The 288,358-nt window shown below is 42.6% G+C and overlaps 1 long non-coding RNA gene across 2 annotated transcripts; it reads left to right on the top strand.

The window, feature by feature from the left end:
* Positions 1-16,795: 16,795 nt before the first annotated feature.
* On the top strand, positions 16,796-188,922 carry LOC123370107. 2 transcript variants are annotated; one of them, XR_006579277.1, is made up of 7 exons: positions 49,807-49,943; positions 58,194-58,280; positions 60,218-60,279; positions 61,300-61,399; positions 75,810-75,876; positions 161,601-161,663; positions 188,790-188,922. It is a non-coding gene; the product is annotated as an uncharacterized LOC123370107 (long non-coding RNA). The 2 variants fall into 2 exon arrangements; XR_006579276.1 differs by lacking the exons at positions 49,807-49,943; positions 161,601-161,663; positions 188,790-188,922 and adding exons at positions 16,796-16,923; positions 78,541-78,611.
* The last annotated feature ends 99,436 nt before the right edge of the window (positions 188,923-288,358 follow it).

A 288,358-nucleotide genomic window follows, 5' to 3' on the forward strand; every position in this document is an offset into this window, starting at 1 on the left:
GTGCAAGGAAACTAACCTTTGCTTCAGCATGGATTTACAGACAATCTAAACACAGGATTTTTCCATGAGGATTTAACCCTCATGTTGGAAAAAAATAAAAACTCTGTATATGGTGCTTTATATACAATACTTGTAAAGAACTGACATTTAAACACTTCCTCCTTCCCCCTGCCTGAATTATGTGGCTTAAAAGATAAATTGATGTACTTTTACCTTTGATGTTTTAAAGCTGTTCAAGGTTGTAAATGAAAGGGTTTGTGAGTCCTAGTTCAGTCCCCAGATTGTAGAGCCCATATCACTAGACAATTTCACATACAGCTCCTTCTTCAGAATAAGGCTTTAACTAGTGTTTCATTTTTGTCAAAAGATGCCAAAATTAAAATACCACCAACAGAATGATTGATTTGGACACCTGGTTTGGGATCAAACCTTTTGCAGACAAAATTTATTAGGGACAACTGTGTGGTAACTTTTCATTTGATCAAAGAGATCAACATTTCAGCCTTCAATAAGAAAAATAATTTGCTCAAATTCCTGAAAGGAGTTTGTTTCTCTAGTGTTGTTTGTTCATTGCTCTCATGGGAACCAAATTCACATATTTCTTTTTAAGGTGATTCTTACAGTGCTTATTTGCACCATGCTTTTGTATTCTTTCAAGTTTCAAAAAAGCTTGTCACTAAACTTAGTAGAAGTATAGTTTAAATCTTGAAAAACTTACAATTATTTGTTTGCTTTAAGTAACTGGCTTTAATGGTACTTTAATGGAAACAAATACATTTTACAGGCTTAGCTTCTTTGAACTGGGCTGATAATATGTGGAGGATATCTTTTGAAAGGGAACTCATAGATAAGAAGTAAAGACCAGAATACTAAATGTATATGTCTATGGATGTGCAGTACTAAGCTGTTGAGAAAATCAGAACATTGGTTATTGTTTGTGGAACTTTAAATCCCCTTTATGATGAAAGGCAACAAGGAGACCAAACTTTTAGAGAGATTTTCCTTACTCTGTTATAAAAATGGACCCATTAGGTTTCACATTATGGCTTCATTGACACTTAACTTATGAGCTGCATATTGAAAAGTGGAATGAGGAAATAGCTGCTGTGATAGTTCGGGGTGACCCGTACCTGTGATCTCTTCCCCCAGTTTCTCCGTGGGCACTCTTTCCAATGACAAGCCTGAACCGTACTCTGTCTAGCATCAAACCCTGTGGTTCACTGGATCACCAGGCTACAATGCCTCCTATCCCCATCATCTTTCCATGGTTACAAGGCAAGCAGTGCCTTGGACCCACTGTGCAGTCCCTTTTGAGTTCACCCCCCTAAGGTGCCAAGTTTTACTACTTCCCCTCTCTCTGGGTGGAAGTCTGCAGTTCTGCCATGGTTAGAGTTGATTCTAGGGTAGCAGCTCCCCTGTTTCCACCTGTGTTAACATAACAAGTTTAGTACAATTGTTACCTCAGACACTCTGCTCTGCATTCTGTAACCAGTGGCTCAAAATAGCTTCTTCCTAAGATTTGTCTGTTTGCCAAAGGCTCCCAGCAAGCAGGGTTAATCACCTCTCTCAAGAGGAGCCCAGCTCTGTTGGGCACATCCTGCAGAGCTTCTGCCTTTGTTCCACTGCTTTGCTGAATCCTCTGCTGATAACAGTGTCTCTCCGGAGAAGCTGCTCCCGGCTTTCCCACTCCTTTTCCTCTAGCTTGGAGGTTTTAACAGCTTAAGTCATCATAAACCATATACTACTCACATATAAAGTAAAACTGTTCTACTAGAATTCTTTGAGCATGTCAACAAGTCAACAACAGAGGATTGGTTGATATATATTTGGAATTCCAAAAAGTCTTTGATGCAGTCCCTCACAAAAGATTATATAGTCAACTAAAATAATTGGGTTAGAGGTTCTGTCATGGATCAGAAATGGCTTATGAGAGAGAAAGAAAAAAGTAGGTATTAGTGGTATTTTTTTCAAGTGGCAAAAAGGGGTGGGGCTTGTCATTGTTCCAGGGCTGGTTACATCTCTCTTACCTTTCTCTTTTGGTTAGGTCAGGGGTAGGCAACCTATGGCACGGGCGCCGAAGGTGACATGCGAGCTGATTTTCAGCGGCACTCACACTGCCTGGGTCCTGGCCACCAGTCCGGGGGTTCTGCATTTTAATTAAATTTTATATGAAGCTTCTTAAACATTTAAAAAACTTTATTTACTTTACATACAACAATAGTTTAGTTATATATTATAGACTTATAGAAAGAGACCTTCTAAAAACGTTAAAAATGTATTACTGGCAGGCGAAATCTTAAATTAGAGCGAATAAATGAAGACTCGGCACACCACTGCTGAAAGGTTGCTGACCCCTGGATTAGGTGATTCCATAATTGTCCACTACTTAATTTCTTGCATCTTCCTCTAAAGCCTCTACTATTGTCAGAGGCACAATACTGGATTGCCTGCTCTGCTTGCCTTATCAGATAGGGCAGCTTTCATACTACCTCTCTATATGTATAATTAAAAAGCATTACTTTGCTTTCTATTTTGTTTTATCCTATGTCAACCACTTTTCATTATACTATAATTGTCTGCATCTTGTAACCTGGGATGTTTATTGTATTAGCACTTAACCACTGTGTTTTTTCTCCCTGCCTTTGTGAACAGAGTCAATACTTTTGATTATAGTACAGAAAAGATGTACTCAGCCACCTAACTTGATGTGCTGAATGCAATGAAGTTTTTTTTTTTTTTTTTTACAATCCAAGGGCATTAAAAATATATCCACTTTGGCAATGGATCAGTAAACTCACAGTTGCACCTGCATTTCATTTTGATACAAGTGGCTTTTATTATTTAGGTACCACACAGCATTAGATTTCAATTTTCAAAGCACAAGCAACTAGTCTATTCATTTTCATTAAACAATTTACAGATGATCACAAATTAAAAAATAACTGTCAATAAATTGAGATACCCTAAATGTCAATAGCATAAAAAGTTAAGAACAGTAACACTCTAGGTGGTAGCTCTGAATTACAATAAAAATCAATACTAAAACGCATTTTTGAAATGAGCTTTTATTATGAAACAAACATGTACACCAATAATATATGAAATAATAGGAATAATATACAAGTACAGGGAATCATTTTTACAGGGTTTTGTGAAGGTTTTACCAAAAGACAGGTAGTGATTTTTACTTCTCTTGACTGTCAGAGTGTTTCTAGTTTTCTTTCCTTTTTCTTTCTCCTCAGTCTTCCTTCTTTATTACTTCTCTCAGTTATGTCCCCCCTTCTCTTTTCATGTTCCTCTTTTAAAATGAGGGCTAGCCAAGGCTGTGCTATGGAGCTCCATAGCTGCACTGACCAAGAGGCCACACTTTGTCTACTCCTTCTATAACTTGGTGTACTGCTTGTGCAAAACAACAAGCAAACATATGATAGAATCAGATGAACACTGCACGAACATAACATGGGATATCTGAAGAGCTAATTCTTGATGGAACAGCATATCTATAATGCTGTTCCTTTTGTCATTTTTTGACATTTGCAAAAATCCCTAAGGAAGTTAAATTTGTGCAAGACAGAAATCAAAACAGTGCTAAATATGACTACAACCAGTTTTGAAAAGAAGTCATGAAAGCTGTTAAACTTGGCCAGTTTGTAACATTTTGATTCACTTAGGATTTCATTTGGATTTCGTGTGTCTAAATAGTTTGTATTAATAATAATACAAGTCAATGGAAGGCTTGTTTTGCCTATTTAAATGTTGGCTAATCCAAAGGATGTTTTGTATTATAAATAAACATCCAATAATTCATCTCAGAAATGTTAAATACAGGCTTTAAGGCTAAAATTATAGCTAAGAATCTGAAATGCACCATGATGTAAATTATTTTCTAAACAAGAAGTGACTGGTCAAAATGACCAAAGAGGACAATTCAACTTCAGTTAGACTCTTACGGAAATTCTAGGAAACATAACTGTCCAACTACTGCCTTTTGTTGTAAACACAATAATACTATAATCAGCTGTAGTCCTATAAATCCTTTTCATATTGAGGTGTATTGTGAAGTAGCAAACACTGCTGTTAATGACTTAACAAGCATCTCTGCCAAACCCATAGAGGAAAAGAGAATAAACTCTGGGAAAGAATCAACATTCTGTTCCCATTCAATTTGTCTAACATTGATACTTCACATAATTTTATGTGGCTATTAGTATTTCCATTCATTTAAAAATCTTAGGCCTTGTCTACAGTACAAGACTATTTCGAATCTACTTAAGTCGAATTTGTGGATTCGACCTTATGAAGTCGAATTTGTGTATCCACAGTAAATACACTAATTCGAATTTCTGAGTCCACAGTAACGGGGCTGGCGTCGACTTTGGAAGCGGTGCACTGTGGGAAGCTATCCCACAGTTCCCGCAGTCCCCGCTGCCCATTGGAATGCTGGGTAGAGCTCCCAATGCCTCCTGGGGGAAAAATGTGTCGAGGGTGCTTTTGGGTAACTGTTGTCATTGAACCGTCAATCACGCCCTCCCTCCCTGAAAGCTCCGGCGGGAAATCTGTTCGCGCCCTTCTCTGGTCGGTTACAGCACGGACGCCACAGCACTGCGAGCATGGAGCCCGCTGCGATCATCGCTGCACTTATGGCCGTTGTCAACTCCTCGCACCTTATCGTCCACCTCTTCCACAGTCAGCTGCTGAGAAATCGGGTGAGGAGGCTCCGGCAGCGCGGTGAGGAGAGGAATTCACAGAGTGGCGCAGACCTCTCACAAAGCAGGGTACGCCGCACCGTGGAGATCATGGTGGCAATGGGTCAAGTTCATGGTGTGGAACGGCGATTCTGGGCCCGGGAAACAAGCACGGACTGGTGGGACCGCATAGTGCTGCAGGTCTGGGATGAATCACAGTGGCTGCGAAACTTCAGGATGCGTAAGGGCACTTTCCTTGAACTCTGTGACTTGCTGTCCCCTGCCCTGAAGCGCCAGGACACCCGGATGCGAGCAGCCCTGACTGTGCAGAAGCGAGTGGCCATAGCCCTCTGGAAACTTGCAACGCCAGACAGCTACCAGTCAGTAGCGAACCACTTTGGCGTGGGCAAATCTACCGTGGGGGTTGCTGTGATTGAAGTAGCCCACGCAATCGTTGAGCAACTTCTCTCAAAGGTAGTGACTCTCGGAAACGTCCAGGACATCATAGATGGCTTCGCCGTGATGGGATTCCCAAACTGCGGTGGGGCTATAGATGGGACTCACATCCCTATCCTGGCACCAGCCCACCAGGCCAGCGAGTACATTAACCGAAAGGGCTACTTTTCAATGGTGCTGCAAGCACTGGTAGACCATAGGGGACGTTTTACCAACATCTTCGTTGGGTGGGCGGGCAAGGTTCATGACGCGCGTGTGTTCAGGAACTCTGGTCTGTTTAGACGCCTCCAGGCAGGTACTTTCTTCCCGGACCACAAACTAACGGTTGGGGATGTGCAGATGCCGACAGTGATCCTCGGGGACCCAGCCTACCCGCTAATGCCCTGGCTCATGAAGCCCTATACAGGCGCCTTGGACAGAGAGAAGGAACTCTTCAACTACCGGCTGAGCAAGTGCAGAATGGTGGTGGAGTGTGCTTTCAGACGTCTCAAGGGGAGATGGCGGAGCTTACTGACTCGCTCGGACATCAGCGAAAAGAATATCCCCGTAGTTATTGCTGCTTGCTGTGTGCTACACAATCTCTGTGAGAGCAAGGGCGAGACCTTTTTGTCCGGATGGGAGGTTGAGGCAAATCGCCTGGCTGCAGTTTACGCTCAGCCAGACACCCGTGCCGAGAGAATATCCCAGCGGGAAGCGCTGTGTATCCGGGAGGCTTTGAAAGCAAGTTTCCTCGGAGAGCAGGGTAACCTATGACTCTCCATTTGCTTTCAAGAGAAACTGACCCTGGGCCTGTGTCTGTATGTGTCGATTTCGATCTGCGGTTACATACCCCGTTCTCCAAGTTTCCCCCACTTCCAAAGCACGTTTTAAAGCAAATTAATTGTTACACTCATTATTAATAAATCTTTGTTTTACTTTGCATTTCTGTTCAGGTGTTGAAACATGGACGCATACTGTGCTGGGCACGGTGTGCACTGATGTACAGACCGCTTGTTCCATAGAGGAATGACATCCTCCTGCTCCTACATAGGTCTCTGGGGTGGGGGACGGTTGCAAGTGGTTGTGCATGAAGGGGAGGGATTGCAGGAAGGGGTGGGTTTGCAGGAAGGGGCGAGTGGTGCCTTCTTTGGATAGGGGTTTGGATGACGGCAGTGGGCTGCGGGTTTGGGCGTAGGAAGGGGTGAGGGGTGTGGGGGAAGGGTGAGTATCTGTCCGTGGATGAGGGCTCTTGTTGGGGCTCAGGGCAGCGGAGAGGCTCGGTGCTACGGTGGAAGTGCATGGTAAGGGCAGCGTGCCTTAACATTAAGGGGGTGGCAGGCGCTAGGACCCTGGACAAGCATACACATCACAGAATGACCCGGGGCAGCATACACCACACAGAGTGACCCTGGTGCCTACTGACTGCAGTGTGTGTGTGCCCTGCAGTTGATCATGCCCCCAAGTCTGTACCCTGGTAATGTAGGCTATACCGTGCAATTATAAATCCCCTCCCCCCCATACACAAAAAAATCCTCTGACACGAAAGACGTGACCGAAACAGTGAATAACAGCAAACAGCTTTTAATAATCTAATACACAGTGGGGGGATGAAACTTGGATTTGGGACTGGGTGAGCCTGTAAGGGAAGCACTTCTACAAATTTATAGCGTGAGAGGTGTGTGGTACATTAGCGCTATGCAGTGGTGCAGTGACAGTTCTCACGGCCCCTACCGCCCCTCCGTCTTGTACTTTTGGGTGAGGGAGGGGCAGGACTTCTTGGCGGGGGAGGGCGGTTGCAGATACACTGCAGGGGGGCTCTGTCCTCCTGCCTGCGGTCCTGCAGAACATCAACAAGGCGCCGGAGCGTGTCCGTTTGCTCCCTCATTAGCCCAAGCAGCGTTTGAGTCGCCTGCTGGTCTTCCTGCCGCCAGCTATCCTCCCGTTCGATGTGTGTGCGATGCTGTTGACATAGGGTCTCCCTCCACTGTCTCTGCTCTGCCGCCTCGGCTCTGGAGCAGGCCATCAGTTCCGCGAACATCTCGTCCCTAGTCTTTTTCTTTCGCCGCCTAATCTGCACCAGCCTCTGCGAGGGGGATGCCGGGGCAGTCCGGGAAAGAGCCGAAGCTGTGTGATGGGAAAAGTAACTGATTTCCTTGAACAGATACATGTTTGCGAACAGTGAACACAGTCTAGTCAGTTTCTCTGAACAAGACCATACAGGGCAACAAGTCTCACGAGATCTCAGGACAAGTTCGAGATTTCGGAATACGCTCTCATTGGCTGCGGCATTGCACAGGAGAGCGGACAAGTGGGGAGAGACAGCTGAATCCGTCTAGCAGACAGTCCTGGTAAGCCTTACAGTACATTCTGCTTATCAGTTAATGGATAGCTGTGCCCTCCCGCTAAAGGCAATCTGGAAATCATATACTCTGACCCTTTTCCAGCCACTCCCGCCAGTGCACGGGAAAGATCAATGTATGCTTTTCCTATGTGGCCTACAACACGTGGCTGTTAAGCGAGGGTCATTGTTATGCAAAGTAAAAGTCAACCATTCACAACAGTAACAATACACTAATTGCCCTAATTAGATGCAGCATTTCATGAACGAGATCACCCTGATGCGGGTCCCTCGGAGTCACAAAGAGTGGATGCTAAGGGAAGCCCTGCAGAGACCAGGACCATATGCGGCCATGCTTGTGGAGGCGATGATTCCCATCTACATAAGGATGTCCTGGCACGGAAGAGTGTGCTTCCACGGAGCACCCAACAAGGCACCTCTCCCCAGGAACCTCCTGCGGAGGCTTTTCGAGGACCTAAATGAGACCTTTCTTGAATTGTCCCTGGAGGATTATTGTTCAATCCCTATATGTGTGGACCTACTTTTCATATAGTTTTTCATTGAAAATTTTATATATAGCATTTCTATTTTTTTATACCTGTTTTATAAAAAATAAATGTTTACATGTTTATAGCACTTACCGCCTGATCCTTCCCCTGATTCAGAGTCCGGGTTAACGGCCGGGGAGGGTTGGTAGGGGATCTCTGTGAGGGTGATGAAGAGATCCTGGCTGTCAGAGAAAGCGGTTTTGTGTTCGCTGTCACCTGCGCCGTCCTCCACAGACCCTTCCTCATCTTCCCCATCGGCGAACATTGAGGAGGAACTGTCCAGGTTCACTATGCCATCCACTGAGTCCACGGTCACTGGTGGGGCAGTGGTGGCAGACCCACCTAGAATGGCATGCAGTGCCTCGTAGAAGCGGCATGTCTGGGGCCGGGCTCCGGAGCGTCCGTTTGCCGCTCTGACTTTTTGGTAGCCTTGTCTCAGGTCCTTGATTTTCACGCGGCACTGCATTGCATCCCGGCTGTATCCTTTCTCTATCATTGCTTTGGAGACCTTCTCGAAGGTCTTTGCATTCCGCTTGCTGGAGCGCAGCTCCGACAGCACAGACTCCTCGCTCCACACACCGATCAGATCCAGGACTTCCCAGTCTGTCCATGCTGGGGACCTCTTTCTATTCTTGGATTGGCCGGACTCCTCTGCTGGAGAGCTCTGCATCGTTGCAGGTGCTGCGGAGCTCGCCCCGATGTCCAGCCAGTACGTCAGATTCAAAGTGCCCAGACAGGAAAATGAATTCAAATTTTCCCGGGTCATTTCCTGTGTGGCTGGTCAGAGAATCCAAGCTCCGACTGCTGTCCAGAGCGTCAACAGAGTGGTGCACTGTGGGATAGCTCCCGGAGCTACTAAGTTCGATTTGCATCCACACCTAGCCTAATTCGAGCTAGCCATGTCGAATTTAGCGTTACTCCACCTGTCGGGGTGGAGTACCGAATTCGAACTAAAGAGCCCTCTAGTTCGAATTAAATGGCTTCCTGGTGTGGACGGTTGAGCGGTTAGTTCGAATTAACGCTGCTAAATTCGAATTAAAGTCCTAGTGTAGACCAGGCCTTAGTGGGAATACTGTGTTGTGACAAACTCCCCACCTGCTGCTGGCTACTCCTCCTGCAGTTGCCACGTCCTTAACTTGTGGCTACATGTAGTCACACCTTCCCAGTGGCCAGTCCAACTAATGGTAGCCCAAGGATTTCCTTGACTCATGGCTGCAGACATCCCCAGTCCATTCTGATGGCCATTCCTCCTGTCCAGTAATCACCACAAATTGTGATAGGTACTTGCTCTGCCACTTCCTTATGACCTTCATGAAAGGTCAGAGGGCTTTTTCTTCTTTTGTGAAGCTATTTTCCTCTCTCACAGGGACAAATTCATTCTCTCAAGGAACAATTTTTATAGTGGGGGTGCTGACTGCCATTGAACCCTGTATATGATGGAAATACTTTAAGGCAAGGGGTGTGGCAGCACCCCTAGTTCCAGCACCTGTGTTCTCTCCTGGCAGCTTTCCCCTTAGGTGGGTGGGGGAAAGGTGTTTTTTCCCCCCTCCTGATAGTTTATTTTATGAAGGTTTCACAGGAAGGAGGATTTCTACTTCCCCTTTGATTCTCACAGGAAAGGAGAGTTTTCTTCTACTGCTGCTTCTAATTCAGCCTCGGGGGTTATTTGTTCCTTGTGTAAGGGTGTTACCTGGATTTTGGAAACCAGTATTTAGCCCTACATAAAAGCTAAAGGATGGAATAGAATCCTGTATGGTGTGCATAAATCTCTTTTGATGAAATACAATCATTTAATATACTTGTAGATAATAGGCATCCTATTGTGTAAATAGAGAAATATGTACTGGGATCTGTATTCATTACAATACGCACTGTTCATCAGTTGACTGATAATTTATTGAAACAAATACATGCCGAGCAAAACAGAACATTTGTTTAAAACTGAGTAAATGTCTACTGTTTATCCCCCAGAGGAGGGATCGCTCAGTGATTTGAGCATTGGCCTCTTATACCCAGGCCTGTGAGTTCAATCCTTGAGGGGGCTACTCAGAGATCTGGGGCAAAATCATTCCTTGGTCCTGCTAGTAAAGGTAGGGGGCTGGACTCAATGACCTCTCAGGGTCCCTTCCAGTTCTATGAGATAGGTATATCTCCATATATTAAAAATATTATATTACACATTAGAATATACCTTACCTACATAAAGACATTTGGATGTAATTAAATTTTAATATTTAATTTTAGAAAGATTTCCAAATCACTCAGCATTGTCTTAACTCTGCTCCACTTAAGATAATCATAAAACTCCCATGGACTTCAGTGAGAGCAGAAATAGGTCAACACTGAGTACTTTGGAAAATGTTAGGAACTCTGAGCATGAGTTTGTTTTTATATATACATATATATATTAAAGTAGTTTGAGAGGTTTTTATAATAAAACTTAAATCGTAAGGGCAGGATTTTCAAAAGGGCTACATATCATTTTTACATCTTTGGAAAATGATCTAGTTTGGAAATTTCTGAGAGAGAAATATTATTATGTTCTCTGTTTAGGTTTACAATACCTGCCTCTTGAAATGTTCTGAAGTAAAACAGACCTCATCTCCTAGTTTATCAGCATGAAACAGAGAATCCTAAGAAATTATATATTTAGTGACATTTTTATAGGTGATAATATTTTTAATTTAAATTAATAGCAGAGGTATCATTTTGTTATTCACTAAAAACTCCTCAGATGGTATCAAAACATCCTTTTGTGAGCACAGGGTTCTCACTTTCCACAGAGACATGAGTCACTCTAGCCTACTTCAATAGTAAACAAGAAGAAATTGTTCTAAAAGCATATAAGCCTTCCTGCTACTGTTCATTTTAACATTTATGTAGGACAGGGTGGAGCAACCACAGAATGTTAACTATCAAGTCTTCTCAATTGCTAGACTCTCATTTTATTTTTTGTATTGTTTTCCCATCCATGAATTTACACGTCCATAAAATAAATTAATATTTTACAAGAAATTGTATTTCAAATGTTGGGATTTGTTTTTTTCTAAACTAATTTGTTCCGGTCATGTCTGCCTGTCTGTCTTCAGAGAAATCAAGAATAACCATAAGAGGCACAGGGTACCTCAGTCTGTAATTGCTGATTTAAGACAAGATTATCAAAGATTTCTTTTAGAACATGTAAATTAAGCTGTGGCTAGACTTTATAGTCTGACTTTGGAAAATTATTTGTTTAGATTAGACTAAGTAAATAATAGAGTTAAATAACTAGCAAGTTTGCAGTTTCTAGCATCTGCATAGAAATGCAAGGCTCCTCTGCTGAGCAACTCTAAGCAGATGTATGCTAAAACCCCGTCTAACAATGCCGAGTTACTACTGTTGAGTTGCAGTAGCAGGAGCATCTTGTTAACATCAACCAAGATATGATGGGTTGGAGTATATCTCTCTGAAGGAGTCTGGAATAGAGGACACCTGCAGGGAATATTCTAGGGAAAGTTTGGGGAGAAAGCTTAGGCTGAGATTTGTTGGATTATCTGAGTTATCAATACATCAAACTCAAGGAAAGGTATTCATTTGGACTAAATACAGTGTGTGTATATGTAGTGTTCAGAGCTGGATAGGAGCTACAACTGCTTGTAATGACTTTACTTTGATAGGAATTGCCATACTAGAACAGTTAATCCATCTTGTCAAGTGGTCTGCATCTGACAGTAGTCTACCATGGGGCTTCATAGAAAAACTAGACAAGTATAAAGGTGATACAACTACACCTATTTCTGTCCATTTTTAGCTAGGTAGTGAAGAATTCGATTTGAGATTTAGAGTCTGATTCTGCAATTCCTATAAGTAAAGGTTTGTGGATTGGCTCACAAATTGCAAGGATTTCTGTGGTCACTAATAAAGAGTTTCAAAAAGATTTCAGGACAGTAATGTCAATAGGGTCCAATAGATTTAACTGATGGCAAAATTTGGCCCAGATGCTCAAACATACATTTTTTTTCACCTGAGAATCCAAATCAGTCCTAAGTTAATTGTACTTTTAATTAGTATTTTTCTTCTGAAAATTCTAGGCATGTCCTCCACACCTTATCTTTTAAAAAATTAAAGCCGGGCTATATATAACCTATAAACTATGTTGAATAAACATAAATTTTAGTGCCAAATGCTTAATCGAAATTCTGCATACAATATCAAGAGCCTAAAGATTTTATCCATCCTATTACCTATCTGAACATTCTGTGTGCCAAATTCTTCTCTCAGTATCTCCAGTATAAATCCTAAGTAACTCCACTTTTGCCCCCACATGCAAAGGACCATCTATATGTGGATTTTCCCTCCTACCTTGTGAAAGAGAGGCTTGGCAGTCCATGGCACTTTCCCTTTGGATCCCACCAAAGCCTCTATAGTCCAATATCCATAGTGGGTGGGCCAAGGATAGCTTGAGGGTGGATGTACATTATTCTCATTTTCCTGTGGAGAATCCCCAATAGTACAATATAACCCCATCTTGTATAATCTTTTCTGGATAACCTCACCCTAGGGATCCCCAGAGCAGTTGTGGTTGGGAGGTGGCCCTTTTAGGAAGCCAGTGGTTGCTGCCAGGCTCTGAGCCAGAGGTGATGTGGAGGCACAGATCCTCTACTCAGATCCTGGGATGCCCTGGATCAGCCAGGTTTGGGAGTAGGTCCTGCAGTGTTTTCAGCAGGAGTGGCAGTGGGATTAATGGAGGATCTCCTTGAGAGGATGCTTGTGAAGATTTCTCCCCCAAAGCCTCCTTCCACCATGCAACTCATGGGAGGAAGTGTTCTGGGCCACAGACTTCACGGAGTTACTCTGGATTTTCATTGGTGTTGCTGAAAGCAGAATTTGGCCCTGTCACTGTTGTCCTAGCCACTTACTGACGAAGAAGAGTTATAGTAAGAATGATAACAGAATTAGACCTGTGAAAATAACTGATCTTTTGGTTTGCTGGCAATTCAGAAAAATCGATAAAAGTTCATATAGGCTCAACCTGAAACTAATTTTTTTCTAAATTTTTGGTGACTCAAAAGTTGGAGAAACTTGTTTTGGGTTGAACAAATTGTTTTGTTTTGATTTGGGGTAATTTTAACTATTTTACTAATAAAAGCATGGGAAATTTGGAAACAAAGGGCTAAATTAACAAAGGGATTTAGGCAACATTCACAAAACCAAAGAGGAGGTGGGTGCCCCACCTTAGACCTAAAAGTCCAGTGGCTAAATAACATTAGGCAAGGACTGCAGTCCAGGTGTCTTCCACCCCCAGGTGAATTCCGTAACCACCAGGCTACAATGTCATATGTGCTCTCCCCCCCCTCCCCGCCTTTCTCTCTCTCTCTGGCTCATTATTGATTTATACAAAGTGTAACAGCTTCCACAAGGGAGATTAAAATCCACTCCTAAATAGTCAGTAGCTAGCGAGAAGTAGACCTTGGTTCAAGTCTCTGCTTTAGAGTGACCTGTATCTCCCCCATTCCAGGTGAGTGCCTTAACCACTGGACTATTTAGTTTAAGAGGGGAAACCACCCCATCTAGTGAATGGTGCCTAAATCTTCTAGTTAATGTAGCCCCCAAAATTGAAACATTTTATTTTGGAAATGTCAAAATGAACATAAGAACATAAGAACGGCCATACTGGGTCAGACCAAAGGTCCATCCAGCCCAAAATCCTGTCTACCGACAGTGGCCAATGCCAGGTGCCCCAGAGGGAGTGAACCTAACAGGTAATGATCAAGTGATCTCTCTCCTGCTGTCCATCACCACCCTCTGACAAACAGAGGCTAGGGACACCATTCCTTACCCATCCTGGCTAGCAGCCATTAATGGACTTAACCTCCATGAATTTATCCAGTTCTCTTTTAAACTCTGTTATAGTTCTAGCCTTCACAACCTCCTCAGGCAAGGAGTTCCACAAGTTGACTGTGCGCTGTATGAAAAAGAACTTCCTTTTATTTGTTTTACACCTGCTGCCCATTAATTTCATTTGGTGGTCCCTAGTTCTTATATTATGATATATTATGAACCATTTTGATACTGCTGATTTTTTTTTACTTTTTTCAACCATGAAAAGAGTTTTGTCTGAAAAAATTCTCACAGCTGTAAAAAAGAAATAAAGTTAAATCATCATTTGTTTTGAGCCACAATGTTAGATTTTTTTTAATGATAAACATGCTGTTGTGTTTATAGGTTAGGTAATAAAGACCTCCCTCAAATTCAGGGCTCAATCCTTCTCTCATTGAAGTCTATAGCAAAATTTCCATTGCCTTCAGTGGTGCAGGATCAGGCCATCAGATAGGGAATTAGTAATTTAGGGACTGTTAGATGTGGATAATTTGTAGGATGCTATGGGTAGTGGTGAATATGTTAGTTTCTGTATTTTTTATTTTAAGCTTAGTTTTCACAACAGACTATATAGCAATAAATCTAAACTTCAACTTGAATACCTGCTCATCAAAATAATCCAAACAATTGACTAATTACTTCAGGAAGCAGCTGACTGGTACTTAATTCTCAGGTTTTTCATGGCATGTTCTTGACCTAGTCATTGGTGATATCTGTCCCCTTATCCTATGCTTCCCAAGGAGCTGTAGGGATATATAGTAACTGGTCCATTTCCCACCCCTTTCCACAAACTCCTCCCTCTATGCTTGTTAAATAAATATTGAATCATTCAATTTACAGTGAAAAGTATCTAACTTCTTTTTAAAGTGACACACTGTGAGGAAAATATTGTAGCTTTTCTTTCAGTGGGTGCAACTACTTTTGCCTGGAAATGTTTAATTTCATAGCCTCTAATTATGATACAGATATTAATTTATGTAATTGTACAGGTAGAACTCGTTCTATAACAATGTAATTTACTAATATAGCACCTTTTATCCAAAGATCTCAGTGAGATCTTTCCAAATATTAGGCCTCATAACACCCTGAAAATCAGATAAGTGTTATTATAATACCCATTTTCCCCCAAGGAAAGTAGAGGACGCCTCATGACTTGAAATAGGACTAGAAAGGACAAAGCACTAACAAATATTATTTAGGGAACAATCCTGCATTTGCAGACATAGAATGAGATAACCAAGAGCCAAATCCTGCTCATCTTGAACACCTGAGTAGTCGTAATGAATTTATTGTGATTACTCATGGGAATAAGGAGATCAGATTTGGCCATTAATTACTCTTTTCCATCTCTATTTTATTTGCTCTTTATATGGCTAAACTGAGGCACAGAGTGGTGGTAAATGCCTTGGCTGACTCCCAGTCCACTGCTCTAACAACATTTCCTCTACATTTCTTTGGAATTCTTCTCTTCATAGAAGAGCTTTACAAAAATCTGTGTCTGACACTTATGCATAAGCCATCAAACAGGGAAAATATTTTGTATCTTAGAAATAACTGCTACATGGGAATGCTGTGCCTTATGAAGCAGTAAATGCAACTCTTTACCTCTGCTTTAGAATTTATGACCATGAATATCTGAAGCTGAGGTATTTTTATAGTGTGCCTTTCATTGTTATTGCTACTAAACTAAAAAAGGCATTTTTAAAAAAAAGAGCTGTCACAATTAGCTGCACATTTTTTGGAGTTTGGTCCCAAGAAAGACCACAGTATTGATTAATGTTAAATTAAGAGAAAAGTTATGCATTGGCAGACAATCAAAGTGAAGGATTAACACACTGCTCTTTCAACAGCTTTTAGTTAGAACTAGTTTTATAATGTGTTTATTGGATAAAAGCTCAGTTTTTTGATAGGCTGATGAAAGTTCACTTTTTTAGCACAATAGTTATATCCAAGGCATTTCTTAAGTATTGCACTTAATGGTTGGTTTACTAGTTGGTGGCCTGAGGTGAAGAAGAGATGTTATTGCTTGTTATGATGGTTGGTCATAAACCATCTACTGAGGGAAGGATATTGAGATTTTTTTCTCCATTAACTCTCCTGAATATGAAAAATGTATATTTCATATAGTATGAGTTAGGGAACTTGCAATCCTTTATAAAGACTTCTAATGGGATTTGGACTCTCTAGCATATAGGATTATGTTCAGCCAGCACCCTGTCCCAGAACCTCTCTCTAGGCTTCTCCCAGGGCCATGCTGTGCTTCCAAACTGCTGCTTGGCTTTCTTTCTATGCCTCTGAATCTGCCCCCCAGCTAGTCTTTTCTATACACACAAACACACCTGCTCCAATGAGTACCCAGTGGAACCTCCATCCACAGGGTGCTAGTGTCTGGGCAGACTCCATTATGCTTTATTTGTTGGGGTGTGGGGGACCTTTAACGGTGTCTTACGTGAAGAGCACACCCACACCCTAACGTTTCGATGAGGTTTTAACCAACCCATAAGCCATTTAGGGTGGGGAATGGGTCTTTAAGACATGTGTACATTGTAATTAAAAACCCCTAGCTGCCCCATGCCAACTGACCGGGCTCAGGCTAATGGGCTGTTTAATTGTGATGTAGATGGCTGGGCTTGGGCTGGAGCCTGGGCTTTATGACCCTGCAAGGTGGGAGGGTCCCAGAGCTCGGCTGCCGCCTGAGCCTGAGCAGCTACACCACAATTAAACAGCCCCTGAGCCTGAGTTAGCTGACACAGGCCAGCCACAGGTTTTTAATTGCACTGTAGACATACCCCCTGTGTGTCTAAAGTGGGGAGTCAGGCTAGTCTGTTTTTGGAGGGAGGGTCGAGCTAGTCTTTGTTGGGGGAGGGAAGAGAAGCTGATGTCTGTGTGTAAATTCATGCCCACAGAGTTGAGTGAAACAGTTGGTGTCTCAAACCAGAGACTCAAGAAGTCAACTTCTAGCAGGGATCTTTCACTGTGTGATTTAGTGTTGGTATGTGAAACACAGAAGAAATCCCTTTCCTTTGTGACTTTCTCGTGCCTACTAATCCTTCCCATGGTAAGGCTGTCTTTTTATTAGAATTTTTTCCCAGCATGCCTTTCTAGTGGACTCACCTTTTAAGATAACACAGTTTCATAATCCTTTCCTTCTAATACCTTACTGTGTCCGGGAAGGTAGACAGAACCATCTACTATCAATTTCTCCACAAAATATGCTCGATACCTGTATTTTGTCTGAAGTGGTGTTTCTCATATGAGAATCTAAATCAGGGGGTGGCAACCTTTCAGAAGTGGTGTGCTGAGTCTTCATTTATTCACTCTAATTTAAGGTTTCGTGTGCCAGTAATACATTTTAATGTTTTTAGATGGTCTCTTTCTATAAATCTATAATATATAACTAAACTATTGTTGTATGTAAAGTAAATAAGGTTTTAAAAATGTTTAAGAAGCTTCATTTAAAATTAAATTAAAATACAGAGCCCCCCAGACTGGTGGCCAGGACCCGGGCAGTGTGAATGCCACTGAAAATCAGCTCATGTGCCACCTTTGGCATGTGTGCCAGAGATTGCCTACACCTGATCTAAATCATGTGAGGCACTATGCTAAAGTAAGTGGTGAAGACTAGTACATGCAAAAGGTAAGGTTAGCTTTTAATTTTGTACATTGCATATTTACGTAGGTCCTCTTATTTCTTTCCAAAATCTGAAAGTGCTATTTATCTCTTTTTTAAAAATCCTGGCGTTGAGGGGTGGGCATTATTCCAGCAGCACCCATAACCATCTCTAAACACAATCTGCAGTAACATCAGAGGATTTGGATGAAGATGACAGAAAAAAGAGTCAGTAAAAGTTCAGGGTCTCCATACACTATTTTTGCCTTTGGATTTGGGGCGGGGGCTGTCACTCTTCCTATAACAGAAATCTTGAATGTATACTTGCTTGGACAGAGAACTTCTTCCATAGCTACTTGCATCCATTAATAGACAAGAATGTGAGGGGAAATGGTTCATGTGGGTGTTTAACTCAGATTTTCTTATCCCGTAAAAATCTCAGACCTGAATTTCATTTCTAGAAGTAATGCCTGGCTTGCTGTGGGGCTCTGTGCTGGACATGTTAGATTTGCTGTTGATGAATTACTGGAATTGCAGCCCTAGTTATATAACTTCCCTGTTTACAGCTGGAGCCAAGTACAGATTGTATGTATCATAGCTGATCTGCAGCACCACTAGGGGCTGAAACAGCTGACGCTGATCATCATTAGCACCAGAACCTTGAAAGACGAACACAGTTGATTTATTACCCGAGTAGGGTAAGGAAGGTGCATTATTCCTTGTATAAAAGCAACATATATTAAAAAAAGGGAGCTCCTTTCTAGGAACACTGCAATCCTTCAAAATGTGCATTATCCCTATAATCCACGTAATTCACTTTGCCTAATCAAGTATCAGAGGGGTAGCCGTGTTAGTCTGGATCTGTAAAAGCAACAAAGAATCCTGTGGCACCTTATAGACTAACAGACGTTTTGCAGCATGAGCTTTCGTGGGTGAATACCCACTTCTTCAGATGCAAGGGAATCTGAAGAAGTGGGTATTCACCCACGAAAGCTCATGCTGCAAAACGTCTGTTAGTCTATAAGGTGCCACAGGATTCTTTGTTGCTTTTGCCTAATCAGGACACATTAATTAAACAGAGTTTCAGCTTATTTTATAGTATATTTAAAATATTTCAATTGCAGTTTTACCACATCTTGCTTCTCACCCCTTAAACATATTTTCTACTCATTGTTTCATGGGCTTTTGTTGCCCTCTTGGAAGGAGGATATGAGAACCTGTTCAACAATGCCTCATCAATGCTTCAGTATAGATTTTAGCCCAATGGAGCTTTGTGGCTTGGACTTCTCTCTCTCATCAACTACCTCTTGTCCACCCAAGTCAAACTATCTTACTAAAGAGCTTTCCAAATAGGTACACTTACTAATATCACAGTGTGTGTACCAATTTCTGTATAGTACATTTGGATGCATTAATCACAGAAAAAATGATTTGGTTCATAAAATTGATGAGGTGTCTTAATAGTTCTGTTCTCTTAGCCACTGTGATATTTTCCAAATTCCCAATTTCCCTGATGACAGAGTTGAACTTGCTAGGACTTATTGCCCTTTTCCGTGTATGAGTCTGAGAGAATGGAAGATATCAGAGTACGATTCCAATGAGAACTAGAGTCCAGTCAGACCTAGACTAAGACTTTTCCTTCTCTGTTAAGTGTAAGTGAAGATTAATGGCAATTTACAGTTTTTCATTGAAGTTGCTTGATACGTGTAGAATTTATAGTAACTCTGGACTGATTTAACTGGCTTAACAACTGACAATACATGGTCAAAAGTTCATAAAAGAACATGTGCAGAAATCACAGCTATGCAAGAGTGACCCACCTCTTAATCAGAGACACAAGTGGATGAGCACTGAACAACAATACTCTGTAGTACTGATTTCTATTTGTTTCCTAGGGCAATTGTTTCTTGCTTCTAATTGATGAGTTTATAATTTGGTTCCCTAAAATAGCTGGTAATCTGTTGCAGTAATTAGTTTTAACCAGTGGTGGATTAAGATTACACAGTTTTTGGATACAATCCAAACAACAAATCAAAGGGTTGACCCACTTCCCAAGGTGCTTATAGCTGGATAATGGTACCTCTTGGCCTTTTCATCCACAGTGGCCTCCCCTTCACTGATAATTGATTCACTTCCCATGGGCTGTGGTTAAAATAGTCTCATAGACTCATAGACTTAAGGTCAGAAGGGACCATTATGATCATCTAGTCTGACCTCCTGCACAATGCAGGCCACAGAATCTCACCCACCCACTCCTGTAACAAACCCCTAACCTATGTCTGAGTTATTGAAGACCTCAAATCGTGGTTTAAAGACCTCAAAGTGCAGAGAATCCTTCAGTAAGTGACCCATGCCCCACGCTGCAGAGGAAGGCGAAAAACCTCCAGGGCCTCTGCCAATCTGCTCTGGAGGAAAATTCATTCCTGACCCCAAATATGGCAATCAGTTAAACCCTGAGCATGTGGGCAAGACTCACCAGCCAGCACCCAGGAAAGAATTCTCTGTAGTAACTCAGATCCCATCCCATCACAGACCATTGGTCATATTTATCTGCTAATAATCTGTGTTATTAGGTGGAGCATTTACATTTTTTAATCCCATAACTGAGAATACATCCTTAGTCAGACACATTTAGATTATGCTGCATTTGTTTTATGGAGGCCCTGCTCTGTGTAAAAGACTATGTTAGGAAGAAAGTAGGTTTGTGGCAGCTTTTGAGGTTTAAAAAAATCTTTTTAGTTCTGTATTGAAACAAACACAAAAATGTTAGAATGTTTTTGTGAAAATGGAATTGTGTTGAAATGTCAGTTTTTCGGATTGAAACCTGAACTTTTCAATTCAGGGAGAGGTAGGAGGGCATGTGTGTCAAAATATCAATTTTTGGATCAAAACCTGAGCTTTTGGGTTTGAGAAGTGTGTTTAGGGGGCTGGGAATAGAGTACTGATTTGGGTATTGGGGGAGCCAGGTTCAAATCCTTGCTGGACCTGATTCAGATCAGAGATTTTCATCTCAGATTACTCTGCGTCAGACCGTGTAGGTAGGACTTAAACCTGGCTATCCTACATCCTGAGCTACTGCCCTAACCACCAGGCTATGAGAGTCTTGCAGCAAAACTGATACATCTCTATGAAATGTTTTGCTTTGATGAAGTTATATTTACTTGAAAATGTTCCGACCAGTTCTAGTTAATTCTTTGATTAGATCTGTTTTTGGCTGATAATGGTTTCAGCATTGCTGTAGAGAGTAATCAGTTGCTTATCATGGAAGTCTCTAAGCAGAGTTTACTGTGAAACTCAAAGAGAAGATGCACTTAAGGACCACCTGGAAGCTAGTTCAGAACAATAGTATTATCCAGAAGGAACATAATGCACCAGTTCATTAATTTACCTAGCTTCTTGCTTACTTTCAAGTGCAGGTCAAGGTGCTGATTTCAATCTATAAAGCTCTATGGTAAAGAGTTTGGAACTATATCCTACCATGGAGCCAACATGGTGGTAGGGGTTCAGAGCAGTGCTTGAGTTAATGGTACCTAGATTCAGTTGTCTGGGACTGGTAGAGGGGGTTCTTACTGGATGATGCTTGACTTGGGAATTCACTTCCACAACTTGTCTGTTATAACAAGGGTTTGTTGATCTGTAGGTCACATTGCAAAGCCCATCTCTCTTCACAAGCTTTCACCTGAGGTTGGTGTGAGTAGGTTGTCAGTTTGTCATAGGCTTTTCTTTTTTTTCTTTTCATACAAGCATATTATGTTTTAAATTTATGTACTTGTGTTGATGTGTCAGTGGGCACAAATCAATATTAAAATCTGGAAAAATGTTTTCAAAGCTATTTTAAATTCATATAACTCCTGTTTATGATATTTGCAATTATATCATACCTTTTATTTGAGGATTTTATAACCCTTTACAATTTAAGTTCTCACAATACCTCTATCATGCAGATAAGTATTTATTCATTATTTTATAGATGAGTGAACTGAGACACAGTAAGATTAAACTATTTTACCAGTGTCACACAGGAAGTCAATAAAAGAGATAGGAATTAAATCAAGGAGTCCTGAGTATGTACTAACACCTGCTGTAAACAGTAGACCACAATCTCTCTTTGTGTAAAACTTGATATATATGATCATAATCTGCTATTTCAACCATCAACCCCCCCAAATCAAAAATATCTTTAAATCCAGATTATGCTTGAAAAGTACAGTGTTCAGGTAATCTGTAAATTTGTCACAGGAAAATATTTTCCTAAATTATCTTCCCATTTTTGCTGACATAATGCACTTACCGATATTTTTTTTGTTTTTAACAATTAGTACATTTTCTAACAGTTGGTAACCCAAATTCCAACTCTCCCTCAAAAATAATGATCTTTCTCCTGAGTAAATTTTCCTTAATGATATTCAGGCTAATACACTTCCCAGATATTTTCTAACAGACGTTTTGGAGCAAGAGCTTTCGTGGGTGAATACCCACTTCATCGGATGCATGTCATGCTCCAATATATCTGTTAGTCTATAAGGTGCCACAGGACTCTTTGCTGCTTTTACAGATCCAGACTAACATGGCTACCCCTCTGATACCAGATATTTTCTGTTTAAGCAAAAATTGATCTTTCAAAAGAATCCCAAACACTCTAATATCTTGGTTTGCCAAGCAAATGCTAAGACAGTTTCTGCTACCATTAAGAGTTTACTACAGTCAGTTGCACTCAATAAATAACACTTTTATCTATAATCAGCCTGAGCAGAATACTAGAGGATGCCATAAAATAATTTAATAAGTGTATTAAGCATTTCAGTCTTATTTTCCTCAATTCAACTGCTTTCAGAAATGGAATTCTAAAGATGCAGCAAACATTTTAAAGAGTAAATCTATTTTTTAAAGATTGTTGTTGAATTAACATCGGAGGGGATTGTGAAGTGCCTGCAAATAGCACTTACAGAGATCACTTGCAATTACTAGAAATTTGGCATATTACATTTGCCAGTTGTGGATTTTTCTGAAACCTGTTTGCTCTGCTCTATACAAATGAATAGCTAGGAGAAATTTACCTATTAAGGCCAGTATTGCCATCCCCAAATATTCAAAAAAATCATGAGTCAGACTCACCAAAAATCATGAGATTGGCTTTAAAATCATGAGACTGTATAAAAATAATAGATTTGGTGTTCTTTTTATTTGCCTTCTGATTTTTGAGCCTTTAGCGTGCACTGGCTTCACATTTGGAAGCTTCCCTGCAGCCATGAGGGCTAGAAATTTACTTTTTCTTTAAGAACGAAGGCTGAAATAATCACATATCCATTTGACTCCAGGAGCTGGGGCTTTAAGGAAAACAATAAATCTCATAAAACTCATGACCAAATCAGGAGAGTTGGCAACACTGATAAGGCCTTGTTGTTGGCCCCTGAATGGACCTCCCAGTGATGTCAATGAGAGTTCTACAAGCTGGCTAATGGCATGAAATGGGCATACGTTTTCAGAGGAGAAGTTTTACTTCATGCCATGAAAGAGTCAAAAGACATGCATGCTTCGTGGCATGAAAAGACTTCTGTATGAAGACAGATTAAAAAGGTTAGGGATGTTAAAGAGGAGATATGAAATGAAAGGTATAGAACAGGTAAACTGGGCTCTTCCTAATCACTCATTATTATAATGAAAGAACAAAGGGGATGAAACTAATGAAAGAATGAAAACTAGTAGGCAGCTAATTTAAAATTCATTACAGTAATTGCCTTTTTACACAATGTACAATTAACCTTATTGCCCCAGAATATCCTGGAGGTCAAGGGATTATTAGAATTCAATAAAATGTTCAACATTTTAAAAGATAACAAGATTATCCACTCTTACAGAAGATAGGGAAAATTATAATGAATATAAATCTTCATGGTTCAGATAATAAAGGAACTTCATTCTATTGCTACAGTCCCATATACCTACATTTTAGTTATGTTGTTCTGAGCATGAAACTTGTAAGGGAACTCATAACTTGGGTCAAATTTGCCCAAATGTTTGTTGCAGTATGCAAACATTTCAGCAAGCTTTGACTGAGTTTTGGGTGAGCCTGTACTGAGTTTAGAGCAAGCTTGTACTGATTGGTAGCTTTGAGTGGATACCTTGTGTGTGAAATAGAATTTTTGAATGGTTACAAGTTGAAATCAGTCAAAAATCTTCAAGTTTGGACAGAACTTTGCTTTGACTTTTTGTGTTTATTTAAACTTCAACATCAAAATGAAATGCAAGGATGTGAATCCATGTGAGACTAAGCCAGAAAGTAAAATTAATAAAAACTGGCCCGATTTGACTCTTGTTTTTATAAAAGAATGGATGGTTCTAGGTTTCTGCACTTCTCTAACAAATATTTTAATAGGAGGCATGAATTATATATTCTGCTTTATTTTAGTTAAGTATGAGTCCCATGGTCACAACAGTAATGTGCACGGGAAACGTATAGCTCTTGTTGCTGGTGTAAGTACTCTGGGAGTCATTGCTCCATAAACATAATATAAGAAAAATCTTTAATAAATTGTTGATGGCTGATGCAGTATAGCCACTTCTTGAATAAGGGAGCTTAGTTATTTCCTTTTGTAAACAATTATTACATGTAATTGATCACATAGAAAATTAATGGCTTACAGCACTAAACAAACAAACAAACAAACAAAAAAGGCAAGCAAGCTCCATTACATTACAGGAGCATATTATACACACCTGAAACTGGAATACTTTGTGTCCACCTCTACCATTGGTTTAAAGTCACTGAACTAATTAGAAAGCAAAATTAACAGACTGACTCTGGAAGCCTTTAGAGTCCAATTTCATCTCAGAGAGAACCTTATGCATCTAGTTCACAAAGTTTATAATGTGTTGAAAGTGTACATGCAGAAGTGTTTGCACTTGGGCAGATACGGTAGGCCTGTTAGCAAACTCAGATGTGGCCAGTTTTACCATATTTTGTGTATTCTGGCTACAGTTAAGCTAAAATCTCTAGGCGGTGTCAGTAAACATTAGCAAGTAGTAGAGTCATTGGCATTCACAATGGCATGCACCAGGAAGGATTAGGAACTGCCAGTTTTATTTCAGACTTGACAAATAACTTCCTAAATTCAAAGTTTAACAGTAATAGGTGACATTTGGCAAAAATATGTAGTCTGGGGTTAGGAATTTGTAAGCTTCCAGAGTTAACTATTGTAGCATTTCCAGGAGTTACTAACAACCTAAACATATGTTGTATGCATTATTCTTGTAGCTGTTTTGGTCCCAGGATATTAGAGAGACAAAGTGGGTGAGGTAATATTTTGCATTGGGCCAACAAAAGATATTACATTACACACGTTATCTCTCTAAACCCACCTAGTATCTGTAAACATATGTTGGTACATAAGTCTGTGTTTCTGGTTTGGTCTCATCTCTGCTCTTGACTGGTCCTGAAGATTTTTCACTGGATTTTTCATTATATATTTTCTATTACCCTCCTTTATAAAACTTCATTATAAAAAATGAAGAGGCCTGTAGTGTTGACACTTTTTTTAAAAAAAAGTATTTGCACTCTTTCAAATAGCATTAGTTTATCTGTTTCCTTTGATCAGTAGTTGGTTATTCTTGAGATTAATCTTGTAATATAAGTGAGACAAACCACTTTAAGTATCTCTAACGTAGAATGCCAGTGACTGAAGTAGTGCTGTATATACTGTATATATATACTATAACTGTATATTTGTAACTTATATTTTCAAGTGTGTGGACAATATAAAGCTAAAAGAGTAGACTATTAATAAATCTTGCCTTGCTATCTGTGATGATTTGGGGAATCTGTCTGTAGAGTTTATGAATTTTGTGTGAGATTATGAAAATTCGGTATGTATTTACCAAGCTGCAAACTCTATTTTGAAGGTGCAGAGTTTTTTCTTCTCTTGACCTTTCACCTCTAAATTGGACTGAAATTCCTAGGGAGTCAGTAGCAAAGGTCTAAAATAGATGGTTGTTAAATCTTGATGATCCTCTATTCAAAAAGGGAGCACTCTCAACAAAAGGTTGGTTTCTATGCTGGAGAACTGGGGGTGACAGGGGAGAGGTCATCTGGCAACTTTTGAAGTCACCTAGTAGGACTCTGTGGTCATCTGTTGAAGCTGATGAGGAAATCACCTGACTGAAGGACTGAAAGGTTATAAAAGGGTGGAAGCTGCTCTATTTGGTCTCTCTTTGGTGATTTTTTTTACCAGTTTAAGATGAGGGGAGCTACTGCAGTCGCCCAATGAGGTGGGGGACCCTGTCTACCTCTCAAAACACAGAAGGTCCCCAAGGACTGCCAAGGGTAAGTTGGAAGGGGGAATGCATGTAGTGCACAGCTTGAGGGTGCCAAAATTGCTATCCAATGGCATCCCAGTGCTTCTTTCATGTGGGAAGTGGTGAGATTTGCTGAGCTGAAGGAAGCATTGGGACTTGCTGAGACTGGGGGGTGGGATGGGGTGGGAGGACTCGGCTGAGAACTGGCCCAGGGGTGGGGTGGGGGTCCTGCCCTCCCTTCGTTGCACCACTGTCCCTGCCTCGCCTATGGTCAGAGGTGCAGGCATCCACTTCTTCCTTTCAAGATAGGGCGGAGGAAAGGTGCTTTATCAGTGCAATGATTGAAGGTGCTGACAAGAACACAGTGACCTCTTCCCCCTTTTGCTGCCCATGAGCAAGTCAACCTGGCCTGGTGTCAGCAGAGCTTCAACAGAGAAGGGAGTTCTGGCACATCTTTTTTTTAGGACTCAAGAACTGATACAGGATTTGTCATTTTCTTTTCCAATTCCATTGGACATTCCCATAAGGGTTGTAATGAAAAATTCACAGCTGGGGCAAATGCACATTTTGCTTAAGGAAGAAATTTCATTATTTTTTTTGCCACAAATAAGGCTGTTTGGTGCAGAAAGGGCATTTTACCTGCAATAAAGTGGACTCTGCTTATAAAGCCAAATCCCGCAGTGTGCTGAGCACCTGCAATTCCAGTTGAACTCAGCTGAATGCCAATAAAAATGAAACTCTAGTTATAGAGTAAACTAAAGACCCAGTCCTCCACCTGCCCAATGTGTCTTTTCTTTCCCAAGAAGACTGTGAAAAATTGAATGGGAAGTTACAGATCAGATACATTCCTTTTACTATAACACAAGGACTATGCCATTCAAAGATACTGGATTTCTGCAGTTCACTTTGCAGGTTCCTTTATTTATTTTATTGTTACCTTGAATAAAATATAAAGGTAATAGAACCACCACAAACTATCTGAGGTAAACCTACAAAGTGGGGATTACTGCAGAAATGCTGATTTAAAGTTACTCAGCACAAAAACTACACATACGTAGAGTTGGGACACCCCTCTTGGGTTCTGATTTATTTAGGAAACTAGATAGACAAGGGGGTGACATAGTATCTTTTATTGGACCAACTTCTGTTGGTGAAAGGGTCACGCTTTTGAGCCGCACAGAGTTCTTTTCTTCAGGTCTTAAATTTAGAAAATGTCATTCCAAAATAAAACCACATAGATACTTTCTCTCTCCCTCCCCCGCTTGTTTCTGGAGTTCCTTCCATCAGGAGCTGTTGCAGACCCTGTTGCAGACCTTCTATGCGAGAAGGGATTCCTATGCCTTCCTTTTATTCAGGATGGAGTCTTATGAGCCACAACATCCCACTGGGATCAGCAGTAATTAACCTGTAGGGTTCTAACACCTACAGGATGGGTCATTAAAAGACTCCTTTTATGGGAACAAAGAGATGGATTCTTATGAGATTAACAGGGTGTTTTAGGTTGCAAGTTGCTTTGAGGGGTGATGTAATACTTGTATTCTCCAGTGCAGCCACTTAATAGCCTTTCCAGTAAATCCAGACTTGACTCTATTTGCTCCTGTGACTATGGATACTGACTACAACCACCTTGTATACTAAGCAGAAATACTTATTTAAGGGAAGGACAAAATCAATCCATTTTGTTCATGCAAAGCTTGAATGGTAAACTTTTAACAATGGAAATTCATCTTCCATTTTGTGACTTATGTATTAAAAATATGAGTTTATTTTAACAATGTAAATGGTGTTACCTTAGGACTACCTATTTTGAGCTTTGCTACAAGTTATTAGCTAGTAAGAATGTTATTTTACCTTCTAAGGGATCTATTTTAAGTTATAAATGAAACCCAGCAATTAAAACCCAGAAATGACCTTAAATTCATAATACAGTATAATAGCTTTTCATAGACAATGTTCAGTTAGGGAAAAATAAAATTATACTAGAACTTGGGAATATAACTTTAGAGGAAAGAGTCAAGGAACTAAGTGTGTTTAGACCCTGAATGCCCTTAAAACTATACACAGTTTGAATGTGAATCCATTTGCATGCACAAAATCTGCATTTTGCTCATGAATATTGGTAGGTAATCTTGTAGTTAGATATGATGCTTGTGCAAATATTTGCACATGCAAATTTTACTTGTTTAATTTCAGAGGTTGTTTTGAAAATTTGGCCCATAAGGACTAACAATGTGGACAAGTTTATAGAATGTATAGTCATTCCAATTCAATAAAGGAGGTTGAACAACCTGATGAGGATGATGCGTATAGCAATATCATTTGTGATTCTATGATAGAGTTCTTTGATTTCAGATTAAAAATAATAAAATTTGCAAAGTTAATTTACAGATATAAGATTTTAAAGTGAGCAAAAGTTTGTAGAATGGAAACAAACGTGTGCTACTGTAGTACTCAGCATTGTGGAAATATGATATAGCTTCCTACGGCATGGGGTTCTTTGCTTTAATTATTGTATGCTAAAAAGAAAGTCTGAAGTTCTTGAAATTCAGTTAAGCTAGGTTTCAAAATTAATTTAGGCTCTCTCTTGTTATGAAGCCTTTAATTGGACTTTTTCCAAGCAAAACATCAATTTTACCAAATTGTACCAGCAGTTGTTTTCAACTTTCAGGTCAGTGTTTTTCAGCAGAGAAACATTAAGTCCAAAAATCCTGTCCTAAAAAAAAAGATAGCGTGAAGACTTGGAAATCCCTTAATGGGTTTCACAGCAGTGATTTTTAAATAAAAAGGGAAAACTCCTGGGATGCTAAAATTCAATGCGTATTTCTTTGAATTCTAAGTAAAATATTAGACATGCATATAGAAACTTCCATCCGAGGATCCCAAACTCCATTCACTTATGAAATAACAAATGAAAAACCTCAGGATTTGGCCCAATGCAGCCCCCATTGGAGTAGAAGAAAGCTGTATGCATTTAAGAAGTCACATCAGTGCAATATATAATCCAGATGCCTTTATATCTCACCGAACAGAATCTGTAGATTACTAGTTCTTGTTTTCCTTTCCCCTTAATATACAACTGGATGATTTTACAGTTCATTCTTATCAAACTGTTGATCTTCTGCTTCTTTGGATGTGGCACAATGTCTGCTTATGCCTATTACTGGGTAAACATGTAAAGCCTGATCATGTAGTATGAAAAATACAGATGTGAGGGAATAATTTTTTTCATATTAGATAACTGCAGCAAAACAAACTCTGAGCCAGCCTGGATAGTTTTCAGGCCCAACAACCATAGCAGCATGTTACCTTCAAAACCAGTACTAAGTGAAGTGCCTCTGTGGCTTGGACAGCAGCCTATTATGATGCTTTGTGAGAGTTCTTAGTGTGAAAGTGAGGCTGTGAGTCTCACTCTATATGTATTTGTTTCCCTAGAGAGATTGCAGTTTGCATTGCTACTAGGCACCTATCCAGTTAGTTAATTTACAAAAGTCTTACCACCTCTTTTTTCAGTAAAAAGCACAGGCTGTTGGCAGCACAAATTAGTAACAAACAAAACAAAACAAAAAATCAGCTGCCTGACACTTGAGCAAAGAGAATGTTGGGAATCATTTAGAAGGGGATAGATAATAAGACAGAAAATATCATATTGTGTCTATATAAATCCATGGCACGCCCACATCTTGAATACTAAGTGCAGAAGTGGTCGCCCCATCTCAAAAAAGATATATTGGAATTGGAGAAGGTTCAGAAAAGGGCAACAAAAATGATTAGGGGTATGGAACGGCTTCCATATGAGGAAAGACAAATAAGACTGGGACTTTTCAGCTTGGAAAAGAGATGACAAAGTGGGGATACGATAGAGGTCTATAAAATCATGACTGGTGTGGAGAAAGTAAATAAGAAAGCATTATTTACTCCCTCTCATAACACCAAATGAAATTAATAGGCAGCAGGTTTAAAACAAAAGGAAGTATTTTTTCACACAATGCACAGTCAACCTGTGGAACTTTTTGCCAGAGGATGTTGTGAAGGCCAAGACTATAACAGGGTTCCAAAAAGAACTAGATAAATTCATGGAGGATAGACCCATCAATGGCTATTAGCCAGGGTGGGCAGGGATGGTTTCCCTAGCCTCTGTTTGCCAGAAACTGGGAATGAGTGACAGGGAATGGATCACTTGATGATTACCTGTTCTGTTCATTCCCTCTGGGGCACTTGGCATTGGTCACTGTCAGAAGACAGGATACTGGGCTAGATGGACCTTTGATCTGACCCAGTATGGCTGTTCTTATGTCCTTATGAGTACTTGCCTTTGAATACCAATTTGAAACACACCTCCTGTAATACAATCTCTGGCCATTTCTCTTACCACGGCAATGTATTGTTGAATAAACTGAAACACTGATATAGTCTGATGAGTTGAAGATACTCAGAACCTCCTGGGAGGTGCTCAGAGCATTGCTTGATCAGGCCCTTAATTACAAACTAATGTGTTGGATTCTGGTTCTCTTCTGGTACTTTTTCTTCTCCCATGTCAGTAGCATGCTTTCTTATCCCCTGGGGGCCTCGCGTGGCTCCAGATAGCCCACAGTGATAGGGAAAGCTCTTCTAGTACTTGGGCCAAAGTTCCACTGTGAGTTACAAGGCACACAATTCAGTGAGAGGCAGAGGGTGCTGGCTGATACACCGTGTCTATTCTGTCTAGCTCATGAAGAAATAGACTTGACAATCTGAAGACCAACTAACTACCTTGTGAGAATAATTACACTGTGTGACATTATCCAGGGTACAATATGGATGGATGGACAACTGTGTCCCCTCCATTCCTCAACCGGGGGTGTCTTTTACACTGCTTCACTGTGAGAGCAACCACTCCTGGTCTGCTCACACACAGCCTCACACAGGTAAATCACTCCCAGCTATAGAGTATGAGTGCTATAGCCAGGAATACGTGAATTACACCGCAGGGCAATACCAGCAAACTCCCAATCCCAGACTTTCCCCCCCCAAATGTGCGTCTTGTACTGCCAACAGCACTCTCCTGGACAATACAAGCTCATATAAAATTTGTCATTTACTAATAGAAAATGATTGCAGAAGTCTTGTTATCCCAAATAGAGTTTCCCAAACACTTGAATCCAAACACATTGGCTTAGGTAAAAGAACAAAACTAACTTATTAACTACAGAAGATAGATGTTAAATGGTGTGATAGACCCAGGCCAGTTGGGTACAGCAGAATAGCAGAAGGCAGATATACTGGCCACTGGATTAACAGTTTTCTGTTTCCTGACTGACCAGAGCAGGGGCTGCCCCAGGCTAATGAGAACACCTGACTCTAATTAACCTGCAAAGAGTCAGGTGAGGCCATTAAGCTAATGTGACCATCTGACTCTAATTAAGGCCCCGCTGATACTATAAAAAGGGCTCACTCCAGTCAGGCAGAGGAGAGTCAGGGAGCCAGGGAAGAGGAAGTGTGGCTGAAGGGCTGGTTAATGAAGACACCCCCAAACCATCGGTAAGGGAGCCCTAAGGTAAAGGTGAAGAAGGGAGAAGCAGGAGAGCTGTGGGGAAGTGGCCCAGGGAAATGTAGCAACTCTGGCAGTGAAAGATTGGCTGGCTGCCAACAGCTGCTACCATTAGGGTCCCTGAACCGGAACCCAGAGTAGAGGGTGGGCCTGGGTTCCCCCCAACCCACCACTACAGGAACATCTCCTGGGAGGGGAAGTCAGGCCCCTGTCAGGACAGGAGGCTAAACTGTTCTGAAATAAGCCCCCAGGGACAACAGAGACTGTGGGAGTTCTCTCACCAGCCTCCTTGCTGGCCTAAGATGAAAAGGGCTCAGTAGACTGTAACCCTGGCCCTAGAGAGTGAAGGGCTAAGTGGAGGGTTACAGTGAGCCACTGAGGCTAGCATAAACCGCCTAGAAGTGCAGGACCCATGGGGGGGCGGGGCAGGGAAGGTCAGAGCTCTGCTACAATGGCTACAGGTAATGAGGCACACAAGTCAGAATTGGTTACAAGGAAATGAAAGATCATTGAAGCTGATGCTCCTGCTTTTGAAGTCTTTATATAGTAGATGCAAGTTGCATAGTCATAGATTTTAAGACCAGAAGGGACCATCAACTTATGTAGTGTACCCTTCTATATAACACAGGCCATAGAATTTCAACCAGCTACCCCATGTATTGAGCCCAATAACTTGTTTAAGGATAAACCAGGTCTTCCAGAAAGTCAGCCAGTCTTGACCTGAAGACATCAAGAGATGCAGAAAACAGCATTTCATTTGGTAGTTTGTTCCAATGGTAAATCACCCTCACTGTTAAACATTTGGGCTGTATTTTTAATTTGAATTTGTCTAGTTTTACTTTCTACCTGTAGATTTTTGTTATGCCCAGTGCTATGCACCTGACAGCTTTAAATACTATGGGGAATTAGGATGGAGGTAAACAGCTGCAGCTGTTGGTTCCAACACTTAGGAATAAAAGGCAGGAGGTGCCGTATAGAAGGAGTGAATGGTCATCTTTCTAGGCAGGTCCTAGGTCCAGTGTGTGGGACTGGTAGTGGTCCCCTGTTCAGTGGGAACTATGGAGCTGAGAGAGTGCTGGGGCCTGAAGTGCTGAGGAAGGGATCAATTGGATTTAAGAAGACCTGATTCAAGGGTAACTGGGGACCCATGAGGAGGGGATTAATGGCTGTGGGGAAAATAGAAAAGACTTTGTTTTGTTAGACTTTTTATTTACCTCTGGAAAGGTGAGGGGGCAGATTCTATCCTTTGGCCAGAGGGCTTAACTGCTTAGAAGCACTTGAAATGGCCCAACCAAAAGCAGGATAGTGATGTTTCTGGAGCCAAACGAGGGGAGGCTGAGGGTATGGCGCACCAGGTACTAAAGTGATTGTGTCGCAGTTTCCAATGGTAGAACCAACACTGTCCTGGCATACTACACCTCAGTTATTTTCCTCATATCTCTGGAAAATAGGACTGAGACAGTCCCTAAGGAATAGCCTAATGGTTAAAACCATCTGGGTTTTATTGAAGCAAGTTCTTGTAACCATGAGTTCTGTTATAGTTTCCTCATTTTCCCTCCACAATTCCCTCAGTTTGTCTGTTACACTCATTTCTTGCATCTTGTCTTAATTTAGTCTGGAAACTCTTCAGGAACTCTCTTATGTGTTTGCAAAGTACCCACTCCAATGCTCTCCCTGATTGGGACCTTTGGATGCTATTGTAATATCAATAATAATAGACTGTTGGAGTCTGGAAGATAAATGTCAACATCCACGTACATCTAAATTAAATCTAGAATTTTATATGTATCAAACTTAAGGGGAAACTGAAAAACAATAATATGGAACAAAAAATAGACTTCCTATTTATGGGAACATTACCACATAAAGGATAGAGAGAATTTCCTGAAACAAAAGAGAAACCTCAGGGCATTTTAATAATAATCAAAACACTCAGACATAGTGCAATAACCACAGAAAAGTACTTAGGAATATTTATATAAGAAATACACATAGATATACAGAATGATGAAACCAGTACCAGAAAACAAGACGATTAGGCCACTAATGGCAAAATGCGCCCATTTTTGAGTGAAAGTGGCTTTACATGCGACATGTGAAAATAGCAATTTCATCAAAATTCATGGAAATGCAAAACACAAGAGGCGAAAAAGTATCCAAAATGAAATAGAAAAAAGTAAAATGTTCACCATTTTCTCACAGCTCTATCCAGCAATACCTCACACATCATCTGTTACTGTAGTATATTTATATATCCATATACATACAAGGTAATTTAGATTGTAAGGACTTCAGGGCAGGGATTGTCTTTTACTATGTGTTTGTTCAAGGCCTAGTACAGATGGCTCATGATCTCAGCGGAGGTCCTCTCAGTGTTACTGTAATATAAATAATAAAGGTTGAGATATCCCACAATCTAATATAAATATTGTTTAAAAATTACTTAAAACTTTCTGTATTTCTCATCCTTTGCCCTTAAATAAATACATTTTCAGGCAAACCAGATATGATACCTCCGGTCCTGATCTTCAATTGCCACTTATAGTCATAGGTCTTGAATCATTCCTAAGCTAGTGCAGGGACTGAATGGGACGAGGGGGCTTATGACCCCACCACTGATCTGAGAGCTGCTGGTGCCATTGCAGCTCACAAAACAGATAAGGGCAGCCTTGAGGACCCCAACCTGCACCTGACTACTGGTATGGGTTTTGCAGCTACTGGGAGCCTGGGTGTAAGAGTGCTTCAGCCACACCCCTCGGGAATGCGCTCTATGTTAAGGCTCTTGTAGGAGTGCCACACAATGAGTTCTTCAGCAGGGGTATTTCCCAAGGTGAGGAGGAAGGGTGTGTGGTACAAATGGTGCTGCATGGCAACTGTGAATTGGGCCCCAAATCCCCTCATTGAGTTGGATTCTTAGAGTTCCCACTGAGAGCTGCTGAAGCTCAGGACCTCTTGAGATCAGTCCTTTGGGACTTCATATTTAATTGATAGGGAAATTATCATGGATTACAACTAAAGAACAGAACACATCTCTGCCTCCTATTGTTACTCTTTAGCATGCTGCCTGCATTGATTTTTGGTGAATGGAGCATTTGAACATTACACCTAAAATGTATGTGTGCATTCCATCTCCTTTTCATAACTACTCTAATGTCTATTCATGATGGTACATCTAAAGAATTATAGTTTCAAATGGGAAATAAGCAACAGAAGCAAAATCAATGATCTTATGAAACAACAATCCTGCTTTGATTCCAAGGTACAGAGAACTGAAGATCCGAAAGGAAGAGAAATACAGAAAATACGATGTTTTGAGTAGAATGTTTTCAAAGTTTTCAACAAGTGCTCATCTTTTTTATAGTGATTCAACAAGGGACAGCTGGAGGCACTTAAGGGATACATATAAAATGTCTCTTAAAATATAATTAAAAACATCATGTTTTGACAACCTTTTATTTGGACAAATAGAAGAAGAATTTTTTGAAAGTTCTAATTCATGAAACAGATCCAGCTCTCCTTTTCTTTGTAAGTGTGAGTCCTGTCAGTTCTTCCGCTACGCCAGAAATTAAACACATCTGCTTCCTTATACTCTAAATTGTTTATCAATCAGAGTGAAATCTTTAAACTCTCTTCTGTGACATTGGGTAGGTGACATTTCAAGTAAAACAGCGTGTCTGATCCCCTGGAGAGTATTATACTGATCCTTTTCCTGTGTGATGAGATAACTATTAAACCAGAGCTCTTGCCACTCACTGTCATTAAAAATCATTTTCACTTTTCACAAGTTGCTTAACAAAATTATAACGTTTGCAATTATATTCTGCTGGTCAATAATTCTCTCTATAGTTTCAATTGCATCTCATTCTAAAAAATAACATCTTATGTACGGTTGATCTTATAAAGTGTTTGCTGTTTCACTCTTTAAAATGGCTGCATTTCATTGGTGAGTGATTTGTATCAGAACAGACAACTTAACAACACTCAAATAAAATGATTTGGGATCCTTCAAGATGAAAGATATTTTATAAATCATGTTAGAGTTATAAGACTAATTACAAGTCCCTGAAGATATGATTTCAAGGATGTCTTTTTGCCATAAACAAATATTTGGGTGAAATAAAGATTTTAACTTTATATGGTGCCTTTGATGATACCAAAGAATTTACAAGCTATAATATAGCAGTTCATATGCAGGCAAAATATCCTTTGACTTTAAGAATATTTTACATGTGGGTACTTCAGGATTGATTGAATAGGATCAAATTAATTTCAGATATAATTCTATTGGTTTCTTTAATTAGAAATGTTTAAATACATATGTTGGTCTTAGAGAGCATTATTAGATCCAGACAAGGCTACCTTGCTGTGCAATATTGTCTTGGATGAAACTTACATTATGATTGCAAGTTTACTATACTGGGTGGATCTTGTTACAATTGCACTTGGTGCATATATCTATTTTAATCTTACAATCCTATGAAAAGCATTATTTTTACTGGATATGGAACTTGCAATTTGCTAGAGTTTTCTTTATGGGGAATTGGAAAAACAGTAGAACTGAGAGTTTCAGTTAACCTATTTACTTATTTTTCCACATTGGCTGGCAAGTTTAAATATGATCTTGAAGATTCCAAGTCATATGCTGATTTAAAACAAATCAGGAGCAACAGCAACAACAATGAAACAAACAAAATAAAAAGCCAACATCATTGGCAGCATCCGAATGTGCAAGAATCTTTCTGGAGTTTCTGGGCTTGGTGTTAAATATTAGTAATGTCCTGCATTTGTATAGTGCCTTTCACCCCAGAGAGCTTCATAAAATTACGAGCATGAGAGCTATTGTCAACACATGGCAGGAATGCTATAAAAGGACTAGAAGCAGCACTCCACCAAATATGGCAGCCCTTCACAAACAATACACAAAGAGCCTGCAGACCATAAAATATAATTAGAAAACAGATTAGTGTCATTCACTGAAGGATAGCCTGAATACACTGGATCTTCTCTTACAAAAGCAGGCAGATTTTATATATTTGATCCTTTGTTGCACCAGATTCCAAGGGAGCTCAGACAGAACAATAAAGTACACAATGATCTCTTCTAAATCTATTTTTTCTTGATGTGTTTAATCTTTGCTTACCACTGAATACAGTTAGACTATTGTCTGTAATATAGACAAGCAATGTACAGTTTTGAAAAGAGCAGAGCCAAGCAGGAAAGAGGTATTTCAAGTTGGAATGCAGTAATAAACATATTCAATAGAACAAAAATGAGCTTCCAAGGAATTCCCAAGCCACTAACTGAACTCGGTGTGCATATGTGCATGGGACAGGGACAAGTCCACCTAAATACTGTTGTGGGCTTATATAAGACTGGAATTTTTCCATTATGAATCTTGTCTGGTATCTCCACCTTGAGTCACATGTGAAAATGGGCAGATCTTAACTGTATACACCTCTTTCTAGGAGGTCCTAGAACATTCTAGTTAAAAATGATTCACGTTTAGACAGCTGTGTGAGGATGTTTTCTGGCTCTTCTTTAGAAAGCAATAAAATAAGAGGAGTTCCCTATAAATGATTAGTCTATACAGTTAAATATCAGGGATATAGCAATAAAAAGAAGAGGTAAGGGAGTAGAATGTTTTTTAGAATTGTGAGCAGCAATACATAAATAATTAAATCTCCAGGGTAAACATGGAAACAACTTTATTCCAGATCCAAATCTCACTCAACAATAGCTCACACACAGCCTTGGACATTAGAAGCTGTTTTTCAGAGAGGGGCTGTTGGACTGGAATTCTAAGTTAAGAATTATCCTGTACTGTTTCCAAGAAATGTCATTGGCTCATCAGCTTCCACATTAAGAGCCACTAAAGACGATCAGAAGGGATCTTGCTTTAATCAATGCCTTAATTGTAAGCATGCTACCTCAAAGGTTCACTGCACACTGGCAAAATTCAGAGCCATAGTTTTCCATCAGTGCAGCTCTACTGGCAGCAGCAATAGTGGAAGCTATAGAGAAAGCCTGGCACAAAGTTAGATGGCACCGTGTGCCCTAGCTACATAGCAGTGTCCACTGCTGGTGCCACCACTGTAGAATTACATATTTAATGTTTCCTAGTGAAGACAAAGCCTAATGGAGCAGCACCTCTCTGCTATTGCACTGTAGTGTCAGACCTACATTGGCGTTGAAGTCCTAGTGTAGGAAGTGACGGGGGGAAGTTGCACCAACTGAGCCACTACAAATACATGTTTAAGGAAGCCATTTTGGCACATTATCCTGCTAGGCACATCACATACTATGGCAGTGCAGCAATAATTTCCCACAGGGCACTGCCAGCATATTTGTACTCTGACCTGGAGGGAGCACCTCTGAGTTCATTCAGTCCTTGGCCTACCTGCTGTGGCTGCCAACCAGTTTGCTGATAGTACCAATTGTGGTGGTTGTTTTTGTGACATTTTGCACATTGTGCAATAGTTTGTTTGCATTATTATTTGAATATGTGATCACATACATTTCTAATGTTCTTATCACTGTAGAATCTGGGAGCTCTCAGACAAATTTATCTACTGTCAGGATTACCTCCTAATGGAAACATGGCTTTCCACCCATGCTATCGTCTCCTAGATAGTCTTTGATTAGAAAGTTCTTATGCCAAGTGAAGTTGAATGGGTGAGACCCTGAAGGTCTCTTTTTCAGAAGATTATCTTTTAAAGGAAGTGCATCAGAATTATGTTTCTCAAAAAAAGCATGGCAGGAAAATCATTGCTTTTGTATAAAAATACTTTGATAATGACTTATGGTTTCATACAATATTTTAAACTCTGGACTTCTAAGAATGTACTGAATTGAGGAAAGGAGAATTTAATAGTATGTTTGTAGGTAATAGAAAGCTAAGAAATATGATCTAGTAAGTTAGCAAAACACAAAGGGTGACAAAACTAAAAATAGTCCCAGCAGTGTGCTGCCCATATGGATTTCATTAGCACAAAGCCTTTCAAACACACCTTTTTGGAAGGGAGTTGCAGGGCTAGTCATTTTCCAGCATGTGCCCTTTTGCTTAGAGAGACCACAAAGAAGTAAAAAATTTCTTTCAAGGCAGCCATTGAGCCTATTTGTCATCCTTTGTATGCTGCTGAAAGTGGTGTTATATCTAACCTGCATTGCTCTGGTTTGCTGTTACATTTTTTAACTTGAAAGCTAAACTTTTCAATGCATTGTCTTCAGTCTGATTACTTTAGCAGTGCTTATTTTGGGAAGCTGGGATCTTGATGCCTATTGAGAACTCTGGTCAGTAGAAATTTAACTTTGCTTAAATCTGAAACTACCATTAATGGGAAATATAAAGCTGCCTCCTCTGCATTTTTGCTAATATTAAAGTTCTCTTTATCTGAAATATTTCAAGTGGACAAAAATATTTCCTTCTAGTTGTCTTACATTAAAAAAGTACTATATGTTGTGCAGCTTCCCTTAATTGCTGTCTTCTTGTCTGTCTGCCTTAGATTGCCTCTCAGAGCAGGGAGTGTCCCTTTTTCAATGTCTGGAAAGTACCTAGCACTTCCTGAGTGCTGCCATAAACAAATAGGAACTTAACTCTAATTTGTTTCTCTTAGGATTTGAGCTGTGCATTCACATCTTTCAAAAGGATTTAAATGTAAAGAAATAAATACACAAGATAAATAACTGATCATTGTATTTTTATTGATATAATAATTACTATCTTACATTTGATTTCTTCCCGATGGATATTAAAATGCTTTACAAACTGTAGGCCTGATCCTGCTCATACTGAACTCTTTGTTAGTTTAGCCATAGATTTCTGTAAATATAGGATCAGGAACAATGGGCCTAATGTTGACAGGTCCAAAGCACAGAAGAGGCACTAGTGCCACATCATGCATCAGCATTAGCATGTTGCTCAGAGGCTCATACTGGATATCATGTTGCTATACAACTAAGATTAAAGCCACTCTCTCTATCCTGGCTGCTGCTAGGGAAGGAATACCTGAATATAGGATCACAGTTCATTGACTTCCCTTGGAGCTAGACCTTTCTGGTCAGAGACTATTTAAGACTGGAAAGGGTGGAAAACTATACTCCCATTGGGAGGCAACCCTTGTAACAGAGACATCTGTGTAAGTGCTTTTAAATACTACCTTCCTTTGTACCTGCTATCTTTATCAGAGGTTTATGATCCATAACCAAGGTAAATTTATTTCCAAATGAGTATTCATAATATATAATTATTCTCAAAATTATATCTAATGTCTCTATCACAACTTGAGAATAATTGTGTGCATGCTGGGAAGGCAGAATACTGGAACTGAGATCTGCCCTGAGAGGAGAATTTTGCCTTAAGGGCAGAAGGACAAATGCCTTAGCATAAGTTAGCATTGCTTATGGTTGTGGTGGTTTTCCCATTGTTGGAGAAAAAGGAAGAATATTTCACTAATATAGTGTTGCTGTAGGAGGTGTATCCTTCATGATTTATGGAGGATTGTGGATGTAGGAAATCACACAGAATTTCAGATGAGGGTAGGGTGACCAGATAGCAAGTGTGAAAAACTGAGACAAGGGGCGGGGGTAATGGGCGCCTATATAAGACAAAGCCCCAAATATTGGGACTATCCCTATAAAATCGGGAAATCTGGTCATGCTAGATGAGGGGCTTTTTAATTTGGTCACATTCCCATCCCTTTTGTTTGCTTTTCTGTGACCATTCATGCAAATGGGCTTTTGTTCAGGCTGCTGGCATAAGCTAAGAACTAACAAACTCATAGCTGGAGGCAAGACCAGTTCACCTGTATGTTAGTTTTGCTCAGAATAGATATTAATGTTATAAGAATGTTTCTAGTGTTTAGACTCTATGAAATGCTTGTAAGTTGCTGCATGCATTAAACTCACTTGCAATGCCTGTATTCCATGCTATAAGAAAATATGTAAGTTTTGCCTGGGAATAGTCACCCCTCCCCATCCAAAAGAACTATCAAAATCAGATGGGTCATCAAGGAAGATCACAATACAAAGGATTGGTTCATGATCCTATCACACCTGGGAAATGCTAGTGCAAGGAAGCTCATCCTGTGGACTTGGAAGCTGAATGAAGGAAATAAAACAAAGCCACAGGGAAATTTTCCATCTTTTTGGCTGTTTGAACTCGGACAGGGCCAGAGACTGAACTGAAGTTAGAAATCCTCAGGGGCTGCCTCTTGGGTGTGCCCTGAAAGACACTTTGAACTGGCAGATCACTACAACTCTGTCACTCTTAGGATTTAGATGGTAAATCACTTGTGTGTATATGTTTGCTTGCTTTAACCTGTAAATAACTCATTTCTTTTTCATAGTTAATAAACCTTTGATTAGTTTATTACAGGATAGGCTACAGGAGTTCTAGGGTACCAATTGATCTGGGGTAAGTGACTGGTCTCCTGGGACTGGAAGCAACCTGAATGTGGTGTGATCTTTGGTGTATGTGACCATTTATTACTAAGCCCAGTTTTCTGGGTGGCAAGTTAGACTGGAGTGTCTAAGGGGACTATCTGTGATTCCATGGTAAGACTGTTATAGTGATCCAGGAGTTCATATTTGTTACTGCGACTGTGAATTCTAATTACAGAACACACCACCAGTTTGGTCATGAGGCACTCCAGACAATATGACACACATCTATATTTGGGGAAAGGCTGTTTTTCATGCAACACTTATATTCATGCATGAACAAGAATGTTTGTAGGTAAATACAAGTATCTGCCATGTGCACAGGAAGTACTCACCTCTGTTTATAAATGTCAAGTATCAGAGGGGTAGCCGTGTTAGTCTGGTTCTGTAGAAGCAGCAAAGAATCCTGTGGCACCTTATAGACTAACAGACGTTTTGCAGCATGAGCTTTCGTGGGTGAATACCCACTTCTTCGGATGCAAGTAGTGGAAATTTCCAGGGGCAGGTTTATATATGCAAGCCAGAAGCAAGCTAGAGATAACGAGGTTAGTTCAATCAGGGAGAATGAGGCCCTGTTCTGGCCATACTCTATCAAAGAAACTGAGGAACCACCTGATCAGCATCCTATACAGCAAACAGGAAAACATCAAAAAAGAGCTCTCCAACCTGGAGACTCTCATCAATAACCAAACTTCCATACAAACGGACTTCACTAAAATAAGACAGGAGATCTACATTACTCACTTCACCTCTCTACAAAGGAAAAAGGACTGTAAGCTGTCTAAACTCCTACCTGCTACATGGGGCCACAACCGTGGTACCCCTAACCCACCCAGCAATATCGTCAATCTATCCAACCACACACTCAGCCCAGAAGAAACGTCTGTCCTATCTCGGGGACTCTCTTTCTGCCCTGCCACCCCCACCAACATGATACAGTTCTGCGGCGATCTGGAAGCCTACTTTCGCCGTCTCCGACTCAAAGAATACTTTCAGGACAACACTGAACAGCACACTGATACACAGTTACCCTCCCACCAACAGCACAAAAAGAAGAACTCCACATGGACTCCCCCTGAGGGTCGAAATGACAGTCTGGACCTATACATTGAATGCTTCCGCCGACGTGCACAGGCAGAAATTGTGGAAAAACAACATCGCTTGCCTCATAACCTAAGTCGTGCAGAACGCAATGCCATCCACAGCCTCAGAAACCATCCTGACATTATAATCAAAGAGGCTGATAAAGGAGGTGCTGTTGTCATCATGAACAGGTCTGACTACCAAAAGGAGGCCGCCAGACAATTCTCCAACACCAAATTCTACAGGCCACTTACCTCAGATCCCACTGAGGAATACACTAAGAAACTGCACCATCTACTCAGGACACTCCCTACACCAACACCGGAACAAATCAACATACCCTTAGAGCCCCGACCAGGGCTATTCTATCTACTGCCCAAAATCCACAAACCTGGAAATCCTGGACGCCCCATCATCTCGGGCATTGGAACTCTCACTGAAGGACTGTCTGGATATGTGGACTCTCTACTCAGACCCTATGCCACCAGCACTCCCAGCTATCTCTGTGACACCACTGATTTCCTGAGGAAACTACAATGCATTGGTGACCTTCCAGAAAACACCATCCTGGCCACCATGGATGTAGAGGCTCTCTACACAAACATCCCACACGCTGATGGAATACAAGCTGTCAGGAACAGTATCCCTGATGATGCCACAGCACAACTGGTTGCTGAGCTCTGTGCCTTTATCCTCACACACAACTATTTCAAATTTGATGACAATATATATCTCCAGATCAGTGGCACCGCTATGGGCACCAGCATGGCCCCACAATATGCCAATATTTTTATGGCTGACCTGGAACAACGCTTCCTCAGCTCCCGTCCACTCACGCCCCTTCTCTACCTACGCTACATTGATGACATCTTCATCATCTGGACCCATGGGAAGGAGACTCTGGAAAAATTCCACCACGATTTCAACAGCTTCCACCCCACCATCAACCTCAGCCTGGACCAATCTATACGGGAGGTCCACTTCCTAGACACTACGGTGCAAATAATTGATGGTCACATTAACACCACCCTATACCGAAAACCTACCGACTGCTATGCCTACCTTCATGCCTCCAGCTTCCATCCCGGGCACACCACAAGATCCATTATCTACAGCCAAGCACTGAGGTACAACTGCATCTGCTCTAACGCCACAGACAGAGACCAACACCTACAAAATCTCCACCAAGCATTCTCAAAACTACAGTACTCGCACGAGGAAATAAGGAAACAGATCAACAGAGCCAGACGTGTACCCAGAAGCCTCCTACTGCAAGACAAACCCAAGAAAGAAACCAACAGGACTCCACTGGCTATCACATACAGTCCCCAGCTAAAACCCCTCCAGCGCATCATCAGGGATCTACAACCCATCCTGGACAATGATCCCACACTTTCACAGGCCTTGGGTGGCAGGCCAGTCCTCACCCACAGACAACCTGCCAACCTGAAGCATATTCTCACCAGTAACTGCACATCGCACCATAGTAACTCTAACTCAGGAACCAATCCATGCAACAAACCTCGATGCCAACTCTGCCCACATATCTACACCAGCGACACCATCACAGGACCTAACCAGATCAGCCACACCATCACCGGTTCATTCACCTGCACGTCCACCAATGTAATATATGCCATCATATGCCAGCAATGCCCCTCTGCTATGTACATCGGCCAAACTGGACAGTCTCTAAGGAGAAGGATAAATGGACACAAATCAGATATTAGGAATGGCAATATTCAAAAACCTGTAGGAGAACACTTCAACCTCCCTGGCCACACAATAGCAGATCTTAAGGTGGCCATCCTGCAGCAAAAAAACTTCAGGACCAGACTTCAAAGAGAAACTGCTGAGCTCCAATTCATCTGCAAATTTGACACCATCAGCTCAGGATTAAACAAAGACTGTGAATGGCTTGCCAACTACAGAACCAGTTTCTCCTCCCTTGGTTTTCACTCAACTGCCAGAACAGGGCCTCATCCTCCCTGATTGAACTAACCTCGTTATCTCTAGCTTGCTTCTGGTTTGCATATATAAACCTGCCCCTGGAAATTTCCACTACTTGCATCCGAAGAAGTGGGTATTCACCCACGAAAGCTCATGCTGCAAAACGTCTGTTAGTCTATAAGGTGCCACAGGATTCTTTGCTGTTTATAAATGCTGTCCTCCAATCAGAGAGCAGAATTGATACCATGTGACATAGGTAATCGGTCACATACCATGAATAGTGGAAGACATAAGTCTGGTGTATGCAGCTGAGCTGTTTCACTAGAAAGGGAAGGGAAGCAAACTCCATACCAACTTCCTTTTTAAGGCCCTTAGGGATGTGTTGATTGTTTACAACATAGGTTACAAATCAAAACAAAATAACACAACACAACATAACTCAACTGCAAACACCAGTCATAGCCCCTAAGAGGCTTTTCCCTGCCTCCATCAATGGGGGAAGAGGACACATCCATCCCCTGCAGCCCTGTATCCAGCTTTTACTTCCTTATATATCCTGTCTAAACATGTGATTAGCAGAGACTTCTTAACTCTGTCCAGGCTGCTGCTTTTACCTTGTCACAGTCTGGTTCTTATGTCTAGTAAGACTCCTTCAAGTAGGGCCACTTGTACAAAGCAATCTGAAACTTGGTGGATCTAGTTGTCAGGGGATTAATTCAGTGTGGTGACAAAGAATCATAGTTTTGGAAGGGACTGCCAGGGCCAGCAGAGAGACCCACAGGCCATTAGAGCTGACTGGAAGACAACAATTCTGTTTCATGGGAACTTTCAAGGTATCAAAATTTCGTTGGGTTTTGCATTGGAATTAATCAAATCCTTTCATGAATATGGAATTGTCTGGAAATGTCTATTTTCAAATCAAAATGTGTGTGTTAAGAGCACAGGCCTGGCATGTGGGAGACCCAGATTCAAGTTCCTGCTCTGATTCAGAATGATCTGGGATGAAAAATTCTGCTCTGAATCACACAGAGTAGGAACTTATACCTGGGTTTCCTATGTGCCAGGTCAGTGCCTGCACCATCAAGCTAAAGGGTATGTGGCTTGCTCTTCCTTCCTCCCCTCCCCCACAAAATCTTCTATGAACTGTTTCAGCAAAATGAAATGTTCTGGCCAGCTCTAAGTCCCACCTGCCTCTTCATTTCTAGTGTAGGAGGCCTGGGCAGGCCTCTCATATACCCAGTTGCTCTCTAGTTGTCAGAAATGCTCTTTGGGGCCATTAGTTATTGAGATAGGTTAGGGCAGCTCCCAGCTGGCCCCAGGATAAAATTTAATGCCACCTTTGTCCCCCATCTGCTCAGGTCCTAACTGACTATAGCTCAGCTGGACCAGAGAGGATCTTGGTCATGGAGTGAAAAGTTTGCATACAACCCATTGGCTGAAGTATGTTTGCTGAAAGTGTTGAACAATTATAACTAAATAAAAAAAAAAAGAGCACATTGGGAAAAAAATAGACAAATTGATCATAATAAATAGGTTACTCAGCCGTATGAGGGACCATGGGTAAGCCAGATAATCAGCATACATACAAATGATATAGATATGCATACACACAAACATACATGGACAAACCCACTTTCTTCATGATTGTCTCCCTTTACACCCCTTTTTGATATCAGTGACAGAAGACTGTGGAGAATCTCTGTGAACCTTTTGGGAAAGGATAAATTGACATTCAGCTTCCAAGGCTGCCTGCAGATTTTCTCGCATGTTTATTGTCAGCCAAATTTGTCCCACCGTACTGATTCTTCGGGGCTGGGACTCTTCGTAAAAGCACTCTCCAGTATTTAGAGTGCTTACTAGTATCATCAAGGCTGGTAACTGCCATTCACTGTAAAAAATCCCCCTGCTTCCTCCTGCACAATCATACACTATTGTTATGAAAGGATTTGAGAAGCTGTGGTAATGGAAAAGTTAACATCAGCCAGCCAGCAGAGGTTAGAGAGTCATTATGAAATTCAGCTTCTATTCATGCAGTTCTCAGAAAAACAAAATTCCCAAGTGCTGAACTTTCAATCTTAAGGAGAAAGAATGGTTGCTAAATACTTTGCTGCCAGTCAGAAAACGCATAGAAGGTATACTCCATTACACGGTTATGTAGTAATCTATGTCCACCTAGACCTACAGACACTGAACTCATCAGTGGGATTGAAGCAGAGACATTCAGCTGCAAGGGCTTGATCTAAAGTCCACTGAAGTCAATGGAAAGGCTCCTAGTGGGCTCAGTGAGTTTTTGATCAGGGCTCTAAATCAGAACCCCCTACCGCTTGAGCTGAAGGAGTAATTCTGTTAGCTGACAGTTAAGTAGCAGGCTGTTCTCTGTGCTGGGCCCAGCTACCAGAGAGACATCATCACATGTATTTGTTACAGTAAAACAAAGGAAAAGGAAAAGAAAATGTTGGTCACAATTGGTTGAAAATGGATTATTTGTACAGGTCTTAATGACAAATCTGAAAGAAATGTAATCTAAAACAAATATTAATGATCAGTGTAGACTACTGGCTCTCACCAATGCTTGTTTTTAATTAACTATCCAGTTTAATTTTGGATGAAAGTTCACCCCACAGGACAGCAATCTTCTGCAGTTTTTTGGGGATGTAGTCTCAAGACTTTAAATGAAGATCTGCACAGTGAGAAGGGTTATGTAAGGCCTAATGTATCACTTAAGGACCACATAACCCACTGGCGTAATTCCTTTACTTAGGTCTATGGATGTGGAGATCCCTTTGGCTATGCAACAATTGTGACTCTGTTGCTTAAGTTAGAGAGGAAGGTTTGATGAGGTCACACTGATTATACAGCCACAGTATGGCCCAGAACCCAGCTCTGTGGCAGCTCTTTGTGTGACGGGCAAAGGGAAGGGAAGTTCTACCAATGTAAAGATCCTCCATTTCTCCTTTCTGTGGAGACAAGAACAGCCCATTAGGTGAGAATAGTCTCTGTGTGACTCTGATCCTGCTCTATGGAATGAGGAGGACTCTTTCCCCAGTTTACTTTGCAGAGATTTCCCACGGTCCTGCAAAGTTTTTCCATCGAGAAACTTGTGGAGAAGTTTTGTGCTTTTACCTGAGTCTTAAATGTTAAATATGGCATTCAGAGGTGTGGGGGTTCTTCTGCACAGGGATCTTTTGCACAAAGGGTGGTTTCTCAGGCTTTCATTGGGACGGTGAGCTCTAATTAAAGTTCTCTGCTGTCTTTTATAAGAAAGAGGAGAAAAAGTCTTGAAACTTCCTAGTGCATTTCAATTTACATGCTTTTTTTTTTTGGCAACACTTTATAATAGGAGGCAAATAGAATTTCAATCCATTAAGATGTCTAAGAATCACAATCAGACCAATCAGTAGGTCTGGCCAGAAGACAAGAATTTTGTTTTGTGAAAAATGTTGAGGTTTGGGAATTTGCTTTTATTTTGACGCTGAATGAATCTGAGACCATCTGAAGGTTTTTTTCTCCCCCTAAATAAATAGACAGCAAGGGAGAGCCTCACCCCACAATAAGTGGTTAGGCTACTCACCTTGTATATGGGAGACCCAGGTTCAAGTCCTTGCTCTACCTGAGTCTCTTTCAATTTCAAGTGCTGGAATTGTACTGCTCTGTATAAATAATTAAATATTCAGTGTACCAGAAGGAAAGACTCTCTTGCTCTGTGATTAGGGTGCTCATCCAGGCTGTGGGACCCCCACCCACTCCCAGTTCAACTCCTGGACCAACTCAAGAAGAGCAGTGACTTACCCCTGCATCTCCCACATCCAGACTATTAGCTGTTCTCGGGTTGTCATTCACACCAACAATTCCATCCTGGACCTGAGAAACCTTCCCGTTGAAAGTTTCTTTGAAACTGTTTTCTGCAAAATTTTGGCTTAGATGAACTGGCATTTTGCAGTGAAAAAACATTTCATTGAAAAATTCCCAACCAGCTTTAGAATCAGTGTTAACCATTGTTACTTAATTACGTACAAGGGACATGCACTTTTCAGCATAATGCACAAGGAAGCTTAGGAGAATATCCACAGGGCAGGAAGAGGATAGAGAACATTGATTGCTAATATAAAATCTCTTGTTCTGTAATATTTGAGACTCTCAGACAATCTCAGGAGACAAATTTTTTGATGACATCATTAAATAACCTTGGTAGCAGGAGAAACAGGCCATAGTACAATAGCCAAGAACAAAGCTGCATATCACACAAAAATATGGAGGCAGTCAGAAGCACTTGTTTCACCTTTCTATCCCTTCCTACTGGCTGGATATGTTGATGAGAAAGTCTTCTCCTGTACAGCTTCTGCTATCTGGAACACCTTTCCTGTGCCATGCCTCTCTGCTTTATCTGTCCTCTATTTCTTCTAAAATATCAAGTCAACACATATCTTTTTTCCCTTACATATACCTGTTAATTTCTCCTTTTGCTCTTATTTATTGTATAACTCAGTAAAGCATTTTGGGATAGACTTTGTTCAAAAAATGATAAACAAAATAATATCTATTGTACTGTATGCATGGAGGTTTCCATGAAAAAGGAATATGACTAGACAAGAAGGCAGAGCCGGCGCCAGGGTTTTTGCCACCCCAAGCTGCGGAAAAAAAAAAGAAGAAAAAAAAAGCCGCGATCGGCGGTAGCTCCACCGTGCCACTTTCTTCTTTGGTGGCAGGTCCTTCCCTCCAAGAGGGACTGAGGGACCCGCCTTCGAATTGCCGCCAAAGAGCCCGACATACCGCCCCTTTCCCTTGGCCTCCCCAAGCACCTGCTTGCTAAGCTGGTGCCTGGAGCCGGCCCTGCAAGAACGGCTGTTATTTAACCCTTTTATGAGAACAGAACTTAATATTGTAAAATATAAGAGGGAGGCCCTCAATAGTCACTTCCAGCAATACAGAGAAAGACAGAGCAGAGAAATACCTTACATTTCCATCTTCCCCTTGGAATAAGACCTAAATTCATTCCCACCTTGGATTATCACATACATGTGACCCAGAACAATTATCTTAATTATCATTAATGAAGTTAAAATGCAACAGACAGGGGGACAAATTCATCCTTGGTGTAATTCCAGGGATGAATTTGCTCCAGTATACCCAGTTTTGGTGGAATTCCATGGAATTCAGAGAAAGTCTGCCAAATCATCTGTAGATTTCTTGTATTATTTTGGGGGCATAATTTACCAAACCGTGGATATATGCTTCCATTCTAAAATATACTCTAATCCATGTGGGTATAAAAGACAGAAATAGATCATGACTTAAGAAAAACAGTCTGCTCAGAAGTCAGTTTTGGGCTGGACTTGATTCCAATATGCTTTGTGGAGCCCAATGACATGCAGTGACCTTAGTCACAGAAAAATATAGAATACCTTTTTTTAAAAACCAGGGAGCAGTGGCAGTGCTAAATCTGATGTCAGTTTCTATAAAATCTGGGAACAGAAGCTGTAACCCAGTGCTGCATCAAAACAATCTCCTAATAAAACATAGTACATGATTTTTTGTTTAAGCTTTTAGCCCAGCTAACACAAAACAAATAGATATCCATTTTCTGTGCCATGTCAGTTTACTTCAGACCATAAAAACTACTTTGTAAACCTAGTTTCAAAGTCTCAGCATGGGTGGAATTAAAGGTGAAACTGAACCAAAACCCAGCCATACACTCCTATACTCAGAATCTGGATCCATTTTTTCCAGCTGGCCTTTATTCCTTTAATGGCCTCTTCTCTGAATACGGCTGAGTTCTATTTTTTTTGTGGGGGGAGGGGGAGGCGGAGATGGCAAAATGGCTCTAGCTCTGAATTTTGGCATTAGCCCAGCTCTGGGTGGAATGTTAGGACACTTAAACAGCATCTGTATCTCAGTTCTCTGGTGACTGGAATCAGTTCAGTTTTTAATGCAGATTTCTCACTGAAAAAACTGTTGAAGAAAGAAAATACACTTAGTAATGAGATTAGGGTAACCTTGAACTACTGAGCTATTAGTTAGTGCTTAGCTTTAGAGCAGCTTTTGGGCAGAAGTAATTGGCAATTTCAGTCTTGTTTTTAACAGCAGGGGTTGCTGCAGGCAAGAGAACAATGCAGTATTGATACCAGGACACGCAGAGGAAACTATGAATTCACAGGAATGCCATTTCACTGAAGTAAAGGTTAGATAGACTGTCCAGCTTCACTGTTTGGTTTAGAAATATTTGACTAATGAATAATTGCAGTTTTTTCATGACACTAAATCTAGGAATGTACAATTTTGCTTTGTTAATTCATATTAATTTAATATGTCCTCTGTAGAAAAAACTTATTATTTTAATTTTTATATGCTGGTTAAAAATTAAAAATAAATGTGATCCTCCCTCCACCCCCAAGCATATACAAGGTATTTAAAAAGCTGTTTACTTGCCCTGAAGGCAGATTCAGTGCAACACATGTAACTGCTTTGTTGGGAATGGACTGAGATTTTAAATGATGATAAAGAAGGATCAGAATAAAGGAAAGAGTCTGTCTTAAGTGTTTATAGGGTGCCAATCATTATATCTAGGCAGCAGAAAATGGTGTGAAAATACCTGAGCCTCTAGTGTGATCAGTCTGGTATCCTGAGTTACTACCCTGATATTCAACTATAACAGTCTTATTTATTTATTTTTATTGCAGAATTGCCTAAAAGCATAGTCAGGGACTAGAGCCAAATTGTGCTAGCCACTGTAGTATACCTACATAACAAAAAAGATGGTGTGACAGGTTCAAGAGTGCTCCCTAGCTCAGACCTTAAAGGGTTAATGCAGCAGCCAATTAACCCTGACCTGCCAGAGGGAGCACTGGAAATATAAAAGGTTGCCTGGGAGACAGCACAGGGGAAGCAGCTAAGTGTGAGTTGCAGCTTTACCTGTAGGTCTGTATGCCTGGGGAGGCAGTTGATGCCTTTCTTTTGCTACTGCTGTTTTGTTCTGTTTTGGCTTTCGTGTAAGTTCCTGTAAAGGTGTCCCTGGAGAAAGGAGAACACAATTGACTGAGGGCTGTTTGGCTGTTTTATTTTTGGGCTGGGAAATCAGTGCAAGAGCTCACAGATGGTCTTTGCCCCCCAAAAGAGCTCCAGGAATGCCTTTTTCACTTGCAGAGAGATTAGGCACCCTACCATGTGATTTTCCTTATGGAGCAGCATAGCGAGGCAGTGTGACCATCGGTATGATTAAGAGTGGGGAGAGGGACTGGGTAGCTCAGTGAATTGATAATGGAATCTTAAACCTTTCAACCGTATCCTCAGAATCCAGACCAGCAGCAATTTCAAAGTGCTACGCCCTGTGGGTTGGTGGGCTCTGCATAATGAATTTGTGGCGTTGGTCCAGTCTGTAGTGGAGTAGTTGTCCTGATCACAAGTAGCATTAGTTGACAGTCTTTGCTGAGACTCCAAAGACTGAATGGGGTTTATGTGGAGATTGAACTCGCTCATCTCTGGAGATGGCTCATCTGAAATAGAGCTTGGGTACACTTATCTGGCAAGAAGGAGAATTTTGCCCTGCTCTCGCTCTCGGGCCTATGATTTCCCTGCATTGTGTGATCAGGATATATAAACACTGGGCTTTCAGCTTCCCTCTGCGTTGACATGGAAGTGGAAGGGAGGGCCCATGGATCTCTCACCCTGACCTGTGGCAAAGAAGCCAGGATTTGGCTCTGAGTTGCCTTTTTTACATATAATGCTAGTGCATATAAGAACTCCTGATTTTATGGAGCACTAATAATTCACTGCAAAATTCAACTTGTAGTAAAAAAAAAAAAAAATAATAATAATAATTTGAAGGTTCCATACTCCTTAGAAGGCCACATCAGTAAACACCACAAGTTCAGCCACAACCCAGATCAAACTGCCAGAGTCATTTGACTTTGCCAAACTGAAGCAATGATTTATTTCAGTGGCAACTGAAGCAGATGATAGCTGCAGGGGAGCAGCCATAAGTGAGGAAATGAAAACAACAATGCAGTTTAAAAATAATTTTGAAGAATATTTTGTGGTTTGAGAAATGTTAATTAGTGGCAATAAAAATATTGATTGAGGGTTGTTTTGTACTGTTCTGTATACAATGATGAAGAGGAGGGGATATGCCAAAAACCTACTGGTATGTGGAAACACTATCTCAATTTTGCCTCCCCTCTCCTCTTTAAATTGGAAGCAGAGAGACTTGGGAGTATGGCATAACTATCTCTCACCTTCCCCCCACATTAAAACCTTCCTGGTATTAAGTTATGGAATTTCCCTGAGAATAGCCATGGAACCACCATTGCTAGATGATGTTGCCATTAATATCCTCTAAGGTCTCAGGGTAAAAGTGCAGCTGCTGTCCCAACCCATATAGTTGCTGCAACTGGGAGTCAGGAAACTAGGAGCACAAGTACCTGCAGGTCATGTTCTAATGGCCCTTTGAAACTTAGATATCAAGCACACACTGTAGTAGGGGGCTTATGCTCTAAAGTCACAAAAGAGCAACTCCTAACTACAGGAGCCAAGATATGTTACTTGACTGAGGGACAAATCCTCCCCTAATCTGAATGCTTTGCACCACTGGAGCTGGAAAACCAATTTAACTGGCTACATTGAGTTTTTCAGCTGGCTATAAAGCCAGGCCCATTTCACAGCAACTAAGTTGCATGTAGGACCAAGAGGTCCTCAGAATCAGTGGGGATGTTAACCCAATGCAGTGGGGAATCTGACTCTCAGTTTGCAACGTAACCCCTTAGCCCAGGGAACTGCTTGTGGTATGTTTTGAAATACTGTGAATAACTTGTTTTATATACTTGTTTAGAAATGTGATTGTTATGATTCAGTTACAATATGGTGGCTACAACAATCGATTGAGAGCCAGGCAAAGCCTGGATTCCAGACCTAGTACTACTATGCAACTTTGAAAAGTCCCTTGACCTCCTTGTGCTTAGGTCAGTTTATCTGTAAAATTGAGTAGAAACAGACACTGCATTCTTTCCTCTAATATCCTTCAGCTAGTCTCTTCTGAGGTATAACTCTCATACAAGTGTGTAGGATTATATTTTCCTGGGATGCTGCCCTCAAGGTGCTGTCTTTAAGGCACATCCCTGGCCAAAATGAAAAACATGGATACCATATTCAGGATTTATTTATTTACATTAGTGTCTTCAGGTCCCGACTGAGATCGGGGCCCTATTGTGATAGGTACTCTATGCCTGCATAGTAAGAGAAAATCCCTGTCCTCAGGATCTTACAACATAAAGAGACAAAACAGACAGAGTGGGAGGGGCAAGAGAGGCATAAAGAGGAGATAACAACTTGCCCAAGTTCTAGCAAATCACTTTTTCAAGCAATAGTAGAATTTAAAAGACCATCAACAAATTGAATTTATTATTATTTATATTGCACTTCCTGTATCCAATAAATTATCAGGGTCCCACTGTGCTAGGCACTGTATAAACAGATTAAAAAAGATACAATGCTCCAGAGACCCTCTTGCCTGGAACATTATTCTGCTACCCAATTCTATTACACCAATTCACAAATCTAAAATGGCGGTAGCTAGGTTGACAGGAGAATTCTCCCATCAATCTAGCACTGCCTATGCTGGGATTGGGGGGCGGGTTAGGTCTGTTTAACTGCATTGGTCTGGGGTATGGATTTTTCACACACCCTCTGAGTGGTGTAGTTATAGTGACCTAATTTCCTAGTGTAGACCAGGCCTAAGTCACAACAAATATTTAAACCCCTTCCATTAAAGGACTGAATTCCTACAAAACGAAATGATATAAAAATACAAAAAAAAACCAGTCTGCAGTTGAATCACCCTTGTATTTTTTTTAATATAGGTTTATTCAGCAAATTGGCTACCAGTGGAGCGCAGTGGTTTCCATACTACAATTTGTGGCATATTTAAAACAGATGGAGGTATCTCAGAGCCTGCTGTGTCCAAAGCCAAGAACATTTTTTCGGCAAGGATTCTGAACTTGTAGCCACATAAACAAAATGAGTGATTTAACTTAGCGTCTACATATTTTGGATTGACAAAAAGTGCTGAAAAAAAGAGTGAAGCCAGAGGGCAGACCCCATGAAAATAGGAACAGATTGAGAGAGAGAGAGAGAGAGAGATGCTGGCAGCAGCTCAGCCTGAGTGTTTGTGTGGTGAGGCTCTGAGCAAGCACTAGCCTGTACTGGTACATCTGGAAAATCTCAGTAACATTTTTATCCCATAAACACAGAACCAACCTATATACTATAGATAAGATATTCAGATCAGTTCTGCTGATTGGCACTACTGACAAAATTAAGCTTTGTGTTTTGTGGAAGTGTGTGTTTTGTGTATGGTATTTTTCTTTTCAGATTCAGTGAGCTGCTTGCCAGAAATTCAAACTCTGGCAAATAAGTTCCAGCTGGGGTGAGCTAGAAATACTGGATGTGAATCTTATTTGCAGAGGGCTTGCTGTTATAAACTAGTCCTGTGCATGCAGTTTTTATTTTTTTGAAATGTGATGTGGAGCTCTCGAACTGCTACAAGTGGAGAAGTAAATAGATTAGATGATAATCAGGACCACTAGAACATAGTGGGGGCAGAGGACACTGGAAAATGTAGTCTCACTATGAGAAATGTATTGTGCGAGCATGGGATCATATCTCTAAAATATGTATGTTTTCAAGGACACATGTCACTGTGGTGCTAAATGCTGATAGACCAGCAATATCATTCTCATGGTCTTGTTGTATATCTCCCACAGGCTAATTAAAATTTGGGGTGTCACACTGATATGATAAGCTGTCTGCTCCTGAATATTATCCAGGTTGTTCTGATTCTGGAGAGAATCAGTGAGGATTTACATTGCTACTAGTGGAATGCTGAAAACCTATCCTGAAAGGGAAGCATGACTTAGTGGTCTGAGCACAGGAGTAGAAACCAGAAACATCTCAATTTTAATTATTCTGGCTCTGCCACTGACTCCCTTTAGCCTAGTCCACACTAGTGAAGTTTATAGCCACAATTCCCCACCAATGCAGTTCGATTAGGAGTAGCAGCAATGGAATTTATAGTGTAGATAGGACTCAGACAATTTTACCAGCATATCTTCTAATGCTCAGTCTTTCCTTCATCAAAATGTGGACAGACATGGTGAGGGGAACTTTCTGATAACATAGAGATGGGCTGAAATTCTGTCTCTATTGAAGTGAATGGGAATTTCTTGAATATTATTTTATGCCAGATATGAGTTTGATGCTAACTTAGAGGCCCTAGTGCATCCTCAGGTGCACCATCTTGGTCCCCATTCTCACACTCAGCAGAATGCTAGAGAATCCTTCTCTGCTGCTACATGGGTGAACAGGTTCTTTTCCCTCCTTTATACAGCTCTAGATTTGGGTCAGGATTTATCTTTAAGAAAAGTAGGACAGGCTAAACTAGATGGGCTATTTGGCTTCTCTTTACTGGATACAACTCTGATACTATAGTCTGACCACTTAGTGAACTAATCAGAGGGGGATTGTAACGGGTTGTATCAGCCCCACATTGGTACAGGCTCTCTCTTAGCTGAGGAGGCCTCGCCCGCACCGGCTCTGCTGGGCATGTACCAGCTGGAAGTAGGATATAAAAGCCAGCAGAGCAGCTCAGTCTGGGATGACTACTGGTGGGAAAGGAGGTGTATTGCAAGCTCCTGAGGGGAAAAACGCCTGCACTCCAAGATGCGGAGGCCAGCTTGTCGGAGTTGGATGCCAACACCCCTCAGTAACCCAAGGAAGTTTTGCAGGGAAACGGTTACAGAACCAGAGTAAGGCTTGGCGTGTTTTGGTTGGAGCCCTGTCAAGCTGGTGGAGGCAACTCTGTCACTGATAGGGCCCTGAGTTGGGACCAGGTGGAGAGGGCAGATCCAGGTCCCCCTAACGTGGCCACCACTCACCCCGGGGTGGTGGCCCCACTGACCAGTATTATGGACTCTGGCCGCTAGGCCACACTGTTCTGAGAGCAAGGGCCCTATCACTGACTCTGGCTGGTAGGCTGCACTGTCCTGATAGCAAGGGTTGTAGTACTGACTCTGGCCTGTAGGCCGCACTGCCCCGAGATGTGGTGCAGCCCTTCAGACTTGACCGCAGGGCTGTGATTCACCTTTCCCCGGCCCCCATGGGGTGATGGGGTGTATCAGCCCTGTGACAGGGATAAATCATTGAAGCTCCATGGACTTTAATGGAGCTGTACAGATTTCCACCATCTAAGAATCTAGCACATAACTTTCAGACAATAGTGTAGAATATAAGTCTGTAGATTTCACTGAAGCTTACAGATTCTGTAACTGATTATATATAGGGCTGTAGAAGATATTGCACTTTGCAGTATATTAGAGATTGTATTAATTGAGAAATAATTTATAACAACATAAAGAAGGATCATATGTTAAAGCATAAGCACAAAAGCACAGACTTATTGTTGAGCTTTTAACTTTCTTGTTGCATTTATTGATTTTGAGTGCTCGATTCCTCACCTTTAAAGCTGCATTAATGCTACCGTGTGCAATGAATATATTTTTCTGTTCATCTCTACAGTTGGCTACATTATTAATTTACAAACAGTAGTAGAAAAAAATCCAGCAAACAAAAAGCTGCCTTATTACCTTTTAGACACATTTACTAACTTCCCCAGGAGACTGCATGATAACATCCTCATCCTATTTCAACCCGTTTCTGTTCTGTCATATTTTCCCACTATTGCTGTCTTAACATAAAATATAAATTCTTTGGGACCAGGGACTGCATCTTTCTCAGTCTGTAAAACATCATGCACATTTATTGGGCTATATAAGCAATAAATAATAGTAACAGAGGAGCAGCAGCAATAATGCCAGTATAAATAGAATAAAAACAATGGGCCAAGATCATCATGTAGCTCTACTGACTTCAGTAAAGTTGGATTGTCATGGTTAGAGAAGTTGTATTTTTGTTTTTAATCCAGCAGATGTATTAAGAGGAAAACTAATGATGGAGAAAAGCCTGCTCAGTAGTGATTCCTACTGTACATGAAACGAAAGGAATGTTTCTTATGAAAAATGACTTCCCTGGTTCCAGCTCTACATGTTATTTTTTTTAAATGGGTAACTGCATTGGCATTAACTATATTACCATCATGTAATTCTTTATTAATAGAGTTCTATATTATCTGTTCTGTTATCTTGCCTTGGTTTGCTGTCAGACTGACAGGCCTGTAATTACCCAGATCATCCTGTTTATCTTTTAAAAATATTAGCACAACTGTAGCTTTCTTCTGGAACTTCAACAATGTTCTGAGACATTGAAAAATCAACATTAATGGTCCAGAGAGCTCCTCAGTCAACTCTTTTAAAACTCTTGGATCCAGGTTAGCTGGACTTGCTGATTTAAAAATGTTTAACTTTAGTAGCTGCTGTTTAATATCCTCCCGAAATACTAATGGAATAGAAAAAGTGTCATACTCATCATGATACAACTACATAATCTGTCCCCTCCCCAAAAATAGAGAACAGAAAATTTACAGAACACTTCCGCCAAACTAGCAGCTTTTCAAGCAGCTTATCCATAGAGCAGAGGCAATGCAAGCTTCTCTTCATACTTTCACCAGTGTTCCTGATTCATGTGATGAGACTAGTTTAGTCTCCAGGTCTATGCAGTTCCTGGCAACTCTTCTGAGACTGCCAAAAAGGATGACAATCTGTAGCAGTCATGGTAATGTTTTTTTGGAATGGACATGTCTCCAATTGGAACTGGCCTAAGACTAGGGTGACCAGAGAGCAAATGTGAAAAATCGGGACGGGGGTGGGGGTTGGGGGTAATAGGAGCCTTTATAAGAAAAAGATCCCAAAATCGGGACTGTCGCTATAAAATCGGGACATCTGGTCACCCTACCTAAGACCAACAACTCATTTAACTGAAGGCACTGAAGAATCATTAGATGATAATGACATTTGGTCACTATTGGGGGGAGAAGGGGATATGAATAGGCTACCTAGAGTTAAAAGCTTTATCTTCCTTTATCACCCCCAAGGTTATTGAATTCCCCTGAACTATGGGCTTGTTTTCAATTTTGCACCATGATTATAATAAAAATGTAACTCTTCATTGTCAAATAGGGTAAACAGCATTACAACTTAAGAAATTATTTAAATTGATGACAGAGGGTAACTCATGTTTTTTTAAAATAAATGTAGTAATGAACACTGACATACTTACAAATGCATCATGGTTACAGTGAAAAAGTTTACTTTCTACTAAAAGCACTGAAAAACTCTCCGGGCTTGGCTTCTTTTTCTTTCTTTCTTGTTTGTTTTATAATCCTGTACTGGCAGGAGATGGACTAGATGACCTAATAGGCAGTTTTCAAATTCTATTATATGAATTTCAGTGTGGTATTTCATATTCAATTTTGTTGTTTTTATTGCAGCTCAACAATGGACACATGAAGACACAGCTTTTACAGTTGCAGTAAAGAAAATCATGTTTTGAAATAAAGGAGAGTTTATCTCATCAGGTATATTATTTTTCAGTACAGAGCTGCACATTTTAAATGTATCTGTATTCGTAATCTCTATTTTATATACATTTGGTAAAATTCACAGTCAGAGGAAAGAGGTCCAAGATTGATTTGCTCAGGTTCTAGCCATATTCTTAACTGCAGCCATTTGAAAGTGATAAAACATCTACAGGGAAACCTTATTAGAAAATGTTTGATAAATGAAGGACCAGATTCGTTGCAACCCATTTGACTTTAATGGGGTTGCACGTGGTTTAATGGAGTTCATTTGTAGGGGAATGAAACCTTTTCTTTTTGGATTATAAAATACTGTAAATTAAAAAAAAATAATGGAGAAGGTAGAGCTTTTAATGCATGAATCAACAGCATTGCAAGGCAGTCATATAAGATTGTTACATACCTGTGATTTTCCCCCACTATATTCTACCTTTCTCTGAACAACCACAGGCTGACAACACAAAATAAAGGGATGGTTTCAATTTCAGATAGCCTGTTGGATAAGAGAATGAGGACTTTCTTGAAAATAGTGTGCTTTTACAGGTGATACTATAGTCCCTTGGTCAGTTCAGTGGGGCAACTAGGTTCATTAGGGGAGGCATGGAATTGGAAGATAAGGATTGGTTAAGAGGCTTTGCAGTGCTGAACTTTCTGGGATTCAGAAGAGGTGAATTAGTCACCAATAGTGGGATATGATTAGGGAACTTGTGTGTGTGTTTAAAGCCTTTGGTGTTGATCTGAGCATCATATAAAGTGCTGCTGATTAGTATAACTATTAGCAATTTTATCCCCTTTGAAGTTGGTCAGTTTTTAAGAAAAGACTGACACTGAATCTATGGGAATATCCTCTGTAGTACTAGTTTTAAACATGCTGCCATAATCCCCCAAGATTTGCAGACAGGACCACTGTGATTGCTGTTATATCCCTAAGGTTCTGCACCTAAGTTTGTAGCTTTGTTGTTCACTGACTTGACAGGAACGCCTTTCCAACATGAAGGCGGGAATTCTGCTGTGGAAGTAGCTGAATGCTCCCTATTATTATTCTGGTCTGTACTTGCTGGTAGGGGAAGTAGCCCACTTGTCTGGGATGACATTGGACACAGAAGAAAATTTCAGGCTTTTGGGAGGGGCTTGAGTCAGTGTGTTCTTCCTCCAGATGTACAAATCCATGCTGGATATAACTTCTTTAAAATAAGTGGAGGTGTACTCAGAATGATGAATTTGTCCCACTATGCACTTCTTGAAATGTGCCAAACAGTTTTAAAAAAACCCAACAACTTTGAATACTTTGGAATGAAAAATCTAATGGAGCTCACAGACACGTCTAGCCACTCTCATTCTGTTTACCACAATACATCCAAATCAGATATTGTACATAGAAAGCATCAGATTCCCTGTATAACAGTTTTTCTTTTAAGTTTGCAGCATAATGAAATACAACATAATAGATCATGAAGTAAAAAGACAATTTAAATGAGACCCTCATGATTCAGAAAAATGTTGTGTTGTGTCCAAAACAAATAGCTAAATGTAATGAGCTCACTGCATCAACTTTAAACTTGTTTTTAAAAGTCACCATGGAAGATGCTTTTTTTTCTACCTTGAGGGGTGGTGGGAGAGTGGTCAATTTCAACAGGTACACGAAATGTGGCAGGCCAATAATTTCATTTTTAGAACAATCCCTTTCATAGTGATCCATTATTTCATTGAAGGCAATAGCTTCAAATGTGGTAAAATTTTCTGCTCATTTAAGTGGAAACATTATAAGACATTATTGTGTTCACATCTGTATCTGTGATAAGGGTTGTTGTGGGCCATAACATTGAGGAATTATGAGTGTCTATTGTGGAATAGCTTCTGTTCTTCTCTATAACCTACAGTATGTCTCCATTGACCAGCAAGATTCTCTGACAATGCCTCTTCTTTCACGGTTTCAGAATACCAGAACCATCCAAAGCTGTATGAAACATGTACCCTTACTACTGGGAACTTCCAACAGGTAAGTGGCACAGCAACTGACAATCACCGATAATGTGTGCAGTACATTAGACATGGGATTTGAGGTCTCAAATTTACATTGGATGCCTTGTTTGCTGATTTGCCAGATCTGATCTTTTACTGTTAATACTGAATTTTAAGTCTATGTAACAAAATACTCTTGAGGATTCGATTGCTTTTTGTTGGATTTTTGTGGCTAGAGAAGTTGCATTTTTGTTTTAAATCCAGCAGCTGTATTAAGAGGAAAAATAATGATGGAGGAATGCTTGCTCAGTAGTGATTCCTACTGTATAGGAAATGAAATGAATGCTTCTTGTGAAAAATGACGTCCCTGGTCCCAGCTCTACGTGTGTGTGTGTGTGTTTTTAAAGGTTAGAATCTGGAAAAACTGAAATGCATGAAGAATGAAGATATTTATATTGCATCATAGCATATGTATAGAGTTATTCAGAGCTAACTGCATGTGGGTGGCCAAGGATAATTAAAATGCTCATAGATTATTTTAATCTTGAATTCAACCTCAAAGATGTATCAGATCAGTAAACTGCAGTTAAAGCCAAAATAAGAAGCTAAAAGGTAAGATTGTAGCCAACTCAATGAGACGTGGAGACAGGCCCATGCTACTAAGCAGTGCAGAAGAGCAGGAGATCATCTTATTAGCTGGGTTAAGAACTGAGCCTTAGCACTAGGTGGCTTTCATCATATCGGTGGTAGTTCACCTTTAGGATTAGAAATCAGAGCAGTATGATATGTGCTCTGATTTTTAACCAGTTCTGCACGGTTGCTGTTGATTACCAGAAAAGTGAACACAGCACTCTACAAAACTAATCTGTCCAGTGGGTACAATCTGTACAGATTTGTTAGCTGATGTCACCCACTGGCTCTTCAACTGCTCAGTTAGTGTTACCTGTTGGCTACTCATTAGCTCGGTTGGTATTGACCAGTGGCTTCTTTGTCTACACTGTTTAGAGTCAGAATAGTCTTCTGAGCATATTCTTGTGTCAGACTTTTCTGTTTTCAGATATGACCAGCACCCTCAGCCAAGTACATTCAAGCCAGGGATTATTAAACACCAAAAGACTTTCCAGCCGGTGGCTTGTACCTTTCATACTTACTCAACTGTGAGTTTGTCTCCATGAAACTTTCACCATTGCTATAAATCAATTTGTAAAAAACCCCAAAATACATGCATGCACATTGCTCTCAGAGCAATATCTCCACTGGAATATATTCCAATACCTCCACTGTGTGCATTATGGATATGTGTGCACAGAGGAGTAATTCACTGGTCTGATCACAGGGCTGGGATCCAGGAACTCCTGATTTCTAATTTTGATTTTGACATCCTGTCTTTGTCTGGCCCTGGGTAAGTCACTTAGTTTCTGTCTCCATTTCCCATCTTCAGAATGGAGCTCATATCTCACAGTGGTGCTATGAGGATTAGTAAAATGCCACCCACCTACATTAAGGGGTGGGGAAACTTGATGGGGCCAGCGGGGAAAGGGGGTAGTCCTAGCAGTAAGGGAGGGAGGCTCTTGCCCAGGGTCAGTAGGTAGCTTCTCCCTCTTGGAGAAGGAGTAGGTAGCTTCTCCCTCTAGCACCCACTGGCCAGCTTGGGGAGAGGGACCAGCATTCCCCAGCTCCCAGGATTTACCCCAGCATGGTGGCCATGTGGAGCCTCTTTCAGCTGCACTTCCGCAGCCCACCCTACCCACCCAAACTAGGAATGGGAACCCAGCCTAATAGATGCTGCAAGTCTAGTGGATCACCTGTTTAGGGAGTCAGGAAGGAATGTTTTCTCCCATGGGCCAATTGGCAGAGGACCAGGGAGATTTTTGCCTTCCTGACAAAGCCTTCAAGCCACAGTGGGTTGAGTACGAATGCACTTAGTACCTGACTGAGGTACTGGGGTGGAGTTGTTTATTTGTTGCAACTTCTGGCCAGTTTCTAGTGTTGTTAAGAGAATAAAGTGAAGAGTTCCCAGACCTGGTATTTTGGTGATGGGCCTTGTGGCCTTAATGCACTGACGTCAGACCTTTTGGCCTTCCTGGTATGAGCTCCCCACCCTTCTGCATCCTCTGACTCCCTCAGAAGGAGGAAGGTGCTAGGACTCAGAGAGAGCTGAATTCTGGGGGGTAGGCTGAGAATAGGGTTGTATGGTAAGAAGCTATTATGGGTTATATGGTAAGGAGCTCTGTAACCCTTGTGCTAGTTATGGGTTATATGGTAAGGAGCCCTGTAACCCCCACACTGGAACCAATTCAATGCCTGGTATAGGACAGTATGTATAATGGGTAGGTAGAGCCCCTCTCCTGTGTTTAAAGTTTAATAAAAGTTGCAGCCTGACACTTAATTCCATGCATGTCTGTCCTCATTTCACCACTGTGTCCACATCAATGGCTGTAAAATGTTTTAAAGATAAAAAGTTACATAATTGCTAAGTGTCAAGATAATGCAGCATAATTTGGATACTGTTTTCCAAATGTACCAGTTAGGCATTTTATTTTGAATTTTACCCTTGGATAAAAGTGTTTATGATCACTGGTGTGTCATCTTGCTGCTTCATATGAGGCAGAACTCTAGCCTCCTAACAAATAATATCTTTTACTAGATGGTTCACTTAAGGGCAACTCCTGGGAGCTACATAAAGTGCAACGCGTTAGGGGAAATTTGGTGTTTCCACTGCATGGGATGGCGCCAAACAATGGAAAGTTCATGCTGAAGGATTCTCAAGGCAAAACTCCTCTGTATGGTGTAGACCAGCCGTTCATGTGCACAATTCCTTCACCATATCCTGCAGTCTGTGGCTGCATCTACACTGGCTAGGGTGACCAGACAGCAAGTGTGAGAAATCGGGACGGGGGTGGGGAGTAATCGGAGCCTATATAAGAAAAAGACCCCAACATCGGGATTGTCCCTATAAAATTGGGACATCTGGTCACCCTAACACTGGCAATATTAGAATCTGTAATACCAAATGGGTCCAGCTTCACAGGTGGAAAGTGATTTATTACTATTATTAGTCATAGCGCCCCCGTCATGGACCAGGACCCCATTATGCTCTGTGTCTTACAAACACAGGACAAAAAGATAGTCCCTGCCCCAAAGAGCTTACAGTAATACTAGCGAAGACCTGTGGCTTTGATACTCAGGTTTATGGCTCTATGGTAAAGATGAGTGAGGGTGGGCGAATATTTGTGTTGTGCTGGGAGACTTTGTTTTGTGGTGGCTGTGAATGAAGGGTGTGTGCTGCAGTGAGGGGCTCTTTATGCTTCTGTTTATTGTGAGTGCTGGTTGTATTGTGTGGGTGGTTTTGAAGAACTGGGAGTTGGGCCAGATAATCCACCATCTGTGCAGTCTCACTTGTACAAGCAATGGAATTGTTGCATGCAGATTAGTTGTCCTGTAAGGGTGGTGTTGATTGAATTACCTCTGATATCACAGTGGTCCTAGGACTCTTGGCATGGCATAGATACATACCTTACTGTAACTACACTGCGTGGGTGTAATTCATAAGTCAGTCAAATGGTAGAACTTAAAAATTGGATGTTAAAAGACAGCAAATCCTGGTGAAAATTGAACCTGATATTCTGAACAAAAAGAGCTCTCAGCCATGCTTGTAGGTGTTTCCGTCACCTCCCACTGACTCAACAGATATTCTAGGCTTCAGAGTGACATTCCTGGAATCTTATTCTATAGATGGACACTAGACAGGACTTGACATTTCTACCTCCATCTATTCTGAGCAAGGTTGTATCAAACATGGTAGTAATAATGCCTGAGTCTTGTCTACCTAGAGTTTGCACTGAAGCCATTGGGAAATGTGTTCTGAAATTGCCTGTATAGACTATTGCATGCTGTTTCCAATCTGGAAAATGTTCCATTAAATATAATTCAAATAACTATATTCAATACTGGAAAAGAGAACAACAGCTGTGATGGTGGGCTTCCCATTCATGAGTGAGTATGCTTTTTTAAAAAATGATAAAACATGTCTGACTTGTGTAGGCAGCCTTCCAAAATTATGGTGCTGATCTGAAAAATCAAGATGTTCTGTAGTACAAATCTTGGAAAAGGGTTCACAGCCTGAGTAAGCAGATGGTCTGACCAAAATACACTCATATGCTGAGTCTGTACAGGCAATTTCAGAACACATTTCCCAATGTTACCAGTGGAAACTCTAAGTGAACCTTTATGCCCATTCAGTCCTTGATCTCTCTGCATTGGCTGACAAGTAGTTTGACTCTCTGTGATACTCAGGGTCAATGAGGAAGCTGTAGATTACAAAAACCAGAAGAAATTCTACACAGGGTATTTTCATTTGCAGGCTCTCAGTCATGGAGGTCCGATCAAACTAATCTGCTCAGTTCCTTACATATTAATTTGGAAGGGCCTTTCTCCAATCAAGAATACAAAGGAGCACAGGCACTCTTTCTAGACTTCACCCAACTCATTATCCTTAGAAACATGGCTTTTTTTTAAAGGAGGAGCCATCTAGCCACTAGAGACTGGATTGAAGCTGTCACCTCATTGAACAATAGTCTTTTGGAATGTGTCTCTAAATATTGTAGTTCTGACATTGAATAGATTCCCACCAGCAACCTAGAGTTGTATATACATTACATATAGCTAACTGTGCAATGTGAAAAATCCACATTGTAGTGTATCTTATTTTTTTTAGAATTCAGTATCAGTTTAGTAATTTATAGTCTGGAACCAAGGAAGCCACTCTACACAAAGTAAACTCCTTTAAAATCTGAAAATTAGATTACCTGTTTTTTTTCTGCACATTTCTTGAAAATGAGTCTGCCTGTGTATTGTGGGTAGATTTTTCCCCCCCCCTGAAACCAAGAAAAACATTTTTTTTAAAGAGTGCAGCATAAATTTAGAGATAAGTTCTTCTAAAAGATTAACCAGAAATATCCCAAATTTACAACTTTTGCAGTATTGAGAATTGTTTGCAGAGAGGCCAGCAGGTGTTCAAAATTTCCCGTACTTGATGGGAGCGTCTCTTTAGCATGGAGGGACAAAAGAAAGAGCCATTTTAAAATATAATTTAAGACAAACTTTTCTAAAAAGCACTGGTAAAATTAAAGTTTCTCCTAAAGGAGCCATAATTTGCCCAAGATAATTTCCCCAAAGTAGAGAAGGATCAGAAACCTTAATTATGGATTTGGCATGGTAGAGCTTTATCTACTTGAGATCCCAAGGTTTAATAAAGAGAATTCAGGGGAGTCTCATGTAGATGTGCAGTATCTTTATTTATTTTTTTTACTTAACTGTAATATGTGCTTATTTGGAAATTGTTCTTTTAGCTGAAGGTAGTTAGTAGGATCAAAAAACATCTTTATAAAACTACAGAATGTTGCCTTCACTTTTCACTCCTGTCTGGAATAATACCAGCTCTGAATAACTATTGTTTTATTTTACAAGCTTTTGGGACTAGAAAACTAGATGATCTCCTATTGCAAATTAATTGCAGGCTTGCAAATTCTTGACTGTAAACCTTTCCCTACATTGTAAGCAGTATCTTCAAATAGGAGAGTAAAATGATATTAGCAAAGGGAAGGCTGTATAGGTTCTTTGAATTCTAGCAATTGGTTTGGCTGACAGCCCTGGCAACTGTAACCAGATGTCATAGATTCATAGACTCCAAGGCCAGAAGGGATTACTATGATCCTCTAGTCACTTCCTGTATAACACAGGCTATAGGACATCCCCAAAATAATTCCCTAAAAGTTGCCAGTGATGGAGAATCTGCCACAACCCTTAGTAAATTGCTTCAGTGGTTAATTACTCTCACTGGTGTGTGTGTGTGTGTGTGTGTTGTTTTTTTAAAAGCCTTATTCCAGTCTAAATTTGTCTAGCTTCCACTTCCAGCCATTGAATCTTTTTATACCTTTTCCTGCTAGACTGAAGAGCCTATGATCAAATATTTGTTCCCCATGTAGTACTTATGGACTGTGATCAAATCACTCCTTAACCTTCTCTTTGGTAGACTTAAGGAGTTCAATCTATTTAGTGTATCACTATAAACTTAAAGCCTGTTTTCCAATCCTTTAATTGTTCTTGTGGCTCTTCTCCAGGGACATCATTTGCTGTGGGGCATAGTGGGGAGAGTTGCTCAAAATCTGGGAAAACTAACCATCACCCTGGGGCACACCTGAGAGGCAAAACTTTCTCACTAAGCATTGAGTCAGTGTATAACAAAATAAAACTCTTATTAAGAGGAGATGGGACACAGCAGTAATTTGGGAGAACATTGCAACAATGACTCAAGTATTCAAACAATAAGTAAAACACCTGCCCCACAAATTTTGGGCAGTAGAGCTTTGCCTCAGTTTATCACCTTGTGAGAATATCCTTTTAACATGCCACTCTCTTTCCCTATGCTGTACCCCACTCCTGGCTTGCCAGAGTCCAGGGGTGTGTTCCAGGGGGTTAACCTCCATCCTGGAAGGGGAAGGGTTGGACAAGCAATGCCTCCACTGTTGCTCACCACTGTCACCACTGCTTCTGCCACTCTACTTTGTCCTTGCTCCGGTCCAGTCTGGTCCTACAGGGCCACGATCACCTAGCCCAGGTATTAGTACTCACAGCTCTAGGATTTGTTGGACAACAGGGTGCTTTGCTGCTGCTGCATCTGCATCTCTCACCTTGCTGCCTTCAGTTGTGATGATGTGTTCTGAGATTCTATCACTTAGCCCATTTCTTCGGGTATTTCTACACTGCAATTAAAAACTTGTGACGGGCCTGTGCCAGCTGACTTGGGCTTGTGGGGCTCCAGCTCTGGGGCTTGTTAATTGCAGTGTAGACTTTTGGGTTTGTGTTGCAGCCCGAGCTCTGGGACCCTCCCACCTTGCAAGGTCCTAGAGCCTGGGCTCCAGCACTGAATGATGCATAAACAAGGGGAAGATAGGCCTAAGTCACCTGCGGGGTTTGATTTGTTAAGCAGCCTTAGAGCTTGCCTGCCAGATTGGGCCCCTATATAGAAGCTTACACAAAATGCCAGTGTGGGAGGAACTCCCTCCAAACTTCTATTCTGGTGGTAGGGCTACTCACCTGTGATGTAGGAGACTTCTGACTCAAGTTCCTCCTCCTTTGCCTGGGAGGGTTAGGGGGAGATTTAAACAGGGATCTATCACCTCTCAGGTGAGTGCTCTAAACACTGGGCTGTAGGATATATTGATGTCGGGGGCTCCCTCAGTCTCTCCTGTTGAGGCTGTTCCACTGTGGCTAAATAATTTTAAAAATCTTTGGAGCCAGGCCTGGGCAGAGCATAATGGAGGCTGGGGGCGGCTAAGCCTCTCCAAACCTTGTACTGCCGGGGGCAGCTGGGCAGAGGCGGACTACCACAAGGGCCCATAGGGCCTGGGCCCAGGGGCCTGGCCAATTGGGGGCCCCTTGAAAAATCTCCCCCCACTACAGTGCCGGGGTTGGAGGAGCTCTTGCTCCCTACCACATCCTCAGTATGGGCACAGAGCTTTTCCGGTCTACCAGCTGAGGCGGGGGAGGAGCAGAAAGGAGTGAGTGGGGGGCAGGGTATGTGGGGGAAGGAGTGGGGGCAGGGCCATGGGGAAGGGGTGGGGCTGTAGGGGAAGGAGAGGAATGGGTGAGGGGCTCAGGGCTTGGAGCTTCTGCCAGGGTCGAGAGCTCTGCCACGGTCCCATTGGGGGCCAAGGTCTCTCCCTCCTCCGTTGCCCTGACCAAGCTCTGATCCCAGGCCACGGGGGTGTGGCCTTGGCCGGAAGAGGTGAGGCAGGAGGCTAGCCTCCCCAAGGGGAAGCTTCACTCACCACCCAGAGAGCCAGGGGACTAGATTCTGGGTCTTCCACCTCCCAGGTGAGTGCTCTGACCACCAAGTTATGGATTTATTCTCATGCTTGCTGTCTCTTTGTTTCTGGCCCAATGTTGAAGCTGTTCTGCTGTGGATAAATAATGAAAGAATCATCAGGCGAGAGAGAAGGATTAGCTGCTTGCTAAAAATGGCATAGGCACCTAACACCAAGAGAGGGTTTGCAGCTGAAAATTCCAAGAGGAGAGAGGTGCTTACTGGAGCCTGGAAGGGTAGGACCACACACATAACTCCCATTGGCTTGTTTAGGGGAGGTGCCACCTATTGTACTGGCTTTTGTGAATCCCATTCTGAGGCATTTCTCTCTCTCCATTCATAATATTCGGCGCCTAGGCACTGAACTCAGGCTTTGCGAATCCCAGCGATTTTTCTAGGCGCCTAAAAGCTGTTCTCAATCTAGACCAGTGTTCCTTATATTGTTTAATTAAGAAACTAATTTTTGTAATGGGGTCTCCAAAGCCCACACAGGGCTAGGACTCAAAGGGGTTAATGGCCAAGCTTGCACAGATGGGATGCATTTGGCTCCTGTTAGAAATGTCATGGATAGAAGGAGACTCCTTCACCTGGATGGAATAATCAGGAGGGGAAATACTGATAAAGGGGAGAAAGCAGCCTTTAGAAAGTTGGGGGCCTTGTTAAAGGAAAGGATCATTTTTTTGTAACCCTGGAGAAAATTGGATTCTACAGGCCAGAGAGCTATAACCTGCTCAGAAGAGAGGAGGAACAGTGAGGCTTCCCTAGGTGATGCTTAGGCCACAGGTTGCTCATCCACTTAGTGAGTGGAAAGACTGGCCAGATTTCATCTTGGGGACTCATTGTACCGGGGGGGTGGGGTGGTGGAATTGAAAGTCTGGTGAATGGGAGAAATTCTTCACACCTCCCTAAGGAAAACCTAGGGAAGAACTCAAGTGGGATGGGTTTTATTGTCCTTCTCTGAACTGACAATGGTCTGTACCTGGTGTGGGGTTTGGCCCTTGACCTGAATCTTTGTATTACTGATGTGATAAAAGAGGGTTTTCCCCAGGCCCTACCCTGGGTCTGTTTTTCCTTCTGTTTCCTGGTATTTCCAGCCATCCCTTTCTCGGTGTGACTATTGTGTGAGGCCTAAAGAAATATAAAGTGGCCAGAATAAGTGCTAGTGCAGGGATCTCAAACTGAAATCACCACAAGGGCCACATGAGGACTAGTACATTGGCCCGAGGGCCACATCACTGAAACCTTTTCATACAACGATACAAAAGTATAGTAAAAAATGAAGAGTAATATAGTATGCTATTAAGTCAATGTATTAACTTTTTAAAACTGTAATGCGAAAAGTCAGTGCTAATTTTGATGATAATCATTTTTGGCCACTTAGCTGGCAGCGTTTTGCATCAACCAGTCTTAAGGGCTGTGAAGGAAGGTTAGAAGCCCTGGTAAAATCCCTGCGTCGTTTATGTTCCTTTTGAATCTTTCCCTCACTGCTGTGCCTGGATTAAGATTTCAGCTAGGCAGTCAAGTATCAGAGGGGTAGCTGTGTTAGTCTGGATCTGTAAAAGCAGCAAAGAGTCCTGTGGCACCTTATAGACTAACAGACGTATTGGAGCATGAGCTCCCGTGGGCGAACACCCACCTCATCGGATGGAGCTCATGCTCCAATATGTCTGTTAGTCTATAAGGTGCCACAGGACTCTTTGCTGCTTTTACAGCTAGGCGGTGACAATGAATATGAGATGCAATTTGCCTACAGACAACTCCTGCTAGGATTGTGCTGTAGGTGAATGTTCAGCCGTTTCAGCTTTTCTCTTCCCCCTGTTGCATCCCCGGGATTAGAGAATAGATGTTTTTAATTTAACTGTATTCCTCTGACTTTTACTCCCTATTTCTTTCTCTCCTTCGGAGCTACTATCGCTCTTGCAGTCAGGGCCGGCTTTAGGAAGTGCGGGGCCCAATTCGAACATCTTCAGTGGGGCCCTGGCAGGGATGACAAAAAAAAAATGTAAAAAAAAGCCTTTCATTTCTTAGCAACCGGTTCCCTATAAAAAGTTCTGATTTAAGGGATGTGCCATAGTATGTATTTTTTTGTACCAATAGAGTTACCATACAGCCGTATTTTCCTCCTGGGTGGCGATTTAAGAACCAAAAAGCTGGACATGTCTGGGAAAATACGGATGTATGTTAACCCTACCTAAAGTTCTTTTTTAAAAAGATGGGCCTGAACTAGAAATGAGCCCCGTTTCACATGTGTGGGTCCCCGCCACTCCCTGGGGGTGTGCTAGGGTGACTAGATGTCCCGATTTTATAGGGGCAGTCGCAATTTTTGGGTCTTTTTCTTATATAGGATCCTATTATCCCCCACCCATGTCCCAATTGTTCACACTTGCTGTCTGGTCACCCTAGGGTGTGCACATGGGTGGGTCCCAGCTGCTCCCTGCCCCCCTCATTGAAGCAGGTGTGCAGAGTTACTGCCCTGGGAAGTGCAGGGCACCAGTGGACATGGGGCTGGCTGGAGGCAGGGCAGGGGCTGACTGGAGGTAGGGTCTGGCTGCAGGCAGGGCAAGGGCAGGGGGTGCGGGGCTGGCCGGAGACAGGAACTGGCTGCGGGCAGGGCAGAGGGTGCAGGTACAGGGGGTACAAGCCACCCTGTATGGTGAGTGCCCCCTCCTCCTCCCTCCCCCACCAGGGTAGCAGCAGCAACCTGGGGCTCGGGGGCTATTTAAAGGGCCCAGGGCTCCCCTGCTTCTACCGCCCCAGCCCTTTAAATAGCCGCGGGAACCCTGGGGAAGCGGCGGGGCTCCAGCGGCTATTTAAAGGGCCAGGGCGGTAGAAGCAGCCGGAGCCCCGGACCTGTTAAATAGCCCCCAGAGCCCTGCAGCCCTACCCCAGGGCTCCAGCAGCGGGGCTCTGGTGGCAATTTAAAGGGCCTGGGGCTCCAGCCCCAGGCCCTTTAAATTGCCCCCTGGGGAAGCCGGGCCACCCCGGTACAGCGCACCGGCTCTTGCCAGTACGCTGTACTAGGGCTTGGGCGCGGGGCCCTCTTAGGGGCGGGGCCCAATTCAGGGGAATTGGTTGAATTGGCCTAAAGCTGGCCATGCTTGCAGTAACCCGACCCGAAACTCCCGGGGAGCTGAGCCAATATGACCGAGAGTACAGATCAGAGCAGTACATTTGCTAAAGGAATCTTAAATACTGATCCAGAAGGAGGAAGCATTCCCCAAGAGGGCCTGGCGCTTCACATGAAAATTACCCCAAGAAGGGTTTTTCCATTGGCAGCAGAACCACCAAGGAGAAGGGGACAGTCCTCCTGGAGGCGGGGGTGTACCAGCAAATGTCTATGCAGAATGGCAAAGATGGATAGGCAGGGGAGCAGCTCGAATCTCTTTCAGGGAAACCTGCAAATCTCCAGGCTGGGATTTACCTTTGACTGTCCTGCGGGAAGCATGTTGGCTAAGCATTGCATTAGGGTTAAGAGGTAGAGCACTCTCCTAGCCTGTTTCTTCATGTAGATTGAAGTAGGGAAAATTCTGCCCTGGATTTCTGGGACAATCTGAAATGGCCTTTAGGGACTGCTCGAGGGTGGAGGATAACTGGATTTCAGAGGCCATCTGGAACTTTGACTGTTTACAGCCTAGAGAGGAAAGTAACCTGAACTGGACTATTGGCCCATCTGGAATGGATTGTGTGCTCAACCCTGGTTAAAATTGCTACGCAGCAGGTTGTATAGATGCCCTATTGCAACCCCTTCCCCAAACCCCCGCCTGGCTGCGCCTCTTCCCCGCCTCCTCCCCTGAGCGCGTCACGTTCCTGCTTCTCCCTCCTCCCTCCCGGAGCGTGCAAACAGCTGTTTGGCGGCGGCTGGGCAGGAAGCGCTGGAAGGTAGGGGGAGGAGCAGGGATGTGGTGCACTCGGGGGGGGGAGGAGGAGGGGAGCTTGGCTGCTGGTGGGTGCAGAGCACCCACTAATTTTTTCCCGTGGGTGCTCCAGTCCCGGAGCAACAACGGAGTCGGCGCCTATGGCAGGCCGCAGGAAATAACTCCGTGGGCCGTGTGTTTTAGACCCCTGTGCTAGAGGCATTTAGTTAATTTAAAATGAAGAATAAAACTTAATGTTTAAAAGAGTTAAAAAGAGAGTGAGACAGTATGAAACAATTGAGAATTTTTTTGAAATTATTGATGTTCATGAAAAAATACTCAGAATATCATAAAAACCTTTTATAACTAAATCAATTTCAGCTTGTGGTATAGAGACATAATGGAAAAAAGTCTCAGTGTTTAAAACTTGAATTGTGGATGAAGCCCCCAAGACTGGACATGACAATGAATCCTCAAGGGCAGGAAATGAATAGCTAGCACATGAGATGGAGGTGTCATGATCCAGATCTGTCCGTCCATCTCACCACTAATGGAGTCTTGCTTGGTGTGTTTTAGTGCTCCCGGTCTTGGGCACAACTAAATTAGAAAATGCAAAAGCCCAAGAAAATGAAAGAAGAAGACTTTGTTAAATATTCTGAAGCATCAATTCAAGAATGTGTGGTGGTTTGGGTTGGTTCTTATTTTATCCAAACCATTTTACCCTTCCCTGGACACAAATGACTACTTTCTCCAGGAAAGAGTATTCATATTTTATAACTTTCTATTAAGTCTTTTTTTTTTAAAGGGTTCGGGGGGAGGAAGAAGGGAAAGGAAGGAAACTAAATACAAATCCTCTAAGTTGAAATAGTGTTAAGGTTTTATCACAAACCCGCAAGAGCTGAGAAATTTTGCTTTTACGATTGACTATCCTTAATTCATGTTTTCTGAAGCTTTCCAGTCCCTTTCCTGTTGGTAGTGCTAAAGTCTATATATGAAATTATCTTTCTAACTAGCAAGAAGGAATTTGAGTTGAGTTTCTCTACTTTAACCTACGAGGTCCTCTTCCAAATAAACCCTACAAAACAAGTCTAACTAAAACCCTATTCTTTCTGGATCTTGTTAATGCATTTTGGTGGCCTTGGATTGATTTCTAATTCTTCTGTCATTCTCTCCTTACCAGAATCCCACAAAATTTAGTAAAGTTGGCAGTCCTAGAGCATTCTTAACTGAAATGAAGATGAATGAGCATAAAAAACAACCTTTTTCTCACTTCCACAGTGGGGAGGAGAAGGGTGATTCTTTTTTGAAATACATTTAAAAAAAGTTAGTTCTCCAGCAGTAGAAGGGTAATTGACTGCAATGTCACAATCTGTGAACATCATTAGACTTCGTACTGTTGCCTTCATAAAAGGGCTTTTTCAGTCCTTTATAAAAACAAAGAGGCTGATTTCTCCCCTCATTTACCTCTGAATAAGTCAAGAGCAATATTATTAAGATCAACAGAGTACAGCAGTGTTAGTGAGAGCAGAATCTGGCCCATGAAACTTAAGACTGCTGCTGTACTTAGGATCGACAAACGGAAGAATACATTTTCTGAATAGCACAGATATTCCCAGTGTTTGGCAAGGTAAACATTTCTATCCTGATACATATTCTGCTGCCTACCTCTTCTGTCCAAGAAGGCCTCAGAAATTGCCTGTTATCACTGAGCGGGGCCAGTGGCCGGGACCTTGGCTGGCAGGAGCCGGCGGACGGAACCCCAGACCGGCAGCAGGCTGAGCCGCTCAGCCTGCCACGGGTCTGGGGTTCTGTCCACCGTCCCCGCTCAGCCCGTTCACGCAGCCGGGGTGAACGGGCTGCGTACCCCTTGAAACCCTTTCATGTACCACCAGGGGTATGCATACCACACTTTGGGAAACACTGCCCTAAGGGAATGATACTGAGGAAAAACTGCAAGGGAAACTTTATGGAACTTCTTGTTCCCTACATAAATCCCCCCGCCCCCCCGAGTAAGGGGATCTGAGCACAACTAGATGTTGTTTTGTACCACTAAGAGTTAGTGCTTGCTGGAGCTGGTTCAGTAGTTTTCATCTGTACTTTATATTGACTTCTACTTTTCTAACTACTGAATGTACATGTAAGAAAAACAACTAGCATATCTAGCTTTCTCTGAATGTACACAAACAGAACATACACACAGAGACTGTTTACATGCTTATATATGGGCTCACTCTGCAGAATTTTACTTCATAAAGTTTGGGGCCAACTGGAAAATTCAAATCCAGGTTCAGATTTTAACACTTGAAAAACTTGAGTGCTTGAAACCAGGGTTCTGTTTTTTCTCTTCACTAATTTCCACTTGGTATTGATCAGAATTGATTTTTCAGAAAAATATGAATTTCTTGGTTTGTTTGTACAACTCTTTGAATATATAAAATACTATGTAGTTAAGTATTACTATTATTATATATTTCCATAGCATGTAATCTTTTGCAGAAGGCTTTACTCACAAGACTTGTCTTTAAATGTTGCATAATTAATTGCTAGGGATGAGAGAACATTATGGTGTTCTGGCTTTGCAAAACCTCTAGAATTTTTTTTTAGTTTTGAGTTTCAAATTCCGTTAAACTTTTGAGTTTTGCCAGATACTTTTTCTCTTAAATTAAACCACAGTTTTTCAAGGAAAATATAATTTCTTCCTCACCCATGTATTTGTAGCTAAATGGAATCTTGTGTTATGCAAACAATAGTGATTCTTGCCTGAAAGTTATTTTTGCCTTGCTTGTAGAACTAACCAGGGACATGAAGTAAAGAGACCCATTTGCGCTTGAAATCCTGAATGGAATGAGCTGAGTGGAACTGAAACCTCAAATGATTTTTTTCTGTCCTAACTTCAAGTTCTAAGTATAGAACTCTATTATTAAGAGGGTCCTAAACTTGACAAAACAAGTTCTCCACGCCCCACTTTATATTTTGAATATATTAGACAGAAACAGTGATGATAGATTTGATTGTCCATGGTAATGTTTGTAGCCCTTCACTTATAAGCTGATATCCAACTAAAGTAATTTAAGGACTGATGAATAAATGTGATGACTGATGCTTATTACCTGGTAAACTACAACACTGCTTCTACACTGGTAAACTACAACAGTCCTGAAAAATGTGATGCATTCTGTCTTATTCTGCTTTTGAAAATGGTATGGAATGTTCCAGGTTGGGAAATTAGCCTCACGTACCCAGGGGTGGCTCTAGGCACCAGTGCAGCAAGTGCATGCCTGGGGTGGCAAGCTGAGGGTGGAGAGGGGGCGGCGGCATGCTAGTCGGCATGAGGGCGGCAGCAAGGCAGCCTTCGGCGGTGTTTCTGCAGGAGGTCCGCTGGTCCCGTGGCTGTGGCGGCAATTCAGCGGTGGGTACGCCGAAGGCGTGGGACCGGCAGATCACCTGCAGAACGGCCACTGAATCCGCGTGACTGGTGGACCTCCGGCAGAAACGCTGCCGAAGGCTACCTGACTGCCATGCTTGGGGCGGCAAAAAACATAGAGTGCCCCTGACAGTACCAGTACAGGTACACAACGGGGAAAGCACTGAGATGCCATGTGGCTATAAAAATGATCTGCCCTCCCCTTAAGTCATTAGATAGTCCTATTTGTGGAGTCATGAAGTGAGAGGCTGTGAGCTCTCTTAAACCCAACTAGCTGCCTGAAAAGGATGTGGCTCCTAATTGACTTCTTTAGATATTTGCAGAGGAATATTTCTTCAGACACCTGTTGTAGTACTGTACAAAGACCTTGGTTATGTAGAGTTCTCTATCTTTCCTTGAATTTTTTCCCTCTTCCATTCCAGGTCCAGAACTATCTCCAAAGAATCATTGCTGCAGGAAAGGAAATGATTAAAATTCCTCAGAGGCAAGGTAAATATTGGTTTTAAATGTAGGATCAGAATGAACTTAGATTTTACAACCTACAGGACTCATCATCCAACACTTTCCATAGTACCATTTCAGTTCCCCAGAAAGAATAATTGTAAGTAGAAATATATTATTTTGCCAGGAAATAACTGATTTTGAGTCATTAGATTCCAGCTGTAGCTGAGGCAGGGAGGACAGGACAGGAAGCATTCACAGTTGACTGTAAATTTGCCACAAGATTTTCCTAATCCTCCATTTCCAAATGTAATGTAAATGATGGATTGCAGAAACTGAACTGCAGGTACAAAGCTGTGGGGCCCTCCCTTAAACAGTGATTTTTTTTTCTCCTGCTGGTGAGCTGAGCTCACTGTGAGCACAGGAATTTCATTCTAACCTCCCACAGCTCGGTCTGAATGAATCATTTGCATAGTTATATTTTGAAATAGTTTTGTCTAGTTTCATATTAACCCTAGTAAATAGGATGCACGTTAGATATTAACTCAAGCTAGGGGATATGTTCTCTTCTTGTTAAGTGCACATAACTTCTCTCATTATTAAACGAAGTCTGGCCTAGACCAAAATGCCTCTGAACTTAGGGAAGTTCAGATGCGACCTTTGTGTTCATATACTCATTGAGAGAACACTAGATTCACAATACATATAATAGAAAATTAAAACTGGAAAAAATAGTCTACAGTGTATTAATTCCTGGAGCTGGCTGAAAATTTTCCATCAAAACTTTTTTTTTCAAAGGAATAATAGGTTTTTGACTAAACAAAACTTTCCAAGTGTCCGCTTTCAGCCCAAATGAAGAAAAAAAAACATTTTGAAATGCTGCTGCAATGACTCATGGGAGTTGTAGTTCAGGTGCCTCAGGTCTTATTCTTCTCTGTAGGTTGGGTTCCTCAGCCAGTCTATCTCCAATATTTGTTTTTCTGTGGGGAAAAAAACACATTCCCTGACCAGCTCTATTAGTTACCAGTGGCCTTTCATTTCTAATTTACCAGTTCAAATTCCACCCTGGTCAGCAGTAACTGAAAGATGTTAACCCCTAATAGTTGTCAGGTGACTTTTGTGCAATGGGTTTGTTGATCCAGTTAGAAGTGGACAGCTGCAATCCTGAACATCCTTCTCTATGCAATTAACACTTGATAGCAGTTTCAGCAGAGAAGTCTGGGACTGAATGGACCATGGAGACCGAACTAACTTCTCATCTTCTTATCCTCATCCCTCTTGACCAGGGATGAGGTATATTAGTGGAACAATGTGAAGGGGTGTTCACTGCTGCTGCCTGTGCTGTATCTGATCTATGGAAAAATAGACACCTTCATTCTTCAGGTTCTGACAAATCAGCACTTTTAAAATGAGTTATTACACTCACAGAAAAAGTTTTAAATAAATAGTAGTGACTAACAGACATATTGGAGCATGAGCTTTCGTGGGTGAATACCCACTTCGTCGGATGCATGTAAAAAATTTCCACTACATGCATCCGACGAAGTGGGTATTCACCCACGAAAGCTCATGCTCCAATACGTCTGTTAGTATATAAGGTGCCACAGGACTCTTTGCTCCATCTAGGTTGTATTTCCCTAGTTTGTTTATGAGAAGGTCATGCGAGACAATATCAAAAGCCTTACTAAAGTCAAGATATACCACATCTACCGCTTCCCCCCATCCACAAGGCTTGTTACCCTGTCAAAGAAAGCTTTCAGGTTGGTTTGACATGATTTGTTCTTGACAAATCCATGCTGACTGTTATTTATCACCTTATTATCTTCTAAGTGTTTGCAAATTGATTGCTTAATTATTTGCTCCATTATCTTTACGGGTACAGAAGTTAAGCTGACTAGTCTGTAATTTCCCGGGTTGTCCTTATTTCCCTTTTTATAGATGGGCACTATATTTGCCCTTTTCCAGTCTTCTAGAATGTCTCCCAACTTCCATGACTTTTCAAAGATAATTGCTAATGGCTCAGATATCCCCTCAGTCAGCTCCTTGAGTATTCTAGGATGCATTTCATCAGGCCCTGGTGATCTGAAGATAGCTTAGTGAAGTGACTTGTGTAGTTTTGTCTTAGCTGTAATTAATACATGGATTTACTCCTTTTTGAATGAGAAGAACAGCTAGCTCTTTTTTCTAAGGAAATAACATGCGATTAGAGGAAGGAGATGCATCTCCAATATAATCTTCATTAAATAATATTTTTTTCCTGGGCAGTGAAATTCATGCTAAAATATTTGCACTTGAAAAGCAAGAGGAAAATAAAGTGAGGAACCTAAGGCTCTCCAGCTTTTCTTGGAGCTTGCGGAGGAGTGTGATTTTTTTTTTTAAATTGCAGCTCAGCTACCTCATTTATCCGATTTATTTCTGCAATATTTTCCACTTCCTTCAGCTGAAAATCATTAATATTAATCCTCAGCTCAATTTACTGTTTACCCAAAATTCAATGTGAATGAAAGAATCTGGATCGCCATAACTCACACATCTTCATGCTTTCCCGGTCTGCATATGAGGTGGGTGTTTTTTTTTTTAATGCCACTTTTCAGTTTATTTTGGTTAGAGGCACTAATTCCTTAAGAAAAAAAAAAAGGTGACTTGAGGGCTAATAAATAGTACCAGATCAAAAGCACTAGAGGCAGGTATTCTATGTTTATCCACATATAGGTACGTACATCAGCGATGCAAGCTTCTACCTTCTCTTCAATCTTTATTGAGATGGACAATTTCTAGAGGTGAGTTCATTTCCTATGCTCAGTCAGTCTTCTTGGTCGCTTTGTTGAGACTGCCAACAAAGGTGCTAATTATGATGAGAATACCTGTGTACTAGAAGTTACGTTAAGACCATAAACTCATTTCTCAGAACTGTTTTATCCAAGGACCTCAAAGCACTTAATCGTGTTTTTATCAATGGCATGTTTTTATAGATGAGGGAGCAGAGGCAAACATATTGTGAGTTGCCTAAAGTGACATAGTGGATCTATTCAAAATTGGGAGTAGACTTCCAATCCCTGTTGTGGTCCCTAGCCAACTTCATTGCTCAAACAACCCTTACATGGTAATAATTTCAGTTACTTCTAACCTGGACTGGATTGACCAAGAAATGATAGACTCTGTACCCTGCTGCCCTTTTGCTGAGTTATCTAGTTACTTATACTAAGGAAACACAAAAAAGTTGAGACCTCTGAGTTGCCATTATTTGTGCTGCTTAAATTCCTTGGCCTAGCAGGTGAGGTATAACATGGCTGCTAATCTCCTCCATGACACTGTTTTTATGATGGAGGCACTAGACTAGGAGACCCAAGACTGATTACCCAGCTCTTACTGAGTTTGCGTGATTTTAGTCAGATTGTTTAATCTCCCTGTGCCTCAGATCCTCATCTCTAAAATAGGAAAATTAACTCATTTTCTCTGGGTAAATTCTTATATCTATGACTATCAGATGTTCTCAAAAAGCTGTTGCAAAGATGTAGTCACATATTACTATCTGTATGATATAAAGTCAGTGATACTTATCAGATGTCAGAATGATAGTGATACCACTTAATGGTATTAATCATTTTAAAAAAATGGTTTTTAAGTCAATAGGTAGTTTGGAGTTCTGCCAATTTTCCTCATTTTTGGAGTAGAGAAATAGTCGTCTGTAATTATTTTAATATTCTGAAACTTTCCCTACTTTTCTTTACTTCTGTTCCTATCCCTAAGAAGCAACCACTGGAAGGATGGGAGAGGGCTAGGAGGGGACATATTCCCTTGAAGTTTTAACTATGCCACTGATATCCACTTCAGACTGGTTTGAGGAATCTTGTATTTTCACTTCTGGTCTCCCCAAAGCTCCTCCTTCAAGTAATTTTGAAATTACACCTCTGCCAGGAAAGGGTCCCTTTCTGATTCTTCAAATAGCCAACAAAATAGAGACAGGTGTAGCTGGGAATATATGCCGACATTAGTACCAACATAGTCCGGTAGGTGGCACCAACACACAGTTAAAATTAAAGGAAAACATTCCCTGAACCTTACTATGTAATATAGGTCATTTTAGAAGCAGTATTTTCATAAGGGGTTCTTCAGTACACAGAGTCCAGTGTGCAGACTGTTTGTTTAGGACTCCAGTGAACAGTGCCAGTGAAAGTCCAAAGATTTGTGCTGAGGTCAATAACTATCTCCCCTATTCCCCCTTCCCATTGTCTGTCCTGAGTAATAGTTTTTAAGGTTGGCTGGTGTTGGCAAACTCTGGAAAAACTTCTTGGGCTGTACATTCAGAATGCACAAGAACCTGAATTAATCTGAAAATATTTCTTCTTTCAAATCTTCCAATGAAAATCCACCAAATGTAATTTAAAATGATAATCTAAATATTAATTGAATGAAAATAAACATAAAATACTCTCCCTTTCATCCAGCCCCCCCAAATAACCAACAAGAAACAAATTTAACTAATCAGCTCATCAATCCACTCACTATGGGAACATGTCTCCTCCCTCCAAAGCATTTCTACTTTCCCATGGGTTCACAGATGTCTTCCCTTTATACCATATCTACTCCTGCCCATTATGGGATTTTGTCCTTTTTTGTTGTCTTCTTTCTCTGACTTATGGCCTGATCCTGGCAGGTGCCAAGCAAATCAGTTTATGAGAGCCACCAGCCCTTAGCTCCTACTGATGTTAATGAAAGTTGAAGGAGTTCAGGATCAAATCATTCCATTTTAAGTTCCAAGGGGCAGGAGTAGGGATTTCTTTTTCTTGTGGAGTTCTATGTGCAGCCAAGGTTTTACATCAATATGTATTAATAAAAGTAATGGTATTCATCTAAAGCTAAATATGGCTGGTATTTCTATTAGTGTTTACTGTTTTTCTTTGCCTTTTAATTCCACAGGCCTTGAAATGCTATTTGATTTAGGGATTTTGCTTTTAAAATGAGAACTGGCCATCTGTGGTATTTCTACCATCTTGGATTTGAAATACCATGGGAACACTAGATCTGTGTTTCTGCTGTGTAAATGAATCCCTAAGGTAACAGAAAATCTTCTGAAAAATGTAAATGAAATATTTGAAATACAATTATTAGACCCTGTCTCCCCGCTAAAAGCCACATGTAACTTTTTTATTGAAATGATTTTTTTCTTTTTAAATGCAATTTTTCTTTAGCAATATACCAGAAAATTGAGGTGTGATCATTGGAGGTTTTTGGGACAAGGAAACCTGCGATTTAAGTTTTAAAAATGTTTCCGAAGCACACCCAGAAGTTACAAGAGCCATACTGAATTTGGAAATGGATGAAGTTCCATTATACTTGCAGTATTTAGTAACAAATTTGTTACTATGTGGCTCAGGATTTGGGATGCTGGGATACCCCCATGGAAATATTGATACCTCCAAACTTGGATGTACTTGACCGACCCTGGGGAGAAGCTCACTTAGAAAACAAATATTCAGATCCTATGATGAGGTCCACTGAAATGCCTATGAATAAAAGAAAATGGAGATATTTGGCAATAGCCCTTTCACTTTACAGTGTCAGCAATGGTGTATCTCTTGCTATCATTCCCAGAGTTCTGCTCAGAGAGAGAGAGAGAAGGGCCAATCCTGCTCTCATTGAAGATCATGACAACTTTTTCAAATGCCTCTAAAGAGAGTGGGCTTAGACTCTAGCGCTTCTGGGATTTACATCACAATAAGACACTGAATGGGCATTGCACATATATAAATACTGGGTACTGAAATACCTGCACATCCTTAGCTCAGGATTAGAAGAAATAATCACTTGTGATGTCTGTCTGTATACACCTCACAAGAAGTCTGTGCCAGAGCTAGGAATACAACACAGATCTCAGATCTAGTCCTGTTCCTTACATGTAAGACCATCTTTGTTTTCCCTGAAATCCTTTTTGGTAGGCTCAGCAGCTAGGTCAATGCGTTCCACTTTCCCAGCATCATGTGTTTGTTTATAAGCTCTTCTGAGCCTGGGCAGTACCTTTAATGTGTAAAGCTCACATGTTGTAAACATTAAAGTGTTTGTAAAAGATCATGCAATTGGGCCATGATCATGAGTAAGGCCTCTTTGGGACTAGTGCAATACAAATAATCATCACCATTATACTGGCCACTGAATTGCCCAGGAGACTGAACTATTCTCTTGGTTATAGTGATGGTTCTTCCAGAGTAAAATTGAAGCACATTATTAGGTATGGGGAATCTCTCACTGCCACTACTGGACAGAGGCTTTCTCCAGGGCTGTTGTGCCAGCATATTTTCCCAGCTCTACATGAAATTCATTTTCAACATTACTTGTCATACCCAAGCTGACAATTTAAAGACACCATCGTGAAGAGAGCTGCCTTTCACAGTTACATTAAATAACCCAAAGCTTGTATTTATTTTATGGATTTATTCCTATTGAACCATGTAATCGCCTGCATAACAGTGTTATTTCAGTAGCATCCAAAATGTGCTATGTGCTCCGCAGACATAAGTAAATATGGCCTCAAGGAGCTTATAAACTAGCAATTGTTAGACTACATGTGAAATTTTGTCTTCCACGGGGAGTTGCTAAAATCCTCAGTTAATCAAATGATCTGATTGTTTTGGACAGAGGTTGCTGGATGAATTGTAATCAATGAGATAGTCACAACTTTCCAGGGGGGAAAAATGTGGTGTTGAAAAGGAGGCAAGTGTGAGACATAGAACATATAAGCATTGTAACACTCTCATCACCTGGGCATTGGAAGGGATAGTCTATTTTTTCCCTCTCAGCATTGTACATTTGCTTTGAAAAACACGCCAAAAGGTGGGAATAAATTCTGTCCCTTCTTCGCAAGTGCTGAGGGTCCTCTTTCATGAGACCCAATATGATTCTGCTCTGAGTACACATAGGGACAAAGATTTGGGTCACCTGCACAAGCCACAGCGGAGGTATACTACTGAGGTGTTGTTGGAGAGGGAACGAGATCTAGTGATTTGATATAGGGAGTTGGAGTCAAGAACATTTGCGTTCTTGATGCTCCATTACATACATTGGGCAGGTCATTTGGTCTTGCTTCTGATTTTACACTGCTTTACAGCACTGTAATTCTATTACTGACTTCAGTGCAGTTACTCCTGGTTTACACTAGAGAAATTGGAATCATGATCAAGTGCTCTGTATCTGTTTCTCCATGTGCAATATTGGAATGTTAATACTAGAAGTAGGCTTGGAGTCATGTCTGAATATGCCAAACTCTAGGAATGAATCTAAACTTTGTAGCACAGATGTAACTCTAATTAGGACTGACTTCCTTTTAGCACCTGAGTGTTGTAGTTGGTATTAATTAATCTTTCCCAGACTCTTTGAGGCTGTAAAGTTCTATATGCCAGAAGTATTGTACTAGCTAAAATGAATTGTATCCCCAAGGCACCTTCAGTCAACATCATTCCTTTTCTAATTGATTTTATGGAACTGCTGTGAAAACATGTTGTTTTCTGTGAGTGTCTCAGACACAAAAAGCAGCAGGATTGGCATCCATACATTCCATGCCAGGGATTGTGGCCTTTTCCAATAACTAGGTTACATTGTGTTTGTAGTTTTAGAAGTTAATATATAGAATAAATGATAGACCCTGAAGTACAAAGACCTATATATACTGTACATTGAGTGTTCTAATGACATCATAATTAGCTACGAGAGCAAAGTTCAAGGTCTTTTTGTTGTCACCAGAACCTCATATGATTATAGTCTTGTTCAGTCTCTTCCTGTTTCATGTGTTCTTTTTTTTTTCCTTTTTTTAAAAAATATAATACATGGATCTGGTTAGCAATTTTAGTGGAAAACAGTTTTCTAATAGAGAAATATTGTGTTACAACTAAACATTCTAACTATATTATCTCTTTTTATAGAAAAGATTAACTAATCCTAATAGAAATCAAATGTACTTAACTGAATATGACAGTTCTGTCTACAAGGAATTAGTGTCTCAACATGGTCCCTTGTGTGGCCCAGTCCCACTGACTTCAGAGGAAGTCTGGGGTATGCAAGGACTGCAAGTATCAGGAGTCAGAGTCAGATTCAGCCCCTACCTCCTCTTCTTCTTTTTGCCCCAGCAGTGGAACTGGTATTGTTCTATTATGCAAAGGAAAGATGACTAGATTTGGGAAGCTTGACACGAGGTTATGTACTTAATGCATGGTGTAGAGCCAGGTCTTTGAACACCCCCTGTGTACAAGGGGCTGATGGGGGCAAGGCACAGGCCAGATGGATGTGCAGAGCTCAAGGCAGAAGAGATTCAGGTCATTGGGTCGAAGCAGCCATCATGGAGCAGATCTGTTGCTGGGGATGCTGGTTCCCTGGATTTGGTCTTTAATGAGCATGTCTACACGTTTATAGTTCAAAGGCATCAGACTACCTCTGGGAAATACAAAGCGCTTATAATGTCACAGCTAACTCTTTTTGACCTATGCTTGCAATTCAAGTTGCTAACATTGATTTTAAAGAAGGATTTGTAGAATGTTCCTCATTTCACTGTGTAAAAGCGTTTCAATTTTTGGACCCCTCCCTTGTCAAACTTGCAAATATCTTCAGTGCACCAAAGCAACTGTTTGATTCTCCTTCCTGGAAAGGAATCCCTGCAATGACTTAACTCATTCATTTTATGCCTATCCCACCTTCTATCAACCAACTTGTGAGTGAGTTTTGTGTTTCGGATTACTGGAAGCCTTACATTTAATACACTCAGAACAAAAAGTTAGAGAAGGAAAGACCTACTAAGTCCTGTATTCTAGCCTACTTCCAGTGCAGAATGTTTCTTATAGCACATTTTCTAGTGCCCTTTCCTATCTCACTGTCAATGTAAAGAGAGAGCATTTTTACCAGATACATCCCAAATAGTTCACCAGATTTCAATACAACTGAGTCCAAAACCTTATTTGTGACTTGGCCTTGAACCTGAGCCCCAAATTATAGTCTGTGCCTAATCCGGTGCCAGCTATGAAGACTCATCTCTTTGACCAATTTCTACTGCATATATGGACATGAGGAGAGTAATTGTTGGTCAGTTATAATGGTCTGAGTTTCAGATCAGTAGCTGAATGACAGACACATGCCCACACTGCAAACAATCCAAAATTTAGGCATGAAAGCAAATTATCAAGCCCAGCTTCTGCACTACATGTTTGAGATACTGTGAACACTTAAAAGTTCATTCTGGCTTTAAAGATAGTACTGGTTCCTGTGTTGTATTCCCCATTGAAGTACATGACACATGGCTGGAATCAGTAATATCTCTAATACTGGAATGAACTTCTTAATTGTGCCCACTTTAAAATGTGCCCACTGTTTTACCCTAACAAATGTAAGAACTGCACCCCATCTTTTCCAATCTTTTAAACATCCATTTCATGTTTATTTTAACTTTACACTCTCCTTGTAATACCTGCTGCTTTGTGCCCTGAGTGACTCATGATTCTGAAAGACAGAGGAACCTGCCTAATGCTGTATGCACATTTAAAAAAACAACACGTGATTTTAGCAGGCAGACTTATAAAAAACAGCAGCCTGAGTGTAATTATCACCTCTTGTCCTTTGCCTTCTATGTTTCCACTTTTGTGAGATGGGAGACTAGAAAGAAGAATTGTACTGAGGACCAAAGCTGTGAGTGCCACTGTCAAAACAGGTTACGAATTTGAGATGTGAAATGGAACATAAGAGCTACAGTCAGAGTCTACCAAAAATTGCTCTTTTTTTGTCTCTTTCATTAGGCTCAAAACTGCCACTGTGAGTCCTGCAGGTATCCATTCTCTTCCATAGTATTGAAAACTGAGACTAGTGGAGATCATGCCTAATGAGACTGCATGGATTTAGAAGGGAGAGGTGATATCATTTTAACAGAGAAGTGGAAAACCACCAATTGCATGGGAGCTAGAAGTGTTCCAGTATTTTAAATCTTTCTTCTTATTATTTATCTTACCATGATTTAGTTATCCATTCAGGGAGGGTAATATCCCAGAGGTACACTGAGGGGCACATCTCTGTGATAGCAGCAAAGAGTCCGGTGGCACCTTATAGACTAACAGACGTTTTAGAGCATGAGCTTTAGTGGGTGAATACCCACTTCGTCGGATGCAAGTACTCTGTGATATTACCCTTACTGAATGGTTAGCTTGATCAAAAGGGTAGTTAAAAGAAATCAGGCAGGAAAGGTTAAACAATGGCCTGGATAAGGAACATTCCTTCAAACAATAGGATCTGCCCTTCTCTGGCTCTGTGTATCTTTCGGAAAAATAATTCATGCTTTGTTTTGGGGAGCTGCTTCTGTGGTCACTGTGCATTGTTCCTGTCCACAAGCTCCCGAATCAGAAATCTTGTGGGTGCCAAGGCCATTGGGCTTGCTAAGCAAAGAGGTTGGAAACCAGGCAGCGACAGCTCCAGGCACCAGCGCTCCAAGCGCGGGCCTGGGGTGGCAAGTCGCGGTGGGCGCCCTGCTGGTTCTTGCGAGGGCGGCAGTCAGGCAGCCTTCAGCGGCTTGCCTGTGGGAGGTCCACCGGTCCCGTGGATTTGGTGGCAATTCGGCGGTGGGTACACTGAAGCCGCAGGACTGGCGGACCTCCCACAGGCAAGCCGCCAAAGGCGGCCTGCCTGTCGTGCTTGGGGCGGCAAAAAAGCTAGAGCCGCCCCTGCAACCAGGGGCGGTGTAACCCAGAGACCCAGTAAGAGGGTGGTTGGATTGCTAGGTCCCACCCCAAAGTGAAGTGCAGTCAGGGGCCTGAAAGGGTCTACTTGTGGGCCTCAGAAAGGGCAGCCCACCCAAGGATTGTGATATCCTGTCTAAAACAATCGCTTGTTTGAGATAAAATGGAACCCAGATGTGCAATAATCGCTGGTTTTTCTAAACAAAATCCAGACTGAGGTTTGGTAAACCAAAGCCACACTCTGTTTTGCCCATCTTTATTTGGAATGGCCAATAAAATGAAATAAGCCAAACTCAGAACTGTTTTTGAGCAACTGCTTCACCTTTCCCTAAGCCACAGTGGTTTGAATTAAATGAAACCTGAATCCACAACCACCTCAGCTTTGGGTTTGGTTTTGTAAAACCCAAACCCAACCCAAATCACTATTAAAATCACTGCCAAGAAGGCACTGCTTTTGTTTTATTATTGCATAAGTACTGCTGCACTACACAGTACCAATTTCAGCAATTTGTCTTACAGCAGTATATTTAGAATGTCTGTTACTCTGATGGGGGGAAAAAGTTCATCCTACTGTTGGCAAGTGTCATCATAGCCTAAGATTTAGATGAAGAGTACAAGATGAAGTATAGCATACTCATGTTTCAAATCATGGTACTGAAATTAAATGCGTTCATGATTTATGATAAACATTCCCTGAGGAAATAGTAAGTACAAGTCCACATGTCAGAAAGTGATACTGTAACAGGATATCTTCCTCCACTAGGTAGAAGAGCATTGTTAACCACTAGACCACATGTCTGTGAAGTAATCTTTGTAAAGATTCTAATACCTTACCTATTATATGGTACCGTATCTATTCTAGCTGAATGAGAAAAGGGGTGGACACCATTTTCTCACCTTTCTTAGGCCTGGTCTACACTAGGACTTTAAGTCGAATTTAGCAGCGTTAATTCGAACTAACCGCTCAACCGTCCACACCAGGAAGCCATTTAATTCGAACTAGAGGGCTCTTTAGTTCGAATTTGGTACTCCACCCCGACAGGTGGAGTAGCGCTAAATTCGACATGGCTAGCTCGAATTACGCTAGGTGTGGATGCTAATCGAACTTAGTAGCTCCGGGAGCTATCCCACACTGCACCACTCTGTTGACGCTCTGGACAGCAGTCCGAGCTTGGATGCTCTGACCAGCCACACAGGAAACGACCCGGGAAAATTTGAATTCCTTTTCCTGTCTGGGCACTTTGAATCTGACGTCCTGGTTGGACATCGGGGCGAGCTCCGCAGCACCTGCAACGATGCAGAGCTCTCCAGCAGAGGAGTCCGGGCAATCCAAGAATAGAAAGAGGTCCCCAGCATGGACTGACCGGGAAGTCATGGATCTGATCGCTGTGTGGGGCGAGGAGTCTGTGCTCTCGGAGCTGCGCTCCAGCAAGCGGAATGCAAAGACCTTCGAGAAGGTCTCCAAAGCCATGATAGACAAAGGATACAGCCGGGATGCGATGCAGTGCCGCGTGAAAGTCAAGGACCTGAGACAAGGTTACCAAAAAGTCAGAGCGGCAAACGGACGCTCCGGAGCACAGCCCCAGACATGCCGCTTCTACGAGGCACTGCATGCCATTCTCGGTGGGTCTGCCACCACTGCCCCACCAGTGACCGTGGACTCTGAGGATGGCATAGTGTACCTGGACAGTTCCTCGGCGATGTTCGCCGATGGGGAAGATGAGGAAGGGTTTGTGGAGGACGGCGCAGGCGACAGCGAACACAATACCGCTTGCCCTGACAGCCAGGATCTCTTCATCACCCTCACAGAGATCCCCTACCAACCGTCCCCGCCCGTTAACCCGGACTCAGAATCAGGGGAAGGATCAGGCGGTAAGTGCTATAAACATGGAAACATTTATTTTTTAAAAAACAGGTATAGAAAAAATAGAAATACTATATAAAAAATTTTAAATGTCAAACTATATAAATAGTAGGTCCACACATATACGGATTGAACAATAATCCTCTTGGGACAGTTCAACAAAGCTCTCAGAGAGCTGCTCGAAAAGCCTCCGCAGGAGGTTCCTGGGGAGAGGTGCCTTATTGGGTGCTCCGTGGAAGCACACTCTTCCGCGCCAGGACATCCTAATGTAGAGAGGAATCATCGCCTCCACCAGCATTGCTGCATATGGTCCTGGTCTGTGCAGGGCTTCCCTTAGCATCCGCTCTCTCTGACTCCGAGTGACCCGCCTCAGGGTGATGTCGTTCTGGACAGGCTGCATCTAAGTAGGGCAATTAGTGTATTGTTACTATTGTTAATGGTTTAAAATTAGGTTGCATAACAATGACCCTCGCTTAACAGCCACGTGCTGGAGGCCACAGAGAACAAGCATACATTGATCTTTCCCGTGCACTGGCGGGAGGGGCTGGAAAAGGCTCAGCCTTTCTGCTTTCCAGATTGCCTTTAGCAGGAGAGCACAGCTATCCACTAACTGATAAGCATTATCTACTTTAAGGCTTACCAGGACTGTCTGCAAGACGGATTCAGCTGTCTCTCCCTGCTTGTCCGCTCTCCTGTGCAATGGCGCCGCCAATGAGAGCGTATTCCGAAATCTCGAACTTGTCCTGAGATCTCGTGGAACTTGGTGCCCTGTATGGTCTTGTTCAGAGAAACTGACTAGACTGTGTTCACTGTTCGCAAACATGTATCTGTTGAAGGAAATCACTTACTGTTTCCCATCACACAGCTTCTGCTCTTTCCCGGACTGCCCCGGCATCCCCCTCGCAGAGGCTGGCTCAGATTAGGCGGCGAAAGAAAAAGACTCGGGACGAGATGTTCGCGGAACTGATGGCCTGCTCCAGAGCCGAGGCGGCCCAGCAGAGCCAGTGGAGGGAGACCCTCTCTCAGCAGCAGCGCTCACACAGCGAACGGGAGGACAGGTGGTGGCAGGAAGACCAGCAGGCGACTCAAACGCTGCTTGGGCTAATGAGGGAGCAAACGGACACGCTCCGGCGCCTTGTTGATGTTCTGCAGGACCGCAGGCAGGAGGAGAGAGCCCCCCTGCACTGTATCTGCAACCACCCTCCAACGCCAAGAAGTCCTGTCCCCCCCTCACCGAAAATTACAAGACGGAGGGGTGGTAGGGTCCGTGAGAACTGTCACTGCACCACAGCTGAGCGCTAATGTACCACACACCTCTGACGCTATAACTGTGTAGAAGCGCTTCCCTTACAGGATCACCCAGTCCCAAATCCAAGTTTCATCACCCCACTATGTAGTAGATTAATAAAAGCTGTTTGCTGTTGTTCACTCTTTCCGTCACGTCTTTTGTGTCAGAAGACTGTGTATGTGGGGGGGGCAGGGGATTTATAATTGCACGGGATAGCCTACATTAGCAGGGTGCAGACTATCGGGGGAAGGATCAACTGCAGGGCACACACAGACTGCAGTCAGTAGTCACCAGGGTCACTCTGTGTGGTGTATGCTGCCCCGGGTCATTCTGTGATGTGTACGCTTGTCCACGGTCCTAGCGCCTGCCACCCCCTAATGTTAAGGCATGCTGCCCTTACCATGCACTTCCACCGTAGGCGCGATCCTCTCCGCTGCCCTGAGCCCCAACAAGAGCCCTCATCCACGGACAGATACTCACCCTTCCCCCACACCCCTCACCCCTTCCTACGCCCAAACCCACAGCCCAGAGCCTGCATCCAAATCCCTATCCAAAGACGGCACCACTCGCCCCTTCCTGCAAACCCACCCCTACATGCACAACCACTTGAAACCGTCCCCCACCCCAGAGACCTATGTAGGAACAGGAGGCTGTCCGTTCTGTATTGTACAAGCGGTCTGTACATCAGTGCACACCGTACCCAGCACAGTATGCGTCCATGTTTCAAACCCTGAACAGAAATGCAAAGTAAAAGAAAGATTTATTAACAATAACTGTTCCGTTTAATTTGTTTTAAAACGTGTTTTGGAAGTGGGGGAAACTTGGAGAATGGGGTATGTAACCGCAGATCTCACTCAACACATAGAGACACAGGCCCAGGATCAGCTTCTCTTAAAATCAAGTGGAGAATCATAGGTTACCCTGCTCTCCGAGGAAACTTGCTTTCAAAGCCTCCCGGATACACAGCGCTTCCCGCTGGGATATTCTTTCGGCACGGGTGTCTGGCTGAGCATAAACAGCAGCCAGGCGATTTGCCTCAACCTCCCATCCGGCCAAAAAGGTCTCGCCCTTGCTCTCACAGACATTGTGGAGCACACAGCAAGCAGCAATAACTACGGGGATATTCTTTTCGCTGATGTCCGAGCGAGTCAGTAAGCTCCGCCACCTCCCCTTAAGACGTCCGAAAGCACACTCCACCACCATTCTGCACTTGCTCAGCCGGTAGTTGAAGAGTTCCTTCTCACTGTCCAAGGCGCCTGTATAGGGCTTCATGAGCCAGGGCATTAGCGGGTAGGCTGGGTCCCCGAGGATCACTGTAGGCATCTGCACATCCCCAACCGTTATTTTGTGGTCCGGGAAGAAAGTTCCTGCCTGGAGGCGTCTAAACAGACCAGAGTTCCTGAACACACGCGCGTCATGAACCTTGCCCGCCCACCCGACGAAGATGTTGGTAAAACATCCCCTATGGTCCACCAGTGCTTGCAGCACCATTGAAAAGTAGCCCTTTCGGTTAATATACTGGCTGACCTGGTGGGCTGGTGCCAGGATAGGGATGTGAGTCCCATCTATAGCCCCACCGCAGTTTGGGAATCCCATCGCGGCGAAGCCATCTATGACGACCTGGACGTTTCCCAGAGTCACTACCTTTGAGAGCAGTTGCTCAACGATTGCGTGGGCTACTTGAATCACAGCAACCCCCACGGTAGATTTGCCCACGCCAAAGTGGTTCGCTACTGACCGGTAGCTGTCTGGCGTTGCAAGTTTCCAAAGGGCTATGGCCACTCGCTTCTGCACACTCAGGGCTGCTCGCATCCGTGTGTCCTGGCACTTCAGGGCAGGGGCCAGCAAGTCACAGAGTTCAAGGAAAGTGCCCTTACGCATCCTGAAGTTTCGCAGCCACTGTGATTCATCCCAGACCTGCAGCACTATGCGGTCCCACCAGTCCGTGCTTGTTTCCCGGGCCCAGAATCGCCGTTCCACACCATGAACTTGACCCATTGCCACCATGATCTCCACTGCGCGGCGTACCCTGCTTTCTGAGAGGTCTGCGCCACTCTCCTCACCGTGGTGCCGGAGCTTCCTCGCCCGATTTCTCATCAGCTGACTGTGGAAGAGGTGGACGATAAGGTGCGAGGAGTTGACAACGGCCATAAGTGCAGCGATGATCGCAGCGGGCTCCATGCTCGCAGTGCTGTGGCGTCCGCGGTGTAACCGACCAGAAAAGTGCGCGAACAGATTTCCCGCCGGCGCTTTCATGGAGGGAGGGCGTGATTGACGGTTCGATGACGACAGTTACCCAAAACCACCCTCGACACATTTTTTCCCCCAGCAGGCATTGGGAGCTCTACCCAGCATTCCAATGGGCAGCGGGGACTGCGGGAACTGTGGGATAGCTTCCCACAGTGCACCGCTTCGAAAGTCGATGCCGGCCCTGTTAATGTGGACTCGGAAATTCGAATTAGTGTATTTACTGTGGATACACAAATTCGACTTCATAAGGTCGAATCCACAAATTCGACTTAAGTAGATTCGAAATAGTCTTGTAGTGTAGACAAGGCCTTAGAAGAGCTGTCTTCTTGAAACTATGTTGCAAGCATAGTTTATCTCATTTTTGGAGGGGTTTCAGAGGGTGATTTTCTTTAATCTTGGGTTGAGTTGTATTTTTGTTAAAATGAACTGCTTTGATCCATTAGCCCAGGTACTTAATTGATATAAGTCACAGTGGAAGTCTTTCCATGGAATCGGAATGAATTGTAATTAATTCCTTAGAGTTCTCTCCAAATGAAAGTGCATATCCATTCCATCTTGCAAAGCTCATCTAGGATTATTAGAAAGATTCTTAATGGTAGAAATTTCTCCCAAGGTTAACAGAGCTTGTCTTGTTTCCTGTCCATTAGACAGCCCCTCACTTCTATGAGGCCCCCTCCACCGTTTCTGAATTAAGCCATGGCTTTGCACAGTAGACAGTAATCTCTGATGTGGAATTTTGTCAAGTGTTTTCTGAAAAATCCAAGTATACAATGTTCACAGCATTCCCCATGTTTGTACTGGCAGTAGCATGCTCAAATAATTCTAACAAGTAAGTGAGGCATGACCTTCCCTTCCTGAAACCATGTTGTCTATCCTTAATTCAAGTTGTGGTTTTCCGACCATTCCTCCATTTGATCTTTTAAAACCATTTCCAAGACTTTTCCCACAACCGATGCAAAACTGTAATAATTAGTCTATAATTTCCTGGTGTGCTGTATCTATACATTCTAAAAATGGCCTTGTGTTGGCTACTTGCCATGCTTCCATGTGTTCTTTTCAGTTGTCTGTTAAAAGACTTCAGTTCCTCCAAGTGTTTCTGCAGCACTAACTTTTATTAGGCAGTGAGCTACTTGTGTCTTATCAGTCACACGAGTTTGAGAACTGTGCAGTGAAATGTTAAGGAGAAGGCAAAGACAAAATGCTTAGATAATAAGTAAATTTTCATTGCAGAATACAAGAATTAATATCAAATAGGTTCTGAAAAATCCTGAATATTGTGATGAAAACTTACATCCAGTCAGAGCTGGATGAAACATCCAAAATTTTGCTTCCTAGATTATTGAGGTTCAACCAATTCTTGGTCCTGGTGAAATCTATGGGAGTCTTACTCCAACAGGTACAGAATTTGCCCAATTGAAACTAAAGATTTCAACAAAAAATTCACAAATCAAGCCCTAGAAGACAGTGTCCTTTTGATTCCTACTTCTTTCCCTCTTTATTCAGTAGAAATATTGCACAAGTCTGGCAGAGCTCATAGGTCCAAGCCTACAGCAAATTCAAGAAACAGTGCCCATTTTGGAGGAAGATCCATTTAGCTGGTAGAAAAGGAGGCATGTGAATGTAAACAAATAATCATTTTTGGCATAGCAGTCATTCAGCAATGGACAGGAGTGTGGGGACACATCTTTGTCTCTTCATTATCCAGCCATTATATTTCCTTTTACCAGTTCTCTCTGCAAAAGTGTCTAAGCACAGCATATGAGTGACACGCTTTTAAGTTTCATCTTTGTATACTGTAGACACAGAAGTGCTTTCTTTCAAAACTGGCCTCTAAGTCATTACTTTAGTAATACTGAATACCATCATTTTTCCTTTGCTGTAATTCTTATTAGCATGTTGCAGTAAACTTCAAGGAAAGAGTAAAAGTCATTAGTTTTGAAGAGGTGTATCCTCCTCAGATTGCTGTGTAGTTACCAGTTCTGGCCAAGGGATGGTCATTGATATAATATCAGATATATATGTAAGAAGAGGACATGGCAAACAAGAAAGCATACAGATGAAAAGTGGCTAAAAGTTTTGACTTGTCTTAATCTGTAGACAAGGTGTCTAGCACCAGCTTCACTGCCTAAAAATTCAGGAAGACAGCACTGTTTTGTTTTATACTGTGCTACAGGTTTTATTTGCAACCATCAGAGCTAATATATATAGTACTTTGTATATATGAAATTGTGATCAGAGATTGCTTTTGTTTCAGTATACGATGTCTATGGACATTATACACTATAGAGTGCTGATTTCTTCACCTTTTCAGTTCAGTGAGCAGTAGTAGATTTCCATTGCCCAATGGCCTTTTTCTTTTTCTAGCACTGGCATTGTAGTAGAATGATATTTTTGAAATCAATGGGTCAGCTGATCTGACTCTGGCTGCTTTAGAGACTGAATAATGGCTATTAGCTTTGAACAATTTTCTGATTTGTAGAAAGAGATTTGGTATAGACACAAGTTAAAGAAAGAGAGTCACTTATAAAAACAGGTGGAATTAAGGTTGGTCACAGCAGTGTCTTCTGCTCCCAAAAGCTTCTGGAAAGTGAGACTTGAAAATCAGGGAATGATCAGTTATGGTGCTGCCACATATTTTATAAAAAATACTTTAGCTTTAAGAGAAACAACAAGACAGAAATTTAAGAAAACCAGGAAATGCACAGTTAAGATAACGCTTCCCACAAAACATGCCAAGACAACCTTAATTCTGTCCCTTCATTGTGTCATGAGCAGAGGTGGGAACATTTTTTTGTTCAAAACTTTTTTTTGGCAAAAAATACAGGTTTGGTGGTGATGAAACATTTTACGACTCATGTGAGTTTCACTAAATTGTTCATGTGGAAAGCCATACAACAAAAACAATCTAAAAAGTTGAAATGAAACATTCTGACTTTTCTGTTTGAAAGGACTTCTTGTTTAGAAACTACCGCCAGTTCTATCTTTAAAAAATTCCACCCTCTTTAAAATCAAAGTGAAACATTTAATTTTTGGGACTCTTTGGCTTGCCAACGACTTAGTTTTAGATTTGACCTGAAACATTTTTTTTAAGTGAAAATTTATTTGCACAGCTCTAGTCATGATGGACTCCTCTTAGTATTAATAGCAATATCTCTTACAATAGGGTCCACTATATTACAAAGTACAAACAGTATGAAGCAAGTGCTTCAAGTAGCCACTTTCTATATGTCTGGGCACATCATGCTCAGGAACAATATTCCAAAAATATAATCCCTTGTACTCACAGTCACTGCTCCACAATCTTACGTTTTTGGCTTCAGAAGGGTATCTTTGGAAACATGTATAATGACTTTACTTTCTGGAAGAATACCAGTAGTGGACAATCTCTGAAATTCAACTTTCACAGGGAAATAGGTCTCCAGATCTCGTGATTGTCAGTCTGCCTAGAACAAATGTGTTTTTGAAAGTCTTGATCAAGAGGAGGGGACACATGACCTGAGGTGACTGATAAACAGCATGAGAATTTGGCTGAACTCTATCTACATGACACAGTTGCTGCAGTTGAAAACAACAGATGAGAGAGAGTCCTTGGGCCAAATCATGCAACTTTAGGGCAGACCTAATACAGACTGAACGCCAACAAAAGTCAGGAAGAGATTTGTCTGAATAAGAACTGCAGGATTTGATCTCTTAAGAGAGATCTTAGGTTCTAGAGGAGTTTTATACTCGAGGACTCTCCCATTATTGTGCTACTAGCTACATGTTGGTAGTTTGGTGTTTTACAATAGAAGAATAATTAGAACAGAGCTTTGTATATCACATTCTGTGATCAGCTGTTTTGTTTTTTTACTTGCAATGAAACAGGAACCAAAGAAAAGCAAAATGCATAGCGAAAATAGCTAATATTTTGGCAAAGTAAAAAAATCTTTCTTCTTTTTGTGATGGATTAAATTAAAACTCATAGTTGTGCATATGATGTGTGCTGGCCATTTGCTATTGCAAGTTTTCATGTTGCTTGACCTTGTATGAGCGAGTTGGTTGTTTTTTGTTTTGTTTTTTGAGCGTCAAGTTACAATCACTCTTCTAAGAGTAGTACTATAAATAATTTGTTTCTAAATTATTTTTTGAAGGGCTGAATTTGTCTCCTTTTGGCCTATTGATATCGGTGCTAGGCTGTTTCCTTTCTATGACTCTTTTTGTTCATCTTACAGTAGTAGTAACTTAATTCTTTTTTAACTGATGCACAGAGCCCTCTCCTCAGTAACCACACTGGGAATTTTGCCAGAGCAAGGATGGTACAATGAGGACTGGATTTTGTAAAGTCAGATTATGAATGGGTTTATATTATGCACTATATATCCTAATGCTGAGTAGTTCTTCCCACCCTCTCCTATTCATTTCCCTTTTCTCCTCTGTCTGATGCAGTGCTGTAATAGCCCAGTACACAACCTAATAAAATATCAGAATGTAGAATAACAAGCAGCAGATTTGCTATTAAAAAGACATTTGACATTTTTTAAATATATTCAGTATTTTGGATGTCTAGACAAAGCTGGTGGCACATTACTATACAGTCCTCTAAAAGTATGTAAAAAGCTTCCTGGCATGCAATATGGTCATGAAATGTGGTCTAGCTTTTAAATTAAGAAGCAGAGAATAATCAGACTGGTAATTTATCAGATTATAAAGAGATGTGTTTAGCAAATGAGTTAACTCATCCTAATACTAAAATAAAAAATGTGATCCAGATTAGAAATGTGCTGAAAATAGACACTAGCTGAAAACATCTCTGTCCTAATGATGGTTCATACACACTGGGTACGAGAGGTGACAAGATTGAATCCTGCACAATCCCACATTAAAATCACCTGGGAGGAAGAGCACAAATGTTTATTACTGATCTTTAATCTCTCAGAGGAAGAAATAATTCTATTGAAACTGATTTTTCCATCAAGTTTTGGACGACTTTTTTGGTGAATATAATATTTGTTCTGAGGATGTACCTTCTATGACTGTATCTGTCCTGTGCATAAGATAACAACCCTGTAGTCTTATTATGGTTACATTGGGCAGTTCAGAACTGTAGGGCCAAATTCATGGTGCTGCATTAGGGTGGTTTAGGGAAGGATTTGGCTTGTACTAGCCAAGTACAGTTTACTTCATAACTTTTTATCTTAACTTGAAATTCCTAGGTCTCAAAAGAAACCTATTATGATGCAAGGACTACCACTCATATGGAACTTATGTGGTTGTCATTGGCGCCTGCTCCTTTTGTAAAAGGTGGTAAAATAAACAGGGAAGTATAACAGAGGATGGACTTCATTATTCCATAAACTTCCAGGATTTAAGGCATGATTATGTACATATTAACCTGAGCATCACAACAACATAAACAACAGTACAGGCAACTAACAGTAAAGCATTATCAAGATTATTTTTGCTAATTACACTATTAACTATGGAATTTCAGGCACATGTTTGGATTACCTACTCATTTCAATACTTTCCTGTTGCTGATCTTTTTTGGCAGCAATTTTTCCAGTTACAGGAATTGCTGGTACTATGCCTGGAGACACTCAGCCTTTAGTTCAGGTAGGAAAAGATTCTGTAAGATAGTTTACATAGCCATATCCTCAGAGGGGCCTGCTGCATAGCGTACCGTTTTAAGGTTTAGCAGAGTACATACCACAGCTATCGGATGTAGACCATCTCAAGGGTCTCTGCGGCTGTTTAACTCTTGACATAAACTGTTCCTTCCAGCTCGAGCAGAAAAAATACACATTTGCTTGCCAAAGCTGTGCAAACACATTCAGCTAAATAAAGCTAATCAATTATGTAAAAGACGAGACATTTTAGAAGCAAGAGGTGGAGGAAGGGAAAGGGGCCAGGTTTATTTTTTCCTGTGATCGTTTTTGATTAACTGTACACGTGCAGTGGAAAAGCAGCTGTTGAGACTGATATTGTAGTGATGCAAAAGCAGGGAATGGCTTTTCCTCTCGTTTTGAGAAGTAAGACTCTCAATGTTGAAATACAAGTAAAATATTTCCAGGAGCACACGGTTTCTCAGTCTGAAGATGGAAGTAGAATTATGGTAGCTTTTGGTGGGGTAAGTGGAAATAGTGCTTAGCATTTACATAGCACTTTGAATGGACAAAGTTCTGTTGAAGCGTTGGATAATGATATTAAACATATATACAATTATAATGAAAATATTAGTGGAAGCACTCTGCTTATGGGTATACCAATTGTAGTTACACCGCTAGACCTATGAGTAGTCAGAGCATTCTGGAGAGGGTCAGGCAGTTCCTTGCTGGGGCTCCCCAGAAGTAATTAACTCGTTTTATATAAATTTAAAATGGGATTATTGGGTCCACCAGCAGCCTTCTCTGGTGCAGAAGTGAGCCCATCTGCTTACGTTGCCAACATTTAAACAACTTCGTCAAGGGGAAGGTCTTCAAATGACGTGGGAGCTCCTCTGCTGGAGGACTTTTTGTGCATACTGTGAATTTAAAATTATTTCTCAGTCTTTTTTTTCCAGTTATCTAACTACTGTATAGAATCCAGTGTAATATAACACAAGATCTCAAAATTCCCACACTTAGTGGAATTGTGCCAAGGAAGTACTATAAAATAAAAGAACATAAATAGATTTAAATCACTTAACTTATAAATTGTGTCTGTCTTCTTTAATTCTTTTATTCCCATTTTCTGTTTTTCCATATCTGACCCAGTCTGTTAATCTCTATTTTCATTTTTTATTTTTTTACTGTTTTCTTCTATTCACTCCTTTTTTTCCTTCGAAGAGCAATGTCGTTTTCCTCCTCATTCTTTCTCTTTTTTTATTCACTCCATCCTATTTTTGCCTTCGATCTCTTCTATGTTATGTTGTCCTTTACCTGTTGCTCCCCTTCTCTTCTTTCTGCCCACACTATCATCTTTATCTCATCACTTATTCCTGCCTGTATTTCATTGCCTCTCTGTAGTTCTCCCTATCTCTTTTCCATCACAATTAGTGCTTTATCAACACTAATTAATTATCACAAAGAAACAGCTAAGTATTATTAATCCCACTAGATAGGAAAATTAAGCCAGAAAGGCTTGATTAAGAGCACAGGGTAGAGGTTGGCCAGAGAGAGAATACAGGAGCCCTAACTCTTAGTCCATTAGACCATGCTGCCTCTCCCACCATCCAGAAATTACATGAATAGCTCAGCAGAGGAGTTGGCATGTTGGCAGGAGGGACCTTGCAGAAGGCCTTGTATCATCGAAAGATGCTTGAATAGCAATTGTCTCCCCTCTTCTCTCAAACTACTGATTTTTATGCAATTACACTCCAAAATGGAGTAATTCATAGGTTTAGATTGTGTGGGCCCCAAAGGCTAGCAGTGGGTATCATGTAGAGGCACCTTGACTAACCTGGAAAAATCACCATATCAGATGTTATGTTTGCAACAAACAGGGATAGTTTTGTTTTTTAAGTGAAAGGTGAGATTAACCTTGACATTTAGTTCATTTTATTTAAATTGGTTTAATGTTACAGAATGTGCAGAACAAAGTATCAGGAAGCTAACTTTCTCTTTTGTGGTTTCCCCCTCTTCATTATATTTGTTTCCTTGGCTAGTCATGGTTCAGCCCAAAGTGTATACATGAAGACCCACAAGTGTTGTTCATGTGGTAATTTTGCTGCCTTTATGAGTAAGTGGAAAATTGAATGGCCCCTGTTTCAAATCAAGTTTATTAAAAAAAGCAGAGTAATAAAAGGTGGGAAATGCTTTCTCTACTATGGATTCCACTATTTATTGTGATTTAAAGATTTCATACAGTGCTATGCATGCACAGTGAAATTAAATGCATGGAACCAAGTATATTGGCTAGTCTAGTGTTGGAAACCCAACACTAGAAGGACATGAATGTTATTTTGGTTTCCTTCCAGTAGGTACGATATCTCTGATTTTTTGGCCCTGTAGCCTGAACAGAATCTATTACAAAGGTTGAACCACTGATTTCACAGTCTGGTTTACCTTTGGTTGATGTACTACACAAAACCTCGGAAATGAAAGCAGATTCTTTGCAGCTTGTGGGGGATGGGGGGGAATACAGTACACTCACTTCCATACCTGAAAGAAAATAGGGTGGCAACATTGGTGTGTGTGTGTGTGTGTGTGTTCTCATATTCTCAGAATGTGGCTATAACTGGCTGAATTGGAATATCTACAAACAAATTATAGTGTGTCTTTGTGTTTAGTAGACACACCTGGGACTCTGTGTCCATGAGAATGGAGAACAGTGATACTGCTTAGTATATGAACACAAGACATTGGTGTGGCTGGTTCCTTACATTCTAGACTGTGCTTGGAGAGTTCCTGAAGAAAACCTTTAACTGCCCACAGATTTGGTGGGACAAAGTCTATCAAACCTTATGCTCCTCATCTGTGGAATTCCCTTAAAATGGAATTATGTGGGGTTCAGACTGTTATTCCTATCTCCCTTCATTTAAAACAAAAATCGAGGTTGAAAACTTATTTTTTTAACTTAGCTCTAAGCATTTAATGGTTTTGGTGCTAGAGCCCTGCACTCCAATGTTATTTTTATCTGCTGGTTTGTTTTCCTTGTGATGCTCTAAATGAAAAGTGCTATAGAAGCAGACTGTGGTAGGTGGTAATAAATTAGAGTCTCACAAAGTAGGACATTGTCTAAATGGAATGAATGGATCTAAACTCCAAGGTTGTCTGCTGTAATGAGGGATAGTTAGGAGATAGGTTTAGGGTTATGACATTATTCACAATTTTCACTTGGCTCAGTCCTGTTTCCATGGCAGTGAGTATATTTCATTAATTACTAGTTTGTTACCATGGATACTGTATTTCTGGTATTTTTTACATTATTAATGTCCTGAAGTATAAAGAAGCATTGAATGACTTGATTTTTCAAGCAACCTTCGTTGGCTATTAGAAAATATGGTAATAAAAATCATACTTTTGATCAGCTCACAGTTGATTTTAAACAAGAGCTATTAATTTAACTGAGTTTAAAATAAATAAATATTTCAATACACTGAGATCTTGACTCCAGATCCTGGATGGGAGCTTTGCCTGAGTAAACATGGTGTAGTAATTGTAATACTACCTAGCTCTTAGAACGTCTATATTTGGCCCTTGGATACATTTCAGTGCAGGGCCAGGTAGTTCGTTTGAGTGGAATGGAAATCCAGACCTGCTCAAGTGAGCAGCAGTTGTTTCTACAGAGCACAGCACTAACAGCGTCAGTTTGGGTGGGCCTTATGGCATCATGGTCAATGAGATGGACGGGATGCTTCCTCGTGTGCTAGCCTCAGAAAAGCCCATGATTCAGGACTTCATCATGCAGTCTTAGGGACGCATTTCCAGAGCATGGGGAGGAGTTTGGATTTACTGAACTTTGTTGGTAACACCGGACATTCCTTAGGCTTGCTCATGCCTATTTCAGTGTTATGCTGTGGATTTGGTAGGGGGTATTCTCCAATCACTGAGTGATTTCTCAAAATTATTTGTCTCCATTTTCTGTCCCATCCCTTATTAATATTATCATTAGACCTGATCCTGTAAAGTACTAAGTGCCTTCTCAGAGGTGCTGTGTGCTCTGAACTTCCACTGCAATCAATAGGTATTGAGAGCACTTGTACCTCCCAGGAGATGTGCTTAGTCATTTACAGGATCAGGCTATTTATGACTTGCTTGGTTCCTATTAGCTTCTGGACTGGGTTAGTCTCGTATCTCTTCTGATAGGTTAATCTTCCATTGATTCTGCATTTTATTTCAGTACCAGTACTGTAGTATAGATACATTCAAATGGCCTGACCACAAAAGATGCTAAGTATCCTCAACTGCTACAGAAACCAGAACCTCAGTCAGGTCATGTTTATAATACAGCACTGCAGAGTTCTCCCATCAACATAAAAAACCCACCTCTGCGAGTGGAAGACGCTATGTTGGCAGAAGAAGCTCTCCCACCAACATAGCACTGTGCACACGAGTGCTATATTGGTGTAATTTATATCGCTCAAAAGGGTGGAATATTCACACCCCGAGCCACATACGTTTTGTCGACGTAGACTGTAGTGTAGACATAACCTCAGTGACTGTAGTGGGAGTTGAGGGATGTCAGTTCCTCTGACGATCAAGAGGGACAACTAGCAGGAGATCAAACTGAATTGTAATATATACCTCAGTGTACGAAGGTTATAATTTGAGAGCAGTCTTGATTTGCTAAATATCTTTCTGTGTATACAAGACAAATTCTACATGTCAGTCTCTACATGGAATATATTATATTGTTAAACAAGCAAATAGCGCAATCATCTTCAAGAGAAGGCTTGATTTGGTTTGGCCAAAGATCAAGAGAATGTGTGGATGGGGTTTCTAGTTTTATCCAAATCCGTACACCAATCCTCATTTCTAGCCCCTACAGTGATGCACTCTCTCTAGATCAGTATTTATGTCATTGGCAGCTACCCACCTTTTCCTGGACTTAAATTTGCACTTCTGTCAGTTCCTTAACCTTTATGAGCTGAAATATTCCTCCACCCCACATAAAACCCTCACATGTATATTCCTGAAACTACAAAATAACACTTCTCACCTCCAAATTCTTTATAATTTGAAATAAAATATTTGGGTGATAAAATTGAGTGTTCGAAGCACACCTGGAATTAGAAGAAAGTGACAAAAATGGTATAAAACTATGCCAATACTAATCTGTTAATGACATTAATCTTTTAATTTAGAATGTCATCAGAGAAAACAAAAAGCATTGCAGTCACTGCAAGAAACAGAAGAAAAGGAAACTGGAGAGATTAAGACCCTCTACCTTGCCACTGGCTCTGCACAGATGAAGGAATGTATCCATGCAGACCCAGTTGCCTAACTCTGTTGCTGAAATAAAAAAACCGCCACCCTCCCTCTCTTTCCAAAGCAAACCCAGCTTTCACCCTTGTCTGTGTGTTCTGCATTTTTTCCCTGTTGGATGGGAAGGGTCCTACTTTAATGTATTTGAATTACCCCTAAGGGTATATCTACAGTGCAATTAAAAACCTGTGGCTGGTCCATGCCATCTGACTCAGGCTCGAGCTGCGGAGCTGTTTAATTGCAGTGAAGACTTTCAGGCTCTTCTTGCAAGCTGAGCTCTGGGACCCTCCCACCATGCAGGGTCCTAGAGTCCAGGCTCCAGCCCAACCCTGGAAGTCTACACTGCAGTTAAACAGCTCTGCAGCCTGAGCCCCGCAAGATCGAGTCAGCTGACACAGCCAGCTGCGGGTGTCTAATTGCACTCTAGACATACCCTAAGATTCCTCTTATTTCAGCCGCACCTATCTTGAGTTCTTCTAACTACAAATTCTTTCAGTCAAGCAGGAGTGTATGCTTTGGAGCTTGGCTCTTTTGACTACTTTGGAACTTGTCAATATTACTCCTAAGATGGCTGGAGGTGTGGCCAAACTTTTTGAAAGTTTAATGTGAGATAATTAGTTGCTCCAAAGAGTTTTAAGGACTGACCAGACTTCCATAAAATTCAGTGTTTTAGATGGGTGCTTAGTGACTCAGTTGATTGTTGACAGCCCTGGTAAAACTTTTGTTAAAGGAACAGTTTAATTTTATTTTCACAAAAATGATCTAAAATTCAAAACAGACAATTATAAAAGGAAACCATACTATTTGAATTTGATGAAGATAAGACTAAGTATTCTGTCATCTGCATGCTTCTGATGCCTCAGTCTGGAGCATCTCACTCTCTCTGGCATTGTGTATATAGGAAAATGAAACAGTTTAATAGGTGTAGTTATACAGGTATAATTTCCCATGTGGACACTCTTATTCCAGAATAAGAATGGCTTTTTTGATTTAGCTTAAACCCCTTCCCAGGTGACCCATCCCCTTTAAAATTTAGTTTATTATACTTAGTCTGGTATATCCACATGAGATATACAACTATCTCAGTTTACGTTCACACCATGTAGACAAGGCCTAACTCTGAAGCCTCATATATGTGTTGAGCAGGAGGGAGTGATGGGAGAGAGCATTCTGGTATCCCAAATGAGTGGTTAGCATTGATGGATTCCAAAGAAATCACCATCCACTTCTCCTTGGCTAAAGAAAGTCATTCCAAAGTGGGCATTTGAAGAACAGAAAGAACAAAGGGGAGTTGAGGGGTAAAATGTCACTGTTGTCCTTGGAAGAACCCCTATAATTGTATCATACATACACGCATGTGTATACATATGTAGATGTTAATATATAATATTTGCAAAAAAACCCCAAAAACATAAACAGATCATAAAGTTGAGAAATAGAGCACCATAAAGTTGAGAAATGCAGAATTAGGGTTGAAACCTCAATAATAACTCTACTTCCCTGTGATTATGCCTCAGCATGGAGTCACTCTATCAATATTTGTTTTAATTATCTGCCAATTAATGCAATGGAAACTGTAATGTCTTACACAGCTTTATATACAACAAGTTGATGTAACAGACCCCCATTGTCAGCTGCCCTAGGGCAGCTTTGTACCACACTCGTACATGATCCTAAAGTTGGCCCAGCCAGCCATGGAATGATCACCCCAACCCCACCAGCACAGGAGGAACCTCTGGTAACATAGAGCCAGAATAACAGCTTCTATGCCATCTCCTTTTTGAGTGACAGTTTGGGGCAGCGTAGAGACTTCCCTAAGCCTTGGTGATTTCTGGTTGCCAGAGCAGCCCCTTTGGACCATTGGCAGCTGATGTAAATCAGAGCAACCCTCAAACTGTTATAATTTACACTGAGGGACTGGCCCAGGATCTAAGGAGCACAGAGGTGACTTCATGGCTCCCTTTTGGTTCTATGGTGCAACCCAAGAACAGGGCCATAGTCTTTCGGCTTGACTAAACTTGTACATCTCGGTGAGATCTATAAAACAAGCCATGTTTGTGGAAAATCCTTTTGGTAGTTTTAAAGTTATGAATGTTCAAATCAGCAACTTTTATTTGATTTTTTAAAAGAAGGTTTTTTCTAAGGCAACTGCATTTCATTTTAGCTGCATAGCAGTTCATATTTCTCCCACTATTAAATAATGAAAGCTCCTATAACCAAATGGCATAGGGCAGAATGTGGATGTTAATAAGCTTTTTACAGTTTTGGATCTCTCTCTCTCTCTCTCTCTCTCTCTTTTTAATGGAAAGATACTTTTTTTTCCCCCTTTCACTGTTTTGGCTAGTGTCTTGGCAGCTTCCACCACACACTTCAGGCACACCAAGTGACAGAATTTAACTGTGAGACACATGGCAGTAGTGATGATCACAGAGTCCCACAAGAGACAGCTGCAGCACATTTCATGCAGTTGAAATTTCTGAGCAGCAGACTGGATACTCCATATCCCTGGTGTGTGAGCCTATGTATTCTTCAGATATTAACTAGCTATTACACAGTATTTTGTGTTCGTTCCAGTGGTTTATGGTCTGTAAACATCCAGCTTGGAGAGAGAAGGGAAGTTATCCTTTCAGATAGGGTAACATAGGTCACGCAGTACAATAGCAATGTATATGATATATAATAAAAGAGGCCTGGAATCTCAAATAATTTCCTACAATGGTGTGAGATAGAACATCTCTCAACTCTGTTTACTACATTTATAAGGTTGTCTCAGAATGGTATTAATCGTAGTGCCTTTAGTTTTTCCACCAAAGATTCCAGCAGATCACAGCTGACCAGTTCTGCCGTACAATTCTATTCAAGTGCCTGAACAGTGACTCCAGAACAGTTAAAATTTGGCATTTTGTGGTCCTTTCTTTTTCTCAGTTGTTCCCCCTCCTCCTCGGGGTGGCTTTGAGGCAAGCTGAGCTAAGCCTTGCCCTTGAATTAGCAGAGATCCTTCAGCTTCATTGATAAGCTGGCAACATAAAGGCTAATTAGTGACTCCAGCTGGGTGTAATGGGGCTTTATTAGAAGACTGACCCCAGCTGTTAGGGGTGCTAGAATAATTTTTATAGTGGGGATGCTAATGATGGAAACTATGTATTTGGTTTTTGTTATTACTATCTCAAAACAGGGGCTGTGGTAGCACCCTAGTTCCAGCACTACTTGTAGCTATGTTTGTGAAGGAGGGAGAGCCCTTCTTAAACAGAGCTTGGAATGGACTAGATAAAGGAATACCCAAGAGAGAGGAACAAGGGGCGTTCCCCTCTAGGAAGAGTCTGCCAAGGTCCAGGTGAGATACCCACAGGGAGTAGAGTAGGCTTCTGAGTGGGGAGCACTAAGATAGGGCCTACAAAGAGCAGGGAGATCCTCAGAGATAAACTGCTTCAGTCCCTGGCAATGGGAAGCAGTGGGGGAATCCTGCTGGGGAAGAAACTGTTTAAGAGAATCTTTGAAGGGGCAGAAAAGAGAGGATTTCAGTCAAGCCTAAGAGGGCAGAAGAACTATAAATATGGACATTTTCTGTGAACTTCATGTTGGACCTTCACTTATCCCCCTAAAGGGGAGTCAACTGTTACTTGACCTGGCTGGAGGGCTGAGCAGTAGAAGACCCAAACAGAGAGTCAGGAGAAGATGCTGGCTGGGACTGGCCATTTGGGGCCAAGGAAATGGCCACCAGGCCAGAGCAAGAGGCTAAGTCCCCTGCAACACTGTGCCCAAGCCCAAGGGGGTTCCTTAGAAGTGAGGACATCCATGCTTTGAAATATCCAGTCATACAAAGTAGCTGACACAGCCTGGCTTGTCTAGATATGCCAGCATCTGCGGGATGTTTTCTATTTAAGATGGTTTCGGACTGCAAAGGATTATTTAGATTTGGCTGAGAATGTGAAAAGTCGTGTGTTCTACTATGTTTATGATGGCTGATACTTCAATGCCAGTATCAAATCAGTACCCTATGATTATCTCAAGTCAATTCTGCTGTAGGGAGAGGTTTTGTTTTATTTCTTCTGTGGCAGTTTTTGTACTGAAAAACATGAGTACTGAAGCACTTTTTCTGAAACTTAAAAGTAGGTTGGCTTTCAAACTTGTGTTTTTCATACAAGTAGTTGACTGCAAAGTGACCCATGGACTTGCTGTGTAAAGTACCTTGGACTCAGAGAACTGGATAAGCTTGTTCTACCAAAATGGAAATATTTTCAGGGATTACAGTAAGGGTAGAAGAACCAAATTTGAGGGTACAAGCTGTGCCCTCAGTGGTTTCTGCTTGAGGTAGAAGAAATTCTATACTGTAGAGTATTTAATTTTGCTTATCCTGTATGTATATGATTTACCTTATATGGTAACTACAGTGTGTGTGCATATTAACATTTTTAAATTTAGGGTGTGGTTTTTTTGTTGTGCCTTTTCCCTACTCTGAGTCACCATCACCAGAAGTAGTCAGCTGTCATACACTGAAGGGAAAGATTTCCTCTGGAAGGACAAACTCTTAGGCCTGGTCTACACTAGGAGTTTATGTCGAATTTAGCAGCGTTAATTCGATTTAACCGTGCACCCGTCCACACCAGGAAGCTAATTAGTTCGACCTAGAGGGCTCTTTAGTTCGAATTCGGTACTCCACCCCGACGAGGGGAGTAGCGCTAAATTCGACATGGCTATGTCGAGTTAGCCTATGTGTGGACGGAAATCGACCTTAGTAGCTCCGGGAGCTATCCCACAGTGCACCACTGTGTTGACGCTCTGGACAGCAGTCCAAGCTCAGATGTTCTGATCAGCCATACAGGAAAAGCCCCGGGAAAATTTGAATTCCTTTTCCTGTCTGGCCATTTTGAATCTCAGTTCCTGGTTGGACATCGGGGCGAGCTCAGCAGCACTGGCAGCGATGCAGAGCTCTCCAGCAGAGGGGTCCATGCAATCTCAAAGTAGAAAGAGGGCCCCAGCATGGACTGACCGGGAAGTCTTGGATCTGATCGCTGTGTGGGGCGATGAGTCTGTGCTTTCGGAGCTGCGCTCCAAAAAACGGAATGCAAAGACCTACGAGAAGGTCTCCAAAGCCATGGCACTCAGAGGATACAGCCGGGATGCAACGCAGTGCCGCGTGAAAATCAAGGACCTGAGACAAGGCTACCAAAAAATCAAAGCGGCAAACGGACGCTCCGGAGCCCAGCCCCAGACATGCCGCTTCTACAAGGCACTGCATGCCATTCTCGGTGGGTCTGCCACCACTGCCCCACCAGTGACCGTGGACTCTGAGGATGGGATAGTGTCGAGGGGCAGTTTCTCGGCGATGTTCGCGGATGGGGAAGATGAGGAAGGGTTTGTGGAGGACGAGGCAGGTGACAGCGCTTACAATACTGATTTCCCCGACAGCCAGGATCTCTTCATCACACTCACAGAGATCCTCTACCAACCCTCCCCGGCCGTTAACCCGGACTCTGAATCAGGGGAAGGATCAGTCGGTAAGTGCTATAAACATATATACATTTATTTTTTTAAAATCAGGAATAAAAACTATACGAAAAGAAGGTCAATACATATAGCGATGGAATAGAAATCCTCCTGGGACACTTCCACGAAGCTCTCATACAGGTACTCAAAAAGCCTACGCAGGAGGTTCCTGGGGAGAGGTGCCTTATTGGGTGCTCCGTGGAAGCACACTCTTCCGCGCCAGGCCATCCTGAGGTATAGTGGGAGCATTGCCTCCACCAGCATGGCAGCATAGGGCCCTGGTCTGTGCAGGGATTCACGCAGCATGCGCTCTCTGTCTGTCCTAGTGACCCGCTTCAGGGTGATCTCGCTCGGCGACTGCTGCATCTAATTAGGGGAATTAATGTAATGTTACTATTGTGAATGCTTGACTTTTCCTTTGCATAACAATGACCGTCGTTTAACAGCCACGTGTTGGAGGCTGCAGAGGGAAAGCATACAGGGATCTTTCCTGGGGACAGCCGCGAGGGGCTGGAACAGGGTCAGACTTTATGCTTTCCAGATTGCCTGCAGCAGGAGGGCACTGCTATCCATTAACTTTTAAGCAGCCTAAAGTTTACGGCTTACCAGGCCTGGCTGCTACACGGATTCTGCTGTCCTGCCCCGCTTGTCCGATCTCCAGTGCAAGACCCCAGGCAATGAAAGCGAATGCCGAAAATTCGAACTTGTCCTGAGAGCACATGAGATAGGTGCCCTGTATGGTCTTGTTCACAGAAACTGAGTAGACTGTGTTCAGTGTTCGCAAACATGTATCTTTGCAAGGAAATCACTTCCTTTTTCCCATCAAACAGCTGCGGCTCTTTCCCGAACTGCCCCGGCATCCCCCTCACAGAGGCTGGCGCAGATTGGGCGGCGAAAGAAAAAGACTCGGGACGAGATGTTCGCTGAACTGATGGCCTGCTCCAGAGCCGAGGCGGCCCAGCAGAGCCAGTGGAGGGAGACCCTCTCTCAGCAGCAGCGCTCACACAGCGAACGGGAGGACAGGTGGCGGCAGGAAGACCAGCAGGCGACTCAAACGCTGCTTGGACTAATGAGGGAGCAAACGGACACGCTCCGGCGCCTTGTGGATGTTCTGCAGGACCGCAGGCAGGAGCAGAGAGCCCCCCTGAACTGTATCTGCAACCGCCCTCCCCCGCCACAAAGTCCTGTCCCCCCCGTCACCCAAAATCACAAGAAGGAGAGGCGCTAGGGGCCGTGAAAACTGTCACTCCACCCCAGCAGAGCGCTCATGTACCAAACAGCTCTCATTCCCTAAAGTATGAGAATTGCTTCCCTTCCTGGCTCACCCGATCCAAAATCCCAGTTTCATCCCCCAACTGTGTAGTTGAGTATTAAAAATAGTTTACTGTTTCCGTCATGTTTCTTTGCAGAAGACTTTGTGTGAAGGGGGGGAGGGGTTTTTTAATTGCATAGGACAGCCACCATTACCAGGGTACAGACATGGAGGCAGGATCAACAGCAGGTCACACACAGAGTGCAGTCACTAGGCACCCGGGTCACTCTGGGAGGTGTATGCTGCCCCAGGGTCCGAGCGCCTGGCATCCACAAATGGCAAGGCAGGCTGCCCTTACCATGCCCTTCCACCCTAGCCATGAACCTCTCCGATGCCCTGAGCCCCAGCCAGAGCCATCATCCCCCTACACCTACTCACCCTTCCCACACACCCCTCACCCCTTCCTGCAAACCCACCCCTTCCTGCACACCCTCCTTTAATCGTTCTCCCCCCAGAGACTGCTGTAGGAGCAGGAGCCTGTCAGTCCTCGAGTGTAGAAGCGGTCTGTACATCACTGCACACCGTACCCACCACAGTCTGCGTCCCTGTTTGAACCCTTTAACGCGAATTCGTTAGTAAAGAAAACTTTGTTAATTAAAAATATTCCAATAACTTTATTTTTAAACGTCTGTTGGAAGGGGGGAAACCTGGTGAACGGGGTATGTAACCGCTGAAAAAAGTCAATAGTAACTGAAACAGGGGCAGGTTCATCTTCTCTGTAAAGAGACTGGACAGTCATAGGTTACCCTGCTCGCTGAGGAACCTAGCTTTCAAAGCCTCCCGGATGCACAGCGCTTTCCGCTGGGCTCTTCTAATCACACGGCTGTCTGGCTGAGCGTAATCAGCAGCCAGGCGATTTGCCTCAACCTCCCATCCCGCCATAAAGGTCTCCCCCTTGCTCTCACAGAGATTATGGAGCACACAGCAAGCTGCAATAACAATGGGGATATTGGTTTCGCTGAGATCCGAGCGAGTCAGTAAGCTCCTCCATCTCCCCTTGAGACGTCCGAAAGCACACTCCACCACCATTCTGCACTTGCTCAGCCGGTAGTTGAAGAGCTCCTTGTCTCTGTCCAGGGCGCCTGTATAGGGCTTCATGAGCAAGGGCATTAGCGGGTAGGCTGGGTCCCCGAGGATCACTGTAGGCATCTCCACATCCCCAACCGTTATTTTGTGGTCCGGGAAGAAACTACCTTCCTGCAGGCGTCTAAACAGACCAGAGTTCCTGAAAACACGCGCGTCATGAACCTTGCCCGGCCACCCGATGTAGATGTTGGTAAAACGTCCCCTATGGTCCACCAGTGCTTGCAGCACCATTGAAAAGTAGCCCTTTCGGTTAATATACTGGCTGGCCTGGTGGGCCGGTCCCAGGATAGGGATGTGAGTGCCATCTATAGCCCTACCGCAGTTTGGGAATCCCATCGCGGCGAAGCCATCTATGACGACCTGGACGTTTCCCAGGGTCACTACCTTTGAGAGCAGTAGGTCAACGATTGCGTGGGCTACTTGCATCACAGCAACCCCCACGGTAGATTTGCCCACGCCAAAGTGGTTCGCTACTGACCGGTAGCTGTCTGGCGTTGCAAGTTTCCAGAGGGCTATGGCCACTCGCTTCTGCACACTCAGGGCTGCTCGCATCCGTGTGTCCTGGCGCTTCAGGGCAGGGGCCAGCAAGTCACACAGTTCAAGGAAAGTGCCCTTACGCATCCTGAAGTTTCGCAGCCACTGTGATTCATCCCATACCTGCAGCACTATGCGGTCCCACCAGTCCGTGCTTGTTTCCCGGGCCCAGAATCACCGTCCCACAGGTCCCATTGCCACCATGATCTCCGCGGCGCGGGATCCCGTGCTTTGTGAGAGGTCTGTGCCACTCTCACACTTCATGTCCTCACCGCGCTGCTGGAGCCTCCTCGCCCGATTTCTCAGCAGCTGACTGTGGAAGAGGTGGATGATAAGGTGCGAGGAGTTGACAACGGCCATAAGTGCAGCGATGATCGCAGCGGGCTCCATGCTCGCAGTGCTGTGGCGTCCGCGCTGTCACTGACCAGAAAAGTGCGCTAACAGATTTCCCGCCGGCGCTTTCAGGGAGGGAGGGTGGGAGTGATGGTTGAATGACGACAGTTACCCAAAACCACCCTCGACACATTTTTCCCCCAGCAGGTATTGGGGGCTCTACCCAGCATTCCAATGGGAAGCGGGGACTGCGGGAATTGTGGGCTAGCTGCCCAGAATGCTCCGCTGCCAATGTCGACGCTTGCCCCGTTAGTGTGGACTCACAAAGTCGAATTAGTGTCCTTAGTGTGGATACACAAATTCGACTTCATAAGGTCGAATCCACAAATCGACCTAAGTTAAATCGAACTACTCTTGTAGTGTAGACATACCCTTAGAGTGCAACCTGATTTCACAAACAGTAGTTGTAGTAATATCCACAATCTAGGAAGGAGAGGAAAATCAAAGGGGGGCTGGAAAGGAGAGAGAACTGCACATATGAGAGTGAAAAGGTTAAGAAAATGGAGGGGGAATAACAGAAGAAAAGGAAACATTAGAAAGGAGTGGAAGAAAGGAAGCTAAGAGGAATAGGAGAGGAAAAAGTAAACAAATTATTCAAGAAAAGAATATTGGTCACGTTAAGGCAAAAGAGAATGAGAAGATAAAGGAAGAGAGGACAAAAGACTGGGAAAGGAAAGGCAGTAACAAGGGGAGGCAGGTGGATTCAATTTAGTTCCCATTTTGGCTGTTCTCACATGACAGAATAGTATATCACCCCTCTGAATGTGGACTTAATGGTTAAGCTAAGTCCAGGTGTATTACCTGATATGTATCAGATGGGTAGCCATGTTAGTCTGGATCTGTAAAAGCAGCAAAGAGTCCTGTGGCACCTTATAGACTAACAGACATTTTGGAGCATGAGCTTTCGTGGGTGAATACCCACTTCATCGGATGCATCCGACGAAGTGGGTATTCACCCACGAAAGCTCATGCTCCAAAATGTCTGTTAGTCTATAAGGTGCCACAGGACTCTCTGCTGCTTTTACTTGATATGGTTGAGCTGAAGGACATTTCATCAAAGCACATGGATTCAGATGGGATTAATGGTGGTAAAAGATGCAACCTATTCCACCCACATAAAACTTAAGTAATAGAGCCCTATCTGGGTAGAGTACAGAAGAGTAATATCTACCATTTACCTGCTGGGACATTTGTGTGGTGCATTTGATCCACTGGATCTGTGTAAATGTGGATCCTGCAGCCTTTCTGGCCCACTGCCTCTTAGCTTTCCATCTCAGGCTATCTGAGCCCTGAGCAGAAACACTTCCAATGGTGTGTAGGAGGTGGCCAGGGTGCCCTGCAAGATGCTCCACTGCTGGTCCCCCAGCCATCCCTACAAAGTGGTGGAAAAGGCCTTATGCTGTTTGGGTTTTTTTGTTTTTTGTTTTTTTGGGGTTTTTTTGGGTGTCACAGATTTGTATCACTTCAAGGCACTGGCATGGGTGTAGTTTGGGAGGTTTGGTCCCACCAAACTGTAAGTTTCAGGCAGGTGTGGAATTTGTTCCCTCCACACGGTCCTATTGGCCTGACTGGACCTGCCCCCTCCTCTAAATATAGAGGCCAAACTACACCTATGCCACAGTGGAAAGACCCCAGCATAGGCAGAATGCAAGACTACATTATTTAGGCCTTTGTCAATGAGACTACTGATATACATAAAGTTAAGCATGTACTTAAGTGCTTTGCTGGATCAGGGCCTCACATTTCTTGAGAGCAATTTATGCTACAGGAATGAAGACATTTGAAAACACATGGAAACCATTTCTGGTTTATATTAACGGGCCTGCTATTAATGTCTGAAAATGTAATACTATGATAGTTGTTGGAAAGCCAACTAGTGAAGGTTCATCTTGAAGTCAGGCTTCCACCATCAGATCAAATATTCTAGCTGGTGTTTTGTTGGGTCTGTTTGTGCATGTTTAGTTCTATTTTATCTCCTACAGAAAAGTCCTATATAACTTAATAGAAACCTTTAGAGAAACTATAGTCATTCTGAATCCTCTTGTAGAATTTAAAAAAAATCCTTCTAAAATATTTTAGAGTGATCCAAAAAAATCTTCTAAAAGGAGATCATTCTGTAGGTTTTTAGAGTAGTTATTGTAGAATCATATTGGTGTAGTCATTGTTAAATTCTAAGATTTTTTTTCCATAAGGGATTTTTTGAGTGGGCTTAGGAGCTAACTAATGCTTGGGTGTTCTCTGGGTCACATTGGGCTCCGACCATACCTTTAGAAGTTGAGAGTGGTAATTACACAGAGCTATCTGAGTTCTGTCCTCTGTTTAAAAATGTATTGGACAATATTTTTAAAAAATCAGTGACCTACATTCACCTGTGGAATACAGCTCAGCTTTGCATATTGAGGCACACAGGATGCTGCTGTAGCATTTAGCCACAGCCCTGCTCTGGAGCAGTACAAGAGTGCCTCTTTCCTGTCAGGCAGGCACAATATCTCATGGAGCTGTGGCAGGCATATGGGAGTGCAGCCACTGTTGCACTTTTAGAGAAGGTGAAGTGTTCAATCCCATCTGTGCCTGTGCTGAACAATGTATGGTCAAGAACCTGTCCATCCTCCTGGGAGATTGATATCCGCGGAGGTGTTTTCACTCTGGTGTCCTAATGCTGTGTATTTGGGAGTACAAAGAGTGTGGGGCAAGAGTGTGGAAACAGGCTCCTTGAGTGCTCTCTTTTGTGCACCAGTGCACAATCTGTCTGATCTGTTCAGTTTGCAATTCTAATCAGGCCTGCAAAGCTCTGCAGCATCCACGTAGAATTGTTTCTCTTCTGACCTGTTTACCCAAGTTACTCCAGAGGGTTAAAATGTTTCCCAGTGAAATTGTTGATTTTAAGTGTGCAGGGTTTCATGCAGTGTATGAATGCCAAGTAGCATGTGCCAAGAGTAATGCCCAATTCTACTGCTAATTGTTGGATACTGATCTTCTGCCCTACGCTCACCTGTTTGGAATTTAGTTTAAAATAATCCTTTTCAAAATTCCTCTTGCAGTGTAGTCTTAAATTTTCAGTGCATATTTTGTGAAATGGCAGGAAAGAAAACCTTTCTGCTGAGCTGGCAGCCCCACATGTGTATTGAGAAAAAGAGAACACCACTGGTAATAACAGACTTGGTATGATCACCCTTTTTAAAGGCTTTTAAAGGGAAAAGGAGGAACCATTTTTCAGCCAAAATGAACCATATAACCATATATGTAATTACCATTCCAGCTGTAAATAAATATATCCCAGCAGTGGTTAGAAGAGGGTGTCTCATTGTACAGACCATATGTTTTCGCATCAACTGTCTCCTCTCTAGAGGATGATATAAACATATAGTTCTCCTTAAAGTTCAATAATCACCTGTAAATTTGACAGCATGGAGTCCATATTTACTCTTTCAATTACTTCCAGATCCAAAGCTTACTTTTCTGATTGACTTTCCTACAAACTCAGATAGAAACTGAAAATGTGTTCTTTCTGTATCTCAACCTGTCATTAATTATAAATATTGTGCATAGGCTGATAGTTCTGTTGATGATGTGTGAGTCAGAATAGTATCGAGCTCGCTGTCCCATAGCTGCATTGGCTTTGCATGGCTAAAAGGTGTAAAACTTTTTTTTTTTTCAGTAAAGTACTGTCAGAAAATATGACTCAAGATGCAAAGGGAGCAGATAGTTTCATAAAACCCAATAAGTGCCATTTTCACTAGAGATGGAGACCAAATCAAAATAATGGATCTGAACACTTTCAGGCTTTGAGGAGAGGGTCCAGAATCCAGATCCAGACTGAAATTTCATGACCGAAGCCTACCTCTCTAATGAGCCATATCAAGACTCTTGATCCAAAAGTGCTCAAACTTTGGAATGTTCCAAATAATGATCTGTAGCTGAATTGTTCAGCTTGTGCTCAACTCTAATTTTAGGCGTAGGAAGTACTCCATATCTGTCTGAATATTCACATTTTAAAAAATTAATTTGCTTTGCCCGTTTGCATACCCATTGTATTTCCTTTACATGAGTATTCTAGCAAATAAGATTATTGCCATGAGTATTGGTGAATATTAGTTGCAAACTCAAAATTCATTTTCAATTACAAGTATGTGAACCTTACTCTAAGGGTTACACTCATCCAAGAAGAGCTCTGTGGAGCTCACAACCTTCTCTCTTTCACCAGCAGGAGTTGGTCTAATAAAAGATAGACCAACTCCTGCTGGTGCACCAACCTCTGTCTCTGCTCAGCCAATCAGGCAGTCATGTGACCTACACATCCAATCAAAACTAACAAAATTTGTCTAATATTGAATGTTTACAACATATTGAGAATTGCCAGAAATTTTTCAGTGACTACTTTCAAACAATTAATACAGTCAAGAAAATCCTGGTTTATGGCTTTTTGTTTGTGAATTTGTCAATGCACAAAATATTTGTTAAAATTTCTTCATTCAACTCCATCTAATTTTTACACAGTCACCCTTTCTGTGTGACAGTTTGTACCCCAAAATCAGCAGCTAGAGAATCCCTGCAGAATTTTGTGAATAATGTGACAGACAGAAAAGAACCTCTCCCCCTTTTTTTCAGCAGTTGCAGTGGCATCTTAAAGCCCTGTGAACTGAGCTCCTAAGGGGATGGGGGGAAGTGGATCTCCACTTGGCCATTTAAGGGGTTGTATGGATTTAAAGTTTCTTTGTATTGGTTCTGGGAAAAAAGAGGGTTTCGTGCTCAATCCTCAGTTATAGTAGAAAACACAAGATGTAGCTAAAGAGGCCATATGGTTGGTTTTATAGCATTCCTGTCTCTGACATAGTTTGGAGCAGCTTTGGATTTCCAGGTGCAAGGGTCCACCTGTGGTCATTGCATGATCAGGGACTTATTTCATTGGCATTGTGCAATGTGGGGTTACCTGGAGAACGGACTATCATCCTTCTGCAGAAAACCCTGTCAGGGCTTGTTCGTACTATAGCTAAACCATGCTTTAAACTAAACCACTTTTATGGGTAACGCTTTGTCTGCGCTCCATTGGGCCTATCACAAAAGGGTTTGTTTCCTTCAATTATTTTAGTGTGGACATGAATCACATTAAGAAAAGAAGCACAGTTTAAAAGTGATTAATGTGGACTGAAAATTGTAGTGATAGCAGACAGTCTGACTGTTCTGAAAAATTCATTTCAGGAAGCAGTCTAAGCCAATGCCTGGCCTATAACTTACATACCCTTCCTAGACAAGCTACAGCATCTATTACCCAAGCCTAATTCTACTTGAAATCAGTGGTCTTCTACTGGTAGGTTTCTTGAGCACAGGAATCTCAGCAAACTGAGTCTTGTCAATGCTTATGAGATAATGCACCAGCATGGCCATTTAATATCCAGATTTATACATAGTGATGAAATACTATCAATCTATTAAATAAGCACAGCTGCCAAAAAAAATTGTAAGTAGTTACATTACTGCTTTGGGTTTAGCCAACTGCCCATTGGCTGTCTAAATGAAAGAACTCTGTTTTTCTATGTTTCCTCCTGGCTGATATTGCAACTGAAAGAGGGAAGAATTCCAAGTATAATATATCTTTGAGAACGAACCCTCAACAGGAACACATTTATTTTATAAAACACATTGAAATAATTACACTAATTTATCAGAGAACAAATACACATCCCAAACTGAGTGCTCCTACTTGTGCCAAGAACATCTGAAGCGACACCTTGTGCACAAGGGTCACCGTAGAAGACGGTTGCTTTGCCCAGCATTTTGTAGCAGATACAATCTGCGATGCTCCATGGTGATATACTCTTTGAATAATAAATAGGTGTCCAGGCATGAGGACGCTGTCTTTAGAGCCCTAGCTTCCCCTAACCAGTGTCACCTCCTTAAATGACTTATCTTGTATTAATGCGTTGGAAAGTAGTGCTATACTTTGATATAACAACTTTATTTGATACTTAAAATTTTGTAAGTGAACCCTCTTGTTGTGCTGTTACCTTATAGTAAAAGATCCAAAGACATGCATGCTGCAAAATAAACCCTGGATGATTAAATTGACCTCTAATGCTTCATATAGATGTGTGTGCGCACTGCTCTTGGCGTATTAATATTTTAAAAAATGTAAGCATACCTATAATTACCAAGACACCATGAACATAATGAATTTTCAAAAATTTCATTGGATTTAGGAATTTTGGCTCCTGGAATTTTTATTTTGCAACACTTATACAATTTATAAATATTTTCATGTCTTATAAAATTTGCAAAGGAACCAAAGGGAAATATTGCCTATCCCTACCCATATTGAAATGAGCTGAAACATCTTCTAGGCTAGATAGATCACTTGCCTGATCCTGTTTTGGTAAGTCTTAAGCTTTCTCTCAGCCTTTTGAGATGGTAGGCAGGAAAATCCAGGGAAAAGAGCCTGGACTAGGAATCAGGATGTCTGTGTCCTATTCCCAGTGACTTACTATCTGACTTTGAGCAAGTCATTTAACCTTTTTGTACCTTAGTTCCACATCTGTAAAATGTGGCTAATGATGCTTATGCACCACTGAAAGATAACTTGATATGTGTATTATGTTAAAGAAATAGGTGAATTATTATTTGAGCATCTGTTTGCATCCATGGATTGTAAAAGGCTTCATAGATGTGTAAGTACCATTATCCCCATTTTACAGAAACTGAGGCATGGCCTGTTATCCAAGGTCATTCAAGACGCTGGCAAAATCAAGTCTAGAACCCAAGTTGTCTGGATTTTAGCCCCCTTGATCATTCCTTAGGTTTGAACTGTTTCTTGATCATCTTCCTCTAGTCACTTGGGAAAATTCTGGATTCACTGAAGTTAACGGTAAACTCATGCTAAGTTCAATGGACTCAGGATTTGACATTTAAAACCTTGTCTAGAGTAGGTAAAAATGTCTTTAAAATTTTTGTTAGCTAACACAAGTTGAAACTTAGCAGAATTTAACACCTTTAAAAACGTTAGCTGGTCTTGCTAAATCAAGGACCTAGGCTCCCCTGGAGCCTACCATTTACACTTAACATGGTTTTAAAATGTTAAATTGTCTATGTGAGCTGCTAAGTAGTGTTTCAAATTGAATTCGCTAAAGCAATTAAAAATATCCTTTTTTTACTCTAGGTTACACCTAGTACACTACTTAGAAGGAGATCCCTGATGAAAAGTGCTAAGTATTATTAGTAGAGCATCCAGGAGGATCCCAAAGCATGAGTCATGTACTCTGTTTCTTTAAATATAAAACTATGGATATGTGGCCAGGAGCTTTTATAATGCATCATGTTGGAGCTTTGAATTAGTACTGGTATTATGCCATAGTGGCTCTTTTGGTCTGTTTGTATTGTGGAAGGAGCCCCAGTCATGGATTAGCATCTTTTTTTGCTAGATGCTGGACAAACACAGAACAAATAGATGGTAGCAAGACTCAGTACAATGAGCTGGAGCAGAAGTAGTAGTAACAGGCAGTGTAAGACAGCCACTGACTGACAAAGGTAAGAAAGAAACTTCCTCTATGAGTAGGTTATTCCGGTATGGGGTTTCTTGTGTTTTCCTCTGATGCATCTTGTAAATGACTGCTGTTGGAATCCAGATCCTATTCGGCAAGTCCTAGGCTTTCCTTCAGCCTCTTGAGATGGCTGCATGGTAGCAGGAGAAAAATCTTAAGTCATGTCTACATTCAAGCAGAAGGTGCACATTTCAGCTTGAAGTGTGGATGTACCCTTAAGGATGTCGTCATTTCTCCATATGCACTGAGCACCCATCTCAATATCTCCTCTTTTCACAGGTGAAAGCAATAGAAAATGAAAAAAAGAGCAGGATTAAAAATTATGGAGAGCAAATTAGGAGGCAGTTTAGAAAGAAAATGAAAAGACAATGTCCTCTACTTTAAAAGGAAAAGGAATAAGTGCAAGTCTGCAAGAGAACTACTGCTGATCTACCTATATGTTCCTTGATTATTTTTCCCTTCTACAGAAAACTCTTGCTCTTCTTGTTTTTTCATGTTATTTTTCCTTTTCTTTTTATACAATGGAAACTCTAATTTTTTTTTTAGTTTGGTGTGAGATCTGTATTCTAATCGAATGTGCCTAAATGGTTTTTGTAGGTTATCCAAATGTCCTTTGAAGGCTGCTACCTACCAATATAAGGGACCTAGTAGAACTGCTTGGCTGAATGGCAGACTTTGAAGGAAGTAATTATGTTGGCTGACTCTGCTGCTTTTTTGCTGCTGCTTCAGTAATTAAACATGTTATTTCAACTACTCCAAGGACCAAACTCTGAAGTCTTTGCTTAGCAAGACTCCCATTGATTTCAGTACGTTTTTCCTATGTAAGAACTGAATAAGGACTTCAGCATTTGTCTCTAAATGAGCTGTCTGGAAGGTGTGTCATTTTCAAAATGATAATAAAATTTGTTGGTTTAATTTTTTTAAGTAATAGACACTTAAAGTAGTGAAATTCCTCTATCTCTAGCTTGCAAAACACATTATAGAAAAGAAGTTGGTGGACATAAAGGTACTATAAACCATTGGTTTGTCCTCAAAACCCCAGCACCAGAACTGTCTTTTCAAGTGTTTGTGAACTTGAAAAAGTATGTGTTCTGTAAGCCCTGGCACGTAAATGAGCACAAGTATTCTATTTATCTCTACTTGTGTTAGCAATTAAGATAAGTTTTCACTATAAACACTGAAGAGCCAACACAGCTGGAATCTATGCTGGCTCACATAATCAACAGAATGTTATCAAAGGGTATGAATACACTGCAATTAAACACCCGCGGCTGGACCGTGTCAGCTGACTCACGCTTGTGAGGCTCAGGCTATGGGGCTGTTCAGTTGTGATGTAGACAGGCTTGGGCTCCAGTTTGAGACTGAACATCTACACCACAATTAAATAGCCCTGTAGCCCGAGCCCCACAAGTGAGTCAGCTGACCTGGATCAGCCATGGTTGTTTACTTCTAGTGTAGAAATACCCAAACTCCGATCTTGAGTTGAGGGCTTGATGTGACTGTTCTTTGGGCAGGTGCCCAGAGTGGGCTGTGTGAGGGAATGCTTACTGTTTCTTTAGAAGTGCAGTAGGAAGACAGCCATGAGAGGGGACTGGAGAAGGTTAGAAACAGAAGCTTTACAGTAAAGCAGAGAGCCAAGCTACATTTAGGATAATATTGCTTCCCAAATTCTAATAAAGTTCCTTAAGTTTCTTTTTCAGTATTAGGGGAAAGTGACTCTTTCTGTGATTATTGTTGTCACATGACACAAGTAGGCCACAGCTGTAGTTTCTACTATCTCACTGTGTGAGGCTATCTAAAGGAGGAGGAGGATGCAGTTGAGTGTATGGGAGGTGCACACTGCACCTTCAGGTTTGGTGTTTACTGGAGGCATTATGCCTGCCGGGGGACAATGTTCCCAAGAGCTCTCATTGCAGCAATATGCAACAGATGAGCCCTGTGTTGGCCCCTGTGATAGAAAAAAGGAACTTGAACCTCTAGTAAAGTGGTCATCCAGAGATTAATTGGGTTACTCAGAGTATCATAGGTGGAGCCATGCTCCATGGCGCTCTTACTTCCTGTTTAGTCAGTTTCCTCCCCACCATCACACACACTCTTTATGTAGTTGAACAAAGCAGCACATTCCCAACTTGCAGTACAGTTAGTAAAGTAGGGTTCATGTACACTGAGTGGCCCTTTTGCAAAAGAAACTGTGCAAATGTGATATGGAATCCTCTGAGAGGCAGTAAGCATGGAACACCATGATGCCATTTTCATGGAGGAACTTTTCATATAACAGTATTTTAATCAATTCTTAGGTTACAAGTGGGGATATTGTGACATAGAGGAGCAATTTCTCTGGTGCAAGGTCATGCAGTGAGCCAGTAACAGAGCTGGGATTAGAATTTAGGAGTTTTCACTCCCAGGCTCATGCCTCCTCTCACAGATCTTTATAGAATCCTTTACCCACAACTTAAGTGCATCTACTTCTCTGTTGGAAAGCTAATAACTGTTAAATGTAACTGGAATGACTGCCATTTTGCCCAGCTCATTGGGGATGGAACACAGCTAGAAGCATAAATCTTTATGGTTTACACTCAAGAGCCATGCTCTAAACCTGAGAGCTTGTTGATATGCACACTTTGTTTGCAGCAAGCCAGGATGAAAATTTACCCTACCACACACTGTCCATGTGGACCATACTGCCACCCACTAAAGTTCCCTAGTGCACTTAAATCTATTCCCATTTCAAAGTGGGGTACACTCCAGAACTTTTAGTGTGCAGCAGCAAGGTTCATACAGACACTTAGTGCATGGCACAGTGATGCAGGATAGATTTACATCCCAACTGGCTGTGAACTAAGTGTTCATATAGACAAACCCGGAGAGCTGCACCAGATGCATATCCTTCGTGGATCAGGCACTGAGGAAGACGTGTCACCAATGGATCATATAAGCAATGTTAAGCAAGGCAAGCTAAGAAATATTCAGCTAGCCATTTAAAAAAGATCATTCTTAAGTTTTGTGTGTAATAAATTTGCACCCATGCACTGTCCCTTCTGCTGAGAGCTCTTCATAACCCTTTCCTGAGCATGCACAACCTGCTTAGAAAATATCTAAGTATCCGCTCCGAAAACTTCCTCTCTCCCCCTTTTTTTCACTTTGATCCTTTTCTGAGTTGGTGGTTGTAACTAAGTTCCAGTTGTGACTGTCTATTACACTGAGAGATCTTCTCTACTTGTGCATCATCTCAGGGTCTTTTCCTGTTAAGTTGTGGTTCATTGGCAGGTGAAAGTCACACACTCAATTCCAATTTATCTAGGAAAAGCTTTCACTCCTACCTCCTCCACATCAGAAGTGCATGCTTTCTTTCTCTCTCCTCTCTCTCTCAAGCAGGTATTTCCTGCAAAACTAATTGGAAAGAGTTTAGGATTTCCTCTACCTTTTCATCTCTCCTATCTGATTTCATTTTTATTTCTTTCTCTGTAGCAGTTCCTATCTGCACTTGTCAGAGTGGAAACATGAGAGAGAGTTGGGTATGTGTGTATAAACAGCTTTCTTCTTTAAGTTAAGTTAACTGCTCCTGCAAAAAAGAATGTGCACGTACTTCCTGATAGGGGATGATATGTGGGACCAAATGTGATCCTTCCCCTTGGAGATGCTGCAGACACTGATGCTTATAGCGCTAGAAAATAAGGGTAAAGCTGGAATTTTCCAGCAAAATTATTTTATTTTTAATAGGAAAATGCTGATTCATCAAAACTGAACCTGCTCAAGGGAAAGGATCAGTTTTTGATGAATCTCCCAAATTCAATTTATTTTCATAACAATGTTTTGAGATTATCAAAATGTTAGTTTTTGATACTTTTGAAACTGTTTCAATTTTCAGTTTGCAATTACTTTATTTTCAAAATTTTAGTTTAATTTATACTAAAAAATAAAGTTGGAAAAAGTTGAGATCAAAACAAAACATTTTGATTAACACAACATTTTCTTTGGATTATCCATTTGTGAAAAAAATTCAGGTTTTCAATTTTTTTATGCCAATTCCAGATGGGGGAAAAACTTTTGAAATATAGAAAATGCTCTTGGGTTGAGAAAAGTGTTTCCCACTCAGCTCTAAATAAGGTCCTGATACCCACTGGTTACAGTGAACTTCGACTCAGCCCCCAAGGATCCAAGTCTAGAGCAATGAAATCTTTGGACTTCTGTTTTGTTGCATGATGTTGCATGATCTGTGTGATTGTATAAAAATTTAGTTTAGGTATTGTTGCCTGTGAATGATTTTATCTATTGGTTTGCAGGGCTTTACATATGCACACATCCTCATTTGCAAGTAAGTTAGTTACAGGATGGAAGGAAGCCTAAAATAGTGAGATATATATTTTTGTTCAGCTGTTATCCCCTATTTCTATTGTCTATTCAGTTCTGTGGTGAGTTAAAAGGAGAACATATACAGCTATCTGATATTTAACATGTAAATGAAGAGAACACTTGGCATTTATTAAACACCTCTATCTTAAATTCTTTTTGTGGCCCTGTTACAATAATATGAGTGCCTCACAGTCTCTAATGTATTTCTCTCTACTCTTAGCTCTTTTCTAAAGATTTCAGAACACTTTATAAGCATATATTGAGACAGTCAAGTACTATAATTCCCAGTTTTACAGATGGATTTACTGAGGTCCATAGAGAATAGCTCTCATTTCAAGGGTACATAGCAAGTATCTGATAGAGACTGGAATAGAACTAAGGAGATAAGATGGTTAGTCCACGGATCTAAGTACAATATTGTTAAATAAATGATTGACAGCCAATGAATTACATAATTGTTAAACCTTAGCAAATATATTTTAAATATCAATCACATAACTAGCCTCTTCTGACTAATTATGTATATTTAAGCCACTTAAAGTATTTCTAACTCTTCTGTTGAGATTTCATTTACTAACAGCTAGAAGTTCTAGAATAGAGAGGCGTTCTTAGTGTGGTGACATGTGACAAAGGCAATTTTTTTTATCATTTTTGCTCAGATCAGGAAGCTGCTTTTCCAGTTGCTTTGTACTATTACACCCACCTTTCTTTATAAAAGACTTTGAGCTCTTTTTCATTTTTATATATTCTCTAAGGTCTCTGTGCATTTAACACCTTTTTTCAACGGCTGAATCGTGGTTTTGTTCCATATACTGAATGTTTATATTCAGTTACATTGTTTAGTTAAGTTTTCATGTTAGACGAGTTTGAGTGTTTGTTTCTCTTTCTTACAGCCATGTACTGCCCTTGAACTGTGTGCAGAACTCCTGTGATGGGAGCTGACATCAACAGGAACTTGGCAGATAAATAGAGGGCAATATATAGCCTTTAGCATGTTTGAACCTATAGTCTGCCAGTAGCCAAATAGATCAGTGTACACATCCGTTTTGTGGATATTAAGAGCATTTTACCCTGGAGTCTTCCCAAACCAATCATGATTTTATAAGGTTGATGAGAAGTTGATTTTTGTCTGTAGGTGCTTTTTTTTTTTTTGAAGACTTAATGTTACCTTGCCAAGATTAGATTCAAAAGGATAACCTTTTGGGCTACGCATAATAGGGCTCTTTTAAAACCAACATATACAATTATCTAACTATTCCTAGAGACTGGTTTCATTGCTCTACTCTGTCTGGCTGCCCTTGATCTCCTTAGCTCTTAAACTATATACAGTGATTCCTGGGAGAGAGAGCAGCTATTTTGTAAGTTATAGAACCATAACACTCAGTCTACCATGGAAACCTTGAAATTGTTTATAGAATATTTACGAGAATGGGGCTCATGCTGCAGAGATCTGGATGTGGATCCATATCCAAATTTGAGGTTCAGTGCTGAGGGCTTCGTGCAAGCCCATCTTTAGTATTTTCATTTTTTAAAAAAGTGTTGAAGTTTGTCCTATGCTTGACGCTTGTATGAAGAGGAGTACACTAAGATTACTCATTCTCTCGGGGGAGCATGGCTAAAGTAATTGGCAGGATAGTGGGAGAAAGCTTGCGCTGCAGCTGCTTGTACACAGTGTGACCTACAAATAAATAGCCAACTTCAATTTCTGTCACTGACTATCCTATCATCCCAACCGTGCTTTTCTTAAAACTCTTTAAAAGTAGAAGAACAGAGATTATTCTTGTCTTGTCTTATTAGGACGATATTATATACTTATATTAATGCTCTGAAATCATCACTGTACATTTTCAAAAAAACCCCACCCCAACCCTATCCTATAAAACTTGGAACTGAATTACAGCCTCCCAGCACTGCTGCTGGAACTCCCAGGCAGGTGTACCTGCTGTGTATCCCCATTGCATTTTGTGTTTTTCTTGGATACATTGTTCTTGCTTGGAACTATCACAGCATATGAGTTCGACATTCATAACAAAAACAAAACAGAATTGTTCCATTTATTTTTTTGTAGTGTTATGCAGGCAAGTTGTAGCAATAGTAACCCTAGTAGAAGGGATTGCATAATGTGGATTACAAATTAATCCTGTGGTATGAGATGGATAGGTTGAGCACTATAGTTAACAGAAAGATAGCCATTTTAAGCAACCACAGTACGGGTCTGTTATATTGTCAACATCTAACAGTGGTCTGGGAGTGTATGTAGCAGGAAACCCTTCTTACCATGTATAAGCTGTTTTTCATTGAAAATGACATTGCTGAGCTTTCTGGGACATTTGCAAATCATCTAACAAAAGGAGTAAACAACACCATATTTAAGTAAAAATAAGCCTGTCTCCTGGTGGTTCAGTATTATAATCCTCATCCCATCTGTCACGGAGTCACTGGGCCAATGCTCTGGAACTGGTCCATACGAAGCCAGTCAGGACTCTGGGAGCATGCTGCCTCCTCTCTCTGAGCGTACTGTCCCCAGGGCAAGAAGCATACATATCTTCAACCTTCCTGGGTCTGACCTCAGAGCATTCAGCATCCCCTTCCACGCCGGGCGCTTCCTGCAGTGAGTCCACCCAGGTGGGGCTCTGGGGGAAGCCTAACTCCTCAGTCAGCAGTGACAACCTCTACAGCCAGCATGTAGAACAGAAGGGTTTATTCGTTGACAGGAACACAGCAAAGAACAAAGCTTGGTATCACAGAAATCAGTACTTTCAGCCAACTCCATCTAGGGGAGTCCTGGGCAGGTGGCCTGGATTCCCCTTCTTCCAGTCCCCCCAAGCAGACTGCCCAGAGTCCAGCGACCCCCATTACTACTCCTCCTTGTCTTTGTCTTGCTTCCTGGGTAAAGAGTCACCTGGTCGTCACCTGGTTGCATCCCCTCCTGGGTCTCAGTTTACAAAGGGCACAGGTCATAGCATATGTGCAGGCAACTGGAGCAGCCTCACTTGTCCCATAGGTCCCGGGCCGGTGCAAGGATGTTTCGCACCTTAGGCGAAACTTCCATCTTGTGCCCTCCCCCGTCCCCCCGCCCTGAGGCGCCCCCCCATGTCAGCTCCCCCCCTCTGCCCTGAGGTGCCCCCCCTGCAGCAGCTCCCCACCCCCCAACCCTCCACCCTGAGGCACCCCCCCCGCCCCAGCTCACCCCTGCTCTGCCTCCACCCCGAGCACGCCGTGGCTGCTTCACTTCTCCCACCTCCCAGGCTTGCGGCGCCTAAACTGATTGGTGCTGCAAGCCTGGGAGGCGGGAGAAGTGAAGCAGCCACGACGTGCTTGGGGAGGAGGTGGGGCAGGGGTGAGCTGGGGCGGGGAGTTCCCCTGTGTGTCGCCCCCCCCCCTTACTTGCTGCAGGCAGCCCTCCCCGCGCTCCCCTGTCCCAGCTCCCTCCACCTAAATGCCGGCGGCTGCTGAAGAAAATGCTGCCCCCCAAATCCTAGCGCCCTAGGTGACCACCTAGGTCGCCTAAATGGTTGCACCGGCCCTGCATAGGTCTCAGCCAAAGTCTCACACCCCTATTCCTACCATTGAGGTATTGATGCAGCACACAGGGAAACTGAGGCGCGCACACACAATATTCATGCAAAACAGTAAAACTCAGATAGGCTCAACAATAAGACTCACATACAACATAACAAAGGAAAATCCCCACTTCATCACACCATCCTCCACTATCAATCTTTGTGTATTGTTGTTCCCTACTGTGTTGTGTCTAATTTAGGCCCTAGTTTTGAAATGGTGCATAAATATTATGTGCATAATATAATCTGTATATATCTGTCTTTGCAGGATTGAGGCTTTAGATTGTTAACTTTTTGAGGTAGAGACGTGACCATTTTATTTGTTTGGAAAGCTCTACATGTGTTACAGAAGTGGTCTATAAAAGAGATGTCTTTGTGTGTCTAAATAGTTAACAGATATGGTGCCAATAGATGGGGTTCAAAAAGATATAGCATTGTTCCTAAGTGTAGGGCTGCTGGCCTGTTTTCCCCCTTGTTATTGTAAGTGTCTTAATTGTCCTCTATTTTTGTCTTTTTTTATTAGCTCATCCCAGCTTTTTTATATTGTTTAATTTTAGGGAGTGAAAGTGTGTGTGTTTAGGCGCACGCATGCGTGTGTGTGAGAGCCCATGGCAATGGCAGAGTCTGTAAAGTCCACACTAGGAAGTTGCCAAAAATAAGTTCCCCAGGTTTAAATAGCCCTAAACATTGCCTTGTTAAGATATTCATGAAAGTGTGTTCCGGGTTTAAAGGTTCTGAGAAACTAGAAATTGTCAGGTTGTCAAACTTCTGCTTATCAAAAGTGTTTTGTTTAAAGTCGATTGTATCCTATTTACACTCAATCATATTTCCTAAAAAAAACATTATGGCATGCAACATCACTCTTTCCCCCCCATCCCACAGAGAGTAGATTGATTGAGTGTAAATATGATGTAACTGGAATATGATTTATGCAAAAGGTCATTTGTAAGGTGGTATTACAAAGCTTATAATCTACTGAGTGTGTTCATCCTATTTGTGTGTATGTATCATCCTTGTATCTGAAGCCAGAATTATAAAGTCTAACTCTGAGGTACTATTGTAATTATGCAAAGTGTGGGCCATTGATGATGGTTTAGAATCTTGATGGCTCCCATTGGTTAGGACAATAGGTTATAAATGGCTCTGTTTACTCGCAAGCCTTCCTGTGTTCCTGTGAGCCAGCCCAGGAAGAATGGTGGAATCCATCTTAAACCCGGTGCTTTTCCATTTAGAAGGACGGGTGGAAATCTAGAGACAAAAGATTCCCACCTCCTGCCAAAGCTATAAAAGGGGATGGAAGAGAACAAAGGGAGGGTCCCAGTCATGAGAGAGCCCCTGCTTTTCACTTAAGATGCCTTCTGGAACTAACAAGGACTGTACCAGGGGAAAGGATTGGGCCCAGACTAGGAAGAAGTCTAGTCTGTGAAAGCAGCAAAGAGTATATATACCTGCCCCTGGAGATTTCCACTACATGCATCTGACGAAGTGGGTATTCACCCACGAAAGCTCATGCTCCAAAACGTCTGTTAGTCTATAAGGTGCAACAGGACTCTTTGCTGCTTTTACAGATCCAGACTAACACGGCTACCCCTCTGATACTAGTCTGTGAAAGAAGCTTATTGGAACATCTCTGAGAGTGAGATTTACCTGTATTACGTTTCTTAACGTATTAGGCTTAGACTTGCGTGTTTTGTTTTATTTTGCTTGGTAACTTCCTTTGTTCTGTCTGTTACTACTTGAAACCACTTAAATCCTACTTCTTATACTTAATAAAATCACATTTGTTTATTAATAAACTCAGAGTAAGTGATTTAATACCTGGGGGAGCAAACAGCTGTGCATCTCTCTCTATCAGTGTTATAGAGGGTGGACAATTTATGAGTTTACCCTGTATAAGCTTTATACAGAGTAAAAGAGATTTATTTGGGGTTTATTTGGCTCAACAAGGCAGGGTTCTGGAGTTGCATACTGGCAGGGAAAATTGGCTCAGAGGTAATTCCTGCACATCAGGTGACAGTCCCAAGGACTGAACCCATCACAGAGAGGACGGGAGTTAAGGGGCAAAGAAAGAGTTCATTAACTGTAGCGGGGTCATCACCCGCTCCTGCCCTGAAGGGCTTGAATTCAGCCCTGGGACAGGGCTGAGACTGTGTGAGCGCTGCTGCTAGGGAGAGCAGCAAGGAGAGCAGCAAGCCTCGGCTGATTGGGGAAACAGCCACAGCTGGGCCCACACCTCAATCAGACCATAGCTGGCCTTATAAAGGCCAGGGAAGCCAGGAGCTAAGGAGGACTCTCCCTCTAGCTTTTGAGGGAGAAAGGCCTGGCTGCCTAGAAGCTGAGGAAGGTACCTAGAGTGGAACAGGGCTGGGGAAAGGCTGGAGAACCCCCAGGCTGCAGGCCTTGATAAAGGCCAGGACAGGTACTGGAGCTACAGAGGGGTAGCCTGGGATAGACAAAGGCAGCAGGTCCAAACCCCCCTTTGCCAGTGATGAATGGCATGTACACTGCAGTCCACCCCAGTGAGCGGGGGCTAGATGGTGACTGGCAGTAGCCATATACTGAGGCGAGGTGGGTATAGGGGGTTAGGGGTTCCCCGGGCAGGGGAGACCCAGAGAGACTTTGAGGTACTGCAGGGGCAGAAACCCTGATGTAGAGGGGCACCGGGGTCCGGGAGGGACATGGGAGCCAGTGACAAGGCGAGACACCGGCCTGCAGAGGGCACTCCGGAGGCTGGAAAGCTAATTCCCTGGACGACCAGCAGGAGGCGCCACAGGGTGAGTCGTTGTGCCGTTACACTACCATATAAGAGCAGAATTTTAAGGAAGAAGCTTAATTTGCTGTAAGGTTCAGATGGTAGTTTTGTTTCTGTATTGAGCTTCTAACCAATCCTAAATCATACATCTGATTAAGGTGGTATAATTTTCTAAGTGGGATTTATAACTAAATGAACAGTCACCTTCTTAGGGCTAGTCTACACTTACCAGCCGGGTCGACGCGGTGAGTTCGACTTCTCGGAGTTCGAACTATCGCATCTAATCTGGACGCGATAGTTCGAACTCCGGAAGCGCCAAGGTCGACTCCGGTACTCCACCACTGCAAAAGGCGGTGGCGGAGTCGACCTTGGAGCCGCGGACTTCGATTCCGCGGCATCTGGACGGGTGAGTAGTTCGAACTAGGGTAGTTCGAATTCAGCTACGCTATTCACGTAGCTGAATTTGCGTACCCTAGTTCGACCCCGCTTCTTAGTGTGGACCAGCCCTTAGAATCCTCTTTAGAACTTATAAGGGTTGATTATTTTTACAACTATTTGGATGATTTAACTCATTTTATGATTTAACTGCAATTCAAATAGCTGATTTGTTTTGATATTATGGTTGTTGTATTGGTTTTATTTTAATGTATTAATAATAGTTTAGCTTTGGTGATATGTTTCCTTGATTTTATATTTGTTTGTTTAAATGTTTTAATAAAATAAGATACTGAATTGCACTTCTTTCAACAAGCAATGTGGGTCCAGAGCCTTTAAGGCAGCGGTTCTCAAACTTTTTTTTTTGTGTGGACTGCTTGAAAATTGGAGGGTCTCGGTGGACCACTTAATGATCTTTCCAAATGTTATTTGTACTGTTAGCTAACTATTGTAAAACTCTTTGGATAAAAGTACTATATTAAAAAACCTTAATAATAATTAACGTTTTTTTGTTCTACAAATAAAAGCACACAACTCATATTTTAATATCCATAGTCATACCTTTCTAATGCAATGGATGTGCCCTCTCTCCCCCACCACAGCAGCCACAGAGCTGGGGCTGGGAAGGAGGGCCATCTCTCCCTGGCAGCCACAGTCCTGGAGCTGGGGAAAGTCACCTCTTTCTCTGGCTGCCGCAGCCCTGCACACCCCAAATTTCCCCCACCACCTCTTCTCACCCCACTGCCCCCTCCCACCTACCTCCTATTCACCCCAAGGCCATCACCTCATCTTACATGTTCATCTTCTCCAGGGTCCAAGCACCTAATTAATGGAGCCATACTTGTGCAGCTCCACTAATTAGGTGGGTGGCCCTTCATTCTTTCATGTGCGGCAGCCCAGGCGTGCACCTTAAAGGGAACTATCCACAGACCACCTGAATGGAGCTCACAGACCACTGGTGGTCCACGGACCACAATTTGAGAATCTCTGCTTTAAGGACCTGGGTGGATAATAACCAGTTAATCTGCTCTTTCCAATTCATCTTTGATTCTCACAGAAATTATTCATGTGCTTAAGTGTTTGCCAGATTAATGCCCTATGTTATAATTTTCTTGGTGGAATAATAGCTGGTGTTACACTTCCATCCTGTGAGATGATCAGTTTATCCAACATCAGTTTAAAAAAATCCATTGCAATTTGGGCTAAAGATCTAGTGCCCTACTTTTATGTGCCTTGAAAATCATGACTCCACAGAGCCCAAGTTAGATACCATGGCTCTCTGTACAATGAATGGGGATAGAGAGGCACCTAAGAAAGTGACCCATAAAAGCCAGCATGCTTGGCTTAGCTGCCTAAGCTAGCCAATAGGAGATGCTGATGAGGGGTGTGTCCTAAGCCCTGTCCTTTCATGGAGTGCAGCACCTAAGTCTGGACTTCAGGGAGGTGCCTGTTTCTGCTTGTGAACCACAGCTGGGAACCCCTCTCCTGCAGTCAGATGCCTTATGTGCCTAAGCCATTTATTGAGAGAGTGGCTTAGGCCCTGCCGAACTCTACACGAGGTGGCTGGAGGCAGGAGGAGGAGGAGGTCTCCCTTATAACATTTAGTCCATGGGGTTGAGGAAGTCACCTGAGAGATGGGAGATCCCTGTTGAAATCAGGCAGGGGGGAATTAAAAGGCTCTCCCACATACTGGGTGTGTACCCTAACCACTTGGCTAAAGGTTATAAGAGATGCTACTTCCACCCCCACCCCCAGCCATTTTGTGTAGAATTAGAGGTGCTCTGAGCTCTGGATTGGGCCCCACAGGCAAGATAGGTGAGGACAATGCAACCTGGCTTCAGGCTCATTCTAGAGCTTAGGTGGGAGACAGACATCCGAGCTCCTGCCTGAGGCAGCCGTGAGCATGGCCGGGGCAGAAACATAGGCACTGAGGAAACTTTTACAGCAAAAAAGGGCAACTATTCCTGCAGTTTCATCAGATGTGGGGAGACACTGTAACCCTCTGGTAAACAAACAGGTTAGAGAGAGGAAGCATTTATCTTTTCTAGATTTCCCTAGTAAGCTTATCCAATCCATCTGAAGATGCCTCCAAGGTAAAGTTAATTGTTTTCTTCTGGTTAGGCTGTAATGGACAGAACATACCACAGGCCAGACCACCATAAGTGTAATCTAGATACATATAAAGCTAATATCATACTTCTTAAAGAGTCTGATAATTAGCTTTATCTTTGCACTGTCCAGCACATGACTCATTGTGAACATGTTGAAACATGATCCCTCAATACTCAAGAGGGACCACCAATCAGAGTCTCTGATCTCTGTCATGAATATAAAACAACGGACCCTTAGTCAACTTGAGCCTTGTCTTTTGGTTACTCTTAGCTCTCAACTGATTATTGGAATTTGAGTATTCAGTGCTAATGGGATGTGCTTCTGCATCCTTTTGAACCCTTTTCTGGAGAGCATCATCTCTGGCTTGAGCTGCTACCTGTCTAAATCTGGTTGCTTATTTTTCCGAGACACACACCGGTATAAAGTAAGTTTGCATCTCTGGTTCTGATCACTCCTGGTATGCTTTCTGCCTAATAATTACCTGGACCTCTGGTAATTGTGTTTCTTTGGATACTTCCACTGCCATGGAATCCCAGCAAGGGCTCCTTCTTTTACTGAATGATCGGCCAAATTGTTTCTCTGTGCATCAAAATCACGTCCCTTGGTATGAATCTTTACTGCTTTCCAAGTAAACCACAAGATCAGCTTTCTTTGTGGGCTCAGCTGATACTGAGTTACATTTCTTTCAATAAACAACTTGGGTCCAGAATCATTTAGGGCATGAGGTCAACCTTAAAAGCTGCTGGTCAACCTAAAAGCCTGCCTGACTCCTCGTAATAAGCCTACAGTTCTCTGTGTTCACCATAAATGAAATCTTGGCCCTATCAAGGTCAATGGGAGGTTTGCCAGTGCTGCCAGAATTTCATCTCATAAATCCATTAGTCTTTTTACCAAAAATATCTCTCCCATGCTGTGCTCTGGTGAGAAGGATCTATTGCTCTATTTCTGTAAGGATTATGCTGATATTTTCCTTTCTGCTCTATCACGTATAGGAAGCAGTAGTGTTTACAGCTCATAGGCCAGAGACCTGACAGTGATATTAACAATGATGTTGAAAAACCATTCATGTGCTGCTCGGAATCCATGCATTTTAGCTAGTAAAATATGAATCATGTGCAGCAGCTGAACAAGGAGTAGGCAAACTAAGTGGGATCAAATTGACCTTCACCGAGGTTTAAAAATATTTGGAGGACTATTGACTGAAATTTATTTCATTTTACTGTGCCTCTGCATTTCCTGCCTCAATCTGGAAGTGGAAGTACTGAGATACTCATGAAAAATAATTTCCACATGAGTTTCAGACTGAGTGGAGCAAAGTTCCAGAAATCTCATGTGGAGATTTTCAGATGAGTTTTGCAGATAAAAGGTTCAGATCAATATAGAAACTTTTGAATACAGACTGTCTGAACCAAACCTCTGACTCTTGTGATGGTTGCCCAGCACTAGTCTACATTTATGCCTGCCAGAGTCTTGGTGGGGAGAAAGAATTTCAGTCTGGACTATGAATGTGCATGGCTCTCTTTGAGTTGTATGCCAGGGTGGCAACACATACGAAAACAAAACTCTGAAAGAACTTTTCATAATACAGTGAAATGGCATTCGCAATTGTGGCTCGGCATCTGTCTGATGTCTTGCTTCTGAGGTCACTGGCTCAAACCTTGACATTACTGATTAAATTAGCCTGTCATACCTCATGTTGAGTTGCAAATGTCTAGATTTTACTTCCACTGTCTGTGGTTCCAGGGATAGGAAGGTAAATAGCTTATAAATTCTTTAACATTCTTTGGAATCAAGAGCAGCTTTTTGGCTGGCTTTGCAAGCAATGTTATTTAAAGGATTCTAGAAGACATGTGGGTAAATGGCCAGCAAAAAAGGGAATGAAATATGATATAATAAAAAGTTACTACTACTATAGAATAATCTATGTGGACATTATACAGCCATAGTTAACCTCTAGTAAAATTCCTTATAACTCAATGCTTTATAATACACTGCTCTGTTCGGTGAGAGGGTTAATCTTTCTTTGGGTGGACCTTGCATTAGTTTAGTTATGTTTGTTTACTGTTCATTTTTATTGCTTACTTTTTCATAATAAAAGCCTCCAAACTGGGCAATTATATTTTACTAAAATCTATTTTTTGGCCTGTAAATTATACTGTAAGTATTCTAAGCATCAATTTTAAAGTGCGCAAGCCAAAGTTAATGAGGAGAGGAAGGCTTGTGTGTAACATAGAATAACATAACTTTAAAACAACAGTTAGTCAAATCTTGAAGTCATTACTCACAGGCTAGGTCAGCCCTCCATGTGGTTGATCTTTGTGGAGTGGCTGGGAAATGCATTGTTGTTGGGAAGTAACAGAGTGAGGGAATCCTCATGGAGAAGTGCCATGAATTGGTTAGGAATAAAACCAATGAGGCTGTAAAGAAACACAATAGGATTCTCCAAAATTACTCTAAAAAGCTATAGAATTTACTAGAGAATGATCTTAGTTATATAGGTTTTTTTTTTTTAATAAACCATCCTACAGAATCACGTCAGGAATATAGTTTTCTGTTAAATTCTACAGGATGTTTAAAAAGAAACCTACAGAAAGATTTATTGCTCTTTTAACTTCTGTGGCACTTTTCTTTAAGGAACTAGCTGCTTTCCCTGGCATTATCTCTTGCTGATTCCAAATTCCAGTTGGAGGTTAATATAGCTTGGAGCTGTGTGAACTCCCACCAGGCCCCCTCTCTAGTTATTAGCTATTTTATTGTTGAGGCTACAGTTATGTCTACCTAATGGAAGTTGTGTCTTGATTTCTATTTTAACTCCTATTTTCTACCTCCCTCTAACTTCTGATTGGAGTAACCAATTTCTTTGCAAAGTGGAATGCTAAAATAGGGCACGAGAAGAAGAATTTTCTCCGAGAATTTTGACAGGTTAGTTCATTTGCATATTAGCATTTATGCTGCTAGGTGGTTTTGTTACCATTATTTAATTATTGTCAGGGTGCTGAGCTTCTGTATATGCATTTTAAAAATGTTATAGCTAAAAATAAACAAAGATGGTGGTAATCTATTTAATCTAAATGTATTTGTTTTATATGTTCCTCACTGTGTGCAGCTTTAGATTCGGATGATTTTCAAATAGGTCCCCACCAGACATGCCAAACCCACAACAATCACAGAAATTGGGCTTGTTTTTGGCTTAATTGGCTTGTGAGTTACTTGTTGGCTAGTTTTTGGCTTGTTGCTTCTTTTTTTGATCAGCTCCTGGCAAACACGGGCAAGGGGTGTGTGTCATAAATATAAAAGAAAGGGTAACAATCTTTATGTATGCAGTAACATAAAATCCCTCTTGGCCAGAGGTACAGAATCACCTTACCTGTAAGGGATTAATCAGTTCAATTAACCTAGTTGGCACCTGACCAGAAGGACCAATGGGGAAAGAAGATACTTTCAAATCTGAGGGCAGGGGGAGGTTTTGTTTGTGCTCTCTTTGTTGGTTCCCTCTCAGGACAAAGAGAGAGACCAAGCAGGTAAACCAGCTCCTATAAAGATACCTGAAATAATACATCTAAAATTACAGAAATTGTAAGTAAAGGCAAGGAAATGCATTACTGTATCTTTTGTGAATTTTCCCTATTCTAAGAGGGAGGTTTATTCCTGTTTTTGTAACTTTGAAGTTGAGCCTAGAGGGGGAATCCTCTGTGTTTTAAATCTTCTTATTGCCCTGTAAAATTACCTTCCATCCTGATTTTACAGAGGTGCTTCTTTTACCTTTTTCTTTATAATAAAGTTCTTCTAAGAACCTGATTGATTTTTAGCATCCTAAATATTGTGATGGAGCAAGGCCGGATGGCTACAGGAAAGTACTCATGAACAGGTATGTTAGCCCCAGGCTAAGCAAATCCCTAGTACCATGGGAACCAAAATGGCAGTTGCTCCAGGGTAATTAAGGTACCTGGGGCCAATTAAGAACTTTCTAGAAGGCACCGGAGAGAGCTACATTGATTGGAGCACCTGCAGCCAATCAGGGCAGGCTAATCAGGGCACCTGGTATAAAAAGGGAAGCTCACTCCAGTCAATGGGGAGGGAGGGTGGTGAGTCAGCCAGCCAGTGACACAAGGAACTAAGAGGGGGTACTACTGGAGGATTGAGGAAACACCATACAATCAAGCAGTATCAGACACCAGGAGGATCCTATGGTGAGGATAAAAAAAGGTGTTTGAAGGAGGCTATGGGGAAGTAGCCCAGGGAGCTGTAGTGGTCAAGCAGCGGTTACAAGTAGCACTATAGAGACTGCTGCAATTCACAGGGCCCTGGGCTGGAACCTGGAGTAGAGGGCGGGCCCGGGTTCCCCCCTAGCCTTGCTACTCCTAATCAGACATCGGAGGAGGTGATCCAGACTGTGGGTTTCATCCAAGGGGAAGACCACTGAGGGGAGGAAATCCGCCAATAAGCGCAGGACCTACTAGAGGAGAGGAGGAACTTTGCCACAATATATAGGGTCTGGTCTGTACTTTTATTAAAGGCAATTTGTTGGTATATTATTCTCAAGCCTCCCCAGGAAAGTGGGTGAAGGGGCTTGGGAGGATATTTTGGGGAAATAGGAGCTCCAAGTGGTCCTTTTTCCTGAATCTTTGTCTAAATCACTTGGTGGTGTCAGCAATACTGTCCAAGGACAAGGAAAGGATTTGTGCCTTGGGGAAGTTTTTAACCTAAGCTGGTAGAAATAAGCTTAGGGGGTCTTTCATGTGGGTACCCACATCTGTACCCCAGAGTTCAGAGTGGGGAGGGAACCCTGACAGGGGGCAAGCAGGGGCAAGGAGCAAGCAAGTGCAAGGGGGAGAGAGAGTCAGGGGTGCACAGCGGGCCCACCACAGTCCCAGACTGCACGCTGGGGGGATCTAGTCACATAGTGCTGGGATTCTTAGGGATTGACTTGTTTTGAAATGGGATTAGCTTGATTTTTGGCTTATTGTGAAAGTCTGGGTGCTTATTTATTGTGTGAAAGTTGGCAACTGTGGTCCCCACTATAGTCCTATTGGCAAGTTGTCACATTATGTTGGGTCTGGATTTTTACCCACTTGTGTGTTACAGGGAGACTCATGGGACGGCATAGCACACAGATCCATGCACTCAGGGAGAGAGAGGAGGAAGCCAGATTGGGAAGTGCCCCCTCTCCACTACTCAGATTGGTTCAATTTCACTCCTTTTTTCCACTCCAAATGGTATCTAGACTCCTGGAGTTTCTGGAATTGAGCTATTTCCCTAATGTCCACTTCCATTTTAGAAGGCTACCATACACCCCCTTCACCCCCATGGTGGAGACAGTGGGTGCTACATTAAGTTTCTAGGTATCTCCGCTGCAAACACCGCGGACTGACCGCTAAGCACTGGTCCTGAGTCAAGACCACACGTATGGCTACAAAGTCACTGGCCATGCCCATCTCAATCTATGGTTGGGGTTACCTGGGTTAAGCGGACACTTCCAGGAGTGTTAACATCATAGTACACTAGACTGACACTGTAACTGTGTCATAGAATTATTTTTGAAATTCAGATTGCGGGGTGTTTTTTATAATAAAAAATCACGTTTTTGGCCATTCAGAGAAGTATTATTGGAGAACTTTGTAAAATATATTCTAGATATATGTACAGTTTTGACTACGCTGTTGTACATGTTATAATACATCTTATTGATACTGTGCGTTGTAAATGTAAATGGTTTTTCAGAGCTATGCTCTGGTTCTGTCTCAGATATGTCATTAAATGTATTTATCGTCAAATGGATTGGATGACAGATGCATTCCTTGGAAACATCCCAAAAATGATCCTCCAGAGGCTATCCCACTAAGCACTTTAAAATGACCTCGCTGCACATTAAGCACTGGGGGCTGTTGTCTGGCTTGTTGGAAAAGGTGTGTGCCCCTTTAAGGGCTAGAGAGCCAGGGAGTGACTTTTTACTGTAGACCAGTCAGTGTGGGGACACTGATCCATCCCTCCCAAGGTGACTGGAAGAGAAGGGGGACTATATAGGCCATGCCAGAGCGGGGAAAGCCCTCTTTTTACCTGGACCAGGCAAAGCAGCACCTACCTGTGGACATGCTGAAATACCAGGTTTTGTCAGGATCTGCCATGGGCACCATGCTAGTCACTCCTTTCTTGGGGATCTGGAAAGGAATTTTTCCCTTGCCATCAGATTAGCCAGGGCAAAATGTTTTTTTTGTTGCCTTCTCCAGAGTGGATTTTTTTTTTGGGGGGGTGGGGGGACTGCCAGATTGGCCAAGGCAAAGTGGGTTTTTTTGCCTTCCCCACAGTGGGTGAGTAGGGGGCTTAGTTGGGGTGAATATGGCTATGACATCACAGCTCCTTATGTCAACATGGGGCAGATGTCCAGTGCAGGTACTCTGTAGGGAAGGAATACAGTAATCAGATAAAATTGATTGGTCAAGGATTTAAAGGCGGTATTCTTTAAAGGCTCAGAAATGGAGGGCTTGGGTTGCCTATGACTGGTATCACAGGGAGCCCCCCAACTTAATCCTCATTCAAGAGGGGGAATGGTGAAGTCCCAGCATGATGGGTAAGGGAGAGGACTGATGGAAGCACTCTGGATATATATTGAAATGATTTATGGAATTGCATTGTACACTTTTATCTGCTAGGTACTCCCGGACATTGAAGAATAAAATTGTGGCCTAATTAAATTATCTCAAGTGTCTCCTCTCCTTTTTCCAGGATAGCCAGACACAAATAAAGGTAATAATACCACAGTGGCCCATTTACTTGCACATGTTCATGTAAATTGCATGGTTATTTGTGCATCTAATTTGCTCACACATTTCCCATAACTGACAATACAATTGCATGAATTCAATGAGCAAAGGACCAGGTAATAGATTCATAGAGGTTTCAGGCCAGAGGGGGCCATTAGATCATCTCCTTTGACCTGTGGGTCACAGGCCATTAAATTTTGTCTAGTTACCTCTGTATTATCACATTATACATCCAGCTGGTTGTGCGTGTGCCATTTCAGTAATTCTACCTGCAGTTTAAAGACCTTATTCAAAGCCAAAGGCCCTCTTTCTATTGACTTAATGGATTTTGGATCAAGCCCTTTGTGCCGTTCACAAGACCTAATCACATCATAACAATTTTCTGCCCTGGTCCAGGGAGACATGGCAGCATTTCTATACCTTTCTGTGGCTAATTTCTAAAGTGACAATGTTTTACCTGGTGACTGGTGGCCAGACATTTGATTTGCCTTAACAAATTAGCTGAGTTTTCTCTCAGGTGGTGGATTTGCTTTGTGCATATAGCATGCATATTATCTGATGTGAAATTCAAGATGGGGTCCTTGTAATTGGTAGACAGACGCTCTACACAGCGAACTAAAAAAGTGCCTTCCTCTGATCTCAGCCTGACTAGTTGGAGGTATGCTAGTGGAAGTGATTCTCTGTGCATGATAACAAGCAGACTGAGAAAAGGGAGAGAGGGGAAAAATGCCATCTTTGAGGTTCAATTGTCCCAGTGGCCTTTTAAGCCCATGGACTAAATTTAACCAGCATATGGCACAGCTCCATTAACTAACATGGCATAGCACCTGCTTGCAACATGGCTGAGTCTGACACAATATTTTCAACAATTAAAAAAGACTGACCTAAAAGAGCTATGATTTTAACAGTCAGAGTGGTATTCACGAAGCTGGAGAGCGCATAGCAGGAGTCAGTTTTGTCATGGCCCTGAACAATAGTTAATTTTGCCTCACAGACAACTTCCTCCTACATGCTATCTGCTGCACACACTGTAGCTTTTACTCCTTCCATTGATTATAATGCCCTTCCAGCATCTCCTATTCTTGCCACTCAGTATTCCAGCATTGGCACCGTCTTCTTCAATTAAATTGATTTTAATTTTTCTAATTTTACCAAGTGAGTGTAGCCTTTGCCACTAGTGCTTACTGTGCAACTAAAAATGTATATCTTGCATAACTACCAGAGATAGATAGCATTAAAGAACTACTGCTGCTCTCAATGATGTTAACTCTATCATTCTGAGGAGCGACATGATCAAAATTAACAAACAATAAAACAAAACCATACAGGTAATAAACCCAGTAAATTAATTGTATCCTGGAGCTTGATGGACTTGGACTCTGTTGGACCACCAGGGAAGCAGATCCTAGAGAAAAGAACCTCCAGCTGAAAGTGTCCTGCCAGTGGTTCTGGAGAATTCAGCCCTGGGAGGTGACAGCAAGAGCTTCCTCAGCTCCCCTCACTGCTACTGTGTGGCTTATGAGAAATAGGGTCTCCCAGAAAACTTATTCCAGACAACAAAATCTGCATCTGCTGTGTCTGCAGGCCTTCAGCTCCTGCAAGATGAACTCTCAGTGACTTCTCCTTGTTTGGTTGTGCCTTGGCTGACACAGTAAGTGAAGAGAATCACAAAAATGTCACTGGAATTTAAGCAGACAATCCCCCCCCCCCAATCACTTTTATAACTTGTATCCTCCTTGGCCCCGAGTTAGATGGTATTATTTTTCAGCTCCCCAGCTCCTGCTCCTCTCCAGTTCACTTGCATAAAGCCCAGTTATTCAGACCTGAGATAGAAAAAATGAATTTTCACCATTGAACAGGTGTAGAAATCTGTTGTAGACTAAAAGTTTTATTAATGTATCTTGTTGGAAAAAACTTCTATACTTATAAAAAATGATACTGCCACATTATGAATTAGAATTATCACATGAGCTCAAAGGCAGTCAGGACAGAGACAGTTATGACTTTATATAGACTGAACACTCATTAGATGGAGCTTTGGAGTTGCAGTAAACTGAAAGAATTATAAGAACATTTTTTCCCCCCACAAGAATTAGACTACAAAGATTTTTATGGGTTTCTCTTTTAATGTGTTATGACATTTCTTCCTCTATGACTAAGCTACTTGGCTGAAAATGTTTAGAATAACTTAGTGATAAGACGTCTAGGAACATGTTTGTGTGATTTAAATATTATGTTGAGTTTTCATCTATAAATTTGAAAATGCAAGGAGTCAATAGGATAATTAAAGAACATATGGAAATATCAATAATAAAGTTAAGAGGGGGGTTTCATAGGCAATACAATTGATCCATCAAGCTCAGCTAAAAACACACTTTAAAACATATAAACCCCATACTATGCTTTTTACTTCTTAGATACCAGTTCAAAGCCCTTGTTTTCAAAATTTGTTGTATGTCATGGCTGTTCGGTGGCTGACATAAAATTAGCTGGTGACCTCAGTCTGGTTTCCGTTGGACCACTCAGAAAGCCATCAGCATAACTGACACTAATTGGCAGTGTTGTTGGCAGTCTCAGCAGAGGCCAAAGGACTGAACAAGAAAGAAATCTGAGCTAATCCCGTACTCTAGAGATCATTCCCCCATTTCAGAGTTGAGGCACACTGGCAAGGAGTGTGGTGGAAGCTGGCACTGCCTGTGCTGTGCCTTGTGTGTGGGTAACTAAAGGACTTCAGCTTCTAGGGTTGTCAGTTAGCTATCTTTTATGGGCCCTGCACCCCCTTTAAAAAGTCCCCCCATGCCCCTCCAAATTAAAAAAGAATACAGGCCAGATCCTCAGTGTAAATTAGTGTTGTTCTAATGACTTCAGCAGAGTTATGGCTATTTACATGAACTGAAGCTCTGGCCCCACATTTCTAAGATGTTGTCTGTTATGATTGTCTTTTATAGGCCAATTTCTCCAGAGAAACTACTGAATGGGTAGTTTGCGGATGCTCTTAAGAAAATATTCTATATCATCCATCAGTAGAGAACTCCACTTCTGTGTTACTAAAGTAACATTTAATTGAGTCACATGAAGAAATTGCTTCTTCTGCCCTTAGAAATACACAATACTCTAGAAGCCAGTAGTAACCTTCTTAAAACTATAACTTGTAATATTTGGGGCTAATAGTACAGAATACTATGTGTGTGAATTTTTGACATCAGAACCTTGACTTTTACACAGTTGTGTCCTCTGCTTACACTAGGGCTGAATTAATTGTCCCTTTAGTTTCATAAAACATTCTTTTAAACATGGAGGGGAGGGGGAAGAGGTTTCTTAGCAAACTAACAGTGCATATAGTTCTCAATATTTTACATATTTCTCAATTTACCAGAGCCCAGATGTGGAGCACTGGCCATTACAATTTGGCAGCTAAGCCACCCTGAAGAACATGTTGATGGAAAGGGGTTATCCTGTTTCTACTTTGTTGTCAGAAGCAAGAGGAGATGGGGAAGAGTAACTGGAGTTTATGGTGGTGGTGTAATGGAGCCTGTGACTAGATGAAGGCCTCTGAACAGGTGGAACGGGTGATTAGAACTTTCATTGATCTGTGAAGAAAACAAGGGAGAATAATTTTTAGGAGCTGAGAGATAAATTCCAATTGTTGTTTTTAGGAACCAATACATTACTTCACAGACATGAAAATTTATTGTTGCACAGAATAAATTGCACTACAAATACAGTCTAGTTTAGTTAACTAACAAGTAATTGTTAGGATAGGTAAGTAAATGTCTCTCTCTAGTTGAGTAGGACTGGTGTGAAAAAGTCCCTTGATTATCTTTTTCTTGGTTTCCCATGGTCACTTTCTTGAACTTGTTGAAATGTGGTATCTGTAGATAACTAGTTAGTTCCTCTACTTCCTCAGATATATGTACATCTGTAGAAGTACTAGAGTTCTCTGGTGTAATACAGTTACTGGTACTGCTGATGGTAATAATGAAGTCTCTGTCACAAGTTGGCAAGAATTTGATGATGGCTCTGCCATATGCAACTGATCTCTGTGTCTGTGCTAGATTTTGTCATCTTTGACCTTCTCTGTGTATGACACAGGATATAACTAACTGGTCTGTGTAGACCCTGCTGGCAGAAACTGAAATTTTCTAGTGTGCTTTAATGGAATCCTGTTTGAAACAGTACTAGGTTAAAATGCACTAGGGAACTTCTTTAGTTCACACCAGCAAGGTCTACAGGGATCAGTTAGTACACAACACATTACTGTGCTTTAGAAATCACACCCCAGTAGTATGCATTGCTGCTCCATGTGGTCAAACCTTATGATCTCCATGGAAATCTCTTGCCTGAACTCTTTGGCCTACATAAAATTTATGTATAATGGTGTGTTGCTTACTGATAATATGATTTACAGGCTCCTTATAAACTGATCCTTGAAGGTCTGATCTTATGGGTTCCAGCTGAGAAAGGTTTTGCATAAAATATAAACCAAATGCATCCTCGGGGGCGGAAGTGTGGGTCAGTTCTGTACCATATGGAAATAAGAAATTGACCAGTTTCTTTTCTTTTGAGTGCCATTTTCTGACTGCATAATTTTCACCAAATAAGCAACATGGCCCAGATTTTTAAAGGTATTGAGGTAGTGCTGCGATCAGTGTGGCAAAGCCTAATGCATTTAAGAGCCTAATTCTCATGTTCAAAAGTGATTTGGACACTTTTGCAATGCTGAGAACACCAATACCTATATACCTTTTAAAAATCTGGACTTTCATCTCCAACCTGGCTTTGAAAATGCTCAGATGGTTTCAGGATAGCTTTTAAAAAAAACACCCTTGTTTAAATTCCTAAATTACAATTGGGATTTTTCCAACCTTTCTTTTCACTATAAGTATTGCACAAATTTGATTATACAGGCACATCTCAGCAGAAAAATTCTTTTTGTTGTTCCTTATTATATTAGAGATTTTGTTCCTACTCCAGTCAGGTTTCTATGACTCACTTTCTCTCTCTGTAAAAGCAGCAGAGAGTCCTGTGGCACCTTATAGACTAACAGACGTATTGGAGCATGAGCTTTCGTGGGTGAATACCCACTTTGTCGGATGCATGTACTCTCTGGTATCACTAAGTTAATTGGAAGTAGGTCCCCAGGAATAGAAAGCACTACTCTACTTTCTGTATAAAAACATCTTTTTATACTGGTCACAATAATTCTGTCTCAATGCCAGTGTTTGGAAACATGAGCAGCATATCTGGTTTTTAAGGCCCTCTCCCTGCTTTCTTTATTTTATGGCTAGAAATCTAATAAAACTTCAGACAATAATATAGTAGCTCAGAATGGAAACATTATAGGAAAAACAAGCAGCCTTTCCCTCTTTCTAGCTCCACAAAGAGAGCAACTGACCTCTGTCTAGTGATGATGATCCACAGATTTCCTCCTTGACTCTCCAAATTGAGGTCCTGAGGAATAGAAGCTCTGCCCTGTGCTAAAAGTTTAGTCTGAAGATGGCCAACACTGGGATTTTATTTTTCTAACAGAAAAAATGTTAATGTCTTGTGCTCAGGATTGTAACTTGTCTGTGTCAGTCTAAACCAGTTCAGCCTCAGCCGTATGTCTGTATTTTGGTCTGCCTTGCTAAAGATGCCTCAACTCACCGCACAAAGCTCCTCTGTGTCTAGGTTGAGTAACAGCTATACGATAATCCCAGACATACCTTTCCTAACCACATGACACTTTGCCATTCCAAGCATTGAAAGGCTGTATATTTCTCTTTCCTGTTATTACAAATTCCATGCAAAACTAAACTTCAGAAGTTCAATGAGGTATTCTCCAGAGATTTGAACTTGCAAGGGCAAATATTTCTGGGCTTGCTTATAAGAGACTAGATTTCTGGCTGCCTCCCTTCACTCAGGAGGGCCTTGTGGGACTTGTGGAGACCTGCACTCAAATGGAGCAGGGGGGAGGGGAAACCTGTGGATGAATATAGGAGGTGGTGACCTGAGGTGGCCTCTGTAAATCAATACAAATAATAATAAAAAAAGCTTTGGGCTGAACAAATGGTGTGAGAGCATGAGCAAGATGAAGGATAGGGAGGGCAGCGGTTGAGAGGGAACAAGTGGGATGTAGGATAGTGATAATGGGCAGCAACAGGGAGGGAGGAGAAAGGACAGCCCAGGAATGGTGTGGGAAGGAGCCATGGCTGAATACAAGAAAAAATCCAAACAGACTGGATGACAGTAGGGAAGGGATGAAGAGTGAGAAAAGAGAATTCTTCCCAAATGACTCCCTCACCAAGACTAACAGCAGGAAAAGAGTGGGATCTGGAGCCCCGTATTGTGATGCCTGTCAGGAGGGAAAGGGGGAATACCTTCACAAGGGACAGTATCATAGGACCTAAAACATCAGCCACACCATCTGGGGCTCGTTCGCCTGCACATCTACTAATGTGATATATGCCATCATCTGCCAGCAATGCCCCTCTGCCATGTACATTGGCCAAACCGGACAGTCTCTACGCAAAAGAATAAATGGACACAAATCTGACATCAGGAATCATAACATTCAAAAACCAGTAGGAGAGCATTTCAATCTCTCCGGTCATTCAATAACAGACTGGGAGTGGTTGGGTCATTACAAAACCTAAACTTAATTTCCCCAATACTAATTTCTCCCTACTGTTACTCACACCTTCTTGTCAACTGTCTGTAATGAGCCACTGTCTTTCCACTTCAAAAGTTATTTTTCCCCTCTTGGTATCCTGATGTTAATTCATTTATCTCATTAGCCTGACCTAACACTTGGTAAAGCAACCCCCATCCTTTCATGTATTTATACCTGCTCCTGTATTTTTTACTTCATACATCTGATGAAGTGGGTTCTAGACCACAAAAGCTTAAGCCCAAATAAATTTGTTAGTCTCTAAGGTGCCACAAGGACTCCTCATTTTTTTTGCTGATACAAACTAATATGGCTACCACTGAAACCTAGCACCATTTTAGTATGTGAGGACAGTAAAAGAGGTCCCTGATCCCAGAGGAAGATTAGAATATCCCCCCCCACCTTTAAAAGAGAGCTCAGCTGCCAAGATAGTTTGCAGATTTGTGCCAAGAGGTAAGATTTTAGTTCAGTATAAATTCTGCCCATGTCTCTTATAGTACAAACACTGCTGATACCACTATTGTAATTGCCCATACACTATGCTCAATGCAGTACCACATATTTTGTATAAAATATAAACTGACACACTGCCAAACACAACTCTGAGGGGGGCTAGAAATATGGATCCATTTGAAACCACCTCTTAAGTGACGTGTTTGTCTCAGAAGAGGGCTTAGCTACATAAAATTGCAGGTAATGATCCCATCTTTGTTGAAATTCTTCCCCTATTTACATTCATCCTTTTCATTTTGCCTGAAGGTCAAATGTGGTCTGTGTTTTATTTTATTCCATACGTTCAATACACATAAGCGGTACCCTTTATTCCAAACAAATCTCCTATTATTTCACCCTGCTGGTTTAAGAAATGTTGCTTTGTGAAATTCAGATTCAATATTGCAAGGGGAAAAAAAAATCCCAGCTAGTAACTGCAGTTCCACAGTTATTAATGTATTTTCATTTAGTTCATTCACTCTACATCATTCAGACCCTGCACCTCATTAGGCCTTTGACTGGTTGGGGCTGGTTTGATAATGTTAGTACTACTTCCACTGTATATAGCCCTATTTCACAGCAGTGTACACAGTAACAAATATTTGGGTTGACTGTTATTGCCACATAGCTTGTTGCACTGTCACATTCATGCTGAACTTCTGTTTTTAAGAGGAATTATCTTGCCGACTGATAAACTTTGAAGAACATCATTTTTGTGTGTATAAAATGGATTAGGGTTGCTGCAGTGAGCAAACTGCTCTTGGTATTTCGAAAACATTCCTGGCTAAAATAAAACATCCATGCTTTGTAATCTTACAGTTCAATATTTAATATTGTGTGGCTAATAATAATAGGTCCACTTCTCTTCCTGAACAATACACTCCTAAGTTCCACTCAGTTAACTTCCTTGGGGTTCTGTCAGTGGACGTGAGAATAGAAGAATTTGATCTGTTGGGCCTCTTTTTGCACACTTTGGAGAAATCCAGCACTGACATTCTGCACAATCCCTTTCATGTCAGGTGTAATTGTACAAAGTGTCAATCAGCGTTGAGTTTATTTGACCTAATCATTTTCAAGGAAATTTGAGGAGCGCTGTGAAGTATAATTTCTCCAATGGCACCCACGAGGGGAGTTATTAGGCAGATTCCAATTTTCTGTGTTGTAATGTGGAAAGTGGTGTGGGACTATTAGTGACCAGGGGCTTGTCCACACAGTACATTAGTCTACACCCAGGCGGGTGTAAATTTTAGTCTGCCACACGCTAACTAGCCCATGGGGAGCCTCTTGCCATGCACTAAAAGTTCCCTACTGCTCATTAGGGACTACATTTGGAACAGGACTACATTAATGCACACCGGGGAACTTTTAGTGCACACCAGCAGGATCCACTGGGCTAGTTAGTGCACAAGACACTGGAGCAGACTAAAATTTACACCCTCTGGTGGGGAATAATGCACCATGTAGACAAGCCCCAGGCATGTTATGCTCTATCTCATCCAAAAGACAGTACTGTTTCTTTATACATAGGCTTGGCAAAATGCCATATTTATTTTATCATTTCAATGGATAGTATCAATGTTTATCTGTAAGCATTTTTCAATTTTTATCAATTTACGTTTTGTCAGTTGTGGATTGTTATTGGAGGGGGCCAGACAATATTTATTCCATGGCAGCACACATTAAGATTTAAAAAATTTAAAGCTTTATAACTGTTAAAACACAAATTGTTAACATCACATGGCAAAATATACAAAGAAAATCTCCTTAAATCAACCTCCGTGTCTGTCATGGAGGTCGTGGAAGTCAGGGATTCCGTGACTTTCTGCAACCTCCGGGACTTCTGCGGTGGCCAGTGTGGTGACCCCAGGGCCATGCAAGCCGTTAGCCCCAGAGCTAGCTGCTCAGGTGGCCCCAGGGCCAGCCACATCGGCAGCTGCTGGAGTGGTTTCGCAGCCAGCTGCTTGGATGGTGCTGCACCGGCCACTGCTGGAGCTCCCCTGGGGCAACTGGCCCCGGGGACCGACCGAACAACAGTGGGAGTGGCTGGCCCTGAGGACTGTCTGAGCAGCAGTCTTGGGGGTGGCAGGTGCAGCTGCAGCTTGGCAGCCCCCAGCAATGGTGCTAGGGGTGGCCGGAGCAGCCGCTGCTCAGCACCCCCTGGCAGCTTGCGCCACTGGCCCCAGACCCTGCCTGAGCAGCGGACCCCCCAGGCTCTCCAGCATCAGCTTCTCCAGGGCCCCCCCCGCAGCACTCCCCCCGCCATCAGCAGCGTCTCTCTCTGGGGGCCTCCAATGCAGTGCCCCCGCCCCCAGCTAAGATTTAATCAGGAGTATTTATATTACAAGTCATGAACAGGTCACAGTCCATGAATTTTTGTTATTGCCCATGACCTGTCCATGACTTTTATTAAAAATACCCATGACTAAATCGTAGCCTTACTAATAAGTTCTCCAGGAGAATTTTTCTTACTTTGCCTATATATAAATTTTGATTTTCATTAGTCTGTATGTACGTGAAATTGACATTTATGGATAAAAATTGAATACTTCCAAACCTATTTATACACTGTGTGATTTTTGCAGATGTTATCATATAAGAACATCTCACTGTGACAAGAAATCTGCAAATGGCAACTGTCCTGTGGGTACATGACTATGCGGTCATCAGATAATCTGCATACAAATTAATGTGTCTCTCTCCTGGGGACTGTGTCGCACTCTGTAATTTTATATTTGAATTTTATAAAGGTACAAATTCTCCTCTAAAAGCGGTTGTATATCAGTTTTACTTGGGAAAATATCCCAGTTCACTTGGGAAAGGTTGTTGAGTGCAAATGTTTCTTGTCAACAGTAAACAGCACACAGCCCTTTCTTTTGAGACGGATACAAGTTTTGGAAATTATACTTTTTTCTACTTGATGTGGATTTTTGCAGCCCATATTAAAATGAACTAAAATGCATCTAGACCAAAACTGCACTATTTGTTTAATGTACTTGGTCCCACTTATGTTCCCTCTACAATTGATTTTCTCCCAGTTTCTCTTACCCCATGTATAGTGGAGTGCCCATGTTAATGGTTAACATAGTTTCTTGGCTTGGTAATGGATAAAAGTGCTGGAACAATAATAGATACCACAAGCTGTATCTGAGCATATGTATAGTAAAACTGTGCAATCAAATCTGCTGGCTGCATACAGATAAGGGGCCGGAATCTCCTTTCACTGCTTTTAAACTGATAACTTCTGTTGAATTCAATAGAGTTCCTCCTGATATACACTAATAAAAGCAAAAGGAGAATTAGCTCCAAACTCCCATGAAATTCTGCCACCAGATGATTTGTGAAGGAATAATTTCTAGTAACCTGAGGAGAAATAGAAGGTACAGGCACAAATGCTGGGCTATATTTATCTGCTTCTGTACCCACTGGAAGATAGCTAATGTAACGCCAATATTTAAAAAGGGCTCTAGAGGCTGATCCCGGCAATTACAGGCTGTTAAGTCTAAGGTCAGTACCAGGCAAATTAGTTGAAACAATAGTAAAGATTAAAATGGTCAGACACATAGAAGAACATAAATTGTTGGGCAAAAGTCAACATGGTTTCTGTAAAGGGAAATCGTGTCTTACTAATCTGTTAGAGTTCTTTGAAGGGGTCAACAAACATGTGGACAAGGGGGATCCAGGGGACATAGTATACTTCAATTTCCAGAAAGCCTTTGACAAGGTCCCTCACCAAAGGCTCTTATGTAAATTAAGTTGTCGTGGGATAAAAGGGAAGGTCCTTTCATGGATTGAGAACTGGTTAAAAGACAGGGAACAAAGGGTAGGAATTAATGGTAAATTCTCAGAATGGAGAGGGGTAACTAGTGGTATTCCCCAAGGGTCAGTCCTAGGACTAATCCTATTCAACTTATTCATAAATGATCTGGAGAAAGGGGTAAACAGTGAGGTGGCAAAGTTTGCAGATGATACTAAACTGCTCAAGATAGTTAAGACCAAAGCAGACTGTGAAGAACTTCAAAAAGATCTCAGAAAACTAAGTGATTGGGCAACAAAATGGCAAATGAAATTTAATGTGGATAAATGTAAAGTAATGCACATTGGAAAAAATAACCCCAACTATACATATAATATGATGGGGGCTAATTTAGCTACAACGAATCAAGAAAAAGATCTTGGAGTCATCGTGGATAGTTCTCTGAAGACGTCCACGCAGTGTGCAGAGGCAGTCAAAAAAGCAAACAGGATGTTATGAATCAGTAAAAAGGGGATGGAGAATATATTATTGCCCTTATATAAATCCATGGTACGCCCACATCTTGAATACTGTGTACAGATGTGGTCTCCTCATCTCAAAAAAGATATACTGGCACTAGAAAGGGGTCAGAGAAGGGCAACTAAAATGATTAGGTGTTTGGAACGGGTCCCATATGAGGAGAGACTTAAGAGGCTAGGACTTTTCAGCTTGGAAAAGAGGAGACTAAGGGGAGGTATGATAGTGGTATATAAAATCATGAGTGATGTGGAGAAAGCAGATAAGGAAAAGTTATTTACTTAGTCCCATAATACAAGAACTAGGGGTCACCAAATGAAATTAATGGGCAGCAGGTTTAAAACAAATAAAAGGAAGTTCTTCTTCACACAGTGCACAGTCAACTTGTGGAACTCCTTGCCTGAGGAGGTTGTGAAGGCTAGGACTATAACAGCGTTTAAAAGAGAACTGGATAAATTCATGGAGGTTAAGTCCATTAATGGCTATTAGCCAGGATAGGTAAGGAATGGTGTCCCTAGCCTCTTTTTGTCAGAGGGTGGAGATGGATGGCAGAAGAGAGATCACTTGATCATTACCTGTTAGGTTCACTCCCTTTGGGGCACCTGGCATTGGCCACTGTCGGTAGACAGGATACTGGGCTAGATGGACCTTTGGTCTGACCCAGTACGGCTGTTCTTATGTTATCCTTCAGGCACCATCCTGTGTATTAGAAGGAGCGCTAAGGGGATGCACAGCATCCAGAGCCTACAACAGGCATTTTGGCTTAAATAACCAAATTATCTTCTGTGATCTTCCAGGTAGCACACGTTGGCCCACCTGCTGTATTATTATTGAAGAGGTTACAACATACGTCTCTCTCTCTCCACCTGGCCAACATTGCAGGACCTAGAAAGTAGAAGGGGTAAGGGCAAATCCAGCAACCTGCCTGGGTGCTGGATCTGCCCTTACCCCTTCTACTTTCTAGGTCCTGCAAAGCAGAGACTATGTTCCCCATTAGGATTCTGGTCAGACTCTGTGCAACAATACAAAGGAGGTGGGAGTGGAAGTTCCTTACACATCTGTGCAGGCTCTGGACAGAATCTGGCCCTCTGTTAACGTTGAATATAGAACAGGGATCGGCAACCTTTGGCATGTGGCTCGCCAGGGTAAGCACCCTGGCGGGCCGGGCTGGTTTGTTTACCTGCCGCTTCCACAGATTTGGCCGATCACAGCTCCCACTGGCTGCGGTTCGCCGCTCCAGGCCAATGGGGGCTGCTGGAAGCAGTGGCCAGCACATCCCTCATCCCGCGCCGCTTCCTGCAGCACCCATTGGCTTGGAGCGGTGAACCGCAGTCAGTGGGAGTCGCGATTGGCTGAACTTGCAGACCCTGGAGGTAAACAAATTGGCCTGGCCCACCAGGGTGCTTACCCTGGTGAGCTGCGTGTCAGAGGTTGCCGTTCCCTGATATAGAATATAGCTGAATATAGAACTTGGTTAGGAGAGGGGCAGTGAGTGAATAGCTCCGCCGTGCACAGGGTTTTGCCTCCTTTGTTAATGGGGAAAAAATAACATTTGTTTTACTGCAGGTGCAGTTATAGTGACTCAGCCCACATGTTTTTTTTCCCTTTTACCAAGAACTTTATCAGTTCCTTAGCTGTACGGTATTTGTGATTGGATTGCGTGTGAAACATGAGTTTGACGTGCTACGGTAACTGCAAACTTGTTAACAGGAAACTGTGTTCCAAACAACAGCATTTGAACCTCTCTAGGTAGAAAATATATAGCCTGTTGACCAAAGAAGCCTGTTGCTTCTTGAAAAGAGCAGAAGCAACTCCCTTGACTGCAGCAGAGTCACATATTCATACGCAAGTGCACACATTTCCATTTTCAGTGTAATTCTTCCCTGATTTTCAACTATCTCTTTGAGTCAGAGATCTTGGATTTGATTTCTTTAAAAGCTGGGCACCCAAAATGTATGTGCAATTGTACACCTAATCTATGTGACTATATAGTTTGGACACACAACAATAGTCATTGTGTGTACAAAATAAACAAGCAGTTGCACACACCCAACTTTTTAAGAAGATTGTTTCCTGGAGCCTATTTTTCCTGCAGGGTTACCAAAATGTTAGTTCTTCTTCTAGGAAAATATACATATAAACACCTGGTACCTGAAAGTGTTTTGAAGGATGAACAAAATTGTTTTTCTTTACTGTGTGTCTTAAAAGCAAGGTGTATGAGACTTAGGGATCTAACTCCCTTAGGCTCTTTTGATACTCCCAGCCAAATTCAATAAAGAATGCTTTAATAGAAAAGTTAATTAGGAAAAATATTCTTGACATTTGTCTCTTTGCTGGACTACCAAACATGCCAGGAGAAGAGCAATCTGCAATGCTCATTGGGTGGTAAAATCATGAAGGTCAGTAGAAAAATAATTATGAGTAGAGGAAGAAGGCACTGGGTTAAGCAAGGATGGGGTAACATAAGTTACTTGCCTGTTAAGTTCAGCTTTAAAGCTTTTTTGCATTTTGATTACTCTCAGTTCAATCCAGCAAGAATTCCTGTCTAACTAGGTCATTGTACAGAACATAGTGACTGTGATGGTTCAGACACCAGAGGGTTTTTTTTTAATGTGTAGTAAACCAAAAATCCTTATATGCATGCTGAACAGCACTGCATGGCACATATTCTTTAATATTTTCCTTACTGTATAATTGCCTGGCACCTAGCACAACAGGACTCCAGTCTTCATTGAGGCCTCTAGGCACTAGTGTAATACATGTAATAAACATTTAAGTGCGGAGTGGGCAACGATGCCTATAGTTAAGGTACTTAACATTCTCCATAATATGATAATTCTGTTCTCCAATTAAGAAATTTTTCAGGAAGAGAGAAACTGACTAGAAGAGAACAGATTAACTGACTACACAGGAAGTGCTGTCACATGCAGAAAAGGCAACAATCTGAAAAATAGAATTTTTGTGTGTGCGCTAACTTCTATCAGAATCTTTTAATTATAGTGGGTACAAAATGTTCAGGAACAAAATGTGATCATCAAATTGATGGTTTCCCTTTAACATCAGTCTCTACAAGAGTTGGCCCTGAACTTGGTCTTGAATGTCCCTGAACTTTGTGGGGAAAGGGCAGGGCTGCCCAGAGGGGGGGGCAAGAGGGGCAATTTGCCCCAGGCCCCGAGCCCCACAGGGGCCCCCACCAGAGTTTTTTGGGGCCCCCGGAGCAGGGTCCTTCACTCCCTCCGGGGGGCCCGGAAAACTCTTGCGGGGCCGGGCACAGGAGCTTCTCCGCTCCCGGTCTTCGCCGGCGGGGGGTCCTTCCGCTCCGGGGCGGAAGGACCCCCCGCCGGTGAATTACCGCGGAAGACCGGAGCGGGACCCACTGCCGAAGCGCAGCTCGGTCTTCGGCGGTAATTCGGCGGCGGGGGGCCCTTCCCTTCCGGGACCTGCCGTCGAAGTGCCCTGAAGACCCGCGCGGGGGCCCCCCTCTGCCGAATTACCGCCGAAGACCGGGCTGCACTTCGGCGGCGGGTCCGGCTTCGGCAGTAATTCGGCGGCGGGGGGGGTCCGACGCGGGTCTTCGGGGCACTTCGGTGGCGGGTCCCGGAACGGAAGGGCCCCCCGCCGCCGAAGACCCCGGGCCCCCGGAATCCTCTGGGCGGCCCTGGGAAAGGGATGGGGCAGACAGCAAGAACTAAAACTGAATCCACATCCAAATTTTGTAAGTGGCCCCTATCTTTATATTGAGCTAAGCCATATCTCAATGACTCCAGACTTTGGGGTATTGGAAATCTAGAGATGGATTCAGATTTTGTTGCTTGAGCCAATTTTCCATCACTCTGAGGGTCTGATCAATTACATCACTCTGATAATATAAAGAGGCTCAGAACCAGAGTGACTGTTCACCTCCCTTGTCTCCTGGTACGCTTACCGAAGCTTCTTTATTTTCAGCACTGCTGTGTGTCTCTGGTGTAGCCTGTCTTCCCCATGCCCTGCGCAATTTTGACAGAGATGTTAGTCTTTCCTCTGCTGGTTTGGAGCTCTGCCTGCACAGACTCTTCTCCCCACACAGCAATAAGATCACCACCTCCTGTGTGCTCCATGCTGGAGCGTGTCTGCAGCCTGGAGCACCCATGGCTAGCTGTGCTGACGAGCTATCCATGCCGATCAAACAGGAAATGAAAATTCAAAAATTCCCAGGGCTTTAACAGGTGGGCGGCTATTTCCTGGCTGAAGTGCAGTGGAGTTGAAAGTGCTTTCCTGAGCGGTCACAGCAGAGTACTGTGGGACACCTCCTGGAGGCCAATTCCTTCGAATTACACAGCCCAGTGTCTACACTATCCCCATGTCAACGCGTGGTTGTTGACTGAAGTGCTACGCATCTCACGGAGGGGGAGTACAGAAATTGACTTTACAAGCCTTTTAGGTCAGTGGAAGGGACTCGGTAGACATGTACATTATTAACTCGACCTAACATGGCATATGTTGACCTAACTTTGTAGTGTAGACAATGCCATACTATTTGAGTACTAGCTGCACTCACATCCTCCTCTGCCTTTGTCTCTGCCAGCAGATCAGACTCAGGGCCAGATCCTTAGCTGATGTAACCTGGCATAGATCCATCAATTTGGTGCAGTCCCTCATTGCTTTACATGAGATAGTAAATTGGTTGCAGCAAACTGGAGTGATGTTTTTGATTACCCTGATTTCATTGTTGTTGAAAAGAGGTAGTCATCCAAAATCATGGCTTCTAAAAAGCTAAGGATATTTTTCCAAGAAAAATACCATACACCATATTTTATTCAAGGGTGGAGGTTGTTAAATATCTGCCAGATATTATTATAATCTGATTATAATCAGAATAGATTTTATATATTGCAGTTCATTATATGTGGCCGTATGGAAGTTAAATTGGTTTCTGAAAAGTGCTGTGGATTGTTGCAGATCAAATAGCATTCATTACAGAACTTGATATGGAGATGACAAAGCCCATTAAGAGAGTGATGGCATTGACTACATGCCATATCCACCACAAGTCCACAACATTTTTCCAAATTACAATTCCAGGCATACTTTGGTTTCTGAGCAAGAATAACTGCCACAGGAAACTATAAGCTAGTGATGACTAAAAAAAGAATGAAATGGGATGTATTTCCCCATTTTGAGTAACTCATGCTAGCATGCATTAAAATATTGAGTATCACTATAAAAAAACCCTGTAAATTTGATCCAAGAGTTTTCAAGGCAAAACACAAAGGACAGTATTAGAGACTGGCTTTCTAGTCTCAAAGTATCTAAAATATAGTGGCCTAAGGACACTGCTGTCCAACAACTTGTACTGACTATTCTGTGTCTCAGAATGGCCAGGGCCATTAGGGCCCTCTCATTACTTCATGTTTTTTTATGTTTGTTCTGATACTGGTTTCTACAGTTGGGATTTCAGTATGATGTGATACCTGCAGGTGGGTGATAGAGAAAGCAAAAATGGAGCAGTTTGAGGCAAATAGTTTAGTTCTTTCTTTCTTGGAAATTAATGGAATGGAAATCTGTTGAAAAGATGCACCTACAAAGATCAATACCCTTAAAGCTAAAAGCACAGCTGTGCCTACACACTGTTGAGAATCAGTGGGCTGGGAATTAAAAGACAATGCTAAATGAACCAGGTGTGTGCATGACTGATATAAAGGGGAAGAGGGAGAGAGAGAGAGCATATTTGAAAGTTCCTTGCTGATTTAGCCTGGGTAACCTCGAGTGCAATAGTGTGGGGTCTGCTTATCTTGGAAAATGTGTGTTACAGCTCCCATTAAAGTCAATAGAAATTGACAGGCCAACTCCAGGGGTGATATCATTGGGATACAGTAAAATGTTTAGAAATGTCTGGATTTTATTCCTGAAATTCTGACCATTTAAATATAACCTCATCTTCACCCTGGGTATACTGTTACTGTTTCATTTAAGAGGCTGCTACAAGCTGTGAAGCTGTTTGCACATCAATAATGTCAGAATAGTAATTCTCTACTAGTGAAAGCACAGTTTAAAGTTCAAGTCATTTGTTCATCTAAGTGGGTCTCTCAGGTTGTGGTTGTGGAGCAGATCACAGAGAATTTAGAAGTTATGGAACCTAGGTTACACTTTGTCTAAGGGAAACTAGATTTGGATCTAAGTTTTACCAATGGCCCATATCTAACTGGGAACCAGGAGTCCTGTATTGTAGTCCTGGCTCTGACACTACTGTTAACTGCAGTGGTAGAATTTATAATGGGCTAAACTAAAATCCTAGAGCTTGCAATTTCTGAACTTTAGGGGTGTTGCAAATCTAGACTGGAATCTAGTTCTGAATTTTGCAACTTTAACCCATCTCTGTTATTTATATAACATCCTAAATGTAAGAAAAATGTGCTAAAGAATTAACTGAATCCCTGAAAACTTAATGGGATATCACACATGCAGTATTATGACTTCTCTGTAGGACCACACAGGGAATAAGCAGAGCTGTTGGAATACAAACAGATATATAAACACATACAAATAATTGTGATAAAGAGTTTACATGATTAAAAATGCTCCCAGCAAATAACTGTGTTCATTATTATATTACTGTTATTTATTATTTCTATTGCAATCATTCCAAAAGGCATGACCGGTTGTGGGGCCCCATTGTGCTAGGAGCTGTACAAACACACAGTGGGAGGAAGTCCCTGCACCAAAGAGCTTACAGCCTTCATTAAGACTTAATTCTCCATCCCATTTCTGAGACAAACTGGCAGCGAGCACTGCAACTGCTAATGTAAACACAGTAGTTCTTTATGAATAACTTCATTGAACTTCTACTCAGTACTTCTAAATGTGAAGCATGACATTTAAGACTTAAGTAAGAAAGAAAGGAAATGATAAACTACAGTTTTTAACTAGGGTACCCGTCAAGCTTCAGGGGACGATAGAGATAAGCTGAGGGGTTAGGGTTGAAGGTGATAGGTGCTAAAAGCAAGGTGATAGAAAGTGGGTGATTGGGAATGAAGTAAAGATGGCAGAGGGCATGAAGTACGGGGGAAGGTTATAAGTAACCATATACTCTGAAACCTCAAACCTGTGGCAGCCTGGTACAGCAGACAGGAAGTTTTGTGTCAGCATCAGTTACATTTTTAAAAAATACATCCTTTATTGGGTTAAATTTTGAAAATGTCATCAATACAATAGCCCCGTAGTTGTTATGGAGGTAACTGTAACACATCCATAGTTAAGGTTGTGTTGAGACTTCTACTTAATGCAGGAAATCCCGCTGTTTCAAAGTTATGGGCCCCAATCCTGTAAATGGATCTATTCAGTGGGATTCTGTGTGGGCACAGAAGTGAGGCATATGGAACTGACTGAGGAATTGGAGATGTAGTTTTCAAAATTAGCATAACTGCTCTTCTGAAGCCAACTGAATTTTGTGGGAGGTTTTCTGGATGAAGTACTTCCTTTAGTTTCCAGAAGAAAAATTTGTAAATCATCATTTTTTGAAAAGCAATGATTTCAGTTGTGTCAGATGGTCTTTTGAATTTATAAAGACACTACCAACCTTAAGTTTTTTTCCTCCACCTCTGTATGGCCCAGAAAAAAATATTTAAAAATAGTTTCTGGATCACTATTTTGTGCATAGATCCTGTAACAAATTCAGTAACCACTGGTTTTGAGAATACCCTGGGCCTGGGCTATGAGTGAAAGATAATCACGAGAGAGACAATTGCAGCTATGAGGTAATAAGCAAAGGCTAGGAATTGAAGGTGAAGGTTAGATTGTTGGCTTAGTGTAGGAGAGAGAATTTTCTCATACCTACCTCATGTACCTTTCTCTATTACCCACCATGCTTAACTTTATCCCTCTCTTAGACCACACTTTCACACTGTCCCTTTACTTTTACTCTTCCCGCCTTCAAACTGCACCCCATCCTTAGCACTTCCCTCAGTCCCCGTTTTTACCTTTCACCCTCATCCTGCAGCCACATCCTCCAGACTCACAGCTTCCCCAGGCACCAGTATTTCTCTCACACAAAATAGTGTAAATCTGTAGCAATTCTATTGAAGTCAATGGAGCTGATGTAAAACTGATGTGAGAGGAGAGTTTGATCCCCCTGTGTTTCACATTTTCACAGTATCTGTAATTAATGAATAGCTTCATTCAACTTCCTTGCTCTAAAGCATGTGACTGTGATCCACTAGGTCATAGAAATGGAGTGTTCTTTTAGTTTATTTTGGAAGCTTGACATTTTTTTTTCTGGCAGGAAGATATTTTCTGCTCCCTCATTAGCTTAATAATAAAAAAAGCAGCAACATGTATTTAGCAAGTGTTTAACAAAACATTTTACTCCCAACTGTCAAACATACAAACAAGATGGCTTGTGTCAAATTTTACTTTATAAAAATAACTTAATTGAAGTAATATAGTCCAACTCTGTCACAGAGTTTGGGAGAATGAAAAAAACAGTGAGGATAGAAAGTTAAACATTTATATTCATAACAAGAAAGCAAATAAATGAGCCAGCTATTTGGCATTTTTACTGGAGTTCTCTTACCTGCGTATTAAAAAATATATTAAAAAGGGATATGAAAAAGCAGCATGGAAGAAGTTTTGCTGAAGTTGTACTTATGTTAAATGTTGAAATAATGGTCTAATTTTCCTTACATTTACACAGGAATATACTGCCGTACTATATCAAATTCAGTGGAATTATTCTAAACCTACCCCAGTGAAAATGAGATCAGACTAATACTCTATATCTTTTCATGATGAAATATTACATTTTGCTCATACACCTAAAGTCTATCTTCTACTATTCCTTTATGCTGAATCATAATTGCGTATTAACCTAGGCACTTGTTCAACGAAAAGCTATATTAAGGATGCTTAAATTTTTCTGTCAGTGATGTCACAGGTCAAATCTCAGACCTTATTGTATAGCCACGATAAATTACTTTCCAAATGACATGACCCTTTGCCTTTAAAAAAATCTTGGAATAGGCCAACTGTTCATGCATTCAGAATGTGCAAATTATATTCAAGAGGAGTCAACCACAAAATAAAAAAATGTTACTCATTGATAAGAATAAATTTTAATACACTTCTGTCTGAAATCAGGGATGGAAATCATATGGATTTCAGCCAAACTTGGGAGGAGAACCTTGCATATTTGAATAACTCCCTGAATCAGCTACAAGCAGCAGAGCTCACTTTTAAAGTGGGTAAATGCCAGAGATTCCCTGTATCTTGGGAATAGAGTACACGGGAGATCTGTTAGGCCAGACACTGCAAATCTGGAGGCTGGTCTGGCCTCTAGTGAGTCACCACTGACCCCGTCTCAGGTGCACTAAGTGCTGAATTCACACACTTGAATATTTAATCCAATATTTGGGTTCCAGCAACAGACTTTACAACACTTTATATCTTTACAAACTCAGACTAGGATTTGAAGTTGGTTGTATACATGGACACTTCCAGTTACAGTCTGGGGCAGTGCCTAGTCAGGCAACATGCAAGAAAAGCACCTTATAATATGTAGTGACTGATGCTGCTAGATGAAAGGAGTATCTGGCCATAGTGTACGCCCTACATAACCTCCCATCGTATGTATATGATGGATTGTTTGTTGTTTGATAACAGATTGCAATTCCATGGCATGTTTACAGTGCATGAGTGCTGGAAACACAACATTTCTGCTCTTGCAATTTGATATAACAAAACTGTTTATTATAGGGAGTGTCCAGTACTTGAAGAGTGTGTGTCATGGCAAGTCATATAGTTTCTCACACCAGTTTAGATAGTAGCCTGTTCTGGTCATCTCAGTGCTGGCTCAATATAGTTGACATACATTTTAAAAAGTGGTTAGCAGGGTGCAGTAGCGTGGCCAACTTGGGAATTGCAATTAGGGGCTAATGGGTTTTTTACTGGGCACCCAGGCCTTATTCTCCCACCACAGGATTGACTTCAAAAGAAATTACCTGTATCCTGAAGTGGGAGAATAGGGGAAATAGTATTTACTCACCACTCATAGGCATGGTCTGTTGTCTGCTTTCTAAAGTTATCCATCCTCTCTTTAAAAAAATGTTGAATATTGGTAGGTTAAATTGCCCCAAATCCACCTCTAAATTATCCCTAGCTGAAGGCCATTGAAGTTAATAAATGTGTATAATAAAAAATATCTACCTAGGTACTCATATTACCTCTGTGACATTGGCAGGTCAGGTGCCAGCTCATGCCAAGGCCAGGGGCCTCACTGAACACTGACAAATGCATGGCTGGAAACCAGTCTGGCTCACCAGTGGGTTGATACAGTTAAAATAGATATTAATGTTATAAGAATGTGGTTAGTATTTGCACTTGATGGAAAGCTTGTAGGATGCTGCATATATTAATCCTGCTTATAATATCTGTATTCTATGGTATAATGTCATAGGGAGCGTTTGCATTGTAAACCTGTGTAATTGTGTAACTTACCAAACAAGAAAAGAAGCATTCATTGGTGTAAAATGCTGGTCCTGCAGACAAGAGGGCCCTTGAAACTAAATGAACCATTGTAAAACATTATAAGGACAAATAGTCTGTTGATTGCCCTCCCTACAGTGATGCAGCTGTAGTGGTACAGCTGTGCTGCTGCAGTGCATGTGGTGAAGACATTCTATGCTGACAGGAGAGAGCGGTCTCATCGGCATGAAAAAACCACCCCCATAAGCAGCATAAGCTATGTCATCAAGAGAAGCTCTCCTGCTGACATAGTGCTGTCCACACTGGTGCTTAGGTCAGTGTAACTTACGTTGCTCAGAAGGGTGTCTTATTCACACCCCTGAGTGACATAACTTATATCAACATAAGCTGTAGTGTTTACATTTCCTAGATCTCTTTATGCTGTCTGGACTCTGAGGGGTAAAGATTCCCCATGCTGCTTTGCATGGGTCAGCCCTAAAGGACATATAGAGCTGCTTAGCTTATATTACCTGTTTAAATATAAGGCTGTAACTCACTTGTGTGTGTATGTTTTCTGTTTTAATCTTGTAAATAACTCTCATTTCTTTTCTTAATTTAGTTTATCCCAGGATTGACTACACACATTGTCTTTGGTTTGAGATCTGAGTACAAATGACTTGGGGTAAGTGATTGGTCCTTTGGGACTGGGAATAACCTGAATATCATTGTGATTTTTGGTGTAAAGTGACCATCTTTCACATAGTCCTGGGTGGCAAGTTAGACTGGAATGCCCGAGGGGACTGTCTGGTAAGATTGTTATAGTGCTTTAGGAGTTCACACTTATTACTGGGTTGGTGAAATCGAATTATAGAATGTACAAACAGTTTGGGCTTTCTGCCCTGTTTTTGACAGTCTACCCAAATGTTGGCACTCATGGTCATGACCCACTCCAGACAGCATGACACCCTCATCACAGTAATGCAAATAGGAAGGAGACAGGCATCTAGTACAGAGGCAAGAGAACGTGACTGAATAATGGAGAGGGAGGAGGTAAGGTGGATGTTTTGCATATCCAAAGATTAAAAAAAAAATTATAAAAAAGAAAACCTAGGTCAACCTGGAAACAAGACAATCTGAACAACTAGGTAGTGAGCAAAGCTCTGTTACAGGTTAGTAAGGTTGGGGAAGAAGTTATTTTGGAATATGCATTGCAGCCAAACACCACAGATTTATGATACAGGTCTCACACCAGGGCCTCAAATGTTCCACTTTCACTTGTTTATTTGATTAATATTTGTGTTTTATTTTTCTTTCACCTCACAATAAACACACTTAAATTTGTGAACCGTATTTTTCATCTGTAATTGATTTCTCAGGATGCTGGTAATCTCCCATCATTAGGGAAGACGTCATGTCCTGGGGCGATGTATTTTGGAAAAATACATGAAAAACTTCTATGTCAAAAATATTAAGAATTGAATGAATGAGTTTTATATGAATACTTCTCACAAGGTTATTGCCCATGGAGAGAGCCCTTCCCTGTACTGAAAGTAGCTTTCAGCAATGGAAAAACAGATATGTATAATTTGAATAATGGATGCTCACCCAAAGAGCAAGATGTATATACTTTGTAAACAGGCATCAATGAACCTCAGAGACAATGGCTAACCTAGGTGCATAATGTGAGCAGGACGGCTAAATAAAAGAACTGGAGAAAGGCAATGTATTAATCTCCATCTATGATGATTGTGATGGGGATTTGATAATAGGACTAAGCATCACAGAAAGCTCAAATTAATCTTCCTTGATAGGAAAGGAAATAGAAGGGTGAAGTGGTACAATTTTCCTTTGTAAAAGCAGCAAAGAATCCTGTGGCACCTTATAGACTAACAGACGTTTTGTAGCACGAGCTTTCGTGGGTGAATACCCACTTCTTCGGATGCAAGTAGTGGACATTTCCAGGGGCAGGTTTATATATGCAAGCAAGAAGCAAGCTAGAGATAACGAGGTTAGTTCAATCAGGGAGGATGAGGCCCTGTTCTAGCAGTTGACTGAAAACCAAGGGAGGAGAAACTGGTTCTGTAGTTGGCAAGCCATTCACAGTCTTTGTTTAATCCTGAGCTGATGGTGTCAAATTTGCAGATGAACTGGAGCTCAGCAGTTTCTCTTTGAAGTCTGGTCCTGAAGATTTTTTGCTGCAGGATGGCCACCTTAAGATCTGCTATTGTGTGGCCAGGGAGGTTGAAGTGTTCTCCTACAGGTTTTTGTATATTGCCATTCCTAATATCTGATTTGTGTCCATTTATCCTTTTCCTTAGAGACTGTCCAGTTTGGCCGATGTACATAGCAGAGGGGCATTGCTGGCATATGATGGCATATATATGTCCACCAACGTAATATAAGCCCTCATATGCCAGCAATGCCCCACGGCTATGTACCTTTGCCAAACTGGATAACACGGCTACCCCTCTGATACAATTTTCCTTTGGGTCTTCATTAAGAGATAGCAGAATGCAGCTTCTCCATTAAGGGAATGAAGAGAGAGGTTTCCTGCCTTAGGTTTTAAAAACAGAATCTAATATATTCGCTTCCAGTTTGTTAGCTTCCAGTTTGTTGCTGAGTGAATTTCTTTTCATCATGAGGATGTTTGATTTTTGTGAATATTCATAAGTATTATTTTAAAGGGATTCCCAGACTTGGCACTAAAATTCAGTAAAAGCCTGTGTGTGTGCACGCAGTCTCCTGAAAGAAATTATATAAAGGCTGTGATGATTCTCGGGTACCCAGGACTGTGAGTCACCTTGTTTCCACCCTTCCTCCAATGAGAGGGAAACTGGCTTGTGCTTAACTGGGTGTCAGTTTCCTGACACCACCAGCCTGTTAGCCACCCAAGCACTCTCCTCTGGGCTGTGCCAGCCCTTACTTTACCTTTCACGTTAACACTAGGTGTACTCTAGTCCCGGAGTCTTTTGAAGCATTTCCCAGTAGTGTCCAGCCCCTTATCCACTGAACTCTCACACAAGTACCAGGTCTGCAGTTCCCAAGGCAACAGTGTACACACCAAAGTCTATGATTCAACTGAAGACCAGCATCTTGCTTTGCACCCTGGCACTGAGAGATATTTATAGTGAAAACATCCAATAATGTAGGATGATGGGATGTCGTCTGTTCCCCAAATATAGTCCATCATACCTTTGAAGTGTATCTCAAGTTTAGGTTATGTTTTCCCACTGTGTTTCTATACTTGTTAGTTCCTTTCTGAAATTCTTATAATACTTCATATGTATTCAGTTTAGATAGATTATGTGAATGAGACAATACTTAATTTACATTTCAACAGAGAGACCAGTGGATAAGCATCCCTTGTCTGACAGAAAACTTGTTTAGAGAGACAAGGTGGGTGAGGTAATATCTTTCACTGGACCAACTTCTGTTGTTGGAAAAGACAAGATTTAGAGCTATACTGATCTCTGCCTTCATACAGACTTTAAAATATATTTTCAGTATATATACATATCTCCTTGCGTAGTATCTGTACATAGATTTCACAACTACATTAATTACTAGTGACTCAGGCTTTCATTTAAGACCTCACATGACATTCTTTGTTGAACCAGAATATACATAACAGAATCAGGATATTCTTGTAATTCCCTTGCCAGTTGGCACTGAGGGGTTCTTCAGTCACAAAAGACCAGATCACAAGGTCCTTGAGTCTGCAGAATCTGCTCTTGTAGTGATCAGAAGAAGTTTGTTGAAATCAAGCTTGTGTGAGTTGAATGTCTTAGAGGCTAGTTCTATACAGAATATGGTTTTAGGAAAGGCTGCATGCTCAATATAAACACATCTAGAATAAAATTTGCCACTTTCCTATGAATTAGCATATTAAGGTCATATCCATCATATACCAGTTGGTCTTTTGACTTTCCCATGTATTTATTTTATTTATATATAGATAGATAGATAGATAGATAGATAAATGTGGATATGTGCAGCATACAGTTCAATCCAGTACATAAACCAACATGCCTTGCCTACATTCATTTAATTTCTTTAACCTCAGCCCCATAGATGTAAATCTGTTTAGTGGCTAGACTTCCTTTAGCTACTTGTGGATTCTGCAAGGCCTTATCACAGCCGTCTTTGTCCTCTTGCCCCAAGGAAAGCTGCAGCAACATTGACACCAATAGCTACAAAAACATTTGCATGTGCGTTACATTTGCTTCCTCAAGTTCAGCTCAGCTAATGAGCTGGCTGCTTCCGTGTAAATCAAGTCAACCAAAAACAGTTCATGCTTTCATCAGGTGAGCACTGGTCTGAAATCCCTTTGAAGGTGGGGCCTCATTCACTGCAGTGACTGAAAGTTGCCCATATAAACACCCCATCTCAAAGATGTTGTTCTGTTTTTCGGATAGGCTTACAGTTGTTGAGAGGAAGTGTGCCACTGTGCCAGGTACCAGAAGTCAGACCAATTTACTGTGAATTTGGAAAATAAAAAATAAAAACCCAACACCAGTGCTTTAGGAGACATTAGCAAAATAGAAAGTACTAAAAGCTGAGATCACATCTGGGATTTATCACTGTGTTTTGATAAACCTTTGGGCTTTGCCAGAACTCTGTCCTTCACTAGAGAGTCAGCAAAATTACAGCACATATGTTCTCACCGGAATCTGTCAGATAGACTTTATACTTTAACATTTTTGACTGATAAATCATCCACATAGATTAGTGAGGAGTTCAGAGAGAGGTGAATATTTCTTGTTAGAAAAGTTAAGCAATAGATCAGGGGTCAGCAACCTTTCAAAGTGGTGTACCGAGTCTTCATTTATTCACTCTAATTTAAGGTTTCGTGTGCCAGTAATACATTTTAACGTTTTTAGAAGGTCTCTTTCTATAAGTCTATATTATATAACTAAACTATTGTTGTATGTAAAGTAAACAAGGTTTTCAAAATGTTCAAGAAGCTTCATTTAAAATTAAATTAAAATGCTGATCTTACGCCGCCAGCCTGCTCAGCTCGCTGCCAGCCTGGGGTTCTGTTCACCTAGGCCGGCAGTGGGCTGAGCAGGGCCTGCGGCCGAGACCCCGGCTGGCAAGGGGCTGGCAGCTGGGACCCCAGATCGGGGGGGGGAGGGGTCAGGGCAGAGGGCTGCAGGTGTGGGCGGTTTCAGGGGTCAGGGCAGAGGGCTGGGGGGTGTAGGGGGTGCAGGGCAGAAGGCTAGGTGTATGTGGGGGTTCAGGGCAGAAGGCTGGGTGTGGGGGGGGGTTCAGGGGCCAGGGCAGAGGGCTGGGGGGTGTAGGGAGTGCAGGGCAGAAGGCTAGGTGTATGGGGGGGTTCAGGGCAGAAGGCTGGGTGTGTGGGGGGGGTTCAGGGGCCAGGGCAGAGGGCTGGGGTGCTCCGCTTGTGGGGGTGCTCCAAGCCCCCTTTCCTGAGCGGCTCACGGCAGGGGGCTGGAAGGGATATGCCCTGTTCCACCTCCTTCCCCAAGGCCCCATCCCTACCTCTTCTCTGCCTCCTCTACAGAGCAGCGAGCACGCTACCACTCTCCCCCCCCCCTCGCAAGGGCCGTCAGCTGATCGGCGCATGGAAGGAGAGGAGGAGGGGCAGGAGAGCAGCACGCTGGAGGAAGCTTGGCTGCCGCAGGACCAAGCTTCTGCCTCCTGCCCCTGCAGGGGAGAGCGGTGGGCGGGGGGGCTGAGTGGGGCTGGAGGCCGGGACCGCGGCAGGCAGCAGCATGCCACTCAAAATTGGCTTGTGTGCCATAGGTTGCTGTCCCCTGCAATAGATATAATACTAGGAAATATGTACGTAATTATAATATTTGTAATTATTCATTTGTACAAATCCTAATTAAACCCCCCTGTAATCGATCGCGCCGGGGCTCGACCCTCCTGAGGGCAGGAGGGGAGCCACACCGACTCACTCCACGTCTTCTGTGGAACCGGCTGAACAATAGTCAACAGTGTTAGGAAGCTCAGACCCTCTGGTGCAGGGCTGAGCGGCAATGCAGTACACTAAGCTCAGGCCCTTTGGTGCAGGGGCTGAGCAGCAAACAGTATATAAGGAGCTCAGGCCCTTTGGTGCAGGGGCTGAGCAGCAGACAAACAGTTTAAAGAGCTCAGGCCCTTGGTTGCAGGGGCTGAGCAGCAAACAATCCAGGAAGCTCAGGCCCTTGGTTGCAGGGGCTGAGCAGCAAACAAAGTCAGGAAGCTCAGGCCCTTGGTTGCAGGGGCTGAGCAGCAAACAAAGTCAGGAAGCTCAGGCCCTTTGTGGCAGGGGCTGAGCAGTAAACAGTACAGAGAGCTCAGGCCCTTTGTGACAGGGGCTGAGCAGCAAACAATCCAGGAAGCTCAGGCCCTTGGTTGCAGGGGCTGAGCAGCAAACAAAGTCAGGAAGCTCAGGCCCTTGGTTGCAGGGGCTGAGCAGCAAACAAAGTCAGGAAGCTCAGGCCCTTTGTGGCAGGGGCTGAGCAGTAAACAGTACAGAGAGCTCAGGCCCTTTGTGACAGGGGCTGAGCAGTAAATAGTACAGGAGGCTCAGGCCCTTGGTTGCAGAGGCTGAGCAGCAAACCGTACAGAAAGCTCAGGTCTCTAGACCGGAGCGGTGGGTTGAGGGGGAAGACTGCCACCCACGAGTGGGGTGGCAGGGGGGACACAGGCCCATCCACTCCACTGTGTCCCAGCCCGGGGCCCTGGCAGCGGCTATCACCGCTGCTGGTCAGTGGGGTCCTGACCGCAACACACTGACATCGGCACTTCGGTGCCTGCAGCCTGACAGGGGTCGGCTACCCCCGGGCTACTTTCCATTTCCCCCTCAGGGCCTACCTCGTCAGTTGCACTGGGTCCAGGCCAGTCAATAAGCATAGGCTCCTCGGGACCAGGGCTTGGTGGCAGGTCTGGCAGCTCCTCGGGGAAGTCCGGCCAGGCCTGCTCAGGCGGCTCCTCCGGGTAACAGCAGGGGTGGGGAAGCTCTGGCGGCTCCTCTTCGTAGGGGGTGTGGGGGAGTTCCAGCGGCTGCCCCCAGTACCTGTCACGGGGAAGCTCCGGCGGCTCCTCGTCATAGTGGGCGCGGGGAAGCTCCGGCCAGTCAGGACAGCTGCCTCCGGTCCTGGAGGGTTCCCAGTCAGGAGCTCCCACCGGCACGTCTGCTCCCAGCGGTGGCTGGGCTCTGACTGAGCTCTGGCGGCCGGCTTTTCTACTTCCTGTCCCACCCCTTGACTTCCGGGGGGCGGGGACTGGTGGTGGTGGCTCCGCCCACTTGGGTGTCTGTAAGGGAGCTCCCTCCTCAGGGCAGGAGGGGAGCCACACCGACTCACTACACCCCCCAACAACCTCTAAATCTACCATCAAGTCTGTGGGTTCAGTCCTTCTCACAAAAAATTCAGTGACAGTCCTGCTGATCTCAATGAAAGCAGGATGAGGTTCTCTATGTAATTAGAAAACAAAAGATCTAGCAAATCTCATGGCTCTAAGAACCAATATCAGAGCTCCTATACAAAGAAGTTTAATAATACTGACAGGTGAATGGGAGAGAAATAAGATTTTAGCCCATTTCTCTGTGAAGGTGTTTTGCTGCTATGGAGTAATCTGGGAGATTTAAAACTGGTTGGTTTCTTGTTGAGCATGTGCACATCTTTTGGATGATAATCACTGAACATTTATCTCAGTTCAAGGGCTTAGAAGTGGGTCGGATGTAGGTGTTTCTTGACATTCATTCTTGAAGAGATAACTGTTCTGTTTTCAAAAAGCTTTCATATAATCACATACTGTCTGTCACAGATTGTCTAGTTCCACATTAGACTGTGGGTAAAATGTTCAAAAGTACATGTGACATAGGAGGCTAAGGCCCATTTTCAAAAGTGTAGGCACTTTGGGCTAGATTCACAAAGGCAATTTTGGCATTGCAAAGCCTAACTCTCAGGCACCCTGTCACCTAGTGCAGTGGTTCCCAAACTTGTTCCGCCGCTTGTGCAGGGAAAGCCCCTGGCGGGCTGGGCCGGTTTGTATACTGCGGCTCCCAGTGGCCACAGTTCACTGCTCTAGGCCAATGGGGGCTGCTGGAAGTGGCGTAGGCTGAGGGAAGTACTGGCCGCCACTTCCAGGAGCTCCCATTGGCCTGAAGCAGCGAACTGCGGCCAGTGGGAGCCGCGATCGGCCGAACCTGTGGATGTGGCAGGTAAACAAACTGGCCCGGCCCCCCAGGGGCTTTCCCTGTACAAGTGACAGAACAAGTTTGGGAACCACTGACCTAGTGGAATACACATCCCCAAGTTAGGTGCCGAGGCACTGTATGGGGAGAGGTAGGTGCTCAGGAAAGGGATTCTCAGAAGCCAGTAAGCTGAGTGGGGAGCCGCCTAAGCTAGCCCTGAGTGAAATATAGAGAAAAGGGATGAGCCATAGGGCCCAGATCCTCTAAGTTACTTCAGTTCCTCTCTGACAGGCCAGAGGGAGGTGTCCATCTCCATTTGTGATTCTCAGCTGGAGTTAGGTGCCTACACCAAGTCAGCCCTTTCTCGTGAAAAAAGAGGGTTGCCCACCCCATTATTACCAACAGTACAGTAGTTTGGACACTCATCTGAGATGTGGGAGACCTGTTTTCAAGTTCCTGCTCTGTCTGATATGGAACAGGGATATGAACCCAGGTCTCCCATGGAAATACCCTATTAGGCAGCGCGTGTTCTTGGGTGGGTCTCTCTAAGTCTCTCGAAGTTTTTTTTCACTTTGTATAGATAATTAAATATTCATTGAGACAGAGAGAAAGCAAGAGATTGACCCTATCACATGATGGTTGGAGCATTCACTGGAGAATGAGGTTCCTGTTCCAATGAATATTTAATTATTTATATAAAGTGGAACAGCTTCAAGAGGAGAGACTGAGAGACCTTCTCCCCAGAATACTCAATAACCTCATGCTTAGGGCACTCAGCTGGAATATAGGAGACCTCAGTTCAAGTGCCTGTTCTAAATCACACAGAGTGGGGATTTAAACCTGGGTCTCCCACAACTCAGGTGAGTGCCTGAACCACTGGGATATTGGATATTCTAGGGAACACAGCCAGCCCCCAACATTTCTGACTTGTTCATCATTGGCTATCTTTTGTGTGGGTTAGGCATGCTCAAGGCATGCCTACCAGATTGGGCCCTGACAGGGAGATAAGCAAAGGAATGTCTAGTTTGAGAATCCAGTTGAGGTTTAGGTGTGAGTGAGGGCTCTGAGCAGTCTATTAGCTGTTGGGCAGCCTCAGGACCTAGCAACTTTGTTCATGGCCACCAGTGGAAAATTAACTGCCTATGGAAGGGTAGGGTTAGGTGGCACCTAAATATCAGACATAGGTGCCTGAAGAGGCAGTTGGGTACCTAAGTCTCTTTTTGAAACTAGCCCTTCGAAACCTAAGTCCTATTGGCTTTTGAAAAATTTCCCAGCTCTGCCTGAGTTGACCGTGTGCAATTTCTCACTACCTTAACTCCAAAATATGAGGACTGATACTTTCCTCCTCTCAGAGTAGGGGTATGAAGATTTGGTCAAAAATAAGAGCTACGAAATACACAACTTATTACTTCATTACCAGTTTGAACTTATAGACCATGATCAAATCAGCTCTTAACCTTGTCTTGGATAAGTTAAATTAGTTGAACTTAAATCAGGTTCTCCAGACTTCAAATCATTCCTGTGGCTCTTTTCTAAACCCTTTTCAGTGTTTTCAATTTCAACATATTTTCATCAACCTTTTAAAAATGTGGAACCAGGACTGGGAGCTCATGTTCATTTGATTATCTATGATGACTCCTAGGTCTTTTTCAGCATCATTGTTTTCCAAGACATAGTCTCTCACCCTGTCTGTATGAGCTACAGTCTTTATTCCTAGATGCATGAGTGTGCATTGGCTGTATTACAACATGTTTTTTTCAATGAAACCAGCTTAAAAACCACCCAATAATAATAGTAACTGACCTGTCATTATCAGTATTTACTACTTCATCGATCATTGTCTCATCTTCAAACTTACCAGCCATTTTTATGTTTTGTTCCAGATCATTAATATTTCATTGAGCAAAGATATTAAAAAGCATTGGGCCAAGAACAGATCTCTGTAAGAGCCCATCGAAAACTCTCATTTGATGATGATGATTCCCCATTAACATTTATATTTTGAGATCTAACACTTAGCCAGTTTTTAATATGTTCTCCATTGATTCTTAATAATTCCAATCCATATGTTCAGTGGCTAAGGCTCAGATTTTTAAAGGGATCTAGACATTGCTGCACTCAGCAACACCTAGTTAGGTTGCAACACCTAACTGATTTAGGAGCTTAAATATCATTTTCAAAAGGGAAGTAGACACTTACATCCAGATTTTTAAAGGAATTTAGACATTACTGTGCTCAGTGTTGCAACTCCTGACTGATTTAGGAGCCTAAATCTCATTTTTGCTTTCTGCCTTATAGAACTCTAAATAAATTGTGTCAAAACAATGGCTTTTATCATCCAAATTTGTAATCTCATACAAATTACTTCAAATTCATTTGACAAGACCTATTTTCCATAAAACCATGTTAATTGGTATTAATTAATTGTCCTTTAATTCTTTACTAACTGGATCCCATCATTCACTGGAATTTACCTGGAAGCATGTCACCTGTCACCAGTAAGGCTTTGGATCACAAGTCTTTTCTAAAGTTGGGCTCACTGTTGCACATTTAAGATATACCAGATTAGGTTGTTAAATAAGGTACTGTGGTGACAAATATTATGAAATGCCATATATATTTACCTGCAACTGTACACATTTAATTACATGTGCTATTTTTCTTCCCTTAAGTCAAAGAGCGTTTATGATGAAAGAAAAAAAGGTGCCAGTCTACCATGCTTTCCAAGGGAAGTGAAAAATAGTGAGTGGAAACATAGGCTCTTTGTAACTCCAGTCACTATAATATGAGCTGCCTTGTGTGTCTGGCAATGGGCAAGGCTAAGTGACAGAATACAATGAAATGTTAAATTAGCCTATATGGGGTTAGTGAGGACAGAGGATACATTTTATTTAAAGAAAGTAACATTGTACCTCATGCCAAACTGAAGTAATTTCCTTCCCTTTTCTATACTTCCTAGGTTTCCAGATTTATAATTTTTATGGCATTTACCAGAGCTCACCTGAAGAAAGCATTATTCAAATAAAATCTAAAGGAAATATTTTTGTTCAGGATCCAGACCCATAAAGAGTAACTACTATATGTTAAAAAAGCTGTATAATTTTACTATTAATTATACACATAAACCAAATAAATAGACCAGTGTTTCTGTGTTGAATAGAAAATTCACACATTGCTGCTTAGTGCAAAGCACTGGGTTTGCTTTCTACATCACTAGCCTACTTAAGGGATTTCTTACCATGTAAAGTTGTTTGTCTTTTCTTGGAAGCCAAAGTATATTGTGTTAAGTAGGCTATACACACAATCCCATTGACTGGAAGAATTATTATTTTAACAGTGTCTGCTTTAGTCAGCTATTCACCTTACTTGCCTTAGTCAGTTATTCACAAAATGAGCTATTTCTTGTTTGGAATAAAGACTCTTTAATTGAATTGAATGTATACAAAATATATGGTTTCAGTGGTGCCAGGAGAATTACTGGCAACAATATTGACTTAATAGCTGCTTCCAAGATCAAGATGCCCCAAACTTATCTTCCCTGTTTTGATTTGGAATATGACCTAAGTATGAACTATTTAAAAGAAAGCCTGCAAAGCTCTTGCAGTATTACAGTGTTAATAACCTCTCCCATTAGCCTGAGCACACAAGCAAAAGAAATAACAAGAACAGGACGACGAGTCTGTTGCACTCATAAGATAGCTCTCTCTGTGTGTGTTTTTGTGCTCCATGAGTGCATGCATATTCTTTGAGCCCAAATCTCCATTGCCTTGTATTTTGTGTAATCATTTCCTCTTGTGCCAAGTGAGTGCTACCATTGTGATAGAGCAATGTTTTTCACCATCTTGCACAGGTATAAATAAGTACCCAAGAAACAAGGGCATTACGTCACTCCTCAGCATTGTTCTTCTGGTATCCTTTCAGTTTTAATTTCCTGACAAGGAGGGCAGATGGGACAGTACAAGGAGCACAAACATATGCTTTACCAATCATCAGCTGAATAAACCCAGCATCCCAGGTTAACTATATTTTGGATCATCTCTCCTAAACATGTAGCTTTTAAGATGGCTGCAGTCCTTGTTTTGGAAATAGCGTTAGGGCTTTCTGAGTATTAGAGATGTGTTTTTAAGTGGGTACATTTACAGTGGAGGTGGGAGGGATAGCTCAGTGGTTTCAACATTGGCCTGCTAAACCCAGGGTTGTGAGTTCAATCCTTGAGGGGGCCATTTAGGGATCTGGAGCAAAAATCAGTACTTGATCCTGCTAGTGAAGGCAGGGAACTGGACTTGATGACCTTTCAGGGTCCCTTCCAGTTCTATGAGATAGGTATATCTCCATATATTCTTAAAGGATTCTGGAACATGGGAAGGCAATGCAACAGTAACACCTTCACTGACCACTAAAAATAAGGACCAGTTTGTGTGTGGCCTGTGTACAAGTCAGAGGCCAGAGAAAAAGATGAGAAACAAAATGGGAAATGACTGCCTAAGAAAGAGTACTGCAGAAAGGGATCTGGGGGGTCATAGTGGATCACAGGCTAAATATGAGTCAATAGTGTAACACTGTTGCAAAAAAAACCCAAACATCATTCTGGGATGTATTTGCAGGAGTGTTGGAAGCAAGACATGAGAAGTAATTCTACCACTCTACTCTGCACTGATTAGGCATCAACTGGAGTGTTGTGTCCAGTTCTGGTTGCCACATTTCAGGAAAGATGTAGACAAATTGGAGAAAGTCCAGAGAAGAGCAATAAAAATGATTAAAGGTCTAGTAAACATGATCTATGAGGGAAGATTGAAAAAGTGGGTTTGGTTAGTCTGGAAAACAGAAGGCTGAGAGGGGACATGATTCCAGTTTTCAAGTATATAAAAGGTTGTTACAAGGAGGGGGGAGAAAAATTATTCTTCTTAACCTCTGAGGATAGGACAAGAAGCAATGAGCTTAAATTGCAGCAAGGTCGGTTTAGTTTGGACATTAGGAAAAACTTCCTAACTGTCAGGGTGGTTAAGCACTGGAATAAATTGCCCACGAAGGTTGTGGAATCATCATCATTGGAGATTTTTAAGAGCAGTTTAGACAAACACCTGTCAGGGATGGTCTAGATAATACTTAGTCCTGCCATGAGTGGAGGTGACTGGACTAGATGACCTCTTGAGGTCCCTTCCAGTCGTACATTTCTATGTTTCTATGAACCATCTCTATTCTGTAAAAACACTCTTAGGCAAGAATTAATATTTAACAATAAATTAAAGAGCCAGCTGAGTCATCTGCTTCACCACTTACTCAGATTTGCTTAGATCCTTTCACAAGACTGTGGTGTGAGATTGATTGATACTAGGATCACATGACAATTCAAGTGGGTTTGAAACAACCTGAAGATGCTGCTTATTTCTTCTGTACTGAGTATCTTGATCAGTCTGATCCATGAAAGAACTCATAATGCACCTAAATCCAGTGGGAACTGCTGCAATTCTCCGATTTTATTTTTCATGCCATTTTATCAGGACTGAGTCATCGGGTTTCAGTTTGAATAAGCTTTACATTGCAATGGTTAAAGACAACTATCTGAGACTTCTTAGACTGGCATCTCTGTCTCACATCCTTTATTCAGAGCAACTTAGAATGAACTGTTAACCTCTACATTTGGCAGCATTATTCTGATCTGTTGATCCATACGCAGCTCATCTGGGCTTACACCAATGGCTGACATGGAGGCTGCTGTCTAGATCAAAAGAGCTAATATTGGGTCTTGTTGTTGTAGAATTCTCTTTGCAATCTGTAATGCTCTCTCTACCAATCCATTCCCGTATGTGTAGGGGTGTGGGGCCTGGAAGTAATATGCTTGAAATCATTCTATAACTGGAAAGCTTGGAATTCAGAGGTGGCCAACAATGACTCATTGTCACAGATTGTTTTTTCTGGAATGCCAAATTGATACTTGAACTTTTCTATGATTTGCTTACTGTGCATCCACTAAGAAATAGAATTTCAACAAATCTAGAAAAATAGTAAGTGGCAGACATACCACACAGGTATGTTCCTATTCTTCGGATAGGTCTTCAGACAGAACAGAATTGGACCAATCATGTAATGCTAGGTATGAAAAGCACTTTGAGTTGCCTTTCTGATCATTCTGCAGGACTTGCCTAGTTCCAGCTTACCTTTCAGGTACTACTCTATGCTGTGCCGTCATCCTGGTGTGTGGGGTTGCTGCTGGTATATATGAGGCCCTGGTGTCCCTCATATGTCCAATTTAATGTCATTTTGTAAGGGGACTACAGTACAATTGTCATAGGTAAAAATATCTTAACTTAGAATAATTCTTCCTTCATTATAGAGGCATCGTAGAAGTTCCATAGTTAAGTTGCATTAAGAGTCTCTTGAAGCAGGGACTGAGGGCTTCTCTACCTTGCCCTGCAGTTCAGACTGCCCCATAGTCCTTTTCAAGCAGGATTACAATAATGCTAACTAGGAGCCTTTTTGTCTGTGCCTGCAGCGTTCACACAGGGGAATTACAGTGCAGCAAGATGCTATTCACACCCCCGTAATTCGAAGTGCAGGACAGCGTAGACATAGCCTACATTTCTCAATTAGATTTCGCTTATTTATACCATTGCTTTGTGAGTAGTAAATGAATTTTCTGAGCATATTCAAATAAATCTGTTAATTGGTTTTTAAATGGGCCCTTCAGGATTTTTTCTCCTCCCTGATTCTAGTGTTTTCCAGATTCTTTTAGGAAGTAATTTGGTTATTTAGACTCCAGTCTTGCAGACACACATGCAGACAACCTTATGAATCTGAGTCGTTCCATGAGGCAATGATTTGTATGTGGAAAGCAGGGATATTATTGGCTGGAGTTGAGATGGTGTGTGGAGGCAGAGGAAATTAGTGGAGACATGAGAAGGGAGAGGAGGAGCAGAAAAATGGGGGTTAGGTAAATAAGGGGTTAGTTTGGGGTGACACTGGACTGTGGTATTGCATGGTGTGGTGAGGAGGTGGAGCTGGTCTCTTTGCATTGCATCAGTATTTTCATTGTTTTCTTCATAACTATGAGGGCTAGAGATATAATTAAAAATGATTCTGAACCATCCATCTGCAATTAAATATATTTAGCAGTGAAAATATTAAATGAAGAATATTGTTAAACAGAAAGTAACCTACATTGTGACATAGAAGGCATCATAGCTTCAGTCCCAGGGAGCTGGGGCATGGTAGGGGATCAGGGGAGCAGGCTCTGGGTGGCGCTTACCTCAAGCAGCTCCCGGAAGTAATGTCACATCCCCCTTCTGGCTCCTATGCAGAAGCATGGCTAGGTGGCTCTGTGTGCTGCCCTGTCTGCAGGTGCCACCCCCGCAGCTCCCATTGGCCTCAGTTCCCGGACAGTGGGAGCTGCAGAGATGGCACTTGGGGTGGGGGCTGTATGTGGAGCCCGTTGGCTGCCCCTATGTGTAGGCGCTGGAGGGGGCCATGCTGCTGCTTCTGGGAGCTGCACAGAGCAACGACAGGCAGGGAACCTGCCTTAACACTGCTGTGCTGCCGACTGGACTTTTAATGGCCCCATCAGCGGTGCTGACTGGAGCCGCCAGGGTCCCTTTTCGACATTTCTTCAAATGTTGCATATGCACTAGTTTTCAATGAGTTTTAACTATATGGAAAGTATGAAGAGTAACTAATAAACTGGTAGAAAGATGCAAAAAAGGGTAAGACACACACACAATTTTTTTAATATGTCCATTGTAATTTAAGTTTCACTTCTAAACTAATTAGCACATTTTCTGATAAATTCTTTGATAAAAATCAAACATGTACTCAAAGAATCAGTGCTGTAACTCAAGGGAGGGTACACTATATATTACTGATATATAACAGAGAATGAACTCCTGCTTTAAAAGCAAAACTGGACCTTAACTATGGAAGCATCATTAGTCCTTCTATAATATTTTAAAATATCAGTTTAAGATTAAGTTAAATTTAATTTTTTGAAGTTGCAGTTCCACTATAGAAATTCAGATATTCACAGACAACAAATGATTCAGTTAAACTCCAGTGCGTCTCTGCACAGTGTTTGGTCTTTGTATATCACACATTAGTGTTGACATGTTTTATGTGTTCGCCTCTGTACTTTAGATTTTTGCTTCAGACAGGTGAGTTGCTGAACTCTACAGCCCTAGTTTAAACTGTCTAATTAATTGGCTGTTTTCTTTGAATGCAGCCTGTGCACACTATTTTCTTTTATAAATGTTAATATGTACTGGTCTGTACTGCTTCAGTGAAACTCCTGATACAGCTAATAAAACTAATATATTTAAGACATTACAAACATGATTTCTTACCAAGGAAAAGTCTGGGGGAGATGGATTTCATGCACTTACTTTGGTCCATTCAAATTCTGATTTTAAAGTTTTTTTTTAAATGTATAGTACACTGTGTGTTAATTTTTCCAGGTTTTATATTGACTTATGAAAACATGGGCAACTATTTATAAATTATATAAATCCCATAAGTCACCTTTTAAAAAATATAAAACATGGAGCCTTCTCCTAAAGCCCTTATTCCTGGGAGCAGTCTCACTGAAATCAATGGGACCGCAGCATATAACAACAAGCACCCCCTGTGAACAATCCTCTCCCAAACAGAACCCCCTTGATTCCAGCAGACCCACATGTCTTGGGATCTGCAATTTTGCAGGTGGAATTCCTTACCTTCCATGGTACAAGTGGGTAGCAAAGCCACTTCACACAACTGATTCATTCAGAGGAAAATCTGGGAGTTGAAACTCTGAACTCAGAATTTCCGATAATGGGAATGTATAAATATCTAGAAGCAGCAAAGAGTTCTGTGGCACCTTATAGACTAACAGACGTTTTGCAGCATGAGCTTTCGTGGGTGAATACCCACTTCTTCAGATGCAAGAAGAAGAAGAAGTGGGTATTCACCCACGAAAGCTCATGCTGCAAAACGTCTGTTAGTCTATAAGGTGCCACAGAACTCTTTGCTGCTTCTACAGAACCAGACTAACACGGCTACCCCTCTGATATAAATATCTAGTGGATATATAGGCTATTCCCTTGTAGGGGGAGAACAGAGATTTAAATGCAGTCTGCTTAACTTTTCCTTTAATACTTACTTGTTAATAATATTAATGGCTCTAAAGGTAGTAGGTATAATGGTCTCAGACCAGTCAGTTCCAAATGGACAGGTGTCCACATCTCAAAAGGCAGTACCAGAATAGGAGTTAATGGGCAACTCTGTTGGCAGTTTCAGTGGAATGAGCTATAGAGATTAATTAACATCTCAGCACCTGAGGTACTTCTTGCAGGGTAGCGTGTGGAAGCATCCACCACTCCTACCTATGCTGTACCTATACCACAGGTAAATAGAGGATTTAGACTTCATGTGCACACCCACCCAATCACAGAAATAAAAAGCCATGAAGCAACAATATCTACTGCTTTATTCAGAGCACCTAGTTTAGTAGCAGGCATATTTAGTAAACAAGTTGGCACTCTGCATTAAATGGGAAAATAAAAATAAAATCTGGAATACCTGCAATTTACCAAGCGGATCAGGAGACAGAGTAATGCAAATGAAATTTGTCTTCTTCATTTCTTATTTTTCTACTCTTTATAAACACTTCCACTATTTCTGTTTAATTTAAGCCACAGAATCTTCTTGTCACAACAGGATGAAAACAAGCATTTGATAGTGAGTGTGCATGTGCATGTGTGCACAGGACTCAAAAGAGTATTTTTGGCTCAGATCCTTGGTATTTTTGGGACATCTTTTCCTAATGCTACTGGCTGACAGAAAATCACACAATTGTGTGTCAAAAATCTATATACAGCTCCATGATCTTGGTCTATAATGACAATTCCTTTTCTTTGGATGAATTGGTAGATCTGTAGAACAATAGGGCTTCATGTAACTGGCTACTTTCAGCAAATTTAACCCGTAGATTTGGTTTGCTTCAAATTTCAGCTTCTAATGAAAACCAATTATTGCAATATGTCTCATGCTAGTTGCAGCAGTTTCATTATGAAACTTTTCTAGTTTAGGACCCATACTGCAATGCAGGAAAGTTCAGGGAATTTCAGGCTGCTAAGAGAACTAAGTGTGTTTTGTTACACCTCTACCTCGATATAACGTGATCTGATATAACACGAATTTGGATATAACGTGGTAAAGCAGTGCTCAGGGGCGGGCGGGGCTGCACACTCCGGTGGATCAAAGCAAGTTCAATATAACGCGGTTTCACCTATAATGCGGTAAGATTTTTCTGGCTCCCGAGGACAGCATTATATTGAGGTAGAGGTGTATATAAGTTGATATAAATGCTATTATTTTGTATTAAATTCTATCAGATTTTCCATAAGTGCTTTAAGGGCTCCTTCCTTGTTCGTATCAAATTTTATTCAGGGAAAAATTACACTTTTGGCCCATTCCAGCTACAATTTAAGTCAATAACAAGATCCCATTAATTTAAGTAGGAGCAGGCTTCACCCTTTGATCTTTATCATTTGATGAAGATGAATCGCTAAACTCCTGTGAAGTTTTGTATTACAAAGAATTAATTTTCAGGAGAGAGAGAGAGAGAAAGAGTGTGTGTGTATGTGTGTTGGAGCCGCTCACATCTAAGTTGCCAGTTGAAATGTAGTCCATCAGAGTAATGACTAAAATCTGTTATCACCAGTTGGTCTCAGTCCTGTTCCCTGAGGGCAAGTGATCATATCACAAAAGGACTATCAGAATTAGAATCAACTGGCATCCTTGTTGGCAGACTCAGCGGAGAGTCCCAGGACTGACCTGGAAACTGAACTAATCTCTTACTGTGGCTTGGGCTTGAGTCACATTGGCAGGGCACTAGGGAAATTTGAGCTGCCTCTCTGCTTTTTCTATAGATACACAGGCAACTTCAGTCTCTAGGGCTGTTAATTAGACATCTTTTGGGAGAACTAGATTCACATTAAAGAATAATAATAAAATTAAAGACAGTGCCATGCTCAGTTTTAATTTTTAAAATCCATTATCTTAAATCTTAAAATGAAACTAGTTTGTCATGGATATGGTCCTACTCCCATTAAAGTCAATGGCAAAACTCTTACTGATTTAAATGTTGTGGAATCAGGCCCCTAATCCTTACCATGTTTGCTTAAAGTTATATTTAACCTTGATACAGAAGTCCTCCTTTGATACAGAATTCAAAGAAAAACTGTATAACTTAAATAAATGTCTTCAAAGCAATGCTGGGAAAGGAGGAGAGTAGGGCACTACATTTCAATCAAGAGCTAACTCCCAAATATTCTACAAACAAGCTTGGTTTATTACCAGCTGGAGGAGAAGCCGTTTGCCTTATGATCCACTTTCTATGTCCTCAAATTACAGCATATGGAACATTCTGTAGGATAAAACACACTTGTTAGGAACTCAGATGACTCAGAACTAATAAGCTAATATTTCCCACAGATCAGATCCATGAATTAACGACTATAAAGTAGAGAAGAGGCCAAATACATGCCTGGTGTGTAACATTATTAAAGTTAATTGAGTTTCACCAGGGATGAATCTAGCCTAATGTTTCAGGTACTGGTTGTGAGCAAGCAATAGAAGAAAACTGGTTAAAGCAGGTATTTTTGGAAAATACAAGTCTAATAAATGACAGTTTTTAGTTTAAGTAGTTAGTACTTCATTGTACCAAAGTCTGGGCTGCAGCTCAGGCTGTTGCCATGTTTGTGTTATGAGTTATGATGTAAGGGCCATGTTTTGACCTCAGCTGAATCCTTGCAATCCCACTGATTTCAGCCAGTGGAGCTGATTTCAGTGGGATTGCACAGCTATAACTAAAGTTACATTTTGGTCCAAACACCGAAACTTGTATGTTAAGTAAATAGATACCAGCTGACAACTCCCCTGATACTGTAGGGACTTAGAGGTGCTCAGCACCTTTGAGAATCAAGCCCTTAGTAAAATATTGTAAAGTACTTAAAGCAGGAGGATAAAGCCATAGCATATTGCTATACCACGTGGGTATAAACGGGTGCAGCTCTATTCACTTAAACTGAGATGCACCCGCTTAAATTAGCAATGAATTTGGCCCTATGTTATGTTAGATTTCATGAACCAATATTTTACATATTAATACTTAGAACAGTCATTAAAAATTCTTTATTTTTCACTCTGACTATAATGCACAGTTTTACAGTTGAAGATTGCTTAGAACCTGCTCCCTCACTTTCAAATTGTCCCCCATCTCTCTTCTTTATTTTATTTTCTAGCTATGAGATCTTTTGGTGAAAGGGCCTATATAGCACAAAGGTAGGACTCCACCACCTTTAATGCACCTGGTGCTCACTGAGGAGGTTGAGGACCTGCACTTCCCAAATGAGAGTTGTGAAAGGCACAGTGCTTCATGGACATCCCTGGGTTCTCGGGCCTGCCTTACACATATGGGAATTACTGCCAGCGCTTATCCCTCTGAAGGACGTGTAGCTTGCCCTTTCTTGGAAAAGGGCAGGTTTCCAGTTCTGTCTCCTTCCCTCTCCTCTTTGGGTTGACTAGTTTTACTGAATTGTCATATCTGGAGAAAAATGTGTTCTACATGTGTGAAGAGATGATGAAAGGTATCTTCCTTCCTTTTATTTTACTTGATGTAGCTGGAAAGCAAAAAATATATATTAAGCTGAAAAATTAAAAGATTCTAAGGACTGATCTTTACATTTAGAACTTTTCTTTAAGGTATAGATTATAAACTGCTATAGCATAAGAAGATATTTTCAAGTGAAGTAAATGCCAGAGACTAAATTGTCCCCTCCCCTGGAAAAGTTGCGGGGTAAAAACAGGCAGAAGGCAGGTCTGGGCCAAGCTATATATACATATTAATACAAACAAACCATATACATATACATAGAGTTTGACCACATTAATTGAAAATATTGCAGACATATCAAAAACATGTAGACAAATGGTGATCAACTAGGTATGTGATTTATTCGGGGGGCACTGGTTAGAAGGGAATTTTGGTGAAGTGGATGAGTGAGGGGGGGCTGTGTAAATGAGGCTGTACTGTATACACAAATACGTTTACAAAACGTATACTATTAAAGGACGAATGATGAGATACTGAAAACGATGTGTGTTTTTAACCTTCTCCAATTCCATTCCAGTGGTTTTAATTTCTAAGAGGCATGTTTGCACAACTGGTTGGAGTGGAGAGATTAGGCTGGTAGGACAGAATGCCTCTCTAACCATCATTGAGGGAGGAAAAACCAGAGCACTTCTAAAAACATACTGAATAAATTAGCCATATGGTTTCAGTACATGCGTTCATTTTTACAGACAGAAAACACAAAACCTCTTTTATAGCCCAACACTCAGTTCAGGGAGTTGTAGACATTAAGTGTAGAAAATATCAAGTAATGACAAAATACAGCGCAGGCAAGGTGGGTAGAATAACCTGAATAATGCCTGAACATGCCAGTTTACTGTATTGCACCTGGCATTTGGGATTCATCATGAATTTCCCTTCCCTTATCATAATAATGGTTTACCTGTACATTGACTTCATTTGATATTATTACACCATAGAGCATATTCTTCCCTTCAATGCGCTTGTTTGTCTCCATTTGTTCTTAGTGGAACCTATAAGAACGCACCCTGGAGATATCCCCATTTATTTGGGAAATCAAAAGACAAAAAAACAACAAAAACACGCACTGAAGCAATATGTGACGGATGGAATGGGGGTATTGTTTAAAGCAAATGGTGTGCAATTTTTGAGTGTCTATGCAGAAGCCCAGCAGGAGTAAGAAACAGTGACTTCATTCATTTAGGATTTTGCCTTTTGTTTCCTCAAAATTATACTTAAATGCATCCTTATTGCTCTCAACCTGCCTTACACTTGGCTTCTTGCTAAAGGTCAGTGGCCATTCCATGCATATGGGTCTATTCTCTCCTTGGTCCACATATTGAACTTCTCCTGAATTATACATATACAAGAAGGAGTGACTAGACCCCTGTAATATTGATTGAAACCTGCTTCTTAATATTTGCTCTTAAGCTATTTGCTTTTAAAACTATATTCTCAACAGAGTTGGAAATGGTCATTTGGGCTGAAATTATTGACACAGGGAGCCAAATTATGTTTTCACTCAAACTTACAATAAACCCAGGAAAATTATACTTCCATGAAATCTGTATATTTTCTCCTTCTTACACCAGCCTTGTGACTAGAGAGCCCTCAGTTATTTATTATGGTACTTCTGGAGAAGGGAAGCACAATGTAATGTGTTAGTCCAAACTCATGAGACCAGCAGTCCTGGCCCCAATCTAGGTAGAGTGTAAAGCCTTAGGAGTCATCTCATGCTAACCAGAAATGATTAACTAAGCAGTGTTGGTTTCCAAGCTGACCAGGTTACATTGAAACACATGTTTAATCCAAATAACAAAGGATTTTTATAATTTCTCTTTACTCCTTGCTGTGCAATAGCACCTTAGAGCATTTTTTACTGAGCCACAAAGGATCATATCATGCTCATCCTTCCTCCCCTTCTCTCCTATGCTTGTTACACTGACTTCTTGCAGCATTGTTTCAAAGTTAGTGGTAAACTCTTTGGGACAAGGTCGTCTTGTGTGTTTTTCCAGCATGTAGCAAAACAAGGTCCTGATTCTGACTGGGGCCTTTGTGTGGTCACATGATACAAATTATAATTACAAAGAAATAATACATGTGTACATGTTCTGACTGTAGTATCTGCCTGATGGGGTTTCTAAAGTCCACACAAGCCCTGAAAGGGTTAAAGAGAGCTTTGTTAACTTTACCTGTTCCCCTCCAGGTTGAGGGAAGAATTTAATGTTTATCAGTTGCCCTGAGGTGAAGGTCGGGGTAAGGTTTAGGTCAGTCTTACCTCTGTCTAATATAAAATGACTTTCCCAATCCTAGGAAAAATACTTTCTGTGCAGCTGTTGAATTTACAATAAATGATTTATAAAAGAACACATGCAGGAATCAGAGGAGTTGCTACCACCGAGTTGAATTGATCTTTTTAGTCAATACCCTGTCTTTGGAAGTTACATATACTTTATGTATTCAAAGCCATTTTGTGCTTGGTCTTGAAAATATAGGAGCCTGGGCCACAAAGTTCAGATCCACACCTGTATCTGGAGATCAGCAAATTTTGAGAGAGGAGATTTCTGGGTCATCTCTGGCCCCATACATTAGCTTGATCCTACACATGCTTACTAGCAAGAGCAATGCTCATTACGCTGAGTCATTCCACTGAAATCAAGAAGCATGGCACCCAGAGGTAGGTGTACATGAGATCAGGCCCTCTGTTTGTAACATCTCTGTGTGCTGTATGCACAGCCATTTATGGTAGTTATAAGCGGAAAAGAATTTTTATACATGCCATTATCCATTCTGATGATGATGATGTAGTCAGGAAAGATCACTCCTAAATACTCTACTTTAGAATAATTTTGTAAATAATAATGGACTGCATTAACAATTACCTAATTAATCTAATAGGGTTATAAAGCTTTTCTTTCCCCCACCCAAACTTTTTGGTTCCTTCATTAAACTAAAATAAAATATTGAATTTGTACTGAATAACTTAAAAACATTCTAAACCCCATGGAGTTCTAAAACAAATGATCAGACTTTTTTTTCTGTCTTTTTAGAATCACAGTGGTCTAATGATCATTCCTGTAGAACTATTAGCCAGCTGGGCAGTATTTTCGCCACCCTTGCAATGGAAAGTAATATTTAAAATGCATTAGGGTGAAATTTGTCTCCCCCACATAAAGCCCAAATAATCTTAATCTGATAATTTAAAAACATTGTACAGATATATACAAGTGTTTTAAAATAATGCTATTTGTCATTTTCCACCATTCATTTCCTAGCTAAAAACCAGATCTTGCAAAATTCCATGATAATAATTTCTAATTTCTATAAAAATGAATTTAGATCCCATTCATTTATGTTGATTTTTAAAATGGATCATGTACTACTAATGGAAAAAGTAAAAAATGCTTTGTAAATTGATTATCTTTAACAATTTTATGAAATTATCAGGTGTCAATTATATTTATTGCCAAAGGTCTCATAATTGAACACACAAACTATGCTTTATCCATATAATGCCCTTCTGTGCTCTGTGTTTGACAGCACTTGAAGCAATGCAGTAAAAGTAATAGAAGGTTCATTTCCTCATCCCTAAAATGTTCAGGCTGCAGATGCTACTGTGTAAGATGCCTTAGAATAGTGTGAAACACAGCGTGGCCATTGTGTATTTTTATATAAGGTTCTTTATTTTTAAAGCCTAAAGAAAGAAAATAAAGATTCCCTGTATTCCATAAATATGTTTAGGTGGCTGGATGGTAAAACCTTGTGGTTGTCAAAGAGGAAATTCCAAGTATGTTCATGTGATTAGAGTCCATGTCTCCACTTGTTTTTATCATCTCATAGAAGGTTGCTAGGAGCAGAGTGAAAGGTTGAAGAAGATTTAGGGCTCAGGCTTGTGAGGTACAGTGTGCTTCCCATGCTTCTTGTGTCCAGTGAAGTTTACTATAAGCTGAGGTGCTCAGCCCCTCACAGAAGGCACTTGGCACCTCACAGGATGGCAAATTTATCCATCATGAAGCTTTCACTCTGGTCCTGGTGACCTTACATGAGATGATGAGAAGAAGTTGAGAGATGGACTCATTACAGAAGCTATGCTGGATAAATAATTGGATGAGAGACTTCCTCAGAACATTTAGGTGCTGTAGGTGGTGGTTTTGGTAATTCAGTAGGTGTCACTCCTGCCTCTGAATCAGTTCTGAACTAATGTCCCAGCAGGATGCTACAGAGCACTATATTATTGGAGGTGCTATCTTTTAGCTTAAAATTTAAATCAAGGCCATGATTACTTGCAACTCTGAAGGGCCCGTGGTAAAATTTTCTAAGAGTAGGTTTGATTACCCTAATACCCTAGCCAAAAGATAATTCCGGTAATTACATTCTGCCTCTCTAAATTCCCCCTGCAGTTTTCAGTTGGATCTGATACAATATTCTTCATGTCCTTGTCTGATTACTGTTGTGTGTTGTGGCTTTTTATCTCAGAGGCAGGTAGCTGCACTTTAGTGGCAGGTGACGTAATCCTCAGGGTGAAATCCTGGCCCAGTGAAGTCAGCGGGAGTTTTGCCGTTGACTTCAGTGGGGTCAGGATTTCATTCTAAATGTTTAGAAGCTCTTATCATTGGATCGATTTCTTCTTATTATGGTGGATTCAAATCTCCCAGTGTGTGTAGTCTGTTGAACATAATATGATTTGGATGAATACCACTCAGCAAAATGTTCTCTGCAGGTATTTTATATTCAAACTAATTGGTATTTAACCTAGCCTGTATGTAGAATATTTAAATTTGATCCTATGACAAAAATGTAAAACAGTTTTGTTCCAGTATTTAGCATTATAATTTAACCAGAACACTGAAATTAGCTGTCAGTCATGAAAGATAAGAGATACAAGCAGTTTTTATTATTCCAACAAGGTATTCATAATGCAGTAAATAAGCTCATGCTGCTTACAGATAATAAGTTTGAGTTTATCAAGCTGTCCATTATCTTGATATTATTGACATTCCTGCTAATGTCTCTCCTACAATTCATTTAAAGTTTATCTGATATAGGCTGATATTTAGCAATCTGGAATGTTTCAGTAATGTTGGTTTTGGCAGCAAAAATCATAGTCACCAATCTTTGTACTTTACATACATGTATATGTGTGTAGGCAGCAGTGGTGGGGGTCATTTGGGAAGAGCTTTTGGATTTATTTCAGTAGTTGTTCAGGACTGGCAGAGCATCTGTCCTCAGAGAAAAACAAGTTGAGTCAAGGTGATTTCTGCTTCTGGGGTGGGAGAAGTCATATATGTAGGTTGCTGTTTCTAAATAGTTGGGTATTTTTATATAGCTAGGGAAGCAACTCCAAGAGGAAACCACCACTCCAACTGAGGATAAATAGGAACTAGGATGGCAATATCAAGCAGACAGCAGGGTACCTAGGGCACACTTGATACCTAGGGCCTGGTACAAAGCCCATGAAGTCAATGGAAGCCTTTCCATTGATGCCAGCAGACTTGGGATCGCTCCATGTGGAATTAATTGTTCTTCTACAAAGGTGACAATATTAGACAACAGTTGCTTAAACTTTCTCAGTACCCAAAAGACAGCTGTCCTTATTTTACACAGCACAATGTGATGGACATTCACAGGGTGAAAAGCAAGTAAATGGTTTATTATAGTGGAAGGGAAAGTGTTAGTAAAAGCTGCCATTTATGATCTATCACTTAGGCATAAAGCAACAAACCAAACAATATGTTGTTTAATTTTAAACAATTTTAAACACCAAAAACCAGATTCAGTGGACTTCCAAGAAGAGATAAATTTGGCCCTTAGTATCTTTTATTAAAGTATGAAAAAAACTTTTGTTAGCTTCTTAAAGATCACAAAATTATCAAGCAAAACAAAAACAATGCATTATATGACACAAATGAATCTTGAAAAGTAAAAGAAAATTCATGACACAAAGCGATTCTGACACTGCCTTCTCTCATAAGGCAAATATATCATTTACTGAAAATACATTTAAATTACATACTAGAATAGCTTCCAGCTGGGGTTTCATTTCAGAATTTACTCTACAGAGTACATTATGTTTAGGAAGCTACTTGAAATAAACATACAATGATTGCCATTAAAAAGTCAACAGTTGCCAACAGTTACCATAAGAGGTAACTGAGATTACCGCTATTTCCTCCTAAAATTAGGTTAGGATATATATTTGTGGTAACAGATGAGAATTATGTTTTTAATGGCTTCCACAGTAATTGGATGCTCAAACTGAAAATACAAAACAAAAGAAGAAACCACACTTAAAAAACCAATTGGAATAATAATAATCATCCTAATAAAAACCAAATAAATATATTTAGCTAGCTAACAGGTCACTAACAAAATTATGGGAAAAGTTCCCTTCCTTTAGGAAGGTCTAAATCCTGCCCCCACACATATACAGATGCACCAAAATGAAGCAGAACCAAGAGGCAGGATGTGTAGGGAGTCTGCATATCCTGTGTGCTATGGAACCGTGCTCCACAAGGGCTAAACCCTTTGTGAGATTAAATCCCCTCGTTAGCGTTTATGGAAGAAACTTTCTCATGGAAGGAAATTTGAAGGGCTGTAGGAGATGCAAGAGCATGGTAGATAGATCCACTGGTCAAATCCTTCTGGGAAAGGGGATCATAGCAGCTATAGTGTCTCCACAGCCACTTCCTGTGTGCATATGGGGGAAGTCAGAGATTCTGTTCTCCCATCTCTAATAACCTGTTTTCAATGGCTATTAGCCAGGATGGGAAGAGATGGTGTCCCTAGCCTCTATTTGCCAGAAGCTGTGAATGGGTGACAGGGGATGGATCACTTGATGATTACCTGTTCTGTTCATTCCCTCTAGGGCACCTGGCATTGGCCACTGTTGGAAGACAGGATACTGGGCTAGATGGACCTTTGGTCTGATCTTATGTTTATGTGTTATCAGAGATGTGCCTTTTTTAGAAGTTGAGTTTATCACCAGGAAAAGTCTCTTCTCTCTGCTTGAGTCCTTCTGACTAAAAATGTTTTTTTTTTAGGTTATATCCAAGCAAGCAAATAAAAACAGCACAGGGGGTCATGAGAATAGATTTCTGAGGAGATTCCTGGTACCTCCAGCTTCTTGATGGGCCAGAGATACCATGAAAGCAGCCTCTTTGAAGACACCTGCAAGTGAAAAATAATGGGGAAACAAGTTTAATAAATTCAAATAGTGGGTAAAGATTCAGATCAATCCTCATTTTATCTCAATCATTTCACCAGCTCTTCTTAGCTATCAGGGTTGAACTGGTAGATGCATATCTCCCATTGTATGGCACTTGCAAGTTCTGTTGATGACCTTAAAACTAAGGGATATGATGGGATGTACCCCCGAGGTGAAACCTGGAAGCCATTGGGAACCCTGTGCCCCCAAACCATTCAGCTCGGTTGTCCTTTCACTGTGCTCTGCTGGAGACATACAGCCAGCTCTTCTGGGCCCTGTTATCACCCAACATGACAGCGGGTGGCACCACACACCCAACTGAGTCATCTGAGTGCTTTACCTAACCCACTCATGGACCAACAATGGAGGCACCAGCCAATTTCCCATCTCCCCAGCCTTGCACCCCTACTAGAGTATAAACCCAGAATGATACCATCTTGCACTGCACAGGGTTCTGTACGGTGCAAGCTCATTAATTAGTGCACTCCCCACTCGGTGTGGGGAAGATAAGCACCAGTCTTTGTTAACAGAGCTAAGATTCCCTAATGCATCACTCTAAAACACACTGGTTAAGATAAAACTTTAAAAAAGTTTATTAACTACAGGAAGATAGATTTTAAGTGATTATTAGTGATAACAAATAGATCAAAGCGGGTATCAGAGGGGTAGCCGTGTTAGTCTGAATCTGTAAAAAGCAACAAAGAGTCCTGTAAAAGCAGCAAAGAGTCCTGTAGCACCTTATAGACTAACAGAAGTTTTGGAGCATGAGCTTTCGTGGGTGAATATCCACTTCGTCGGATACAAGTCTATAAGGTGCCACAGGACTCTTTGCTGCTTTTACAGATCCAGACTAACACGGCTACCCCTCTGATAAAAGAGTCCTGTGGCACCTTATAGACTAACAGAAGTAATGGAGCATAAGCAATGCTTATGTTAGTCTATAAGGTGCCACAGGACTCTTTGTTGCTTTTTACAGATCAAAGCAGGTTACCTAGGAAATCAAATAAAATCACAATTAAAGACTTATACAAACTAGATAGGATTTGAATCAGCAATATCTCACCCTGACTGATGATACAAGCAGGCTTACAGATTCTTGAGGCACATGATGCATTTGTTTTGCAGCCTGGGTTCCCCTTCCCCACTCAAAGTCCTTTTTTCTTCCAGAGGTTCTTTCAGGTGTTGAATTGTGGGGGAGTGAAGACAAATCATGATGTCACTCCTCATCTTTTATAGTTTCTTGCAGCTTGCTGGAAAGTCTATGTATGTGACATAGGAGGTCCACCCCCTTTGGCCAAACATTTTCTATTGTCTCAGTGCTCCCTTTGAGGAGGCTTCCTTATTCAGAGTTCCTGTGTTAGTGGATTCTTCCATTGTTTACAGTAATTAACATTGTCTGGCTACTCCATTGTTGTACCTGAAAGGCTGGTTTTGGGTGTTTCCAGCCTCACATCAGACTTTAGTAACCCACACATATCAAGATTTCATAACTTTACATATGATGATAGCACATACACTCCCCTGAGATATTAATGTTTAGCAGATCAGGACTTTTAGAACAATACCTCACAAAGCATACTTTGTACAAAACATATAATTATATGGCAATGGTGAATATGGAGGTGGCAGGGTGTCACACTGTGTTCTAGGATCTATTAACATGTCAATACTGCCATAACAATCACGCTGCAAACTTTGCAGTCTGAGACATGCAGCTTAAGGATACTAGAAATTCTATATATTTGCATTTGACCTGACATTATCATAAAGGTTATGGGAAGAAAAAAGAGAAAGAGAAAACAAGCTTTTATAATAGTGTAACATACAATTATCACAGCTTATGAAAATGACATATGATCTCGATTTTCAACAAATTTTATTAAGTGCCAAATTCATCAATATTTAAAATTAATAATAATATCAAAGATAATTCAAATGAGGTCTTTCTGAAATATGAGAGGCCACATTGCCAGCAATTGCCATAGTTTTTGCAGACAAAAAAAAATATCAGGCACCCTCCAGAGAACAAAAGAAACGTGTGAGAGCGAAATTCCACCCTGACACAAGTGGGATGGAGAACCACTGCACTCAGAACCATATTTCAGAATCCTAGCTTTGTAATAGCAAAACTCTACTTGCTCTTAAGGAAGGACTATAATTTATTTGACCGACCAGTTACTTCTGGGACTTTGTTCCTCACTGAAACAGTCACAAGTATATGATACAAATTAGTCACTCTAGGTGTTATTATTATCTACCGTATTTTGAAGTCAGCATATTTCACTTGAAACTCAACTGCTTCTGACAGTTTTACTATCTTACTCTGAAGTGATGGCTGTTTCTAAAGTTCAATCACATTTAGTAAGCAAAGTAAAACAAAACAACAAATGGTATGGAGAAAGGACTAATATCCTACTGTGTTTGTTATGACCTGGAGATACACACCAGATTCCATTATCTCAGCCAGTCAGTGGCCATTATGTAAACATAAATAAAAATAGCCCAGAAGCCACATAGGGTGAATTTTATGGTTCATATTATTTGGCAGAATTTCACTGTATGAAAGACCTTCAAACCGCTCTTGTTCAAACCTCATTGCAGAAGTGCAACTGCATGTATGTATCAGATTTATTTTCACCAGTTGATTTGCTATTTTTGCACACTGAAGTTTTCTATTTATCTGCCAGCCAGATAAAATACATACAAGGGCAATAACTGCCCCTCCTACTTCTAAAGCTAATGAATATAATATATAGATTCAACAAAGTGGCACCCTGCCTCTCTATGGCCCTGCAGATACCTGTAATACTGTACAGTGGCCTTAATACAGATGAGCCATATGTGTATAATTAATTTCATATGCCTCTAAACATGGATCTCACCCACACATACTACTTGTTTACTGCTTGGGTTATTAGGATTATTGGTTTGTGCTACTCTCAAAAAGTTTAACACAAATGGGAAGCCTTTGGTTTTAAAGTTCAGTTCTAATCTGATAAGCAACTCCGTAAATAGCATTGTAGTGCTTCGAGTCTATGTCTCAATAGCTTGCATGTGACATTTGCTCAGTTTATAAACAGAAAGTTGGTTTATTCAAACTACCGTGCCTGCAAACTCAACCTGGGAATCTGAAAGTCAAACTGGGCTCTTTTTAGTTTATGTATTATTGCTGTTATTAAAGATTTGGTGGACAAAATTCTCTTTACATGTATGTTCCTTTGAATGGATTGGAAATACCATGAGAATAGTCTCTCTCTCACAGTATTGTTGAAAGGCATTAATACCTATTATTTATAGGTATTAATGCTACATAGTGGATTTTTGTTGAAATAATCTCTTCATTCTAGTTCCTCCCTAAAACATTTTAGGACATCTTACATGTTGCCTTTCAACATAACTACACAAAACTATTTTCCTGGTATTTCCACACCAGTGAAAACCAAGAAATAGTAGAAATCTGCCACCTCCTCCTCCCAAATAAACAATTATTTTCCTTTTGAAAATATGTCTGCTGTATGAATGGACTTAGGAACACAAGAATATAATCTTTGGTGTGTTGTGGTTGTGAACCTTTTAAACAAGTGAAGCTACACAAGTGAAAATCAAAGGGAGGGAAAATATTCCACTGACCTCTTACCCTAGCATCAGATCAGTCTTACTCAATTCTATAGATATGGATTTATAAATTCAACCCAAGCTAGAAAAACAGCCCTGACCTGAATCGATCTATTCCCTCTGTCTCAGATGGAAGGACACTTTTTTTTAAAAAACAATTAGCTTTTAAAAATATGGTAGCCAGTAACATACTGTCTGTATAGATAAGTAGAATATCAGAGGTGTGGTTGTTAAGTTAAAGGAAGTTTATGTATCCAATTAAGTACAGTTCTTGCTAATGTACATAGCTTATTGCACATCAGGACAACTAAGGGCTAAAAAAAGTGTCATTTTTCTTATCGTTAAAAAAGAGCAAATTTGTTTTAAAAATCAGAAGTAACATAAATGGTCAAATTGTGATACATATGCACTAGCCTGAGTAAAGTGAAGTGCAGAGCCTGCATGCCTTTAAAGGAGAGAAGGCTTGTGCCTCCAAGAAACAAAATCCTTCCTCAAGTGACCTGGTGTACAACCCCACCATACTCTTCAGGGCCCCAAGTGCTACTGGAAAGACACCGAGGCCTGTAAAAGCTGGTACAGTCTGGCCCAAATAATTTTATTCCTAAATGTCTAACTCAGTCCCAAAGTCACAGCATCATACAACTTTCAACAGGCCCACAAAATCTCTATTATCTAAGAGAGAGCTCCCAGTAGAACATACTGAAACACAGCAAATTACATTATGGACTGAGTTCTAGTCTTAACTCTGATTTTCCTGTCTTGTGTGGACTTCTATACCCTTTGCCATTGTCTGAATGTCATCTTCTATCAAATTAATTTCTGATGTGTTTCCCCCAGCATTTTTAGAATGGTTACTTGAAAATGATAATTCAAAACACACCATCGTTAAAAGTTACAATGCCATAATCAAAAGCGGCAATAAGTTTTTATTGTTATTTGAACATTTTGAAACCACTACTACCAGTGTTTGGGCAGCAGGCATAACTGATTCCAAATCTACCTTTTCATGTACAAGGAATTGTGGTCTGTTGGGTAAAGGGATTATGAAAAGATCATTAACATGCATCTTGGCCTCCACTTATGGGTAATTAACTGTAGTGATTATTATCCTGAGGGACAATCTGAGAGAGACATTGTGCAATAACTCCTGACTTGTCTTATGCAGGGATTCCTCACTCTTGTTTAAAAACCAAAGCTATTTGTCTCTAATATTAAGGAATCAATGTTGTTAGTTACCACCCCTCCCTTCTTCCACTTAAATAAATTTGGTTAAAGGCTTCTAGACAGAACTTTATTAAGAAACCAAATTAAAACCTGAAAATATGCATTTAATTTGGTGTCCAGTAGAAATGAAGTGTCTGTGGATTACCCTACAACATGGTAGATGCTTGAGAATGCATGGTTAAACCATGCATCCTCCCTCCCCAGCCAAACTAAGTAATATGAAATAGCCATCAAACCATAGTTCTCTTCACCCTGTCTCTGTGGAAAGAATTAGGCATGATAAAGGGTGAACCCAATACTGAGACAATGACAAGCATTAGGGGACTATCACCCGTATAGACTTTCTGCTTGTGCATTTGAGCATTTTTAGGCTGGATTATTGACACTGGTCAAAATTAAAACTTGAACCCACTTCAAAACCCTTGCCCACAAAGTTACAACAAAATCCCCAAATAATACAAGCAGCTTCTGCAACACACTAACTAGCTGAACAAATTATGACAGCAACACAAGAAAGGACTCCACAGATACAGAAAGGAAGAAAAGCAATCAAACCAAAGAAAATACCAGAAGGGAGCAAAAATTCCTTGCGGATACCAAATTATCATACAATCATAGAAATGTAGGGCTATGTCATAACTATAAAGGGAAGTGTAACAACTCTCCTGTGTACAATACTATAAAATCCCTCCTGGCCAGAGACACCAAAATCCTTAAGAAGGGTTAAGAAGCTCAGATAACCTAGCTGACACCTGAGGTTTGAGCATTGGCCTGCTAAACCCAGGGTTGTGAGTTCAATCCTTGAGGGGGCCATTTGGGGATTGGTCCTGCTTTGAGCAGGGGGTTGGACTAGATGATCTCCTGAGGTCCCTTCCAACCCTAATAATCTATGATTCAAAGGACCAATAAGGGGACAAGATACTTTCAAATCTTGTTGGGGGGAAGGCTTTCGTTTGTGTGCTTGTTGTTTTGGGGGTTGTTCATTCTTGGGACTAAGAGGGACCAGACATCAATCCATGCTCTCCAAATCTTTCTGAACAACTCTCTCATATTTCAAACTTATAAGTAACAGCCAGGCAAGGCATGTTAATTTTATCTTTGTTTTCTCAACTTGTAAATGTTCCTTTGTTACAGGGTTTACCTCTGTTTGCTGTAACTTTGAACCTAAGCCTAGAGGGGGTTCCTCTGGGCTCTTTGAATCTGATTACCCTGTAAAGTTATTTTCCATCCTGATTTTACAGAGATGATTTTTACCTTTTCTTTAATTTAATTTTTTCTTTTAAGAACCTGATTGATTTTTTCATTGTTTTAAGATCCAAGGGTTTTGGATCTGTGTTCACCAGGACTAACTGGTGAGGATATACTCTCAAGCCTTTCCTCTTCACCCAGGAAAAGGGGTGTAAGGACTTGGGGGGGGGAGGGAGGAATTAGTCTCAAATCTGCCCAGGAAAGGGGGGGTTAGAGACTTGGAAAATATTTGGGGAAAGGCAGAATTCCAAGTAGTTCTTCCCTAAGATTTGGAACACACTTGGTGGTGGCAGCTTACTGTAAACCTAAGCTGATAAATAAGCTTAGGGGGCTTTCATGCGAGTCCTCACATCTGTACCCTTGACTTCAGAGTGGGGAAGGAACCCTGACAGGCTGGAAGGGACTTTGAGAGGTCATCCACTCCAGCCCTCTGCACTGAGGCAGGGCCAAGTATATAGAGACAATATCTATCAGATGCTTGTCTATCCTATTCTTAAAACCTCCAATGACAGGGAATCTACAGCCTCTCTTGAAAGCTTATTCCAGAGCTGAACTATCCTTATAGTTAGAAAGCTTTTCCTAATATTTAATCTAAATATTCCTGGCTGCAGATTAAGCTGTTTACTTCTTGTTCTGTCTTCAACAGATATGGAGAAAAATTGATCACCATCATCTTTGTAATAGCCCTTAACATATTTGAAGACTGTTACTAGGTCTTCCTTTCTCAAGACTAAACATGCCTGGTTTTTTTTTAACCTTTCCTCACAGGTTATGTTTATCTAAACTTTTTGTAATTTTTTTGCTCTCCTCCAGATAATCTCTAATTTGTCCACTTCTTTCTTAAATATGACACCCAAAACGGAACTGGTTGATTCTCCAGTTCTGGCATTTGATTTCTGTCTTTCTGATACTGATCCCTGGCTCTGCCTCTGGTTTATGACTCCAATTGACCCCTTGACTCTGGCATTTAACTTCTGTCCCTTTGGTACATGGGCAGCAGGTACAAGAGGTTTGGGGAGGCTAAGCCTTCCTAAATGGGGCAAGAAATGCCGGATGCAGCGCATCTCCCTTTGGAGGTGTGCCGGCCTGCCCACCTGTAGAGTGGTGGCAGGAACAGAAGCTCCTGAGATGTGGAGGGACCCCCAATGCCCAAACCATGGCCCCTCCTGTGCTCTGTCCTGGATCCACCCTAAGGCCCTACTCCCACCTGATCTCTTCCCCTCAAGGCCCCGCCCATGCTCCACCTCTTCCCATCCTTGCTCACTCCTCTCCACCCCACCCCCCATTGCTTGCCATTAAGGTAGGATGGGGTGGAGAGGAGCGAGTGGTGGGCTGGGGGGGGCCTTGGGGGTGGTGATGGAGAGTGGCAGGCAGGGGGAACCTCATGGGAGGGGATTTAAGGAAGGGGCAGAGAGGAGCAGGCAGGGGGCCTCAGGGGAGGAGCAGAGAGGAGTGGGTGGAGAGTGGCGGGTAGGGGGGTGCCTCAGGGGAGGGAGGGGGAGGGGTGGGTGGGGGGAACCCTTGGAAGAAGAGGTGGAGCAGGGGCAGAACCTTGGGGGAAGAGTCTGGGGCCATGGTCTGGGCGCCAGTGGCCCCTCCGACTTCTAGGAAGCTTCTGGGGTTCATGGCCAGCCTCCCCAAATGCAAGAGTTATGCGCCGCCTATGCTCTGGTACTGATTCTCAGCTTATTTCCTGGACTCTACCTGCCCTGACCCAGTTCTAACTGGTTAGCTGAACTCTTGCTTCCACCACTAAGCCTGACCGCCCACAGCCTGATTGGTTACAGGACTAAATTCTCATGTACCATTCTTGACAGAGCGAAAAACCCACACTGCTCCAGTGTAAATGCAACAACAATCCAACATGAGGGAAAAGCCCCAAGGAGATTTGTGAAATAGGAATGCTCTCTACCAGGGAAGTTAGCACCATAAAGGCCCTCCTTCAGATCCCAGCCAGAAAATCACAGTGAACATCAGGTTGCAAGCCTTTTAATCCTGTGACAACTGGCTTGGGCATGCCCTCCACATACCTACATATCACTTTGTTTCTGGAGGGAGGTGGGAAGGATGAAAATGAGGGTGTGACAAAGATTGCCCCCCCATAATATTTTTATTAAATATATATTTTAACTGATTGGCAGAAGATATAAAGTCAGATCGAAATCTGGGTCTGAACCTCTCCAAGAGTTTCAGTTTTGGGATTTTTTGTTCAGGCTTATCTGCAGTTTTTTTCATAAATACCTGAACCATAAGCATTCTGTCCTTAATTGAACAGGCAAATATCTTTGGTGCTGCTTAATAGGCAACACAAGAAAACCAAGCCACACTGTGCAATTGTTCTGTATTCATTAGTGTAAATCTTTAATAGGAGTCTGGTACAGTGTCACTTTATATTAGGTGCCTTTAAATATGTGGTATTTACAATGTAGTACTGTGTAAATATTTATGTAAACAACATTTTTAATGTAACCATATGGTTTGCATGCTTGATTTAAAAATTCTTTATCAAATCATTTCATCATGGAATATCAGAAGCTTGTGACTATAAACTTGTTTTTAAAAGATTTATACACATTTCCTGTTACATACTCTAAAACAAAGTGTGGAACTGTATGTCTTTTGATAGTGTTGGGGTCACTACACTAATGACAAGTAACTTTAAGGGCTTGGCTACACTTACAAGTTGCAGTGCTGGGAGTTACAGCGCTGGTCATGCAGCTGTGTAGGGCCAGCGCTGGAGTGTGGCCACACTGACAGCTACCAGCGCTGCAGTGTGGCCACACTTGCAGCACTTTCCAGCGCTGTATTGAGAGGTGCATTGTGGGCAGCTATCCCACAGAGCACCTCGTCCCATTTTGGCGCTGAGTATTGTGGGAAGGGGAAGGAAGTGTGTGGGTCATTCCGCTTCCTGTGCCAACGCCCCGTGGTGCATCGCTTCACATCCCAGCATTCTGTCTTTCCGGCAACGTTTGGCGCCATTGTGAGTGTCTTTCTGTTTTACTCTCTGTGTGTGAATCGCGATTTCTGTGGGAAATGGAGCCCAAGCTGCTGAGGACTGTGCCAGCACAACACGTTTGGCAGTCGAGCTATTCCTTCAGCTCCAAAGTGACAGTGAGGAGTCCGACGATGATATCGATATGGATTTGCCTGCCGCGTGTGACACTACAGTGCTTGTGGCATTCACGGAAATGCTCAGCACTGTTGAACGCCGCTTTTGGGCTCGAGAAACCAGCACTGAGTGGTGGGATCACATCGTCATGGAAGTCTGGGATGATGAGCAGTGGCTACAGAACTTTCGTATGAGAAAAGCCACTTTCATGGGACTGTGTGCTGAGCTCGCCCCCACTCTGCGGCGCAAGGACACAAGATTGAGAGCTGCCCTGACGGTGGAAAAGCGGGTGGCTATTGCAATCTGGAAGCTGGCAACTCCAGACAGCTACCGGTCGGTCGGGAACCAATTTGGAGTGGGAAAGTCGACCGTTGGAATCGTGTTGATGCAAGTTTGCAAGGCAATTAATCGCATCCTGCTAAGAAAGACCGTGACTCTGGGGAACGTGCAGGACATTGTGGATGGCTTTGCACAAATGGGTTTCCCTAACTGTGGAGGGGCGATAGATGGGACGCATATTCCTATTCTGGCCCCCCCCCCACCTGGCATCAGAGTACGTTAATCGTAAGGGGTATTTCTCTATGGTTCTCCAGGCGCTTGTGGATCACCGTGGGCGTTTCATTGACATTTACACAGGCTGGCCTGGAAAGGTGCATGATGCACGCATCTTTTGGAACAGTGGCCTGTTCAGGAAGATGCAGGCAGGGACTTTTTTCCCAGACAGGAAGATCACAGTAGGGGACGTCGAAATGCCCATTGTGATCCTTGGAGACCCCGCTTACCCGTTACTGCCTTGGCTCATGAAACCCTATACAGGGAAGCTTGACAGGAGCAAGGACCGGTTCAACTACAGGCTGAGCCGGTGCCGAATGACTGTGGAGTGTGCTTTTGGCCATTTAAAAACGCGCTGGAGATCCTTGTATGGGAAGCTAGACTTGGGGGAAAGCAGAATCCCCGCAGTTATATCCGCTTGCTGTACCCTCCATAATATTTGTGAATTGAAGGGTGAAACATTCAGTCAGGCATGGACCACCTAGGTTCAAGTCCTGGAGGCTGAATATGCACAGCCAGAGAGCAGAGCTAATAGAGAGGCCCAGCACAGGGCTTCAAGGACTAGGGATGCCTTGAGGGAAGAATTTGAGGCTGAAAGCCAACAGTAATGTTTGCTGCCTTGCATGGGAGTGAAGTGCACTGTTTACACTGTTATTCTATTATCCCTAAAATGATTTGCAGTGCCTGTTTCTTTACTGGGCTAAGGTATCTTTCACTATCTGCTATAATAAAGACTGTTTTCAAAGCCAAGAATTGTTTTATTGAAAAGAAAAAAACTACCTTGACAGACAGACAGACACACACAACATTTCATGAACACAAGAGGGCAGGGGTGTGGGTTGGTGAACTGCACAGTCACAAGTTTGCATATGTCCTGTCTGGAGTGCTGTGCAATGAATCCTGCACTTCAGGGTGCATAAACTGCATGGTGATGGGGGTTGAGTGCAGAGGGTAAGGGTTGTAGTTATCAGGGCTGGTTGGTGAACGTACAGGTGTTGGAGGCAGCTGGTGGTGGTAAGAACCTGGATGCTGGGGAAGGGGGGTTTGAACTGACATTGGGGCACAAGGCAAAAAGCTTTGGGACGGGGGGGGGAGTAGCACGGTAGTGCTCTGCTTGCATGGCAACGAGTGACTCGATAGAGTCCGCTTGGCGCAACAGGATGCTTAGCAGCTGCTCTGTGCTTTTCCTCTTGGCCACTGCATTTCTCTTGCGGATCCTGCTTTCCTTTTCTCTCCACTCCTGCAAGTTTTTACTCTCTCTAGCAGAGTGAGCAATAACAGTTTTCAGCATGTCCTCCTTGCTTTTTCGGGGATTTTTCCTCAAATTCTGCAGTTTCTGTGCTGTGGTACATCTGGTCAGTCCAGCAGTCAAGGTCACTTTAGAAAGGCAGAAATGACAACATTTAACAGGGTAGCATTGTTTTCATTATCTCCAGACAGTAATTCCCACACACTGAAGGAGTTCTTAGTCCTCACTTTAGCATTCTTTTACCACACACATAACACAACAGAAGACACGAAATGGTGAGTGAGGTGTGCTGCATAGAGGGAGAAGTGGGGCTTGAGCGATAGAGGGGTGCTGGTTGCTTCGGGGAAGTGCACCGAACAGCTGCAGTGATAGAGGGGTTGAGTGAAGATGCAGCTGCAGGGGTGATCTTCACTATCTCCCTATCTCTATCACTATCTTCACTAAAGAGTCTCCCAACATTTTTCACAGGAGTTAATCCTGGAAGATATCTCCCTGCTGCAGGTCACTAGGGAAGAGCGGGAGGCTCTTCTACAGCAATGTGGATTCCGCCCTGGACCCTATGCAGCTTGCCTGTGTTCAGCAATGGTCCCCCCACCCCTCGCGGCACAGTGGCGCGGACGCGTTAGCCTGACTGGGACAAGGACCACAGTGGCTCTCCCTATAAACCTGCGCAGGCATATTGCCCACGCTCTGGCTGAAACTTTTGAGGAGATTACTGCAGACGATTACCGCGATGTGATAGACCACATCAATGGGCTATTCCACATCTAGGCTGGCATGCATGCAGCCCTAACCCCCCTTCCTCTCCAGAAACATTTCCACCCAGAAAATAAAAGCCGCTTACCGGTAACCCACTGCTCTGCTTGTCCTTCTGCAACTGCTGGCTGCTGCGATTGGGTACTTTCCTCCTGGCTTGAGAAGAGCTCCTGGCTGCATGCCCCCTGGGACTCTGGGTTGTCTTCCCCCATCCCAGTAGCTTCACTCGCGTTTTCCTCCCTCCTCCCGCCGCCTCCGCCTCCACCTCCTCCTGTCCCCCACCCTGCTCAGAAGTGTCCATCGTGGTCCTGGGATTGGCAGTGGGGTCACCCCCAAGTATCGCGTCCATCTCCCTGTAAAAACGGCAGGTCGTGGGGGCAGCTCCGGATCGGCGATTGCCCTCGCGGGCTTTGTAATAGGCACTCCGCAGCTCTTTAACTTTAACCCTGCATTGTAGTGCGTCCCGATCATGGCCCCTATCCAGCATGGACCTTCATACCTGCTCAAAGATATCGTAATTCCTACGGCTGGAGCGCAGCTGGGACTGCACAGCTTCCTCCCCCCAAACACTAATGAGGTCCTGCAATTCGCCAATGTTCCATGCTGGGGCTCGTTTGCCGCGTGGAGGCATGGTCACCTGTAAAGATTAACTGATTGCACTCCACACACACCTGGCTGCAGCAAACAGGAAGGAGATTTTTAAATTTCCCGGGGCATTTAAAGGGTGGGTCACCTGAGGCAAGAGCAGTAGAGTGCAAACTGATGAGCAGAGTGGCTGAACAGGAATTCTGGGATAACTCCTTATTCCCTGGAGGACAATTACAGCGCTGGTGAGTGTCCACACCTGATGAGCAGCGCTGGATCACCAGCGCTGCACTCCTTATACCCCTGCCGGGATGGGTTTTCAGCCAGCGCTGCAACCAGGGAGTTGCAGCGCTGGTTGTGCCCTGCAAGTGTGGACGGGGTGTAATTGCAGCGCTGGAAAGCCTCCACCAGCGCTGCAACTTGTAAGTGTAGCCAAGCCCTAAGTCAGGCATTAACTTCAGTGGGATTACTCCCATGCTAAAAGTTGGGATGTGCTTTTCTGAAAAGGAGTGCTTTCCTAAATCAAGGCCTTTGAGCACAAATACATATTTTCATGGCTACAGTGGGTACACATGCATTCTCTCAAGGTCATCCATTGTGCTCTCCTATGACAACTTGGCTTCCAAATCATGCATAGTTGTTTCTTTCAACTGTGAAATGCATAAAGACTAAAATATTTAGTGAGAAAAACAGAAGTGGAATATGCGCTGAGGTATTTCAATGTCACTGATGAAAAATTTACACATCACAGTTAACATACTGTACTTTATTGCTTTGGTCATGCAGTGGTGGTAAATTATTTCTTCATTTTATTAGTGATGGGTAACCATTCATAGTTTCAGAGCTTCAGTTCAGTTTGTTTTCTTAAAACTTAAAGGACCTACCTATTGTGCTACAAATCCCTATTTCCCTCCCCAGGAGTCATTTGCCTTTGATGATCTACCAGTCCTGTGTGAGGCTCTCTTTTAGTTTGGGTGGTGGTGGGGAACCAAAGTGTTTATGCTTGTTGCCAATGCTTGCAGCAGCAGCTTCATGGAAGAACCCACATTTGAAGATGCTAGGGTGTTAATCCTGAGAGGTGTTGAGCATCCTCATCCCCATTGACCGAAGCAGAAATTGGGGGTGCTCAGTATCAATCGGAATCAGGTCAATAATGAGAAGCAAAAGTGAAGAATGTCCATACCTAGCTTTAACTCCTGCCCATTGAGTGAAAATCCAGGTAGAAATGTGTGACGTTAAGAACTGCCTGAGGGCAAGGGCACCCAGATGTCTGGTAAGAAATTGCAGCTGGCTTAACCAGCTCAAGTGTACCCCACAGGGCCGCCCAGAGGATTCAGGGGGCCTGGGGCAAAGCAATTTCAGGGGCCCCTTCCATAAAAAAAAGTTGCAATACTATAGTCTTGTGGGGGCCCCTGTGGGGCCCAGGGGAAACTGCCCCACTTGCCCCCCCCCCGGGGGAAGCCTTGGGAAAAATAGCAAAGAATCCTGTGGCACCTTATAGACTTCGTCGGATGCAAGTGGGTATTCACCTACGAAAGCTCATGTTCCAAAACGTCTGTTAGTCTATAAGGTGCCACAGGATTCTTTGCTGCTTTTACAGATCCAGACTAACACGGCTACCCCTCTGATACTTGGGAAAAATAAACATTTAAAAACCTTTCGCATCTCGGCACAAACCCAGTTTTGAGAAAACTTCTTTTCAAGTCACCTTTACAAGATATCGCTGGTTCTCAGCATCAGCTAGTGCTAAAAGGCACTAAAGCTCATTAAAAGGGTTGGACAAATATTTTCCATCAAAACTTTTTTTGGATCAAAAACTAGGGGTTTTTAAAAAGCAGAAAAAATCATGGACAATGTCTGCTTTCCTTCAAAATTTGTTGTGGGTTTTTTAATTGAAAAGCTGAAATTAGTCTGCCAAAACCTGAAGTTTGGGGTTTCAGAAGTGTGTGGCCAAATATTTGCTGCTTGCTGTGTTTGATTGTTTAAAGAAACAATAAAAAAATTCTGCTTAAAAAAAATCCAAAACTTTTGAACCACCTCAGCTTTTGACCAAACGCCTGAGCCCATCCAGTCAGAGATTTTTCCAGGTTTCTGATACTCTGCTGGCTTCCTTGACTCATATCTGTCTCCATAACTTTGGGTTCATTTAGGTTAGAACATAAGAACATAAGAATGGCCATCCTGGGTCAGACCAAAGGTCCATCCAGCCCAGTATCCTGTCTACCGACAATGGCCAATGCCAAGTGCCCCAGAGGGAGTGAACCTAACAGGTAATGATCAAGTGATCTCTCTCCAGCCATCCATCTCCACCCTCTGACAAACAGGGGCTAGGGACACCATTCCTTACCCATCCTGGCTAATAGCCATTAATGGACTTAACCTCCATGAATTTATCTGTTTCCTAGAGACTGGCTCCATGGGGTCCCTCAGAAACTGGAGATGGTTACTGTGGGTTTGTCTTTAGTACAGCTTATGTACATATTCCACGAACTGAGCATTTGAGCTTGTTCCAGAATCTGGGATGAGCCTATGTTGTGAAAACTGAAATGCTCAAAATAGCACATGCATGTGAATGGACACAGGGCGCTAAAATTAAATTAACCCAGGGGGTCGGGACTCCTCGGGGTCACGAGATTATTACTGGGGGTCACGAACTGTCAGCCTCCACCTCAAACCCTGCTTTGCCTCCAGCATTTATAATAGTGCTAAATATATAAAAAGTGTTTTTAATTTATAAGGGGGGGTTTGCACTCAGAGGTTTGCTATGTGAAAGGGGTCACGAGTAGAAAAGTTTGAGAACCACTGAATTAACCCCTCTGGAACCTTGGGGAATGCAGTGGAGGGGGTCCTCCCTTGGTAGGGTTGGGAAGGAGGTAGGTGGTGTAGGATATTGCTCTTCTCATGTGCTCCCTCCCCCATGGCTCTCTTGGCTCTATCACTGTTAATCTAAAGTGGCTAATTTTAAATGAAGCTACCCTCCCCTGACATGAATCTCCCTATGGTACTGAAATGAAATGTAGACTATAACTTGGCATTTGAGAAGTGAAAGGGATGGTAGCCCTAAGGGAAAAGATAACAGCTTGGCTCTTTGTGTTAAATAGCTGTCTGCAAGCCTCGAACTGCTGAATGAGCTTTAGGGTAGGGAAGGCTGTGCCTTCCCAAACATCCTGGCTCTGCCCCCTATCTGCCCCCCACCCACTTCCTGCCCCCCCGACTGTCCCCCTCAGAATCCCCGACCCATCCTGCTCCTTGTCCCCTGACCGCCCCCCGAGACCCACCCAACCACCGCCCCAGGACCACTCCCCCCTGCTCCCTGTCCCCTGACTGCCCCAACCCCTATCCACCCCCCTGCTGAGTCCTGACAGACCCCCGGAATGCCCACAATCCAACTCCCTGTTCCCCATCCCCTGACCGCCCCCCGACCACTCCCCCCAAACCTCTTCCCCCTCCCTGTCCCCTGACTGTCCCTGGGACTCCCTGCCCCTTATCCAACCACCCCCCCCGGCCCCCTTACCATGCCACTTACCCATGCCTTCCCCCTCCCCCACAGCCTCAGCGCACCGCATCCAGGAGCGGCTCTGGACAGCACTGCAGCGGCCTAGCTCCAGCGGGGCCTAAGCTCTCAGCCCCGCCCTCTTACCATACGGCTCTGAACGGGGGGAGCTCAGGCCCCGCCCCCTTACCACACTGCTCCGAGCGGGAGGAGCGCAGGCCCTGCCCGAGCCAGGCCACTTTAGCTCTGTCCAGGGGTGCTCCTGGACACGGCCCGCTGAGGTGCTGGGGGATGGGGGAAAGTGAAGGCGGGGGGGAGCCTCCCACATTCTCGTGGGGGCCCCTGTGGGGCCCGTGGTCTGGGGCAACTTGCTCCCCTTGCCCCCCCCGGACATCCCTGGTACCCCAATTCTTTAATGTCAAGAAATAGGTCAAATTCTGCTCAATTTCAATTAAGCAATTCCTATTGACTTCAGTGGGAGCTGTGGCATATAACTGAGGGTGGCATTGGGTTTTAAGTTTGAAGTTGCCCTTACCTGCAACTTTCCTTGCTATTCACAGAATGTGGCAATGGTTTGCTATGCAACTTGCTTTGCATAAAGACGATCATAAAGCATTGAGCAGGCACTGCCCCCTATGCTAAAATTCCTTATGCTATTTTCAACAAGAACTAAAGGAACTGTGGGTAAAGGGAGGTTATAGGATGGAATACTTTGGTGGGATGGAGTGTAAATAGATACAGAATTTTTTCCTGAGCAATTATTATAAAAATCAGTAGAAAAGGTCCAGAATTTGCATAGTACCCTACTTTAAGATAAACTGTTTCAGCATAACAAATGTAATGTCACATGAGAAGAATAATGATTTTTTAAAAAATACAGTCCAGTTTTAGATATTTAGAGCATACACAAAAATACTAACACAAAAACTTCACAGTTTTTAGTAGCCATGCCTTCTTTCCTTCCTTTCTCAAACTATCAAACACTTTCCCCCAAAATTTTGTCTAAAAACTCTGTTCTGGGCTAGCCATTGTGTGTACTAAGGCTCTGGGACTGAGGGAATGTTAGTGACCAAATTATAAACCCTTGAGAATAGGAGTTCATAAAACAAACATTAAAAGAGCCTTAACTACAGTAGCGCAAACCATGATGCTATAAATTACCGGGTGGTGGTGTTAAAGGCATTGGCCTCTTGGTTTCTGGCACCAGAAACCTGTTCATTTGGGTATATATGGAGCTGCAAAAGGGTTGCCACTTGGCACTTGGCCAATGTTCAACTGGCATAGTCATTTGTTTAAAGTTCAGGGCAGTTGATGACTCTGGCCTCTAACTGAATGTTTTGTTCTTATGTCAGAAATATTTACCTTTGCTGTTTCCCTTCCCTTCTCCCATGCCCCCTCCTGCTTAGGATTTCTATCTGAGAGAATCATTGTTCATAGCTGACTAGTTTTGTAACTATATATATGAAAGATTATGCAAATTATTTAATGAGCAAATTTGAATCTTTGTGAATAATTTGCCTGCACAACTCAGAAAAGTTGCATGGCTTTCTTGCTGGTGAAAGACATCAGCCTACTTGTGTATATATCTTAAGATGTAGTCCTTAATTACATGAGTGCATACTAATTTTTCTGCCATGGTCAGTGGTAGGCTTTCAGCACAGGATTTACACATCCACAGTACAGGCTTCTTCCTCTTGAGCTAAAGTACTAACTAGTAATAGAAGTGAACCATTATCCTTTTCATAAACCAGTACCTAGAAAGGGACACAACATACTTTGCCAGTGGTTTCCACACCTATTGGGCAGCTGGGTTCCTGGGTTTGGTTCCTGGCTGTGGGAACAGTGTAGTCTAGGATAGAAGACAATATAGCCAAGCACACTGATTTTGGCACATTCTTTCTGAATGTCAGTGGAGCTGAGTGGCTAAGGGCCCAAGGTTCTACTCTCAGCTCTGCCTTGCTTGGCTTTGTGTAACCTCTATTACCTAATTTGTAAACTGAGAGGAAATGATAGATTCCAGCCTTCTAGGGGAAGGAACTGAGGCCCTTATTAATGGAGGGTTGTGAACGGCACAGACATATTAACACTACGCTGTAGAAAGCATCAACCAGAACTCTTGGTCTACTTCCTCCACCCTTGTGCAAAGAGTCCTTGGAGAGCATCTCTCTCTGAGCTATGGGTAGGCTTGCCAAATGCATGAATTGATTGATACTTGGCAGGTCTGATTGTTGATGTGAAATGAGTGACAATTGGCATGGCTGATTGTTGGTCTTTTTTAGCCCTGCTGCTCATCACAATGGAACAGTGTGATGGGGAATGCAGATCCTACACTGACTAGGAAGGGGTTAATGAGAGCCTGTGGGCGCAGTCAGCCCAACCCCATTATACCTGTGCAAGGTGTTTAGCCTGCAGTGATGATAAAAGAGGAAAAGCCCAGCTCAGTGGTGTCTGACAGAAAGGGAGTAGGCCTCTTAAGCTAGTTTTGTGAAGAAATATCTGGCTGGGGCCAGGGCCTAACCAGAGACTGCATTGAAGCTATCAGGAAGGAAAAACATGGGGGTTAGAACCAAACTAGAGCTGCCTAACTGTCAGAGCCTCCAGAGCCTTGGGGCAGGCAGAAGTGGTGCAGAACCTTTTTGTTTCTTTTGGTTCCTCAACTAGTTTGGCTTTCCTTTGTTTCGGACTTGCAGAAGAATGAGTTGGGCATGGGAACGAGATTGTGAGAAAGGCCTATCTGCAGGCCACAGTATGAAACAGTGCAGGGATACAGCAGAGGGTCTAAACAAATGTATCTCATTTGCTTCATACCATGTCCCTGTGGCTGGAACCCAGAGTAGAGGGCAGGCCTGGGTTCCCCTACAGTCCCCTGGAGGATGGGGGCATGAAGACCCCACACCCAAAGCTGGCAGGCCCCAAAAGCCTGAAGTTGGACCAAAGCTCTGGTGCGATGCTGCCATAGTATTGGTGTGTTGGACTTGGGTTTTCCCAGGAGGGGCATGAGTAGAAGTGACCTGGCCAGAGGCTGGGTCACAGGAAGAGGCAGGACCAGAGCAGCTGTCAATAGGGGGTGCCAAAGGAGGAAAAAAGCTGCTGCACCAGGCCCAGCCATGAAGGGGTGCATTTGCACTTAGTAGACTTCCACAGATAGGTTCTTTCTGGCCCATATATGGGTCTACATTGGGTGGCTGGAGTGTGCAAAGGGCGATCCCTACTCCCAGTCACAGCACCCAAAGAAGGCCTGTGGGTAGGGTTGCCAACTCTCCAGGATTGTCCGCGAGTCTCCAGGAATTAAAGATCAATCTTCAATTAAAGATTATGTCATGTGATGAAATCTCCAGGAATTTGTCCAACCAAAGTTGGTAACCCTACCTGTGGGGAATACAGAATTGCTATCTTCAGTTTCTCATGCTAGTGTTTCTGCACCTATATATTCCTCTATTTCATTTAGCATGCAACACACCAACTATGAAATTTGTTGCTATATTCTGGTGGGAGGAGAGAGGAAGATTCAGCTTCCACACTGTTGGCACTCTAAAGTTGCCATCCTTTCCCTGACCTAACACCTCACCCCCTCAAAACTGTTTGTTACTGGCAGCTACCATTCCTCCAGATAAGATCTGGCTGAGAATCTTCCATTAGTGGAATTCCTGTCTCAGAATGTGAAAGGTTCCCTCTCACAGTGGCTGAGAATGAGGCCTCAGCAGCATTTCCAACAATTCCCAGGGAGCCAACAGGAACAAGAACTGAACAAGTGCTTCTCACATGGCGGTGCAGAGTGCTGCACTGAGCACCAGTGGAGGAGCTGGTGACAATTTCCTGCTACTTCACTGGCTACTCAGCTGGGATTCTATACGTCCTTCCATAGTCAGCAGCAGGGTGCACAAAATTGGTGCATGCAAGTGGAGGATTCAAATGAGATTAAGGAATGAGCACAGACCTTATTATTGAAACAAAGTAAGTCTCAAACCCCATTGAACACTCACTCTACCCTCCCCCTTTTTTAACAGGTATGTAGAGTAAAATAAAATGGGGGGATTAGGTGGGAAAAGTGTTTCTGAAGAGATGTGGATTCATTCATCCTCATTGCAATAATGAGGTGCTTATCTAAGTAGGTTGGAGGCACCAGTGCTCTCACTATGCAGGACTAGGTTTCCCTGTTCTACCTATTCTGCTCATTACTTTATGACTGTGTGCCCAATGCTGCGCTTGCACTAGGCCAGATGAAAACCTCTGTGGAAAGAACAGAGAAAATATTCAGTCAGACCCACTTAATACTTTGCATATAGGGCACTGGATTCTAATAAAAGTTGGGTCTGCAAATAGGAATATGAATGAGATACATACCCACCCCAAAAAGTCATGAACATTAATATGTGGGTCAATTTGAATTTGGTCCCAGGATCCAAATATGATAGATTCTGTGTTCCATGCCACCAAATTATGTGTCCTCAAAAGTCCTTCCTTGCATGAACCCATTCAACGTTTCTTGGTAGTCTAGTATTTAAATACTTACCTGAGGTTGAAGCCTACACCAGGGAATTTCTTTCCCTAATTTTCCACTATGTCCAAATCTAGTGGCATCCACAGATTGAATTTAGTGGAATGGAGAATCCAGCCTTTCTTATCTCTGAGCTTCCTGCTGATCTCTTTCTAGCTGGAAGCATGCAATACTAAGGCACCTAGGTTAGGTAATAATTGGAGAGATACCAATCTTCTAGAACTGGAAGGGACCTTGAAAGGTCATTGAGTCCAGCCCCCTGCCTTCACTAGCAGGACCAATTTTTGCCCCAGATCCCTAAGCAGCCTCCTCAAGGATTGAACTCACAACCCTGGGTTTAGCAGGCCAATGCTCAAACCACTGAGCTATCCCTCCCCCTTTCTTATGCTCTGTGTAAAAACTGTGAGTGACAGTAATGTGAGATTATACCCCATGGCATGACACGAAGGAATATGAGTACTCCACATTTTCTTTATTGCTAGTATAGGGGACAACTGTGAAATCTCAGATACCAGTGTGTGATAATGGTGACATTTAAATGGGGAGTATAAGGCTCACCATAGTCATATGCAAATACAAAGAGTGTAACCAGAGCTAAGGGGATGAAACTGAACAAAACAAATTTAGCCTGAATATTAGGAAAACATTTCTTAACAGTAAGGGTCTATTAGTCTGTGGATTAGCCTCCCAAAGGGAGATCTGGAAGTCTTATTGCTTGAGTCATTCAAAAAGTAGCTTGCACGAAGTCCAGGAAAGCATAGTGTAGTGAACAATGCTGCTTTGGCAGGAGATGGACCTCTTTGCTTAATATGCCACTCCTCTCTAAAGTCTATGCTTTTATAATCTGAAACCAAAAAAAAATCTGTAAATGAAGGCTAATAGCCTCAATAACAAAGCCCTATAATTGTGATCTTCATCTGATTCCAATTTAGGTTCTGAAATTAGAACTGCAGCATTAGAGCTACATTCAACATTCATAATCAAATTCAAACCCAGATTTCCAAACCCCAGATTTGGGCTAGGTTCTGCTATAGTTATATACACCCCATTTGGGCTGGGACAGTTCCCCTTGTAAACCCTATCCCAGACATCCCAACCTTTTTCTGGTAAAAATCATTAGTTGGGAAGAGCAAACAGGACAAATGCCCAGTTCTGCCAAAAAGAGTGGGGCATGGCCCCCTAATGATGTGTAGAGGACCATTTGTGGGGGCGTGTGGCGATGCCAGCCCTGCGTGGTGGGGCTTGGGCAGTAGTCGGGGAGAAGGAGCTTGGGCCAGTCCCGTGTGGTGTTCCATTTTCACTTTAAGAAATATGGTCACCCCTCTATAGTCTATCTAGATTTTCAGGAAACCTGAGCTGAATCTGAAGTGAGTTTGGGCCGAGTGTGGAGCAGGGCTGGGAGGTTTTATGGATTTTGGTAGAAACCATGCAAGTCTCAGTTTCAGCATGATTTGGTAGTAATGGCTGAGTTTTGCTTTCAGGTTTGTTCCAATGTGTAACTCGGGGGTGGGAGTATGAATGCACATGGAACAAAATGGAAAAAAGGTGTCTACAAAACACTGAAAATACAAACTGCTTAATTTTGCCAAGCTGCAGTCAATATCTATTTACTTTTAATATAAATTGCACCCATGGCTCCTTCTTGCCAGTAAGTCTGGACGTAATGGTTTTTTAAAAAATACATAATGACCTGAATGTTGGTCCAAAACTCAAAATAAACTGAAGTCATAAGAAGTTTGGTTAAATTTTCTTTCCATTGCATTTTTCATAAACCCAGAGTCAACAGTACCAAAATAGAACAAAATACCCTATTTATGTTATTTCTGAACTCTAGTCAAAATTGGGAGGTTCAGAAATCTCATGAGTTCCTGTGAAATTTTCACAATTTGATTTCTAGATCATTAAAATGATCTAATGAATTATTATTTACTTTACAGAGTTCGGTAGCATGCTAGGCACCTCATCATACTGCTAAAAAGATATGCTCATTGTTCCAAAGAAGGTACAATCTAACTGCAGACAATAAATGCCAACCGCCTGCAGCTACAGGTGGGAGAAATTGTTTGAGCCAGCAGCGAAAACGTGGAAAGACCCAGTAGCAAGGGAGGGAGACACTTGCCAAATGGCAGTAGGTAGCTCCTCCCTCTGGGAGTCTCTGGCACCAATTGACAGCTGAGAGAGAAGGGTGCTGATTAGCCACCATTCCCCAGATCCCAGGATTTAGCTCAGTGCAGGGCCACGTGGAGCCTCTTTTGGCTCCATTTCAGTAGCCCACCCTACCCACCCGAACTAGGAATTGGAACCTGGCCTGACAGGTGCTGCAAGTCTAGCTGATCACCTGTTTAGGGAGTCAGGAAGGAATTTTTTCTCCCCTTGGCAGAGAACCAGGAAGTTTTTTGCCTTCTTGCAGCACGTTCAAGTCACAGTGGGTGAAGTAGGAATGTGCTTAGTACCTAACTAAAGTACCGGGGGGGTGGGGACAGGTGGTGTTTATTTGTAGCAACTTGAGACCGATTTCCAGGGTGGTTAAGAGAATAAAGTGAGCAGGGATTTTGGTGATGGGCGTTGGGCCCTGCTTCACCCCTTGCAGGGAAGAGGGTGCTGGCACTCAGTGAGCTGAGTCCTGAGGGGGGTAGGCTGAGGAAAGCCACCCCACATTATGGATTATATGGTAAGGAGCCCTGTAATCCTGGTGCTAGTTCTGGGTTATATGGTAAGGAGCTTTGTAACCACCGCACTGGAACCAATTCAGTGCCTGGCATACGAGAGTATGGGTGATGGGCAGGTAGTGCCCCTCCCCTGTGTTAAATTTTAATAAAAGTTGCTGCCTGCCGGTTAATTCCATGTAGGGGGTCTGTCCTCATTTTGCTGTTGTGTCCACATCAATAGAAGGAGGGGGAAAGCAGAAAACTGAGCTGAGAATGAAAAGAAAGGGTAGGAGTTTGAGAGAGAAGATTGTGCAGTTATTCAGTGAGGTCATAGGCACAACATGATGGAGCATTTTTCCCTTTTAAAAAATATGGAAGTTCTGGCCATTACCGTACAGCTAATATTGTTGAAAATGCAGCTAAAAATGGAGCCTTTTACACAGTTTTGTGTTAAAAGACCAACAATACATTTCCTTCCTAAATGTACAACACTTAATATGAGGGTATTGATTGAAAATTTTCAGAAATGCTTAATTTTTGAAGTCTTCTAACCTGTTCACTTGAAACTTTGACAAAAATTCACAGGTTTTATATGGTTTCTGTGATTCCCTTTAATTTAATCCTAAAGCTAAGTAATGTCGAACGTGCTAGTTATTAATAGTGTCTGCAGTATAGGGCAGAGGTATTTAAATTTTACATAAGAAAGTTTAATTTTTTTTGCCATAACTTTTCACTTATGCCAAGGTATACAACAATGAATATGTCTACACTACGGGATTATTCAGATTTTACAGAAACCGCTTTTTTAAAACAGATTGTATAAAGTCGAGTGCACGCGGCCACACTAAGCACATTAATTCGGCGGTGTGCGTCCATGTACCGAGGCTAGCGTCGATTTCCGGAGCGTTGCACTGTGGGTAGCTATCCCGTAGCTATCCCATAGTTCCCGCAGTCTCCCCCGCCCATTGGAATTCTGGGTTGAGATCCCAATGCATGATGGGGCAAAAACAGTGTCGCAGGTGATTCTGGGTAAATGTCGTCACTCAATCCTTCCTCCGTGAAAGCAACAGCAGACAATCATTTCGCGTCCTTTTTCACCTGGATTGCCCTGGCAGACGCCATAGCATGGCAACCATGGAGCCTGTTTTGCCTTTTGTCACTGTCACCGTATGTGTACTGGATGCTGCTGACAGAGGTGGTACTGCAGTGCTACACGGCAGCATTCATTTGCCTTTGCAAGGTAGTACCATCCCTATTGCACCGTCTGCCATTGTAAATTGGCGATGAGATGATGGTTATCAGTCATTTTGCACCATTTGCATTTGGAAATTGGTGATGACAGTTATCAATCCTTTTGTCTGCTGCTGTCATGGGTGCTCCTGGCTGGCCTCGCTGAGGTTGGCCAGGGGCGCATGGACAAAAATGGGAATGACTCCCTGGGTCATTCCTTTCTTTATGTTTTGTCTAAAAATAGAGTCAGTCCTGCCTAGAATATGGGGCAAGTGTACTAGAGAACCAGAGAGCACAGCCGCTCCGTGTCAGAGCCCCAGAGATCCCGCAGAAATGATGAGCTGCATGCCATTCTAGGGGGTGCCCCTGCAACAACCCCACCCGTTGCTTCCCTCCTCCCCCAACCCTCCTGGGCTACCGTGGCAGTGTCCCCCCATTTGTGTGATGAAGTAATAAAGAATGCAGGAATAAGAAACACTGACTTTTAGTGAGATAAAATGAGGGAGAGGCAGCCTCCCGCTGCTATGATAGTCCAGGCAGTACAGAATCTTTTCTTTAGACATGAAAGGGGGGGGGGGCTGATGGAGCTCAGCCCCCAGTTGCTATGATGAGGACAGTTACCAATCCTTTTGTACCATCTGCCGGGAATGACCGGGAGTCATTCCTATTTTTACACAGGCGCCCCCGGTCGACCTCACCGAGACCAGCCAGGAGCACTCACGGGCTGATGATGACAATGGATAGCAGTCATATTGTACCATCTGCCACCGGGAAGGGGATGCTGGTGTTCAGCGCTGCAGCACCCCGTCTACCAGCAGCATGCAGTAGACGTAGGGTGACATTGAAAAAAGGTGAGAAACAATTTTTTTCCCTTTTCTTTCGGGGGGCGGGGGGGGAGGGTGTAAATTGACGACATACACCCTGAAACACCCAGGGAAATGTTTTTGACCCTTCAGGCATTTGGAGCTCAGCCAAGAATGCAAATGCTTTTCGGAGACTGTGGGGACTGTCGGATAGCTGGAGTCCTCAGTACCCCCTCCCTCCTTCCATGAGCGTCCATTTGATTCTTTGGCTTTCCGTTACGCTTCTCACGCAGCACTGTGCTGAGTCCCTGCTGTGGCCTCTGTCTGTCATAGCCTGGAGATTTTTTCAAATGCTTTGTCATTTCGTCTTCTGTAACGGAGCTCAGATAGAACAGATTTGTCTCCCCATACAGCGATCAGATCCAGTATCTCCCGTACGGTCCATGCTGGAGCTCTTTTTGGATTTGGGACTACATCACCACCTGTGCTGATCAGAGCTCCACGCTGGGCAAACAGGAAATGAAATTCAAAAGTTCGCAGGGCTTTTCCTGTCTACCTGGCCAGTGCATCTGAGTTCAATACCGTCGATTTGCGGCCACACTAACCCTAATCCGACATGGCAATACCGATTTCAGTGCTACTCCTCTCGTCGGGGAGGAGTACAGAAATCGGTTTAAAGAGCCCTTTATATCAATATAAAGGGCCTCATTGTGTGGACGGGTGCAGGGTTAAATCGGTTTAATGCTGCTAAATTCGGTTTAAACGCATAGTGTAGCCCAAGCCTGAGTTTGATTTATTGTCAAGGTGAAGCATTTTCGTATAATAAAATCAACACAGACTGCATTAAACCTGAGATAAATAACTATGTGTTCCATTGCAATATTAATTGTTAATTTGTGGCTTAGGAAGGAAATATATTGTCGGTCTTAAAAAAATTCCACCGAAAGAAGTGTTGACATACAGTTAATGGTGTTGATACCCATTCTTAAACAGACACTAAAACTACAGGAAATTCCTAATCCTACCTTCACATGGTCAAGATGATGCAATCAGACCCTGATTTGCAGTTCAGAGATCCTACTGCTAGTGCTTGTGGGCTGTCAGGCTTCTTACCAAGTATGAGGGTAGCAGCAGAACTTTTCTGTGCCAGTCAGAATAAGTTCTTTACCACCATTTATCTTGATGCTCACTTAACTTTGCCTAGGTCAAATTCCTTGGCTACATTAATCAGCATTCCTGCTACCCATCTTCTTACTGACCAGAAGTCAATAATCAGAGATCAGGAGTAGGTGTATCATGCAATTTTCCTTAAAGAACAACTACGTGACTGCCTGGAGTTGGCAAGTAGTACTGGAATCATTTGGTCTTGATGCAAATTCTTAGCTAGGGCACTAGAGGAGGAGGAAAAATGTACTCAACATCTGGAATGCGTATTCAGTTGGGAAGCTTATCTACATCCCTTAATACAGAAAAATTGGGCTTAAAACAGAATAAGAATAAGATTTTTCACAAGTTTCCTTTCACTTATGCTTCTGGTCTCAGTCAGGAATATCACAAGAATAGCTGATCCAGTGGTAACGTCATACTTCCATTTCTGAACCTAGCCAGAACCAGAAAGTACAAGGGTGCATAAATATGAAAAAATAAGATTATCTAGCCATTCCAGAATGTCTTGAAAGGTTTGGTTCTCAAATAGATGAAAGTAAGGGTGTGAGAGAGCTTTCTGAATTTATTCACCAATATTTAAATTATACCCAGGAAATGCCTGGCATAGATTGTTCAGCTCTGGCCTCTGCTGAGCATATTCTGAGAACTTATTTTATGAAAACCAAGTATCTAGATGTATATTATGATTTATATTTGTAAAGCACCGATAATGTTTTAGGTGCTTTACTGACTGATATGAAACAAGGTTACCTGCCCCAAAGAGTTTACAATCTTGCATCAATTAATGTTGTTTTTTTGCTGAATGGATTAGCCATTTGAACCACTCTAGCTGCTCTATTACATCTGATGTATCTATTCTGGGTCTGATGTTGTTTAACATCTTTATTAATGAGCTGGATGTAGGAATAGAGAGCGTATTGATCAAATTTGCAGATGGCACAAAGCAAAAAAAAGGGGGGGGGTGTTGCCAACACTTTGGAAGATAAAGCTAAAATTCAGAGGGACCTTGATAAATTGGAGATCTGGGCTGTAGGCAACAAAATGAAATTCAACAAAGACAAATGTAAGGTGCTAAACTTAGGGAGGAGAAATCAAATGCACAAATACATAATGGGGGATAACTGGCTTGGTTACAGCACTGCTGAGAAGGATCTGGGAGTTGTAGTGCATCACAGCCTCAACGTGAGTCAGCAGTGCAATACTGTTGCAAAGAAGGCGAATGCAAGAGGTGATAGTTCTGTTCCACTTGATGCTGGTTAGGCCAGAACTGGAATCCTGTGTCCAAATTTGGTCACCAATGTATAGAAAGAATGTAGAAAAACTGCAAAGGATCCAGAGGTGAGTGACAAAGATGATCAAAGGGTTGGAAGGCAAGCCATATGAGCAAAGGCCGAAGGAACTGGGTATGTTTAGCTGGAAAGGAGGAGATTAAGGCGAGGAGGACATAATAGCGGTCATCAAATACTTGGCAAGGCTGCCATAAAAAAAGATGAGAAAAGTTGCTCTCTCTTGCCACAGAGGGCAGGACAAGAGGCAATGAGTTCAAACTACAGCACAGCAGATTTAGATTAAATCTCAGGAAAAACTTCCTAGCTGTAAGAACAGTAGGACAAAGGAACAGACTGCTTAGGGAAGTTGTGGAAACCCCTTCACTGGAGATTTTCAAAAGGAGGCTGGATAGTCATCTGTCTTGTATGGTTGGGACATAACAAATCCTGCATCTTGGCGTGAGGTTAGACTTGTGGTCCCTTCTAATTCTATGCTTGTATGTTACCTAACAGTCAAAACATGTTTTTAAGTCAATGGGACTTGAGCTCATGCTTAATTCTAAGAATGTACCTAAAGTTAAGCATGTGTTTAAGTGCCCTGCTGAAGATAGATAGATCAAAGCAAGTGCTTTCCTAAGGTGGGGTTACAGGACTGGATGCTCATGGGTGCTCACTACACGTGGTCATTTCAAAATAAACTTTTTAAAGGAAGGATTTGAATTAGAAGAAGGTAATAGTTTAGAGGATTGGGATAGGATTTGAATATTAATGTGCTTTGATAATTTCTGCACAGATAGAATAGGAAAGTCCCGAGTCATTCTGGAACATTACATCTGGCAGGGGAGTTGTGTGGGTAGAGAGATCAGGCACTTAGCTAGTGAAACACAAGATGGGAGCATTTTTCACCAGAGGAATACTCTTACTGGGGGAACATATGGCTGAGGACATGACACTGCTTCCTCCACAAATCCTTATCTTCAACTTGAACTGTTCAGCGTTTCTGTATCAATACCAGGTTGAGGGTAGTTGAAACATCCCTTTAGTTTATAACTACACTTCAAAACAACTCACTCCATGTGCTGGTGCCAGAGAGTAGCTAAAACAAATATGAATGATAAAATATTAAGAGGGAATTAATTTGTTAAATGAATTTGGAATGGTACAGTGTTTAATCCCTCCCTACGTTGTTCTGTGTATTCTTTTCATAGTAATACACATGAGGAAAGCTCTTACCAAACCTAACATTTTCAGATGAACTCAATGCTAACATTAGAAATGTAGGTTTTGGAATGATATGGAAAAAATGATAGAGTTGATGTGCTTTTAACATCAAGTTTCTAAAACCCAGCAGTTTGTTTCTCCAGCATTGCAGCCAAGAAGGCAGATTGGTGCCCAGTTTCCATGATCTCCTGGGATAATATGGCAACCATTTACAAAGCTCAGAGTTCTTCTGACTGCCGCTAACAAGAAGCCACAGAGCACAGAAGGAGGGTAGATCCACAAAGTCACCTATGGAGGAAAGTGAGGAAGCTTCCATGCACTCCAGCTTACAGAGCAGAAAGCTACTAAACCAGCTCTTTGTTCAATCTTGACATGGTGCCTAATAGCATAGCAGTAAAGTTTGCAGGAATGTTTTTTCTGTCACATGCATATAAATATCTACTTCATACCAAAAATTAAAAAACAACTCCAGGCTGTAATTTAAATATAATGCACTTATACATCCTTTGGGAGGGAGAGGAAGGGAGGCTGTTTTACATGCACACACTTTATTTTCTTCTTATGAAAAAGCAGTAGGGGGAGATTTTTTTAAAAACAGGCACTATAATGTGTCAGAGGGGTAGCCATGTTAGTCTGCATCCACAAAAACAATGAGGAGTCTGGTAGCACCTTCAGGACTAACAGATTTATTTGGGCATAAGCTTTCGTGGGTAAAAAACCCACCTCTTCAGATGCATGGAGTGAAAATTTCAGATACAGGTATAAATATATATTGGCACACAGAGAGAAGGGAGTTACCTTATAAGTGGAGAACTAGTGTGAAAGACCAATTCAGTCAGGGTGGATGTGGTCCACTCCCAATAATTCATGAGGAGGTGTCCATACCAAGAGAGAGAAAATTGCTTTTGTAGTGAGACAGTCACTCCCAGTCCCTATTCAAGCCCAAATTAATGGTGTTAAGTTTGCAAATGGATTGTAGCTCTGCAGTTTCTCTTTGAAGTCTGTTTTTGAAGTATTTTTGTTGAAGGACGGCTACTTCTAAATCTGTTATTGATTGTCCAGGGAGATTGAAGTGTTCTCCTACTGGCTTTTGTATGTTACCATTCCCAATGTCTGATTTGTGTACATTTATTCTTTTATGTAGAGACTGTCCAGTTTGGCCAATGTACATGGCAGAGGGGCATTGCTGGCACATGATGGCATATATCACATTAGTAGATGTGCAGGTGAATGAGCCTCTGATGGTGTGGTTGGGTCCTATGATGGTGTTGCTAGAGTAGATATGGGGCAGAGAAGGCAACAGGGTTTGTTACAGGGATTTGTTCCTGGGTTAGTGTTTCTGTGGTGTGGTGTTTAGTTGCTGGTGAGTATTTGCTTCAGGTTGGGCGGCTGTCTGTAAGCGAGGATTGGCCTGCCTCCCAAGGCCTGTGAGAGTGGGGGACCATTTTCCGGGATAGGTTATAGATGGTTGATGATACACTGGAGAGGTTTTAGCTGGGGGCCGTACATGATGGCCAGTGGTGTTCTGTTATTTTCCTTGTTGGGTCTGACCTGTAGTAGGTGACTTCTGCGTACCCATCTTGCTTTGTCAATCTGTTTCCTCACTTTGCCAGGTGGGTATTGTAGTTTTAAGAATGCTTGACAGAGATCTTGTAGGTGTTTGTCTCTGTCTGAGGGATTGGAGCAAATGTGGTTGTATTTTAGGTCTTGGCTGTAGACAGTGGATCGTGTGATGTGTCCTGGATGGAAGCTGGAGGCATGTAGGTAAGTATAGCGGACAGTAGGTTTCCAGTATAAGGTGATGTTTATGTGACCATCACTTATTTGCACTGTAGTGTCCACAAAGTGGATCTCTTGTGTGGACTGGTCCTGGCTGAGATTGATGGTGGGATGGAAATTGTTGAAATCCAGATGGAATTCTTCAAGGGCCTCCTTCCCATGGGTCCATATGATGAAGATCTCATCAATGTAGCATAATTAGAGAAGGGGAACTAGGGGACGAAAGCTGAGGAAGCATTGTTCTAAGTCAGCCATAAAAATGTTGGCATACTGTGGGGCCATGTGGGTACCCGTAGCAGTGCCGTTGACTTGAAGGTATAAGTTATCCCCAAATCTGAAATGGTTGTGGGTGAGGACAAAGTCACAAAGCTCAGCCACCAGGTGTGCCGTGGCCTCATCAGGGATACTGTTCGTGTGGAATATTGGTGTAAAGAGCTTCTACATCCATGGTGGCCAGGATGGTGTTTTCAGGAAGATCACCAATGCATTGTAGTTTCCTCAGGAAGTCAGTGGTGTCTCAAAGATAGCTGGGAGTGCTGGTAGCATAGGGTCTGAGGAGAGAGACCAAATAGCCAGATAACCCTACTGTAAGAGTGCCAATGCCTGAGATGATGGGGTGTCCAGGATTTCCAGGTTTATGGATCTTGGGTAGCAGATTGTAACAAAGTGGCCTTTGGCGGGACATTACTGAGAGTATCAATCAGGACAAATTGCTTAGAGCAGGGCAGTCACAGCCCCAGGCTGGGAGTCCTTCACTACTAAGGCACACCAAACCAGCCAAACAGAGAGGACTTTGGTTTTACCCCACTGGCTAACCAGAAGTCATACAAGCAATTCCCTCAGACACTCCAGTTTTCCAGTATCACCATCAGCACCACTTCTTATGGGAATGAATATTTATGAAAACCAATACCCCAGTAAAAGAAAAATGGTTCTCCCGATCCCAAAGGACCAAGCCCCAGACCCAGGTCAACATACCAGTCAGATTTTACCCACAAATCACACTGTTGCCAATCTTTTAGAATCTAAAATCTAAAGGTTTATTCATAAAAAGAAAGAAATATAGATGAGAATTAAAATTGGTTAAATGGAATCAAATATATACAACAATTGCAAAGTTCTTAGTTCAGGCTTGTTTCAGGCTTGATGGGATTACTGCTGATTTAAACCAACCAAGTCTCTGGAGTACAAACATCCCAGCTTGGATGGGTCGTTCAGTCCTTTGTTCAGAGCTTCAGTTTCAAGCACAGTTCCTTCAGAGGTCAGAAGCAGGATTGAAGACAAAATGGAGGGGTTTCCAGGGCCTTTTATGTCCTCTGCCATGTGGAAGGAAACCTTTTTGTTGTTACTGTGGAAAATCACAGCAGCAAGATGGAGTTTGGAGTCACATGGGCAAGTCACATGTCATAAGAACAGAACATAAGAATGGCCCTACTGGGTCAGACCAAAGGTCCATCTAGCCCAGTATCCTGTCTTCCGACAGTAGCCAGTGCCAGGTGCCCCAGACAGGGCCGGCTCCAGAGTCCAGCGGGGCAAGCACCCGCCTGGGGCGGCCCTTTCCCGGGGGGGCGGCAGGCTGGGCCGGCGGACCTGCCGCAGTCATGCCTGCGGGAGGTCCACCGGAGCCCCGGGAGCAGTGGACCTGCCGCAGGCATGACTGCGGAGGGGACGCTCGGCCGGCGGCTCCAGTGGACCTCCCGCAGGCATGACTGCGGACGGTTCGCTGGTCCCGCGGCTCGGCTGGACCTCCCGCAGGCATGCCTGCGGCAGCTCAACCGGAGCCGCCGGACCAGCGAACCGCCCGCAGCTGCGGGAGGTCCAGCCGAGCCGCGCGACCAGCGGACCCTCTGCAGTCATGCCCGCGGGAGGTCCGCTGCTCCCGCGGCTCGGGGGCGCCTCCCGGGCATGACTGCTTGGGGCGGCCAAATTTGTAGAGCCGCCCCTGGCCCCAGAGGGAATGAACAGAACAGGTTATCATCAAGTGATCCATCCCCTGTAGCTCATTCCCAGCTTCTGGCAAACAGAGTTCATCACCAACATTCCTCCTTGCTCTCCACTTCCATAGAGTCCTACAGTCTCTGAAGGTACAACTTCTTTTGGTTATAACAAAGATAGCAACCCCAAGTTCTACAGCTGCAGAAATCAAGCAGGGGGTGAAGGAAAGACAAATCAAAAACATCAGTCACCACTTTTGAAAGACCTAAATATTTTCTTCTTCCCTCTCATGGAAGGGCAGGTGTGTGTGTGGGGTGGGGGGAGAGTGGCTGTCTGTCTAATCTAAACTAGCTCTAGCATTTCTAAGGCACCTATCATTATTGTATTTTCGTCTTCACTTCAGGAGAAGTCCAGTAGTGCTAACTTCTCGGCATGATAAGAACATAAGAACGGCCGTACTGGGTCAGACCAAAGGTCCATCTAGCCCAGTATCTGTCTACCGACAGTGGCCAATGCTAGGTGCCCCAGAGGGAGTGAACCTAACAGGCAATGATCAAGTGATCTCTCTCCTGCCATCCATCTCCATCCTCTGACAAACAGAGGCTAGGGACACCATTCTTACCCATCCTAGCTAATAGCCATTTATGGACTTAGCCACCATGAATTTATCCAGTTCCCTTTTAAACATTGTTATAGTCCTAGCCTTCACAACCTCCTCAGGTAAGGAGTTCCACAAGTTGACTGTGCGCTGCGTGAAGAAGAACTTCCTTTCATTTGTTTTAAACCTGCTGCCCATTAATTTCATTTGGTGACCCCTAGTTCTTGTATTATGGGAATAAGTAAATAACTTTTCCTTATCCGCTTTCTCAACATCACTCATGATTTTATATACCTCTATCATATCCCCCCTTAGTCTTCTCTTTTCCAAGCTGATGTAGAAATCAGTGCTCTTGTATATTCTGCCTGGGTGTCAAGTGGTGCAAAGCCTTTGGGTCATTTTTGACTGGTGATGAAGATTGGATTACTTTGTAGTGTTAGTATCTGTGCACTTGTCTGGGCTTGATCAACCCATCACTGGGCCCAAGGCAAACATACACTTCTGGGGCTCTACTTTCTAATATGAACAACAAACAGCCATACAGTGCACTCACTGCAGCCAGTCTGGCCATGCTGTGGAATTGCTGGGAATCATTTGCTCATCCTGCTGCTGCTGCTACTCAGGAGAGAGGGGCAGCTGGGCCAAATGTGACTGGTGCTATGACCCCAGGCACCAGCTTGAAATGCCATTCACTCAAGGGAGTGAAGTTCTTTCAGTTCCTGCACAAATCCACATTAGTTAAAAACAAACAAAAAAACCCATGCTGTTCTGTCATGTTGCTTTAAATGTTTGAGCACTCTCCCGTCCCCAAAGCCTCATTTTCATGTTAGTTTTAGTTTTCCAACAAGAACAATAAAGCTACCACCACAGCAGACAGCTGTGTGTTTTGATATGCTCCTTCTGTGGCTATCTCCCTCCTCCTCTTTTGGGTCCAGATATAACACTCACCAAGTTTGCATGTGCCTAGTTTGCCTATGCATTAATCAGGCCCTGGGCTTGTCTTCGCTTCATAGTTAACTTGGGCTTTTAGTTTGATGATGCCCCTAAACTGGCTCTCATTCACACAGTAAAATCACTCACCAGAGTGTAGTGGTGTTTCACACCTGAGTTAGCTGGACCTGGGCTCTAAGCCAAAACCCTAGTGCTGCTTACACTCAGGCTGGTAACCAACCCACTTTGCAGTGAGGATGCAGACTAAATCACTTGAGTGCTGATAACCCCCCAGTAGTCCCATGATTCCTCTCATGTGCCCAAAAGGACAAATGAGTTCTCCCGAGAAAGATCCTAAAGTGGTTTGGCTTAGAGCTGTGCTAAGAACCAGGAGCTATTACTCCAGAAGGCCCAGCACCTCACACCAGTTGTATACAGTCGAATGAACACACTTGTGTGGTTTTGCAGTGTTTACATCTGAGGTAGGGACAAGTCATCTGGGGCGGCAAGCCGGTTGCCGCGAGGGCGGCAGGCAGGTTGCCTTCGGCGGGATGCCTGCGGAGGGTCCCTTGGCTTCAGCAGACCTCCCGCAGGTGTGCCGCTGAATCCTCGGGACCGGGGACCTCCCGCAGGCAAGCTGCCGAAGGCAGCCTGCCTGCCGTGCTTGGGGCGGCAAAATACCTAGAGCCGCCCCCCGGCGATGCCCATACTAGGATGCCGATACTCGAGTGAACTCTGCAGTGAAGACATAACCCTGAAAATACCTTCTTTCACCTCCAGCTTGCCTAGAAACTTTGTCCCTTCCTGCTGGATGAGGGCCTGGCCACAGTGATCCATGTATTCGGCACCTCCAGGCTAGATGACTGAAATTCACTGTATTGGAAGCTGAGAGTAAAGAAAATGCACAGCCTCCCACTGATATGCAGTGCAGCTGCTTGCCTCCTCCATGGTTTAGGCCATCATGAGCACATTAGGCAAAGCAGCTTGGGGGTGGGGAGGGGTGGGAGAGTTCATTATTGTCAGGGCTGGGCTGTGGGCAGCCAGTGTGCACTGGTCAGTTACCAAGTTGCATTCAGGAGACAAGTAGCAGTAGGGTGACCATATTTTCCCAAAGGGAAAACAGGACACCCGCGGGCCGGCCCCAGCCTCCCCGCCACTGCCCTCCCACGTGCGGGGCTGGGGGCCAGCCCCAGCCCTCCCTGCCTCCTGCCTGGATCCAGCCCTGAGATCCCTGCCCCACTGGCATCTAGGGCAGGTCCAAGCCCCCCTACTGCCTGCCTGTGGGGTTGGTCCTCTAAGCCCCTCTGCCACCAGTGACTCCCCCGCCATAGCCCGCTTCCCCCCTGCACGCGGGGCTAGTCCAAGTCCTCCATGCATCCCACCTGGGGCCAGCCTGAGGTTCCCCTCCCCACTGGTGCCCAGGGCCAGCCTGAGCCCCTGCCACTACCACCCTTGACCCCCCCACCATGTGGAGGGGCTGGTCCTCTGAGCCCCCCCACTGTCAGCCCGTGGACCTCCCCCCCCAGCTCCCTTCACAGTGGGGCTGATGATCAGTTGGCAAGAGCAAATGGGACAAATGCCCTAAAAAGTCAGACCAGCCTTAAAAAGGGACTGTCCTGGCCAAAACGGGACATATGGTCACCTTGTAGCAGAGTCGAGTCAAGCTGGGTCAGGATACCAGGAAGTCAGGGTCAGGTACGAAGCTGCAAGCAATAATCAAGTGGTAGAGTCAGGATCTAGCAAGGTTAGGAGATGAAGTTTGAGATTCACAATAAGGCGAGGTCTGAAGCAGAAGGAAGCAGGCAGTCTGCATCATTGCTCAGACAGCTCCTTGTGAAGACTTCCTGGTTTATATACCTGCATGGACTGATCAAGAGGGCTGTAGTGGTGGGCTACCACATAAGCCCTGCTTGGTGGTACTTGCTGCAGCATCTAGCATCACAGGGTCCCCCAGCAGACAGCTGGCCCAAGCTCCTGTTGTGATGCAGAAGCATCAGCAGCCCAGAACCTCAATGTTCCTTGATTTCTAGGAGTATACAGTTATGTCAGGGTGAGATTACATCAATAATTCTACCAAGGAGTGTTTGATCAGGAGTACTGCCTGAAGGTAATGCCCCTGTCACCCACACAAAAACTATTGTTTCCTCATTATCTCTGGGAGGTTCCAACACCTCATTATCTCTAAGTCCAGCACATTACAAAGATCACTCTCTTGTGAGTCTGTTACAGCCACCAGCTACTGCTCTTTAACTGAAACTGTGGCCTTGTCTACACTTACAGCATTGCATCAGTGCATCTGTACTGCTTAGAGAAGATGCTACTGACACTTAGGGCTTGGCTACACTTGAGAGTTGCAGCACTGGGAGTTACAGCGCTGGTCGTACAGCTGTGTAGGGAAAGCGCTGGTGTGTGGCCACACTCACAGCTACCAGCGCTGCAGTGTGGCCACATTTGCAGCGCTGTTGGGAGTGATGCATTATGGGCAGCTATCCCAGCGTTCAAGTGGCAGCAACGTGCTTTTCAAAAGAGGGGGGTGGGTGTAGTGTGACAGGGAGCGGGGGAGAGAGAGAGAGTGGATTTTTAGAGCCGATACTGTGTATCAGCTCCCTGCCTTGCAAAATCAGAAAATTTTCCCGACCCCTTACTCTTAACTGCAAACAGCCTGCAGACCAGATAAGCAGCTGTTTCTCTCGTCAAGCAAACACTCATCCCCCTGCCTGCCTCATTCACAGGGGTTATCTCATTTACAGATTGATCACAGCAAACAAGAGCTGTGTTTGTTTTTTAGATAAACAGCTCCCGGAGCCCCGGAGCCCCGAGTTCACAACAAAACAAAGAGAGGCTGCATAACAAAACAAAGAGAGTAATTTAGTTAAAAGCATTCTGGGATATCTCCTAATACCCTAGAGGCCAATAACAGTGCTGGTGTGTGGCCACACCTGACGAGCAGCGCTGCATCACCAGCACTGCACTCGTTACACCCCAAGCAGACCAGGTATACAGCCAGCGCTGCAGCCAGGGAGTTGCAGCGCTGGATGTGCCTTGCAGGTGTGGACAGTTACTAAGTTGCAGCGCTGGAAAGCCTCCACCAGCGCTGCAACTCTCAAGTGTAGCCAAGCCCTAACAGGAGAGAGTGACCTCTCAGCATGGGTACTCCTCCTCCCCCAGGAGTTAGGTCAGTATACTACATCGCTCAGAGGTGTAGATTTTCCAACATAAATTGGTAGTGTAGATGACACCTGTACAGACTGATACTTTTAGCTGTGAAGATCTCCAATTTAATCTCTGATGGCAGTCATTGGAGTCCAAAAGATGAAACTGACAACTTGTCCACTTGTGGTTAGTAAAGACCCTATGGAATGTTTTGTAAGAGCAGGGGTGGAAATCTTAGTGTGCCGCATACATTCCAGTTCAGGTAATTACATCCGGCTTACCTAAGAGACCCATTTATTTTCAATTGGAGGAAGTTATTCGTCACTTCTTTCTATTAATAAAAATATAAATCACTTCTGAGGCATGCTGACTGAACATGGACAATTGTGTTCCCCTCAGAGATGGCTGGTGAAAGTGAATAGCTTCAAAACTCTCTCTCTCTCTCTCTCTCTCTCTCTCTCTCTCTCTCTCTCTCAGGTTTTGAAAATTTTCTGGATGACAGATTCTATATAAGCATTATTGTAACAACCTATTTTTATCATATCAATACTGATTACATTATCTGAATGCTCAAAAATCTTAAATCAGATTAAACTCCCTTTTTATTAGCTAATCAGGTCCAGTTACATTTTTGGTTTCAATATTTGGCTGCTTTCTTCATTGAGTTAATTGCTACGACTGCCTCTGGATCATCTACAGTACTTCAGCATAGTGCTTAGTCTCCTTTCCTTCCTCTTCTTAGTCTTTTACTTTCAGAGCCAAATTTCCAGCTATTTCCATACCTGCCCCACCTCAGATATTAACATTAACCTTCAGTGTGGAACTGTGACAAGAATGCTTTTCTAAATCAAACTGTGTAATGCTGGACAATCTGTACTGATGCACTATATTAATGGCACAGCAAAAGGCCTTATCTGAATTCTTAACCAAGATCAAGGAGAGAGTTTAGGGTGGACTCTCCTGTTAGGGCAGGGTGAATGGTTTGGATGGGTATCTGAGCCCACCCAACTGGGCTACATTTTAGCCTGCTATACTGAAGCCAATTATATGCAAGTTCATATGGTACATGCAGTACTAGAAACACAAATATTTTCATGCCATCATCCCAGCTCAGAAAAACCTTGTGCGCTGGGCTCTTGCTTCCAGAACATGAGCTAAAGTTAGGGTTTTCCCAACTTTGTGTTTAGAACTCAGTTTGCTTGGGGTCCAGATGCCTACTCCTTACGTCTTTTTTTAGGCCACCCTGATCTAAATAACTTTTAAGCATATAATGAATTTATTTACCAAACACCTGGAATAGATAGGAGTGGTTTGTAACCTTACAATGCCATGCAGAGTTGCACTATCCCAAGAGCAGGTATGATGGTGACTTAGTTACTGTTTGCTTTGGTAGACACAGACCTGACATTAGCAGCTGTGTACATTTCATAACTGAGCTTTTTTTCCACAATGGTATTTATTATTTATTTGCATTTCAGTAGTGCTGAGAGCCCCTGATCATGTACCAGACCCCATTGAGCTAGGTTCCGTACAAGCACAACACAAAAATAGAGTCCCTGCCCCAAAGAGTTTACAATCTAAGTTTGTTAGTACAAGACCTAGCTGTGACTCCTCATGTGTATTAAATGCCATTCTTGGCTCAAAGTCCAAATAGTTTTCTGCATACTTTGAAACATTACAAAAGCAAGCACTTAAATGTAAGAAAAATGAGGTTCTGGATCAGCCTTCTAATAGGCAAGAAAATGAATGGGTTTTAAGACAGATCTTGAAAAGTTAAAGATTACATGACACGGTTGCCTCTAATAGCAGGAAACTGGACTTGATGACCCAGGAGGTCCCTTTCAATCGTACATTCTCATGTTCTTAGGTGGGGTGGAGGGATAATGTATTCCTCTGGCTTTTTCCTCCTCTCCTACACAAGGCTCTGTGAAAGTAGAAGGCTGTCAGTTGGGTGTTGCCAATTTTGGTTGGAGAAATTCCTGGAGATTCCATCACATGACATAATCTTTTATTCCTGGAGACTCCCGGACAATCCTGGACGTTGGCAACCCTAGATATAGAACAGGGGGGTGATGGTGCCATGAAGGTGGCTGATTCCCCCTCTCACATGGACAGGGAGAGATCAGCATATGGAAGGCCTTTTCTGCACACAGGGTATGGTCTGGCTCTGAGTTAGAGTTTAAATATGGTTACCTAATACAGTTATAAATCCTACATAAATAGGGCTTAATACTCAATAGTGAAATACTGAATACAGTAAAGAACTGAATGCATGCTATCTGGCTGCATGTCTGCACAGACTTAATGTAGACTCTTGAAGATCTACCCCAGCATAGGTACTGAGTTTCTAATCTGCCAGAGGGTGCTCCCTCTGGTTCCACCCAGGCCCTGCCCCCACTCCACTCCTTCCCCCAATGCCCCACCGCCCCCACTGCACTTCTTCCCACCCTGCCTCTTCCCCACCCAGTTCCTTCCCCTCCGCCAAGCACGCTGCACCCTCATTCCTCTCCCCCTCCCCCCCAGCACCTCCAGATGCAGCAAAATAGCTGATCTGCAGCAGGGGGTAGGCGCTGGGAGGGAGCAAGAGGAACTCATCAGCGGGGCCCACTGGTGGGCAGGAGGCACTGGGGGAGGGAGAGGCATTGATGGGGGGCTGCCAGTGGGTGTTCAGCACCCACCATTTTTTCCTGTGGGTGCTCCAGCCCCTAGCCACTAGCATGCATTCGTCTTACTCAAAACCTGAAACGCACCAACAGCTATTGCACCTGCAGGATACAGCATCTGCATGAACAAATAAGGTAATCTAGTGTGCAATTTTCTGATTTAAGCAGAAGAATATCCACTTGTGGGTATGTGCACATGTGGGCTTTTCTAGGCACACCTAGCATATGCATTTTAGTAGATCTACCCATTGTGATTGCTTTTGAAAGTTTAACCTGTAGTATCATTTGACCAAATTCTGTAGCCCTTAATTGGGCAAAATTCTCACTGATGTCAATACAAGTTTTTGCTCGATTAATCTGGCCCATAAATTTTAAACGTCAAGGCTTGTAAACAATGAAAGGAAAATGTATGAGACTGGTGAATTTAAAAACTAATGGAGGTAGTGTGAGAGAGCATTATGCTCTTTCACAAACACTGAGCTACTGAAGAAGCGATGGAGGGGATTAGCATGTACAGTACAGCAGTTTTGCCTGAGGTGTTATATGGCATGCCAGATGTTTGAGTTGCACAAACGAAAGACAAAGAGCAACATTCAGAACTCACTGAATTACTAGGAGCCTTCTCCAGTCTTTGCTCCCTAAAATGATACTTTGTGGACTAAAGTATGAGCTTGATTACTTAAGCATTCAGGACCATAAATGATCTGGAGAAAGGGGTAAACAGTGAGGGGGCAAAATTTGCAGACGATCCTAAACTGCTCAAGATAGTTAAGACCAAAGCAGACTGTGAAGAACTTCAAAAAGATCTCACAAAACTAAGTGATTGGGCAACAAAATGGCAAATGAAATTTAATGTGGATAAATGTAAAGTAATGCACATTGGAAAAAATAACTCCAACTATACATACAATATGATGGAGGCTAATTTAGCTACAATGAGTCAGGAAAAAGATCTTGGAGTCATCGTGGACAGTTTTCTGAAGATGTCCACGCAGTGTACAGAGGTGGTCAAAAAAGTAAACAGGATGTTAGGAATCATTAAAAAGGGGATAGAGAACAAGACTGAGAATATATTATTGCCCTTATATAAATACGCCCACATCTCGAATAATGCGTACAGATGTGGTCTCCTCTTCTCAAAAAAGATATACTGGCAATAGAAAAGGTTCAGAAAAGGGCAACTAAAATGATTCAGGATTTGGAGAAGGTCCCATATGCGGAAAGATTAAAGAGGCTAGGATTCTTCAGCTTGGAAAAGAGGAGACTAAGGGGGCATATGATAGAGGTATATAAAGTCATGAGTGATGTGGAGAAAGTGGATAAGGAAAAGTTATTTACTTATTCCCATAATACAAGAACTAGGGGTCACCAAATGAAATTAATAGGCAGCAGGTTTAAAACAAATGAAAGGAAGTTCTTCTTCACGCAGCGCACAGTCAACATGTGGAACTCCTTACCTGAGGAGGTTGTGAAGGCTAGGACTATAACAGCGTTTAAAATAGAACTGGATAAATTCATGGTGGTTAAGTCCATAAATGGCTATTAGCCAGGATGGGTAAGGAATGGTGTCCCTAGCCTGTTTGTCAGAGGATGGAGATGGATGGCAGGAGAGAGATCACTTGATCATTCCCTGTTAGGTTCACTCCCTCTGGGGCACCTGGCATTGGCCACAGTCGGTAGACAGGATACTGGGCTAGATGGACCTTTGGTCTGACCCGGTACGGCTGTTCTTATGTTCTTATGTAATGTCAATATACCCAAAAGTCAGTTTTACTAAATAGTGTTTTTATTTAAATTTTAAAAGAAAATCTTTAATATTATCACAATGGTATGATCAACACAATACACTTTTTCTCATGATAATCCTCTAGATCCACTATAGAAAATCTCTGTTAAAAGACATTGATTACAGGGCTAGGAAATATATAGAGCCTTAATGCAGTGTCGTCTACCTCTGGATACAGGGTCAAAAATCTTAAGGTCACAAATGCACAAGACTTTGTTGGTCTCAATCTAGTCTCTTTATCTGCCCCCCATCACAAAATGGCCACACAATATTTACAAAGTATATTATGACTGCCCTTCCCTGATTAGAGAATCTGGTATGGAATAGCTCAGATAAAGAAAGATACCTTAACTGGGCTATTTGGGAAATCTGCAGAGTATCTATTGGACTTGTGACTAATTCTATGCATTCGGTCCTAAAATGCACTCCAACCCCAAGTGAATCCTGAAAACCGTAGTGTTAATGGCACAGTGGGTGTAAATGAGGGAAGAATTTGAGCCACTGAATGGTAAAAAGGGGAACACGATTGCTCTTTCAGATGACCACATACTGCTCTACTCAAGCATTGCTACATTACATGAGTTAGGGTAATCAACTTGTACTGAAAACAAAATGAACGGTCAGCTTTGTCTTTATACATACAGTGTAGTTCACAAAAACAGAACCACCACCAACCAGAGGCACACAACAGAACACGTGCTTTGGCAATTTAAGTTCACATTCAAATTGTGCCATTAAAAATAGGTTGGTAATCACTATAGTATAGAAGCAATGCACTCTTTATGATGTTAAAACTGAATAAACCTGTTGCTATCTTTAATCATCCATAAATGGCCACAACATGCACAGCTTTCAACGTGAGGCATTCACACTGAACTAAGGTGATCTGCTGAGGAATTTCCATTTGTGTCTTAGGAATGCATGACTGGAAATATCATGAAAAATTCCTTGACAGTTCATCTTCTGCTTAGAAAATGTGTTAAAAAGGTGTACAATCTTTTAAACCATGCTCTTCATAAAATCCTCTGGGATGTTTCAAATGGAAATCCATTTCCTTACCACATTTCCGCCTTTCCATCCCTCCTGCATACTGATTTATTATTGTAGGGTTATTCTTGAATTCTAGGCTGCTGACTGACTGTAAAAACAAACAAACAACATAACTGAAGCATTTGTTTGAAAAAAACACAGATTTAAAATATTTTTGCAAACAGACATAAAAATTCAGCATACTTTTAGATGGGACATCCCTTCTATCTCTGACTATGAATTTGTTGTGAAGTGAACAAAATTAAAGTAAGCCGGGCAGCATTCTTCATATTTTTATTTGAAAAGCTTTGTAATTTTCATAAGGATAGGCAGTTTTAAAAAACTTCCACCTTCCTCCAAAAATCTCTCCTTAATAGCATAAGATCTCATCATCACATACCTCAACCAGAATTCCCACAAATGCCCTCCCTATCCATGCTAGGAACAGAAACATGCTAGTTACCAAAATGTTCTACAGATGTTGACCAGCACAGTTCTTGCATGAGTTGGCATGAAAACCATTTCCAAACATACTTGTAGCTAGTATGAGTTTAGCTTTGCTGCAGTGTCCAGTGTGGACAGGGACTTTTTTAAAAACAAAGAATAGTGCAATCATAGTATGGTATGCCATAGAACAGGGGTGAGCAAACTTTTTGGTCTGAGGGCCACATTGGAGAAGAGGAATTGTATGGTGGGCCATGAATGCTCACAAAATTGGGGTTGGGGTGCAGAGGGGGTGAGGGCTCTGGGTTGGGGCTGGGGATGAGGAGTTTGGGGTGTAGGAGGGTGGTATGGGCTGGGACCAAGGGGTTTGGAGGGCAGGAGGGGGATCAGGGCTGGGGCAGTGGTGCAGGAAAGGGTGTAGGTTCCGGCTGGGGGTGCAGGCTCTGGGGTGGGGCTGGGGATGAGAGTTTGGGGTGCAGGAGGGTGCTCCGGGCTGGGATCAAGGTTTTCAGAGAGTGGGAGGGGGATCAGGGCTGGGACAGGGGGTTGGGGTGTGGGGGGAGGCTCAGGGGATGCAGGCTCCAAGAGGCGCTTACCTCAAGCGGCTCCCAGAAGCAATGGCATGTCCCTTCTCTGGCTCCTACGTGGAGGCACGGCCAGGCGGCTCTGCACGCTGCCCCATCTGCAGGCACAGCCCCTGCAGCTCCCATTGGAGCATGTAGGAGCTGGAGCGGGGCCATGCCGCAGCTTCCAGGAGCTGCGTGGTGCAGCCCCCAACCCAGCGTCCCGGCCGGAGTGGGGTTGAGCCATGTGGTGCAGTTCGTGGGCCAGCTTAAAACAGCTCGTGGGCCGGATCTCGTCTGTGGACCGTAGTTTGCCCACCCCTGCCGTAGAATGATCTATACCATATAGGCTACCTCCACAGCAAGTCTATAGCACTTTTGTGTAACGTGACTTTTAGTTGCCATACTTATGTTTGCAACTGGTTTCAAACATAATTTAAAAAGCCTTAATGTGGCTTGCTTCTTATGTTCCACCTCACTTTGCAACTCCAGTACTGTTCTTCCAAAGAACCAAATCACATCTCTTCCTCCCACCCCTAGTTCTCTCTAGGGCCTCACTGTTATCTCCCTTATCATTTAGAAACCTTCTCTCCCATAATTACTGGAGGGTATTTCCAGCCTCCAAAACAAGGACCATCCTGCTAATCTCAAATTTGTTATTTTTAAATCCTCTCTATTGCTGTCACTGTCAAGTTAAATTGCCTGATAAATCCCTATTGTTATAAACAGCAGGAATTAGCCTGTACATATTTCCCCCTTTCCCTTTTGACTGTGATTCCTCTTTATTCATCACTCTCTGGCTGTTTTCAACTTAACCATCAGGAGAAAAAAATCCCATGTAAAACTAAAACAAAATAAGAAACAAAACATACACAACTCCCCACCACCACTCCAACAAAACCAAAAAGTCCTCATTCTCAAATCTTTCTTAGGTCCACAGAATGCCTGCTGGGGAGGAGTGGTTTGTATGATGTGACTTTTAGCTTTGTTCCATGTGCCTAGACCTTTCACATCCTGTTGGAGTCAGGGGCGGCTCCAGGCCCCAGCACGCCAAGCGCGTGCTTGGGGCGGCATGCCGTGGGGGGCGCTCTGTCGGTCGCCGGGAGGGCGGCAGGCGGCTCTGGTGGACCTCCCGCAGGCATGCCTGCGGAGGGTCCGCTGGTCCCGCAGCACGTCCGGCACGTCTGTGGGAGGTCCACTGGAGCCGTGGGACTGGCGACCGGCAGAGCGCCCCCCGCGGCGTGCCACCATGCTTGGGGCAGCAAAATGGCTAGAGCCGCCCCTGGTTGGAGTCATTCTGTTGAGGTTCCTTGTAAATACATTATTCATTGTGGCCTAAGTTTCGAGGGCGTGTGTGTTTGTGCATGTACAGTAGCATCACTTACTATTGGTTTCTGATATTGTTGATTGTCCTACTTTCTTGTACAGTGGCATTTTTTCCCAAAGAGCTTCCAGCCTCTGATTTTATTCCTACCCACATCTGACTTAGTGTCTTTCACCTATTTAGGTAGGAAGGCTCTTTTGAATTTATTTTCTTAGAGCACCCCAATACCTTTGGTTGCTAGTCTCTAGATGAATTTACTAAGCAGATGGAGAGTGCTACCTACCTTTTAAGGATATGCTCCTAACAGAATAAGGCTATGGTAGGTTAGTGTCAGCACAGGTTTAATTTACCAAACCTTATACCTACTTCAATTCTCTTCAGATTTTCTTAGCTCTATCATGGTGATAGGTGCTATAGAAATCCTGTAACATGACTGGCAGATAGAGTCTGTTGAGGCAAGTTCTTTTTATACTCATGTATCAGCTGAGAAATTACTGCTCTCAATTCCAAGAAAGTTTGTGTGGCTAGATTGGTGTGATAATTTGGGGAGCTGTGTGCAATTTAGGAATTCTTTTTGATGTTGGAGACTCTTTGGCTATGTCTACACTTGGAGCTAAGGGTGTGATTTCCAGCTTGTGTAGACATACTTGTGCGAGCTCTCATTTGAGCTGGCAAGTTAAAAATGTAGCATAGCCATGGTATCATGAACAGTGGTAATGGTAGCACCATGCTAGCCATCCAAAATACAAACTGTCCTGAACCCCATAGGTGTGTACTCGGCACAGCTAAGCCATGCCACTGTTGCCCATGCTACTGTGGGTACACTGTCATTTTTAGCTTGCTAGCTCAGATGAGCACTAGCACTAGTATGCCTAGGTGAGCCAGGAGTCACACCTCAACTTGAAGCATAGGTGTAGCCTTTGTGTATCTGTGTCAGACTGCGAACTCCCTTTTGATTGTAAGGCTGGTCTTTGCCTTCTGGCTGTCCTTATATCTCCATCTTGAACTAAAATTCCAAGGATGGTAGCACAGAGATAACAATGGAAGGTTGTTAAATGTTGATGATTGTCCAGTAAAATGGAGCACCCTTGGACAAAGAGGGGTACTGTTCAGGGCAAACCAGTTTTTCACATCTGAACTCCAGGGGATGGTAACCACAGCAACAGATCTCATGACAGAGGACTTGGCTCCACTGATGGGACTGAGTAGGGAGTCACCTGACAAAAAGAGCTGGAGGTTCTAAAAGAAAGGGTCTTTCACTGGCTATTTTAGAGAGAGATGGAAAAGAGGACAGAGAGACTCCATGTTTCAGAAGAGAAGACATATGCAGGAAGGCAGGGGAGAGGAAGGCTTCTGGGTTCCTTAGATTATCCTGAGCTATCCTCAGAAAATGCTCAGGAATAGTGAGAAAACTGAGGCAGGGAAATGCATAATTTGTGTTTAGTATTTGGTCTAGATCTGCATGTTTTGTGTGCTGCTAAAATAAAGAGTGATTAGTATTTGGGACATAGGCACCGACTTCCTCTGCTTCTGGGCTTGCTTGACCCCTGCTCTGTCCCAGGCCCCGCCCCCACTCCACCCTTTTCCCCAAGCTCCCACCCCTGCCCTATTCTGCCACTTCTCACCCCCACTGCACCCCTTCCTGCAACCCCCCACCCCGCCTCTTCCCACCCCCTGCCCTGCCTGCAGGAGGCACTGTGGGGAGGGGGAGGAGCTGATTGGCGGGGCTGCTGGCAGGCGGGAGGGGGGAGGGGGAAGGTGCTTATCTGCAGGGCTGCCAGTGGGTGCTGAGCACCCACTATTTTTTTAATGTGTGTGCTCCAGCCCTGGAGAACTCATGGAGTCAGCGCCTATGATTTGGGAACCCTTACAAAGTTTGTGTGACTTTTTTCTTTTTTAAAACTATCATAGTCCCGGAAGAGATCATTGTAATTGCAAAGTGCCTGCAAGATGGTGCACTGGGAAGAGATGTGCTTAAGCTACTGTGCAGTCTGGTATTGAGGCCAAGGGCAGCTGGGCTGTGTAGCCTCGTTTCCATGAAGGGGTAACAGATAGAAAGCCTGTGCCCTGAAAGCATGCCAGAAAGGCCAAGAGAAAAGACAATGCTGCAGGCTCCTCAGGCCAAGGGAAGCTGACGAGTACTCCTAAATGCATATTTAGTGACCAGATTTTTCAGAGATGCTGAGGCGCCCACAACTCCCCCTGGAGTCAGAGAGACACAGGACGACTTTGTCAACTAATTTTATGTTCCAATTATTATGAAACAGAAGATGTCACTTTATGACAGACATGAGTCCAAACAAGGCCCTAGAGACAAAACCCCCCAAATTTGGGGATTCACTGCTAAGTTACAACAAGGCCTTTTACAGTGTATGCAGTGTTTATTTGTTAGAATTCTCAGTGTGAATTTCTAGAAGTGGAGACTGGGTTGCTCATAACAATGATGGGAAATGAAATGCTGTGAAATCTGTTTCAAGTGACCACTTGAGGCACTGACAAAAACAGACAAAAAAAACCTAACAGTTGGTTTTCTTAAAAAATGGAGCACCACTAAAAAGATTTACAGGTACTTTGGAGCAGTTACTTAAGACAGGAGATTACCCAATTGTTTTCAGTACAGGTTTCATTGTGTATCATAATTGTTTATTGTAATTTATTTACAATTATTTCTCAAGATTGTTCAGTAATTTGCGAAGATTATATGTATAAAGCTACCACCTTAGGCCTAATTCTGACCTCACACTAGTTTTATACCAGTTTAACTTCAGTGAAGTTATCCCTCATTTACATTAGTCAGAATCTGGCCCATTGGGCTTACATTTTATAGCCCAGGGACACTGTAAAACTTCTATTTAATTAGGAATGCAGGATCAGGCCCTTAGTACTCAGTTCAGAAGTGTAAGAGGGACTCATATGATGTATAGTTTCAAGTTCACAAGATAAGACTGAAGTGATCTGTTTTGCCCAAGTCCGAGTAACACCAACCATTTCCTGAGTTTTATAGTTTATTCAGCTGTGCTCCTTGGTCAGACCGGTGTGCCTGGCTGGACTGAAGTGAGTGGCCTATTGAAATAATTTATAACAAGACTCTTTGTGCTGTATTTTCTCCCAGGCTGGAAGGCAATACATTTCTGTTATTCTGAACCAAACTTGCAAAGTAAAGCTGAAGGAGCTAAGTCAAATCAAGTTGAATACAATGCTCAGTTGCTTGTATGAATGAAAAGACATGGGCCACATTATTAACCTTTTTCTTCAAACTAAATAAATTTCAATTTTTACAATCACTTCAGAGGAGTACCCGAATTCCTTCTCTCCAACCTGCTGTTTGCTTTATGCTCAACAGTTTTATGCTTCAGAACAAGCTGATCACCAGATGGCATCAGGATGAAATCCCACAACACTTTATGGCACAATACTGCAGTTAGGTGCCATAGAGAGCTTTGCTTCTTCCCCAAAGCACCCTGCAGCAGCCACTGTTGAAGACAGGACACCAGCCAAGATGGAATATTGAGCCATTGGGTGCAGCAATTCTTATGATCATCACAGGGGTTCTACCATTAATAGCATTTACAGCCATTTGTGGTATCCAATAGTCATTGCTGGTCTTTGGCAACTATTTTATTGAAAACGGATCTGCTCTGAAATCCCATCTGAAAGGCATACATAACTCATTCTGGATTGTTTATGCCCTATAAAAGCTCCAGTGAATGCCAGGTTTGAATGGCGCAGATTATTTAGACCTGCTGGGGAATGCTAGAGCTGCTGATATAATTCACTAAACATTACACTACAGGATTTAGGTCTCTAAGGTAGGAGGCTTTTTGGGGGATGGCGTTAAAGAAAAGGAGAAGAATCTGGTTTGGATTGGAAGGAGAAAGGAGGAAGTGGAAGGATCTTTCACACTTAATTTTTTGAAACGTCTGAGGATGGTCCATTAATGTGCATGTTTATTGCTATACAATAAAGCCTGAAAAATATAACTATGAAGATTGCATTATTTCTTAAATAAACCATTGTAAAACGTGAACTGTGTAGCATTAATTCACACCTAGCATAATGTGAGACACAAGGTTGAATGGTTAGACCAGTGGTTCTCAAACTATGGGGCGGGAATGTGTCAAGGGAGATACGAGCTGTGTGTGGTTGTTTTTTTTTTAAGAGCTCTGGCTGTCAGCCCTGGGTGGCTGGGGCTCATGCAGAAGGGCAGTGCACACCTGGGAGGTGGGGATAAAGGGGACAGCCAGAGCACCACCACCCAGGCTCAGGTTCTCCTTCCTCCCCACTCTCAATCTCTCACTGGGAGACAGCCCAGGCTTAGCATCTCCTTCAGCTCCCACCCCCTTCATTCCCTCACTGGAAGGCAGTCTAGGCTTGTGCTCTCCTCCCTCACCTGAAGGCAGAGGGACTCTGACTGTTAGCCCCAGGGTGGCAACAGCAGGGCAGAAGTAAGAGTGCAATGGGGCACTAAGTCGAATATCACTTTTCACATTGCCACCTTTCTGTGCTGCTGCCTTCAAAGCTGGACACCCAGCCAGCAGCCACTGCTGTTCTCCTCTCTGCCTTCAGAGCTGGGTGGCAATATATGTACTGGGAGGTGGGGGAGAGGGGTAAACGACACAAAGAAGGGAGGCCTGATCAAATAAGTTTGAGAACCATTGGTTTAGACTGTAAACCAGAGGCTACATCTTTGGGCAGAGGCTACATCTTTCTTTGTGTTTGTACAGTATCTAGTGCAAAGCTTTACTGGGTACTTTGGGAGCTACCTTTATACACTACATAACCAACAAAAAAGGCACCTTTGTATTGTTAATTAATTTTTTGACTGTAATCAGCTACAACTCAGCTCAGATCTCTGAACAGTTAACTCTAATCCCTCCAGCTGCAGCTCAGAATTCTAATCAGCTCATTGAAATTGCTTGGGAGTTTTCCTGACTATTTTATAATTTGTAATAAATTGTCTATCTGTACACTCATCTGAAAACAAAAAATTGCACTTTATCTCAGGGCAAGTAGATTTTACTGGACCAGAGTAAAAATGTATTCACATTAATAGGCAGCAGGTTTAAAACAAATAAAAGGAAGTTCTTCTTCACGCAGCGCACAGTCAACTTGTGGAACTCCTTACCTGAGGAGGTTGTGAAGACTAGAACTATAACAGTGTTTAAAAGAGAACTGGATAAATTCATGGAGGCTAAGTCCATAAATGGCTATTATCCAGGATGGGTAAGGAATGGTGTCCCTAGCCTCTGTCTGTCAGAGGATGGAGATGGATGGCAGGAGAGAGATCACTTGATCATTGCCTGTTAGGTTCACTCCCTCTGGGGCACCTGGCATTGGCCACTGTTGGTAGACAGGATACTGGGCTAGATGGACCTTTGGTCTGACCCAGTACGGACGTTCTTATGACATCACTGTACTTCTAACTGTCTGCAAGGAAAATTTTTGCTCCATTAAATCCAGTCTCTCAGGTTTAGAAAAAATATAGCTAAGTGTAGAAAATGCAAATACTCCTTTAATCTTGGGCACTTGTAGATCAGTTAGTTTAAGCACACACAAATTATTCCAAATATATTTTGGAAAATTCTTTTCATATTAGGACTATTTAATAAAAAAAAGGCTGGGACAGATGAACCTGTCCCTTATATTTTAGGATATGTGAAATCTAAAACTGTACTGTGATATTTTCATCACAAAAATATGCAGAACATTTAAAGAAATGGACTCTCTCTCAGCTTGACCAAAATTGGTGTAGAGTTCTTGCATTACACAATGCAGCACACAAACAACAAAAGCATTACAGTTTCTTAGCTGCTTAGACAACTGGAAAGCTGGCATACAATGTGCACAGCTCAAGATGTACCATAAGCTGATTCCAGAAGTCTGAAAGTCCAAAATATTATGCCAGATTATATATGTTGCAGACCTTCAAGCATAGTTCTAAGTGTGGCTCAGATAATGATAACACTTAGGATAATAAAAATATGTAGAGCTTAGATGGTGCTTTACATCTTCATAGTGCTGTAAAAACATTTTGCCTGATTATCATCTCACATTTTACACCCATTAACTACTGATTTCATTGTAGTTACACCTATATGATACCCTTGTAAGTGAGAGGAGACTCAAGTCCATTAACTAATTAATCCTAACAGTAATGCCTTATGAAGATGGGAAAGTCACAGAGAGGTTCTCTGTGTTGCCCAATGCAGAACATTCAGTTAGTGGTAAATCAAGGATTAGTCCTTGGCTTCTAGCCCGTTGTTCAATCCATTATGCCACACTACCTTCCTCTGATGGATCCTTCTATGATTATACCTGCTTGCACATGCGATAAAAGTAGAAAAACGTTATTTGTTCTATGTTTGGCATCGGGAACAAACCACCATGAAATGTAGACACCACAGTATATAACTAGAATAGACTAGAACAAAACTAAACTAAGGACACACATCTAAATCTAACCTGAGGTATGGGGCTGGCTATTTTGTTGTGAATAGTGTGAATCTGGAAACTCCTCCATAGTGATACCTGTATTGCAGGCAGAGCAGTGTTGACTTTGATATTCCCTGCCTTGCTTGCATGCATAGACCAAATGGCAATCTGGAGATCTCCCCAGAGGGGAAATTTAGCCCTCAGGCCCTGTTTATAAGAATGAAGCAGCCAAAACAATACAAACCATAATGTTGAACTGTTCCTGTTCTTTCAAATACACCTTTTTTCTTCACATGTCCATATTTGAGAAGATAGTCACAAAGCAGTAACAAGCTTCTGTAGCCAAAGAGTTAATGCTTGACTTTCTTAGGGTGTGTCTACACTTGCAAAGAAAAACCCGCAGCACTTTCAGAGCCTGGGTCAATTGACTTAGGCTCATGCCACAGAGCCAAAAATAGCAAGCACCCCCCTGCCCCCTTCAGAGTCCCGGTTCCAGTCTGAGCAGGAAATGTCTACACCAGTGGTTCTCAACCTATTTACCAGTGTGGGCCACATATGCAGCTCTCTGTTTTATATGTGGGCCTCATCCACACACAATATGGATATACACTACCTGTATGGCCCTGAGGAAGTCACATGCAGTGGTGCTAGAACAATTTGTATGGTGGGGGTGTTGAGCTCCATTGAACCAACTGTAAACCCTGTATATGGTGGAAACTACTTCAAGCCAGGGGATGTGGCAGCACCTCCAGCACCTCTAGTTCCAATACCTATGGTCACATGGGCTACAGTTGTGTGCTGATTAGGCCACAAGTGGCTCATAGGCCATGGGTTGAGAGCCACTGGTCTACACTGTTATTTTTAGCTCCACCAGCCAAGCCCCATGAACCCCAGTCAATTGATCCAGGCTTTGAACCTTGGTGCTGCCTATTTTTCTTTGCAGTGTAGTCATACCCTTAGATGCACAACAAAGATATATTTATTATATTTTGAATCTGGGGTAGCTCTGTGCTGCTACAGGGAGTGTTATTGCTGCGGCTGCTATTTTATTTTTATATTTTTGCCCCATCAGGGTCCAAGACCTTCGAGCTTTGTGTGGTTCTCCACAAATTTTTAAAAATTTTTCTTTATTGAGCAGGAATACAAATTATTCAATTGATTTTAAATTTAGAAACACTTGACAAAAATAGAAATTCCCTAGTCCTTTCTCCCTTGATGGTGTGCAAAGTATCGTCAGAGTATAATGTTTTTGCCTAATGTTATTTAGATCAAATTTCATAGGCCAGACAGGACGAAAGAAGCCAGAAAATGAGTATCCTCATGCTGCTTCATAAACAATATCACACATAACTTGGAAAGGCAGCGGTTGTAGGAGTCTTGCTTTCGACCGCGTGTCCTTATTTCCCCTTGTTTTGTTGCCCAGGATTCTTGTTGCGATGTGAAGTTAAATGGAACCTCAGAAGTAGTTGGTGCAACCCTGTCAACACATGGCTCTATTATACAAAAATTGTGTACGCATAAGAATGTATGTAAGTAAAACTATGAAAGAAAAATTGGCCCAGTGCAGAAAGGTCACAGGAGGCTTAGCCTTTGAAGTGAATCTATCTACTCTCTCCACCAAAAGACCCAGACTGTGCATGGCCTTTGCTTGGGTGTGCAAAGGAAAGGGCATGTGGAGTCTTTTCTCTTTTGCTCCCTCCCTGCATAGATTTCAGCCACAACTGCAGTTTTGCTAGTCTCCTGAGCACAGGGACTGCTCCGAGATAATCTCCTTTAGGGGACTTAGAATGGATGGAGAAGAGTAGGCCATGGCTCTGCACTCTGCTTCAGCAGAGCATGTCAGAGGAAATGTACACTCCAACTTAGTAAGGGGTGGCCCAGTGAATGTCTCTTTGGGCACCAGGGAGCTCTGGAAGGAATTGTGACAATGCTGGGGTGGGGTGACTCCACACCTCCGCCAATGTGGCGCTGTGTCTGAATGGCACAACACTACCCACCATGTTACAAGTCACTGGCACTGTTATAGTAATGGCTAACCTACCATTTCCACAATAATCTTTGAGAAATTTTCTGGATATAAAATTTGCTCCAGGGTATTTAGCTAATCATGTAAAAGAATTAAGCGCTTTTGGCATTGCAACTGCTTCCCTCAGTGTTGTCTAAAAAGAAAATCACATTACGGAGTATTTATTGGAATAATGCCCTCAGATAATCAAAGGTGGTTGGGATGGGGTTAAAAGATGGTGTTACATTTCTGAAAATTATTTCATTGATTTATTGGACAGAGGTGTTTTTGTGTCTGTGCTGTTTTGTTTGTGACTTATTCCTTTTTCATTTACTAAGTTTCATGCACATATCCATTAGAAAGATGTTCCTTGACAATTCTTCAATTACACAACTCTAAGAGCAGGGCCAGCTCCAGGTTTTTTGCTGTTCCAAGCGGCAGGGAAAAAAAAAAAAGCAGCGTTCATGTACGGTGGCAGCTCCACCGCGCTGCTTTCTTCTTCGGCAGCACTTCGGCGGCAGGTCCTTCCCTCCGAGAGGGACCGAGGGACCCGCCGCCGAATTGCCGCCGAAGAGCCCGACATGCCGCCCCTTCCCTTTGGCCGCCCCAAGCACCTGCTTGCTGAGCTGGTGCCTGGAGCCGGCCCTGTCTAAGCGACCACTTCTGTAATCCCCGTCAAACAACCAGCATATCCATAACAACCAGTAATAACCCAGCAACAAAGGACATTTAAGATTAATCTTGCCAAATTGATCTTGCCAATCCTTCTAGTAGATATCTTCTGTGACTGTGAAATCATTGATCTAGGCTGTTCTAAAATATGCAATGGCAAACTGGAATAGTCAATGAGGGTGCTAGATTTTCTGGAATGTTTGAGGTAGCTGTTTTGAAAGATGCTGGCTAGTGTAGCCAGGAAGGTGGATCTGCTGATGTCACCTATCCTGCTAGGTATCCGTGTAACTCAGTAGCACTCATCTCCAGGGTCATACGCAACACTGCAGTACAAGACAAAATCATCATAAACATCGTTCTTTGTTTGGAACAGTCAGAACTGGTCCTCCTTGCTCTTCCCTGAGCTACTTCCTACCCCTGTAGTCTTCGCCCAGCTTCTTGCCCTGCTTCTCTTTCTTTAGGGGGTTGGTTCGTTCGGTAGCTTCTTACCAGACTGCTGAAGAGATCCTCTTTCTGCAGTCCCCCAATCTCTGCAGCAGCTCACTGCACTGCCTTGCAGCTCTTTTATCCTCACAGCTGCTGTGGGGCTACCAATCAGCTAAGCTGCTAAACAGGTAGGCAGTTACTTTGTTAACCCTTTGGCTTAGGAACCAGCATGGGGTATATAGGCTCCATAATGACTACTCCAATGACTACTCCATTTGCTTGCATGATTACTATGCTACCGGTACCTCACTATAATGTACAGTAAAGTACTGAGGTATCTTGAGTATGAATACAATTAGATTTTATACAGTTCCAATCTATCAAATGCAAAAAAGTGACATGGTCCGCAGTAGTGTATTCTATTTCCCACTCAGCAGTTTCTTAGACGCCTGGAATGCGGAACCTACAACAAACAAGATTTGGGAAGCCCCTGGCAGAGATCCATTTTCTAACTAACCATATCCTGCTCTCTCAAACAAACAGTCACCCAAAGCTCTCTATGGTGGTATGGTCACCTAACAATTTCCCTGCAAGAATTGTCTTCAACTTTGACCCAGTGAATGCAGAATGGAAGAGACCCCCTGGAATACCTAAAACACGATGGCTGGAGAGCATCAGACACTTGTCCCTCACAGGCATCCTACCCTGTAATGCCCCAGATTTGGCTCAGGATGGAACATCATAGAGGCATATAACACATTGGGTGCCCTCTTCGTTGTCCAACCAACAGCTTGAGACCTAACCTAACCTAACCTAGCAGCATGGCTTCTGTAAGTACTTTATCATCCGGAAGTGGCAGGCAGCCAGGAGGCCCCTTGTCTGTAGAACTTTCTTAAGATTTGTGCGGATAGCTATATGGGGAGCAGTGGTTTTGGTGGTGGTAGAAACCCCAGACTCTTCTGTGGGAATAGGGAAGAATTACACCAGTGGAAGAATTTCACTTCTTTATGGGGGTTATTTCCACACTGAGAAGACTGAATTCCCCTGCCCCCCCCCAAAAAAAAAAAGAGAGCAAAAGGGGGAAAATGTCTTTTGGTCCATAGCTACCAAGGCACACTCAGCAAGTGTCAGATGGTGTCTTTCACAGTCCTTTCCATGCTGCACTTGCATATCTGGCACTTGTTAATATTCTGAAACAATCTTGCACTTAGGGCTAAATCCTCAGTCCTTAGGAAAAGTTCCATTTGAAAACAACATGATCTTTCTCTGAGTAATGGCTGCTGGAGTTGATCTTTTCATAGCTATGCAAGCTGCTCGTGATTTGGGAAATCTCCAGCATTGTGAGTCAAAAGTCTCACAAGATTAACTAATTTGATTTTAGCAATGTTGAATCCAAACCCAAATCTTGGCCCTCGATCAGTCTCTGATCCCAAATCCTGCCCCAAACACATCTTCCTTTGCCCGTCTCCACTTATCATTGCATTAATGTTACATTCTTTGTGCTTTGGTGATACTAAAATGAGATTGGTTTAGATTATAATTTCATGCACTTAAAGGAAACTATTCAATTGAGAAATCTAACACATAAGATACTCATGTTTTTGCCATTGAGTCTATTTGCTCAGTTCTTGTATGCAGACAGTAAAATAAAATTTGAAAGGTTTCATCTTTGCCTTCTAAATCTCACTTTACTACCTACAGATGAGCACTGTAGGGATAAACATGTGATCTCATATGCACTCAGCTTGACTTTTGACTTGGCCTGGAGTGATTTGCAATGGCAGGAGCAGCAAAGGAGCTGTTCACAGCAGCTATTTCAGCCAAAGCTTGTCAGGATGAGAAAGTTGGGTTGGGTTAATTTAAAACTGTTTTTAAACTGATTTAGAGCTTGTCCTCACTGAAAAGTTAAAATTAATTATGTCAGTGTTGTCATAACTTGAGTTCTATCCACACACAAAAACCCTTAAGTGCAGTGATGCTTTTAATTCAAGTTGGCTGGCCCAAGAGGGAGCATAGGCTATAACCTCCTTAAGCACGACTCATCAGCTGCTAACATGAGCATTCTGTAGTGTGGAAACAAGCTATTGCCATTCATGTACCACTTCTTTCCACAATTTCCCCTGAGTATCCAGTGAGGAAAGCTGAGTTCTCCCACAATTCACTGGGAAAAAATTCATAGAGCAGCTCAGCTTACTGCAGCACTAAGAACCATGGGATGTGACCCCTGAAGTCTTAGCGCAACACACAAGAGTGCAGGGCCAATCTGGACACAGCAGCTCACGTGTTATTTTGCAGTATGGCCACAATCACTTGAGCAAGGCTAACTCAAGAAAATAACTCAAGGGTAGGTAGCTCAAATTAACTCTGCTGTGAAGACATAACAGTCAGACTGATGAAAATCCCTGTGTAGACACCCTTATTTGGGTTTAAGAGTGGTTTATATCAATTTAGCTTAAACTGATTTGTAATCAACAAAAGGTAACCCAAAATAAACTATTTTTAAGATAAATAAGAGCATCCACACAGGGGTTTGCACTGGTTTAACTAAATAAGTGTGATTTTAAACCAATTTAAACCGGTACAACTTTCTCATGTAGATAAGGTACCACAGACTCTACAATTATACCTAGTGATGTATCCTTAGCCATCAGTTCTTGCCCTCCCTCACCCCCAGCCCACCTTTGTTCTGCCCTTAATGCTCCTCACCATGCAGATGGAGTCCACCTTTTATTTGGCCTCAGCAAACCCTGACTTCTCTCTCAACTAGTACAGCTGAACTGCAGCACTTTGGCTGCAAGAGGGTCATCTGAATCCACAACGGATGGGTCATAATTTTCCATTCATTGACTGATCAAGACCTTCCAAAGTGGATCATTATTGTTTTAGGATGCATTTCAGCAGGTTCCTCCTACTCAAAAAACCCCAATGCACTAAATGGACAATTTTTCCTTGAACTTTGTGGCAGATACTGTTTAGTGTAATGAAAAAAGAGCACAGCTGTTATGAATTTAACTAAAGACTTATTCCAGCAAGTCACAAAAAGGTTTCTACAGAGCTGGATTCCAATCTTAACAAACAAGTTAAATAAAACCATATCTCCCAACATTTCCAGTAGCTAAAGTGGGACACCCCCAGGGATGGAAGGCCAAAGTGAGCCCACCCAACACTCGTCCTGCAGCAGTGACTGCTGCAGCTCCTGTGCCCCAGGGCTGGCTGGGTTTGGCTCCCCTCTCCAGGCACTGCAACCTGGCCTCCATCACATAGGGTTGCAGCGCTGCTCTGGTTTGGCCCGGTCCTCCTTATGGGGGGTGGCGTGGCCAAATTTGATGGAGTAGTGCTGAAAGCCTGGAGTTGCAAAATGACTTACTCATATTTGCCCTGGATAACTGCCTGTTGGAGGGGGTAGGGCCAAACCTGAGCTGTGACCTTGCGTGCCAGAGGCCAGGTCACAATGCCTGGAGTGGGGAGCTGAGCCCAGCTAGCCCCACAGGACAGGAGCCACTTCAGCCAGGACAGGGGATTGTGTGTATCAATGTGGGGCAGTTCCACAAAACCCAGGACTGTTGGGAGATCTGTAAAACCTTCTAGATGCTCCCTCCTATCTTAAATATACATTCTTATCTTCAAGTATGCTCAGAAGTCATGCTCTTCCCCTTACAAAAACCAACAACAAGACTATGTTCATGTATACTGGGCACTATCTGGAGCTTGGAACCATCTAGAACAGGGGTTCTAACATTTTTCTTTTTGAGGCCCTCCCCACCTGTCCCACCACAACTGTTTTTCTGCATATAAAATCCAGGGCCATCATTAGGGGGTAGCAAGCAGGGCAATTGCCTGGGGCCCCACGCCACAGCAGGCCCCGCAAAGCTAAGTTGGTCAGACTTCAACTTTAGCCCAAGGTGGCAGAGCTCAGGTCCCCAGGCTTCAGCTCTGCACAGTGGGGCTTCGGCTTTCTGCCCAGGGCTACAGTGAGTCTAACTCTGACTCTGCTTGGTGGACCCCCTCAAACCTGCTTGTGGCCCCCCAGGGGCCCCTGGACTTCTGGTTGATAACTGCTGATCTAGGAGTCATTGAAAGCGTATTTGATATGATTTTGGAGTTGGTGACACATGAACAAACAATGCTGTTCAGGTAACTATTTTTTACTGAGATGTGAAGACTATCACAATTCCTGCTATGCCAAAAAACAATTGCTTTTTTGGCCAGTATAAAAAATAATTGCACAACACAGGTTTGTTTGTTTTTTTGCCACCGCATTCCCTTTATTTGTTTCAAGTCACTGAGTGGTTTCAGGACTCGGTATATTGTCTCTGCTATAAAACTATCAAACCAAGTTGCCACAAAGGGCCTCTATAGCTTATAAGATTAACTTCTGCCTGTTAGAAGTAAAGGTTTCCTTGCACCCGGCATATGCATTTTCTAGAGCTGATGAAAATCAGAATTTCCAGCTAGAGGATGTAAATCAGGATGAAAAGTTAAAATATCAATTTTTCATGGAACCAAAAGTTCAGAAGAAATTTGATTCAGAAGTGGTGAATTGTTTTGTATTGGCATTTTTCATCAAAGTGAAACATTTCAATATTCTTGAATCAAAATATTTCATTTTGGTTTGTTGAATGGATCCTAAACATTTTGTTTCAAGTCAGCTCAACATTAAACTTCATTTTCCTAGGGTGGTACATTGTCTTATGGGGGCTAGTCTGGGTGCCTGCTGCCTCGCTCTACCTTATGGGCTGGGCTCCCTAGCTGAACTACATCTCCCATGACACACTTGTAGCCATGTGACTGCCATGATGCACCCTGCCAAGAGAGGAGAGTGCATTATATCAGGGGAGATGTAGTGTAGCTGGCAAGCCCAGTCAATAGGAGAGAATGGGGACATCAGGTATATGAATTGCAGTTTCCCATGAAGCAGCATGCCATCATTCAACAAAACAATAAATTAAAGTAGCTCATGGTCACTAAACTTCCGTTCCTTTTTGTTAGTGAAATTAAAAAGTATTTCCAAAGTTGTATTTTCTCTTGTTTTCTTTCTTCTTTATGAAAAAAAGAATTTGCCATCTGTAACTTAGGAACTGTCACTGAAAAACCATGTTTGGCTGCATTTGTTACCAGCAGATATTTGGGTTAAAGTTCCCTCTGAATATGGCATCCTGTTATCACATTTTGTCACATTTTTGTTTAACATTAATCATATATATGGTACAATCCATGATGCCACATCTGTGATAACTTGTTCTATGGCTTCCATTGCACTTCTGTGTGCATCACTCTGCACATCATCATTTCTTTTCCTCTTCTTGCAGTATGGTACTCAAGGAGTTAATACAAAGGACTGTGTATTGTCAAGTGTTACAGCAGCAACATTAATGTGACATTGTACCGGCCATTACATTTATGTGACTGCCACACACATTTGTAATATGCTAACAGCCACAAACTTATCAGAGACTTGGAAACCACACAGATGCAGAGCACATTACACACATGTATTTGAGCTAAGCTAGACTTGTTATTAGATGTTCCAACGTACAGAAAAAGACAAATTGTCTAATGCTAAACAACACTTGTGAGTAAAGTCGTACAAAACTTGATTATATGGAGAGGTAGGACTGAAGAACGTCTTAGCAATACTTTCCAAAGGACTAATCAGCATAGAAATGTGCTTGAGCCTGACCATCAGGGGCTTCTAAGTGAAAGCCTATTCAGAGAATTAGGGCAGTTCAGGTCACTCATATTTAGAATTAGACTTTGTAAAAACAACTATACAATGCAACTCCCAACTTCTTAAAACATCACCCTATCACTATTTCCTCTCCGGACCTTGCTGTATCTTTTATTGAAATAAATGAGCTTATGCCTCCCTCTGGTCATTGATTTTGCCTGTATTGCAGTATGACAGGGACCATCTGATAGGGCTGACCACCACAGAGCCCATCTCTTTAAAAGCAATAAATGCTGGCTTTGGAAAATTAGGACAGCCCTTTACTGTAACTGTCCACATGCCATATATTCATAAGAGTTAGTAAATCTTCCACATTTAAAGTGCAGATGTTGTTCCCACCTCTCAATTACTTTTTTCTCATTTACATTAAAATGAATTACTGCTGACAACTTGAACATCTAAAACGCTGGGTTTTGTCTCCTATTTTAATCCTTTACATGTGTAGTATGTTCAGAAATCAGTATTTGGCCATTTTATTCATAATTACACTATTAATTCCATTAATTATTCCATCTTTCTCCTCTTGAATCCTATGTAACAATAATAAACATTATTATATCACTAGTGCGTGCACAGAACTTGGGACAAGAGAAATATTCAGCACCTTTCCTAAAGGCCACCAATTCTATGGCCCTCTCTGGAAAAACTGAAAGTGATTTGGTCCCATGTATAGCAGAGGCAAAAAATATGGTCAGCCCCTATCTGCCTTGATTTGTCCAGGAAACCTAAAGTTCCACCAGCTGGAGGAGAGAAGGTACACAGGCTGTCAGAAAAGTTTTGAGATATGTGGCACCTGGTCCATTAGGGCTATAAGGTTAAAACTAAGGCCCTAGTCCTGCAAAGAGTTATATACATGCTTAACTTTAAGCACTGTGAGGCGGCTCATTGACTTCAATGAACCGCTTCACAGCATGCAAATTATTTGCAGGATCAACGCCTAAAACCTCAAACTCCCAGGCTGAATCCGAAGAAGTGGGTATTCACCCACGAAAGCTCATGCTGCAAAACGTCTGTTAGTCTATAAGGTGCCACAGGATTCTTTGTTGCTTCTACAGAACCAGACTAACACGGCTACCCCTCTGATACTATTCTCAGTTTGTTATTCATGTAGTGTATTGTAAGTCAAATGATATTGTTTCTACTCCTTGACTGGGTGACTCCCAAATCCACAGAGCTTTGAGATAACTGCACATTATTTGCACCAGAAATATTCAGCAAATATATAGTCACGTGAGTATTTGCAAAAATGTTGCTTTCCATACGCATTCTTATGAACAAAACTTCTGCTGCAGGAACGTTTGCAGGAAGTGAATGAACTTGACAAACATTTTCTTTAAAGGAATCTGAGAGAAATGGTGCTATTAAAACCTCAAATTCAACCTTTTTATTTTTTTAGTATAGTAATTGATGTCTGGAAACTACCATCATCATTGGATGAAAATATAACCTTAATGTAACAACACAATTCACTCAAGAATGTGATGATATTGCCTTAAAAGGTTTCATATTAGAAACACAGCTCACAGGTAGGTGTTTAACTCATTGAAGAGTAAATATTGTAATCCTCTTATACAGGGGTGGCCAACCTGAGCCGGAGAAGGAGACAGAATTTACTAATGTACATTGCCAAAGAGCCATAGTCATATGTCAGCAGCCCCCCCATCAGGTCCCCAATCCCGCTCCCAGTGTCTCCAGCCCACCGGCAGCCCTGCTGATCAGCACCTCCCCCTCCTTCCAATCAGCTGTTTCATGGCATGCAGGAGGCTCTGGGGGAGAAGGGGGAAGAGTGGGGGCATGGCAGGCTCAAGGGAGGGGGTAGGAAGGGGTGGAGTGGGGGCAGAGCCTGTGGCAGAGCAATGAGCACCCCCCAGCACATTGGAAAGTTGACACCTGTAGCTCCAGCCCCAGAGTCGGTGCCTATACAAGGAGCCGCATATTAACATCTGAAGAGCCGCATGTGGCTCCGGAGCCACAGGTTGGCCACCCCTGCTCTTATTCCTCTTAGTCATGGTCTCTAGGAACTATTCATAGACTTTAAGCCATGAAGGGACCATCTGATCATCTACCAGGGGCTCTCAGTCAGGGATACATGTGCTCCTGGGGGTATGCAGAGGTCTTGCAGGGGGTACTTGACTCATTTAGATTAATGTTTATCAACTGGGGGTTGACACCCCCAGGGGGATTGTGGGACAGTTTTAGGGGGATCGCATGTGCAGGGCTGGTGTTAGGGGGTGGCAAGCAGGGCAAATGCCCAAGGCCCAATGCCACAGCGGGCCCCTCAAAACTAAGTTACATGCGTCAACCCCGCCGCCTTGGACTCAGGCTTCAGCCCTGCCACTCGGAGCTCCGGCATCAGACAAGGCTCACAAGTGAAAAACAGGCTCAAGTATCACACTGAATGTAAATACAATATTTATATTCCAATTGATTTATTTTATAATTATAGGGTAAAAATGAGAAAGTAAGAACTTTTTCAGTAATAGTGTGCTGTGGCACTTTTGTATTTTTATGTCGGATTTTGTAAGCAACTAGTTTTTAAGTGAGGTGAAACTTGGGGTACACAAGACAAATCAGAGTCCTGAAAGTAGTCTGGAAAGGTTGAAAACCACTGATCCAGTCTGCCCTCCTGTATAGCACAGGCCACAAAATTTCACTCAGTTATTTTTACAGAGGAAAAGACACATAAAAGCTCATCTGTTTTGAGAATAATAAATTAACAACAAATGCTGCAGTAGTAGCCCTCACCATAATACTGTAACTTAAGGTTTGTGGCCTACATGGTGTGTATGAATACTACACTGACAGTTTATATTAAACAGTAAGACCTTGAGAGCAGTTAGGTGAACAATACAAAAAACTTCCAAACAAAACCCTACAATCTATTTTCAAGAATATTTTTTGGGGGAGGAAATATTAGTAGAGCTCATTAAATGCAAAAAGTAATTTGAGGAAACCATCAGCAGAAAAGGAGTATATTTAATGTCAGCAAATATGTATCGACTTTGTGAGTCTTCTTATTTATTGGCGCCGCAAGCCTGGGGGGCAGGAGAAGTGAAGCAGCGATGGCGTGTTCGGGGTGCTCATGCACAGAGCAGGGGTGAGCTGGGGAGCTGCCGCAGGGGGGGGCGCCTCAGGGCGGGGGGACGGGGGGGCACAAGGTGGAAGTTTCGCCTAGGGCGCGAAACATCCTTGCACCAGCCCTACCGGCCCTGCCCATGATGCATGGGTTCCATGCTTACTGTCCCACATTCCCACAATCTGGGAGTGATAGTGGGAATCCTTGTCCTTCCTGATCTCCCCTCCTGTGTCTAGCTACTCAGGCCTGGTCTACACTAGGACTTTAAATCGAATTTAGCAGCGTTAATTCGAATTAACCGCTCAACCGTCCACACCAGGAAGCCGTTTAATTCGACCTAGAGGGCTCTTTAGTTCGAATTCGGTACTCCACCCCGACGAGGGGAGTAGCGCTAAATTCGACATGGCTATCTCGAATTAGGCTATGTGTGGATGCAAATCGAACTTAGTAGCTCCGGGATCTATCCCACAGTGCACCACTCTGTTGACGCTCTGGACAGCAGTCCAAGCTTGGATTCTCTGACCAGCCACACAGGAAACGACCCGGGAAAATTTGAATTCCTTTTCCTGTCTGGGCACTTTGAATCTGATGTCCTGGTTGGACATCGGGGCGAGCTCAGCAGCACCTGCAACGATGCAGAGCTCTCCAGCAGAGGAGTCCATGCAATCCCAGAATAGAAAGAGGTCCCCAGCATGGACAGACCGGGAAGTGCTGGATCTGATCGCTGTGTGGGGCGATGAGTCTGTGCTTTCGGAGCTGCGCTCCAACAAACGGAATGCAAAGACCTACGAGAAGGTCTCCAAAGCCATGGCACTCAGAGGATACAGCCGGGATACAACGCAGTGCCGCGTGAAAATCAAGGACCTGAGACAAGGCTACCAAAAAGTCAGAGCGGCAAATGGACGCTCCGGAGCCCAGCCCCAGACATGCCGCTTCTACGAGGCACTGCATGCCATTCTACGTGGGTCTGCCACCACTGCCCCACCAGTGACCGTGGACTCTGAGGATGGCATAGTGTCGACGGGCAGTTCCTCGGCGATGTTCGCCGATGGGGAAGATGAGGAAGGGTTTGTGGAGGACGACGCAGGCGACAGCACTTACAATACCGCTTTCCCCGACAGCCAGGATCTCTTCATCACCCTCACAGAGATCCCCTACCAACCCTCCCCGGCCGTTAACCCGGACTCAGAATCAGGGGAAGGATCAGTTGGTAAGTGCTATAAACATGGAAACCTTTATTTTTTAAAAAACAGGAATAAAAAATATATAAAAACTATATAAAAACTTTTCCATATAAAACTATATAAAAAGAAGGTCCACACATATAGGGATGGAACAGAAATCCTCCTGGGACACTTCCATGAAGCTCTCGTACAGGAGCTCAAAAAGCCTCCGCAGGAGGTTCCTGGGGAGAGGTGCCTTATTTGGTGCTCCGTGGAAGCACACTCTTCCGCGCCAGGCCATCCTAATGTACAGCGGAATCATTGCCTCCACCAGCATGGCAGCATACGGTCCTGGTCTGTGCAGGGATTCTAGCAGCATCCTCTCTCTCTCTCTCTCTCCGAGTGACCCGCCTCAGGGTAATCTCGTTCGGCGACTGCTGCATCTAATTAGGGCAATTAGTGTACTGTTACTATTGTGAATGCTTGACTTTTACTTTGCATAGCAATTACCTTCGTTTAACAGCCACGTGTTGGAGGCCGCAGAGGAAAAGCATACAGTGATCTTTCCCGGGCACAGCCGCGAGGGGCTGGAACAGGGTCAGACTTTATACTTTACAGATTGCCTTCAGCGGGAGGGCACAGCTATCCATTAACTGTTAAGCAGCCTATAGTGTAGTGCTTACCAGGCCTGGCTGCTACATGGATTCAGCTGTACCGCCCCGCTTGTCCGATCTCCTGTGGAAGACCGCAGCCAATGAAAGCGTATTCCGAAATCTCGAACTTGTCCTGAGAGCTCGTGAGACTAGGTGCCCTGTATGGTCTTGTTCACTGAAACTGAGTAGACTGTGTTCAGTGTTCGCAAACATGTATCTTTTCAAGGAAATCACTTCCTTTTTCCCATCACACAGCTGCGGCTCTTTCACGAACTGCCCCGGCATCCCCCTCACAGAGGCTGGCGCAGATTAGGCGGTGAAAGAAAAAGACTAGGGACGACATGTTCTCGGAACTGATGGCTTGCTCCAGAGCCGAGGCGGCCGAGCAGAGACAGTGGAGGGAGACCCTATGTCAGCACCAGCGCTCACACAGCGAACGGGAGGACAGGTGGCGGCAGGAAGACCAGCAGGCGACTCAAACGCTGCTTGGGCTAATGAGGGAGCAAACGGACACGCTCCGGCGCCTTGTAGATGTTCTGCAGGACCGCAGGCAGGAGCAGAGAGCCCCCCTGAACTGTATCTGCAACTGCCTTCCCCCGCCACAAAGTCCTGTCCCCCCCTCACCAAAAATCACAAGAAGGAGGGGCGCTAGGGGCCATGAAAACTGTCACTCCACCCCAGCAGAGCGCTCATGTACCAAACAGCTCTCATTCCCTAAAGTATGAGAAGTGCTTCCCTTCCTGGATCACCCAGTCCCAAATCCAAGTTTCATCCCCACACTGTGTAGTTGAGTATTAAGAGTAGTTTGTTGTTATTCACTGTTTCCGTCACATTTTCCTTGTCAGAAGACTTTGTGTGAAGGGGGGGGAGGGGTTTTTTTTAATTGCATAGGACAGCCTCCATTACCAGGGTACAGACTTGGGGGCAGGATCAACAGCAGGACACACACAGACTGCAGTCACTAGGCACCAGGGTCATTCTGGGAGGTGAATGCTGCCCCGGGTCAGTCTGTGAGGTGTATGCTGCCCCAGGGTACTAGCGCCTGCCATCCACAAATGGCAAGGCAGGCTGCCCTTACCATGCCCTTCCACCCTAGCCACGAGCCTCTCCGATGCCCTGAGCCCCAGCAAGAGCCCTTATCCATGGACACATATTCACCCTTCCCACACACCCCTCACCCCTTCCTATGCCCCAACCCCCAGCCCAGAGCCTGCATCCAAACTCCATCCCAAAGACGGCACCCCTCACCCCTTCCTGCAAACCCACCCCTTCCTGCACACCCACCTGCAACCGTCCTCCCCCCAGAGACCGCTGTAGGAGCAGGAGCCTGTCATTCCTCTAGTGTAGAAGCGGTCTGGACATCAGTGCACACCGTACCCACCACAGTCTGCGTCCATGTTTCAACCCTTGAACAGGAATTCATAATTAAAGAAAACTTTGTTAATAATCAGTGTTCCATTAAATTTATTTTAAAACGTGTGTTGGAAGGGGGGAAACCTGGAGAACGGGGTATGTAACCGCAGATCGAAGTCAACAATCACTGAAACAGGCTCACGTTCAGCTTCTCTGTAAATCAACTAGAGAGTCATAGGTTACCCTGCTCTCTGAGGAACCTAGCTTTCAAAGCCTCCCGGATGCACAGCGCTTCCCGCTGGGATCTTCTATCGGCACGGCTGTCTGGCTGAGCGTAATCAGCAGCCAGGCGATTTGCCTCAACCTCCCATCCCGCCATAAAGGTCTCCCCCTTGCTCTCACAGAGATTGTGGAGCACACAGCAAGCGGCAATAACAACGGGGGTATTTTTTTCGCTGCGGTCCGAGCGAATCAGTAAGCTCCGCCATCTCCCCTTGAGACATCCGAAAGCACACTCCACCACCATTCTGCACTTGCTCAGCCGGTAGTTGAAGAGTTCCTTCTCACTGTCCAAGGCGCCTGTATAGGGCTTCATGAGCCAGGGCATTAGCGGGTAGGCTGGGTCCCCGAGGATCACTGTAGGCATCTGCACATCCCCAACCGTTATTTTGTGGTCCGGGAAGAAAGTACCTGCCTGGAGGCATTTAAACAGACCAGAGTTCCTGAACACACGTGCGTCATGAACCTTGCCCGGCCACCCGACGTAGATGTTGGTAAAACGTCCCCTATGGTCCACCAGTGCTTGCAGCACCATAGAAAAGTAGCCCTTTCGGTTAATGTACTCGCTGGCCTGGTGGGCCGGTCCCAGGATAGGGATGTGAGTCCCATCTATAGCCCCACCGCAGTTTGGGAATCCCATCGCGGCGAAGCCATCTCTGACGACCTGGACGTTTCCTAGGGTTACTACCTTTGAGAGCAGTAGGTCAACGATTGCGTGGGCTACTTGAATCATAGCAAGCCCTACGGTAGATTTGCCCACGCCAAAGTGGTTCGCTACTGACCGGTAGCTGTCTGGCGTTGCAAGTTTCCAGAGGGCTATGGCCACTCGCTTCTGCACAGTCAGGGCTGCTCGCATACGGGTGTCCTGGCGCTTCAGGGCAGGGGCCAGCAAGTCACAGAGTTCAAGGAAAGTGCCCTTACGCATCCTGAAGTTTCGCAGCCACTGTGATTCATCCCAGACCTGCAGCACTATGCGGTCCCACCAGTCCGTGCTTGTTTCCCGGGCCCAGAATCGCCGTTCCACACCATGAACTTGACCCATTGCCACCATGATCTCCACTGCGCGGCGTACCCTGCTTTGTGAGAGGTCTGCGCCACTCTGTGACTTCCTGTCCTCACCGCGCTGCCGGAGCCTCCTCGCCCGATTTCTCAGCAGCTGACTGTGGAAGAGGTGGACGATAAGGTGCGAGGAGTTGACAACGGCCATAAGTGCAGCGATGATCGCAGCAGGCTCCATGCTCGCAGTGCTGTAGCGTCCGCGCTGTAACCGACCAGAGAAGGGCGCGAACACATTTCCCGCCGGCGCTTTCAGGGAGGGAGGGCGTGATTGACGGTTCAATGATGACAGTTACCCAAAACCACCCTCGACACATTTTCCCCCCCAGCAGGCATTGGGGGCTCTACCCAGCATTCCAATGGGCAGCGGGGAGTGCGGGAACTGTGGGATAGCTTCCCACAGTGCACCGCTTCCAAAGTCGACGCTGGCCCCGTTACTGTGGACTCAGACAGTCGAATTAGTGTATTTAGTGTGGATACACAAATTCGACTTCATAAGGTCGATTCCACAAATTCGAATTAAGTAGATTCGAAATAGTCTTGTAGTGTAGACGTACCCTCAGTAATCTTGTGCCAGGGGCCCTGATACCTCAGAACCTTTTGATCATGGGCCTCCTTATGGTATCTGAGTGAGAAACACACTGAACATGCATTTTCTGTCTGAGGACACTATTTCAGGTGAATATCAGGCAGAGAAAACACTTCTGGGTTGGAAAAACCAGACTTACTTGTAGATGTTGCCAAAAAACACTGCATTCCCTTTGAGGGCAGATGTTCTGTATACTGCAGCTGGCAAAAATCACTGAAGGATATTTTCAAAAATATATATTTTTTCCTTTTGAAACTGACCAGTTCTTTAGAAGAATGTGATATGTGTTCACAGGAGAATCTGGCCTTCTGACACCACTACAGAAGTTGAAACAATTCTTTCAGATTAAAAGTGGGATTTTGGTTTTTTAACATTAATAAAATATAACAAAGGAAACTCTTACATTAGAACAGGAGCTTATTTTTAGATAACTCACTGCTGAAAATGAATTTCGTATGCATAGTAACCAAGTTTTAGCTCTGTGTGTGTCTGTGCATGCTTGAATCTAAATACCAGTGGCCATCTGCATTATAGTTCTGTGTTGATGGCAGCCACGCTTGCATCCTTTTGCACTTTAATGATGAACTAGTGGAATGCTATTCCCCAGTGTCTTAGACATAAGCTCAGATCATGTTACGGGCACTGATTTCTTAGACATTTATTGAATTACATTTGAAACTGAATAGCTCTTGCTTGCTGCTACCTTTTGTTTTTTTGAAATACTGCTGAACTATTTACATAAAAACCATTACGCAAAAGGGGACTTTTCTTTTCCATCATAGATGTTTGTAAGAATGGGGAAGAGACTCTTGTAGAAATTTACAGTCCAATAGATTGGCAGCACAGAGCAACATTCAGCTTGTTTATGTTCTGGTTTTCTCCATCAGATAACACTGATCTGCAGAGTAGCCCTAAGATACCATTTCACAGATTTGTAACACAAACTATAAAACACAATATTTATTTTCCATTAGTCCAGTGAAGAGGAGAGCTCTCTCTATTGCAATTCCAAAGCCACAGAATGTGTCAAAGGTTTGGAGCTGAAATGATATTACCTGGGTTTATCTATCAGTTATTCCACTATAAACCACTATATTCAAGGGTTTATAACTTGGACATGAATATTTATTTTGACCTTTTTTCTGGCTTTTCCCTGTCTGCTTTAACCCTAATTTAAGAATAATGAAATTCAACCAATAAAAATACATTGGAGTATGATTTTTTCCTTTCTAATTTAAAATGGATTTTTTGTTTAGGTATGCCTGTTAAAGATGCTTCATTGGCAGCCTTGTAGACTGAAGTCCTCTAACCACAGAAGAAGGCACTATATGAGCAGTAATAGTATAAGATTCAGTTCTGTCTTATAGGTACCATCAATTAGCTTCAATCCTGTCAGTTGTATCTCTACAGCTGAGCAGGTAGTTCACTGGTCATGTCCATTCAACCCTTACCCTCTCTGCTGTGGCTGCCAAAAGGGGGTGCCAATTAATCTGAATTGATGAACAGTACAGCAATGATGTGCAAACCAATAAAAGTGGACAAAGCCCTGTCACTGGAGTCAGAGCACTGGAAAATACACTACAGGTAAAACATCCTACAATGCCAATCACAGTAATGAAAATTAACAATGCAGTAGCCTACAAAATGTGCTAGGTGCTATACGAACAAAATCCTTACCCTGAAAAGCTTACATCCTACAGAGTAAAGGGTGGGGGAAGGGGTACAAGGTGTCAAGAAAGTGGTCATGAATTGAAAGGGGAATCAGCTACATTGTATCTGCAGTTAAAAAAAAAATACACCAACACACATTTTTGAGCTCTGCTGAATCTGCAACCTCAGCTCAGTGGGAAGTAACAATTATCACCTGTAAAGTTTAACTTTAAGGTGCTACTCTGGATAAACACTGGGCCCATCTTGTTAGTTTAGTGAATTTTACCCTATTTTTCAAATAATAGCATTTTACTGAATAAATCCCATACATCAGTCTCTGCATATTAATGTCAGGATGAAAGATTGACTCAAAGTGGAGTCCGAGTCCCAGTCTCAGTCACAATTCATTTCCTGGTCTGCTCCTGTGCCAATACAAATATGCAAAGTCACAATCTGCTCCTGAGTGGATTGTCTGTTTCCACTCTTAGGGCTGGATTCTATAAACTCTTCCTCTCATGAGTCGACCTGCTTCTTGGAGTTTCCTGGCTCACAAAGGGAGTGTTCCTGCTCCTATATCCATTAAGGGTGAAATCATGGCCCTGCTTCCCTTCGGTCCCATATGCCCCGGCTATTGCTATTAAGGACCAATGAATGTGGCTGGGTAAAAATACCAATGTTTGAATATGCACAAGTTCTAGAATGTACATAAATGTTTGTACCTGAAAGTGCAGCTGTGAGGTTGTACATGACAAGCTGTGTGCACACACCATAGGAGACTGGGTAGAGGCAGAGGTGAATGGGAATAGCAGGAGGCTTTGAGAGCACTATTATTTAAAAGGAATCTTTCCTCCTGTGCAGTAAAACCCCGAATGAGGTAATAAAAAATATTTCTTATGTTACTCATCTGCCAGGTGGAGCTGGCAGCAACCGGGGCTGGGTTCAATAACCAGGGATTCTTTTCCAACAATACAACACAGAACCATTTCGAGTCCCCACCCAGTAACGTGGGAAAATCACGTACAACCCCTGGGCGCCTCTGAGAGGCAACACTTCCCCACTCACAAGCAGAGTCTGAGTGTAGAAAAGAAACTTTTAATGAACAGAGAGAAGTCAGCCAACATTAATTAGGGAAAATGCTGCAAGCAGGATTCATAATCATAAAGCTGTGAGCAGGATGCCCACTCCAGAGTGCATGGGGCAGGTCACAGTCCTGTGCTATAACCACTAGAAGACACGTCTTACTTTCTCATCTCCAGCTGTCTAATTTTTCATGATATAGGGTCTGATCCTCTAGCTCAGGGAAGTAAGTGTTTGCAAGATCAGATCCTTACACGTACAGGTGAAATCCTGCATCAATGTCAATAGGCTGGGGATTTTATCCACTGTATCTAGATTTCAGTGAGTTAAGGCATTTCCTTCTGTTTCATCCAGGGCTGTGGTGCTGTAAGTTGCTTACTTGCTGCAGCTCTGAGAAAGTTTATCTTATTTACCAAATTACACAGATTGTTACAAACCATACTTAAATGTGCATGTCCCCAAGCTGTTGTATCACCCGCGCTTAGAGAATGTTGACTGCAATGTGGCCTTTTTTAGGCTCGTTAATATAAACTGCATGTTTGTCATTACTGAGATGTTTTGGATGTTGTAAAAATATTTCCATCAACAATGTTAAAACATTTTGAACGGTAACTAAGGGAGTACACATGCTATAATGCCATAAATATTTGCTTAATTTATTAACTCCTATAATATTTACAGAAGTAGTAAGAGAACTTGGTCCCTACACAGTTCTTATAGGGATCACTTGTGTCTTATAGGAAGTGCCCTGGCTTGGGGTAGTGAGACCCACCCTATCCCGGAGAGCTCCGTGACAGACTGACTCAGGAAGCCAAATTCCCTCTTAGAGCTCTCCAGTGCAAAAAGAGAGATCATGCTTCCTCTTGTTCACCCTGTCAGCATATGAATTTGCCTCTGACTAGCCCTTGTAGGGTGACTAGAAGATCCAGCTACCTACTACCACCTTGCTAAATGAAAGGCCGGTGACTTGTTCTGACAGCTCCATTCCTGCAAAGGGGCAATGTGGGAGCAGTCATTCAGTGCCTCCCTGAAAAACCTTGGAGAGGAGTAGAAATCTGTGGACCTCCCTCCAAGAGGACATTAGTGGTGAATGGGGGCCCCCAGCAAAGGAAAGGTGCTGGGCCTGTTTTTTATTTCCGAGTCTACAAGCTGCAATTGTTTTCTTCTGCATTTTGAATCTGGCTGGATTCAGATCTAACATTGCAGATCCAAACAGTAACAGTTCTCAGAAACTTCAGATCCAGCGTTCAACCTCAGATTCATTTCTAAATGGAAAGATTGAAAAGGAAAAAGATCAATATTTATTTTGCTGGAAGAAGCCCTATGGAAAAAAAACCCCAGCAACTAGAAAAAAATAGTACCACAGAATGTTTTGTCAGAGCCCTCATGACCCACTCTTTCCATAAAGATATAGAAGTCCCCAGTCTTTTCCTCATTTCCTTCCACCAGTCAGTTTTGTCCAGTGTTGGGCACACGATTTGACCCAGTCTCTAGCTTTTGAGAGATCTTCTATGAGTCGTCTATGGCTTCCGGTATGTTGTTCTGGGTGCTAACTTTGCCTTTTGTCTTCTCTACCTGTGCCTTGAAGGAGAGAGCGTGGTCTAGCTTCACTCCAAATTAGACAATGGGAAAATGATACCCTTTTCCAGATGACGTTTAGTTGTCTATTTGCCTTACTCTTCAATTTTCTCTCTCTAGATTGAATTTCCATTGCCCAGTTTTTAAGCATTCAGTAGGAAGATCAAATAAAATAAGCTATATTTTTGCTCCAAGGGTTCTATATTTTTTAAACTGCTTCCTTTCTCTGTTCCTTTTGATCATCAATTTGAGGTTCCACCTCAAAGAGCTGATGATGGAAAACATTTTTGAGATGCTATTTCCTCCCCTAATGCACACACGTAACTTCCATTACTCTACTAGAAATTACACATGTGCTTTAAGGGGAGCATAGACCTCTATTTAGAGAGTTATTTGTTTATAATTCACTCCTACTTACAGTATATACTAGATTTCTTTTGCTTGTTTTTATTACTCAGCATATACATACATATACCTGAGAACATGATCCCTGCTTTCTAAGAGTTTTTAATCTGTTCCTATGTGCTCTTTCCTACCTGATGTTCTAACTCTTTACTGGAGACTTCACAGTTACCTGCTGGGGAAATTATTAGTGCCACAAAGGATCAGGATTTAAGTGGGAATGAAACAGTATAAAACAGATTTTATAAGAAAGAGGATTTATGCATCTATTCTTAATAAATGAGGGAAGAGACATATATCTAGATGTCTTGAAATTAAAAGAGATTTGTCCCTAAACAGAAAGTTTTGCATACATTAATATTAAGCAAGAACAGCTTTTTGGGACTGACTCATTCTAGTCTTTAAATTTGCACCTAAAATATAGCATGCAAATTAATTTTGGCCACCAGAAAACTGAGGACACTGAACAATGATTTCCCTGGACCTAAGATAGTTTACACCATCTGAAGATCTGGCCCTGAATACTCACAAAAGACTGATTTTCATGTACAAACACTGCCATTTTTTATTAATGTGATCTTAATGACTTCAATATTAATAACACTTTGAAATTTAAAATACTCTCTCCTGCATCCAGTGACTGTTCCACTATGGATAAGGACTTAAACAGTCAGTGGGGTAGAGAGAGAATGACTCTGTAGTCTAGTGATTAGGGCCAGCACATGGGAAGTGCAGGGATCAGTCCTGCTCCTCCAATCACTTCCATTATTTATCTAAAGTGGGACAGTTTCAGGAGAGACAGAGAGCCCTACATCAGAAATATTCTGTATCTCAGTGGTTAGAGTACTCTCCTGAGAGGCAGAAAACCCCTATTCCAATTTTTTCTCCCCCACAAGCAGAGGAAGGAATTGAACCTGAGTTTTCTACATCCCAGGTAAGAGTCTAACCTCTTGGTTATAAACTGAATACCCCCACCACCTCTTCCTCCTCCTCCGGCCACTTTGCATGGAGTTAAGCAGGCACCTAACTAAGGGCTCTAAGCCACCTGACTCCAGGAGACACCTTCCTGTTCATAGATTGCTAAGCAGAGATAGAGGCCTCCCTGCATCAGCATTGGCCTGCTAAACCCAGCATTGTGAGTTCAATCCTTGAGGGGGCCATTTAGGAAACTGGGGTAAAAAACAAAAAGCCCACAACTGTCTGGGGATTTGTCCTGCTTTGAGCAAGGGGTGGGACTAGATGATCTCCTGAGGTCCCTTCCAACCCTGATATTCTATGAACTCAGGCACCTATCTCCAGGAGAGGGGCAGGGCTTAGCATACACCACTTCTGTTGGCATCTCCCATTAGCTAGTTTAGGCAGCTCCCTGCATAGCATGGTAGCTTGTGGGGATTGCATGGTAAGGTGCCTCTCCATTGCTTAGGGAGCCTAGCTGTCTAAGTCAGGCTTTGGGAATTGCAGCATTGTTCCTGTGATTTTCTAGGTGCCTAAAAGTTAGGCATTGTGATGCTAAGTACTTTTGTAGAATCTGGCCTCTGTGCCTGATCCAGCAAAGCACTTAAGCACATGCTTACCTTTAAGCATGTGTGTAATCCAATTGAAGATAATGCAGGATTGAGCCCTAATGGAGTAAGGTTTGTAATTGGTTTCATTATTTTCAATGGGTTTGGGGGAGTTAATCTTCCATATGGACTAGATCCAGCTTCCACTGAAGTCAGTGGAGTTGGACTGGATCCTATATATGTGTATGTTACGGGCAAGATTGTTGCTTTAAAGTGCTGCTTCACTGAGGAGGAGACACAAAAGCAGCCACTCCCAGAGGCATTCAAACTGATTTAGTCATAATAGGGCAAATTCATTGACTTCACTGGTGTTATGCCTGGTGTTATGTCCCATATGCCTCCAGGAGAGTGGGCCTGAGTGGCCATTGTAGACTGCAGCATGTGCTTCCCCCTCAACTAGCTCTGTAATATTTCTGTAGAATTCAGAGTTTGTAATGGATGCATGTTCTCTACATTTTTTACTTTTTCCATATTAGAATAATGGCTCCTAAAAAGAAAGCATGAAGACTGAAAATCGTGCCCTGTATTTTAACTGAAAATGTGAATGCAGTTGAAAAAAATGTTACCCATCCATAGGTTTAATTTAAAAAATGTAAAGATTCCTAAATATTTCTTGAGGATGTAGTTTTAAACAGCAACAGAGGAGCCAAAACTAATTTTAATCAGGCAATACATATTATGTAGTAAAAAAGGATCCCCAAATAAAACCCAAAAGCATTGAAGGATTGGTTGAATTCTAGTTGATGACATGGATCACTTTCAAAGTGTCTCTGATCTACTCTGCTTAAATTAGAATTATTTTAGTTTCTCACTTTTCTGTTCATATTTCCTTACTTTTCATGCCATTTGTAAAGAGTTAGTTTACTTGTATTCTCCTTTCCGTAAGGCTGTCAAAGATCTTGTGGCCACAGTTGCTTATATACCTAAACATACAGACTACATTCCCTGATCACTTGCCCATGCCACATTAGACTTCATGATGGAAGCTTGTAGAGCAGTCTCTTCTCTACTTCTCAGGAAAGACAGAATCCAGTCTCTCCCTGCCCTCACAATCCTGACTAGTTTTTCTGGTGTGGGCATATGCAGAGTTTGCCAGAATCTGGCCCTTTAAAAGTGTCCTGGAAAGATGCAAAACAGCTACTGAAAGTGATAAACTAATATGGGTTAAGCTCATCTCAATTGATTAGACTCTGCCTGTTGGTATGCATACTTCCACCTTTTCATGTTCTCTGTATGTATAAATATCCCCTGTCTGTGTGTTCCATTCTATGCATCTGAAGAAGTGAGCTGCAGCTCACGAAAGCTCATGCTAAAATAAATTTGTTAGTCTTTAAGGTGGCACAAGTACTCCTGTTCTTAATATGGGTTAAGTATCTTTAGTATGTGAGGATGACAGATTAAGCTCTCCTGGTTATCTTTATTTCTACTTGTTGTTCTTGTGTTCGTTGCCTGTAAAGCTAGCTGGAAAGTTTGTAAATATATCTTTATAAAACAGAAGAATCTACATGTATTTTAAAGACATGTTTGTAGACCCTTTAAATCACCTGTTTATTTTATTTCATGAGTCAGATGTGAAATATAAATTGGATGGTGAAACAAATTCATGTTCATATTTTCTTAAGACTCATGGGCACTCTGGGGAGTTCTGGTGCATACAGTTTATTTGTGTGTGGGTGGTGTGTCTGAGACAACTATAGCAATATAGAAGACCATCTCTTGACAGAGCAACCTTCATGGACTAGTGGGGGCTGCTTCTGCAAGATGCTCAGCACCTTCTGAGGGGTGCTGAGAGCTCTTAATTGTCATTGACACCTTTAATGAGGATGTGGGAAAGGAGTCATGATCCACCAAAGCATGTTTAACTTAAGCATATGAGTAGTCGCAATCAAGTCAATAGGTCTACTGATGTGCCAAGAGTTAATCATGTGTGTAAGTGCTTTGCTCGACTGGGGCCTTGTTGAGCTAAACAATTCTGATGTAGAAATTCAGACAAGGCAAACCAGCTTTTGGCCAGACAGAAAGCTTTAAATATTCAAAAGCATGTATATATGACTAAGCTGCTTTTGAAAATTTTACCCAAAAGTTCCAGACCAATATTTGCAAACCCAGATGCATAAAGTTAGGTTCATAAATCCATATTGAATCACTTGCATAGGCATGGTCTGATATTTCAGAGGTGCTAAGCACTTACAGCAACCATTGGCTTCAAACGTGCCTCCCACACTTCTGAAAAAAAAAGAAAAAGAAAGCCAATTCTATTTAGAAGCCTAAATAAGTTTCCAGCCCAATTTTAGGCACTCAGGTTTGAAAAATTGGGTCTTGGGTAAAGTTTACAAATTAAATTGTCTTGTGCTGGAGCTAAATAAAATTTTTGCATTTGCCACAGATTCTTCTCCTACAACACAATTCTATAATGACAGGCAGTTGACTGTTTGGTGTAGCCCTGCATTGGTGTGGTGCCAAGCTGCACTAGCTCAGGGGGATCAGCTGGAAGCATTTTGCATCAGGGATGCACAATGCGTTCTGGAGTTCCCATGTGCACAGAGTGGTACAATTGCTGCTACATCCTGTAAGGTGGCACCATTTACTCTTCTGTATTGGGCCACATGGAGAAGGCAGGTCCATAGCCCTGACACCTGTCAGTCTCTTTCTATCCTCTTCCCAGGGGAGTAAGGCTGGAGTGTCCCTTTTCTCCCATGAGTACAGGGACTACAACTCTGCCTGTACCCAATGTTAGCTGTGAGAGGTGTTAGTGGGGGGGGGGGATCTTTTGCCCTCTCCCTATCACTAAACACCCATAACAATCAGACAGTATGTGGCCCTTAATTATAGTATTGATGAAGTCTAACAAGATGCATCATGGCATAAAAAAATTATGCCCTGTTCCAGTTCCATTAGTATACTCTATTATATTTATTATTGCAGACATTAAACATTTGCGAAAGAGGAGATAAAGATAACCAAGATTGACTGGAGAGGGTTGTGTTGCATCTACAGAGGAAGATTTTCTTACTGTGCTACTGAGGCTTTTTTTCTGGGGGGGACTGAAAGCCAAAATCTGATGTCTAGCTACATTTTACAGCCAAGTACCTGTCTTTGCGTGCAGGTAGGCTGACAATAATGCAAGATTATGGATTGAAAGACATTGAGCAAAGAGCAGGTTTTTCCCCTTTCTGATGTGATTTTAGCAACCAGTTTGGCAACAGCCAAATCAGTCGTGGGATTTTGATGATACATACAGCCAGTCCAAAGTTTTTCATCTAAATGGTTTTTTGTTTTTCAAAAGCTGTTTTTGTCAAAGTCATCTAGTTTTGACATTTTTGGAATGAAAGGTTTCAATTCTTTGTATAAAACTGATTTTCAAACCAAAAATTGTTTGTAAATGCTTTTTAGACAGAAAGTTTGAAAAAGGTCAAAATCAGAACAAGTATTTCAATTTTATCAAAATGAAATGTTTCAGTTAACCCCAAATTAGCATACTTGTTTAAACAAAAATCACAGCATTTCCCATGAGATCAAAACCCTGTTCCTACCCAGCTCTAGTGCTACAGCCCCCTTGTAGTGGCCTTCTGCATAGTTCACCCTAGGTTATCTAGAATAGAGGACAACATCTTAAATTATAGTTGAGGAGTCTGTGCAGTTCCAAGCTAAGTTCTGCTCTACAGGAAGAATGGAGGCTTTGGATATGTTGTTATATACTGTAAGCAAGTGTTGCAAGGATTGTAACACATGAATTACTACAGTAAGACTTTATACCAGTTCCCATTGCAAAGAAACTAATTACAATAATTGTCCAAGTGAACCAAATCAAGTGAGCAATATTAAGGTCTTTAGAGAGCTACTAGGACTTATTTGCTAGTTCATAAAAACCATTTGCTTAGGTGATATGTTTGGCTGTGGCTTTCAGGAAAATTTGAATTAAAATATAGCTCCACACTTTATAGCTTCCCAAATTCTTGGTTGAACCACCATTCCTAGAATTTTTAGATGAGATTGAAGAACTGTGTAAGAGGAATTAAAATATTAAGCTTAAACCAAAGGAATTTATAGGCTATATTTTGATTAGTGATGGCTTCTGGACACCTTGAACCAAAACCATCCTAGGAGAATAGAGTTATACCAGAGAACAGTTTACCCCATTGATTTTAAAAAGCTTTATATACTGGAAGACTATGCAAATCCCTTCATCTAACTAGTTAAGGTTAAAATGCTTACACTCTTAGGCAAAACTCCTGTTGTCCTCCACTGAGCACACTGCACATAGGTTCCTCATCCCCATGGCAGCACATGGGAATGGCAATAACCCCTACAAACCTGCTGTGTGTGGGGTGGAGAGGATAAGCGTACCCTTCTGAGTGGAAGCTGTGGGTGCGCAGCACCTCCACCATACCAACCTCTGTGCTTCACCTTACATAGCCATGAAATTGATTCAAAATACTCCTGCCTTCACTCTCAAAACACTCGTTATGTTTAATGTAAGAGTGTTTTTTGATTCTCCAATGAAAGGTACCAGCACACTGACAGGAAATATTCTTAATCCTGGATTGTCTTCAAGGGTAAGTACATTTCATTTGCTATTCAGACTTTTCTAAGTAGGGGCAGGCTATTATGCCAAATTACCTGTGACAGGTTTATCCAGAGCTTATGCAATCAGCACAAAGCTTAGATCACAAGCCAATTCACGTAGGTGTTCAAAATGGCTGACACTTTTGTTGCATATACACAACTGTAAACATGTTAAAGTAAAATACTTACACATGTAGTCTTATTTTCAAAGAAAATGAGCATGTAAAATTGGCATATGCTCCTTTTGCCCATGTTTACACACAAAATGGATAATTACATGTTCTGACAAACCCATGAACACTCAGTTACCTATTTAGCAGATTCAAATTTTGAACACAGTTGTGAACCTGAATGTAATGAATATTGCTTGGGATACTATAAGATAGTCTTTGGATTCTAATTAGAACAAATTCAACAGTACTCATTATGCTGAAGCCATGAGCAATTAAAAACACCTGAGCTGTAATTTTCAGAAAAATTGTTTGAAAACATTTTTATACAGCTCAAATGTGCAAAGAGAACAATGGAAGCAAGATCTCTGATCTCCACTTGAGGCCCTTGAACAGATGTAGAGTAAAAGATGTGATGTATTTTCCTAACCACTGAATCTGAGGCAAGAAAATTAGTTAATAAGCTTAAAGGGATCGGACAGGGCTCTATAGAAACACAATATAGCCAAGACTGGACTTCAGCCAATACAAACATTGGCTTAGTCAAAAAGTTAAAGTTTCTAGCTTGCAAGTAATGGTCTTTTAATTCAATTTAAGTTTTTATTGGCTATTTTGATTTGTTTCAGGTTTAGTTTTATGAAGCCAGTTGAAATATCAGGCATCAGATAAGCATGAGACATTACACTTTTAAAGTCAGCAATTATATTTTGCTAAATAAAGATTAAACTTCAGTACTGGTTTTTTCCTTTCCAGCATCCTACATGCTTTTCCATGGCTAATAGTGACAGATTTTATATAGTTAGTCACTCATCCTTAAAGAGAAGGGACTATATTAGAGTGTCTCTTAAAATTCCGTCCTGTAATGGTATAAGTATGTTTTCAAGTACCAGATATGGGACAAAATTTCCCTCCTGGTTTGACATCTAGCACAAGGCAGGTTTGGAATTGGTGCATGCTTGCTATGCAGCCTCTGAGGGGAGCCATTATCCAACAGTTCTTGTTAGTGAAAAGAAAATCCTGTATCTAGTTATCCCTGTAGCATTTAATAGGCCTGATTCTCCTCTCACCTATCCAGCATGAATCAGAAGCAAGTCCTTTAAAGACAGCGGCATTACACCTCTATAAAACTGGTGTAAAGTCAGATGGGAATCCAGGAATGTTCCTTTTTTTTCAATATGATTCAAGGATGAAAAGTGGAAAATGAAACTTACAAAAAGGCAACATTCAATTTGTGATTTGTATTTCATTCATTCTGTCACCTGGTTTGATAAAGCATGTTCAAGAGATAAGGCACCACATTCTCACCTCAAAATGAACACAGTGGGACAAAGGCTGATCATAGTTTCACCAGTGTAAGTCTAGAATACCTGCATGGATTTCAGCATTCATTTTAACAGTGCTTATCCCATTTATCAGTTTGATATTTTGTATTTGGCATGTTTGTCAATTTCATTTGACGCTACAAAAAAAGCCAGCCTCAACCTTTTATGACCATAGTGTTTTCATAGAAATAGTTAGATGTGAGGAGGAGATTAAAACAGAATTGAATGAACTGCCAGAGCAATTACATGGAATTATTGGTAAGTGGTGCCCATCATTTACATTAGAAATGAAATAGTGAGTTCCCGTAGTCTGCATTATTACCTAGCACTCTGGAGTTTGGTTCACTGGTGTTCTTAAGTGCTGGAACCTCCAAGAATATCTATGCAGCCCACACAAGCACACTACCCAGCCTGGGTTGGCAGACTGAGCTTGCAGGGCTCATGCTAGCACTCTAAAATAGCCGTATAGACTGTGCTTTGAAGTTGTGGCTTGGGCTGGAGGTTGGGCCTACCCCTCTTCCTAGGCTTCAGTGCTCAACTTTCAACCTGGACTTGGAACTGTGTAGACATACACAAAGTATACCTGAGGAACTCCATTTATTTCTTGATACTGCCAGATGGAAAAAAGATGCAATTCATATTCATTTCAGGACCTTGAGAGATCTGAAAACATGCTACAAGGGATGGGTGAACTGTACAGTTCAAAATTTGATGAAACTCCCAAACTATTGTGGGTTACATTTGTGAAAGTTTTTCCTGTACCTTTAAACCATGGGGAAAAATATAAGTTTTTCAGTTTAACGCACACAAAACATCTTTTCTAGTTATAGTGAAGTCTGGACTGCATATGAGGGATAAAAGAACACCTTCATGCCATCATAGAAATGAAGGGCTGGAAGGGTCCTCAAATCTACGAGTGCTGAGGCAGGATTAATTATACCTAGGACCATCCCTATTTGTCTAACCTGTTCTTAAAAACCTGCAGTGATTGGGATTCCACAACCTCCCTAGGTAACCTGCTCCTTAGATATTAGAAAAAAGCTTTCTAACTATAATCTAAATCTCCTATGTTGCAAATTAAACTGATTACTAGTCCAGGGTTTCTCAACCTCTGAGTCAAGATCCAAAACTGAGTTGCCAGAATGTTTCAAAGGCTCCGTGGCAGCTCCTATCCCATGGGGCTGGCTGAGCTCACTTCCCTGTTTCTGGCACTGCAACCTCTGGGGTCCCAGCGTCACTCAGCTTTGGCTCAGCCATCATGACGACAGGACTATGGGTAGGCCTGATTTGAGTAAGTGTCACTGCAACCCCATGAGCCAGGTCACAACTCCACTCACACAAACTTGGTTTGGTCATGGGGCTAGGGGCCAAACCTGAATGGTGCTGCAACCCCATAGGTTGCAATGTCTGGAGTAAAGAGCCAAGCCCAGCCAGCCCCATAGCACAGGAACTGCAGGAGCCACAGGTCTTGAGGAGGGACCACCTCCACCCCCTGAATTACCTCAGCAGGCCACCTGAGGTGTCTGGGTTGGGCATGTGCAACAAATCTGGTGGGCACGTGACCCTGTGTGCCCCCCACATTGATTCTGGCAGGGGGCGCAAATATCCTTGCTGGCCCCAGTGCTAAAATGCCTAGTTACAGCTCTGCTCCTTGGTCTCCACCCCCCACACTATTTACTGGGTCGTGACAGGCCATAAACATTTACAAATCAGCCCTGAGCCCCAAAAGGTTGAGAACCACTGTAATCTATACACACACTCTGTCAAGGATGTGACAAGTAGTGTTTTTATTTTTTCCATTAGAAAGTATTTCTCTGCTTTCTCAGTCTGTATTAACCCTATTTTTTCATTAGAAATTATTTTCATTCACCTTCCCCTTCCTTTTCACTCCTAGTAAGACATAACCAAATGGTGTTTCAGTTTTAATAAACCTTTCAGTCTAATACTGCTCAAGCAGCTTCAAAATAAAGCAAACTAAGTTGTCCCATCCCTAAATACTACTCTGCAAAGCACTTTGACTGCTTAACCTGTGCAGAGTGAGACAGTACTGAGACTTAGGGCACTAATTCATCCCCTAATTTGTACTGATTCTCTCTCAGCTCTGAAAATTCTCTAGTTTATGCTGAAGTTGATTAAATTCAGGCCAGGAATAAAAGAGGATGAAGATTGTACTTGCAGCTGCTTTTCTTAGTAAATTTATATTCTCTTAATAGTGATGTGGTGCTTGAAAAATATTCCAGGCATGCATTCCTGGAAATTGAAGACACAGAAAAGGTACTGCATGGGCAGCAGCAGTGTCATCTTCCTATTATCCTGCCAATTTGCCTCAACCCTGACATAAGGGCGAAAGAGTAGGGATAAGAGTTGAATTCATTCTCCAGGCCAGTTTTAATTATTGAAGCCATTCCCTTTTCTCCATCTTAGAGAGGCAAAGGGATGGTAAATTAGGGCAACTGGTGATTCACCTGATTGAGGCCCCATGTAGCAGGTTCTGTACCACCCTTCCACTCCCCCCAGGTCAGGGGTGAGTTGGATAAAAAGCCCCAGTAATCCTGGAGATTGGGAAGGAAAATGTGTTTGGTATGCTGCCTCCCACCTTCTCAGATTTACTGAGACACGGTTCAGGATCTAGCCCTGGTCTCTCAACCAGGACTGCCAACAAAGGTGCTAATTGTGGGTTTTTGGAGGGGATATAGACACCCATCCACTATGACTCACACTGAAACCACCAACTCATTTAACATAGGCCATCAAAACCCAATCATATTGGGTAACAATTTTTGGCTGAATCCCATACCAACTTGAGCTGATTCAAACCATATTTTAGTTTAACTAAATCCCTTGCCTTCAAATGACATTTCATTAATTATAAAAACCTCAATATTCTTTGGGGTACATTTAAACCTAGTTGCACTGGTTCACTCTAAAAGATTAAACAACTTAAGAGAAAAGATTTGAGTTACTGGTTTCATAGATAGAGGGTGAAGCTGACTAAATAATAGCCAAGGGACTGTCCATCATATGTTTCACCATATCTCCATTGATATCCCAGTGGGTACATGATAGATTAAAACCAAGAATCCAGATCAGTAAGCATCCATCAAAACAGAATTGAAAAGACTTACCACTGATCATAGAAATCTAGGTCTGGAAGGACTTTGAGAAGTCATCTAGTCCATCCCCATGTACTGAGGCAGGACCAAGAAAGTCTAGGCCATCTTGTTCTTAAAAACCTCCAATGATGGGGATTCTACAACCCTCCTTGGAAACCTGTTCTAGTGCTTAACTATCCAACCTAAGTCTATTGCTGCAGATTATTGATCACCATCTTCTTTATGACTGCCCTTAACAACTTTTATCACATTTGTTGCTCTCCTTTAGACTCTTCAGTTTGGCCATGTCTTTGCTGAAGTGTGGCACTCCTATTATATGTGACACTGCTGTTAATACACCCCAGAGTGATTAGCCTTTTGAACAAGTGCTCACATTGTTCACTCATACAATTTTTTATCCACTATAACCACCAGCTCCTTTTCAAGGGTACTACAGCCTAGTCTGTTGTTCTAGATTTTGTAGTTGTTCATTTGATTTGTTCCTTCCTATGCATAGTACTTTACACTTGTCTTCATTGAGTGTCATCTTCTTGATTTCAGATCCATGATGCCAAGGTCACTTTGAATTCTAATCTTGTCCTCTGAAGTACTTTCAACCCCTCCCAGCATTGTCTTATCTGCAAGTTGTATAAGCACACTCACCACTCCACTATGCAAGTCATTAATGAAAATATTAACAAGTAACTGACCCAGGACAGAACCCAGTGGGACCCTATGAGAAACATCTCCTCAATTTGACAGGAAATTGTTGATAACTACTCAATGATCTTTCCAGTTGTCCAGTGTTACTTTAGAGTAATGTTATCTACACCATATTTCTCTAGTTTGCTTATGAGAACATCACTTGGGATTGCATCAAGAGCCTTAATAAAAATCAAGGTGTATCATGTCTACAGCTTACTCTCAATCCACTAAACCAGTAACCCTGTCAAAGAAGGAAATGAAGTTGGTTTGGCATGATTTATTCTTGACAAACTCATGTTGGCTATTCCTTGCACCTCTATTAGCCTCTAGGTGCTGTGACAAGATGTCCAGTGTTAGTATGGTGGGTCCTGCACTTTTCCTGGCAGGGAGGGCTACAATGCCATCCCTTCCCCCTGCTCTTAGGGCACCAAGGGCCCCATTAGTAGCCCAGGAAGGTAGCAGAGGAGGAAAGTGGGGGAGAGGGTCTAGGTTTGCTCCTCACTCTGAGCCCCAGCCCCTCTCAATCCCTGCAGGTTTTTACCCTCTTCCCCCTTGGGTGGAGTATCTTCAGTCCTTAGACAGTAGGGGAGAGAGTCCCTTACTTCAGTTCTCTGGTCTTTTGCACCGCATGGCACGGCACAGTCCCCTCACCTTCCTCCTCCTTGAGGACCTGAAGCAGGGGGTTTTTTTAGGTCCCTGATAGGGCCTTAATTGACTGCAGGAGCTCCAATTAACCTGTAGCCACGCTCCCTAGTCTACAGGGAACCATGCCTTAATTAGTCTAGGGTTTATATATTTCCCCTCTACCACTCTTCCACGGCTCTCTGGCCTCCCTGTATCGCAGTGCTTATAAATTGATTGTGTAATACTTTGTCTCAGTATCTTTTCAAATATCTAAGTTAGAGGACCTGAGGAATTATAGGTGAGTCAGAATTCCCTCTCCCCAATTTTTCAAGATGTGTATTATGTTTGCTCTTCTCCAGTCCTCTGGGACCTCACCTGTCCTTCATGAGTTCTCAAAGATAATTGCTAATGATTTATAATCTTTTGGGGCTTTAAGGAATAGATTTTTGGTCAGCTGGCTTGGGGGGGACATTGCTTTAGTAGTGCTCAGGGGAAAAGTTTGCCCTGAATCTCAATAAGCAACCTTCTGCTTATGACTATACAGTCATCTGCTGACAGATTATGCACTCAGAATTTGGGCAAAGGTTTGCATGACAGTATAGCAAAACAAATTGTGCTTCAAAGGCATAGAATTATGCTCTTTTGATGTGCTAAGATAAAACTGAATACAAACCTAAAGCCTAGTTTAAATATATTAAAGTAAAGCCTTTATCTTGGGATTTAGCTCTAGAGGCTGGGCTTTAAAACCTATGTTTCTGTTGTATTAAGTGTTTATCAGTATAGTATAGGAGACCTGCAGAATTTAAGGAAAAAATCACTGCCCAGTCTACAGGGACAGTCTCTTCCCTCCCTTCCCCTGTAACTCCATACTTCCTGCAGAGCCCTGTTCCATGGGCATTTCTGTGAGGGAGTCATCCAGATTTCAATATTTAACCTGTACTGGAATAGATATGCGCCCATGATGTGAGCTGCAAAGCAAAATTCCAGCTGAAACATGCTGGTACTGATCAAGGTTTGAAGGAGAACCCTGGACTCTGGACTGCAAACAAAAGAGAAAAATCTCTCAAGAGACTATGGTGATTAGATTGTAATTACAAGTCAATCTGTTTTGAAAGTACTCAGAGCTTTTCTGTTTCCATTTCTCCAAGCACAGAATCTGAAGTTGAGAATACTTTTCTGTTCTTAAACCTCAGGACAGTTCACAGTTTAAGCACCCAACCCAAATTGGGACAGGTGGCAAAAAAAATCTACTCTGTTCCCAGTCCATTGAAGGGGAGTTCCGGCAGCTGTTGAAGGGGAAACAAAATAAGTGACGCTTGAAGCGTGGAAATAGTATAAACCCAGACTTGGAGCCATTACACCCTTTGGTTCTTTGCCTTTTCAACCCCAAATAGAGTTTCTTTTCTTGGCAATGTGTTACAGATATTTGAAAAATATGTACTTGCAGAATCAGGTCACAAATTGCAAACAGCCAGAACTGTAAGCCAAAAGGAAACATTAACTTTTACATGTAGTGTAATGAAGCACTGTTGTCTTTAGAGGAGGACAATCAGGACCAGGTCCTACCCTGCACAGTTAGAAATGACACTTTGCTGAGGCAGTTACAATATTTGTGATCAATTAAATAAGGTAGGGCCTAGTGCAGGGATAGGCAAACTATGGCCCGTGGGCTGGATCCGGCCCTTCAGGGCTTTGGATCCGGGCCGCGGGATTACCCCTGGTGGTGCTGCAGGCCCGGCGCTGCTCTCAGAAGCAGCCCCCGGGCCGGGAGGCAAAGGGCTCCATGTGCACACGCAGAGCCCTCTGCCTTCCCCCCCCCCCACCCAGGGGCCGCAGCACTTCCTGGAGTGGTGTGGGGACAGGGCAGGCATGCAGGGAGCCTGCTCTGGCCCTGGTGTGCGCCACTGCCACCCCGGAGTCACTTTAGGTAAGCGGCACCGGGCTGGAGCTCAAACCCCTCCTGCCCCCCGCCCCCCAACTTCCTGCCCTAAGCCCTCTTCCTGTACCTCACACCCCTCCTGCACCCAACTCCCTGCCCTGAGCCCCTTTCTACACTCCTGTGCATTCCAACCACCTGCCCTGAGCTCCCTGCTGCACCCTGCACCCCGTGCACCCCAACTCCCTGCCCTGAGCCCCATCCTGCACTCTGCACCCCTCCTGTACCCCAACCCCCTTCCCTGAGCCCCCTCTTACACTCTGCACCCCTTCTCTGCCCCAATCCCTTGTCCTGAGCCCCTTCCTCCACATCCTGCACTCCACCCCCCCTGCCCCGGCCCTGCATACAATTTCCTCACCCAGATGTGGCCCTCGCCCCAAAAAGTTTGCCCACCCCTGGCCTAGTGTGTTATGAACTATGCTGCATATTCTTGAGCTCCATCTACTGGCATATTTACATACAGACAGACATCTGTTTAATAGACTACTGTCATATCAATGAAAGTTACTTCTGGTTTTGAGTCGGTTTTTTCACCCCTCCTTTCCTGTCTCCCTTTTCTGTTTTTAATCCTATTTCAGTGGCAAAATGGGAAAAGGAAAAATGGGGCAAGCTGGACAAAGAGAAAAGGAGAGGAGGAAAGATAATGGGAGAGGAAGAAAGGAAAAAATAACTGAAAAGCCAGAAACTGGAAAACATTTGGTTTTAAAAACATCACACATTTTGATTTCTCATTGAAAAAATAAAAAAATGTAGAGAAAAACCACGCTTTTTGAATTTGTCATGAACATTCTTGACATTTTTCTGCCCAGCTTTTCTGCTAACCTTCTGATTATGGAGACCAGCCAGATTTTCAGATATAGCCACAATTGTGCATTCACCTAAATATGCATGTACCCATTGAACCTGAAAATCCACTAATTTACTGAAGAGCTCAGGTGAACAGGCTGTCAAATTATACATGCGAGTTCAATAACTGTATGCCTAATTATCAGTCTGTCCATGATACTGTGGTGGTATTTGGGGCAAATACATTCTTTCAGATAGAGCAATTTTGTCCACAACAGAAATTCAGCTCTACAATATACAATTAATCTTAGCTATATAAAATAAACCAATTGTCCTGTTGAGGTACTGGTTATTAGCATGCAGAAATAAAACCTTGCAATTTTCCAAGAATACATCTAAGAAGGAAAAAGAATTATTATTTTGCCCAGCAGCTACTTTGACTATATCTCCTTTTGTACTAGTATCTTGATTTTTTTTTTTTGCATGCAGGCAGGTGATCATAAAGAGAACATTCATCTCTAATATTTACTGTAAGTATTAAGACCCATAGGATATTGGCCAGACATTATTAGTGCTGTGAAATGATCTCATCAGTTTTTCTAATAAAGACCATCTGCAAACAGATCTATTTGGTACCAAGGGACAAGTCAAATTGTGTTGAATCCAGCTGAACTTTGAGGGGTTAGTTATTACGTTATTATTGCTTTCACTAACAAAGGGTGGAATTACGCCTGAAATCCACTACAAGAGTCCACATATTAAAAATGCAGAGACATCTTCAATTAAAAGAAATCTGCTCTGCTGTAACTAGAGCTTTAAATAATCTGAGTGTGCAGGTGCAGCCCAATAACCTATTTAAGAATTATTTGCATGCTTTGTGGCTTCTAGGTAGAGTATTTTCCCACTTTTTCACACCCAAGTGGAGGGGGAAAGGTCTTTGGAAGAATCTAAAGAATGCTTGCAGTATTTCTTGTTGATTCAATATTATGCTTCATGAATGTGTTTCATTATTCTTAAGATTTTTTTTAATTTGGAGAACATCTTAGTAAAGCTAGAAAATTATGTAAAACAGGGGTTCTTAACCTTTTTCTTTCAGAGGGCCCCCAGCATGATATAAAAACTCCAGAGCCCAGCTGTGCCACAACCCGTTTTTCTGCATATAAAAGCCAGGGCCAGCATTAAGGAGGAGCAAGCAGGGCAATTGTCCAGGGCCCTATGACACAGGGGGCATCGCAAAGCTAAACTGCTCAGGCTTTGACTTCAGCCCCGGGTGGTGGGGCTCGGAGCGCCAGGCTGCAGTCCTGCATGGCGGGGCTTTGGCTTTCTGCTCTCGGCCCTAGCAAGTCTAATGCCAGCCATGCTTGGTGGACTCCCTGAAACCTGCTCATGGCTCCCCCAAGGGGTCCCGGGACCCCTGGTTGAGAACCACTAATGTAAAATACATATGGAAAGAAAAACAAAATCCGCTTACATTTTCATGAAGACTTCGAAGGAATTTACCTTAAACCAGACTTTGGAATGGTTTGACTACTATTCTGAAGGATTTTATCTTCTATAGCAAGTTATATCACTGTGTTGTTTCAAATTGTGCAAAAGAAATGTGGTTTTCCAGCAGGAAGCGTATGAAATACACTAGTTACAACTGATGTTGACATATTTTCCTTTTGCCTGGCATTCCATAAGGTTGCCATGCTGAAGTAGTTGATTTGAGAATCTTGATTCAAAAGTAACACTCTTTAATTAAATCTGTGTCCATTTTCAGGTAGTAGGTCAGACTAGATCATAACAGTCCCTTCTGGTTTAAAAATCCATTAATTTTAGCTCTAACTACTATTATACCGGCAAAGAGTTCTGTGGCACCTTATAGACTAACAGATGTATTAGAGCATGAGCTTTCGTGGGTGAATACCCACTTCGTTGGATGCATTTCGTGGGTATTCACCCACAAAAACTCATGCTCCAATACTGCTGTTAGTCTATAAGGTGCCACAGGACTCTTTGCCGCTTTTACAGATCCAGACTAACACGGCTACCCCTCCGATACTATTATACCATTTGTGGGGTTCTGATGTGGAATTTTACAGTATATACAGCATTTCAAAATAATTAATTATTGACACTATAATTATTTATACTTTGGGCCACATTGTCATTAGCTGAAAACTGGAATAAGCAAATTGAAGCCAAATGGAGCTAAACTGATTTACACCATCAGAGGATCTGGCACTTTGTCCTGAGATGAAGTGTAAATCAATACAAATAATATTGATGTTGGCAAGTTCACTTTTTTAGAAGGATCAAAGTACAAGAATCAAACCTAGTTTCCTCGTGCTTATTGGTCAAATGCATTTCACATTAATGTGATGGTCAATGCATTAGGTACAGCCACATCAAATCAAAGCGGGATGAGTATCACAAAGCAGTAATTGTCAATCTGATCTGTCTAGTTCCTGACAAAGTCTAGATTTCTATGGTGAGTTCCCAAACCATACAGGACAGGAACAACCAGAGCATGCCATTCATCAATACAGCATGAAAGGGATGAGATAAAAGCAAAGAAAAGCACACACACGAGGATTCCTGACTGTGCATGGGGCTGACTCATTTCTATTCTCTCCCTGCCTGATGCGCCTTTTCAAGTGGCATAGTAACTAGATTAGCAAAGCCATATCTCAAAGTAGCTGTTCAGAGTGCTGTTTGTGAGCCAATAATAGCCAGAGCCAGAATTTTTTGTTTTTGTGGGGGAAGGCAGGTACAAGGGGGAAGGAAGTCACCCACCCACCCACCCACCCACAGTTATTGCATCAGGCAAAGGATAAAGTAATCCCTGTTCACCGGCACTAATAATCCTCCTCCCTAGCAGGCTGAGTGCCTGATCCAGAGGTCTGACTCTTACTTTCCCCTCCCTGTCTCTGAGTCACACTAGCATTCTTTCCTTCTCCATGACTAAGTGGGAAGTAGAATTTCTAACACATATACAGGTGGCGTCCCTTGGTCATTTAATAACACTTCTCAGATTAGAGAGGACTGAGGAAAGAATGGTGGATATTAGATTTGCTAAAAGGTTCAGTAAATTAGAGATGTGTCTGATTAGGAACCTCAGACCCAGATCATTCCTCCCACCACCCCGACCTTAACTTTGAGTATGGTAGGAGTCAAAACTGGAGCCAACCCTATTGGTGTCTCCCTGTAATCGGCCCTGACTGGAACTTTGAGTGTGAGCATTCTTTGCAAAAGCTCCAGTTCAGAGGTGAACTTTGTACTTTGAATGCATTTCTACAATCGGTGAAAAACAGGTGAAATAATGACTTGTCTCTCAAGCATCAAAAGCTGCATTCCTTGCAACTCTAAAAACTGGCATGTACAAAACACTGGAAAATACACTACAAGGAATACTCACACGTTGGCAGTGGTCTGGATTAGGTGATGTAATGGGCTAGATTTTCAAATACATTGAGGCCTGGTCTACACTAGGTGTTTAAACCGGTTTTAGGAGCGTAAAACCGATTTAACGCCACACCCGTCCACACTAAGAGGCCCTTTATATTGGTATAAAGGGCTCTTTAAACCGGTTTCTGTACTCCTCCCTAACGAGAGGAGTAGCGCTAATATCGGTATTACCATATCGGATTGGGGTTAGTGTGGCCGCAGATCGACGGTATTGGCCTCCGGGCGGTATCCCACAGTGCACCACTGACCGCTCTGGACAGCAATCTGAACTCGGTTGCAGTGGCCAGGTAGACAGGAAAAGCCCCGCGAACTTTTGAATATTTCCTGTTTGCCCAGCGTGAAGCTCCGATCAGCACGTGTGGTGATACAGTTAAAAATCAAAATAAAGAAAGAGCTCCCGCATGGATGATGCGGACGTGATCACTGTAAGGGCAGGCAAATCTGTTCTATCAGCGCTCCGTTACAGAAGACGAAATTCAAAATCATTTTTTAAAAAATCTCCAGACAGATGCCATAGCAGGGACTCAGCGCACTGCTGCGTGACAAGCGTAACGGAAAGCCAAAGAATCAAATGGACGCTCATGGACTGGAGGACTCAAGCTATCCCACAGTTCCTGCAGTCTCTGAAAAGCATTTGCATTCTTGGCTGAGCTCCAAATGCTTCTAGGGTCAAAAACAGTGTCCGCGGTGGGTCAGGGCATAGCTAGGCAATTTATGCACCCCCCCCCCACCCCCAGAAGTGAAAGGGAAAACAATCCTCTCTTGACTCTTTTACATGTCACCCTATCTTTACTGAATGCTGCAGATAGACGCGATGGTGCAGCACTCAACACCAACATCCTTGCTCCCCCCACGCTATGGATGGCTGATGGTACAATATGGCTGGTATCCGTCCTCATCATCAGCCTATTGGCACATGGATCAGTGCAAAAGGACTGGTAACCATGCTGACTAGCATCCGTCAGGTCGATCAAGGGCGCCTGGCCCTAATTTTTCCTGGTAGATGGTACAGTATGGCTGATAACCATCGTCATCATAGCAACAGGGGGCTGAGCTCCATCAGCCCCCACCCTTCATGTGTAAAGAAAAGATTCAATTGCCCCTGGACTAGCAGAGGGATGCTGGGCTCCTCTCTTCCACACTCCTTACTGTCCTGTCTGGACTATCATAGCAGCTGGAGGCTGCCTTCCACTCATATCTCACTAACAAGTCACTGTGTCTTATTCCTGCATTCTTTATTACTTCATCACACAAGTGGGGGGACAATGCTACGGTAGCCCAGGAAGGCTGGGGGAAGAACGGAATCAACAGGTGGGGTTGTTGCAGGAGCACCCCCTGTGAATAGCATACAGCTCATAATTTCTGCAGGATCTGACACAGAGCAGCTGTGCTCTCTGGTTCTATGATACAGTGATTCTCTAGTACACTTGCCCATATTCTAGGCAGGACTGATTCTATTTTTAGATACCAAAAAGGAGGGATTGACTCAGGGAGTCATTCCCAATTTTGGCTTTTGCGCCCCTGGCTGATCTCAGCCAGGGGCACTTATGACAGCAGCAAATGGTGCAGTGCAAAAGGACTGGTAGCCACGATCATCTTATTACCAATTTATGGTATGGTAGATGGTACAATATGGCTGGTAACCATCTCTGCTATCATGCAAAAGCAAAAGCATGCTGCTGTGTAGCGCTGCTGAATCGCCTCTGTGAGCGGCATCTAGTACACATATGGTGAAAGTCACAAAAGGCTAAACAGGCTCCATGATTGCCATGCTATGGCATCTGCCAGGGCAATCCAGGGAAAAAAGGCACGAAATGCTTGTCTGCCATTGCTTTCCCAGCGGAAGGAGTGACTGACGACATTTACCCAGAACCACCCGTGACAATGATTTTTGCCGCATCAGGCACTGGGATCTCAACCCGGAAATTCCAAGGGGCGGGGGAGGCTGTGGGAACTATGGGATAGCTACGGAATAGCTACCCACAGTGCAATGCTCCAGAAATCGACGCTAGCCTCGGACCGTGGACGCACACCACCGATTTAATGTGTTTAGTGTGGCCGCGCACACTCGATTTTATACAATCTGTTTTGTTAAACCGGTTTATGTAAATTCGGAATAATCCCGTAGTGTAGACGTACCCTGAGTATTCAAATAAGCACCACCTTTGTGCATGCAATTACTGCAACAACATGCACCAAGGATCAAAAACTAGCTCTTTATACAGATTTTCATGTGAAATTATCAGAATTTCATGGACAAACTGGAAATGTAAATCTAGCCTAACAGCCACTTCCCATCTTTAACTTCTAGAATTCTATGCCATTCCAATACAAATCATGCATTTTAGTGAGATAGAATTCTAAGTATCCCGAGAAAAATGTCATTTAATCACAGAATTCCCCATGTTTACAGAACAGTACTGAGCAGCACTAGGGCTGGATTCTCACCCTCCGTGCCCTCTCCTGTTCAGAACAAACTGTAACAAAGCAAGGCAAAAAGCTGCTGCAGAGATTGTGAAAACTAAACAATTTGCAACACCTGTGCTTATGTAATTCCATCCAAAGCAGTGAAACCCCAGTGTAGGAAGAGGCTGGAGAATCCTACAGTGACTCACGGCAACAGGAGGAGGAATGGAAACAGTGAATTTGGCTTAATCACTGAATCAGTTGTAGTGCCAACGAATGCATGTTTTCTCTGTGATCCAATTTCCCATCAAATGTATTGCTGCTGGCTAACAAATTTAAATATTTGCACTTGATGCCCTGTTGATTAATTGGCCTATAAGCTACACTTGCATTTTATGTCCTTTTGATACAGGTACAGTGAAGAAGGAAGTTTTATTAGGGTCTGATCCAACTGCCATTGTAGTCAACTAGGAAATAGATTTAATGAGGGCCACAAAGAGTCATATGATGGTGGTAGTTATTTCTAATTGACCTGTGTCAGACTCAGACTGAGAAACTAGAGAGAGCTACATTTCCTATTATCAACACCCTGGCCTGTCAGGCTCACTTTTCCAAAGTTCTTATTAAATCAAAGGGGGTACATTTATAGCCAATAAAAGGAAAGACTTATGCAGGATATAATTAACTTGTGGCATTCACAGTCACAGGAAGTCATTGAGACAAGTGCTGTGGCCCCATTTTAAAAACAGATTGCAAAATTTGTCAACCATTGACAAAATTTTTAGTATGTAAATTAAAGTAATGATATTGATAACTGAACCTTACCTCACACTTCAGGATGCAAAATGATTGCTTGTGGGGGCTGGGGAGGAGGGCAAACAGGGAATTTCCCCCTCTCTACCATTCCAGATATACACCGTTGTACAGGTAGGTAGGATTGTTGGCCTTCCTCAGAAGCAACAGGAGGTGCCCTTGCTGAAAACAGGAACCTGGACTAGATGAGCCTTTGTTCTGATCTGACATGGCAGTTATTATGCAGCATGAGTATTATGGGCCTTTTAATTACACCAGTGTAAATTAGGACTAACTCCACTGAAGTCAATGGAGCTGCACAAATGTAACTGGTGCAAGTCAGAAGAGAATAAGATCCAATGGTTCTGGGTGCTCCAAGGTGTGTGTGTTTTTTATTGTTTATTTTTTTTGGTTTTGGGGGGTTTTTTTGTGTGTTGGAAAAGAGGAATCTCTCAGTCTTTTCTTTCTTCCCACAATACTCCTTTATCTCTCGCCCTTTAATTAACTTATCCCCTTTCCTCCACTCACTCTCTCCCTCATCCCACTGCATAGCTGAAAGATGATGGAAATTCTCTTCCCCTTCCCATATACTGTATTTGGGAGGGTTCAGTGGATCTTTGCTCTCCTCTTCTTTCACTGGTTGGTGGGGAAGACAAAAGGTGACATCTTTCTCCACATGGTTCAGGAGGGATTATATTACATTTGTCAGTTAGCTCTGCCTAAGAGTTAGTAGAACCAGCAGGGTGTTGATCAATGCATTTGGACAGCACCAAGCTAGATCTGTTCCAACTCTGAAGGATTCAGTTCACATGCAGTTCACAAACTGACCCTGGAGGGTCCATTCACAAAGAGCCAACCCTCACAGGTTTCCTTGGAGAACCAGGTCCCATAGAACTGTTCCAAAGCTGCTTTTAACAGCCAGATTTCAGGTCCCCTCAACTTATTTTCTGGAGTAGGTCCAGTGGTCCTATTACGTCCTCCTGGAAAGAAATACCTTTCACCTGCTCTACTTCCCAGATGTTCATGGGGTCCTAGTTGGCTGCTCCCTTCTGCACAGTCCTTATTGTTAAGGCCATTTAATCCATAAAGGTCTTCTGGTGGAAGACAGAATGAGAAAAAAAGTGCCTGGCTCTTTTCACAGAGCAGTGAGAGTAGCTAAGTACTCCACTGACTACCGGGGCAGAAACAGCTCATAATTCTTATTTTATCATGAACCCCCATTAATCAAGGCTTTTGCTTCAGTGGTTAGTTTCGTAGATCCCAAAAGCTAGCATCATTCCTTGGATTTTTACTGAGCAGAGGTAAAAACATCTGGTAGCCTACAGGAAAATGACAAAGCTGTTGCAGAGACAAGGTGGGTGAGGTAACCTTTTTTTATTGGACCAACTTCTATGGATGAGAGATAGTTTGGACAACAGATGCTGGTCCAGCAAAAGAGATTACCTCACCCGCCTTGTCTCTGTAATATCCTGGGACTGACATGGCTACAATTACACTGCATAAAGCTCTTACAGCTCAGCCATCCTCATGATCTTAAAGGAAGGTAAATTTAAACTGCCTCTAACCTAAATAGGATTCAAAACTTATAAATGTTCTTCTTGAATCCAATTTAAAATGTAATAGATTTCTCCCAAATGCATTCAGAATAAAGTATATTCTCCTTCTGCAACTCAGATAAAGAGAAATTTCTGACCACAATGTTTCTGAACCAATCCCTAGAGTCAAACTGGAATTTTTATTGCTTGCCTTGCCATTTTAGTCATGCTACATTTTAGCACTTTTAGTTCTAGAAGTACTAAATATATGACCAAAAGTTTTTGAAACAGTTAGAAAACAGACTTCTTGTCTTGTGTTGTTTATGAACTGGAAGTCACTCCCATTCTCTTTTACATACCCTCATAGCTAAAACTTCCCAGAAGGCATTCAGTCCTTCTGTGCTGTGTAATATATTGTCAAAATAGAATTCATCCTTATTTCTGTTTAATGGCCTCTGTCAGTGACTGCATAGTCTGTCAAATAAGTAAAATGTTGCGGGTGGAATTGGTCCAAATGAAAATCACAGCCAGCCCAAAACAAAAAACTTTGCTCAGACACCACAACCTTACCTCATCCGCCAAGGGACTCTGAGAAGATAAGATTTATTTAGTAACAGTTTACATTTGATGATGTACAAAACATGACTCAGACGTTGCATCTTAGCATCTCCATAATGGGTTCAACCACAGCCTACTGAAAAGGCAGCATTAGCACTTCCTCTCCTTCAGGCAAGCGTCTAGAATGTGTTTGTTTTCTGTTACATTCCTTTGTTAACGAGAAAAATCATTATTTATTGTGTGTATTACAAGAGGACCTAGAAATCCCATCCAAGATCATGACTACATTGTGCTATTCATTGTACAAAACATAGCTGTTACGTTCATGACATACACACACAGAGAAGTTAGCTAAAAGACAGAATATTCTGCATAGGAGGTTGTAACGTAACACTAGTTTATTTCTTAACAGCCATAACTTTAACACCATAAGAACAAAAACAGAGCGAGACAAGGCAAGCTTCTCCCTAAAACAGAGTCCTGAAACCCACATTACTGTAAGCTGGTGGTCTAAAAACTGATTGTTGCTAGGCCCAGATTTCACACTTCCATATAGAACTGTCTAGCCTGAAATCAGTATTAGGAAAGCCCCCTGAAATTTAAAGTGACAGCCTACAATTTTTAACATAGTGAGAGATAGAAATTGCCCCAAATAGCTTACAGTCTAGATGGCCAACACAGAAAGAGAGTGTGGGGGGGAAATGACTTGCCCAAAAATCACATAGCTGGTCAGTGGCTAAGATGGGATTACTACTCAGGTCTCCTGCAGCCCAAGCCTGTGCCCTACTATTGCACCACACTGCTTCGCTAATCATGTCAGACCAGAAAGACATAAATTCTTCGACATTATTTGTAAGTCCAATAATTATTAGTGATGACAGAGACTTACAATATTCAAAAGTTGGTTCCATTCGGATAAGTCCCCCTACAGATCACACAGGAATGACTCATCCCTGCATATGGCTTAATCAGGTTCTAGTTCAGGGATGACTCCTCACAACCGTCTCTCACCACACACAAAACCTAAATAAACAAATGGGATTTACATTGTGCCCTGTAAGTCAACAGAGTCAGGCTGTCACAGAACAGAAGTGAACATGAATTCCAGACATGAGGGCTCTCTGCTGAAAGTGTCCTGTCTTCCGTGTTCAGGTCTAGAGACTGAGAACAAAAGCTAATCCCCTGATCTCAACTTTCATGATGGTACAGGGCATGAGAGTTGGCCTTTCAGGTTGCTATAATCTAAGCCATGATATTTAGGGCCCGATCCCAAACCCACAAAAGTCAGTAGAAAGAGTACCATTGACTTCATTAAGGGGATTTATTCAGAGCTCATTGATCAGTATGAGTGCCTTGAATTGCAGATGAAAGTGAATACTTTTCAAAGCTTGTTGTCGTTAAGTGCATGTAGATGTCAGAAGCACACCCATAGATTTAGTAACACACACAAAAAGAGACTGAAAGACAACACACCTGGTTGGAAGACTTGGACATCAGACAGTGCTCATCCTATTGCATGCCTTAAGTTTTGATGGCAGGATATTGAGCAATGGAATCAGTCCACTTCCCACTCTGGCCATTGGCAACCCTGCAAATGGTGTGACAGATGAATTTTTGCCTGCATTAAATTAGCCTGAGAATACTTTGTGATTAAAGCACCTCTGGTGACTGTGGATACACACACAGCTCATGAATTGTGTTGTGTATACACAGCTATAGCACCCATATTTTTTTCACTTTAAAGTCCATATCAATATTTTCCAGTCCAGCTGGCTATTGCTTCCACATATTTATCTTCAGGATGCTAAGGACGAATTGAGGGAAGTGTTTCGAGTATAAAAAATACTATTATAAAAACAATATTAAGAAAAACAACCTCACAAGAGGAAACTATGAAAATGTATCATCAGAATCCATGTCCTACATTTCTGGCACTAGAAAGATAAACCAACCATAATGTACGTGTTGATTACAAGACAATGTCAGACATGTCAAAGTCTAAAATTATCACCATAAGACACACACACAAAGCACGCAACAGTCTATATTTGTAAATAAACAGTAAGAGACATTTAAAATATGGTTTAATAACATTTTAGGATACGAATGGCAAATATTTGCAACCATGTAATGAAAAGTCATAGCTCTCTTTTGGTTCTCGAATAGAATACAAAATGTAAGTGTAAGAGAGTATAATGTGCCATTTACACCTAACAACACTGTATTAATTATTAAGAATTATATTAAATAAGGCTAGATTTTGGAGTTAGCACAAGCCCTGTGTCTGGGGCTGTGTGTAGTTGCACTGTCCCAGAAGCACACCAGAGGCCAAACTGTGACTTGGAGAACCACAGTACAGTATCTACCACACCATGGCTGGCACATTGTGGGTGGCAGGGGGAGAAGAGAGTCAAGTATTCCCTGTCCATATGCACAGGAGGGGAGCAGTGGCCTCACAGAGTGTTCTTTTTGCTCCTGCTCCACACTCCCTGTGCTACAACCCATGATGAAGGCAGCTTGCATAATGGACAAAGAGAGAGCCGAATGAGCCTTTCCTCTGCTGCTTGAGCATATACTGCTGGCCATAATATGACCCAAAGAAAGTGGTATTACCTATAATGCCAAGTTCACTTCTCATTAGGTTCTGGAGACCAAATTCTCCTGAGGAGAATCTTCCATTTTGCATCCATCCATATACAATGTTAATTTGTTGCAAAGCCACAAGTCACCTGGCATACAGTATGGTACTATTACAAGAGAATAAAGGGTCTAACATTATAAATTAAAAAAATGTGTCCTTGGAAAAGTATTCATATATGCTTTTCATTAGGTCTGACAGATAATTAATCTATTGCTTGCCTTGGGTTCGTCAGCTCAAGCTGATTTTACTGT

The sequence above is a fragment of the Mauremys mutica genome, chromosome 4 (assembly GCF_020497125.1).
Source record: "Mauremys mutica isolate MM-2020 ecotype Southern chromosome 4, ASM2049712v1, whole genome shotgun sequence".
Taxonomy (NCBI): Eukaryota; Metazoa; Chordata; order Testudines; family Geoemydidae; genus Mauremys; species Mauremys mutica.